Source organism: Primulina eburnea, chromosome 3 (genome assembly GCF_022965805.1).
Source record: "Primulina eburnea isolate SZY01 chromosome 3, ASM2296580v1, whole genome shotgun sequence".
NCBI classification, from domain to species: Eukaryota; Viridiplantae; Streptophyta; class Magnoliopsida; order Lamiales; family Gesneriaceae; genus Primulina; species Primulina eburnea.
Window position 1 is genome coordinate 16,788,271 of NC_133103.1, and position 285,410 is coordinate 17,073,680.

At 35.6% G+C, this 285,410-nt stretch overlaps 26 protein-coding genes and 3 long non-coding RNA genes across 52 annotated transcripts; 17 read left to right on the forward strand and 12 right to left on the reverse strand.

The window, feature by feature from the left end:
* Window positions 1-5,156: 5,156 nt before the first annotated feature.
* LOC140828353 (uncharacterized) lies at window positions 5,157-9,014 on the forward strand. The gene is made up of 11 exons (XM_073191339.1): window positions 5,157-5,385; window positions 5,777-5,957; window positions 6,967-7,041; window positions 7,125-7,362; window positions 7,444-7,568; window positions 7,839-7,872; window positions 7,960-8,006; window positions 8,096-8,236; window positions 8,423-8,487; window positions 8,568-8,628; window positions 8,718-9,014. The coding sequence occupies exons 1-11, from the start codon at window positions 5,286-5,288 to the stop codon at window positions 8,833-8,835; spliced, it is 1,185 nt and encodes a 394-aa protein (XP_073047440.1). The 5' UTR covers window positions 5,157-5,285; the 3' UTR covers window positions 8,836-9,014.
* A 3,647-nt stretch (window positions 9,015-12,661) lies between these two features.
* LOC140827048 (glycerate dehydrogenase-like) lies at window positions 12,662-15,414 on the forward strand. The gene is made up of 13 exons (XM_073189634.1): window positions 12,662-12,951; window positions 13,064-13,147; window positions 13,272-13,412; window positions 13,607-13,728; window positions 13,801-13,882; window positions 13,964-14,036; window positions 14,113-14,204; window positions 14,293-14,367; window positions 14,526-14,633; window positions 14,717-14,794; window positions 14,885-14,929; window positions 15,014-15,128; window positions 15,213-15,414. Exons 1-13 carry the CDS (start codon window positions 12,829-12,831, stop codon window positions 15,233-15,235), a joined length of 1,161 nt encoding a protein of 386 aa, XP_073045735.1. The 5' UTR covers window positions 12,662-12,828; the 3' UTR covers window positions 15,236-15,414.
* Window positions 15,415-16,246: 832 nt separating this feature from the next.
* LOC140828354 (SKP1-like protein 1B) lies at window positions 16,247-17,390 on the forward strand. Its single transcript, XM_073191340.1, has 2 exons — window positions 16,247-16,595; window positions 17,081-17,390. The coding sequence occupies exons 1-2, from the start codon at window positions 16,287-16,289 to the stop codon at window positions 17,252-17,254; spliced, it is 483 nt and encodes a 160-aa protein (XP_073047441.1). The 5' UTR covers window positions 16,247-16,286; the 3' UTR covers window positions 17,255-17,390.
* A 22,539-nt stretch (window positions 17,391-39,929) lies between these two features.
* Window positions 39,930-42,738, forward strand: LOC140827050 (glycine cleavage system H protein 2, mitochondrial-like). Its single transcript, XM_073189636.1, has 3 exons — window positions 39,930-40,121; window positions 41,112-41,371; window positions 42,378-42,738. Exons 1-3 carry the CDS (start codon window positions 40,046-40,048, stop codon window positions 42,504-42,506), a joined length of 465 nt encoding a protein of 154 aa, XP_073045737.1. The 5' UTR covers window positions 39,930-40,045; the 3' UTR covers window positions 42,507-42,738.
* Window positions 42,739-54,952: 12,214 nt separating this feature from the next.
* On the forward strand, window positions 54,953-58,693 carry LOC140827051 (probable protein phosphatase 2C 60). The gene is made up of 5 exons (XM_073189637.1): window positions 54,953-55,258; window positions 55,731-56,157; window positions 56,237-56,604; window positions 57,260-57,496; window positions 58,045-58,693. The coding sequence occupies exons 2-5, from the start codon at window positions 55,839-55,841 to the stop codon at window positions 58,312-58,314; spliced, it is 1,194 nt and encodes a 397-aa protein (XP_073045738.1). The 5' UTR covers window positions 54,953-55,258; window positions 55,731-55,838; the 3' UTR covers window positions 58,315-58,693.
* A 476-nt stretch (window positions 58,694-59,169) lies between these two features.
* Window positions 59,170-62,628, reverse strand: LOC140827052 (protein CHAPERONE-LIKE PROTEIN OF POR1, chloroplastic). Of its 2 annotated transcripts, none has more exons than XM_073189638.1 (3): window positions 62,127-62,625; window positions 60,748-61,108; window positions 59,170-59,579 (listed from the first exon to the last, which is right to left on the reverse strand). In XM_073189638.1, the coding sequence occupies exons 1-3, from the start codon at window positions 62,472-62,474 to the stop codon at window positions 59,404-59,406; spliced, it is 885 nt and encodes a 294-aa protein (XP_073045739.1). In that variant the 5' UTR covers window positions 62,475-62,625; the 3' UTR covers window positions 59,170-59,403. The 2 variants fall into 2 exon arrangements, with proteins under 2 accessions (XP_073045739.1, XP_073045740.1); XM_073189639.1 differs by having other exon boundaries at window positions 59,441-59,579; window positions 60,692-61,108; window positions 62,127-62,628.
* Window positions 62,629-62,938: 310 nt separating this feature from the next.
* Window positions 62,939-84,725, forward strand: LOC140827055 (uncharacterized). Of its 8 annotated transcripts, none has more exons than XR_012116913.1 (6): window positions 62,939-64,587; window positions 64,677-64,724; window positions 64,829-64,985; window positions 83,472-83,887; window positions 84,058-84,152; window positions 84,252-84,725. It is a non-coding gene; the product is annotated as an uncharacterized lncRNA (long non-coding RNA). The 8 variants fall into 8 exon arrangements; XR_012116911.1 differs by having other exon boundaries at window positions 62,939-64,448; window positions 64,532-64,724; window positions 84,252-84,724; XR_012116908.1 differs by having other exon boundaries at window positions 62,939-64,724; window positions 83,472-83,570; window positions 83,734-83,887; window positions 84,252-84,721.
* Window positions 84,726-85,325: 600 nt separating this feature from the next.
* On the forward strand, window positions 85,326-90,476 carry LOC140827057 (V-type proton ATPase subunit B2-like). 2 transcript variants are annotated; one of them, XM_073189646.1, is made up of 15 exons: window positions 85,326-85,476; window positions 85,699-85,763; window positions 86,061-86,116; window positions 86,249-86,347; window positions 86,753-86,812; window positions 87,486-87,601; window positions 87,692-87,896; window positions 88,278-88,406; window positions 88,489-88,626; window positions 88,905-89,055; window positions 89,154-89,236; window positions 89,563-89,610; window positions 89,698-89,751; window positions 89,871-89,954; window positions 90,051-90,476. In XM_073189646.1, exons 2-15 carry the CDS (start codon window positions 85,706-85,708, stop codon window positions 90,234-90,236), a joined length of 1,467 nt encoding a protein of 488 aa, XP_073045747.1. In that variant the 5' UTR covers window positions 85,326-85,476; window positions 85,699-85,705; the 3' UTR covers window positions 90,237-90,476. The 2 variants fall into 2 exon arrangements, with proteins under 2 accessions (XP_073045747.1, XP_073045748.1); XM_073189647.1 differs by having other exon boundaries at window positions 85,340-85,472.
* Window positions 90,135-94,280, reverse strand: LOC140827056 (probable hexosyltransferase MUCI70). Its single transcript, XM_073189645.1, has 7 exons — window positions 93,870-94,280; window positions 93,604-93,783; window positions 93,281-93,349; window positions 93,001-93,197; window positions 92,345-92,760; window positions 91,879-92,063; window positions 90,135-91,541 (listed from the first exon to the last, which is right to left on the reverse strand). Exons 1-7 carry the CDS (start codon window positions 93,940-93,942, stop codon window positions 91,171-91,173), a joined length of 1,491 nt encoding a protein of 496 aa, XP_073045746.1. The 5' UTR covers window positions 93,943-94,280; the 3' UTR covers window positions 90,135-91,170.
* A 10,735-nt stretch (window positions 94,281-105,015) lies between these two features.
* Window positions 105,016-108,889, reverse strand: LOC140827060 (probable polyamine transporter At1g31830). 4 transcript variants are annotated; one of them, XM_073189651.1, is made up of 2 exons: window positions 108,813-108,889; window positions 105,016-106,704 (listed from the first exon to the last, which is right to left on the reverse strand). In XM_073189651.1, the coding sequence occupies exons 1-2, from the start codon at window positions 108,828-108,830 to the stop codon at window positions 105,256-105,258; spliced, it is 1,467 nt and encodes a 488-aa protein (XP_073045752.1). In that variant the 5' UTR covers window positions 108,831-108,889; the 3' UTR covers window positions 105,016-105,255. The 4 variants fall into 4 exon arrangements, with proteins under 4 accessions (XP_073045752.1, XP_073045751.1, XP_073045753.1 ...); XM_073189650.1 differs by having other exon boundaries at window positions 108,777-108,889; XM_073189652.1 differs by lacking the exon at window positions 108,813-108,889 and adding an exon at window positions 107,547-107,721 and having other exon boundaries at window positions 105,017-106,704.
* Window positions 108,890-117,435: 8,546 nt separating this feature from the next.
* Window positions 117,436-118,885, forward strand: LOC140828356 (NAC domain-containing protein 6-like). Its single transcript, XM_073191342.1, has 3 exons — window positions 117,436-117,735; window positions 117,822-118,105; window positions 118,290-118,885. The coding sequence occupies exons 1-3, from the start codon at window positions 117,570-117,572 to the stop codon at window positions 118,656-118,658; spliced, it is 819 nt and encodes a 272-aa protein (XP_073047443.1). The 5' UTR covers window positions 117,436-117,569; the 3' UTR covers window positions 118,659-118,885.
* A 524-nt stretch (window positions 118,886-119,409) lies between these two features.
* Window positions 119,410-123,811, reverse strand: LOC140827062 (serine/threonine-protein kinase BSK1-like). Of its 3 annotated transcripts, none has more exons than XM_073189656.1 (9): window positions 123,156-123,811; window positions 122,910-123,045; window positions 122,483-122,601; window positions 122,240-122,345; window positions 121,408-121,493; window positions 121,051-121,239; window positions 120,458-120,622; window positions 120,254-120,367; window positions 119,410-119,788 (listed from the first exon to the last, which is right to left on the reverse strand). In XM_073189656.1, exons 1-9 carry the CDS (start codon window positions 123,489-123,491, stop codon window positions 119,534-119,536), a joined length of 1,506 nt encoding a protein of 501 aa, XP_073045757.1. In that variant the 5' UTR covers window positions 123,492-123,811; the 3' UTR covers window positions 119,410-119,533. The 3 variants fall into 3 exon arrangements, with proteins under 3 accessions (XP_073045757.1, XP_073045758.1, XP_073045756.1); XM_073189657.1 differs by having other exon boundaries at window positions 119,410-119,775; window positions 122,468-122,601; XM_073189655.1 differs by having other exon boundaries at window positions 122,468-122,601.
* Window positions 123,812-124,997: 1,186 nt separating this feature from the next.
* On the reverse strand, window positions 124,998-128,336 carry LOC140827063 (protein HIGH CHLOROPHYLL FLUORESCENCE PHENOTYPE 244, chloroplastic-like). Its single transcript, XM_073189658.1, has 8 exons — window positions 128,110-128,336; window positions 127,803-128,020; window positions 126,917-127,015; window positions 126,581-126,775; window positions 126,038-126,130; window positions 125,871-125,966; window positions 125,546-125,686; window positions 124,998-125,336 (listed from the first exon to the last, which is right to left on the reverse strand). The coding sequence occupies exons 1-8, from the start codon at window positions 128,252-128,254 to the stop codon at window positions 125,160-125,162; spliced, it is 1,164 nt and encodes a 387-aa protein (XP_073045759.1). The 5' UTR covers window positions 128,255-128,336; the 3' UTR covers window positions 124,998-125,159.
* A 2,099-nt stretch (window positions 128,337-130,435) lies between these two features.
* LOC140827064 (mitochondrial import inner membrane translocase subunit TIM44-2-like) lies at window positions 130,436-136,376 on the reverse strand. 2 transcript variants are annotated; one of them, XM_073189660.1, is made up of 14 exons: window positions 136,098-136,376; window positions 135,904-136,016; window positions 135,309-135,392; window positions 135,103-135,178; window positions 134,634-134,678; window positions 134,084-134,527; window positions 133,917-133,985; window positions 133,020-133,084; window positions 132,869-132,937; window positions 132,707-132,779; window positions 132,416-132,520; window positions 132,248-132,319; window positions 131,195-131,257; window positions 130,436-130,703 (listed from the first exon to the last, which is right to left on the reverse strand). In XM_073189660.1, the coding sequence occupies exons 1-14, from the start codon at window positions 136,176-136,178 to the stop codon at window positions 130,566-130,568; spliced, it is 1,497 nt and encodes a 498-aa protein (XP_073045761.1). In that variant the 5' UTR covers window positions 136,179-136,376; the 3' UTR covers window positions 130,436-130,565. The 2 variants fall into 2 exon arrangements, with proteins under 2 accessions (XP_073045761.1, XP_073045762.1); XM_073189661.1 differs by lacking the exon at window positions 136,098-136,376 and having other exon boundaries at window positions 135,103-135,231; window positions 135,904-136,014.
* A 1,579-nt stretch (window positions 136,377-137,955) lies between these two features.
* LOC140827065 (uncharacterized) lies at window positions 137,956-139,506 on the reverse strand. Of its 2 annotated transcripts, none has more exons than XM_073189662.1 (2): window positions 139,313-139,506; window positions 137,956-138,989 (listed from the first exon to the last, which is right to left on the reverse strand). In XM_073189662.1, the coding sequence occupies exon 2, from the start codon at window positions 138,973-138,975 to the stop codon at window positions 138,046-138,048; it is 930 nt and encodes a 309-aa protein (XP_073045763.1). In that variant the 5' UTR covers window positions 138,976-138,989; window positions 139,313-139,506; the 3' UTR covers window positions 137,956-138,045. The 2 variants fall into 2 exon arrangements, with proteins under 2 accessions (XP_073045763.1, XP_073045764.1); XM_073189663.1 differs by having other exon boundaries at window positions 137,956-139,009.
* A 2,355-nt stretch (window positions 139,507-141,861) lies between these two features.
* On the forward strand, window positions 141,862-142,287 carry LOC140826902 (uncharacterized). Its single transcript, XM_073189440.1, has one exon. It carries the CDS (start codon window positions 141,862-141,864, stop codon window positions 142,285-142,287), a length of 426 nt encoding a protein of 141 aa, XP_073045541.1.
* A 2,496-nt stretch (window positions 142,288-144,783) lies between these two features.
* LOC140827066 (protein DETOXIFICATION 45, chloroplastic-like) lies at window positions 144,784-151,889 on the forward strand. Of its 2 annotated transcripts, XM_073189664.1 has the most exons (14): window positions 144,784-145,329; window positions 145,848-146,035; window positions 146,407-146,550; window positions 146,664-146,788; window positions 148,094-148,229; window positions 148,898-148,994; window positions 149,115-149,215; window positions 150,289-150,452; window positions 150,547-150,618; window positions 150,725-150,841; window positions 150,933-151,028; window positions 151,097-151,218; window positions 151,400-151,451; window positions 151,546-151,889. In XM_073189664.1, exons 1-14 carry the CDS (start codon window positions 145,049-145,051, stop codon window positions 151,555-151,557), a joined length of 1,707 nt encoding a protein of 568 aa, XP_073045765.1. In that variant the 5' UTR covers window positions 144,784-145,048; the 3' UTR covers window positions 151,558-151,889. The 2 variants fall into 2 exon arrangements, with proteins under 2 accessions (XP_073045765.1, XP_073045766.1); XM_073189665.1 differs by lacking the exon at window positions 151,546-151,889 and having other exon boundaries at window positions 151,097-151,230; window positions 151,290-151,413.
* A 7,039-nt stretch (window positions 151,890-158,928) lies between these two features.
* Window positions 158,929-161,238, forward strand: LOC140828357 (uncharacterized). Of its 2 annotated transcripts, none has more exons than XR_012117165.1 (3): window positions 158,929-159,655; window positions 160,581-160,709; window positions 161,068-161,238. It is a non-coding gene; the product is annotated as an uncharacterized lncRNA (long non-coding RNA). The 2 variants fall into 2 exon arrangements; XR_012117164.1 differs by having other exon boundaries at window positions 158,931-159,650.
* Window positions 161,239-170,544: 9,306 nt separating this feature from the next.
* On the forward strand, window positions 170,545-174,264 carry LOC140827068 (protein NLP2-like). 2 transcript variants are annotated; one of them, XM_073189668.1, is made up of 7 exons: window positions 170,545-170,977; window positions 171,119-171,181; window positions 171,324-171,451; window positions 171,544-172,232; window positions 172,346-172,393; window positions 172,482-173,409; window positions 173,490-174,264. In XM_073189668.1, exons 3-7 carry the CDS (start codon window positions 171,439-171,441, stop codon window positions 174,239-174,241), a joined length of 2,430 nt encoding a protein of 809 aa, XP_073045769.1. In that variant the 5' UTR covers window positions 170,545-170,977; window positions 171,119-171,181; window positions 171,324-171,438; the 3' UTR covers window positions 174,242-174,264. The 2 variants fall into 2 exon arrangements, with proteins under 2 accessions (XP_073045769.1, XP_073045768.1); XM_073189667.1 differs by having other exon boundaries at window positions 171,324-172,232.
* A 614-nt stretch (window positions 174,265-174,878) lies between these two features.
* Window positions 174,879-181,056, reverse strand: LOC140827070 (probable serine/threonine-protein kinase PIX13). Its single transcript, XM_073189669.1, has 6 exons — window positions 180,674-181,056; window positions 180,263-180,579; window positions 180,050-180,185; window positions 179,830-179,972; window positions 175,658-175,781; window positions 174,879-175,567 (listed from the first exon to the last, which is right to left on the reverse strand). Exons 1-6 carry the CDS (start codon window positions 180,771-180,773, stop codon window positions 175,110-175,112), a joined length of 1,278 nt encoding a protein of 425 aa, XP_073045770.1. The 5' UTR covers window positions 180,774-181,056; the 3' UTR covers window positions 174,879-175,109.
* Window positions 181,057-200,172: 19,116 nt separating this feature from the next.
* On the reverse strand, window positions 200,173-201,855 carry LOC140828358 (tetraketide alpha-pyrone reductase 1-like). The gene is made up of 6 exons (XM_073191343.1): window positions 201,575-201,855; window positions 201,302-201,474; window positions 201,037-201,225; window positions 200,778-200,940; window positions 200,487-200,679; window positions 200,173-200,411 (listed from the first exon to the last, which is right to left on the reverse strand). Exons 1-6 carry the CDS (start codon window positions 201,690-201,692, stop codon window positions 200,255-200,257), a joined length of 993 nt encoding a protein of 330 aa, XP_073047444.1. The 5' UTR covers window positions 201,693-201,855; the 3' UTR covers window positions 200,173-200,254.
* Window positions 201,856-205,245: 3,390 nt separating this feature from the next.
* On the reverse strand, window positions 205,246-209,837 carry LOC140827071 (damage-control phosphatase At2g17340-like). The gene is made up of 12 exons (XM_073189671.1): window positions 209,601-209,837; window positions 209,448-209,513; window positions 209,263-209,329; window positions 209,093-209,161; window positions 208,371-208,511; window positions 207,568-207,696; window positions 207,376-207,462; window positions 206,345-206,419; window positions 206,187-206,264; window positions 206,020-206,097; window positions 205,753-205,815; window positions 205,246-205,674 (listed from the first exon to the last, which is right to left on the reverse strand). The coding sequence occupies exons 1-12, from the start codon at window positions 209,759-209,761 to the stop codon at window positions 205,594-205,596; spliced, it is 1,095 nt and encodes a 364-aa protein (XP_073045772.1). The 5' UTR covers window positions 209,762-209,837; the 3' UTR covers window positions 205,246-205,593.
* Window positions 209,838-211,233: 1,396 nt separating this feature from the next.
* LOC140827072 (casein kinase 1-like protein HD16) lies at window positions 211,234-217,126 on the forward strand. Its single transcript, XM_073189672.1, has 17 exons — window positions 211,234-211,601; window positions 212,032-212,500; window positions 212,684-212,809; window positions 212,900-212,973; window positions 213,063-213,132; window positions 213,199-213,254; window positions 213,418-213,489; window positions 213,637-213,731; window positions 213,941-214,007; window positions 214,085-214,214; window positions 214,305-214,523; window positions 214,620-214,750; window positions 215,522-215,696; window positions 215,798-215,888; window positions 216,127-216,284; window positions 216,373-216,561; window positions 216,754-217,126. Exons 2-17 carry the CDS (start codon window positions 212,096-212,098, stop codon window positions 216,811-216,813), a joined length of 2,118 nt encoding a protein of 705 aa, XP_073045773.1. The 5' UTR covers window positions 211,234-211,601; window positions 212,032-212,095; the 3' UTR covers window positions 216,814-217,126.
* Window positions 217,127-223,760: 6,634 nt separating this feature from the next.
* LOC140827075 (uncharacterized) lies at window positions 223,761-224,542 on the forward strand. Its single transcript, XM_073189680.1, has 2 exons — window positions 223,761-224,172; window positions 224,260-224,542. The coding sequence occupies exons 1-2, from the start codon at window positions 224,008-224,010 to the stop codon at window positions 224,368-224,370; spliced, it is 276 nt and encodes a 91-aa protein (XP_073045781.1). The 5' UTR covers window positions 223,761-224,007; the 3' UTR covers window positions 224,371-224,542.
* Window positions 224,543-224,694: 152 nt separating this feature from the next.
* On the reverse strand, window positions 224,695-228,412 carry LOC140827073 (uncharacterized). Of its 2 annotated transcripts, XM_073189673.1 has the most exons (3): window positions 228,186-228,412; window positions 226,271-226,339; window positions 224,695-225,449 (listed from the first exon to the last, which is right to left on the reverse strand). In XM_073189673.1, exons 1-3 carry the CDS (start codon window positions 228,357-228,359, stop codon window positions 224,838-224,840), a joined length of 855 nt encoding a protein of 284 aa, XP_073045774.1. In that variant the 5' UTR covers window positions 228,360-228,412; the 3' UTR covers window positions 224,695-224,837. The 2 variants fall into 2 exon arrangements, with proteins under 2 accessions (XP_073045774.1, XP_073045775.1); XM_073189674.1 differs by lacking the exon at window positions 226,271-226,339 and having other exon boundaries at window positions 228,186-228,359.
* Window positions 228,413-228,510: 98 nt separating this feature from the next.
* Window positions 228,511-231,173, forward strand: LOC140827074 (adenylyl-sulfate kinase 3-like). Of its 4 annotated transcripts, none has more exons than XM_073189677.1 (8): window positions 228,523-228,700; window positions 228,846-228,975; window positions 229,123-229,270; window positions 229,752-229,901; window positions 230,330-230,448; window positions 230,531-230,615; window positions 230,716-230,762; window positions 230,874-231,173. In XM_073189677.1, the coding sequence occupies exons 3-8, from the start codon at window positions 229,147-229,149 to the stop codon at window positions 231,000-231,002; spliced, it is 654 nt and encodes a 217-aa protein (XP_073045778.1). In that variant the 5' UTR covers window positions 228,523-228,700; window positions 228,846-228,975; window positions 229,123-229,146; the 3' UTR covers window positions 231,003-231,173. The 4 variants fall into 4 exon arrangements, with proteins under 4 accessions (XP_073045776.1, XP_073045778.1, XP_073045779.1 ...); XM_073189678.1 differs by having other exon boundaries at window positions 228,854-228,975; XM_073189679.1 differs by having other exon boundaries at window positions 228,917-228,975.
* Window positions 231,174-238,363: 7,190 nt separating this feature from the next.
* On the forward strand, window positions 238,364-243,787 carry LOC140827077 (uncharacterized). The gene is made up of 2 exons (XR_012116914.1): window positions 238,364-239,016; window positions 243,588-243,787. It is a non-coding gene; the product is annotated as an uncharacterized lncRNA (long non-coding RNA).
* Window positions 243,788-249,664: 5,877 nt separating this feature from the next.
* LOC140827076 (uncharacterized) lies at window positions 249,665-250,942 on the reverse strand. The gene is made up of 2 exons (XM_073189681.1): window positions 250,074-250,942; window positions 249,665-249,974 (listed from the first exon to the last, which is right to left on the reverse strand). The coding sequence occupies exons 1-2, from the start codon at window positions 250,746-250,748 to the stop codon at window positions 249,855-249,857; spliced, it is 795 nt and encodes a 264-aa protein (XP_073045782.1). The 5' UTR covers window positions 250,749-250,942; the 3' UTR covers window positions 249,665-249,854.
* A 13,358-nt stretch (window positions 250,943-264,300) lies between these two features.
* On the forward strand, window positions 264,301-267,762 carry LOC140827079 (eukaryotic translation initiation factor NCBP-like). The gene is made up of 6 exons (XM_073189682.1): window positions 264,301-264,469; window positions 265,705-265,800; window positions 265,924-266,028; window positions 266,111-266,188; window positions 267,274-267,393; window positions 267,495-267,762. Exons 1-6 carry the CDS (start codon window positions 264,401-264,403, stop codon window positions 267,624-267,626), a joined length of 600 nt encoding a protein of 199 aa, XP_073045783.1. The 5' UTR covers window positions 264,301-264,400; the 3' UTR covers window positions 267,627-267,762.
* The last annotated feature ends 17,648 nt before the right edge of the window (window positions 267,763-285,410 follow it).

A 285,410-nucleotide genomic window follows, 5' to 3' on the forward strand; every position in this document is an offset into this window, starting at 1 on the left:
AACATATCATCAATTTAACCAACAATATCTTCCCATAATTTTTAAACTTCGACGGTGTCTTAACTACAGTTCTCAGATAAGAAAGTCGACGCAATGATAAGGAAGATATGTTGATAACTTCAAAACAGGAAAAAACTTTACCGATGATAAGAGAGATTTTTAGATTGTGACTCTGGTGGGAGCCAAAGATGATTTAGATCAAAGTCAACAAGTAAGAAGAAAAATTTTAATTTTTTAAAATATGGCGGTAGATGACACTTCAAGAAATAGAATGCGAGTATCGAGAAGGGTTATCAAGGAAATGTGACCAATACTTCATGCTGTGGTGAAATATTATTTAGCGAAACAACAACAATTGCAGAAGACAGACACCAATTTTGTGACACATTGCTTATGGATTTAGGAGCGACGTGTTGCATGACATATCTCAGAGAATTGTTAGATCAGTATGAAATAGCCTCGGAAGGATCTGTATTCATGGGAAATGATCATGTCTTGGAAATAGCTGCGGTAGGTACTGTCAAAATAAAAATGTTCGATGGTATCATTCGCACCATGGAAGAGGTATGATATGTGGAAGGGCTGACGAATAAATTTTTTTCCCTAGGACGATTGGATGATATCGGGTGCAAAACTTGTATCGAGAACGAGATCATGAAAATTGTGAAAGACGCATGTAGTTATGAAGACAAAAAATGTTGTTATAGATTTGTATGTGCTTTTGAGAAAAACATACTAAGAGGCGGAACTAGCGGTTGCATTGATTGGTTTAGGAGAAAATTAATAGTGTTATGGCATAAAAAGCTCAGGCATATGTCAAAACGAGAGTTGAAAATTCTCAAGAGTAGGTCTTATGTGAGACCGTCTGACGGATCTTAATCTGAGACGGGTCAATCTTACCGATATTCACAATAAAAAATAATACTTTTTCATTGATAATACAAATAAGAGATTCATTTCACAAATACGACCCGTGAGACCGTTTCACACAAGTTTTGCCAATTCTCAAAACGAGAGTTGAAAATTCTCGTTTAAACTTTTGAATTAAATTTTGAATATATGATCTTGTATTATCCTATTTATAGAGGGCTTACTGCTATCCATATCTTGTATTATCTTTTTATTTAAATTTTTGAATTAAAATTTGAATCTATGATATATTATCATCTCTTAGCTATTTCTTTGGATAAGGTTTTTGAAATTCTTTATTGTTAGACATGGAATTCGAATTTCATGTCTAGTTTTCTGTATCTGATAGACTTTTTATTTTTTTAGTACACGTTTAATCTATGCATTCTAAAAATTCGAATTTCCGTATGAAATTATCTAATTTTTGACGATAATTGCCCTTACGATTGGATTCTTGATTTTGTTGATCTTCTTAGGCCGGAATTCTTGATTTCTTGGTACGCATGTTTTGACATTCATGCACGCATCTTCTTATCGTGTATGCATTTATTTATCATCTTGATATATGTAATTAAAAAATTGCATATATAAATATATATACGTGATAATTATATTATCTAATAATGTAATTTTCTCTTTATTCTAATCCAAATATACATGTATGTATTGTAATGCCCGAGATTTTGATTTTATTAATCTAAGATTATTGAGTTTGAACTGATGTCATTATAGCTGGGCCATTCCGAGACCAGATTGGGCAAAGCATATGAATTGTATAAGTTTTGGGACAGAACTATTGGCGCCCGAGCGGTAGCAAGTGACCGTCCGAGCGCCAATGTTCGATAAGGTATGTTTTGTGTAGAAGATGTGGCGCCCGGACGGTAGTTTTTTGACCGCCCGAGATATATATATATATATATATATATATATATATATATATATATATATATATATATAAACACACACACAAATCCTTCAGAATTTCTTAAAAACGAAGAAAGGAAAACGAGAAAGATTGATAAAAATCCTTACGCCTTTATATTTCGATCCGTCCGTCCAAATTTAAATCCGAGTACGACACCGTGTTCCTAGCAACGACAGCTACTACATGACGTAAGTTTCGTTACGTTTTATTAAGATTTGAAATTATGCTAGGTCCAGAATCAGATACGATTCATATATAGTGCTCTTGACATAGTAGACATCATCGAATCGAAGTCAGATTAAGAAACATATATCATATGGAATTGTTATGATTTTCAGAATGGAATCGATTAGAATTGATGTCAGATTTGTACGGTGGTTGATTATAAGCTATTGGAATTAGTATATACTGGTGTGGTATCAGCGGTATCGCAGGATTGTACTGTTGTACCGTCAGAATTTGATAAGATAGAGATTTCTTGATTTGAATAGAATATTGATACAGTATATTGATATTGTCATTGCCAGATTGAACATTGACAGACTTTGAGTCGAGACTTCGATTGTATCAGAGCGACAGAACGAAAGGTATAAATAAATGTTGATTCGGGAGTGCACAACTCGAGTGGGGTTTGACTGGAGTTTCCCAAAATCACATACTTTATTTCATTGTATTGATATTTGCAAATTATCAGATTGATATTTTTAGTCTATTGAGTTATAGCAGAGCAAGAGTTCGAGTCTATGGCAGATCAGCCTAGCTAGGGCAGAACCGCCAAGTCTTTGGCAGAACCGCTAAGATCCTAGACTTGTGGTATATCGATGAGCTTAGGAGTAGATCGACTTCTATTGTAGACATTCGATATAGAATGCCAAAGTCTAAATTAAGATTGGGATCCCTAGATTAGAAATGAGATGAGATGAGATAACGAGTCATTGATTTAAATACCGATTTGTATTGATTCATGTAGTCAGATGTGATACATGTTTAATGTTTGCTTGTGCTTTTATATATATGCTTTATATGATTGCATGGATACATAGTTTATACTGGGATTTTATTCTCACCGGAGTTATCCGGCTGTTGTCGTGTTTGTATGTGTGCATGGCAACAGGTGGGACATGTTCAGGGTCACAGAGGTGAAGAAAGATCGATATTAGAGTGGAGACTACGGACTTGGATTAGAGATAGGGTTTAAACACTTGCTATATAGTTGTTAAACCTTAGTTGAGACTGATTGTATATAGTGCAAGACTTGAACTTTTAATACTGACATGTATATTAAGATGTATGCCATTTCGTTCCGTCTTTGATAATGTACTTTAAAAAAAAAATTAGACCATGTTTATTATAATTGATTAAATTAGTCTCAATGACGATTAAGACGATGATTAGCGTCCGGGTCCCCACATGTATTAATTTTCTTTTATCCTATATTCTTTATTTGCATTTTATTTATCAAATTTTGAAATCATAATTGTTTATATTCAATATCTTCTTATTTAAATTTTTGGATCTTGACCTATTTATATATCCCAAAAATCGAATAATAGGTATATTATCATCTTAAATTTTAAACTCATTGGGTACTTGTACACAAATATTTAATTATCTATCACAACTTTAGAAAATATTTAAATAAAAAATATCTTTGATATTCTAGTACAAAAATAATACATGGTTTGGAAATTGTGGGTTTTACAGATGAGCTTTTATTGTCAAATTTTTCAGAGTTGATTTGTTGGTTGTTTTATGCACCACATGCATTTGAACATTATTTGAGAGAAGAAGGTGATTTCTCGTGATATATCAATATTTTTAGCATAAAACATATATTATGTTGGGAACTTTTCAGATTAATTGTATGCAAAACTAAGGAGCAAAAACAAGATTTTTCATTGTGTGTTGCATAAAGTCGTGAGACAATCTTACGTGTGACTGCCACTTATTTCATTTTGATTTTAAGATTTCAATTGTTGGCGGTGTCTAAATATTCAAAGCCTCGTGATTCGTTAATTGAGAGAGAAATGTGATGTTCTCGGGAGTTCAGTTGAAATGGAATCAAAATCGAGTGATGCTCATCGAGTGGAGTTTTGGTAAAACAACACATGTGCCCGTGGTTAGTTATTACTCATAGTGCTGGCACGTAAATTAATTAATTAAATAGTGAAAAATATTTTGTCTATCAATTATGAATTGGATAGACGATTTTTTCAATCTTTTAAGTGTGTTAAAATATATGTAAATGGAATAAATTGTAAATTACTTAAAAATGAGTTATTTTTACAATAAGGCCATCTCAACACCATTTTGGCACAAAAATTTGCTCCAATGGAGGCTACGCTATTTGGCCAAAATAGCGCAGCCCCCCCCACTCTTGGGCCAAATTTGGCGCAGCACTTTTTTTGTTTTTTTAATTTTTTTTGTTTTAATTATTATAAATATATATTAATTTTATTATTTATTTTTAAATATAAATATTATTTAAATAATAATAAAATATTTATATTATTATTTTAATAATGAGATATCTAAACATAAAAATTAAAAATAATAATTATTGATTTTTTAAATATTTATTTATTTATGTTAATTATTAATAATTAAAGAATAATTTGCTTTAATGATTCATAAATAATATAATTTAATATAAAGATGTTCATTTCGCAGTACGTAATGCTTTAATTGATCATTTGTGATATGAATATAGTCATTCAAATTATATAATTAAATTATAAACTTAAATATTATTATTTAACTTTATTAATAATATAATATTGATTATATAATATACACATTAGTCATAATTAAAAATATATTGAATAAAAGATAATAATTAATATATGTAACATAAAAGGAATATTTTGAGAATATTTTTTTTGGTGTGAGATTTGAAGTAAATGGGTTGGAGATGGATGTTGTATTTGGTGCAAAAATCGCATTATTTTAGGTTAAAATTTGCACCAAAATAGATTTTGTGGTTGAAGATGACCTAAATAAGTGAACAAACCAATCTACTAAAAATGAATACTATAATAGCCACATTTTTAATAATATAATAAGAAAAATAAAACATATAAGAGAGAGTAAGATATAATTTATGTGAAAGTGTGTGTATTTTTGGTAAAAATAAAAGTGTGGGAAAAGGTTTACTTCATCCTACTCATGTGAGTATTGGGCAATGCTCCATGATAGGATGGATGACCAAGATATACCATGCTTATATAGACTCATTTTTTTTTTTTGAAATTGTATGTATGACAAAATCTTATCGTTGAAATGAAGTGAAGTTAATGCCACAATCTCGTTAACCGTGGGAAAAAAAGGTTCCAAGTTAGAAGTCACGAAAAATGGCACCAAATTTCTCCCTCCTTGAATTCAAATTATCCCTCCAATTGCCCTGCCAAAACCCTAAATATTTCACGTTTCATTCTCAAATCACACCAAAACAATGACGAATCTGAATCATCAAGACGATCTCGATCTTCTCCTGTCGCTTCAAGATCGGGTTCTCGAAACCCCTCCCGCTTCTCCTTCTTCCAACTCTGCAGGTATACAGGCCCTGTTTATTTTTTATTTTATTTTTTGCCAATCGAGCATTAAGTTAGCTTTATTAATTTCCGAGGTTTCATTTTAAGTATGTTAGATTTATATTGTTGATATTATGGTGCGGTGTTGATAGCACATACGTATGGAATTTGCGATATTGGTGTAATGTGGAGCGATTCAAGCTTTTTTTTGTAAATTTAAATTTGTTTAAAATTATGCTAAATCTGCATTCTCTTTGTATTTCTCCTACCGGGGTTATTTGAATGCCATTCCGAATCCAGAATCCATTCATTTATGCATACATAGTTTTTGTATGATTATGCAGTCCCGTTCCAAGTAGCTGATTTCAATTATGTGCTAATATGTTTTGTATGTACGTGCATTCGAACACAGGGTATTCATCAGAAAATGAAAGTCCAAAGCAAATGGGGAAGGTGGACATGTCCGTGTTTCGGGACTCAGTGAAAGATTGCATTGATTACGATCCTGTAAGTGTGAAGAAATCTATTAAACTGAAGCAGACAGTGAGATTGAAGGACACTGGGGTTGAGAAGTTTTCAGGGCTGCGAATCAGGTAGGTGTACCTTGAATTTCAGCAAACGAGAAATCTCGAGGGGTTAATTTTACAACTGGAATCATTTGTTGTATAAAGTTGAGTATATACCATATTATAGTGTTGTGAATGACTCGCGAAAACTTAACTCAAGAATTGTCGGTTTGCTCTGCAATTTGGATTCACTTTGGATCTTTCAAGATAATCTGGAATGTGGTTCGACGAATTCGTCTACATCCACGGCAATGTTCTAAAAATTGCTAGGCTCTAGACGGACGCTAGCATCTAGCATCTAGGTCGCCTAAGCGGGGACTAGGCATCGTTAGGCGGATTCCAAGATATCAACACAATAAGATGAAGTTTGGTGTATAAGAGCAAGCTAACAAATCATATTTATTGTTAAACTTTGGTTTAGATCTTGTAAAAAATTACTTTTCATTTTTTAAATTGGGCTTTTAATTTAAATTAAAAGTCCAGAAAACTTTTCTAAAAAAAAGTAATTTTCGGGCGCCTAGGCTGACCGACTGGCACTTTTTCGGTGTGGACAGTCGCCTGGGTCGAATTTTAGAAGCGGACAAGCAATACTCATTCTCATTAGATTCATAACCATTAATGGTACAGCATAACCACTAACTCTTGAATCTAATAAATTCTGGAACAATAGACAACCTATTATTTATTTCTCACAGTTGTCACTGCGTGTGCACGGACAAGAAAATGTTGCTCCTGTGGCTGAGTAAGCTTGAAATGGCAATTTCAAGCAATATAACTAGTGCCTTCGAATGAGAGGAAAGGACTTAACACCTATTCTATTCATCTAGTGTCTGATGAACAAAAGCTTGCTTGATTTTTAATGGGGTTTGGAATTTTCCAGGACATGTTTGAGTTTCTTTACATTGGGAAGTCAGGATATAATACTGTTTGGCTCTTAATTGCTTTTATTTGGCGGCATTAAAACAAATAATTTGTAGATACATCTAATACCGGCTATCTGTTTGTTCATCACACTTGGTTACATTTTCATGTTCAGGGATCAGGTGGTAACGCCTCTTGAGCTGAGCAATCGCTTATCGGATATTCGATTTGTCAGATTGCCTGCAATAAAGTATGCATGTTTCTTTATGATCCTTACATTTTTAATTACTCTATCGTACAATGTTGTTTCTAATGTTATTTTCTGGGTTTTAGGAACTTACTAGGAGGAGATACACTTTCTGGGTGTTGGGCCACAGTTGGAATTTTAAGTGAAACGGGGTCGCCGAGAATTAGTTCCATAGGAAAGAAGTTTGCGATTTGGAAAATGGGAGGTTTAGATGAAAATGTAATTTCTCTTTTCTTGTTTGGTGATGCTTATGAGAAAAATTGTAATGAGAAGGTAGGGACGGTCTTTGCTCTGTTCAATTGCAATGTCCGCAAGGAGAACTCGGTAAGTGCTTTATAATATGTTCTTATCATTTTCAGTTGAATAGGGTCCAGATTTCTAACTCATGCCGGGCCTCTATTTCAGGCAAGTGGATTTTCTTTGAGTATCTTTTCCGCTAAACACATTTTAAAATTGGGTGCTTCAGCGGATGTTGGATTTTGTAAGGGAAACGGATATGATGGAAAGGAATGCACAGCAGTCATCAATGTGTATGTGGTTATCTCCTGTGCATCTTCAGAATTAAGTTGATTGAAGAAGCCTTTCTCAGGCTGTATAATATTTATAATTCTTATTCTCCAATCGTGTTCATAATGCCGAATGGACTTTTATTTGCGATTGAACGTTTTACCTAATTTGTGCTTCAACTTCTAATTATTCATGTTTTGAGATGTGGTTTATTTTTGTTGCTGTGTATTTTATTTATAATGCTTATACTTAAGTTCCATTCTTTTAACTACTACTTATTGGTACATCTTCAGACGCCAAGGAAAATATTGCCGCTACCATAAACAGGTACAACCCACTTGGCAATCTTCTCACTTTCATCATGCAGCTAGAAATATAACTAGACGTATTTTTCCTGCTTAAACTTTGGAACAGAATGCATCAAAAAAGTATGTCAATACAAGAACAGAGCTCAAAGGAGGGTGGGTAGCTCTAGCTAATATTTGAGATATTAGTAAGGATTCTGTTTAGAAGCCCTTTTTGAAAAATAATAGTTGAACTTCTTTATCAGAAATTTAAGGACAGCATTCAGAGATCGTCTACAGTCAGAAGGAATTTATGTGGTTAATCCTAAGAGTGACAGACCAACGTTTACAAAATCTGCTCAGCCTGTTAAATTATTGTCTGTAGAAGGATTAAGGAAGGCCTTAAGGTTTGTATTTCTCCTATTTTATTTGTACTTTATCAGTGACAAGAAAATATTACAGTCAAAAACCAAAATTCTTACACCTTTTTAAAACCATAGTTTCTTATATTTTTTAAAACACATTATTTGGGACTTCTTGATGACTTTTCATTCACTTTTGCTAACTGTCGGGGTTATATGCCAACACAACAGCAACGCTGACAAAGTCACAACAAAGGTATATTCACAAGGAATAAGATTTCTGAATCATGTTGCCGGTATGCTTACAATTCCATTTGGTCCATGCTAATTCTGGCCATTGGATTTCCTTTACCAAATATATTTGGTTCAATCTCAGGGAAAAAGGGTCCAACTGAAACAGTTAATGTACATCAATCAAAGAGTAGAGAAGAGTTAAGGTAGTTGAAAATGGACTATTTCGTACACATATTTTTCTCACCTTTTTCATTCATCGGTATGCTTTCCTGCTGATGGTCTGATTGTTCAGGTTCAGACCAGATGAAGAGCCCAGAAGCAAAAAATTGAAAATGGAGAAGAGACAAGAAACTGAGCTTGTCGGCACTAAGATGATTGAGCTAGATTTTGCAAATTCCGACGAAGATTGAAGTTCTAATGCTCAGTCTGATATAAGAAGTACCCAAATTTGTAAAAATGTGTCGTATTTATAACAAAGAGATTAATGCTCCAATGCTCGCGGTACAATAGTTTTCTCATGGATTTGCTCGATATGAACTCTCTCAGAACGATGTATTATGCAACGATGATTGTAATGAAAAAAGGAAAAAATGGGCCAGTTTATTTCATTTTCTTTTATTTTTGATTTTTTAAAATTACATCTTTTTTTTTAAAAAAAATACGGTTAGTTTTTTTAAATTTTTATGATATTCAATTTTATCAAGCTTTTTTTAAATACAAATTTGTTGAATATAATAAAAAATTTATATTTTTACATAATTTCTACAACATTATCTCATCATTGTAGAAATATGTCATGGAATAACTAATGTCAATGTTCTACAAGGCGTCGCTTAGGATTGCTTAAGCGATGCGTAGTTACTCATTGCTCCGATTTTTACAAAGGCAATACTTTTGGGAGTGGCCGCAAAAATCAGGCGCCTAGGAGTGTCGGAAATCGTCTAGGATGATTTATAATATTTTTTAAAATCGGATTCCATATTTTAAAAAATAAAAAATACCGGTGAAACAATTACGACAAAATAATGTATTGTTGATGGTGGAGATAAAGATAATGAGAAAAAATTGAAACTGTAAGATAAATTCACAAAATAAAATTTGTATAAGATGAGACAATGAATATATATAATATAATGGATTTTGAGTTTGAATTCGAGTAGAAGAAATATCGGAGAAAATAGACTAAAAACCGCCTAGTCGGCTAAGCGTTAGGTTGTGGGTGGCCTCTGGCTTATCTTCTAACGTTTTTAGAACACTAATCGATGTTGATAGATTTGAGCTCTATTCAAGATCTCGTCTGCGCGAGCATTTTCGAAAAGAGCAGTCAAGAATTTTACAAAGAAGACAAGAAGTAGGACGTAAAAGAGTGGAGATGTAGGAGCATCTGAAGGATTTGCCTGATTATTAAAAAAATCGATGTATTATTTTAATGTTTTTGTCTTAACTTGCTAGCGGTACAGCCCATTCTTTGTCAAAGTCAGTTGCCTCTCAATCAGAAGGTGGTCGGTTCTTTTGGTCAAGTGACATTTTACCTAAGAGAGTTTTATCATGTCACCCTGCATAGCTTCTAACATCTTCATGTTCTTTTCATTAAGCGATGTAGTGCTCGATATCGCCACGAAGTTCCTTCTCTTGATGAGAACCAATGTCAATGTCATCTCGTAGGTAACGATTATAACCCCTAACCAGTTCCAACTGATGAAAAATCTTATTCAGTCGCTCTTCTACTTCGGCCTTGGCTGCGACCATCATCTCTTTCTAACATGGACCTTCGACTAGCCTAGACCTTGAGCGTTTGATCAATTTGTCTTGATTTTTGAGGGCGAGTTCCTTCATACGGATTGCGGCTTAAGCACGAGCACGAGGTTGAAAGAGAGTCATTTTCTGAAATGATAAAAAAATGCTCAAAATATCTCAAGATGACGATAACAATAATCGAAAAGATAATTTTAGCAAAGTAATAGGCTAAATGCTATTTTCCGAGAAATTTCCAAAAATGTAAAATTTGAAAATTTGATTTATGTGAAAAAGTTTACGACAAGAGGTTTCCGGAACATTTTTCGGAATCGAATTCCGAGTTTCCTACATAAAAGTTATGGATTTTACAAAATGTATGAAAAATTGGCAAAAGCCAAAGCGCGGGGGAGTGGAAATTACGGACGTGTGTACGGAACCTACTGTCTGGCACAATGAACGGGTCAACCCTACTCATATTCACAATAAAAAGTAATACTCTTAGCATACAAAATAATACATTTTCATGGATGACCCAAATAACAGATGTCTTACAAATACGACCCGTGAGACTGTCTCACACAAGTTTTTGCCTTGTGCCTAAGGATAGCGCGGAGACGCCATATATTCTATATTTGACACAAAAATTTCTTATTTACTTCTTTTAAATTTTCTCCAATCAAATTATGTAAATGATGTTATGCCAACCAGATTATGATCATGTGGGCTCTGATACTACTTAAATATCACGTCTCAAGACCGAGGTGAGTCGAGATCTGGTGTTGTTTCACAATCGTACAATTATAAAACAACAAGACTCGATGTACAATCAAAACAATATTTTTCATTAAAAACATAGACATTATCTTAATAATGATACGAAACCAAATACAAAAAGAGCGGAACTGGATTATAATCTAAATCAATACATTAAAATAGAACTTCGATACTTATCATCATCCCCAAAACATCTTTTGTTCCTCATCGTCAAATTTATCTTCGGTATTATCTAGGGATGGAGAGTAATGAGTGAGTATTTTGATAAATACTCACTAAATGACGCTCAATCGATATTAATAAATAGCAATACATATATTTATACGAGTCGAGGAATAACATGTCAAAATCAAATATGAACAAAATTATGTTAGTCACTAATTTTTAATCTTTTAATGGACGATCTCATGTTATCAATTATTATATCTTACCCGATAAAGGTCATTACAAATCAAATATCAATGGACAAAAATTCTTTTACCATTTCAAAATGAAAATCTCAGCGGCGTCTTCAAATAATTTCAAACATGTTTTTAATTATAACGAGTATACAAACAAATCATGTATCAAATTGAATGACAATCCTGTTTTCAAATACATACATATACTTTAAAGCATAAGTTCACTCACAATTTATGCTCCAAAATGTTCTTCGATTTAGACAGACCTTTGGAGAAAAAGTTGTTCGAATAAAATCAGAGGTTCTTAGATTTTTTTTCGTGTGGATTTTTCAGTAATGAAAGACGAATTTATATATGGAAAAAAATAATAATTATGTTACTTTATCCCTCAATTCATGGCTTTTCTCACAATTGCAATTGTGATTTTTTTTTTTTAAAAAAAAAGGCAGGAAACATAGGCTAATTGGCCGATGATAACTCAAAAAATCTACATTAGCCGGTAGATGAGATCCTACCTATGTGAGCCTCATCTGCTTGGGCCTGAGGTGGAATCTCTCATACCTCCCGTCATGAGCATGTATTTTAAAACAAGTATTTGAAGAGATTATATATTTTAGAGAAGTGAGAAAAATAAAAAAATAATTAGTGTTTGAAAATGAAAATAAAAAATTGAATTTATTTTAAAGTAGAATGTTTGGTTAATAAAGTATCTATTATAAAACTATTTTTTAATAAAATATAAAAAAATATTTATTTGAGTGTTTGCAAAAGATATGGTTTGACGGTGTACTGTGATTGAACATGTATCTTGTGAGACGGTCTCACAAATTTTTATCTGTAAGACAGGTTAATCCTACTGATATTCACAATAAAAAGTAATATTCTTAGCATAACAAGTAATACTTTTTCATGAATGACTTAAATAAGAGATATGTCTCACAAAATACGACATGTGAGACCGTCTCACACAAGTTTTTGTCATTGTGATTTGTGAACACGAAAATAAATGATATTAGACGAAAAAATTAGCGTAAAAATGTCTTCAAAAAATTGAAAAATCACCGTGCAGAAATGTACATGTATGAGTTAATATGCAAGCAAGTTCAGGGTAGAATAGAACTTCCGAAGCTTTAAGAGCTCTGAGTGCTAAATTTGTCATTTAACAAGAAGATAGCTCCCCATTCCTCTACGGCCACCCGATAGTTGTATTATCTGTTGCCAAACGAGAGGTCCAAATACTCTTCGCGATTCAATAATAATCTAGTGTTGCGCCACTTACCTTCACCAAGTGTACCTCAACCAATAAAATCAAAATTGTATACCTTCGACTCATTCTTGATTGTGTGTGGAGTGACTGCTACGATGCACCCCGCCGTAGCAAATCAAGAATTGTTTAAAATTTTGCCACCTCCAATGATACACGATGAGATAACTGATAAACATTGAACACTACAAGCAAACACTCCTAGTGTGAAATTTATCTTCAAACAAATGGCAAAGCCTCTGCAAGTTGAAGTCCACAATCCGAATGGAAAATACAGAGTTATCAGCACCAAACCCATGCCCGGAACCCGATGGATCAATCTCTTGATAGAACAAGATTGTCGGCTTGAAGTAATTTTCTTTGCTGAGAACCATAACCATTCATTCGGACTTTGTTTTTCCGGAATCTTTCGTATTGATTTTTGTTTTGATTCTTGTATTTTCTGAACTCTATGTGACACAGATATGCACAGAGAAGAAAACTATATTGTCTGTTGAAGACATCCTTGCTTTGATCGGTGACAAATGTGATGGAGTCATTGGGCAGGTTGATACACACATGTAGCCTTTTCTTTGCTCTGTATGAATTAACGGATTTTGGGAGCCAAAACTTTCATGTTTTCCGGTGGTTGTGTTTGATTTAGTCCATTTTTATGAGTGTTTTTTTACAGTTAACTGAGGACTGGGCGGAGACACTATTTTCTGCATTGAGCAGAGCAGGAGGAAAAGCATTTAGCAACATGGCTGTGGGGTACAACAATGTTGATGTAAATTCTGCTACTAAATATGGTGTTGCTGTTGGAAATACACCTGTAAGTTTATTTACTTTTGGTTGTGTATACCTTGACTTCATATAGAGATATAAACGTGGAAGAACGATTGTTTTGAATGTGTGACTTCCTGTGTGAGCATTTCATTCGGCATGATCGAAAATTTGTTCTTTCGTGAGAAAATACAGACGGGTATTCGAAATATTCTTGATTTTGACGCTGGCCGTGTTGCTTAGGGAGTACTGACAGAGACTACAGCTGAGTTAGCTGCTTCACTTTCATTAGCTGCTGCAAGAAGAATTGTTGAAGCAGATGAGTTCATGAGGGCAGGATTATACGATGGATGGCTTCCTCATCTGTATGATATTTAATAAACTTTTAATGCTTCTTGGCCAATGCAGCAACATAATTTTGCCATTTTTGGTTAAAGATTTGTAGGAAATTTACTCAAAGGACAGACAGTTGGAGTTATTGGAGCAGGTCGCATTGGATCTGCTTATGCTAGAATGATGGTAATTATATATAACTCTTGTAGGTCATGTAACAAATCTGAAATGCTGTGGGTATTGCTTCAAACTGATGATCTGTTATAGGTTGAAGGGTTTAAAATGAACTTGATTTACTATGACCTCTACCAAGCCACTCGTCTTGAAAAGTTCATCACAGGCACGCGCTCATCAATACTACTGATGCAGTTACAGTCCTATTCATTATCAGATATTTATTTACCTTGAAACTGCAGCTTATGGGCAGTTCTTGAAAGCCAATGGCGAAGAGCCTGTAACTTGGAGAAGGGCCACTTCGATGGATGAGGTTCTTCGAGAGGCTGATTTGGTAAGCTTCCTCCTGTAAAACTTTGATTCCTGTGCAACTTATCACTGGCCCTTTGATTGTTCATTTTCTGTGATTCAACATTTTGCAGATAAGCCTGCATCCAATCCTTGATAAAACAACTTACCATTTAGTCAATAAAGAAAGACTTTCAAAGATGAAGAAGGTAATGTAAGATATGTTCTGAACCGATAAAATACCATAGCCTGCGGTGAACATAGAAGTTTCGTGGGGCACGACACACTTTACATGAAATTTGATTGCCTTTTCATTCGCCACGATTTCTATATATAGCTTCCTCTACTCATGCAAATCCCAATGTAGGAAGCGATATTAATAAACTGCAGCAGGGGGCCTGTTATAGATGAGGTAGCTCTGGTCGAGCATCTGAAAGCAAATCCTATGTTTCGAGTTGGTCTCGATGTGTTTGAGGTGATTGAATATTTATTCCTCCATCTTCCGAGACCTTAAAGCACTGTACTAAAACGACTAATCTACGAAAAAATGATCGATAGGATGAGCCATACATGAAACCCGGGCTAGCAGAAATGAAGAATGCAGTTATTGTTCCTCACATAGCCTCTGCTTCCAAAGTAACATTATATTTGCTTTCTTCCCCTCCTGAAACCATTTAAAAATCACGTACGTCCACGAACACTTAAATTTCTGCTCTTACGACGCAGTGGACTCGCGAGGGAATGGCTACACTGGCTGCTCTAAACGTTCTGGTACCCAATACATAAATAAAACTACATAGCCATTATTAAGGCCTACAATTTTATTTGGCAATCTTGTCATGGTTTGCATTACAGGGAAAAATAAAAGGATATCCAGTTTGGTCTAATCCCAACAGCGTGGAGGCGTTTCTTGACGAGAAATCACCTCCGCCTGCTGCATGCCCGAGCATTGTCAATTCAAAAGCTTTGGGTAAATATCTGCCGTTCAAGGCAGCACAATAGATTTCTTGATGTTCTTTCTTCCCCTAATCGTGGTTTCGTTAACTGGTCGCAGGTTTACGGATTTCGAAGCTCTAAACAATGATATGCAGCCTGCAAGAATACTATGTATCTTATACAAAGCACATGAACATGGAGGAAACTCCAAGTTTTTTTATCCTACGAAAAACTTTGGTGACACTGTTTTACGGATGAATTTTAGTAGACGAACGAAAAATTATTATTATTTTATGATAAAAAGATTACTTTTTATGGTACCGTCTCATTAATATAGATTATTCGTTATGTAATTATATTGTAGACAATAATATCAAAACTTAAAGATAAGGAATATTTTAAAAAATTTGAGGTTGGAAAGATGAATCCAAATTCAGGATCAAGGACTAAGATATTCACTTCAACAACGAGTTTATTTTTCAAATTTTATCTATATTTTATGATTAGAAATATATTTTTAAAAATATAATCCATATTGTACATGTAAAACGTACATTAATATGGGGTTCACCAAATATGCATCAAAGAGTAGACAAAAATCTCACAGGTCGTATTTTGTGAGATGTATATCTTATTTGGATCATCCATGAAAAAATATTATTTTTTACGCTAAGAGTATTACTTTTTATGGTGAATATCGGTAGGGTTGACCCGTCTCACAGATAAGATTCGTGAAACCGTCTCATAAGAGACCTACTCCAAAGAGTAAGGCAGCGGGTTTTCACATAAATAAATAAATAAGAGTCTGATTATTTATGATTTCATAATTAAAATATTACAATCCAAAAGGAAATATATCTCTCAAGATTATAGAAAATTAGTTTTCAAACGATATCTTGGTAAGCAAGCAAGTGCGTGCAAAAATAGAAAAGTTCTCGCAGCCATATTTAATACGGTATAGATATTTTATTAGAGATTGTTTCCTAATCTAATCTAAAAAAAAGTAATAAAATCAACAATTTCAATTTTAATTTTATAATTATAAAATATTTTGAATTGTTTAAAAAAAGTTTCCTATTGAAACAAGAAAGGCGGAAAGTTCCGCGTATAAATAGGACAACACATGCACAAAAGCTCCCATTTATGATTATTCTTTCTGTTGGGATTAAACGTTTAGAAATTCCAAAAAATAATGTCTTCCAAGAAGATGATCAAGATGAAGAGTTCGGAGGGGGATATGTTCGAGGTGGAGGAGTTGGTGGCCATGGAATCGCAAACCATACGACATATGGTCGAAGATGACTGTGCCGATTCCGTCATCCCCCTGCCCAACGTCGCCTCCAATATATTGGCCAAGGTGATCGAGTACTGCAGGCGCCACGCGCAAACTCCTCCCAAGGCCGACACTGATGTCCTCGGGATGATGGCCGATAGTGAACTCAACCAGTTCGATACCGAATTTGTGCGTGTTGATCAGGACACGCTGTTTGATCTCATATTGGTTATTCCAATCTCCCTCTCTCTCCCTCTCTCTCTCTCTCTCTGTGATTGATTATACAATTCTGCTGTTTTCAAACCTCGCCCCTTGTTTTTTTTTTCCTTATGTTTATGTTCATCATCTTTTGTCATCCAACTATTTTTCTTAATTTACGATTGTGATCGTATCTTTAACATGGATTTATTTGGATAAAGATAATGTAATTATATTAAATATCTTATTTTTAGAGATAATATATGAATTTTTGAATTTTTTTAAAATAAATTAGATATTCTAGTTTTGAGAAAATTATATGAAAAACATTAAAGTATTTTCGTGAAAACAATATAGATTATTCTTTCACAAGTTTTGTCTTCTCACATGGAAAGTTTTTGTGACATACGTTGTTTTCAATTCATTAAGTAGGCATGTTGTGTTGCTCCTGAGGTTGGTATTGCCGGAATGTTTTGGTACTTATTTCAATCATTTTTATTTATTTTGATCATCAGGCTGCGAACTACTTGAATATCAAGGGCTTGCTTGATCTGACATGCCAAACTGTTGCCGACATGATCAAAGGGAAGACCCCGGAGCAAATCCGCAAGCAGTTCAACATAAAAAACGACTACACCCCTGAGGAAGAAGAAGAAGTTCGCAGGGAAAACGCATGGGCATTCGAGTGACTTGTGCTTGATAATCTTTGCTTCTTAATTGATATTCCTATCTCTTTATAATAGATTCAAGTAAATACACATGGGATTATGTTGTTTGTCTTTTCTTTTATTCTTAGTCGAATTGTTGATTCTGCTTTCTTAAGAAATATTTGATTAGTCAGTCTCATCGCTCCGATAACTTCAAACAATTTCTATCCACTAGTTCGAAACTTTGGATACTCAAGTCGATACACGTCCAAGTTCCTACACTTGTTTTTTTTTTTAAAAAAATGAACATTCTCATTAAAATTGGGTAAAAATTTGGAGTACAAGGCATCCCAAATGGGACCCAGAAGAAGTTACTAGAAATAAACTACGAGTACGTCACCATCTTAGATACATCAATAGAACAAGGAATACAGCGAAAAACGGTAATCTTAACCCTACAGACAATATCTTCAATTTGCGGCTTGACTTCATCAAACATCATCTTGTTCCTACCGTTCCAAATGTAGTAAATCGTAGACGCAAGGGCAGTAATCCTCATCCGAGACAACGTCGAGTTCCCTCTGTAGTTAGATCTGAATGCCTTCAAAATAGCAGATGGGGTGATCCCATAATTTTCCGCATATCCAACCAATTACGAACCTCGTTCCAAATAGCTGCCGAGAAGCCGCATTTGAAGAACAGGTGTTGAACCGATTCATGCTGAATATTGCACAACACACACGATTTGTCATTGGCAAAGGGTAAACGATCTCCAGTGAGGAGTTTCGCATGGGCCGTGAGCCAAAGAGTAAATCTGTGCTTGGGGAGAATGAAAGAACGACCAAGTAGTGGCTTCCCTTCAATCCCAATCCACCGTCTGAAAGAGCCTTTTACGATAATTTATATATTGAATTTTTTTTTATAAGTGCGCATTTTATCTTTAAAAAACCTATCTACAAATTTTTTTTTAATATAAAACTTAAAATTTATATGTTTTGTTACCAGAACATCCCTACCTTTATATATTAATAAATTACTGATTAATCGTATTTACTTCACGTTCGAAACTAAATAATCACGAGCAAAGAGCTTTATCTAGCATAATTTATTGTGTCAATGAGATCTGCAGATCACTACATTAAATTCGATGTTTACCTAATGTACAACTAAAAGTAATCGTTTAACCCGTGGGAACTGGGTTTGTGTAAATAATATTATAGAAAAACTAAATAATTTGCAAAATTATAATAAAAATTAAATAATACATAAATTTGAACGAATAAATTTGAATAAAATACTTTTTCTTATCTTTAAATTAAGATTCAATACCTAGTTATGATTTTTTTTATAAATCAGTACCTGACAATGCCATAATTTTAGTTTTTAACTCCCCACAAATTCAAGTTTATATTTTTGCCGTTTTTGTTATTTACAATGGAATAAGAGTAAATACTTATTTAACTCATAAAATACATATTTTGGAGTTCCAGATACTTGATTTGGATATTTGAATACTTCAAATGAGTAAAAAAATACTGGATCTTCGAGGATTGTCATAAATTCAATCATTGTTGATCTTTTCATTGAAAATGCAGTAAGATGTCTTATTCATGTCATTTATTTTAGAATAAAAAAAACATAGTTCATCCTTTGTCATGAAATAAGGAATAAGTACATATTTTGACCTAAAAATGTGGGGACCCGGACGCTAATCATGATCTTAATCATCATTATGACTAATTAATCAATTATAAAAACAGAGTCTAATTTTTTTTTTAAAATACAAAGCGGAAACGTAATGTAATTTACTCAAATTACATATTAAACATGAACATACAAATCTTGTGTTATCTACAAGAATTCAACTAGGTTCAACTATATATCAACGCTGAATCCTAAGTTGCTTCAAGGCCCGGATCTCCACGCTATCTATCTTCTCTCATTCTCTTCTTGACCCTGATCCAGCCCCACCTGTTGCCATGCACACATACAAAACAAGACAACAGCCGGATAACTCCGGTGAGATATAAATATCCCAGTATAAACAATGTATACATACAATCATATAAAAGCATATACGAAAGCATATAAGAAATATTCATAACATGTATCAATATTTTATGATGCATGTAAATCAAACTTAAAACATGCACATACTGAAATCATAACTTGATGCTCACTACATAACAAAATGCAAAACTTTAAACTTACAGACTTGAGGTGTGACTTCGTGAGCTTCTTGCGACTGGCAGTAGGCATAACCCTTTACAAGAACCTGGCTCTGATACCAACTGTAACGAACCGTACTTTTCATACTTAAAATTTGCGGAATAATTAAAAATTTTCTTAATTGTAAACATTCATACGGTCGTCACTCAACATTCATAAAATAATCTCACAATCATCCGTCACCAATAAAATTTTGTTAAAAGAACTGTCTCAAAATATTTCGCATCCAGGTGCTTAAAAACGTAGAGTATTTTTAAACTTTGCATAAAACGTAAACTTTGCGGTCCTCGGGTCTAGCCTGCCACTCAGCCCAAGCCTGCCCCTTGGTCATCACCTCCTGTCTCCTCCACATAGTCACCTGCATCGATCAAGTCTAGTGAGTCTAAAGACTCAACACGTATAAACTGGGATAACGAGTACTACATAATAAAATCGCATGCAACTTAAAAATAGGACATACATAACTTGAAACTTGAGCTTGCATAATAAACTTAAACATACGTACGTACATAGCTAGACGTGCCATCAACATAAACTTTCATAACATACTGCATACTTGAACATACATAACTTCATCATTTTGCATAGAGGATGTTTCAAAGCAAGTGACCCGTAACATAAATGAGCCTGATCAGACTATACCACAGTACTGGACTGACAGAGACGTATCCACTGCCGCATACATAAGATCCCCGTTCGTAATTTAACGGGCTGGTTGGTCCCCGTTCATAATTTAACGCTTCCCAACCACGATCTAACCCGTTCATAATTTAACGGGCGGATTGGTCCCCGTTCATAATTTAACGCTTTCCAATCCTAACATAATTTGGTCACAAGACATTTAGCATACCTCAAAACTTAAAATATTTTCTTGCACGTCATACATACTTACTTGGCGTTGAGGGATTCGTTGGACTTCGACTGGGATCGTCGTTGCTGTACATACTAGCTTGAATTTGCATACTTAACTTGCATAACTTAGACGTAGAAATCATATTTACTCTCGAGTTCAATCATTACTTAGGACATTCTATAATTTCCCATGACATGACCTTGATAACCCTTGCACTAAACCAGGACATCAATCTTAAAAGCAGCAATATTATTTTTCCCGAAAACGTGTGTAATGACCCGATTTAATTATATGTTATTTGGCGATAATTAAGATTAATTATTTTAAATTACTCAATTTAAAATAATTAAGCCAAATAATTAAATTGTGCGTTTATGCATATTTAAATTTTATAGCACACAAGAGTTGAAATAAAATAGACCGTGTCAAATTTCGAACCTCGAAAAGATTAAAGGATAAACATACATAATATATATATATATATATATATATATATATATATATATATATATATATATATATATATTAATAATCTCTCTCACACACTACACGTATAAACACACACGAATCCTCTCCAAATTCCCGTAGCTTCTGTTCTTATTTCCATTTCAATTTCCGTTCGCTTTGACCGCCGATTGTAGCCGCACCGGGCGTCGAAAAATTCAAGTAAATATACGGTTGGAAAGCTCTCGACGTAAGCTTTCCGTTGATACCACTTTGGATAGGAAAAATCGAGATTCTGAAAAACCCGTCGGAAAACGCCGCCGGCTTCATCGCTTAATCGCCGTGTTCCGCCGCTCAAAAGTAAAAATTGATTGAGGCGTTTTGTTCCTTATGTCATAAGCTTTCTTTTGATACTACTTTTGTAAATTTTCGAGAACGACCCGTCGGCTTCGTTTTTTTTACGTGATTCCGGTCATCTTCTCCGGTGAGTTTGCCGCCTGTTGCCGGTGAGCTTCGGTTTAGGCTCGATTTTAGCCACTGTTATTGGAAGTACAAGTTGTATCGGTGCGAATCGTTGCCTATGTGGATTTAATTTAATTTCGACTCAAATATTGTATCATTATTAATTAATTATTGGGTTATTGTTGTAGGTTCCGGAATTGCGCGAGTTGGAGGTATAATCTGGTGAACCTAGAATTTATCGTAGTCGTTTAAATATTAGTTTAGCGTCATTTAAAGCTAAAAAGAATATTTTGCGACGATAAAATAGAAATGATTGATTTTAGGCATTTTAGTCGAATATTGAAATTTTAGAAATTTAAAATGCCTAAATTGTTGAAATTGGATTTTTAGTGAATTTAAATGGTTCTGGAATTTTAATATGATAATAAGACCATTTAAATTAATATTCAGGTGATTTGTCTGAGTTGGCAATTCCAGGACTTTCTTGAGGATTTAAGTTACTGGTAAATTAGTTGAGATACGTAGAGATCAGTTATTTTCACGATGTCTGACAGAGACATCTGATGATCCTGTGTATGATTTATTTGCTATTTGCTGATTTATGTGATATTATATGCTGACTCGCATATTATCAGTTGGTAATTGATGTGCAAAATAAAATAAAATATTTCTTTGGTTCACACACATTTTATTTTGGTTAGACACATCAATACCACTGAACATATCATATTGAGCCTATCTGTTATTGAGATCTAGTTATATTTCGATTGAGATCTGTATATGATATTATATTGTGTCTTGTGGATTTTGGGCACCTTGACTCGGTCCGGCTTAGGTAGTTGCTGGCATCAAGTGTGAAGCCATATCCCCAGACACTGTCCGCTGAGTCGTGGACAGGTCCGCTGAGTCGTGGACCAGCTCGAGCATATATATTATGATTGTTGATATCGATCCTTTGATTCCTGATATCCTGATATCTTGCACCTATACATGCATTGCATTCATGCATGGCATCATTGCATTTCTATGTCATATATCGTGGTTTCTTGATGTCTCGTACTGGGGTTACTGACCCCCGAGAGGGGGCTGTCGTGTCTTTTGCGTGTGGACATGACAGGTGGTACAGGTGGTTCGACCTCAGGTGCTCGAGAGGAAGCCTCGGGAAGTACCAGAGCTCCTTGAGAGTAGGCTCAGTTGTGTTTAGGTATTGCGTAGTGTTGCTGTCTCCCAGATATTATATGTATATATTTGGAGGATTGTATTATGGTATTATCGAGCCTTGTCGGCTCTATGATATTTTGGGTTTGTATATGTGATGATCGTGTCTGGCTGGCACGTGTGTATGCTGTTGTGTTTATTGAGGGCATATGTTGTTTATTTTGAGTATTTGATTTTCTGGTATGTCCTATATATAGGAAGGTCATGCCGAAATTTTTATAGGCCCAACCGTAAATTTTTAACTCACTTTTCCGCTGTTAACTGATTAATCAAGATTGCATGTTAATAAATCGTGATTAGGATAACGGGCCCTCACAACGTGAGTACACGGACCCCGACCCCGGGTCCGTGTACAGGTCCGTCTACCTACTGCAAAGGAAATGCCCGGAAGAAAGAGGGGCACGGACCCCGTGTTGGGATCCGGAGACAGGTCCGTGTCTGTGCGGTGAAAGGTGTCTCGAAGAAAAGGGAAGGCACGGACCCCGTGCCTGCATCCGTGTGAGGGTCCGTGTCCGTGCGCAAATTTGACACTGCGAAGAAAACAAAGGCACGGACCCCGTGTCAAGGTCCGTGTAAACCTCCGTGTACCTACGCGACTTAGAAGCTCACGAAAAGTCTGAACCTGTTGTGCTTAACTCCCTCAACTCGGTGTACAACCCAATAATCAACATCACGAGCTCATCTTAGGCTACTAAATCAATGACTCGAGCCTATACAACTGTCCCAAAACAACCATACATCACAATCAACCCAACAAAACCCGTGAACAAGACTTTTTGACACAAAACGGTTTTATACGACATTCAATCTCCCAAGCACCTAACGACAAGAAACGATGCTTCAATAAACATCCCAACATCATAAATAATATACCTATACGCAGCAACGATCACCCGTCGATCCCCAACGCAGCCTGCAACAATTAAACTTGAAGAACACATCAATATCATAACTTTTCTGAAAACGCAGTTTGAGCAGTCCCACGAAAAACGCCATAACTCACTCAATTTTTATCCAAAAATCTCGAATTTTATATCAAATCGAAGGCATCAAAAAGTTCTACAATTTCCTAGTTGAAAGTTTTCTCAAAATCCCGACGGAAAAATCGCAGTATTTAAAAAGACAGTAAAAACGTGATTTTTGATCTAAAATTAATTCAAAACTGATCCGAATCGTTTTCTGTTCAAACGACGAACGTCACACATATATTTTTATGCATAAAAATATCACAACACATAATATGACAAGATCGATGCAGAAAGAACAGAATATACGTGCCTTTTGAATCTTAAACGTTACCGAACGGCGTCACCGAAGCGGAGATAGAAACGAGGTTGATCCGAGACGAACGTGGCACCGTTTTCTTGCAATAAAATTCACGAAAACCTTGCTGGAATTTGAAGAGGGGGTGGGCGGCTGCTATGCTAATGAAGAACCCTAGTTTTCTTTCTCTCAAAAATAATAAAACTAGAATGAAACTTGTGTGTGTGTGTGTTTAGGCGTGTATTACTGTGTGTAAAAGTGTGTTTGTGTGTGTAGCGTGTGTTTTAATTAAATTAAAAAACTAACTTTTTGCTTAATTAAAATAATTATCTACTAAGTAAACACTAACTCTCTTTTACCTTATAAATAAAACTCTTTAATTAAAATATAACACACACCATACTAGACTTTAAAAGTTCTAAAATCATAAACTCACAAAAATAATTAATTTGGGATTCAAACTACTAACATCTCATAAAAATACTAATTTTAAATACCCCCCCAAACTCAACTTAAAATAAAGTACCATCTTTAAAATTGCCAAAATCGTCACCGGGTCTTTTCCTCAATCCCGCTTCGAATGAATGCCTGAAACATGAAACTCGAAAAAAAATTTTAACGTGCATCACATAAACATGACCATTATTAAAATAATACATTTAAATAAATTATGCATGGCTAAACTCATTTTAAATTAAAATAAATGATTTAACGAATTAAATAAATGCACGGGTTATACTTGTACTGAATTTGGGCACTACATAATCAATCCCTAAACGGCATCGATATAATTCATATATCAGTGTCTGGGCGAATAAGCCGCAGAATTGACGAATCAGTCAAGAATTAGGCGAATCAGCCAATAACCAAACGAATCACCCTGTAATTAAGCGAATCAGCTTAAGTTTAGACGAATCAGTCAATAACCAGACGAATCAGACCGTGACTTGGCGAATCAGCCTATAATAAGACGAATCAGTCAATAACCAGACGAATCAGCCGGTGACTAGGCGAATCAGCCGGTGACTCAACGACTCAGTAATCAATACATGCAGTCAGTATCTAAGCAAATCAATCGATGACTAGCGAATCAGCAGTCATTACATACAGTGGCTATAAATCAATAGACTACAATAATCAGTCTCATCAATTGCAAATATCAATGCAATAAATGAAAGTATGTGATTTGGGGGAACTCGAGTCAAACCTCACTCGATTTGTGCAATCCCAACTCAACATTAATTTATACCTTTCTTTTTGATACTCTGACTCGGTCGCAGTCTCGAACTCAAAGCCTGTCAATACTCAATCTGACAATGACAATACCAAGGAGTATACTATCAATACCCGTTCAAACCCATACTGGATATAAACAGAATTCAATCAAATTCTGTTTTAATAACATAACGGCATAATCTCAATATATCCAGCCATGTCATATCAGTCGGATATAAATTCCAACATCTCATAATCAATAACAACTCAATTCTGATATCAAATCGTCTCCAAAACTACTCCGAAAATCATAACAATTCCATATAGTATTTGTTCCTTAATCCAGTTTCGATTATACGATGTCTAACATGCCAAGAACGTCATATATGAATCATATCAGATTCTGACAATACCATAATTTCAAAACATATCAAAACGCAGCAAAACTTACGTCCAGTTGTAGCCTACGTCGATAGGAACTCAGTATCGAAGTCGGATTCAAAATCGGACGGCGGATTGATCGTAAATCAAAATCTGAAATTGAAAGCAATTCTTTCCTCAAGCCTTTGTTTTCTTTCTCTTTTTCTGAAGAATCTCGGTTGTGTATATATATATATATACATACACGTAACATGCAACAAGCCAAGTGGCTCCCTTTCATTCTGCATGACTGGCGCATATGCGCGCTCAGCACCGCGCATATGCGCCGAAGGTTCGGCCCGGCATTCTTTCTTCTCGCGCATATGCGCCGTCAATCTCGCGCATATGCGCCAAACCTCCTGCCCTTCACGCGCATGTGCGCCATCTACGTCGCGCATATGCGCCGAGCTCTCTGGAGTTCTTCCTCGGCATTTCACCTACCTCGCGCATATGCGCGCCCTGTCTCGCCCATATGCGCGAGAGGTTCTGGACAATCCGCGCATGTGCGCAAATGCACACCCTCGCACTTATATTCCGAGTCTGTTTTCGTCTTTCCCGGTCCATTCCGTTCCGTCTATAATCACTTCAATCAATCAAGAAATCATCCCAGATTAATCTAAGATTACGGTAATTATACCCAAATCATTTCAGATTACGGTAATCAAATTCTCGGGCCTTACAAAAAAGTACATATTTTGGGGTTTCAATATTTGATTTGACTATTCAATTATCCAAATATTTTAAAAAATAATCGATCTTCGAACGATCACCATAAATTCAATCATTGTTGGACTTTTCATGAAAAAATATTAGGATGACTTTTTCATGTCATATAATTTTTTTAAAAAATATATAGTTAATCACCTAGATTTAGAGTATTTATTTTGAGCTATAATGTACCTATTATAGGGTTTCAATTGTATACTCCAAGTGTCTAAAAAAATACTTGATCTTCGAGCAATCACCGTAAATTCAATCATTTTTGGTCTTTTCATTGAAAATACATTAGGATACTTAGTCATGTCATTTAATTTTTAAAAGAACATAGTTCATCACATATCATGAAATAAGAGTACGTATTTATTTTAACTTAAAAAATACCTATTTCGGGGATCCAGATATTTGATTTGACTATTTTAATACTCCGAATGTGTAAGAAAGTACTGGATCTCGGGCGATCACCATAAATTCAATCACTGTTGGTATTTTTTGAAAAACACATTAGATAATATTTGCAATCAATACCTTATTAGTATTCACTACTAATATTTAGGTAAAAGTGGGTCTCAAGTGAGACCGTCTCACAAATCTTAATCTGCGAGATGGGTCAACCCTACCCATATTCACAATAAAAAATAATACTCTTAATATAAAAAGTAATACTTTTTCATGGATGACCCAAATAAGATATCCTTCTCACAAATACAACCCGTGAGACCGTTTCACACAAGTTTTTTTCTTTAGGTAATGTTTGCAATCACTATCTCATTAATATTCATCCAAAATTTTGGTATTCATAAAACACCAAAAATATATTTAATTTGATATCATATTTATTAGTACTGTTCACAGTACCGTTGATATATAAAAAATACACAAAATTTTTTGTCACGAGATATTTGATGTAGCCTCTTAAATACCAAAATTTGTTTATTTTTACTTTCAAAAATACTCTTTGGATTTAATCTTGAATGATTTATTTGGCGTTAATGAAATAACAATATGATATATCTATATTCATAAGATACTTGATGTGACCTTGTAAATACCAAAAAAATTTATTTTTATTGTCAAAAAATAAATTTGGAATATAATCTTGAATGAATTATTTAGAATTCATAAAATAACATTATGATACCTAAATTGGTAAATAAAGTACCTAATTTTTGTCAAGGTGATACTTGATGTTGTCCTTTAAATATTAATTTTTTTACCAATATTTTTTCATTATATTTATGACTATTCATTTATAATAATCACTGATATTCATTCAAAATATTTATTAGTATTCATTAAATAATAAGAGAATACTTAATTTGATATCATCCTTATTAGTATTCATCAATAATACTTGTTGGTAATCATTCATTATATTTATCAGTATTCAGTATTATGTCATTATACTTATAGTTATTCATTTATAATACTCATTAATATTAATTCATAATACTTGTTGGTATTCATTAAATAACATGCTAATACTTTTTGATATCATCCTTATTAGTATTCATTCACAATACCTATTTTTGATTCATTATACTAAGGACTATTCATGTACAATAATCATTAATATCCGTTAACAATACTTGTTAGTATTCATTAAATAAAAAATGAATACGTAATTTGATATCATACTTGTTATTGAGTGATTTGTGTTGGTGACATACGCGAACCCAAAATATTATATCCAAATTGATACTTAAAGTACCTAGTTCGAGTCAATAGATATTTTATTTGGTCTTTTAAATACGTTTATTCTATTATTTGAGGATTTGAAAAAAAAAAAATTGAGTGACTTTTGTTGGTAGTATCGTGAAATCAAAAACATATATCTAAATTGGTAGTTAAAGTACCTAAATTGAGTTAGCGGGTACTCAATTTGACTTCGAAATTGCCTAATTCATTTTAATAGATAATTGATTTGGCATCGTTAATATCCCATTTCATTATTTGGCTATGTAAAAAATATATTACGAAGTTAATATTGGGTGTCTTTGTTGGTGACATCTGTAAAGTCAAAATATGATGCATAAATTAGTATCAAATAACTTAATTTAAGTAAGTGGGTACTTGATTTGGCTTCATAAATATATAATTCGAGACAATAGACACTTGATTTTGCCCCGTAAATATATTTAATCTATTATTTGGGGATGTAAAAAAATATATCACGGAGTTGATGTTGAGTGGGTTTTGTTGGTATCTTCATGAAGTTAAAATAAGATATCTAAATTGTTACTTATAATACTTAATTCGAGTCAGCGGGTACTTGATTCGGCATCAGAAGTACATAAATAGTCAATATGTACTTGATTTGGCCTCGTAAATATCATTATTCCATTATTTGAAGATGTAAAAAATATATTAAACATTTGATGTTGAGTGACTTTTGTTGATGGTATCGGCAATTCAAAATATGATACCTAAATCGATACCTAAAGTGCATAATTCGAGTCAATGAGTACTTGATTTAGCCTCATAGATACCTAAATCGAGTCACTAGATATTGGATCTGGTCTCGTAAATACCCTTACACCTGTGGGGACCCGGACGCTAATCAAGTTCTTAATCATGTTTGGGACTAATTAATCAATTATAAAACAGGGTCTAATTTTTTTTTTTTTTTTAAATACACAGCGGAAACGTAATGTAATTTACTCAAATTACATATTAAACATGAACATACATCTCAGTATAAAAGTACAAGTCCTGTACAACATATATTTATTCAACTAGGGTTTAACAACTAATATCAAGTGTATAACCCTATCTCTAAACCAAGTCCGGAATCACCACGCTAAACTCGTCATCTCTCATCCTCTTCTTGACCCTGATCCAGCCCCACCTGTTGTCATGCACACATACAAAACAAGACAACAGCCGGATAACTCCGGTGAGATATAAATATCCCAGTATAAACAATATATAAATGCAATCATATAAAAACATATACGAAAGCATATAAGAAATATTCATAACATGTATCACATCAGAAACATAAATCAATCTCAGGCATTCAGTAATCATGAATGGCAAAACAATGTAAATCAACATATCGTATCAGACTCAACTCATCCGACACGTCGTCTCAGACTCGACTCCACTGACGCGTCGTCTCAGACTCGACTCAACTCTATCCTAGGGATCCCGATGTCTGGATATAGGTAATTATATCGAATCTCAGTCGATAGGAATGAATCAATCCCTAAACGGCATCGATATAATTAATATCTCCAGTGTCTGGGCGAATCAGCCGCAGAATTGACGACTCAGTCAATAACCTGACGAATCAGCCAGTAATTAGGCGAATCAGCCCATAATCAGACAACTCAGCCTGTAATTAAGCGAATCAGCTTATGTTTAGACGAATCAGTCAATCACCAAACGAATCAGCCGGTGACTAGGCGAATCAGCCTATAATAAGACGAATCAGTCAATAACCCGACGAATCAGCCGGTGACTAGGCGAATCAGCCTATGACTCAACGACTCAGTAATCAATACATACAGTCAGTATCTAAGAAAATCAGGCAATGACTAGCGAATCAGCAGTCATTACATGCAGTAGCTATAAATCAATAAGCTACAAATATCAATCTTATCACACAGTAGCTATAAATCAATAAACTACAATCATAAGTCTGATTAATTGCAAATATCAATGCAATAAGTAAAAGTATGTGATTTAGGGAAACTCGAGTCAAACCTCACTCGAGTTGTGCAATCCCAACTCAACATTAATTTATACCTTTCTTTCTGATACTCTGACTCTGTCGAAGTCTCGAACTCCAAGCCTGTCAATACTCAGTCTGACAAGAACAATATCGATGAGTATAATATCAATACACCACTCGAATCAAATCTGTTCTGCTCAATACTTAACTTAATTCAATATCGATGGCATAACGGTATAATATCAATATACCCAACCATACCATATCAATCAGATATTAATTCTAATATCTCCTACTCAATAATAACTCAATTCTGATATCAACTCGACTCCAAAACTACTCCGAAAATCATAACCATTCCATATTCAGTCCGTTTCTTAATCTGACTTCGATTCTATGATGTCTACTATATCAAGAACAACATATATGAGTTCCATTAAATTCTGACAATATCATAATTTCAAAGCATGTCAAAACGTAGTAAAACTTACGTCCAGTTGTAGCCTACGTTGCTAGGAACTCGATACCGAAGTCGGATTCAAATTCAGACGGACGGATTTCTCGCAAAAAGGCGTAAGGATTTTCTCCTTTCTTCTTCAGACCCTTTTTCAGATTATCTAATGCTTTTTCGAAGGATTCGTGCATATATATACTCGTGCATGCAAGCTAAGAGGTGTCACCATTTTTCGCACAACACGTCGCACCGCGGGTGCGGTAGGTGTAAGACCGCGGGTGCGCTCATGGTTCGACAATCTTATCTTTTCTGAAATTGCATGACCGCGGGTGCGGTACATGTCAAGACCGCGGGTGCGGTACTGCACCGCGGGGGCGGTCCCTGTTAACACCGCGGGTGCGGTGAGGCTTCGGCCTCCTCTTCACAATTTCATTTTATCAACTTAAAATCTTTGCATTACTTTTCTCCAGCTAATCCGTTCTGTCTATAATCATTTCAGATTAATCTCAAATTACTGTAATAACATCTCGGGCCTTACAATACCATTATATAAAAAAAGCTCTATTGTGTTATAATTACGAGCCAAAGTATTTTAACTATACCAAGTAACATATCATCGATACCAAATATCAAAATAATAATATCATCATTGCTAAAAAAAATAAATTATATTAATTCAAGATGAATTATATAAATAACATATTAATACTAAGTATCATATTAATGTTACTTAAATAGCACATTAATTATACTAACATATAAATGTCAAAACATTTAAGTGATCATATTATGTTGATACCATTCAATCAACTACATACTCATATTTTTTAAATATATTTTTCCAACAGTCATCAAGATAAAACACAAAATTTTCAGCATTTAATATCATTAAACAAATTCTTCTACTATTAACTTTAGTTGAATTATTAGTAAAAAAACACATAAGAAATAATGCGTATATTAGGTTAAAAATGAGTAGATAAAAAATTGTCAAATATTTAACATTTAAATAGTAAAATGACTATTTTTAGGGAGCTAAAACATAATATAAGTTCTTTTCAAAAAAAAAAAAAACATAATATAAGTTGGTATCAAGGACCGACGAAAAAAAAAGGGGAAATTGCTCATAAATCCCTAAACCCAAACTTAACTTGTCCCTAGCTCCCTAGCCATCAAAAACTCTCTTTTAACTCCCTAAACCTATAAAATTGACAAAATTACCCTTAGTCTCTATTTTCTTTTAATTGATCCTCCGCGCTTCAAAAATGGTATCAGAGCATGGTTAATTTATTTCAAACACATTATTACTAGTAACTAAATATATGAGAAGGAGAATTTCGAAAAAATTATGAATCCGAACTTTAGTTCGAGGAGAATAATTTACAAGAACTATTCCAATATTTTGGAATATACACAAGTTTATCTAACTATCGTTAGATATCAGAAACAGGAGAACAGAGGTATGTCCCAATGGTGACTACCAAGTTATGGTACAGATCTGATGGAAACATCAGACAAATGACGGTATATGTCATGTATCAAGAAATGAAAGGATTTAGGAATCCCCGAAATCATTTCAATCTCTATTCCAGAAACATTAGTTTCCGAATAGAGCTATTCAGATGTTCTATAAAGCATCTGAAACAACTCATTGAATCAGGAAATTTATCTCCTGATGAAAGACAGCAGTGTTTGCAAAACCTTGCATACACAAAAGGTAGACTCTTAAAGGCCGAAAAGACCAGATCTTCAATGATCTGTTAAATATGCCAGGGACGACCATCCAGTTCGAAATTGAACTTATTTCCCTGGAAATAAATCAATTAGAACAAGAATTACAGCGAAGTATATGCTTCACTGAACTCAGAACAAAAGGTATGCGGTTACAAGGTTTAAAGAACCGTAAAAACATACTTCAAAATCTACTCAGAAGAAATTTTTCAGAGAACAATAGATCTGTATAGACAGAAGATCTACGAAGGGAAGCAACAACACCCTCAGGTAAAAATTTATGATTCAGAATAATAAATTTCTGGAGATAGTACCAGACTCCTCTAAGCTCTCTCTGGATCTTAGAGAAATACAGAAAACGGTACAAAATTATGGCAATATGCTATATTATGTACCTCAAAGGATTGAAAAGGTCCTTGAAAAACAAGAAGAAATTCTTGAAATCTTAAAGGATATTCAAACAAGAATACAGAAACTAGAACAGCAACCAAGTTCTAGTAGAAGAACTTCAGGAGGCTGGTTACCACCATCCTTTCGTACCGAACCTTTGTTACATCAACAAGGGAAGGCCAGAGTGGTGTCAAAACCTTTAACTGAAGAGGAAAAGATGATCAATCTAATCAAGTCTGTCTCAGAAAAGAAATTGATCTGATGACAACTTTAGAAAGGATTGGTTTGGAGGATCTACAAGAGCTTGCGGAATCTTTCGCAAATCTCGAAGTTGTAGATCTAAAGATGAATACAGCAGTAGGTGAAACACCACCTGCAATAACCTGGTCATCTTCTCAGGAACCACCAAGGGAAAGTATGGGATCTCATAATGTAAATATGAGAGAATCTCAGACTGATTTCCATACCGGTGGAGGATCACACCCAGCGGGAACAAGGGCAAGGAGAACTCAAATTCCTTTGCACCAAACACCCTATGGGAAAACTGTTTTAGATCCTATACATCCTTACGGGGTTATGCTTAACCTTGATGTATTGGACTTCAAAAACAGAGAAGATCTCATAGACGATTGGACATCTGCTATGAGAATTGCAGCAGGAACACTTGATCTCAACAAAGAAGGATTCATTAAACTTTTGGAAATGAGTCTTATGGGATCAGTAAAAATTGCTTGGGACATGACTTCAGCAGACATGAAAGAGTCAGTCCTAGTTGGGGAATCTCTTAGTGAGATCGCTGGAAAGATGGCTACCCTATTCAAAGCACACTTTATAGGGGTAGACTATTTCAACAGTCAAGATACAGAGAAGAAGAAAAAATATACTCAAGCTCTGTATAGTCTTGAATTACATGATATATGTTTGGTAGATGAATACATTATGTTATTCACCAAATATATATGGAATTCAGGAGTCGAAGAAGATATAGCTATGCAGCTTTTCTTCGCAAAAATGCCAAGCCCTTGGAGAGAAATGCTCATAAGGGAATACGTACCTGGTAATCTAGATACATTGGCAAGAAGAGCCTCTTTCCTTAAAGGGAAATTAGCAGAATGGTGTCACATGGCAGCATTACAAAAGAATTACAAACGACTAAGGGGTATCAACAAAAGAACTCCTTTGTGTTGTAAGGAAAATGATCTTCCAACAATTATTGGAAGTAAACCACAGAAGCATAAAAGGAAAAGTTTTAGGACTCATCCTTATGCACGAAGTGGAAGAAGTTCTTGGAAACCAAGAACCGTATGGTCTAGACAGAAAGCCAGATCTTATAAATCTGGACAAAGAAGCGGACCATCAAGAAGTAGGATATCATCCCAAGCATCGAGCTCATCTCGAAGCACGGGAAGAACACCTACAAAGAAAACTTTCAGAAGAGCTCATACTAGAGCCAATGAAAGTTTCAAGGATTGTAATTGCTGGACATGTGGAGCAAGAGGTCATATCTCGACCAATTGTCCAGAGAATGAGAAAAGAGGTATTAAACGTTTTGATCCTACTCCGGATATTGAAGAAGCAGTTTATTACCAAGATCTTATTCAAGTATACCGATTTGAGGATATCGCCTCAGATGAAAGTATATATGAAGAAGAAGAAGTCGTCTTAAGTCAAGAAGAATCTGATGGAACAGAATCGGAATCTGACTGAAGACGAGGTGTTTCGACACGAAACACATGAAGATTTGTCTGGGTTTTTTAGCCAGACAACAATATCTCATAACATGGTTCAAAGAATCATGAGAGAAAATCCGAGTTTACAGAGATACCAAGGTTTCTCTGCAGGACAGATAGAAAAGTTCTTAGGAAGTCTTGGCTTAAGAAACAGAAAGCATCATCTAATCTATAAAGTTTCTAGAAGAGAAATGGCAATCCCAATGGAACTTACAGGAAATAGAATGGAGATGCAGTTAATTCCTTCCGAAGAAATAAAGGAGGAATTACAAAAACTCAAGATAGAAGTAGCAAGGACTATGTCCTGGATTCACATAGGAGCAATCCAGATTATGATAAAGGATACTTTCAAAGAAGGGATAGATTCACCAATTGATATCGCCATATGCGATAAAAGAATGGGGAATCTACAAGATTCAGTACTGGGAACAATCTCAGGAAACCTCTGTGCAGGAAAAATTGTAGGAGTAATCTATCCAAGGATAGCCTACAACCTGGCAGATCGAGATTTCAGCCGAGCCTTGACATTACATCAGAATTTTAAGGAAAAAAGGTTGATGAAAAAAGGCAATAGACCATATTCTATTACCTATCAGATTTCATATGCTCTATCTAATACACATCATTCTGAGTTGTTTATTAGAAACGAATTTATTGAAATCCCTGAGATATTTGGAAAAGTTGCACAGGCAATTTATCCAGAAAGAATTGAGTTTCCTTTAATACAGGAAACAGATATCCAGATCCAAGACAAACCGATTCTACAGAAGAATCAAAGTCTTAAATTGGAACCAAGAAGACTATCTTTTCAAGGAGATAGAATTACAAGTTACAGATGGGATAAAAAGCCTGTCATAGAAACCCAACAGGAGCTGAAAAGTTTTTCTACAATAGGAAAGCTCAGATGCCCAGAAGGTTGGAAGGAAGTAGAAATAGTATTTGATATTACAAAACAAAGGAATCAATTTCCTTGTAATTCAATATACCATTTAGAACAACCGATGATAGGAACTTACCAAGGACTGATTAATATCGGAGAATTGGAGGTTCATATTCAAGGAATTCCAGGAAAAGAATCAGAACGATTGATTCTTGGGCTAGAGTTTCTCGAAGAACATAAACCTTGGAAACGTCTAGAGTATGGAATGGAGTTTATGGCAGAAGATAAAATGTGGAAAATCCAATGACCACAAGTCCATTCTCCATATACATTCCAGTAGGAATGTTGTATGAACAATATAAGGCAGAATACTTTGCTGCATATATTGATTCAGGGGCTGGAATATGTACAGCAAAACGAGGAGTTTTTCCAAATAATTTGGAAGAAGAGTTACCCAAGATTGCTGGAAGAGATTTTTCCAGAAGAATCTTAATCTTATGTAAAGGGATTAAGATGACTGAAATCATGATTGGCGGTGCTGGACAAACACCTTGGTACAAGGTAAAGACACCACCAATTTATTTTCATGATACATGAGCTGACATATTGTTAGGAAATAATTTCCTACAAATGTTCAAATCCTATACACAGGAAAATGAGACTAGAAGATTAGTATTCACAACACCATGTGCTCACAAAATCATAGTCCAGAGACTTCGGGAGGCATTTTACAGAAAATTGCCAATCCAGTTTCGCAGCAAGCGCGGTGATTCAGGAAAACTTCTGAACCCAAAAATGAAGGATTCAAGACGGTTTGGAGAAACAATGCTCCAGTTAAGAGCAGATAAGGAACTCCAACCAGAAGATATAGAATGCCTTAAGATAACTCTACACACAAATGAAGTGGAGTTTGAATCTAAGGTATCACTGGAAGATGTCAAGAAGAGGATCAAAGAAAATTATAACGAAGATCCCTTGGCATGGTGGGACAGAAATCAACTCAGGGCTTGCCTTAAGATCAAGGAAGGCAAAGAGTATGAATTTGTCCGTTGTAAACCCATCCCAATGAACATCATTGATCAGAGGGATATGCAGATTATAATCAAGGAACATTTGGACCTTGGATTAATCAAAGCAGGTATGTCACCATATAGCAGTCCAGGTTTTCTGGTAAGAAACCATGGTGAAATTAAACGAGGAAAACCCAGATTGGTTATTAATTATCAAGAAATTAATAAGATTCTGGAGTTTGATGGGTATTTTATACCTAGTAGAGAACACTTGATTAGTTGCATTCGCAATGCCAAGATATTCTCTAAATTTGATTGCAAGTCTGGATTCTATCAGATTCGGATGCAGGAAGAAAGCAAGAAATTCACAGCTTTCTCCACACCTCAAGGACATTATATTTGGGAAGTATTACCAATGGGATTGGCTAACTCACCCCAAATATTTCAAAGAAAGATGGATAATCTTTTCAAAGATTATTTCAAGTTTATGTTTGTTTACATCGACGATGTTTTAATAGCATCCAAAGATATGAATGAACATGTTAAACATTTGGAGATTTTCTCTAATGTTTGCAAGAAAGAAGGACTGGTTTTATCTGAAAATAAAGCAGTCATTGCTACAAGAAAGATTGAATTCCTCGGAATTGAAATCGATGAGTCAGGAATAATTCTGCAAGAGCACATAGTAGAAAAGGTGCAGAATTTTCCAGAAAATCTCAAAGACAAGAAGCAACTTCAAAGTTTTTTAGGGGTTGTTAATTTTGCTGGGATGTTTATTAAAAACCTAGCAAAACACAGGAAGGTGTTCAGTCCATTATTGAAAAAGGATGCTAGATTTATATGGACAGACGAACACACAAAAAGACTTATCCATTTAAAGAAGGTTTGCAAAAATCTTCCAAAGATGGCTATTCCTCAAGACGAGGATGATCTGGTATTATATACCGATGCCAGTGATCATTGGTGGGCTGCAGTATTAACAAAGCTCACACCAGATGGAGAACAACCATGCAGATATTGTAGTGGGTTATTCTCAGATGCAGAAACCATAAGATGGCATATCAACAAAAAGGAATTTTATGCAGTAAAGAGGGCTTTTGAAAAATGGCCATTATTTTTACTTGCAAAGAAATTCACTTTGAAAGTTGATAACACTCAAGTTAAAGCCTTTTTGAGGAATAGAATTGAGTCTAAACCGGAGAAGGCTAGATTATTACGATGGCAAGCTTTATGTCAAAATTATATTTTTGATATTATGATAATAAAATCTCATGAAAATATTCTTGCAGATTTTTTAACAAGAGATGGACAGCATTGACATTGATGCTATTATCAAGATGCAGAGGCATTTGAGGGAACACCTTGAAATGCTTCAAACCGAGTTCAACAAGTTAGCTGTTAACGCAGAAGTTGCGGGAAGGCCACAACAAGCTGATAAGAGAATTGTCTCTGATCGAATTACAGGATGTTTACAGGCATATACTCAGTTATGGTCTGTGACGCAAAGGCCTATCCTCCAGGGCATTGAGAGACCACTGGTTTCTCAAATGGAGAGTTTTCGAGTACATGACTCTATACCTGTAGCGGGGGATTCAAATACCCCTTGCACAAGTGTTAAGTCGGGATCATCACGAGATGAGTCGGCTGAAACAAAAATTGAGACTCCTGATCCTTATCTTGAGTCCTCAAGTCAACCCTTCACCTCGGGGATTGAAGAGGGAGAGATCAACCTTAGGCCTCGTATTGACAAAGGCAAAGCTAAGGTTGGTACTAATGAAGGTGTAATTTCTCCATTTCAGGTTTATCAGCAGAATTGGGAGAAATTAAAAACACGTATTGGCATTAACCCAGCTACAAATAGGGTTGATGTTTCAGGAAAATATCCAAGGGTATGGATGAAACCTAATTCATATCCCAAGGAGGTTAAAACTTGGTATGAATTTGGGGCTCTTGCCTCAGTTTATACTACATCACCCAGCTTTTCGGAAATCTCAGGTTTACCAAAGTGGATCCAGGAAGCTGTTCACGAGACTTGGGCAAACAATGATTATTTGTCCAGAGGAGATGTTTTGGAGCTATACTTCTTTAGTGCAGCACCAGAACCAGCAGGGAAAGGTTCTCACGAAGCTTTTCATTTCATCAAGCTAAGGAGGCCGGATACAAATGTCCAAAAATTTATCAAGGATCCTCCAACAGAAGAAACACCCCTGGTTGCTTCAATCACTGAAGATGACATTTCTACCAGAAGAGCTTGGGGTTTATGGGTCTGTCTTACTGAGATGGACAAAGTCAAGTTTCCGTTCAAATTCTACAATCATTCAGTGAACGGATCATTCCTGTTGAATACCATGACAGGAAAAACAACAAGTTTCGCAGAAGATTTATTTGAAAAGAAAAGAAATCTCTTGTGGAACAGCAAGCTACCGGCGAGCAAAGAGACTCGCCGAAAGTTCTGTAATATGGCACACATAGGAAGATGGTCGGAGAACATCTGCTCTGAATGCCAAATACAGAAAGAACCAGAGTTCGGTAAAGGTTTCAAACCAAGATCTGATCGGAAACATTTTACCGAAGCAAGGACAAGTGGGGAAGGACCACATGCACATTTTCCTCGAGGATACAAAAAACCGAAGATTCCTCGACAAAATTAAAAGGGACATGTGACCCTTCATTATAAAAAGCAGGACCACTACCATGTGAGTGATAGAATCAAGACAACCACTAATTAGTGGTAAAGGACAAATGGACCACCAATAACAAATGGTGGATGACTCAGCAAGTATTAACTGGTCTCGAAAAATTCATCCATAAATAAGGACAGAATGAAAACCAGTTAACATACCAGAATCAAAACTTAAAAATGTATCGAGTATATTTGAAAGTTTTGAAAAGAAGGTTAACATACAAGAGGAAAGAGGCAGAAGCTCTTAAATGGTTAGTAAATCATTTCAAAGAGTATAAAAAAGATGAAATTACTGCCGATATCCTGGAAACTCATCGTCAATGGTATCTAAAAGAGATAAAGGAGGATGAGAAGTTGATGTCCAGATTAATAATCTAGACAGGGACCCTTCAACCACTACATGGTCCCCAAGCAAGCTGTAAAGGCTAATGAAGATTTGAAATCCGAGTTTCAAATCCGAAAGAGCCTTCTATAAATAAAGCCGGAAGAAGGAAGTGAAGATCATCAAATATTTTCTCCATTTCTTTCATACAAGGTTGTAATATTTTCTTTCAAGTTTTATGTGTGTTAAGAGTTCAGCTACGATAAGTAGCTAAAACAAGTTTCTCCTCCTCTATAGGAGGTTACTATGTAATAAATAAATGTTTGTGTTTGAATAAAAGAGATCTTTGCTCTTAGCCCCTATCATGTATTATTTTCAAAAATTTGATCTTTTGCTGTACGCTCTAAGGTAGGAAACGAATTAGAGCTGTGCTAAGTATTGCTGAAGGAATCTGCTTAGTAACCATCGGTTGCGATCGTGTGGTTGGACTGTGAGGAGCAGTTCGTAAAAAACGGTGGATACAACCCGGTGGTACTCTAGTCAAAAAGGTAAAAGATTTAATTTATTTTACGGAAGCATGATGGGCTTTTTACTACAAAAAAAAAAAAAGAAAAAAAAAAAGAAATCAATTATTTAAAAATAAAGATATAAGGGCAAACTTGGAAATTTGAGGGATATGGGGAGTTGAAACAAAGTTTTAATGGGGTAGGGAGTAAAGAGGAAGTTGAGAATGGAAATAGGGAGTTTTTGACAAAATCCCCAAAAAAAAAAACTCATGAATACTAAATCTTAATCCAAATATTGACCGATAGATTTTTTACCAATTAACCAAATAACTTAGATAAAAATTTGTGTGAGATGGTCTAACGGGTCGTATTTGTGAGACAAATATCTTATTTGGGTCATCTATGAAAAAATATTATTTTTTATGTTAAAAGTATTATTTTTTATTGTTAATATAGTTAAGATTGACTCGTCCCAAATATTAGGACCGTGTATAAGGAAACCTACTCAATAACTTATTTCCCCTTACCCCACCAACCCTTCCCTTTTTCGATCGATCACCGCTTACCAAACTTTTAGAGTTTCCCCCTACACTGACGAAACCAAACACAAACGGCGGGCTCTGTTCAAACATGGCGTCTAAGTTGTGGGCGACGAGAGCTGCTTCGTACCTTAGGATCTCTGTTTCCAACAGATGTTTTGCCACCGGTACGTTTATCCATATTTGATTCTTGTTTGTGGGTTTCTGGATCTTTCTTTTCGGTAGTATGAATCTTATTCATGACTTCTTTGATCTGTGATTCTTGGTTTTGAAGATCTGATCTGTCTGACAGGAGTTCATGGCTGGTTTTGTTTTATTTATGAATGCATTTCTTTGTGTGTGTATTCTCTTATTCTCTGTGCATTTTTGGACTACTTACGAAATTTTGTTAACGTTCTTGAGAACGATAAATAATTGCTGTGGAATTTTATCAGTTTGTTTAACATGCCAATGTGTTTTAAAAGTGATCTGTCTTTTACGTGACGAAAAGTAAGCAATTTGCTGTTACCAACTCATCTTTCGAATATTTGAGACATTTATTACACTACTATCACATTTGTGATCAGTTTTGATGTGTTTGGATGTTAAAACCGACTATAGTTGGCCCATTGCAAATGCTAAAACGAACACAGAGTGGTCTGATGTCGAAGTATGTTCGATATTGCTTCATCTTCTTCGGAATCTTCCATGTTCTATATTTGATATTTGTCTAGCTCAATGCGTGTATGTTAGCTTTTCCCAAATAGCCTCAATCTGCAAAGCGTACAAAATCACCGGCTTGACTTGACATTAGTCACAATAACGAAAGTTGGTTGTTCAGGAGTAACAACAATTTCCAATGTAGTCCTTTGTTGTTGGTTACATGGTACGTCAATGGAAACAATTTGACGTAACACTTGAGCTCTTTTGTATAGTAGCAAATACTAGTTTCTACTAAGTAAAATATACGAACTTTCAAACTCAAGTAACTAAGTATGGTAGAATTGGTTTACAAACATGTTTTGTTCATTCATTCATTGTAGCTAATATTGGAAAGATATTAACTTGCCTTGATCTGAATATATCTTATTTGAACTATCATGTTCATGTTCATGAAATTTGACAACGTTTTGTTCATATGATATCTATCATCAAGATCTCTCGTTTGACCTCTGCAGTCATCGAGGATCTAAAGTATTCCGATTCTCATGAATGGGTGAAAGTGGAAGGCAATTCTGCTACCGTAGGCATTACTGATCATGCCCAAGATCACTTGGGTGATGTTGTATATGTCGAACTACCTGATAAGGGTGTTGAAGTGAAGCAAGGTGCTAGTTTTGGTGCAGTTGAAAGCGTCAAAGCAACTAGCGACATCAACTCTCCTATTTCAGGGAAAGTGGTTGAAGTCAACACAGAACTCAGTGGTTCTCCTGGTCTGGTGAGTGCTTCTGCTATAAAATTTTGAATCTGTCCTTTGGTGTTTTCACCAATTCGCAAATGGTGGCCCAACCCTTTCTTCAGTAATTTCTTTCTTTGTCATTTTGTTTCCACCTGTAGTTCTTCCAATACTTCAGCTTGTGAAATGGAAGAATGAATGAGAATGGGACAGTAGAAAAAAGTTCATCAGAAGAAAAAGTCCTGAAAAAAATAAAATAACAGCAAAAATAATAATAACAAAAGAGGAAGGGCTAAGAAGCAAGATGCCCATGTGGAGTTAGTGCTGATCTTATTGTGTTACATTATTGCGTGCTTGTTTGAGTTTGCTTTGAAATCCCCAACATGCCAAAATAACTGATTTATGCATTTGGTTGCTATGGCTCTGGTGAATCATAATTGATACTGCAGCAGAGTTACCTGATCAGAGTGTACCATGAACAACATAACTATGCGATTGATATGTTGTGTTTTTTATTGTCTTTCTTTCTAGTATTGAAGTACATACCTTTGCTGACGTTTATTGCGCCCAGTGATGTTATTTTGAGAATGAGTGATACAATCTACAGACTCAAAAACAATACAACCACTCAATATTTATAACGTCTCAGATTTGAATAATTTATATCCAAATAATTATCAGCTATCAAGTCAAAATTTAACTTGGCACTTCCTAGTCAGTGTCACCCGTTCTTTTCACTCGTTCTTTTCATTTCAGTGTATATATTTGCACTAATTATCTTGTAAAGAGGTTTAGGCAGCTATGATTCTTGGCACAAAAGCTATTTGAATAGATGAATTTGGCAATGCTTAAAGGTTACTTATTCAGGTCGAGTGACAATGCTAAAAGACTCCTTTTTGTTATATGATTTTGTGGTGCAGAATTTTGAGTGTATACTTGATGAGTTGCTCTCTTTAGAAAACAAAATGTTACCATTGGCACAAACTTCAGTGCCGTGCTTGTCCCCATTATTATTCTCACCAACTGTGTTCATGAATTCTGCATTAAGATAAATGCTAGCCCGTATGAGAAAGGATGGATCATAAAGGTCGAGATAAGTGAAGCCGATGAAGTGAACAACCTAATGGGCCATGATCATTACACCAAGTTTTGTGAAGAAGAAGAAGCCAAACACTGATGGACAAGTCCTGTAATTCTTTGGAAAAATCTTTTCTTTTTTCAAAAAATAGCACTGAAGAGCTCAAGGTTGAAGAAGTTTCGGGAAGCTCCGTTTTCTTTTTCATTTTTAGCAAAAGACAGGTTGAAGTTCTCTGTGACATTTTTGTTGAGCTTAAGAATAAAAGTTCTCACTCCAGAACCTGATTCTTTATGGATATTTGACTAAATCAAGGTATGTGTGTGATCTCTTAGATATCGAGTACATAATTTTAATATGTCAAAGACAATGGGAGCTTTTTAAAATCATCTTTCAAATCGTGTTTTCAAAGTCAACATTGGAGTTTCATCTGGATGTACAATCTTAACAGTTAACTTGGATTTCCTTAACATGGAGAATTAGAAATAGAGACGGGGATGGGAAATTGATTCCCGAAATTTTGAGTTTGAGGATTTCCCGAACCCGAAAATGCGGGGATCGGGGCGGGTACGAGGATGGGGATGGAATTCGGGGACGGGGATGGCAAAACCTGCCCTCGCCCCGTACCATTGTCATCTATATTTAAAGCACATGAAAATCAACTTTGACCTTACTTTTATTTATTTTTAATAAATAAATTGAAAAACTAATGATATTTTATGATATAATCATTAAAACTTTGAAGCACATTAAAACTTTGAAAGATATTTATTTCTGGTTCTACCTTCCATATTAGAACAAAACTTTGAATTCGATCGGAAATCAAAACTCCAGTTCTATAATTGTGGTTATCCTTATCTTTTGTCCCGTGAAAATGAGGCCATGAAAGTTTAATTAGTTCAAACTAGGTAACGAAGAGGGAAAATAAGAAGTGTTGGTATATGTTCAACTAAGAACGATATCATTAGACCATGTAAGTACCTCACATATTTACGAAAACTAACATCATATATTGTCGAATGACTAAAATTAAGTCGGAGAAACACCACATAGAAAAATCCAAAAACAATGTTTAGAAAATATATAAAACATGTGAATGCCATAAGAATCAAGCATGAAGTAGGGCATTGTCCCCACAGAATTTAGATGGTCTAGATTTAGCCACATTTGTGATTTTAAAAAAATAGTGGATCTCTTGTACTTGTGGTTAAATCTGGACCTTAGATCTACACATGGAGGCACTGCCCCGAAGGGCGAAACTTTCCGAGACTGGGAGTGTTTACCTTTGCTCGTGTGATACGCGCTGTGTGTGATGACTTTCACGAGAGATGTCGTCTCGATGTGGGATTCTTGAGTCATTACATTTGTATATAATATATATATCCGCACGCATAGTAACTGAAGTCCAACGGCCTCGATTCATTTGGTGTTACCAGGAGGTCCATGTCTGAGACCGTTGGATTCCACATAAAAACGCCCAACCCAAGTAAAATAATTCCAATTTCCTAAAAATTTATGACCTACTAAGCTAAAAAAATGAATTAAATAACATAAAAGCCAAAAAGTAATTAAAAAATATGAGGATATTTTTGTAAACTCGCAATAATATATATATATATATATATATATATATATATATATATCTATATATATATATATATCAAATAAAATAAAATTTAAATTGAACAAAAAATGGAAACCAAGAAGAATAATGATAAAATCTGAATTTAGACAATCAAATCAAATTATCAAAATAAATTAATATATAATCATAACTATGTATTAAAAGATGATATCAAATTTGATGAAAATTATGAATAATTAATAAACCAAGTCATGTGAAATTCATTGCAACACAATCTTAACAAACGAAATTATGCTAATGACATCAGCAAATAATTGGAAAAGACTATCAAGATCATCATTAATGATAAAAAAAAAAAGAAAACAAACCACGAAGATATAACCGTAATTTCATAATTCAAGTGTCACTTTATAAAGAAAAAATTTAGAAATATAAATATAGATATAATATAAACATTTGGTTATTGCATTTTCACATATGTATTTTTTAGGATCGAGTGCTTACCGTTTTATCAAGCAAGGACAATTATTGCATCCAAGAATCTCCCTCCCAATAATTGCACTCCTTCCAATCGAACTCGTGACCTTGGCTCTGATACCAATTGTAGGACCGAGTGATTACCGCTTTACCAAAAGCTATATCTAGTGGCAATGGTGCAACTCAAATCTTTTAAACCGCACAACAGCTCAAACATCACGGTTCGATCGCTCTTCTAAGCAAGAACAATTATTGCATTCAAAATTTTTTTTTTTTGCCAAATGCACATATTTTCTACAAGTTAACGTGTATAAGATAATTATTAACTAAACTTATTTAAAATAACTCATTCTCTCACGTCATATAAATTGTTTTATAATTTATGACTGGATCGATTAGGGGATCATCATTGATTACAATAGCTCTGTTCTTGAAATATCAAACACCGATGAATTAAATTGAGTTTGATATTCAAACCAAACAAATGATAGTCAAAATATTGTTTCATAGAAACCGATTAAATATTTTTGTAAAGTATTTAAAATATATGAAAATTGAATGAGTAAAAATATTTTGATTGAAGCATTTTATCAAACACTTGGTATGCAATATTTTGGTATTTGAAAAACACACAAAATGCTTCAACAATACATCTTTAAAAGCAATGGAAATGATAAGTAAATCCAATAAATAAATAGACACGAATTTGATTATGGATGTTCGGAGATTAACAACTCATATGTCACCCCTTCTTCCCCTCGGGAATAATCCACTAAAAGACTTTGATTTATACAACTCCTTGTACAAACTCGTTTCAAATTAAGAGTTATCTACTACCTAATTAAAACTCTTAGCACATTTTTGATTGTAGACCGCAACCTCACAATCTGCAAAATATTTAACGTCTATTATGCCAAGACTATAAACACAATTTTTAATGTCTTTGTGAGAAAACTCACTAAACTAAACTTTGAGCTCTCTTGTATATGTGTGAGTGATTCTGTGTGAGAAATTTATCATTTACAATGTACATCTCAAATGTATCCTCACACAAGGGCTTGTGATATCAACTAGCAGATTTTTTCATGCTAACTGCTCATGCTTTGAATCTCCTTCAAAATCTCTTGTTTGATCTTCAAGATGTTGTATTTATAGGTCCCAACAATGATATATACGTTAGACATAAGAATATAACCGTTTCGAAAGTTTCTGTACTATTTCTGAAATTGCAACGGTCAAATTCGTCTCGTTGGACATTTTCCCGAGCTTCAAATGGTCGTTCAGCTGTTAGTTAGTGGTTGAAACTGGTAAGCGGTTGAAACTGGATTGATCAATAGCTTAATCTGGTGTGCTGAAATCAGCATTGCTCATTTCAGTTTATGCCGAACTAGTAGTTTCATCGTCATTTATCACCATCTTAAGCTTTGATTCAGACTTTGAATTCTGTAGATGATTTGTAGACCATTTTCTTATCATTCCAACACATACTTAATCGCTTCATTCCAATCATCGAGCTGAGATTCAACTGATTGTTGTTTTTGTGTAATCAGTTTGGTCATTCAGCGAATGATTTGGCCTAGATAACATACGATTTTGCCCAACTGACGTGAAACACGACTTGTTTCAAATTGAATTTTCTGGTCGGTCAAGTTAGCGAATTGTTATTTGAATTATCAAGCTGAGAGATATCATCAAAACACTAAAACATGCCAGAAATTCAATTTGGCTAAACTCAGTTTCAGTTTCCTTCTTGTGTTAATAACTTCACACTTGAGTAAATATCTTACAAACACAATAACAAGTTTTGTTAATATCAAAATCAGGATTACGAACACATGAAATGTTCCAACAATTTATATATGATCTTATTGTAAAAATAAGTTCTTAAAGTGTTTGGATAAAATAAGATAATGAAGCTTAAATTTGTTGATATGTTTGGTATTATAAGATTTTTTTTAATGATAATTACCAAAACAGCATGATATTATAAAATCGATACACATAATTATTTTAAACATGTACATGTAATATATAGTTTTATATTTTGACTGGTGTAATAATTGTTATTAATATAATAATATTCAATAATAAAAATTATAGTAATTATAATAATTATTGTAATAACTACTCGATCATGTCACGAAAATGATACAAAAATCTTCTCGGATTACTAAATTTTTATGGCACTTGGAAGTTTTCATATTTTTTTGTTTTGGATTTGATCCATTCCTTCGATTCATTCTAGAGTATCTCAAATTCCACAATGCTAAAAAAAATTTTGTTTTTCTACTGAGAAATCACATGTGGGTTTTCCGTCGACAAATTTGAACCATTAACTATTGACGGCTTATACTTAACTTTGAATTTTTGAATGCTTCTGCAGATTTGAATTTCAAAATTGTATCTTCCTAATGACATACATAAGAAAATACAAATTGATATAAAACTAATCAGTGTTTATATTTTTATATCCAAAAATCCTTCTCAATTTCAATTATAACAAAATATATGAATCTATGTAAACCCCAAAACATAAATTATAGATATCTATTAGTTAGATATGTTGTCGATAGGGAATTATCAGAAAAAAATTCTACTTCTTTTTTGCATTGAATATAGATTTTCGTTTGATAAAAGGCTGACCGGGGCTGCCCGAATAGAAGGTACTAAAATAAAAGAGAAGTCGGATATTATAGCCATCCGCATACGTGTTTCATAAATGCAACCTTTCTTATACACTTCAAATGGTATTCTACTCAAAAATCATTAAAGTACAAATATCTCTCTTCTCCGCGAATCATTTTTTGAACACCGAAATTCATCGGTTAAGTGTTCAATGAAAGATTCTATATTGTTTTCCGATTTTTGTGTCTTTATCTCCCAAATACCGAATCTTTTTATTTTTTATCTACACAAAACCCTATAAACCTTAATAGGTATAAGTGCCAAAATTCTGTTTTTAGTACTGTTTTATTTATTCCTTTCATTTGGATATGTTACAACTTTCAATTGAAGTTTTGAGTAAAAAAATTCTCTTTACTCTTCCGTTTATACCTAATTCATACATTTCATTACCAATATGTAGTTGGGTAAAATTTCATGTGATTTAGTAAACATAATATAATTTTTTTAATGAAAGTTGTGAATTTTTTTATATTAATTATATTTATGAATGTATACGTGTAAAATTAATAATCATAAATTTTATTGATATTTTTTATAGATATTTATTTATGAAATAAAATGCAATTTTGGGCAAATTAGAAATTGAGGGGAGGATTTTGTTGGGCTCATGTGAGTCTGGCTTGCGTGTATTGGGCTTTGGAAATCAAATGGGAAGGATACTAACTGGCCCACAAAACTGATCTGTGTGTGTAACTATGTATGCACGTATTTACGTAAATTATGAATAAAACAATAATATTAACAATAAATTATTACAACTAATATCTTCATTAATTTATAACAAATAAATTACCAAAAACATATCAAACAAATATAATCTACAAAAAATATTTTTACATAAAAAAAATATACAACTATAAAAAAAATAATAATATATAATGATCACGATTTTAAACATAATAAATGAAATCATTTCAATCTTATTATAGTTCATATTTAATACAACATAATGACAATTAACGTTACCATAATAAAAATTGAGAGAATAATTGTTACATGAAATTATGATATAAAAAAAACCCTACCACAAAATGGTATAATGAGTTTTCTAATTGCAAATCATATATTTATTTCACATTTAATAAGTTCAATTTAATTAATCAACTATTATTGGACCACTCATACCATAAAGTGGATACACAATTATATATGAGATCTACAAGAAAATTATGCATAACTAAAAACTTATAATGCTCATATCTGATCTTGAATGTTGTCTTCATATGCTCATCTCTAATTCGTATCTGATGATATCCTGACCTCAAATCAATCTTTGAATATACTGGTTCCCTGTAACTGATCAAACAAATCATCAATACGATGGAGAGAATATTTATTCTTAATCGTTAATAGAAAAATAATAATTATTTTTTGTAACAAAATAAAAATGAATTATAAAATGTTAGGATGTAGAATATTAAATGATTGGGAAGTTAACTAAAACGTCAAGCAATTAAGGAAGTTTTCAAATTCCAACTCTATAGTCATATTGTCATTAATATAGTTGAATTTTTCCTAAAAAAATCTAAGTAGACTAAATCAAGAATTCGAATATATATAGGTTTAATTTCAAGGCTACGTACGAATCAACTTCTTTCTACGTACGAGTACCATCAAATTTAATGGGTTCCTCCAAAATTCCAAGTTTGAACATTAAAAACAATAACCCACAAGTTAATTAATAATTAATAGATTTTTATATATTTTTTCATAAGCTAGTTCGAGATGAAAATCTGTCTCACAAAATTGATTTGTGAGACTATCTCATAGAAGTTTTTATGCTTTTCTTTCAGAAAACAATTTATAACTAAAAGAGGGTTATTTTAGTATATTATTTCAAAAAGATTTAATGGGTTCCTCCAAAATTCCAAGTTTGAACATTTAAAAAAATAACCCACAAGTTAATTCATAATTAATAGATTTTTATATATTTTTCATAAATTAGTTCGAATTGGAAATATGTCTTACAAAATTGATATGTGAGACGATCTTATCGAAGTTTTTGTTTTTTTCTTTCAGAAAACAATTTATAACTAAAAGAGGGTTATTTAGTATATTATTTCAAAAAGATAAAATTTTACAAATTTAAAATTGTTATAAATAAATTTAGTTTTTTTATTATTATTATTTAGAGAATCGACTATTCTAATTAGTCGTAGTACCTTACTCTTGAGCAGCCCAGCTTAAGATTTGTTATTATAATTAGTACTTTCCTTGCCTAGTAAAACACTTCATACGCGATCGGAATATAGATTAGTGCTCAAAATATATGTACGCATATAATATATTAGGGCGATACAAAACATTATTTCTTCCATTGTATTTGGTGATGGAAAAATAGGGACGCTTAGCTCGACTTGGTAAAAAATACATTTGAGATTGTTCGTTAAGATTATCGAGACGAGCTCGATTTCAATTTCAAGCTTGATAATTTTATCAAGCCGAGCTCGATCTTAAGGATATTCGACTCGTTTATGTCGAGCTTGATTAGTTTATAGGGCCTTGAGTACACAAGCAACTTGCATTTTCTCATATTGAAATCTGAGTGTTAGTGAAATGATTGAAATACTATAAACGATGAGTCGTATCTTAAATTCTCGTATCTTAGTTGACCATTTGACTAAAAATGCTCGACGAGCTCGGAAATGATATTGTTTAACGTGCTCGTTAAATACGTTAAATGAGATATTAACGAGCCATCTCGAGCCTATAGATATTTTAAACGAGTCGAGCTCAAACCTGATATTGTTCGTCTTGATTCGACTAGACTCCTTTACTTCCCTAATGGAAAAAATGCTAGTAATTTTTTTTTTATATTGCTTTTTAGACTTATGTGACAAATGATAACTCAATATTATTTTCTTAATTGTTCTAGTACATGAGATGAACCTGCATATTCTATTTGTTTGGCTGAATTCATTCAATTTCATCACCGGCAGACTCTAATTTTGAATCGTACCATTATCAGTGCTAGCAACTTTGCTCACGCGGTGCTTGTGTACAATTTTTTTTATAATTATCGAGGGACTAAAGTACTATTTCATTAAAAATAAAAACAAAAACAAAAATGTAATATTGATATAATATGATGACAAAATTGAAAGAACAAAAAACAGACCAAAACATCATTTTTGTCTCTATTACCGAGATTCTCTGTAACGATAATAGATTACCTAAAATATACAAAATGTTACTTTTATTTTTTGGGTACGACGAAATAAGGTCATTATTATTTGAAAATGGCTGGCCGGCTCAATAATTGTGTGCATTGTATATATTATCAATTGCTCAGAATAGATTGAATTCATTCTATACGAGTTAACAAATGGTTTTGAATTATTCAGGGTAATTCAAAAAATAGGATACATTTTCTATATATATATATATATATATATATATATATAAAATTTAATTAGCGGCCCTATTGATTTTTGAGAATCAAATGTCGGGCAACCTATTTATTAGGTTCAGTAAATTATTGATTTCTACTTTTGTCAAACCTATGATTTCGAGTTCATATTTGATCGTTACACGTATCTTCCCATATTCCACACGATGTGAAATTTTTTAATAGAAATATGTACAAATTTGTGTGAGACGGTCTCACCGGTCGTATTTTGTGAGACAAATCTCTTATTTGAGTTATCAACATGGGCGTAGCCAAGATTTTAAAATAGAGTGGGCTAGACATTGAAAATATAAATATTATTTAATGTATTTTTAAATTTTTTTTGTTATATTTTGTATAATATGAACTAGATAAATTTTAAAAATCATCTTAAAAATTTAATATATCAAGATACATGATAAATATCATTTATAATAATGAATTTTTAAAATAAATTCAATGTAAAGTAAGTAAAAAAATTAAGACAAAAATTTGTGTGAGACGGTCTCACGGGTCGTATTTGTGAGAAGGATCACTTATTTGAGTCATCTATGAAAAAATATTACTTTTTATGCTAAGAGTATTACTTTTTATTGTGAATATCGGTGGGATTGACTCGTCTCATAGATAAAGAATAACATAAATATATTTATGTAAATATATATTTATAATCAGAATAACACAAATATATATATATAAAATGTAGAATTAAAATGAGTAAATATATAAATTAAGATAACAACATAGATACAGAATAGGGAAAGTTGGTGAAAAATCTCCAATCAAAACATTTCTTTGGGTTCACTCTCTATCCACAAAATTGTGGTACTATGTCATACAAAATGTGGTACACTTCATGTGGAAATGTGGTACTAAAAAAATACCCAGGGACTGAACACAAAAAAAATCGACGGTTGGAGACTGAAGGCCGATTTCCCGTACAGAATAAGCTCAAATGCTATATTATTTAAAACTTATAGAATCCATGTATAAAAATTTTACTCAGTGACTAAAATTTCTAAAATATATAACTATATATATACATTAATCCCGAGACTAGGCTGGGCTAAAGCCCACCCTAGCCCCTAAGGAAGCTACGCCCCTGGTTATCAATGCAAAATATTAATTTTTATGTTAAGAGTATTACTTTTTATTGTGTATATCGGTAAGATTGACCCGTCTCACAGATAAAGATTCGTGAGACCGTCTTATAAGAAACATACTTATAGAAATATAGACATCTTTATTGATTAAGTAAATTTATAAACGTCAAAATAAAACAATTCATATTTTTTTTTTTGAAATACACTGATTGATTAGAGAGTATTTGTAAAAGATTATACGTTTAGAAAAGTTATTAAATTTGTAGAAAGCCAAGTCGATTTTTTTTTTTATAAAAGAAATAGAGTTTTGGTAAATAAGTGATTACATTTTTAATAAAGGTAAAAACTTGTGCGAGACGGTTTCACGGGTCGTATTTGTGAGACGGATATTTTATTTGGGTCACCCATGAAAAAGTATTACTTTTTATGCTAAGAGTATTACTTTTTATTGTGAATATAGGTAGGGTTGACCCGTCTCACAGATTATGATCCATGAGACGGTCTCACATGAGACATACTCTTTAATAAAATAACAAAATATCTTTATTGTAGTGTTTGTAAAAGATAAAGTTCGATAAAATATCGTTTAATAAACAAAGTTATAATCAACATAAAATCATTTTGTTGATTTGAATTAAATTGTGATGAAGCAGACGCAAAATACAAGGTGAAGAAATTTAAAAAAAACCCGATTTTTGTTTTTTTAAGTGAAGATTGAATAATCATTTTTTAAAGCATCAAACACTCGTCGAAAACTTATATCAGAAGAATAAATAAGAACATCGTTGGATGCAATAATTATCTATGTTAGTTAAAACAATCGAAACTTGATGTTCGAACTACTCTACAGTGTAAAAAATTTGAGTTGTATCATTAAACTACTCGGGAAGCTATTCATTATAATCAGTATTAATTATAAACTGTTCAAATATCCACTCATAATTAAGACTATTCAGTGTTGGAAGCTAATGTCGTAACTAGCTATTCAAATATATTTTTCTCTCTTTCAATTACATTCTCGTCCCCTGTTCTTCTTTTGACCAAAATCCGTTTTTTTCTCTCCAAATTTGATAAATTATAAATTAGAATGCGTTCCCAGTTCCAAAATCTTACCTCTTTATTTTGTTTCTTTCCAATTTTATCGAGACCATTGACGTATGTATGAGGTTTATTTCATTCTACCCATGTGGGCATTTGTCGATGTATATATAAGACCTACTTTTTTTTTTTGAAATTGTATGTGTGACAAGATCTTATCTGTGTTTTCATTTCGTCAAGTCTGAACCCATGCCACCGACTTGGTTTGGTTTATGCGCTGTTGCCGTCAAATTCTTTGGCTGTTCAAACTTGTTGGCCGAAAGAGAGATGTTACGTTCGGGAAGGAGCTCATCTCTAGCCAAAATAAAATCACGTACGCCAATAGTAATTGAACAAGTATTCCAAGTTTTAATTATTTACAACGTACAATCGATACTATTCAATTAATCTTGACCAAAAAGTAAAATGAGTGATTATATATTCATCCGTTTAGCTAACTTTTTCAAGCGCATTTTATAAGTAGAGATGTGTATATATATGTTTCCTACCATCATTTTTATAAATGGTAGTTTTATTGAGCATATTTACTCGAGGAAAATATAATGGAAGGCCACCACAACATTCCTTGATTGTTTGATAGAGTAGGCTGTTGATGTAGCTAACAAAGTTGTTTTACACTGTTGGACTTAATGTTGGGCTTGTTCATATTGAATGGAATATTGGACAAGTAAAAGATCATGATAAGTAGATGGTAAGTGAGAATATCTCATATAAGAAAATAATAATAGTATTAGTAAGCTTATATTGACCTACATTTTATGATATAATAATGATTGGTCCAGAAACTCTCTCGCGCACGTAGGCGCATGAGGCCCATATCATGTGCTCGATTTGCACTGAAAAAAGCTTGGCTTGTGTGCAAGTGTACGACCGACAAAGTTTCAACTAACTATTGCTATTTTTATTTTCAAAAATTCAATTGTGGATGATCTTCCATCTGCCTGACTCTCCATATGGTCTTCTTGTTGGTGCTCATGCTGGATTGAATTTTGGCCTTTCGGTAAGGAACCTGAGTGTCTATATATAAAGGCAGCATCGAGTCCTTCCATATAACACAACTCACTCTCCTATATTTTTGTTCAACTCTCTTCTTTGTTTCGGCTGCTGCTCCTCTCCTCTATCTCGTGATAAAGTTCATGTGTTTTTCAGTTCGCTGTTGTAGTGCCTAGTGTTAGGTTACTGCTGGTTGTTCCGTTGTATCATGTGAAACAAACGTCCAATTTTATCCTCGAGGCAAATACTGGAGGAGACAAATCTGTTTTAAGGACACTATACTTTGTACATGCCTTGATTTGATTTATTTTAAGCTTTGCTATATTGTATTTTTTTAACCATATTGTTCAATGATTTCTTACGGAAGTTTTCTTTAAGTTATCTTTTGATATATTGTGCAGCATACACAAGACGTAACACCCTCACAACATGTACAGTTTTATTGGTCTTAGTTTTGAGGGAATAACAACAGTCATGTTTTTGGTAAATTTTCATCTCAAATACATATAAATTGCATATAAGAATTATTCAATACACCATTTAGTACTATGTCTGAACGAGCAAGTAGAAAATTATCAAGTCAATCCTCTTTTTTACATGGTGGGACAAACTTAACCAAATGCGAGACAAACTTAACCAAATTCGACAACTTTTAACACCATTTTGGTCAGTCCGGAAATTGCCAACCCAACCCAACCCAACCAGATTGTTTTATCATCTAGTTTTTAATTGAGTAGATCTCTTATGAGACGGTCTCATGAATCTTTATCTATGAGACATGTCTATCTTATCGATATTCACAATAAAAAATAATATTCTTAAAATAAAATGTAATACTTTTTCATGGATGACCAAATAAGAGATTCGTCTCACAAAATATGATCCATGAGACCGTCTCGTACAAGTATTTTCTTTTTTAATTTTTCTACTACCATAATTTTTTTTTGTTAAACATTTAATTGATTTATCTAATCTAAATATAAAAAAGGTATTTAGAATGTTTTTTTTTAAAAAGGGATATTTGGAAAAATAGACTTGGTCAAACTTTTTTTTAAAAAAATAACCCTCCCATATAGTGAACAAATACACTACTAGAGACTATTTTTTTTAAAAAAAATTTGACCAAAGTTATAAAACAAAACATCCCAAAAAAAATGTTTATTCATTTTCTCTCTCTATATTTTCTCTATCTAATAGTGTGTGTGGAGCCCTGAACCGGACCTCTCCTTCGCTGGCTTGAACCTCTCCATTGTTGAACTTTAATGGGGTTTGTCCACACTTTCGCTTGATCAAGCACGCAATTCTATAAATACTCTGCCTCTCCTCTCCCTCTCCCTATAAATCTTTTGGGGTTCTTTTTTTACTATTTCATCACCACTTCACATTCACAAATCTTGCTCTGCTTGAAAAAGAGAACTAAAAACAAAAACCCACTTGACTTTTTTCCTTTTCCCTTGGATTTGATGGATCTAAAGATCTAATTCCGCTCACTTTCAGATTTTTTTTTTCCAAATTAATTGTAAAGGTAACTTCTTTTGCATATCTCAATCTTGTGTATGGTTCTATTCGAAAAAGTTGTAAATTGAATTGATGCTGTTGGCGGCTCAAGGGTTTGAAGACTTTTTTTCCCTCCTGCTTTTGGGTGGTTGAACCTTCTAGAATTTCAACCAGTTGACCCAAAAATGGCCCGAGAAATCAGTTAATTTTAACCACTTTGTATTTCGGAACCCTCCCCTCCCTCTTTCCCTCGGAGCTGAATTTTCTTGACACGGTCAGGTTCCTGGGTTTTTTGGATTGTTAATATAGGACCTGTGTTTACTTGGAAGGTCCTTTTATATTTTTATTAGTTTCCTTATATCAACTTTCCGGAATCGTAAAGTAGGTGATCATAATGCATATATATCGGTTTTCATTTTCTTAGATTATTGATGTTCGTTCATATTCTAAATCTGTTTGTTTTGTGTGTGCTGGTATCTGGTCTTACTTTGTGCTTGTAGGCGAGAGATTGATTTATGGTGATGCAATCGAGTTTAATCTAGGAAAACAGTTAGCCTCAGTGCTTGTTGGATGCTGATAATTTGATGGTGGTTCAGATGAGATGAGGGATGTTTTCTGGGTTATTGAAATTATTGAGGGCCTGCTTTCGGCCAAAGGCTGAGCGATATGCTCGCACAAGTTCAGACTCCGGTGGTCAACAAGATGGACTTCTGTGGTATAAGGACTCAGGGCAGCATTTTTGCGGAGATTTTTCGATGGCTGTAGTTCAAGCAAATAATTTACTTGAGGATCAGAGCCAACTTGAATCTGGTTGTCTCAGTTCGAATGATTCAGGTCCATATGGTACTTTTGTGGGAATTTATGATGGACATGGCGGTCCTGAGGCTTCTCGTTTCATCAACGAGCACCTCTTTCAACATTTGAAGAGTAAGCCCTGTAATTATTGTTCAATCGGTGGTGATCTTGAGAAACCAACTTTATTTATCATATGCATCGATTTTTTCAGGGTTCACTGCAGAACATCAAACAATGTCAGTAGAGGTTATTCGGAAGGCATTTGAAGTTACGGAAGATGGCTTTTTCTCAGTCGTCAGCAGGCAATGGCCAATGAAACCCCAGATAGCAGCGGTAGGCTCCTGCTGCCTTGTTGGAATCATCTGCAGTGGAACTCTTTATATTGCTAGTCTTGGTGATTCTCGTGCTGTTTTGGGGAGACTTGTCAAGGCTACAGAGGAGGTCCTCGCCGTTCAACTCTCGATTGAGCACAATGCGAGTCATGAGTCTGTGAGAAAGGAGCTGCAATCTCTACACCCTGATGACCCACAAATTGTTGTTCTAAAACATAATGTATGGCGTGTGAAAGGTCTTATACAGGTTGGTTCATTTGACCACATTTTGCTGCAAACCTTTATTCTGTGCTGCTATCGTTTCTGTTGGCTATTAATTCATGATGGGAACTACCGTGTCCTAGAAGTGGAAAAATCTTAATCAGATTCCCATTGTACATTTATGAAGAGATGGTTTGGGACCACATTTGCCTTTGAAACTGTTCCTTCCTAAACGTGAAAGGCTGATGCTGTGGTGACATGGTTTTTGCCAGCTTCTCATGCATGATCTCTACATGATTAGCTGTGGCTTAGAAATTTTAGTTCATTATCTGCCAATTGGTTCCATCATGATCCTCTTTTGATAGAATAAATAATTTGCACTGACCATTATGAAATCTAGAACTATTGAACAATTAGAGATGCATCCTTTAAGACAAAACGGTTGGACAAAATTTTTCTTTATTTCGCGTTACATTTGGGAAATCCTGCAAAAAATTTCTTACCATTTATTTATCTATTTACTATTTGTGGGATTTGTGTTTAAGCCAGCAAATCATCTATAATAAATATTTGTGGGATTTGTGTTTAAGCCAGCAAATCATCTCTAAATATTCATTCGGCATGGGATGTCTTATCTTTGGGCGAGCTGTTGCATTTGACCTTGGTCAGTGTTTAGTTGGTCTGAATGTGTCATTTTACAGATCTCAAGATCTATCGGAGACGTGTATTTGAAGAAGGCTGAATATAACAGGGAGCCACTGTATGCAAAATTTCGTCTGCGTGAACCCTTTAAAAGACCAATTTTAAGCGCAGAACCAGCAATTACCGTGCAACCGTTACTACCTCATGACCAGTTCGTCATATTTGCCTCAGATGGCCTTTGGGAGCATCTTACCAACCAAGAAGCCGTTGATCTGGTCCAAAATCATCCACACAGTGTAAGATATCTAACCCATGGAGACGATATTGCCTTTATTGTTTGGATTGTAACATAGTGCATAAAGCATGCTTACACATATTGAAACTAATACATGGACATCTGAGTGTTTTCTCCTGTGTACCTTCTGTTCTTTCATAAATTTATGAGAGCTCGGGTCTATACAAGCATCTATCATGGTGACTCCTAGAATCTTAGTTTTGGTCCTTGTTAGCTCCAATTTCTGACCAACTGTAGCTGTTGTTATTGATAACAAGTTTCTTGGCATGATGATCGAATACTATAAATGATATTTGCTAATACGTGTGTCGGCCAATGTCGGCCAATGTCTAAAAAGACTAATGACGCTACTTTAAGTGGCGAAAAATGAATTAGAGGCTGCATAGGACAAAGTAAGGGAAACAAACAGTGTCTACGTGCTGATAGTAAAAAAAATATTATGTATTTAATTTCCATGTTGCATTCCATTTCATAAAAATTAAAATCAAAATTAAAATTACCTTCTAGTGAGAAGAAAAGTATCAATTTTTTTTAACCTTAACTGTGCAGGGCATTGCAAGAAGATTAGTGAAAACGGCATTGCAAGAGGCCGCAAAGAAGAGGGAGATGAGGTACTCAGACCTGAAGAAAATTGATCGCGGGGTGCGTCGTCACTTCCATGATGACATCACAGTTGTGGTGTTATTTCTTGACTCAAATCTGGTGAGTCGGGCTAGTTCAGTCAAGACTCCTAAAATATCCATTAAGGGAGGTGGCATCAATCTTCCTCCCAACACTCTTGCACCATTTACCGTGCCCATGGAAACTGGCTCTACTTGACTGTCAACTGTTTCTTCTGACGCTATGTGAATACGAGCAGGTAGCTAATAGAGAAAGGAGAGCAGCAGCCTGGAATTCTTTAATGTGCTCTGTAATTTAAAATTGAAGACGAATGAATACTCCCTATTATTTTGGTGCCAAAGTGAAGCAGCAAAGAAACCCAACTTCAAGGTGACATCCACTATAGTTTGTTTTTTGGAGCAGATTTACATCTGCATTTGTCTTCTATATCCCTATGCTCTTCTCCTATATTTTCTTCTATCTTCTTATCCCTTGTAGATACTTGTGAAACTTGAGGCTAAATGACCTTGTTGACTCTTATTTTGAGATAAGTTTAAGCTAATAAGATAAAGGAAAACAGCTTGCAGTGGAAAGAAAATAGCTACTTGTAAGTTTTGCATATTTGTTCATATAGGTTGTTGGTTTCGATGATGGTGGTGATTCACAATGCAGCTTCAGGTTTACTTCTTTTCAGTTAGATCTAGTCGATGACTCTCAATGGTTTGAGTTTGTCACTCAATTCTTTTCTTTTGAAAAGTGGCGATCCTTGTACCTCGAACAGATAAACAACTTGAGGAGTTATTATCATGAATTGATTAATTTCCCGGCAATTATTTTGTAAGAATCAGAATTTACAAATTATGTAATATTTGAGTTGGAAGAAGATTAAACCATCCTTCAGCACTTTCACGTCATTCCCTGAACCATTTTTCGTAGAAAAAAATGACAAATTTCCAATCTGTTTCCGTGTAACAAGCAAATCAACAAAGGAAACTACCATGGACAACGTTTTCGGCAATAGTTTCTGTCCAACATGCACGAAAAATATAATGACGGCTTAGGTACCATCCAAAGTTTCAAGGCAACTGAGTACAATAAAGATCACTATTTTCATGATTAATCCAGGACAAACACAAAACTGCTGTATAGATATAGATGGAAGCGAATATATTCACTAACATACATTCTACCACATTGTACTTGATGGACAAATGACAGCATGGATTGGCTTTTGCGAGGAATTACATACACAAGCACCACCATAGCATGACAGAATATGCCGTATATGTCATCACTTTGTGAGTCATCCTATCTCAAGTATAAGGACACCAATAGCTGTGAGAATAGTATAAATTCACTCACAACGGTAGCGGGAGAGTGAATTCCCATAAACGGGACGATGTCAACTTGCAACCAACTCTCAACTGCTGAACCCACTACTGCACCAGCCACAAGCCCTCCAATAGTAATCACTGTTGCCTTCCCTGCATAGACGTTATTATTCATGCTAAAATTCAAATATTAAATCCTAAAACCAGATTTGATATAACTAAAATTAAGACGCAAGTGATTTAGTTATAGGGTAGACATGTGGTATGCATCACACGCTCTATTCAGTCTATATCTGCTATTTTAAAATAGTTCTATTATGACGGAATATAGTAAAAAGAGTAAAACCAGAATTGGAATGAAGCTTATATATCCTAACTTCTAAGGACGTGAGATCTGGAAGCCACCTAGAGAATCCTCATCAAGACGCACAAAACAAAATCACATTCGTAGCACGACGAGACTCGTTATATATAACTCAAGATCCAACAAGAACAATAGCATATTTCTGGAATGAGTATTCAAGCATGACACGAGGCAGATAAAAAAAATGATTTCTGTAATATCAGTAAATTCAATGTTGTTACGTGCTCATTGGGAGCAGTGCTACAAATTTTTAACTTCATCAATTTTTAGACCTCGAACTTAAGGTTCCCAAGAATAACCAACATATGTTAAAAATCGGTCAACGATCTTTCATGTCTCTCTTTCACTCAAGGAGCAAAATACAATGCTTATCGTTCCCCCACAAGTTTCTGTGAGTGAAAAGGAAAAAATTACAAAGAAATCAGGGAGAAGTTTCTTCGACGTTCTTCACAAGTCCTTTCACCTTGAACTACTACAGGATACCGACTAGCTTAGAGTTATTTTTTCTGGTTCCCCTGAAAGGAGCTTTAGTATCCTTGCTTGTTACATGTATCCATATACACTTACTCAACACGAATCAAGAATTTCAAGTGCAATATGTCATTTCAAGAAAGTGAAATGGTCATACTGGCAAACAGCCTGCTTAATAGTTTCTAAACCTGTGAAGTCTGACAAGTGCTACCGTAGACAATCATATAAAAATAGGTTTTTTTTGGACGTTCAGAGAATTGCAAAACCAAGGACTTAAATCAATTAAATATGGTTAAACGAGCTCCCAAACAGAAACACGACATCAAAACTTTGCTCAAAGTACTATTATAGACAATCATTGACAGCCAAAAAAATGCAAAACCAATAAGTCAAATCAGCCTAGAATAGTTAAATTTAAAAGGGGGTTTACCAGAAATATAGCGTCAAACACACCCTGCTAATGAATAATGTCATATGTTTTCTTACCCAACTTGATATTTTTCTTGGTCATGAAATACAAGGATGTCCCAAAACTAGTTGCTAAGATCAGGCCAGGCACATCAGCCCCTGCATATGGCGCCGTGGAAGATGCTGTAACTCCATTTATATATGTCAAGACCATTAAAGCCCCATAAACTCCAGCTTGCACACCCAAGTCACTGGTTGATGGTACTTCAACCGAGAGGGGTGAATTTTTTACAGTACTCTGTAGCCATTTAGGCATTGAATCCATTTTAGGAGCATTTACAGGTTTAACATCAGCATAACGAATGTTGCTATCCACAACTTTCCCCGCTCTCCTTTGTGATAAGCTTTTCATTAGCAGCATATCATATGCAGCCTCTAACTGTATGGTGATAAGCCATATTAAACCATGTATTGGCAAGAATGAAATAGCTCTATGCAAAGTCCTGATATATACTGCAGGACACATATAAAAAAGATTGAAGTTAACTGGTCTACAATTTCAGAAGCTATGCATCTCTTATGTGGAAGCTTATGATAATCCAATCACTAAATGTTTCAACTCGTGTCTTTCATCAAATGAGCACATTTTCATGGGCATGCAATACGGGCACATTATCCTAACTCTGGTGGATTTTCTCTCATCTTTTATTTAATCCAGTTGCTTTTCTTTTTTCTTTCCGCGATTGTGGATTAGCGGAGTCTAGATTATCTGGTTTCTTTAGAATGAACGAATGATTGTTTAGCACCTACAGTTCCCCGTGCCCTCAACATATTGATTTTCAAAGCTCAAATCCATCTTCATTTTTCCATACTTTAGGAAAACTGGGCAGTGCACACCAGTATTCAAGTTACAGTCTCTCTTCTGCTAAATTGAATCAAATGTATCCTAGTTCTTCATAGGGGTAAAAACAAATACTATAATTTCTTTTAAAATGTAAAAGTGACGAAATAATAATTTTAATGCAGGCCACTCTCCCTCTTCCACTGAAGTCACTAATTGATATTGGATTCTAATTTGGTGTGTCTACAAAGTTAGGTGATAATCCTTGTACAGAACCGAAGACATGTTTCTTATATTCAACGTCTAATTAAAACCATGGATGAACAAAACTTGCTAGCAAATTACACGAAAACTAACAAAAATCAAGAACTTTTGTTCTCCTCAATTCCTAAAACCTTAAAACAAAACAGAAACAAAATTTTCACATAAATATATATATAAAGCCACAAACTTGAGCAGAAACCCGTAATTCCCAAATTATGAAATGGAATATAAACACTAAATCTACTGTAATAAGCAAATCCCACAACTTAGTTTCCACGAAAACATGAGTAATCGCTATTAGCAAATAGTAAAGACCCTCCCAAAAAAAAATGTACATGAAATTTCAACAGACCTGAGAAATTGCTTGCTGGTCATCTTTACAAGCAGCAACAAGGGAATTCTTGGCTCGAAGAATATCCTCAAACGAAGCCTCCTCAGGAACACCGAGGAGTTTAAGGGCATTCTCAACGGACATCTCGAAAGACGCCGAATCGTCAGCTCGTGAGCCAGCTTGGATTGGCAAAGCTAACACGCGCCGGGTGAACAGTGTACCCCAAGAACCACGACGGTCTGGCTTTAACGCCTTGATTATGGGAAACGAAGGAGGCCGGCGACGAGTTGGGGGACTGGGACGATATGAACCGGCCGGTCCGCAGGCCAGAAGTGAGTGATTTGGCCGGACCAATAGAGCTGTAACCATTTTCGTACGTGGCTGTGTGAAGAATCAAAGGGGCAAATGGCAGAAGCAATCAAGATTATTGGGGAGCTATCATGGTTAAGTAGTGTAGAAGGGAGGGAGATGATGATGTCGCCTTTTTGGCAGTAAGCTATGGAACTTCTTCCTATGTATAATAATCATGTAATAAAATTACGTTTAAGATAAATTTTGATTTTTTTCCCTTTCAAAGTTATCCCCTCCACGTGTCCAATTTTGGAAGTACCAGTAACATTTTTTGATCTTCTTCTCACGTGGAATTAACCAAACAAATGAAAGCAATATTTACCTATCTTGAATTAACATGTTTTATAAAATAAGTGAAAATCAGTGGTCCAATATGTTCATAGGTTTGTCAAAGCTGACATCCATAATCTATGGATTGGAAAAGTGTGAAATGAAGAGATGTACTTGATGGTTATTGATGAAAATGTGATTTTATTCCTTTACTCCTGAGCACAACTAAACTAACTATATTAATATGTTGAAATACCTATTTATTTAATCATACTAACATCAGTTAATATGTTGAGTGTGTGGCTGTTGGAAGGCCTGTCAAAGCAGTGGAGCCAACACACTGCATATGATAATGGCTGAATGATGGCCTGAGTGGTGCCTAAAGTTGGCTTATTGTATGCCAATTCTGTGGTTGGGAACTCCACTCTTCGTAGTGAAGTGCCTTGGAACCTATGAATGGTCCGTTGTGAACCACTGCATGTTTTTCTATGGATAAGCAGAAAGAAATACAGCCACGACGAAGAGATAGTCACAAGATGTTTGCTTGCTGGAGGGTTTGCCCTGCTTTTCCCTGAAGTAAGCCATGCTAGTTTCAGAAGCGGGTTTTGTTGCAGAGCAGGGGATCAAGTTGTATCTCTTACTGAACGTAAGAGCAACAAGAAAGTAATAATTGTTGATTCGGGCTGGGCTGGGCTAGGAGGTGCTCATCACCTTTGCCAACAGGTCCTCTAAAATTGCTTGATTGTGTGGATAACAAGTGTGCCATATTTGATACCAGTTTGGCAAGAAGTGTAGATGATACCAAACGGTGCCATATATGATGTTAATATGGTTCTGGAATTTGGTTTCAGGGGTTTGATGTTACTGTTCTTGAAGGTGGTTATGATTCTGGGCCCAAAATAAAGTCCTTAGCCCTGATGATGCGAGTATCTGTGGCAAGTATCATGTTCTTGAATTTGGTCTCTCTTTGTGAGATGCGTACATGGTGTAGTTCCAGAGCTTGCATCTTGAAAAATCAACGCTTTACCATTGCTCATTGATTGGGACATCTTGACTTCTACTTTATAGTGACTCTGTTGTGGGTCTAAACTGCGTCATTGAGAATCTCCATGAAGTACATATAACATGAAGTGAAAGAGAGGGAACTTTTGCCCTTTAGAATTTCGAACCTATGGCTGGTTACATTACTTAATCCCATTAGTGATATTGTTTGCCTTCGTTATGTATACTCTGATTTGAAAATAAGGATGAACATTGAAGTGTATTGGACTCAATGATTGCCGCTATGTCAAAAAGTATAACCTGTGGTTAAAGTTCTAGCCAAACTTACTTATACCATACCAGAGCCCAGACTATACATTTTTGTCAGTCCATCGGTTTGTTGGCTTAGGTATTTTGTTGCTCCACAAAAATTTCATTCCAACAGTTTCGTTAAGTTGCAATTTATGTCAATCGAATGGATAACCTTTTTTCTTTTACAAATCGTTGATTAAGCTTTTTTTGTTGTACCAAATCTTATAAATGATCGTAAATGTGCAACTTTAATATTTGTAAATCGCATTACAATTCAAATATCATGTTTTGATTGCTATGCTAGCTGGGACAACCAACATAGTATGATGTGCTTGAATCAGCATGCAAGTTTTCCTTCAGGTTGAATATCCAATTTTCAAGATATCCAGCAATGTGCCAACTCCATTTGGCACATTATTTCACACTCAGGTGTGTCTCTCCTGGAGCAGTTAGAGTATTTGAAACAAACAACAATCTGATTATCACTAACTGAATTATCTTGCTGGCGATAGTTTGTTCGACTGCCTATTCTTTGACCGGTTGACATCCCTTGCTCTAATGACCGCAAGTATGCTCAATCACAAATTTACCTGGTTTGCAAAATAAAGCATCATAAATCTAAGAATCCTTCCAGGCTTTAATAACTTCCATTTGCAGCTATCGATTTTTAAAATACAGACGCTGCTTGGAGGAAATATGATCCTGGTGAGAAGATTTGAAGTTTCCATGGACTCTTTTCTATTGAAACTTGTGATCATGTTTGAGTAAATACATTTGATGTAATTCGTTTGTGTTCTTGAACTGCTCAGTTACAGCAAGGGAGATGCTCGAACAGTTTGGATGCTCGGAAAGGCTCTATCAAGATGTTTTTTATCCCTTGATTCAAGTTGAACTGTTTGCTCCTGCAGACCATCTAGTGCCGCTTCAACATAAGGATTGCTATATTATTTCGTTCTTGCTAACCAGGTTTGATGGATCTACCAGACCAATATCATATTATTCTAAAATTATACAAAATTTGCATATAATTTTTTTTAAAAAAGATTGGGCCACCCGAGAGTGTAGCTCCGCTCGTGTTGGTGAACCTATGTGATTTTCTTTGCATGGTGAACTAGGAGTGCATGACTTCATATTTATGCTCCTCTTATAAGATTAATACTTTTCATTTATTTTATTTTAAACTACAAGTTGATTGGTTCCCCTTTCATTGTCTGGTATACAAACATTTGGATATAGGTACTCTGTTGGTAGAATCTTTCTCTGATTTGTTCTTCGATTCTTTTTTTTAATGAATCTATAGCTCCACTGTAGTGCGGATTTGAGAATCTGTATGCGAGCACGGTCAATTCCTTTGCGAGGCATTTCGATCGAGATCCGTTTTTCTCCAAGTTTCCTCCATGGCGGTTAACATCGGCTTCAATGATCCACTCTACATACATCTTTCTGATACTCCTGATATGAGCCTTAATACTGATCACTTGATAGGCACCGATAATTATGGAGTTTGGAGACGCGCCATGCTCATCGCGTTACGTGTTAAGAATAAAATCGGATTTATCCATGGCACGTGTCGAAGACCTACTTTCGAACAACCTACATTACATAAATGGGATATATGTAATGCATTAGTATTGTCTTGGATTATGAATTATGTTTCAAAAGAAATCTTTGGGGGAATTGTTTATGCAATTGATGCATCTACAGTCTGGTCCGCTCTCAAGGAACAATATGATAAAGTTAATGGTTCAAGGATTTTTTCTTTGCACCGAGAAATTGGCAATTTGACACACAAGCTGGTAACACTATCTCGAGTTGCTATCGTAGGATGAAACAATTGTGGGATGAGTATTCATCAATGGTTGTGCTTCCTTCACGCGAATGTGCTACAGAGAAACAGTACATTGTGCATGATCAGCAACAAAAACTATTACAATTTCTGATGAGATTAAATGAAAGTTATACCCCAATTCAAAGCCAAATCTTAATGATGAGCCCTCCGCCCTCTGTAGGTCAAGCCTTTTCGATCATATCTCAAGACGAATCACATAGATCCTTGTCTACTGATACCCTTGAAAGGGCCCGGGTCATGGATGACCCGGGAAGTTTCGTTGCATGGCCTGTATGAAGACCGAGAGGCCGGGTGTTTCCTACATGACCGTCGGGTGAGATGATTAACTAGGGCCCGGGTTCTCATGTCAGAGCCGAGGGCTCAATACCCAAGTAACCTCGTTGGGGGGGTCCGAGAAAGGGACATGACAGGCAGTCAACGTCCTCTATCCTTGGAGTCGGGAAGAAAGGGACAGGACAGGCAGTCAACATCCCCTATCCTTGGAGTGTCCGCGAAGCTATTGGGAAGAAAGGGACTGGACGGGCAGTCAACGTTCAAAGATACAAGTGGTAGGTACGCCCGCGTATCGAGGTAACCCTAGTTTTCATTCCTATAAATAACATGTATAGTTGTCATTTACAGGGTCTGAAAAATTCTTCATTCTCAAGCATTCATACATATTGCTCTAAGTTTCTTCCTTGACAAGTCTGCTGACTTAAGCATCGGAGTGGTCACGCCGGACACCCTTCCGGCGCCCATTCACGAGTTCCTCTCCTTGTCTGCAGGTCATAGTGGAAGCTATAGCTCACAAGTTCATCTACTTTGCTCATTTTCCTGAACAAAATTATAAATTATTGATTCGATCCGGTGGAGCACCCGACCCTGCTCATCCATTTCGCCAGGATCGCATCATTGGCGCCGTCTGTGGGAACTTGATACTAAGGCGTTGATATGGCTCACACGAGGAAAACTAACCAGAATATCTCCCGGGTTCAGGGAGTTGACGCAAATCACTCAAGACAAGAGGATGCTCCTCCTGATCTTATTACCATGACTCCAGAGGAGTTGGATAAGCGTATTACTGAAGCCGTGGAGAAAGCTATGGCTAGGCGAGAAGCTTCCCGCCATGATATACCACTCGAGGAGGAACCAGAGAAAGAGCAAGAGCAGCAGCAGGAGTTGAGGGAGGAGGAGAAGAGGGGAGAAGTTGAGGAATCCTCTGCTGGATCTAAGTCACCAACGATGGTCGAGGAGATGTTGGAGTTAAAGCAGAAAATGAAAGTCTTGGAAGGACAGCTGGAAAATCGGGGAACTTCTCGAGCGTCTGTCAAAGGACGCCCGTTCGCTGAGGCAATTATTCGGGAACCTCTTCCCGGGAACTTTAAGTCTGCCAAAGTAGGAACGTATGATGGAAACGAAGATCCAGAGGAACATTTGGCCAGATTCGAGAATATGGCTATGTTGCACTGCTACACCGATAGGATCAAGTGTAAAGTGTTTTTGACTACGCTGGTAGATTCGGCTCAAAGATGGTTTGATGGGTTGGCTCCATTGAGTATTAAATCGTTTGATGATTTTCAGAAAATCTTCCTGCATCATTTCAGTAGCAGCAAAAAGTATAAGAAAACTGCTTTCAGTTTGTTCGAAGTAAGGCAAGGCCCGGAGGAGAGTCTGAGGATGTATATTAAGAGGTTTAATAAAGTGGCTTTGGATGTGCCCACTTGTGCTGCGGAGACAAAAACCACTGCCTTCACTCAAGGTTTGAAAGAGAGTGAGTTTCAAATCATTGACAAAGAAAGTGCCTGAGGACTTTGAAGATTTGCTATCTCGGGCAGAGAAATACATTAATATGGAGGAAGCCCAGAGACAAAAGAGGGAAGCCATCAGAAAGGAGAGAGGGGACCGGGCATCTAAGCCCAAGGAGAGAGGACCAAGACGGGGTAACCCAGGGCACTTCTCCCAACACGTGCCTCTGAAAATTATCCGGGAGAGAGAGGTACATGAATGCAGTAGGGGTCCAGTTCCCGATCACCCGTTGTCTCAGCCCGAGAGAAGTGGATTTTGTACTAGGCACGGGGTATGTCAGCACAGTACTGAGAATTGTAAGGCTTTAAAGAGAAATTATGTTCCACCCACCAGTCAGGGATATAATCAATCGGTCAAGAGGTCGAGAGGTCCACTCTGGACACCTCGGCCACCAATGCCTAACACCCGGATAAACGCAAGGAATAGCCCGAGGAACGATGTGGGTAGGAGGAGGGAGCCGGAGCCCGAGAAGAACAGATCTTCCTCCCCTGCGGCGGGACTGATCAAAATGATTTCGGGAGGATCTACTGATGGAGATTCAAATCGAGCCAGGAAGTCGAGAAGTAGGCGGGAGTGTATGGAGGTGGAAGGATCTAGGAGGAACAAGGCCGTGATCAGTTTTGGTCCGGAAGATCTAAAGGGAGTAAACATGCCACACAACGATGCTCTGGTCATCCAAGCCCGGGTGGCCAACTACGACATTTTGAGAGTCTTTGTGGATTCAGGCAGTTCAGTCAATGTGATTTTTAAAGATGCCTTAGTGCAGATGGATTTGCAAGGGTTTAAGTTGGATATTGTGGAGACTGCCCTGTTTGGTTTTGCCGGACATGCGATTTATCCGGAGGGAGAAATTGTTCTGCCACTCACTCTAGGCTCCCGGGATGTGAAGAAAACAGTCATGACCACCTTCACAGTGGTGGATTCCCCCTCATCTTACAATATCATTCTGGGGAGGCCGACCATGAATGAGTTAAGGGCAGTAGCATCTACTTACCATCAAAAGATCAAATTTCCTGTAGTGACCCGTTCCAGAATCACCTACTAATCAAAAACTAAGCATGCAATTAACCTAATTAACAAAAATCAGAGATAACAGCGGAAAATACCAACAAATGATGGTTATACAACCCAATCGAAGTCTAGAATAACTCAAAATAAAAATACCCAATACAACCATATCGAATCAAAACAATACCGATAAACTAAACCAACCAGCTACTCAACGTCCTCCTCTTGCTCCTCCTGAGCTGTCCAACCTGAGGCCTGCCCCGTGGGAATGGGGTGTCCAAGAATAAACAAAACCGAGGACGTGAGCGATAAGAACGCCCAGTACAAAAGTATGAGTATACAGACCTATATGAAATGCACATGCTATGATCATGATACCGGGGTAGTCAAGAAACAGGAGTCACAAAAGGATCTCAACAATGCTCAGTCTAGAGGCGCCAAGTGGATAGTGCCGCGCGGTACACCTCTGGGTCACTGCATCCACTACAAGACAGACGTGGACCTAAAATGTCCCGGACCACCGAAGCCCTCCCGACCCGTCGACCACTGTGTACTCTCGGTGTCCATGCGTCCACAAGACAGGGCTGAGCGGCCCCAAGATATAGCTTATCTCGAAAGAGATACAGCTCAACAGTAAAGGCTATCTCGAAGGAGGTACGGCTCAACATGAAATGCAACGTGCAGTAATAAACGGGACATAATAGCATGCATCATATGACATATATCAATGCACCACATAATCATGCAACACATATAAGAATGTATACTCAACCAGGATATCTCGGATAGTACTTTCGTACCTCTATCACAGCAATCCTAATTCACTGGAACAACCAGACAACAGGTCTAATCCAAGCCTATTCATCAAGTGAAAACCATCACTAAACTTATCTACCAGACTTAACTAGATAATCCTGAGATAAATACTGATAAAATTCCAAACCTTCGTCCGTCGCTAGCCCGCTGATGCCGCTAGCTCCCAACTAGAGCACAGCTCTGCTACAAGACCAGCAGCTCCCCGCTAGTGCCCAAATCTCGGAACAAGACTAGAACCTGTCAGAAACGACTGAAATGCTATGGAATTCTCTGAATTGGCGAGTCAAAATGAGGAAATCCGACCACTATTTATAGGCCATGTTCGGATCGTCCGAACCCTCTTCGGAACGTCCGAACTCTTACGTGTCCATCAGCTCTTGACACCTCATGTTCGGATCCTCCGAACCTACACTTCGGATCGTCCGAACTCCCACGTGTCCAGCTGCTCTTGACACCTCATGATCGGATCCACCTAACCCACTTCGGACCTTCCGAACTCTTCGGTGCTTCCGAACCATCTTCGGTCCGTCCGGTCATGACTCGGTCAAAATTTACACATTAAACCTTCTTAATCACCATTACTCCGTTAATTACCCAATTTGGAATTCGGGCTACTACATTCTCCCCCCCTAAAAAAAAGATTTCGTCCTCGAAATCAAGTTTATAGAATGAACAAAACTGAAATAAAAACAACATCATTATTACATCTCAATTGTTGCTTCAATTCTCTCATCTCTGACTCTCATCTGCAGCCTGATCCTGGTTCAGCGCAAAAACCTGACCTTGGGCACGAGGTCGAAGATTCGAACTACCCACAGCCTGACCTTGCCTCCTCTGCTGAACAGTCGTCTGAGATCCGGAGCCAGATCCTGCTCCACCTCGCAACTGAGGACAATTCTTCTTGATATGACCCATCTCTCCGCACTGAAAACAAGCTCCTGCTGCTAATCGGCATTGCTCCGATGGATGGTTCTTACCACAATGCGCACAAGAATCCTTCTTCTCACCAAAGCGAACAACACCGCTAGACCTTGATCCAGATCCAGAAGAAGAAGAACCGGACTTCTTAAAAGACTGAGGTCGAGGACTCAAAACACTCGGAGGTCTAGAAGAAAGAATAGCTCTACCACGCTGGAGACTGATCTCTGCTTGACGACACCGGTTCACCAACCCATCGTACGAAGTAGGATTATCACAGACAGTGACTCGATCAAAGATCTCCTGGTTAAGGCCCTGAAGGAAATGATCGTACTTGGCTTCAGAACTGCCACTGATATGAGGAGCGAAGGGTAACAACTCAAAGAATTTCTGCTGATACTCATCAACAGACATACTCCCCTGCTTAAGGTTCAGGAGCTCAATCGTCTTAGCCTGGCGAAGGGCTGGAGGAAAGTACAGCTGCATGAACGCTGCACGGAAATCGACCCAAGTCGCTCTACCCTGCGACTGAACTATCGGCGCAGAAGTCGATCGCCACCACCTGCGAGCACGGCCCTCGAGAAGAAAACTAAGGGTCTCCATCTTCTGCTCATCGGTGCACTGGAATGCGCGAAAACAACTCTCCATGCGCTCTAACCAATCCTCCGCATCATCGGGAGTCTCTCCACCAACTAGAGGCTTAGGCCCCATCTGCATGAAACGATGCATATCGAAACGCCTAGGACCATCCCGACGATGACGATGCTCACGATGACGTCTACGATCGTCCTGGTCACCCCAACGACCTACACTTCCCTGACTACTCTCATCACCAAAGTGGTCAGCCATCGCTACAAGATAGAATGGGAAACTAGTAAATTGGTCAACGGAAATCCCAAAACAGAAATCTATATCCCAAAATCGTATGCATGCTCTGATACCATAAATGTAGTGACCCGTTCCAGAATCACCTACTAATCAAAAACTAAGCATGCAATTAACCTAATTAACAAAAATCAGAGATAACAGCGGAAAATACCAACAAATGATGGTTATACAACCCAATCGAAGTCTAGAATAACTCAAAATAAAAATACCCAATACAACCATATCGAATCAAAACAATACCGATAAACTAAACCAACCAGCTACTCAACGTCCTCCTCTTGCTCCTCCTGAGCTGTCCAACCTGAGGCCTGCCCCGTGGGAATGGGGTGTCCAAGAATAAACAAAACCGAGGACGTGAGCGATAAGAACGCCCAGTACAAAAGTATGAGTATACAGACCTATATGAAATGCACATGCTATGATCATGATACCGGGGTAGTCAAGAAACAGGAGTCACAAAAGGATCTCAACAATGCTCAGTCTAGAGGCGCCAAGTGGATAGTGCCGCGCGGTACACCTCTGGGTCACTGCATCCACTACAAGACAGACGTGGACCTAAAATGTCCCGGACCACCGAAGCCCTCCCGACCCGTCGGCCACTGTGTACTCTCGGTGTCCATGCGTCCACAAGACAGGGCTGAGCGGCCCCAAGATATAGCTTATCTCGAAAGAGATACAGCTCAACAGTAAAGGCTATCTCGAAGGAGGTACGGCTCAACATGAAATGCAACGTGCAGTAATAAACGGGACATAATAGCATGCATCATATGACATATATCAATGCACCACATAATCATGCAACACATATAAGAATGTATACTCAACCAGGATATCTCGGATAGTACTTTCGTACCTCTATCACAGCAATCCTAATTCACTGGAACAACCAGACAACAGGTCTAATCCAAGCCTATTCATCAAGTGAAAACCATCACTAAACTTATCTACCAGACTTAACTAGATAATCCTGAGATAAATACTGATAAAATTCCAAACCTTCGTCCGTCGCTAGCCCGCTGATGCCGCTAGCTCCCAACTAGAGCACAGCTCTGCTACAAGACCAGCAGCTCCCCGCTAGTGCCCAAATCTCGGAACAAGACTAGAACCTGTCAGAAACGACTGAAATGCTATGGAATTCTCTGAATTGGCGAGTCAAAATGAGGAAATCCGACCACTATTTATAGGCCATGTTCGGATCGTCCGAACCCTCTTCGGAACGTCCGAACTCTTACGTGTCCATCAGCTCTTGACACCTCATGTTCGGATCCTCCGAACCTACACTTCGGATCGTCCGAACTCCCACGTGTCCAGCTGCTCTTGACACCTCATGATCGGATCCACCTAACCCACTTCGGACCTTCCGAACTCTTCGGTGCTTCCGAACCATCTTCGGTCCGTCCGGTCATGACTCGGTCAAAATTTACACATTAAACCTTCTTAATCACCATTACTCCGTTAATTACCCAATTTGGAATTCGGGCTACTACATTTCCAGTGGGAAGTCAAGTAGGAGAGGTCCGTGGAGATCAGCCTTCTTCCCGGAAATGTTATGTGGAGGGTATCCGGGCAGATCAAGGCAAGTCTAGAAAGGAGGGGAAGAAAGCCAAGACGGAGGAAGTCAGGGGGAGAGTGGTGGAAAAAGGGGAAGTACACTTTGTGGCAGAAGAGGAGCAGGAGGCTGTGGAGATAGGACCAGGCCAACAGATCCGGGTAGCTCGGGACCTCAATATATCCAACCGGGTCAGTTTACTTAAATGTCTAAAGACTAATATTCATGTGTTTGCCTGGTCCCAGCAGGAACTAACAGGGATTTCACCCTTGATATCTGAGCATCGATTAAACATTCTCCCGGGAGCTCACCCGATCAAGCAGAAGAAGAGACACTTTGGTCCTGAAAAGGACAACGTTATCGATGAACAGGTGAAAGAGTTGCTGCAAGCCGGCCACATTCGGGAGATACAATTTCCTACATGGCTCTCGAATGTGGTGCTGGTACCCAAAGCCACCGGGAAGTGGAGAATGTGTGTTGATTTCCGGGACCTCAATAAAGCCTGTCCAAAAGATCATTACCCATTGCCCCGTATTGATCAGTTGGTGGATTCCACCTCAGGCTTCGAGCTGCTCAGTTTCATGGATGCCTATCAGGGATATCATCAAATTCCTTTGGCAAAAAACGATCAAGACAAGGCCAGCTTTATCACCTCGGGAGGTACATTTTGTTATGTTGTAATGCCTTTCGGGTTGAAAAATGCAGGGGCCACGTATCAACGTTTAATGAATAAAGTCTTTGAGAACCAGCTGGGAAGAAATCTGGAGGTTTATGTGGATGATGTTCTGGGAAAATCAAAGGAGGTGGCGGATTTTATTGTTGATTTGGAAGAGACCTTTTCCACTTTGACATCTTATGGAATCAAGCTCAATCCTGCTAAATGTATTTTCGGAGTCAGGAGCGGTAAGTTCTTGGGCTTTATAGTGACAGAGCGGGGGATCGAGGTCAATCAAGAAAAAGTAAAATCCGTGCTATGTATGCCTTCTCCCCGATCTGTCAAAGAAGTGCAGAAGTTGACCGGGAGAATTGCCTCTTTATCTCGGTTTATATCTCGGTCAGCCCACATGAGTTATCCTTTCTTTCAGGTTCTCAGGAAAGCCCAGAAGTTCGGTTGGGATGATAAGTGTGAGCAGGCTTTCCAGGATCTAAAAAATCATTTGGCTGAGCTCCCAGTGCTGGTAAAACCCGAGCTCGGGGATAAATTATTTGTATATTTGTCCACCACAGAGTATGCCGTTAGCTCAGTGTTAATAAAGGAAGAAGATTCTGATCAGAAGCCTGTCTACTATGTCAGTCATGCCCTGAGAGGTCCCGAGCTACGGTACAGTGAAGTGGAGAAGATGGCCCTGGCTTTGGTTGTGACTGCCCGGAAGTTGCGGCCTTATTTTCTGTCACATCTCATTATCGTCCTTACTAACAGCCCGCTTGGAAGAATTATGACTCATTCAGAAGTGTCCAGGCAGATGATTAAATGGAATGTGGAATTGGGGGAATACGATATTGAGTACAAACCCCGGGTGGCCATAAAAGCGCAGGCTTTATCCGATTTCCTATCTGAGATGATTCAACCTGCTGAGGAGGAAAGATGGAGAGTGTTTGTGGATGGGGCTTCTTGCCTGGCTGGATGCGGAGTCGGAGTTGTGATAATATCCCCGTCGGGAGAGAAGATTAAGTTGGCAGTAAAAATTGATTCTCGGGTGACGAATAATGAAGCAGAGTATGAGGCTGTTCTAGCCGGTATCCGAGCTACCCGGGAAATCGGAGCGGCCAGAATTATATTGTACTCCGATTCACAGTTGATTACTTAGCAGATAAAGGGTGTATATGAAGTCGAGGATGACAGGATGCTCAAATATTTGCATCTCATCAAAGCCCAGGCAGAAGTATTCATGGATTGGAGTATTGAGCAGATACCCCGAGAGGAGAATGGAGAAGCAGATGCCTTAGCGAAAATGACCGCCTCTTTGTCAGAAGACAGTACCCGGGAAGTTTTGTTTGTCTCCCAAGTAGTTTTGGCTACTGAAGAGGAGGGAATGTTGACAGTACCAGAAGATTCGTGGATGGTTCCTCTGATAAAATTCATCCGGGACAGTGAACTGCCCGAGGAGAAAGCTCGAGCACAGAAGATAAAAAGACAAGCTCCCAGGTTTGTTCTCTTAAATAATGTTCTATACAGGAGATCATTCCAGGGACCATTATTGAAGTGTTTGAGCGGGAAGGAAGTAATTTATGTTCTTCAAGAGATTCATGAATGATGCTGTGGTGAGCATTTGGGAGGAACATCTCTGGCTCGAAAAGCGATGCTAGCCGGATTCTGGTGGCCGACTCTTCACCATGATTCCGCCCGAGTGGTCCGGACTTGTGAGGGATGCCAACATCAATCAAACTTTCAACACAGCCCAGCCACTCCTATGAAGCCTATCTGGGCATCTTGTCCTTTTGATCAATGGGGTATGGATATAGTGGGTCCATTTCCGGTTGCCCGGGCTCAGAAAAAATTCTTGCTGGTGGCTGTTGATTATTTCTCTAAGTGGGTAGAAGCTGAGGCCTTGGCCAAGATCACCGAGCAGGAGGTTCTAAAGTTCCTATGGAAGAATATAGTCTGTCGTTTCGGCGTACCCCGGCGATTGATCTCAGATAATGGAAGGCAATTTCAGGGAAAGGAGATAACATCTTGGTGCCGGGAAATGAGGATCACCCAGTCCTTTACTTCTGTGGCGTACCCTCAGGCCAATGGTCAAACAGAAGTTGTAAACAGAATTATTGTGCAAGCCTTAAAGACCAGACTGCAAGGCAAAGGGAAGGACTGGGTCGAAGAATTGCCCAGTGTACTATGGGCATACAGGACTACTCCCCGGGCACCTACTCAAGAAACTCCGTTCAGCTTGGTATATGAATCCGAGGCCATCCTTCCTGTTGAGATTGGGCAAACATCTGCCCGGGTAGAATCTTACCCGAGCAATAATGAGGATAGCCGTGAAGTGGAACTGGATCTATTAGAAGAGAAGAGGGATCAAGCCATGATTCGGATGGAAGCATATCGAGGCCGAGTCATGAAATCCTACAACAAAAAGGTCCGAGTTCGAGATCTGCAGATAGGGGACTTGGTTATGAAGAAGGTTAATCCGGCTGCGGATGTGGGCAAACTGGAAGCTCGATGGGAGGGGCCTTACAAAATCATTAGGAGAGTTAGTTCAGGATCTTTTTATCTGGAAGATGCTCAGGGGAAACTTCTTAAGAGACCTTGGAATGTACTTCATTTAAAGAAATATTACCCTTAGCCAATGCACATATGTAATTTTCGCTTTTCAGGAAATAATAAAAGATCGCTTTTCTCATATTTCTGTCTACTTTAAGTTATTAATACATCAAACCGAGAAGAACTAAGCCCAGGGCATTACACCCTGGCTCGGGGCTCCGTACCTCGACCATTCCAAAGTCCCGGGACCTGTTCCCCGGCCTAGGGTTCCGTACCTTAGCTCTACATAAGTCCAGGGCATTACACCCTGGCTCGGGGCTCCGTACCTCGACCATTCCAAAGTCCCGGGACCTGTTCCCCGGCCTAAGGTTCCGTACTTTAGCTCTACATAAGCCCAGGGCATTACACCCTGGCTCGGGGCTCCGTACCTCGACCATTCCAAAGTCCCGGGACCTGTTCCCCGGCCTAAGGTTCCGTACCTTAGCTCTACATAAGCCGAGGGCGTTATACCCTGGCTCGGGGCTCCGTACCTCGACCATTCCAAGACCCGGGACCTGCTCCCCGGTTTAAACTTTTGTTTGCTTCAGATAGTTGCATCACAAATGTTCAGTTAGTATGTAGGAGACCGGTGCCTAGTCTTCTATCTCGGTTAAGTTTTTAACACTTGAAAGATTTCTAAGACTTGTTAAGTCAGGAGTATCCTAGTCCTATTGAGACCGGATGCTATATTTTTATGAAGATTGCAAAGAAGGATAAAAAGAAAGGAAGTATTGCATTATTAATAAGCCCGAAGACAGGAAGTGAATTTAAGGATAAGAAAGAGATTACAATCCTATTCTATATCAACAGGGTTAGTGCCTGGCTCTTTCTCCTCCTCTGTCGGCTGCTCTAATTCTTCTCCTTCCTCCTCTCCAGTTTTCTCTTCTCCTTCCTCCTCTCCGGATTCTTCTTCTTTGTCTTCCGCCCCGGCTCCTGCAAGGGATGCAATGGCTAGCCCGAAGTCTGGAAAGTTCGCCCTATCCTTGGGTATAAGCCCAGCTCCTTTAAATTGTTGACGACATCTGTCGAAGCCGGTTTTAAAGAAAGGATAGGCTCTATGCTTAACTGCTGCCTTGAATTCTGGGGATTCCAGGAAGGAAGTCCTCAGTTGCTCTTTTTGGCTCTCAGACTCGGCCAGGGCCACCTCCGCTTTCTCAGCCCGTGACATCTGTTGTTCTATGGTGTCCATCAGGGAGAGGAGCATCTGCTTGAAGAGGTTTGCCACGACTCGGGAATCTTTTTCAGTAAAGAAACTAGCCCGAGCAGATGGCACAGAGAGAAGAGGCCCTTGCAAGGGCTCTTGGAGAGGCTCTTGGAGAGATTCTAGGGAAGGCTCTTGGAGGGGCGCCTGGTCATCGCGCAGAAGAGGAGGTGTGTCTGACTGATGCGATTGAAAGAAAGCCTGGCCTCCCGCCTGGTCATCTTCACTCAGAGTCAGAACCGGGATGGTCATGACTCTTCGTTGCCTTTGGCGAAGGGATAGGAAGTCTTCTTCGTCTTCCCTAGATTCAGGCGCCGCTCTCTTATGTTCAAATTGTACCCGGGCCGCCTCCTTTGCCCGGGCAGCCACATCCTCAGCTCTTTTTTCTGCAGCAGCCTTTCTGGCTGCCCTCTTCTTCTCCTTGGCTGCCTTCTCGCCTGTCCATCTTTTGGCAAAAGCCTCTTCCATTAAATCTGCATAAAGAGCAAGAAAGGGTAAAATCCAAGTGCAAATATAAAGCAAGGGAGCAATCACATAACAGGTAAAGGGAAGTTACCGGGTTGAAGGCCCGAGCCAGCAACTTCATCAATCATTTGGTCAATCGGATCCTCAACCCGAGCACTTAAATGATGGGTAGCCAGGTGCTCTTGGGCAATAAGGGCGGAGGAAGAAAACTTTTTACCCTCTACCAAGGCGAGACTTCGGGTATAAAATTCTTCAGATTTATACGCCCGAGGAAGTTCTGGCTGAGGGGGAAGAGAAGGGAGGAACCCGGTTGAACAATCAAGAGAACCCGGAAGGCGAATGAAAAAATATCTTCCTTTCCACCCCTTTTGAGAGGAAGGGATGTCATCAAGAAAGCGGGCATTAAGCCGGGCAGAAATGGAAAAGGCATTATCTCCTAATCTACAAATAAAAAAGTAATGCAGAACTTTGGAATTTATTACCAGATCATACATACGGAAGAGAACAAAAACCGAAGCCATGATCCGGAAGGAGTTAGGGTGAAATTGATTAATAGGTACACCAAATAACTTGGCAACCTCGATGTAGAACGGGGCAATGGGAAATCGAAGACCATTTCGAAGCTGGTCCCGAAAAAAGATAATATAACTAGAGGGGGGTTGATCCGCCCGGTCAGAAGATCCGGGTATGAGAATGGGATAGGTAGGGGGAATGACCCCTAGGGTTCGAAGTTCCTTCTCTGCTCCGGGGCGCAAGGAGCTGCTCAAAGAGGAGAACCATGGAACCTCGAGGACCTCGGTTAAAGGGCGGCCGGAAGCCTGGACCTTGCCCTTACCCTTATCTTTTTTAGGGATCCGGGAAAGGCCCGAAGAAGAGGGTTTAGAAGGTCTGGAAGAAGATGGGGGTTTAAAGCTTATAGGTTTTCTGACAGTCTGGGTAGAAGGGCGGCGAGAGGTGGGAGAAGGAGACAAATCAGAACGAAGTGCAGCGGATTCATATCCTGACGAGCCTCGTGCATTGGCCCCGGAAGTAGAAGAAGTAGAATTAGACATAATGAGAAGAGGAAACTTACGAGTATTTAGGGCGGAGATGGTGGAAGATCGTCGGAACAGGGAGACTTCGAACGCCGGAAACTGCGAGAGAAGAATTTGCAAGGGCTTCGCCGACAATGGTGATTTGAAAGTGATTTTTGGAAAAACCTTGGGTTGCTATATATAAAGGATGAAGGACGATCTGAACCGTCGACTGAGTGGACACGTGTGCGGTTACGATGCGCCTCGAAAGTCGCGACGGGCAGAATGAAAAGACAGTTACACAAATCGAGGCGTCATGATGGCTTATCTCCTCGGATTATGAAGCATTACTGACCGTTGGGATAGATGAGCATTTGTCATTATAATGCTGTGTGGGTAAGCCGGGAGGTTTGGGAGAACCCGGCAGGTTTGTTTCATAGCTCGGGAAAGCTAGAGAACCGGGATGGGGATTTCTAAGTCCGAGTAGTCCGAGACTCCGGCATCTTGTTACAGTCAAAAGATTTGATAGCCCAGGATTATATTCTAAGTTCGGGGGGTGCCAGATCCTGGAATCATATTTTAATCAAGTATGTCACAAGGGCTGTTTCAGTTTTAAAAGATCGGGTTATTACAAATAACTGTAAGTCTATTGTTTCGATCCACATAAATTCGCACAAGATTTATTAGCAGAAGAGTAATGAAGCAATAGAAGTCGATAAAATTTCCATTACATAAAATAGCGACGAAAAGTTATAGGATCCATTATGTTAGATACAGAATCCTGCCACTCCGTTATCCAATTAGTTAATTCGTAAATGCGGAGGTTGACGAAGGATTCATTCGTCATTATCTTGTTCAGGTCATGCCACTCTTTCCACAGCATCATATGCAGCAGAACTTCATCATCAACCAGATCTGTCACCCGGTCTACTACAAATTCTCGGATATACTTCCTCGCTCTTGCTCTTTGTGCTCCAGTAGTGGCGAGACGATTGCGGTAGGTATAATCCAAGTCATGAACCTTGTCCCGCACGGCCATGACCTTCGCCCATATGCGTTCCTCAATTTTCCTCTTCAGTTCCTCCACATGAGGACGCATCTCCGGAGTCACCAGGACATGTGTACTGCTGCAGGCACTGGAACCACTTGAACTCGACATTTTTGATTGAGGATCACTTTGCATCTATCCCCTCTTATTTATAGGTGAACGTCCTTAAATATGGAGGAAGTCCAAGAGTCTCAGCCAGCCGAATCATCCCTTCTATTATTCAAAGGTAAGAGTTGATCAAAACCGTCGAATCTAGACATGTGTACAATCAGGATGCCCTTCGTAAATTGTGCGGGGCAGGTGGAAGGTCTGAGCGGTTATCCAAGCGTCAAATCTGATGTATCTTGGAATACGGAACGTTTGCGTTTGACGGGAGTTTAATAAAGTGCATATCATCATGACACCATGTCAGCAAACCGGAAGATTTTTACTCCCGGCTTATTCCTTTTCTAGGATTACAAGTTCGGGACTCGGGCATGTTGGTTGGCAGCTCGGGAGGTTTAAGACCCCGGCAAGTTATTTTAAGCCCGGGAGACACAACGCCCCGGCATGTTATTTTTAAGCCCGGCGGATATACTTGAGTCGAACATATTAAGGTATCATAAATAATCATTCTCAAAATGCTAAACGATGGTGACAGTTGGGTGGAAGAGACACGTGTCATTAGTGCATTAATCAATATGAAGCTACATTTTTTACGCCCAAGATGTCGCACCCCCCGGTCTTTTTGATAAGACTTGAAAGGATGATGCCCCGGCATCCCATCCGAAACCCAGGAGATGCGAGGCTCGGGCGTCCTTTTTGTTGGAGATACGAAACCCTTACGCCCCCGGTTGTTACGTATTGTTAGTTAATCTTGTCAGTTGAGTTATGCAGCCCGGGGAATATGCGTTAAATAAAGTAATACAGAGATAGTAAACTCAAGAAAGATTTTATTTGAAGGAATTGTTGCGCATTACAGCAAAATACTCCTCCTCTACACGGGCTTTCCACAGATGCATACAGCGTCTTACTTCTCTGGTAGCCCCCCTTGCGTAGCTCTCGGTGTTAGTGATGTTATTCAAAATGCTCCTCTCCTTACGAAGCATCAGTTCGTAGATACGATCATCTTCTAAAGGATCCGATGTTTCGGGAATGTTTAGGTATTCCCGGTATTTCTGCAACTTCGCCGTCAGCCTGGGAGTGGTAGCTTCGCCCCAGTTGTAGAGCAGTTGTAATCCTTGCAATGCCTCCCAGAAGACAAGGATCTTTTCGAAGACCTCATCTTCTATTGCGGCCTTATGTTTTTCCGCAGCCATGTCCATGAATTCCTCGGACATATCTGGAACTCTTGAACTGCTTGCATCGGCCATTACTTTTCTTTTTGGATGATAGTTGTTGTAGGTATGATTGCAGGGGAAGCGGATGATTATTTATAGAGGCAAGGGGATAAAAACCACCGTTGATCTACGAATGTGTAAAGGGTTAGGATGCATATTCGGAAATTGTGCCGGAAGATGAAGAGACGTGCGCAATTATCGAGGTGTCAGACTTATTCATTTCCCAAAATACGAAGCATTTGCAGGCAGGAATTAATGCTGACACCTTTCATCATAATGATCGTGACATCCAGGGAGGCTGGATAACAATTTATTCGGGTCCGGGAGACACACCATTTCGACGTGACGTCTCATCTATGGGACACTTGAAGGCTCCGATGCTATTATTCGCTGCAAATTATTTTAGACTGATCGGGACAGCGAGTAAGACTCTAGCCCGACTATTTTAGGGATGGGTGGTGATACCCTTGAAAGGGCCCGGGTCATGGATGACCCGGGAAGTTTCGTTGCATGGCCTGTATGAAGACCGAGAGGCCGGGTGTTTCCTACATGACCGTCGGGTGAGATGATTAACTAGGGCCCGGGTTCTCATGTCAGAGCCGAGGGCTATATACCCAAGTAACCTCGTTGGGGGGTCCGAGAAAGGGACATGACAGGCAGTCAACGTCCTCTATCCTTGGAGTCGGGAAGAAAGGGACATGACAGGCAGTCAACATCCCCTATCCTTGGAGTGTCCGCGAAGCTATTGGGAAGAAAGGGACTGGACGGGCAGTCAACGTTCAAAGGTACAAGTGGTAGGTACGCCCACGTATCGAGGTAACCCTAGTTTTCCTTCCTATAAATAGCAGGTATAGTTGTCATTTACAGGGTCTGAAAAATTCTTCATTCTCAAGCATTCATACATATTGCTCTAAGTTTCTTCCTTGACAAGTCTGCTGACTTAAGCATCGGAGTGGTCACGCCGGACACCCTTCCGGCGCCCATTCACGAGTTCCTCTCCTTGTCTGCAGGTCATAGTGGAAGCTATAGCTCACAAGTTCATCTACTTTGCTCATTTTCCTGAACAACATTATAAATTATTGATTCGATCCGGTGGAGCACCCGACTCTGCTCATCCATTTCGCCAGGATCGCATCATCTACGACTGAAATCCCATCAACAGCGGCTTTCTATGTACAAGGCAAGTCAAATTATCAAAAAAAGGATGTTTTGACATGTGACTATTGTAACTGGAATGGTCACACTAGGGAATTTTGTTAAAAGTTTGTTGGTCATTCCCCGAGCCAGGCTGTATAAAGCTCCTAAAGGGAAGAAGGGCCAAAATGGAAAAATTTACAAGGATAATCCTCGAAATCAGAGGCCATCTGAGGTAGAGGCCTCGCTTTTGACCAACACAGCGGACAAAAACACTACTGTCCTCTCCATCTTTACACCTGCTCAGTATGTTGAAATTTTGTAAGGATTGGTGTGTTGAACCTACACCAAACTTGAGGGGAGTGTTGGTCGTAAAATGAAAACACGCTTTTAGCCAAGTACAAACACGATACACGATTTTGGTAGCTTCCTCTGTACATATATATGTTCAACTTGTACGAGAACTTTCTTCTTCAGAAGTTCATAAATGAAAATATCTTTCTGCTTCCCAAGGCTGCAGGTTTTTGGAAGGCAAAAAAGTTACAGATATCCTCCTTAATGAGGAAACAGGTTGCATTCCTCAATTAATTTGTGAGAAAGAGAGTTTTAAGGCTGACGCCTTCGTATTGGCTGTTGGTGTCTCCAAGCTGCAGGACATAATATACAGCAGGCATATCCCATCAAAGATTTTCCGCTCCCTGTCAAATCTCTATCCTTCATCAAATTTGAAGTGAAAACCTGAGCTACTTATAAGTTTTGTTTAGAAACCCAAGTGAACAACTGGATGTCAATTTCCAGTTGTGGTTAAAATAGCTAATATCCAGATTTTACTCGGTGGATTATGTGGCAGCTCAAACATTTACTGCTGAAATAGCTAATATTAGTATGTTTCCATTGCCTAAACCAACGCTGATGTTCGACACGGGCCTGTGGGTTTTGAAGTGTGGGCACTTTTGATATTCATTGTTGTGCTCTGTCAATTTGTTTTTCCATACTATTATTTTCACTTTAGTGCAGTATTACGTGCACTTTCTGAAAATTCTGAACTTGAAAAGCATAGATTTGCTTACTGTGAAGATTCGGCTTGATGGGAAGTTACCTATGCCTTAATAATTTTTGTTTTTTCATAAAGCTGCAAGCAATATGTAAAATATCTCTAGCTTCAAATTTGATACTAGTTCGTTTACTTTTTTCATCCTTTCTACACATCCATATGAACAGGTTAACATTCCATATGAGAGCAATGTATCATCTGGATTCGATGGTTCTTGTGCTTGGACATTTTTGACTTGAGCATTCATTATGATGAACTAAAAGGCAGTACATCGACAGTTATTGAAACTAATTTTGTAAGAAAACACCTTTCTTCAGTCTTATCCTCTTTGTATCTCATTTTTCTTTACGTCTGCTTCATGAACAAACATGATAAAAATACAGTATAAACTGTGTGTCTGATAATTAATAGTTGATATTTTTAGTGCAGTATCATGCCAATGACTTGTTGCCTTTGAAGAATGACAAAATTATGGAAAAAGTTGTGTTTTGGCTCTCAAAATGTGTCAAGGACTTTGAAAATGCAACTGTAATCGATAAGGAAATGGAAAGATTTCCAAAGTTTCTGACTCATTATTTTCCAGGTAACATTTTGAAAGTTTTGTCAATAACAACTTTGTCCATACTTCTTTTTCACCTCCGTCATCTGGCGAAAATTTTTAAGATTCAATATTTGGCATCTTATTTCTCAATCAAGTCTCCTTCACTTAGAGATGATAATTTTTTAACTCGAATCTTGTTTCATTGTGTTTAGGTTTGTAAAAGTATATGATGCGAGGATCTGCATCGTTTCCGAATTTGTTCATGGCTGGAGATTGGATAATAAACCACCATGGTTCTTGGTCACAGGTACTTTGAAAGAAAATGGAAATCTGAAATCATTTCAATTACTTAAAAGATGATCTTATCTAACAGGAATCATTTAATTGCATTTTTCTCTTTTAATAGGAAAAAAACTTGTGTGACTGGACTGGAGGCTGCCAATAGAGTACTGGATAATCTTGAAGAAGGAGCCTTTGCCAAAATGATACCACTTGAAGAAGACGAACCTCACATTCAGTCGCTGCACGCGATTCTTGAATCGAGATCTCAGTGACATAAGGGCTCAGCTTCCATTTTCAAACTATTTCTTGCAATAGCGGCTGACCGATGAGCTCAATATGGAGCAGCCAGTTGTGTAAATGCCAGTTTATGTCCATGAATTGGATACAATATCTTAATATGTGAAGTTTGCTATATTGTACGTTTAACATTTTTGGTTTTCATGTTTCTTAGTTTGGATAAAAGAAGGGAAAAAGCTTCATATTCCTCTCCAATTGCTCAATATTTTCTTTTACTTTTTGGATAGATGCTTCATTCCCTGGTTACCTCAGTTTACTTTATTCCTGAATATTTTCATGAATCTTCTAGTTCTTCTCTCTACTTCGTTTCCTGAACACTTTGATATGCTTTCCTAAAAGTTGCATCCAACTCCAAATTGGAGATAACAGAATGAATATGCTGGTATGGACCAACGAGAATTTTACATGGTTCTGATATATGATATAAGATGAGTATCATGCTTATTTCTTTAGGATGTCTATGGTACTCGAGCTGAGGGTTCAATTTCAAGACAAGTCAAGTTCTATATGCGATTCGAGTTTGGTGTAAATCCATCTTCAGTTCAGTTCAAATTGTTAATATGGATGCAGAAATCATGTTTCAAAAAACCACTATTATATTTGGCCTTTCAAGTTATTTTATAGAGTCAAATAGAAGTCCAAAATCCACAATTGCCTTATTCTAAATGTCAAGAATCTTTTTTTGCAATAGCTCCTCAATTTAAACAATTTTTTTTTTGTAAAAGATTTGTTTCTAAACATTTACCAGAACCTTTTCTTAATAATATAAAATATTTTTCCGATATATATATATAAATATTTTAAAACTTTTGTATTTTAAAAAAAATGTTTAAATATAGCTTCTGTTTTCATTTATTTTTTTGAGCAGAATTATTGACCAATTATTGAATTTAAATATGAGGACAAAATAAAAATGATGATAAAATTGTTATCATTATTTTGCAACCTTTAGATCTCGCGTTCTGTTTTTATATGCAACAAACATAATTATTGTGTTCGTTGCAATCTCATCTCTTCCTCCTCTCCCCAATTTGATTCAGAGCAAAAAGTAGGTATGTGACACTTCAGATCCAGTTTCTGTATTCAGCTTCGTGTTTTTTGATGTTATGTGGAGTAACTTCTGATTTTGCGTCGTTTGTTCATATGATGTACGTGAATCATAATCATGTCTGCGGATTTGGTTAATTATTTCGGCTTTGAAGTGAAATGAAACTCACTGCAACTGAATTCGATTGCTTTGAGTACCTTTTTTGTTAACCTTTATTATTGATTAGATTTAGTATGGGCGTGGCGGAAAACAACTTTGAAATGGAGGAAGGAACTTTGGAGATTGGAATGGGTACGTTCCTTTGTCACTTGTCATTTCTGCTGTAACTGTATTCATGCCAGCAATGATGGAGTTATATACATTCGTAAATATTCATTCTTTTACTTTCATGACACAAGTTTCTTAATGTGTGTTTTTGGAGCACATATCAGTACCATGTATGCATAAAGATGAGATTTTTATAATCTAGATTGTCACCGACTGATTTCTACGAGTAACTAATGTAGAATATATATTTCTTCAAGCATTATTTGGTCACCAAGCGAACACTTTAATGCTCTTCATTTTTTTAATTTTTTTTTTTTGCAGAATACAGAACTGTCTCGGGAGTTGCTGGACCTCTGGTTATTCTTGACAAAGTCAAGGTGAGTGCAGTCCTGCAGTGTACCCCATCATTCAGTATTCTTTGTCTCTCAGTATTCACTTGTAATTTTCTGAGTACTGTTCTGATATATCTGAGTAGTGTATAATATTGAGTGTTACTTCAAAATGTTCAGGGACCTAAGTACCAAGAAATTGTCAATATACGCCTAGGAGATGGAACAACCCGACGTGGGCAGGTCTTGGAAGTTGATGGGGAGAAGGCTGTTGTTCAGGTGAATACCATCCAAGTTTATCAGTCTTTGTTTTTTGCCGGGTTCATCTTCTTATTTCCCGTCAAATTTTTGTGAGATCTTGGCTTATTTGGCTTGCCTTCAAAAATTTTCCTTTGCACAGTAAATCACAGAATCATGGTGTCACTAGCCTTTATGGCAAATGGTGGATGCCACTTTTTTCTTTCTGTAGAAACTTAAGAGTTTTAATGAGGACTTACTTGAACTTCCTACCGACGAGATCCTTTTGTAGGAGTTACTTGTGTTGTACAAATTTTACATGGTGCGTTAATGTTTTATCACCACCTGTGCTTTGAATATACTTCATACTTTAAAAAAGAAAAAAAAAAAACACACACACACACACTTTTTTCTTGAGTTTGAAGGATTCTTTCACTTTTTTGCCAGGTTTTTGAAGGAACATCTGGAATCGATAACAAATATACAACTGTTCAGTTTACTGGAGAGGTGCGGCCGTGCAGTAGTCCTCCCTTACGCCTTCTTTCTTTTGAATTTACAATGTGTCGGACTACTGTCGCCGAAGCATTGTGAACTTGTTGCTCCATGAGTATTATTGTTAACCCAGATATTTCGTCTTGCAATCAAAATAAAAGAAAATACACTTGTTTATTTGTTCGTATATATCATTGCTATTTATTCGGTTTTATTTATCATAAAGTTTTTTTTATTAGTCTCCCTGGATATCGCAAATTTTTCAGGAGTGGAATTTGTATTTGCTACTGAATCACAATACATTCACATTCTTGAACTGTCGGATTTGTCTTTCATCTCTCACTGTGCCTTTGTAGTACTATTGCTTCAACATTGCCTTTCCTTCACAAAATAGTTGAATCTATGGCCTGGGATCCATCTGTTTAAAATTGGGTTGAAAACTGCTGTTCAACTTTGGTTGTAGTACTTTAGTTAATGGTCTATAAGCTCCAGGCAGTAAATTCACAAAACTTTTTTTACGGATAGCATTTGTTTACAAATTCTGATGAATGCTGAGAAATTAACTATTGATTTATGATTATGTTTTCCTATGGGAATGATAATTGTGATAATTTATGAAATTTCATTTCGTATATCCTCAAGTTTTTGTTCATATTTTTCTGATAATGTATCTATAACTTGCTTCCAGGTTTTAAAAACACCTGTCTCGTTGGATATGCTTGGCCGTATTTTTAATGGTTCTGGGAAACCCATTGACAATGGGCCCCCTATTCTTCCGGAGGCTTATTTGGATATTTCTGGCAAGTAACACTGATGTATGAGTTGACTTATGTCCTTGTGTATACATGTTGCCTGCACACTTGATGTACTCTTTACTCTATTTTCTTCAGGGAGTTCCATCAATCCTAGTGAGAGAACATATCCTGAAGAAATGATACAGACTGGAATTTCTACTATAGATGTCATGAACTCAATTGCCCGAGGGCAAAAAATTCCTCTTTTTTCTGCTGCTGGTCTTCCTCACAATGAAATTGCTGCCCAAATCTGTCGTCAGGCTGGTTTGGTCAAACGGTTGGAGAAATCCGATGATCTTCTTGAGGTATATGATCCCTATACTGAAGTTCTTATCTAGAGCAACTATTATTGATCCCTATGTGCCTGTTGCTGAGTTGGACTTTATCTTTCTATGCATGATATTATACATTTAGCTTTTGTTGCTTTGTGCCTTGGTTGTGTTGTCGAGTGTATTGCTGAAGCCCATATAAATGTAACATGGTGTTCTTCAGAGAAAATATTCTCTCTTTCTTCAGAGAAAATACTCTTTCTTGGTGGGAGAACCTTCATTTAGACCTTTGGACATGTTAAGGCTTTCTATTACATGGGATAGTTTATTACTGTATTTTGTACTTGGTTTTCTTACCTTTGATATCCTCAGCGGTCACTTTTTTGTTGGTTCTTATTATCTGCTTTTATGCTACAGCATGATGGAGAAGACAATTTTGCCATTGTCTTTGCAGCTATGGGAGTCAACATGGAGACAGCACAGTTCTTTAAACGTGATTTTGAGGAAAACGGATCCATGGAGAGAGTGACCCTTTTCCTTAACTTGGTAATTGTGCCCATTCGTTTATGTTTGCCCCTGTAAACTGTGCTGATGTACTGTTTTCATTGGGTTATGATGTCCTCTGTAGGCCAATGACCCAACAATAGAACGCATCATTACTCCACGTATTGCTCTGACAACTGCTGAATACTTGGCATACGAATGTGGGAAGCATGTTCTGGTCATATTGACAGATATGAGTTCTTATGCCGATGCCCTCCGTGAGGTAACAGCACCACCAATGCCTGTCTTTGCTATATATTTCAATGAGAATCCTCATATTTTCTTAGTCATCAGAAGTATAATGTATCTCTTTTCTCTTATTTCAAGTGTTATTAGAAGTATTAATGTGTCTATGTCTATTATTGTGACAGTTGATGCGGCATGCCTCTATATTTATAGCTCTTCATCTTTGCTGCAATTAACTACTTAAGTCGGGATATTTTTTTCGTAAATTTCTTATTATAGCTATGAGTGACTACTAGAGTATGGATTTCTTTGTAGGTATCTGCGGCTCGAGAAGAAGTGCCTGGAAGGCGTGGATATCCTGGTTATATGTACACTGATCTTGCTACTATCTACGAACGAGCTGGACGTATTGAAGGAAGAAAGGGATCCATCACACAAATCCCTATTCTGACTATGCCTAATGATGGTAACGCGAAAGTAACAAAAAATCTGTTTCACTTGCTCTGTAATTTTAATTGAGCCTGATTTGATTTCTTTTTTCTTTATTTTATTTCAATTGGTCAGACATCACGCATCCTACTCCAGATCTTACTGGTTACATTACTGAGGGGCAAATATATATCGACAGACAACTTCATAATCGGCAGGTACAGATAGATTGATGCATGCCAATTAGCTTCTGATAGTACCTGTACAAACCATGACACAACATTTGATAGTAATTATTTTGATAACTTTATTTGAATTATATTTACAAGAGGTTTTACACTGAAACTTATGGAACAAAAAAATTATTTCCTGCTAAGTTTTATGATAAAAGAATTTGATTCCGAAATCACCTTCACATTCTCTTTTTTTCCCCTCCATCGAGTTTATGATGGTCTCCCTTGATATGGAGAGGGGGAGAGAGATGCATTTATCTTTTGTGTTGGGCAAAATTAACAAGATCAAATTATGTGCTCTGAACTGACAGATATACCCTCCTATAAACGTGCTGCCATCCTTGTCTCGTCTGATGAAGGTATGTAGATGGTCTTGTGTTGAGTAAATCTGGGAAGGGGGTAATGTGGGCACACTATATGTTATATCTCATCTCAATGTATTGCAGAGTGCCATTGGGGAGGGCATGACCCGTAGGGATCACTCCGATGTATCTAACCAGGTATATTGTCTAATGTACAAAACCGATTCTGGTCTCCGTGGGCAGGCTCAGGCAAACTGCAGTTGCCTTTCTTGATTGTGTACTAATTTAATAATGTACTCTAAATTCAATATTCACAGTTATATGCAAACTATGCCATTGGAAAGGATGTCCAGGCAATGAAAGCTGTGGTTGGAGAAGAAGCACTTTCCTCAGAAGATCTGGTCAGTCACTTACTGAACACAAATTTGTTATATCAATTTTTCCGGAGACAAAATAAGTTAGATAAACTAATTGAGCCACCCCTCATTTAAAAACAGCTATATCTTGAGTTTCTTGACAAATTTGAGAGGAAGTTTGTTGCGCAAGGAGCGTACGACACGCGTAACATCTTCCAGTCACTAGATCTGGCATGGACACTGCTCCGGATCTTTCCTCGGGAGCTTCTTCACCGTATTCCAGCTAAAACTCTTGATCAATACTACAGCAGGGATGCAGCAAACTAATGAGAAGGAAATCTTATGCTGGAGTCTGTGTTTGTTCGGCTTTCCCTGCGTTATGCGATGTGTTATTATATGTACATTTTTTAAAGGATGTTGTATCCCCGTTATCTGGTTTGAAATAAGGGTCGAGTGAGATGTTCGACGAGCCCCAAGGAAAACAAGACTCTCCTGCCATGAAGAACATTATGTTTTTTTTTGGTACAGACGACGTGCCTTTATTGAATAAATTATACTATTTCAGAATATCGTTTCAACGAATTTGTTAGAAAATGTGGGGAGACGCCCTCGCAGTCACTGAACATGCACCAGATAATGGTTATTTGTAAAATATTGAATACTATTATTCTTTTTAATTACTCAATAAAAATCAACCTACAACCGCAATGCTCCTAAATTTACAGATACAAAATATAATTTTTAAAAAAAATTATGACAGGCAATCTGCATGATAATAATTCGATATGCTGCAATTTTCACAAATATTACTTCACTTTTAACGTTATTGTGTGTAAACATGCGATAGCACTTCCAACAAGTCAATAACATAGCTTTCAGAGATAACAAAGACAAAACATTTCTTATTAAACTGCAAGTATTAGGTAATCAATTGTGTTAATTTAAAGTTATGCCCTAAAATAAAATAGTATTTTAACAATTAAAAGTGAAAATCAACATTAACAAACAGGTTGTCAGCTAATTTTGAAAAATAGATTTGGAAGAACAATGGACAAGTAAAAAGGAATAAAATATTCCACCAAAGTGAAGGTCAAACAGTTGATAAAAAAAAGACATTTTATGTGAGATAAACCAAACTGTTCATGCGTGTTAATTTGTGGGCCTTTTAAAATACCTTTGTATATAGCATCATTATTTTGAAGGATTACAAGTACTTGCAAGTTACAAAAGGAATGTATACAACGAAAGTAAAAGACAAGAATCAGCCTGCTTTTGAGGTTCTGGCTATAGGTGGTAATACAACCAAATCAAGGTTTCCAGGATAAGGAGTCCACAGTCCCATTCCTCCCCTACTCTCTAACAATTCAGGATGTTTCTTAATCTCATCTATGGTTTTTGCCCATTCTACTTTAGACGAATGCTCACGGTTGTGAGGATGCAATATAAAGATTGAATTGTATTCGCAGTTTGGAAACATAAAAGGTTTGAATAGTCCACCTGACCTATATACGACGTATCCAAAGCTTAGCTGATCTCTCGGTGTCAAGAGATGGACCTCGTTAAACCATAAGCAACTAAACAGATCGTTCAATGCAGTATGTTCACGAATGATGATGGCTCCTTCAGGCACATCTGAATTAAAGAAACCTCTGTTACTAAAAGAAGGAAATCTTAAAGCAGCAATATGGCTTGTGTGATTTGTGTGCTCAACACTTTATCACGACAGTTAACAACGTAATAGTGGTAAAATATGGGTTTAGGATGAGATGTGATTAAGTGGTAGAATACACAAATCTACACTTCTTAATTCCTTGAATTTTTTGAGGATATATTTTTGGGGATGGTGGTTAATCTAAAGGCATAGGCTCCATCTTCTACTTCCGTCAGAAGGAAATAGATACAAATATAAAACCACTAAAGAGGACAACACAGAAATGATGATGACATGCATAGTAAAATCATGTCTCACCACTAATGACACCCTTTTGTGGGCTCCACGGCTCCATTCCTTCATAGCGATATATTTTCATGTGTAGGTCAATTAGGGGGCGAGCATATCGCTTCCTTCGTTTGTTTGAATCCGCTTCTTCATATATACTCCGATGGTGTTTATGCTGAGCAATGGCAAATGTTTGCTTCCCACGCCATAAGTACCTGCAAAAGTGATCCCAATAATGACTCCGTTTGATTGGTTACATGTGAAAATCAGTAGCCAAAATCACGAGAATGTGTAGCACCTTACTGACCTTAGCAATAAATAATTTAAGACCCTGTATTCCTAATTTTCCCATCAAGATATATAATAAGAGAGGTACCCAACTCAACTATTTTACCTTTCCTGCTGCAGCTTCAACCCAATCTCAATTCATAAAGGGGAGTCGGACACAACTAATTAAGTAAAGGATATAAATAAATACGTTAGGATTCAATCATACCTCTCCAATAGAAGCAAGGGGTCAACTATAAGCTCCATTTTACCATCAATCCAGATGCTGTATCGTGCTTCCGGAAATAACCTGTGTGTTAGTATCTTGGGAACCTTACCGTTTCTTCTAGGTTCATCATAAGGCTGATTCTTAAGCAGAATCAGCCGCCAAACACCCACCCATAGCCCTCCATCAATATCCTCTTTTACCGTAACATTTTCTTTAATGAAGTCCAGAGATACTTCATCAACCACCATAAGAAAACAAAATAGACCATGTGAACGCTGACTAATGTTGGATGGCTGGTGAGGCGTGTCATAAGCATCAAAGATGCCAGTGGCAACAACAAATTTACATTTCTTCACATATTTGACGTCACTTGAAGACATTTCTGCACCGCTACCTTTCATAAAACCACAATGCACCTGAAGATATTATACATCTGTGGTTGTTAACATCGGATGTGTTAACAGCAGCGAAAAATATAACCATCTATGATCTAGATTTTGGACATAATAACAAATGGGCTATGTGGATGAGAATTTGGGTCAATTTCTGCAGATATCAACAAAATAAAATACGTAAAAGTGGAAGACCGATATTCAATTTCTCTAGAACGAAAGAAAGGAAAGAAAACTAAAAAAATAGCTCAATAAGTAATTCACCCTCATTGTGGGTTTGATTTTGAAGCTCTCCTCTCTTTGCTGCCACGTCTGATGGCCACCAAAGAGAGGAGATTGAGATCCATTGCCGGCAATATTGTCCTCCATAATGTATGACAGTCTTTGGACAAACTTTTCAGGTGATTTCGTCTTGGGAATAGCCACTTTATTTGGGTGATCAGCAACAGGAATTGGACAGCCTGATTGAGAATGAAAAGAAACAGGTTCAATACATCATTCCTTTAATTAATAATAAATTAATGTGCCAAATTTATAGTCTCACGATGTGGTGGAGTCACAAATCCCATTGTGTTTAGCATGCCAAAGACTTTGCTATCTTTGTTACAAAGAGCTGTAAATACAATAAACAAATAAATAATTTGATAAAAAGGACTATCCTAGGCTCATGTTTTCTTCATTGTGGAAAGGTAAAGCGAAATCTAAACCATAAAAGCATATTACCTAGGCATTTTTACACTAGCAAATTATGGTACCACTTCAATTTCAAACTTACTACTATTTCCATGGTTTCTCTTAAACATTGCAGAACTGGTCGATGGTTTAGAGCATCAGCAGCAAATGGGGAAGAAAGGAGAGGTGATTTACCAACAAAAAAGGCAACAGAAGACTGGCAAGACCAAACGTGAAACAGCAAAACGGCGAGAATCAACATCATCCATATAATCCCAGCTGTAAGAACTAATCGAATCAAACCCCTTTTCCAAATAATCCTCATCGTGTAATCTTGCGACACTTTCCCGCTATACAAGGAATCTCCTCCAGCATCTGCACCCAGACAATTCTTGAATAAACACAACCAAAATATCAAACCCGGCCAAATCAAAAGTCCCACCACATAATGTTAAATGTACCTTTAGTGTGGTGATGCGGCTGATTTCTCCGGGAAGCCCGTAAAGAAACTGCGCGCTGAAAATCATTATCCATGAGCCTGGTTAATGCTTCAGTCCAGTATAAATGGGCTGTATCTCTTCTTCATCGGAATAACGTGTACACGAATCGAACAGCGGAAAGGATGAATATAATAAACACATTCACAAGATTTGAAATTGGAATGAGTTTTCAGCGTTTCTTGAAATCCTGCAAACAACAAGGCATACGAATGCATACACAATTCAAGTGTCCTGCTTCCAAATCTGCTGTCTTCCTTCTCCTTTTGTTTTCTGAATATCCGATTTCCACAACCTGTTCATGGATCTTCAAAATTTTCAATTGGGCCGAGCACTCCATCGGGCTTAAATCGTGAAGCCCGACCCAATTATCTCCATTTATCATAGGTAAAATCTTAAATCGTATATTTTACTGTTATTTTTTAAAATTCTATATTATATTTGCAACAATTAATTCAATTGTAGTATCTTAAAAGCAATCATTAGCCTCTTAATTTTTTTTTTATACCAAAATCCTCGTAAAATATCGAGGACCATTAAGGTTTCGAAACATGTGTGAGAGAGTCTTACGGGTCGTATTTTGCGAGACGAACCTTTTATTTGGGTCATCTATGAAAAATTATTACTTTTATGTTAAGAGTATTACTTTTTATTCTGAATATCGGTAGGGTTGACGCGTCTCATAGATAAATATATGTAAGACCGTTCACAAGAGACCTATCCTAAGGCTCTGTTTGGTATGTGTGATGTGATATTTAAATGATTATTAATTAGAGTGATTGAAAAATGAAAGATATGAATTAATAGTATGATTGGATAAATAACATAATATTTGGTATGATTTTAAAATGATGGATTAATTTTGTAAATTTTATTGTAATGACCAAAATGCCCCAAGTGTTAATTAAATACTTATTCTTAAAATTTTACCTAATTTAAATATATTTATTTAAATAAATTTGTAAATATACATTTACTTTAAAAGTTTAATAATAATTATAGTATTATTGTTTTTTTAAAATAATTATAAATATTTTTAAAATAATTTGATAGATAATTAAATATTTATAATTATAATTTACATTTATTAAAATTAATTTAAATATATTTATTAGAAATATATTTGTAAATATGTATTTAATTAATAATTAAAATAATAATAATATTTTGAATATTAATTTTATTTTAAATAAATTTTAGTGATAATTATAATATTATTGTTTCTTTTAAATAATTATAAATATTTTAAAAATAATTGAATAGATAATTAAATATTTATAATTTATGTTTATTAAAATTAATTTAAGTATATTTATTAGAAATATATTTGAAAATATTACGGTAATTATTAAACAAAATAAATTAAAATTTAATAAATATTTATTTTCATAAAAAATTTAATTAACAAGATTACATATTTGTAATGACCGATATTTTGATTCTAATAATCTGAGTTTATTGATTATGAATTGATATGATTATAGCCCGGCCATTCCGAGACCAGACTGGAAAAAGTATATGAAATGCATAAAATTTGGGCCGAAAGTGTTGCGCCCAGGCGGAAGTTTTTGTCCGTCCGAACGCCACATGAAAAAGAGGAGGGCCGAAGGTTTTGGAGTCAAAAATGCGAGGGCCGTGAGTTCCGCGCCTAAAGTTCCGCCCGAGCGCGAGATGTGTTTGGCAAAGAACAAGCCACCTCGCCTTAATCATGCAATGATACACACACACACACACACACGTATCCTTCCTTGCAATCTTCAGAAGGAAAGCTCCCGAGAAATCCTCCAGCTTCTTCGTAGCTTTGAATTGTGATTGTGCGAGATTCGTCCGCCCGAATTGTAATCCGACTTCAGTACTGTGTTCCTCTCGTCGACAGCTACAACTGGACGTAAGTTTTATTGAGTTCTGTTATCATTTGAAAATATGATGTTGTTGCAATTTGATATGATTCATATATAATGTTCTTAACATGTTAGACATCGTAGAATCGAAGTCAGATTGAGAAACAAATTGATTAGAGAACTATTATGATTTTTCAAAATATATCGATTGATATTGGACAGATTTGGATTATGGATTGATTACAGATTATGTTGGATAACAGTTATGGATTGTAATTATTATCTGTTGATATTATATTGACGGGGATATTCAGATTGGTCCATTATGCCGTTGATTTTGAATTAGATTCAGATTGGTATTGATTGGAGTAGTATATTGATATGGTACTATTGATATTGTCATTGCCAGATTGAGTGTTGAGAGACTTTGAATTCCAGAAAGAAACGTCATCAGAACTGCCCTAAAAGAAAGGTACAAGTCAATGTGGTATTGGAAGATCGACTCGAGTAGGATATACTTGAGTTTCCCTAAATCACATACTTATTATTATTGTGTTCATTGATTTGATTTGATATGCTTGTTCTATTGATTTATAGGAAGCATGTATTAGATGAGTATTAAACGAGTGATCTTGTGACATAAGTGCCGATTGTGATGGAATCGTCACTGGCACATTCCACATTGTCACAAGATAGTGGATTGGCGATAGTGCCACAGTATGTGACGGATAGGTCAAGACACCGGATGTTTGGTTATATCGATTGAAAAGAATTGAAGTTTCTTCTATTACTGAATTCGACATAGGAATACCAACGTCTGGAAACCGGGATCCCTAGACTAGGATTGAGTCTAGTCTGAGACGTGGAGTCACGAGTCTGATTGACAGTTTTATATTGATTATGTTTTCAGATTTTGATACATATTACTGTTATTTGTTTCATGCTTTATATTGTTTATATGATTGCATGTTTCATTGATTTATACTGGGATTTTATTCTCACCGGAGTTATTCGGCTATTGTCGTGTTTGTATATGTGCATGACAACAGGTGGGACAGGTTCAGGGTCGAGGAGATGAAGAGAGATCGTGATTAGAGTGGAAGGCTACAGATTTTGATTTGAGATAGGGTTTAAACACTTGATATGTAGTTATTAAACCTTAGTTTTGAATGATTGTATATAGTACAAGACTTGTACTTTAATACTGATAAGTATGTTAGAATGTATTCCATTACGTTCCGCATGTAATACTGTATTTTTCAAAAAAAAAAAATTTAGACTCTGTTTACTTTAATTGATTAAATTATCCCAATGATGATTAAGAACTTGATTAGCGTCTGGGCCACCACAATATTTATAAAAATTAGATTTAAAATAGATTTACATTCAATTTATTTTCTTTAAAATGATGAAAATAATAAAAAATATATGAAATTAAGTAATAAAAAAATATAATAAAAATTTAAATAATAGATTACTTATTAAATTTTCATTAATTTTAATTTTCATATTATATTGAAGAAGATAATTTAAGGGTATTATGGTCAATATATAATCTTATCATGATCATTATTCAAGAATTATACATCATCACACCTTTTGAGAGAGATATTTAATCACACAAATAATATGAATAATGAGGGCTTTCAATCATAATCAATGACTTGAAGACTAAATAAAAAATGAACCAAACGTGAGATAATAGATGATTATTTAATAATCATTCCCTTATAATGGCCACCAAACATAGCCTAAGGGTCCAAGGGCATGCCCTCCCTCAATTTTTTTTTATGTGAAATTATTATGATATCTTTATTATTTATTAAATAAAATAAATTAATAAAAGGAATAACATCCAACACTTCTCTTTAGGGATGTAATCGAGCCGAGCCGAGCCGAACTCTTGAATGTTTGAGCTTGGTTCGTTTATAATCGAGCCGAGCTCGAGCTTTATTTAACGAATATATACATGGCTCACGTGCTTATTCAAACCTTTATCGAGCCTAAAAAAGCTTAATAAATATGAATTATACATTTAAATTTTCATTAAATTAATTAAAAAGTAAATTATATATTTAAAGAAAAATATATTCTTATTAAAATTTGTAAATTTATTATAATAAATAAATTTAATAGATTTATATATATATTTCATAAATAAATATACAAAATCAATAAATCAAATATCAAAACTATTATTTTTTTCATCTAAAAGATTACTCATGAACTTACCAACGAACATGTTTACGAGCTAACGAGCCGAATACTGTAAAGCTTGAGTTTGGTTTGTTTATCTTAACGAGCCTCATTAAACGAGCTCAAACGAACTTTTATCGTATCGAGCTTCGAATAGCTCACAAACGGTTTGGTTCGTTTACATCCCTATTTCTCTTCAAGTTGCACGGATTTAAAAAAAATAGAATTTGAAAAAAACCCAAATCTCATTATTGATCTCACGTCTATTATCTTCACAGTGGTATAATCGGAGTCCGACGAGTTATATCAACAATCTTTGCCCCTGTGTGTGCTCTACAGTTAACAAAATTCCAGGGTTCGTCTTCGATCGCAACCCTTGATTTTTTTTATATATAAAAATCGCACGATTTATTATTGGTGACGCGATTTTTTAATAGTCAGTCCGTGCTCAGACCGATAAACCAAGTTTAAAAAATATTACGTTCAATGGATCACGTAAAACCCAACATTGAGTTGCGTTTTCCCATACAAGAAAACAAGTAATATTTCTCTTAAATTCCATGGTTTCTTACTCAACCTTATCGTGCGGATTGGAAAATAAATATTCTGATAGATATATTGTGTGGATTTGGAAAATATTTTAGATTAATAAAAATGACAATTTTGCACATTCGATATAATATTATTCAAAAAACTGATTTCTTAGTCGTAACACGAGCTTGGGTTTTGGGTTCAAAAAAACACGTTAGCAATGGTAAATCATACAATTTTTATGAAAAAGTCAAGTGTTGATAGACCCTATTATATTTTTATGAGGGTGAGATTTTGGAGCAAAAATTTTCACAGAAATAGATATTGTGTGTGTTGGGTTCGGAATGCTAACAATCTTTAGTTGATACTAACAAAACTTGTTATTGTATTTCTAACATATTTACTCAAGTGTGTAGTTGCTTGTTCAAGTTGGAAGTTTTGGATGCTAAAATATGAAATCAGCAAGGCTGAATTCAACGGACCTTAAATTAGCAGCGCATAATTCAACATTTTTTGGAATTCAACAGCGGTCAAATTAAGCAAATAACCAGCAATGCGAATATGATCGATTCAATATTACAAACATGACTACTTAAATCAATAGTACTGAAATCAAGAGTGCTGAAAGCAGTAGATCTCGAAAAACATCGGAGTCCAAACCAATAGAGATGACTCCTTGTAACCAGCTGCTGCTGCAATCAGTAGACAACTCGTAGCTGCTGCTGCTGCATCCATTAGATCCCAAAATTAGCAGAAGATGAGGAAAGTGGCCAAAAACGCGAATATTATCGTTTCGATATTAGAAACAAAACAGAATTTTACTAACAGTCATATTCTTATATCCAAACGTTTATATAATACTTGAAGGACATAAGTACAACAACTTGAATATCAAATACAAGTTTTGGAAATTGATTCAGAGTATGGGCATGCAACATGAAGAATTTAATTAAAATGAGAACAAGCCACAGTGTGATGATACATTTGAGATATACATACACTATAAAAGATGAAATCATCACACAAATAACCCACACATATATATGAGAGTTGAGTTTCAAAGTTTAAATGAGTGACTCTTCACACAGGGGCACTAAAGATTGTGTTTCTAGTTTTGACATAAAAGACGTTAAATATTATGTGGATTGTGGGGTTGCGATCTACAATCGAGTGTGCTAAGGGTTTCAATTAGGCAAAAGATAAGTCTTAAGTTGAAATAGGTTGGTACAAAAGTTGTATAAACTAAAGTCTTCCATCTTCTCAGGTGGAAAAAGGGGTGACATTGGAGTTGTTATTCTCCAAACATCCATAACCAAATTTGTTTATCTTTATTTTATTGCTTCTTGCTGTTGTTTTAAGATGTATCGTTGAAGCATTTTTTGTGTTCTACAAATACAAAAATATTGCATATCAAGTATTTGATAAAATATTTCATTAAAAATATTTTCACATTGAATTTGCATATTTTTTAAATGTTTTCCGAAATGTTTAGTTGGTTTTTACGATAAATTATTTTGAGTGTCTTCTGCACGATTGGATAACAAAACTTGATTTAATTTTTAAATTTTTAATATTTCAAAAAACGTGTATTGTAACTCAATGCTTGTCCCCCGAACGATCCTATCATTTTGAAAGAATATTTGAAACTGATTTTTATCTTAAAAATTTTCCGTTTTCAGAATTTTCTAACATATATATGCATGGCTGAATTTTCACAGCAACTTGGAAAACATTATATTACTCCTCAGTGTCCAAATGACAAACTGTTTTTTACAATGAAAATTAGACTCATAAAAGATGACAACGGTATAAAATTTGCAGCCTAATTATACACGAGATAAAGCAGTTTATTGGTTAAAATCAGACCATATGTGTTGTCATAGAAAATAGGTCAAGGAGAAATTTGGTTAGTCATCCCTATATTATTATCAATTTTAAACTTTCAAAATTATAGGGAGTGATTAATTTTAAACATTGAGTGAAAGATAAACACTGTGTTCAAAATTTATTTTTAAAATCTATCTTTTTATTCACACAAAAGGGTGATAAATATATTAGATGAAATCATTGTTTATCCAAGTTTACTGATAGTAAAAAAGAGGGATTGAGTTTCAGAATGCTAACAATCTTGATTTTGAACGTAACAAAACTTGTTATTAGATTTTTAACATATTTACTCAATTTTTAGTTATTTGTTCAAATGAAAAATTTGGATGCTGAAATCGGAAATCAGCAAGACTGAATTCAGCAAAGTTTTTGTTTGCTGAATTCAGCGGACCTTGAATCGGCAATGTAGAACTCAACAGAGCATGATTCAGCACCGCGAAATCAGCAGCGTAGAATTCAGTAGCAGTCAAGTTCAGCCAATTGCAAGCGACGCGAATATGATCGTTTCAATATCAGAAACATGACTACTGAAATAAATAATGCTGAAATCATGAGTGCTGAAAAGCAGTAGACCCCAAATAAAACAGAGCCCACACTAGTAGATATGGTTACTGAAAACCGATAGTTGTTGTAACTAGTAGCTGCTGCAACCAATATACACCAGTAGAGCCCAAAATCAGCATAAGATAAGGAAAGTGGCTAGAAGCGTGAATATGAATGTTTCAATGTTAGAAACATACATAAAATTTACTAACAATCATATCATTTTATCTAACATTTATATCATCCTTAAAGTTATAAATACAACAACTTGAAGATTTAATAAAAGTTTTGGAAGAGGATTCAAAGAATAAACAACATACATAAAGTAATGAGCTAAAATGAGAGCAAACTCAAGTGTGACGATAATTTGAGATATACATACACTGTAAAAGATTAAATCCTCAAACACAATCACTCACACATATACATGAGAGTTGTGGGAACCCGGACGCTAATCATGTTCTTAATTATCATTGGGACAATTTAATCAATTATAATAAACAGGGTCTAATTTTTTTTATACAGTATTAAATGCGGAACGTAATGGAATACATTCTAATATACATGTTAGTATTAAAGTACAACTTTTATACTATATACAATCATACAAACTAATGTTTAACAACTAAATATCAAGTGTCCAAACCCTATCTCTAATCAAGGTCCGTAGTCTCCACTCTAATCACGATCTCCCTTCATCTCCTCGACCCGATCATGTCCCACCTGTTGCCATCCACACATACAAACACGACAGCAGCCGGATAACTCCGGTGAGAAATACATCCCAGTATAAATCAACGAAACATGTAATCATATAATCAATGTAAAAGCATGTAACAGATATCAGTAACATGTATCAAAATTGAAATATAACCAATATAAAATCGTCAATCAGACTCGTGACTCCACGTCTTAGACTAGACTCAATCCTAGTCTAGGGATCTCGGTTTCCAGAAGTTGGCATTCCATATCGAATATCAGTAATAAAAGAAAGTACAATTCTATTCAACATCGATATAACCAAACATCCGGTGTCTTGACCTATCCGTCACAGACTCTGGCACTTTTGCCAATTCACTATCTTGTGACAATGTGAAATGTGCCAGTGACGATTCCATCACTATCGGCACTTCTGTCACAAGATTAATCATCTAATACTCGTCTAATACACGCTTTCTATAAATTAATAGAACAAGCATATTAATTCAATCAATGTACACAATAACAATAAGTATGTGATTTAGGGAAACTAAAGTATATCATACTCGAGTCGTTCTCCCGGTACCACATTGACTTATACCTTTCTTTTATTGCAGTTCTGACGACGCTCATGTCGGGAATTCCAAGTCTGTCAATATTCAATCTGGTAATGACAATATCAAGTAGTACAATATCAACATACTGCTCCAATCAACACCAACTCTGATCAATCTGGATTTAACTCAAAATCAATGGCATAACGGCATAATCTCGATATTCTCGTCAACACAACGTCAACAGATAATAATTAAAATCTATAACTGATATCCCATACAATCTATAATCAATTAATAATTCAAATCTATCCAATATCAATCAATAAAATCTGAAGAACCATAACAATTCCATAATCAATCTGTTTTTCAATCCGACTTCGATTCTACGATGTCTAACATGTCAAGAATGCCATATATGAATCATATCCGATTCTGACAATATCATAATTTCAGATCTTAACAAAATGTAACAAAACTTACGTCTTGTTGTAGCGGTCGACGATAGGATCACGGTAGTATACTCGGATTACTAATTGGACGAACGGATTTTGAACGAATCAATTTCTAGTGTATGCAATTCCCTCGAGCTTCCTTCCTTTTCTTCTCCTTTTTATCTGAGGAGCAAAGGCTGGTTTATATATATTGCACGCTCCAAGCTAGGTGGCTTATTACAAAACATGTCTCGCGCGTATGCGCGACATCACTCGGCGCATATGCGCGAGACACTATGTCTCGGCGCGTATCCTGCACATCACCTCGTGTCACGTCCCGGGACTGGGGTTGGTTGACACCGGCGTTGCTCTCCAATTTACATTCGAAAACAACAAGTCTCAGAAGTACAAAATTCAGAAAACAGACTTTTCATTCATAATACGAAATAATTCATTGGCTGATACAAATTCGAATCATTAATGTTTTACAGTGGAAATGTAAAACAGATAAAACATTGCTTCTACAGATGCAGCGGAAAAACATAATTTGAAACTGAGAATAACAGTCTTCTTCTTCACCATCCCCAAAACAGATTCTGCTCCTTTTCTTCTAACATTTCTTCATCGTTCTTATCTGAGATGTTATGGTGGGTGAGTGATATAGTTGTCACTCAGTAAGCGGGGGCGGGAATAACTCCCAGTTTTCGAAATCATTTTCATACAGAACAGTAATACGAAAATATACAGAAATTCTTATTTTCATAACGGAAATCAGTGTTCAGTGTTCAGAAATCAGTAATCAGTATTCAGTAATCGGAAATCAGAAGTTTATCAAATAAGCAGTGAGCACGTTCGTGAATTTCATGGCTAAACTGATATCAGTCCCCTATATGTTCTCTCCTCTAAGGGGTGAGGCCAGTAATCAGTAATCAGTATTGTTCAGAATATATATTCCTACCATTAGTTCACTAAGGTTCAGTGCTTCAAAATCAGATATCAGAAATCAAGAGTACTTTGCTTTAAATCAGAAATCATCAAACAAGTTTCAAGATATTTATACATAAGCCCACTTACAGTAATTTGCTACAAGTGTTTCGGTTGCATTCTGAAATCTGCTTCTTCTTGCTACTGGTTTCTGCTGCTCGAAAATCAGCACTCTCTTAGCTCGAAATTCAAGTGATAATCTCAAGATTTGTGTAACTCATTTCAGAGGTTTGAGAGTGTTATATATAGGCAAAATTCTGACTGTTAGCCTCCCAATTAATGGTCATAATCTGCCATTAAAAATCTTTATTCCGTGTTAAATGCTTCAGTTACAAGTCATGGCTGAATTGGTAACTGTCTGCTGGAATTTTCGTGCTGCTGCTGCTGGATTCTAATCTGCTGGAAAAGTACCAGCTTCTGAAATTTTTAGCTTCTGCTGAAATTTGCTAGCTGCTGCTACTGCTGGAATTTCAGGTTCTCACACCTCGTGCATATGCGCCCCCTGCTCGGCGCATATGCGCGAGGATTTCTTCACAACCCTCGGTTACCCTCGCGCACATGCGCGGATCCATGTCGCGCATATGCGCGAGGTTCTCTGCCCACTCCGTGCATATGCGCCCAGCATGAACGCCATATGCGCGAGGCTCAATCCTCACACATAATTCAAATCTCCTTTCCGCCTATCCTGGTCTAATCAGTTCTATCTATAATCACATCAATTAATCAACAAATCATTTCAGATTAACAACACAGCAAATCCCGGGCATTACAAGAGTTGAACTTCAAAGTTTAGATGAACGAATCTTCATACAAAGAAATTAAAGATTGTGCGTCTTACTATAATATATCATTCCTATTCTCCGATTTAATGCAAAGCACTGAAAATAATGGAGATCACAAAACATAAAACAAGTTAAAATATGACATATATTATTTTTAAACATACTTAATAGATAGACAATTAAAAATGGAGATACTTGTCGATTACTTGTAATTTATCCGACACCAAGATTTTAAATTTAGAACAAAATCTCGAATTCAAAACCTAATGATAACATACTTCTCGCCAACTAAAATAAGTAGAGGTACTCATGCTAGAGGTGTGGTCTAAATAGGACCACCGAACATATCCAACATAAGTCATGAATATGGATGACATTTTGTATTTATTTGAAAGTTGATGTATTTGTATTTATTTGAAGTCAATGTATATGGATGAAATTTGTATTTAAAACGTGATTAATATTGATTTATTTGTAGTCTTTCTTTTTGAAAGTTGATTATTGTATTTTAAATTAATACACTTGAATGAAATTTGAACGGTTCAAAGTTATTATAATCTTGAATACGCCACAAGTTTGAACATGTTTGTCATTATATTTCCAATTTTATTCAAAAATTAAATGTCTCAATCAAGTCATTTCATAACAAAGTTCCTCAAACGTACATAATAAATTGAGCTTGAGGAGGGATTGTTTCAAAATATTCATGTTCGAGAACATGTATAGATATATAAGAAAGCAATATTCGACTCATTTCCAAATCTAAATCTCGAGCAGTCGATGGCTTTCATTCTCATCTTCACCACAATCTCTGAAAAAAGGTGGCTAAACCTCGTTTATTTTGTAAACTAAAACATAAATATATCAGGTGAGAAATGTAACCAACAGAAAAAAGAAAATTATGGGTGGATGATCCTGCAATATGAGGAATGCCAATCAGGAAGGTCGGAACTTATTGAGAATCTGAACCATTGTTTTCTCTCACTGTACTTCAAACATGGCTGTAGCACAAGTCCTACCGCAAATGCAATCAGGCTAAGGGTCATCACTTTGAAAGAAGCCAAGCAAAGAACAGTCAATATTAGTAAAGTTGGAGGAATGCACAACAATACTGCCCCAAGGGTACCTACAGGGATCTTGTAAGGTCGAGTTGCGTCCGGATATTTCATCCTTAGCTTCACGAAAGCTATGAATTCCATAAGCATTCCAAAACAGTAGAGGAAGTTCTCTGCGGCAACAATCTCTTGAAAACTCAGCCAAGAAAGCAACACGACACCTGATGCAGAGAAAAGAATTCCGACTATAGGGGTTCCGAAGCGTGATCTCTTGCTAAAACACTCGGGAAGCATGCCTCGTTCCGCCATCCCAAGAAGCTGGAACGAGTCGCTGCTCATCTCAGCTACAAACATTCCCATGTTTGATAGAGCAGAAGCTCCTTGGACCCAGAATCTCAACCACACCCCTCCAAGAATCTTGGCAATATCTGAGAAATATCCATCGCTCCACAACTCACGGTCAAGCGGAATAGCTCCCGTGCTGATCAGGAGCGGAAAGAAGTATCCAAACACAACTAAAATCAGGGCATAAAACAGAGCCTTAGGGAGTGTTTTACCTGGATTCTCTACCTCTCCAGTTAGAGTACTGATTGAATCCCAGTAATTCAAATTCCAGAACAGGGTATTTAAGTACAACGCCCAATCGACGTTGTTAAAATCAAGCACAAACCATCTTGAAGGTTTCAATCTAGGAATAGCAACAATTCCCATAAATAGAAAAGGAAGCAGAGAAACCACCCCTAAGAATATAGCAACACTTCCAACTATGGTTAAACCCCTGTAGTTCATGTAAGTTAGTGCAACGGTCAGCACTAGAACTGCAATCATTCGAGGGAATCCATTTGCGAGAATTGGTATAGCTGATTTGAGATAGTCCAGGAATAGAACGGGATAAAGTGCATTATCGATAACGCCACTCAACCACTTCATCCATCCTTGCTGAAATCCCCAGTAAGGACCCAAAGCTGATGAAACCCAAATCACATATCCTCCATTCTCGGGGAACATGGTACCTAATTCTGCTGTTATTAATGCTTCTGGTATGCTCCATATGAATGGAAAAAGCAGAAAACCAAGCAAGGCCAAAAGAGGGCCAGCCGCCTGAACACTATCCTCAACACCAAAAGGTCCCCCAGATACCTCATAAAAAATCAGGAAAACGAGAGGAGTGATTGAAACTTTGCTAAAGGTTTCCAACTTGGATGAGATTCCATCCTCCAAACAGGCATACTCGGCATTATTTGCTTCCTCCATCTGGATCGATGTTAACTTAGTTGCTAAAACTCGTTGCTTCTACATGTAATAAATGGTGAAAAGAAAAAGATTTTAGAGAAAAATGCGTACAGTTACTGAAGTCAAGAAAGAAGAATCGTGTCAATGGACATGTGAAGACAATTGTGCAACAATAGACTTGGATTGATTTCTTTTCTTTTAAGCCTGGTTTTTTTATTAATGAACTTCAAGCCAAAATGGACTCCTATGCAGAAGAAAATATAGCTTTAGAGCATGCATTCTATAACTCATTCAAGCACATTACCCATCAATTGAAATAGCTCAATACCCCAAGTTGGGTTTTTAAAATATGCATGTGAACATCAAACACGAATAAATATTTAGAAAAAGACTCAATGAATGAACATAAAATCTCAGATTCCTCCATCATGCAAATTAACAAGAAACGAACCACAAAAAGCCAACGAGTTAACGCAGTAAACATGCCTTCCCAAAAAGGATACTAGCGACCACACAACCTCACCACAATATCAAAAAAGTTTATTTCCACCAAACATAACAAGGTAGTGCAATTTGTAAAAGAAAAGTCCATAATCATTTGCAAACAATACATAGATAGCACCCCATTTTTTTATGGGGAAAAAAACTGATCTTGCACCATAAAATGATCGAAAGCAGTCTATACAGTGAGTATATGTCAGATACCAAAATCAGCGAAATGTTTGCCAGTTTCTAGAAATCTAATAGGCGTTCAACGAGAGAGCGAGAAATGCATTGCACATTTAAAATAAGATCAATGGCGAGGATCCAACAACTACAGATGCATCCATAGAAAGAGCTTCAATATGCGAATCCCGTTACAGCAATCTCAAAACTTCACCAAAACCATGATGGATCCCTACCATGGAAATCTGGAGACGATGTTTCGATGGCCATGTGTCATCGCTACTGGTCGCCACGTGTCTTTCTGCAGTAAGAAGGCAGAACCCCCATCCCAGGCGTCACAACCCGCTAGGAATTCTACCCTAAGTACTTGCGTTTTACTTCCGATCAAATAAAGAATATATTTATCAACAACTATGTGTTAGTTTGGAAAAATCGTGTTCTCTAGTATGAGAAGACTCACAGTACATATACAGCCTTTTGTAATTTTTTGTTTGAAGAAGGACGAAGCATTAGAATTTATATATTATGAATAATTAGATTAATAAATAATTATATTATTGTGCCGAAGCATTAGAATTTAGTTATTATGAATAATTAGATTAATAAATAATTATATTATTGTTTGCACAATGTTTGGATTTGATATCTTTGTCCCACGTTTTAAAAATGAAATATGTAAAATGAGTTTATAATGACTTATAATAGACTTTTATAGCAATTTAGGTTAATCATTTTCGTAAAACGACGAAGAATACGAAGTAGTTGTTATAAGGACACATTGTGCAGTCACGCAGGCGCGAGCCCGGGTCCGGGCTCGGGGCGTGACATAAATAGTATCAGAGCCGTTCACCGGCATGGAACACCAAGAAATAAGTGTTATGTGGGGCAAAGTGCTATGCGCATGGGAGCCACCTCTTGAACCTGCGGGGCAAAGTGCTACATGACGGGAGCCACCTCTTGAACCTATAAGAGCCACCTTTAGATTCTCTGTACTGGTGGATCGAGGGGTCAGGCTGCGACGAGGACATCGCGTTTTGAAAGAGTGGTGATTGTGATACCCTTGTCCAACATCTTAAAAATTAAAAGATTTAAAATGAGTTTATAATGACTTACAATAAACTTCTGTAGAAACTTGGGTTAATCATTTTCGTAAAGCGATGACAAATACGAAATAGTTGCTATAAGGATCCATTGTGCAGTCACGCAGGCGCGGGTCCGGGCTCGAGACGTGACATTGGGTGTTGCACGCGAGATTGTCGAAATGTAAAAATCTAACTTTTAGTCAAATAAACGTGAGTCCTGATTCAACCGTAAGTTCTAAATAGATAACAACGTCATAATTTGGCTAAAATATAAAATATGGCCTTAAAGGTCATTATAATAGCACATACATTAATTTATATAGTACCTCACATTGTTCCTTGTTGCAAACTAGGAACATACAGTTTTAAGTACTCACAAGTTACAATCGATGCATCTTGTGTGAAGTTCCACATCCATACTTGCCAATCAGTAGACATTTACATCCATGACTCGGTGAGCCTTAAATGATCCTTCTCAATCGGGAGACCATTTCCAGAGACCTCTACTGTACATATGCATTTTTTTACGGTGGCTGCAGCGCCTGTCTCCATCTCTCCACCCTCAAATTCAATCATATATCTCATTTACAATTGGTTGGATCATCGGCCTTGGAGGTGCAATGACTGTCGATTCGAAAATTCTCCCAAACGCTTCACTGGTTCCTAGAATCTCCATGTCAACATACTTGCGCAGCTCATCCTTTTTCTTTCTATAAAATTGATCGGACTAAGATCGTCATTGTATTATGTTACTTCCAAGACACTCGAATTGGATCGAAAGGGTTGAGAATCTGCTCGAACAATTTCCATTTCATCGCCCTTCTAGAACAATAGGAACAGGTGCATCGATGATGGGACACAATAATTTACGTGTATCTAATCCTTACTCAACAAAGCCTGAAAATTGGCAAAAGATTTGACCACCAAAAAAGGCTGAAATAGGAGACTTACTCCACACCATAACATTAGTTGGGGACACCCCAATGGTTTTTGTGGCTACATGACCCGTGAATGCAGTGACTGCCACTTCTGTTGGAATGAGATAATTTCCATCCTTTCCCTAGTTCCTAAACACCCTAAAAGGCAGGATGTTCACTATATAATTATTGTCTGTTAGTACCCTTGAAATAGGTTGACCATTAACATGTGAATTTATATACAATGGTATGATATGCTTGATCATCTCATGAGTAGGCTTTTCTGATACCACTTTCTTTGGTTTGTGCGGTTTCTTCTCCCATATACTCATGCTAGTACACATTTTAGTAGCATTCTCCTCTCTGGAACCTTTTTTTTTCCTCTGAAATTGTTCTTACTTTTTTTTACTTAAAAATATCCTGCACAATGACACGACCAGTGGCACAATCAACAGAGATATTGAATTTACCAACCTAGAAGTTGATTCTCTTTTCTGTTCAGTTCTCCATCTCATAGCAAATCATCTTATCAAATTCCTTGTCCACAACGGCCTTTCTATCAAACCTATTCTTGTTTTGTATTTGCATCCCAAACTCTCCATTTTTATTTTTGTTTCTCCCTCAAGAGTCTCATCTTTTGGGTTTGAGTAAGTTGTCGTGGAAATTCTTGTGTCGTGCTATGTGTCATTTCCCATCTATGTCCACCCTAGGAGGAACAATAAACCTTGGTCCGTCATAAAATCTTCTGGTGTACGGTTGGTTCCCTTTAAAGTATTATTTCCCTAAGGGTAAAAATGGTTCCACAAGATTGTTATTGATTTCCAGATATTGCAACTCTTTGGTGATATGAAGAATTCCTTGCATATCGTTGGTTCCCTCATGTTACCTAGAACTTGTTCCTGGAGCACAAAGCATTGATCTCTTGAAGATGGTTGTAGTCCGTTGGTCTTTTCCACATGCTCAATCCATTATCCTATCTCCTTGAGGTTATAAAATTTTCCTTGGCCCTCCGACCATAGCTCCTCGAAGAACGGACGGTTCCATATCGACATACTTTTTTAAGGTGCGGGAAGTTCAGCGACCCCCGAGCCATGGTTTCCTCAGGATAGAATTGGTTCATTGGCCTGTGGTTGGAGGTTCTCTGTTGTCCGTGTGGCACACTTTTACTCCTATATGTCAAGGGAATCAGTGATCCTGTATTCTTGACCTTGTATATCATGCATTTAGGCTCCCAACATCTTTTGATCAATTTTCTGGGACTCAATATGCCGCTCATCTGTGGTTCCTTACATTTTAAAAAATAGAGCGCAACTCTATCATATATAACATTGACGAATGACACAACATCTTTTCAAGGAACTTGAACACTCTCTTATTAATCTTGTTATGAACTATATTTCAAAAAACCCAACAAGATTTAATGGAATGATTGTAAGAGTTTTAATACTTTACATCTCTTTTATTTCCTCCTTTTTCAGTGTCAACTTTGTTTGTTCCACAATGCAAATTTTTTGTTCAATCCGAAAGAACTGGGTGTGGAACCGCCTATCCATTTCATGCCAAGTTATGGAATTTCAAGGAAGTTGTATAACAGGAAAATGGCACTTTCTAGGAAATTTGGGAACATCTCAGCTTCATATTAGAAAAGTTTTCGAGGTTCGCCAGTTCTCCACACTGTTTGGTGAACCTAGTGATGCTCTCTATTGTTGGCTGACCATCTTCCGTAGAAAATAGTGAGAATTTCAGCACCCTGAAACCTTTTGGGTAAGAGTTGTTGATGTCGATGAACTCTGGATAGAGTTTTTGAAATTTTGGCCTTCCAACCGGCCTGAGCCCAGGACCATAGAGTTCTTGCACCATCTCATTGATCGTTTCTAGGTCCATCACATGTACAGCATGTAATGGGTATGGGTGACTCGATGCCCCCCAAGGGTAAACAGAAGCATGCTCTAAGGGTTGTGGTTCCATGTATACCCCTAGAAATGAGTTCATGTTAGTGACGACAAAACTTTGAATGATCATACCTTATTGCTGGATTTTGGATTCAGTGGGGTTTTTGTTAGACTAGATGCTCTGTAAGTCAACAGTTTACTAGGAAATTTATTGACTCGTTTTTTATAAACAATCTTTATTTAATATAATGCATTATTTCATGGTTTGTTATTTTTTTTATCTGTATACTCATGTGATCAACATAGATAAAGATCTTGATTATATTTTAATACAAATGAATCGTATTTCGATGTCGAAACTCATTTGTAAACACTGTATAATCTAATTTTGTTCCTAGTCGATTCAGCCGCCTAAAATATGGATAAAGGTTGCTTGATCTCGAGAGTAGTATTTGTGATGTTGTGTACCACGTTTCTTGGTAAGTGCATAGATATGTCCAAACACGTAGATGGATAATCATATGATGATTGTCCCGAATTACCCTCCCTAGTACTTTCCAAGTAGTTATCATTCATCGAGATGATAAGTCTGTGGTTATGATTGTACACCACTAGTCCTTACGACTCGGGACAATACTGAGACACTCTATATGCTAGGGTTATGCTTTGACTCGTTTACCGACTCCATGAAGGTCATCAAGTGACGAGATTGGGTACAGTTGCGACACATGTATGAGCTAGTGCTTTATATTCAGGAATTCACTCATCACCTACGGGTGTGGATATCCTGTGTGATCTGATAAAATAATAGTGCATGGAATCTTTGGCCGGAGTTTGAGATGTACGTTAAGGAAGAAGTTCTCCAATTGTACATGTGATTCCACTATTTATTCTCAAAATTGTGTCACATAGTTATCGAATTCTTATGCAATCCTCGATGAACAAATGGTTGTAGATTCGATTGAGATATATGAGCCGACTGGTTCTTGCAGGCACTATCAGTGATACCTAAGGAATCATGTGGCGATGCTACTAGACGCTCTTACCATGATTCAATGAGTTTAATCAGAAATATGATTTCTGACATTCTCATGATCAATTGTTGATACATAGAATGTGGCAAATTAGGAAAAGCCCGAATAAAGAATTATGTCTTGAATCACAAAGAGTTGTGAAATCACGGCTAGCTGTATCCGAGGGTCACACAAGTACTGAATTACTTTGTCCCCGTTGAGATAATAAAATCAAGGAGTTGAATTTATAGAAAACATTGAGAAATAAATTGAAGGAGTTTAATTTATGACTATTAAATTTTGGAGGTGATAAATAAGTTGAATTTATAATTTAAATAGTAAATTCAAATGTTGAATTTACAAAGTATTTAAATTAAATAATTGGTGTATGTATAATGGACTTGTAGGAGTAGAGACCAACATACAAATTATTAATGTTCTTAATTAGGCTTTAAAAGTTTAATTAATATAACTAGTTCGACTAGAATAATTAATTGATTAATCTCATTAAATATTTAATTTAATTAGCGTGCCTTAAGATTATATTATGTGTATTATGTTTAGGCTTAAGGAGATTTCCACTCATAATTTCAAAACCCTGGCCTCTAAGCCAAAGGATATTCGAAAACACCTCCTCCTACTCTCTTTTTTTTCGGCCACTTCATACCAATTGAAGATCTGAGCCCTCAACTCGTTCTTCCATCTCAATGTAAAATCCTTCTAAATTTCTAGTGCAATTTAGAAGATGAACAATTGATCTATTTGTGGACTTGATAGAAGGATTGAAAAAAAAGAGTCTCGAAGAAAGTTCATAGGGAATGTATTAAGATCTATATCCGCTAATCCTGAAACAGTTGAAACCAGATGAATACTTCACTAAAGGTAAAATTTTCAAATGCCCTATGAATGTTTATTAAAATCATATGAGTTCTCAAACAATAATTTTGAATGTCAAAATTTAAAATTTTAAACTTTACCTGCTTTTGGACACAAGAAAACCCGATTCACAACAGTTTTTCCCCAGGTTCCTGCTTCTGTTTTATAAAGTGGAGCATATGGATCACACACCTTGTCCTGATAAGGATTTACCAAGCAACAAGGTGTTGCCTGCTAAGGAACTCCACTCGAGCCTCCTTCATCATCCAACTTGTAAACAGAATCATCTATATTCTCCTTTCCATTAATAACATTTTGATGGCTTTTTTCAGAGATTTTGACAACAGATCCTCCATTCTATATTTATACATCTACACACCATAAATTCACCAGCTGAGTCTCGGACGATAGCTGCGCCTCAGTCATATGCATCTCCTTGAAGATGGCTGCATCGACATTGAATTTCATGAATCTAGAGGGTGGTTGTTTCTACCGAAAATCCTCATCAGCTACAGGCACTGGAAGTTGCTGTGTGTGAGGTGCTTTTAGAGCCCTTAGCCATTGCTGGAGTAGACGAGAAGCTAGGGAAATGTTGACATTTGCTGGTCTATCCACCTCGTTCCATAATTTATCATTTCGATATTGCCATATGCTCCATAAAACCTTGTGCGGATGTTTTCGGTTCTTGGCATCACTCCAAACAGGGGAAATACCCATGGTAATTAGCAACAATGAGATTTGCTTGTAAAATGTAACTATGAGTTATGATCTGTATAATTATGGTAAATTACAGAAGAGGACAGACGTTCTATAACTAAAAATAACACATAAAATGCATGGTTGGTTGGTTTTAAAAAAAATAATTAACATATACAATCAAAGATTATAGAATTTAAAAACCACAACACAAAAACTTGCGTGAGACGGTTTCATAGGTCATATATTTTGCGATGCGAATATTTTATTTGAGGCATCTATAAAAAATTATTACTTTTTATGCTAAGAATATTACTTTTTATTATGAATATCGGTAAGGTTGACTCGTCACAGATAAAGATTTATGAGACCGTCTCACAAGAGACCTACTCAAAACACAATTACAACATTATAAACCAAACATGAAGATATAATTTTCAACATGCTATACTTGTACATTTCGATTTAGTTTTTAGATATTAATGCAAACCTTGAACATAAACGAACTTAGGTTTTGATTATTTTAAAACCAGTTCGGACTAAAAACTAAACGCATGTAAAGTTTAAAATTTAAAATTTTGACATTCAAAATTATTGTTTGAGTACTCATATGGCTTTAATAAACATTCATAGGGCGTTTGAAACTCTTACCTTTAGTGAAATGTAGTCTAAAAGTATATATCATTGATGAGCACCATATCAAAACTATAGTAATATATATATATATATATATATATATATATATATATATATATATATATATATATATATATATATATATATACATTATTTTGCTATGATGTTGACCAAGTCACTAACCGTGCCCATTTCTATATTATATTTAATGTTCCAATATCGAACGGGGTATTTTGTAAAATAACCCCGGTCAACTATTTATTTAAGAAAATGATCTCATCGTGTGCACGATGAGATCATTTTCTTAAATAAATAGGATGAGATCATTTTCTTAAATAAATAGTTGATCAATGTTATTTTACAAATTTTCCCCCATTCGAACACGGGGACATAAACTTCACACAAATTGATAAGAATTTGAAAATTATAAATTTGAATCCTCCATCCGACTTCCAAGTATAATTTCATGGTCGCTTGCACGTTGTTTCAAAGTAAGAAAAAATTGAAATAGCTGCCATCATAGACGGACTAGAAAATTTCGCAAAGAGATATGACTTTAGAATTTCACATGAAAATTTCAGCTCCCCTTTCAGTTGTTTTAATTAGAAATATTAATAGTTTTTAAAAAATGATGTCTTATAATATGGCTTTAGAAAAGAGACAACCCTGGCACCAACCCAAAATTAATAATTCATCCCAAACCTAAATTTTTTTAAAACTATCCGACCGAATAGTTCGGGTCGGGTTGGTACTCAATACCCAAAAATATATCAACCACCCCTAATGCTAACAACACAATCTAATATGTTATAGGGATTTTACGCAACTTCGACATTTTATAGGGGGTTGGGTACAATTTTTCCTCTAATTTTAACATGTTTTAGATATTTAACTTCAAAATATAATATTATTTCTCGATTACTTCGACTTTGGTGAGTCTTGCCTTAAGAGTTACTCTGATCACATCATTTTTGTATGTGATGCAATACAGTTGTCAGCGTCAAAACTATATTTGGATATCATTTCACACAAAAACTCCTGCGAAACGATCTTACGAATCAATTTTGTGAAACAAATGTTTATATGGGTCATTCATGAAAAAATATTACTTTTTATGTTAAATATATTACTTTTTATTTTAAATATGAACATTATTAATCCGTTTCACGAATAAAGATCTGCGAGACTGTCTTATGATAGACTTACTCATCATTAAATACTTTAGGTAATATCCTAAAATAAGTTGGAATAAATATTATTCTTACAAAATATATTCGGATAGCTTCAAAGGAGAAGTTGAGAAGAAATTGTAGGCTAAGAAAGGGGTATATGATTGTGGGACTTGTGCGGGAGAAGACTTCTAAGTCAAGTCCCTCGGAGACTCCTGACTCTGCTGTTTTCTTTCCAATGCCAAACACAATTATGCGCAAAAATACGCGGTTTTAGCAGAAATATTAAATGATTTTCTTATCTTTTATTTTTGAAAAAGAAGATAAAATAATATCATTTTATATATATGATTATTTTTTCACGAAAAATATATATTTTTTTAGTAAGTTTCTTATGAGACGGTCTCACGAATAATTATCTATGAGACGAGTCAATCCTTCCGATATTCACAATAAAAAGTAATATCCTTATAATAAAAATTAATAACTTTTCATGAATGACCTAAATAAGATATACGTCTCACAAAATACGACCTGTGAAACCGTCTCACACAAATTTTTGTCTTTCCTTTTTCTATTCTGTTTTATTTTCCCACTATATATATATATTATAATATTGTAAAATATATTTTAATTAATTGTAGAAACAATATAAAGAGTTTATCAGAGATGCATAATACAAATTTCTCTATAAATATTATAATTAATTGCAAATTTGATTTCATACACATCCGACAAAATTTAAAGTTCAATTTCCATTATTAGGATTTTATCGGATGACCGATTCCAAGATTGACGAAATTCCAGAAGGTTGATTGGGTTATCTAATTTATAATTCACTCGTGGTCTAGACATAAAACAATTTTCTACACATAATATTTTTGATCAAATTAACTATTTTTTCATGAAAATATGTAGAGATTATATTAATATTAAGAATTTAAAATATCATTTTCATAAGATTTTTTTAGTAAATAAAAAGAAATAATCATCCAAGTAGGATTTGTTCATCTTTGAAATTTATAATATTTTATAACAACTTAACGATTTTAATATTAGATAATACATGGTCACTTTGTCTTCATCACATTGATGCGGCCCACCAAAATGAACCCACATGAATTCAGTGACATTTTAAACTCACGTGTGACGTGTATTCGACTTATAAAAAAATATTATTTTTCATATTAAAATTATTATTAGTTATATTATAAAAAATAATGAGTAATATATATTGATTTAAGTCAAAAGTATTAATTTTATCTCAAAATTATATTGTGTAATGTGTTGATATATGAGTGAAAACAATATTAGTTTTTTTTATGTCAAAAATATTATGGATTGAAGACGATTCGTCTCAGATATAGAGATTCATGAGATCGTTGCACATGAGACTTACTCTTATTGCTTTGAACTAGAGTTTTATAATTTTGATTGGAATTATATTAATTCCAACAACAACGATACTACCTCGGTCTTAAAATAAACAGTCGTCATTTTTCGGGAGTGGGTCTCATGTGAGACCGTCTCGTGGATCTTAATATGTGCGACAGATCAACCTTACCGATATTCACAATAAAAAGTAATACTCTTAGCATAAAAAGTAATAATTTTTCATGGATAACTCAAATAAGATATCTTTCTCATAAATACGATCCATGAGACCGTCTCACACAAATTTTTGCATTTTTTCATCTCAAATATATGATTTATTTTCTACATTTACTCTTGTTTTTTTTTTTAAAAAAAAAAAACCTGATGAAATAAGACTATTTGTAGAATTTGTAATTCAGATGCAAGGGGTCAACAAGGAAGAATACTAGTCCAGAAACCGCGTGAATTAGTCTTGAGATGAGTCTCTTTCACAGCACTCGTCAGTATAGATATCCGAGGAAGAAGCCTCACTCGACAGAAAGACAAGGAGTAGTACTAGTATTGGTAGCAATAGATTTATGCGTGAAAACATTTATTTGTAATCATGGATGAACCGAGGCTGGAGTTGAAGTTGCCGGGTTTCAGGTTTCACCCCACCGAGGAAGAGTTGCTCAACTTTTACCTCAAAACCAGGGTGATTGGCAAGAAACTGCGGGGAGATATCATTGGAGACTTGAACATCTACAATCATCATCCCCGGGAGTTGCCAGGTTATACATATATATATATATATATAATCAAACAAGCTGTTTCTTTTAAAGAAGAATAAATCAATTGATTAATGAAATATGGACAGGGCTGGCGAAAATCGGTGAGAGAGAATGGTTCTTCTTCGTGCAGAGGGACAGGAAACACGGGAGTGGAGGCAGGCCTAACAGGACCACCGAGTGTGGCTTCTGGAAGGCAACCGGATCAGACCGCAAAATCCTGAGCATATCCGATCCCAAGAAAATGATGGGCTTCAGGAAAACTCTGGTGTTCTATGAGGGCAGAGCTCCACGAGGAAGAAAGACTGATTGGATCATGAATGAATATCGTTTACCGGATACATTCTCTCATCAGTCCCCACTTCCACACAAGGTAAGCAAATATATCTCTCTACTTGCACGAAACAATCTTGCATCATGTGACGTTTGACCATAGTTTTTACGATAATTCGTCACATCCTTCCATCATCAAGTCCTACGAGCCAAGAGGTGCCTAAATACTATACGTTGTGAATTTGGTTAATATTCTGAGTTGGTTTTCTTGTTTGATGCTTTAGGACATAGTACTGTGCAAAGTATACAGAAAGGCGACCTCCATGAAGGCGCTGGAGCTGATGGCTGCAATGGAAGAACCAGCCATGGACTCCATCTCATCCTGCGATCCAATCGATGAGCAGGTTAAGAGCCAAAGTAGTGACATGGGATTCAAGAAAGAATATGAACAAGACACAACATTTCTAGTAGGGGAGGCAGCAGCAGGATCAGCTGGGAGAGCTTGTAGCAAGTTGAATTTACCTAATGGGCATGAGAATTTGGCCGATCTGATGCTGCCTAAACTGGACATGGACTGGACTCAAGACTCTTTCTGGACACAATTTAGAAGTCCTTGGCTTGATAACTGCGCCAATTTCTTGCCACTTTGCTAATCTTAAACTACCTTAGTCTATATTATATCAATATATGTACACTATTATGCACATGCATGAATATCTCAGGCTTGGGTCTGGACAGTAGGGACTTGAGTTCGGACGCCGACACGATTTTGTGTTTAATGATCAGGGAAGAAGGATCATTATGTAAAGAACAACATGGCTGATAACATGCTTAATAATAGTGGACTATTTTGTAATAAAACCACGGGAAATTTTCATTTTTGTGCAACTTGGTTGATGATTTATCTCAAAATGGTTGTTTACATTTTATAAGATTTAATCAAAAAATTTGAACGTCTCCAACCTTCTCTGGACACCCTGCCAGGATGGAGTCTGGAATAGTATCGTAACACCGGAATGTCGGCATAATGCCACCACTCTCTTGGTACAGTGACATTAACATCTTCCATCGAAAGATGTATGTTTTAATTCACATTAAAACTAATATTTATAAAAATTCATTTTATTTGTTATTACAAAATATAAAAAAGTGAAACTAATTTCAAGTTAAGATCATGAATCACAGAGGCTTACTGAACGACTTAGATAGACTGTTCTTCATCATTTTACTTTGAATCGATTTGACTATCAGTATCTTTCTTATGCTTTATCAATCTGGCTCTAAAATCAGTTAGACTCCTTATAAAACTTCTTCTAATGAGTATTCAATTTTCCTTCTTGAATTCAGTTAGATAATGCTTTGTAATTATCTGTTAGATCAGCAGGCTTGTTAAATCACCAAAAATTAAAATTTTCCAACGGAATAAATGCAACATATGGGGCCACAAAGTACTTGCACAATTGCGGGAAAAATAAAAGCTACCTTCTAACCCCCAAAAAATATATAAACTTGAAAAGCAGAATGATGATCATCCTCTCCCACCAGCTTTTTGCCTCTTTTCTTCGAGTCCAGCAGCCTCCTTTAACATGTCAGCAGCATCCTGGTGCATGTCCAGTTTGGCAAGGGCAACCGACTGCATGTAGAAAGCTGTTGCCCAGTCTGGATGCACAATCTGTGCTTGCATTGCATCTCGAAGGGCCACATCAGCTTGATCAGACATCAGATAAGATAAACTACGCCGTGCATACACGGTTGGTGAAACCATAGTTCCTACGTCGATAAACTGCGTAATCAATAGGAAAACAAACCATGATAAGGGCAGGTGAAGTAAACAAACATCACCTCACTTTTTACCCTTAAACAAACTACTCAGCCAAGTATCTGTTGCTTGGTTCCGAGATGCTTGAATCTCTCTTAAATATAGATGCAAAAAAGGGTGGTATCTGAATTTTTTCCTTTTTAACCTTGTTTTTTTATTCATCTTCAATAGGGAATTTCTACCTACAGATTTAGAATCATTACCACTGCATTTCACTAGTCATATTTTGTTTTCTCTCTCTAGTTAAGGCAGTAAGAGGGACTCGAGCTACAAATGAAAAGGAGCACCACCTGGTTTTCATTTCTGTACATTTACATTTTCTCTACTTTAATCCAGGATATTAAATGAATCAAGTTAAATTAAATTATTGTGCAAGCAATTACTTATTTACATCCCATAACAACATCAGGAAAAAATGAAAGCCCAAACCTGTGAATAACAATCAATAGCAGTCTTAAAGTCCTTGTCACGGAATGCATAATCTCCGCGCTTTCTAGCATCTAACATATCTCTCATCTGCTGGGTCCATTCTTGAAACGACAACTGGAGAGGGTTAAAAAAAAATGCAGTTAAAATACAGAACCTAACATTAGAGGGACGTGTATGTGCATCTACAACTACGAGAAATAATACCTCGTTTGTTCCTTCATCATCCCGATAGTGGGTAGTCACCAGTATTTGGTGTATTGCTGTGAGATCCATCCGAGAACAGGCCTCACCCATTGGTGAAAGAGGGCGCTGAGGTGTAGGGAGATCTTCTTTGTGCTTTGAAATTCCAAGCATGACATAAGAAGGAACCTGAAGCCCCGACGATTTGTGGTTAGATCAAATTACATCCAGTCACTTTCAAATTTGCAAGACGCAGTCTGTAGAATAATGGATGTAGCTTCATGCAACATCTGATATAAAGTATTCATAGGGAAGAGACATGCTATTGTGTATGGGAAACATTTTACTGCTCTTAAACCTTAAGTAACAGGATGGCTGGTCATTGAGACTACGTAAATTGTACTAAACTCTGTGAAGTTCAGAGGAAGACATTTTTAGCAAACAAGTGGCTACAAAGCGATAACCATATTTCTGATTCTTAGTTTTCTCTCAAAAAAAAAAAGAGGTGTCTGATTCGTAATTTATTATTTTTTTTAAAAAAAAAAAAAGATTCCCACAAGTATAATGAAAATAGTAGTACCAAATGAAAACACAAGGAATAGAGTTAAGATCCATACATCTGATTTTGGATGTAGTGGAGAAAGAGTCGAAACAAGATCCTTTACATTAGGCCTTTCCCTAGGTTCGTATTGCAAACAACTTGAAGCAAGACCAACGACTATTGTAGCTTCTTCTGTAGAAAATCTTCCCTCCAAATGTGAATCCATAAGTAGAATGATGTTTTTACCTCGTATCACATCAAGAGCCTGCACATAATTCGAGTTTAACAAACCATTCCAGCCATTAATAATAACGTTTATAATGTGATTCTCTAATTTCTAGAATTTTATGTGCGACGAAGTAATTTAAGATACCATGTTGCCCGTTTAAAGTACACTAGACCACAATGTAGTTAAGTAATACAAGCTACTCACATGACTTGGAGGAATGTGCTTTCCACTTAGCAGATCCAAGAGAACAGTGCCAAAGCTGTATATGACACTTTGTGGTGTTACCCTTCCTATGATACAAAATATTGTCAACAAACTATGCATGGAAAATGGAAGCTCACGGTTGCGTGTTCATGGCTGACAGCCTAACACATTAACAATAATTATAATGCAACACCAGCAATAATGAGTCATGATAACGGAAATATCACAGTTTTTTTCTTTCGCTTTTGGGATCTGTGATGGCTTTTCATAGAATTTTAAAAAGAAAGTTGTCATCAAAGAAGCTAAGAGATAATTTAGAATTTGCGACAGGAAAACATAAATCAACGCCCATTACAATCAAATATGCCATTACATTGGGTGGACAATAGTGTGAATTATGAAAACATTAATTGAAGCTTGAAAGTCATATACATCATTCACAAGCTCGGTGCCAGATAAGAGTAACTTAAAATGTGAAAAAAATTGTCGGCTGCCCAGTCAAAGCTTCATATCCAGTTAGCCCTTGAAATCAGATGAGATTTCAGGAATAGTTACTTCATCTTAAAGTAACCAAGATGTCTCATCCACTAACCAGTCCCGCCATTCATAAGCATGTTTTTCAATCAAGAACTTTGGACTGATCATAAATCCATGAGAACAAGTGCCAGATTAAATTATTGAGCCGAAGAAATGGAAGATCAAACAAACAGCATAATGCAGGCCGGAAGATCCTCATGAGTGGTACAAGAAGGATCAATAGACTCAAACCTACAAACGTTTCCACACACAAAAATAAAGAGTTCCCCCTCAATAGAACATCGAGCAAAATTACCATTTTTTAGATATTCTGGGGGAGTGTAGGCAAGATTTGTGCTATAACTTTTTCCATCCTGACTGTTTTTCATCAATCCAAAACATGAGAGCCTAGGATCACCATCCTGCAAAGTCCAATCATATTTACATCCTTCAAGGTCTAAAAAAAAAAAATAGCACAAGAATACTCTAGCACAAACAAGTAGGCGGCTGATTCTATTCACAATGACAAATCATAAGACAATACTCCATCGAAGAGAACCCTGTAGGCATTGAGGTCGTGGTACAACAGATGACCTTCATCGCCACAGTATGCCAAGGCTTCAGCTATATAAAGTCCCACTCTCAAGCGCATAGCCCATTCAATGGTCTGACTCTCCCCTACAGAATTTAATGGGATAATAATATCACTAAAAACTGTCACAATGGATAAGACAGTGTGTGTGTGTGTGTGTGTGTGTGTGAGTGTGCGTAATGCAGCTATCCCACATCTCGATTATCAAAATAAAAATTTACCAAAAATCATATTCTTCTTAATATCATCTTTAGGTCCCAAGTGCTACATTAATTTATATATCACTTCAGGAAAAGATTGTGAAGAATGACATTAACTCATTGATGGGGCATTATAACAAATTTGACGCTGCTTAAAAGCAAAATCCGAAATGTAAGAAACAAAGATAACATACAATGAAATAAATGCTTAGCAAGTGTATCATTTGGCATGTATTCTGCAACGAGCAACCTCTCATCACCATCACAGCAATACCCTATTAAATTTGCCAGCCTTTGGTGCCTCAACTTGCCTACTCTCCATGCCTCCTCCTACAACACAAATCAATGTATAGCATAACTCAACTATCTCAACATCCCTCCGCTATATTATTCCACCAGATTAGATACACGTATTAGTGTCTATCATAAAATTGCAGTACCGCAAACTGTTTCGGGTCCGACCAAGCCATCTTAGGAAACTTCTTGACGGCGATCCACCGGCCGTTCTGGAGGCGGCCTTTGTAAACAATATTCGGGGCTTTTTCACCGCTTTCTGAGACAATAAAATCCGGGCTGAAGTTATTCGTGGCAGACTTGAGGTCCGCAAAGGTGAACTCGGAGAAAGATGGAACCCCGGCGGCAGCTACCCCTGACCCCGAGTCGGGTCCTGCGGTCAGGTGTCGGCCGGTAGAAGTTGGAGCTGGGCCGTGCGCCTTGACCTTATCGTTCCCCGGCTGCGCCTCATCTGGAGGAAACTTTGAAGCTAGGCAGCCCATTGCTCAAACACTCCGTAATACTGTTCAACTACCCTCTCGTACTTATCTGCTGAGCGTATATGTAAAATCACCCTTCTCACTTTCAGGTGTCAAGACTATGATTATAAAAGAAAAGAGCCCAACAATCCATACAGATTTGAGAATAAATTGGAACAGCTAAAATCTATTATATATCAATAAAAAAAAAAAGGGATCTTTCTTGGTTTCGCTGTTTGTTCTTGAAATATGATATAATAATTAGTAGCAGATGATCAAAAAGCTTAATAATCTCCTCTCAGTTTTTCATCAATCTTCAACTTTGTTACATGCAGTTAAAAGGTTGTTGGTTTCCAACAGTTACGAGGGACCATATATATATATATATTAATCTATACATACACATGTCCAAGGTTGTTGTTATTTATTTACTATTAATTATGAAAGAATTAATGATTTGATTTAGTGGAATTTCAGGCTGGTTTAGCTGTAGAATATTGAACATTACACATTAAATTATGGCTAATGATTCTTGGTGACGTTTAGTCCATTCAAATGAAAATTATTTATCGTTCTTTTCCTTTTCTTTTTCTTCTTCTTTTTAGTCGATTATAACTGAATTTGATGTCCTCCGAACCCAACTTAATTTGGATGCAATTTTTGTATGATAATTACTATATATTAAATTTGAGATATTTATACTAACTGATTTGATCCATCGACGTGACACCGACAAGAAACTAGATATATAAGTTATAACTTGAAAAAATACACATTCATTTTCTTTGTTAAAAAGTATAGTTCTTTCATCCTTTTATTTTGATCAATTTTTTTAAAAATCCATTATCTTGTTCAAATTTGACCAAACTTGTATGAGACGGTCTCACATGTCGTATTTTGTGTGACAGATCTCTTATTTGGGTCATCCATGAAATTGACCCGTCTCATAGACAAAGATTCGTGACCGTCTCACAAGATACATACTCACTAATCATTGGGGAATATCACAATAATATTAATAATAATTATTTGGACATACTTGGTAATGAAGAATTATGTGAGAAAATATTCTGATCTAATTAACATGAGTATTCAATAAAAAAATACTATTAAATATAAAAAAAATGTAAAATATATATTTAAGACCATCGAAAAAAATAACATGTGCATCCGAAAATGAGATGGTATAATTTTTCAAAGACCCCATAAAAAAATATAAATGTTCCAATTGCTACTTTATTAAATATGAAAGAATAACATATCCTTAGCTTTTAAATAATCATGGCTTGTAGTGACTTCTCTTTTGTAACGCCAGCAATTATGAATTCGCCGTCCAGATATTGTCTCGTTTGATCTAAAATAACTCGCACTCACAAATTTTTTTTAATCATAAAAACCCATTTCACAGCATTTAATTTTCAATAACTTCCCATTAAAGTTTTAAAACAAGTAAAAAATAAAGTCCTCACTTTCAAAATCATTTGGCAAGTTCCTCTAAATTCGCAATATATAAACGTGGGATTTGACAGCTAAATCGAAATAAACATATTCAACCGGTGTTTATAACATCATATAATACAAACTATAATCAAAGTTTGTATTGATATAGGAAAATTTGGTAATAACGTAACAATAAGAATCCATTCTCAAAAAAGTTAACAATAATAATAATCCAACATGAAGAAATTGTGATCAGAAGTAAATGTCAGTTTGCTTGGACTGTGCTTTGAGGTTTTTCAGCTTCTTCAATATGTTAGTGAAATAATCCTGCAGATATTTCTCTAGCGTACCGATATCTTTGGCATCCACTCCAAGAAGATTATATGTCTCAGCCATCGGGTTGGAGAAAACAGTATCACTACTGAGAACCTACAAAACAAAGAATTAAATCATTTGGAATTTCGTGTCGATTCCAAATACAGGTCATTAGCCCACTGTTTATGAAGCAAAACTATCAACGACTATTCGAGATGAGTACAGATATTGGCATGCCTCAGGGGGCTCGATTCAACTGATAAAAAAACTTCATGGAAAATGGTTGTGTTGTGCAGAATCAGGAAAAAGTGATGAATTAATACCTCAGAAAACGCCAATCTATCAGCGACATCGTTGGTCCACTCAAACAAGCGAGTCAACTGGCGTGTGAATCTTAAAACTGAGACAGGAACTGTGGTAACGTTTGCATCTTGACCAGCGAGTCTCTCGCACAAGCTTATCACCTGTAAAAATTACGCAACAGGATGATTTGAAATCATAAAGTTGGTTTTACAGTTAGTGGCATGGCTGGGACGAGAAAGTATGAACAACACATTCTCAAGTCACAAGAACACCGAGTGTTGAAAATAGACACCATCACATTTCCACAAACAACTGTTTTCTCAAATTGAGGGCATTATTCTTTACCTCTTGAGTTGTCCACGCACGAGGCCCAGCAAAAGTAAGGAGTTTTCCGTTGATATTCTCATTTCGTAGAGCTATAAATGTTAATCGAGCAATATCCTGGAGACATGGTAATTGTTTGAGGACCTTAATTATATGCTAAATTACCTGATTAAGCTATAAAAATTTACTTGTGTATCCATATATGCTATTCTTGTGGGAGCATCAGTACCCCAAACGGATTTGTCTTCCAATATGGGCACTGCATACTGTCCAATCAGACCCTGTAAAGATTGGGAAACACCACAAGTAAATGAATAATCTGATTAAGATGTCAAAAAGTCACAATGAAACATAACAAAATGACTCATAAAGATGGTATGGAGAAAAGAATCCTGTACCAAAAGTTTATCTTCTAAGAGAATGGGGATAAACTGGATTGTTTTTATTAAACATATGTTCAATTTCCCCAGTGGAAAATTCCTAAAACTTTATCTTCATAGTTGGCATATCCTGAGAGTAAGTCTAAGTTCAAACTACAGCATGTCACAGAGAAAAGTTGTAACAAACTCTACAGTAAACAAACAGTTGGGTGCAATTTTTCATTGTTTTTTTTAGTTGATTGAGCCTTGTATTTATCAATTGCATCACGGTCAATGAGGAAGGCAAGAGTTCCAAAGAAATTGGAAGAGACACTAAGAACTCCAAACATTAAACAAAAAGGAGGAATTCACCTGCATGAAACCGCATAGCCGGATTGTGATGTGGTTCAGGCCCGAATCACGGAGAAATTTCTCAGTGCAGTGTTTGATCTCCATTAGTGGAACTTCAGGATGCTTATCACAGTTATGGATTGAAAAGAAGACAAATTTTTGGATTCCCATAGCCTTTGCGCATTGAATGAGAGCAACTTTTCCTTTCCAGTCTACCTAAAGTGAAGGTGAACTAAGTATGGCAGATTTATGTAAAAGATTTCAAAATTATTGTAGAAACTCAATAACCCTCTAACATTGATCCATATCCTACTCTGTAATTGGTAAAATAATCAGATTATTGGTAAATATCCTCACATTTTTTATGGGTTCCTCTGGTCGTCCTGTAGCACAATCAATAACTGTATGGATGCCAACCAACGTCGCTGGTATTGTTTCAGGTTTGCTCAAGTCTGCCTGCTCAGAAACACTGTGATTCAGTACATTATCGTACCACGGAAGTAATGACTTTCGTTGATGTCTAGATTTCAGATCACACAGTAAAAATGGGCACATTGTCAGGCTACACACAAAAGTATTTTCATCAGAAGTCGATCCTCAAACAATCAATGTTACGAAGAACCAAAGCTCTGGACGACGGAAGCAAAGGAACACTGAAAGATTCGGTATCTACACTCTGGCATGAACGTTAATATCAACAAATGTTTACATATAGGACAACAATATGGCAAAAGACTCAGATGACGAGATTTAGATTCCATTAGGTGTCATATCTCCTCCCATGGCTCCTCGTCTATCAGTTTTAAACTGTCTTTTAATTCTTGTAATCTCTACCGACGTCACGACTTCCATTTTGTAAATGAGGACTTTCTCTCCATAAATTGATAATTGATTCAAAGCTAGACAACATTTTGCCAATCCCTCACCTTTTTATGCAGAAAAGGGTTTAACAAAGCAACAAAAATGATAAAACATGAATTCTTCCGTTTTGACAAAAGTATGCAACATCAAATCTATCTTGTGTAATAAATTACAGTTCAAATAACATCGGGGTAATATACAGGACTTTGGCAAAAGGAAAAAAAAAAGATCAAAACACAGACAATCCAAATTCCAAAAAACCGCTCAAAAACCAAGTTTAGCAGGGTTGCCATTTGCGCACAACTCACTTCACTCACGAGTAAAGTGCAACGTAATGATTATTGTACTAACATCAATCTACCACATTGAGCAGCGAGTTTACATTGACAACAGTGGCGCCCCAGTCACGTAGGAAATCAGCAGGAGCAGGGCGAGGCCTGACGAGGCACCTAACGTCGTATCCTTCATCCAACGCCCGCCTCACAATCTGCCTGCCCAATGTGCCCGTGGCGCCTACAACCAGTATGCTGGTAGGCCTCACAGGAGTCCCCGGGGCCAAATTTACAGCGGCACATTTGATCAGCGCTCCATTGCCCCTGCCTAAATCAAAGCTAAAGACAATCACAAACGATATCGACAATAAAGTAGAGTAACACAAAATGGCACTTCAAAAGAATGAAAAGTATCACCTTTACAAGTAAGAACCGTAGCGGAGGAAGAGGAGGTTGACGCAACGGAGTCCGGAGCCAAAGTGCGCCGCCAGGAAAGGGAGGTTTGCCGCGGACGGCGTAGAGTGAGGGTGGGAAATTGAGGGTGGATAGTAGAAGCGGCCATAATCAACCCACTTCAGCTGTGCTTTCTCTCTCCGCTCTCCGTGTAGGAGAGAGAATGTAGCGTAACCAGTAACCACAGATGCGGAAGATGCCACGTCTGCAACGTCACGTACCACATCATTTTTTATTTATGTGTCTACATTATAATTTTTATATATGAACTAAAAAATAAAAAAAAAATATCCAAACAAAAATTAAACTTACAACTTCATGATTAAGAAGCATAAGTTTTATCCACTAAACTACATGTGACTTGTTTTTATTTTTTAACACTTTATTATTATATATAATTAGTAATGTAGAGAGTGGGGGTGAAGGATATTTTAGGTATTTTAAAAAACAGACCAAAGAAGTTACTCTAACCTACTCAGCCTTAATAAATAATAAGAGATTCTAACATTCAAACTTCATGTTAAAATCGGAGATCAACAACATATTCAATTTCAAATAAAAAATTAAGACATACAACGTTATTAAATTTTATTATGTTGGTATGTGTTAAATTTAAATTTTGAGAATCATGATAAAATCTTCAATTTATTTATTAAACGATCCTCGAGGTAATAAACATATTTAAATCTAACAGTCAATTATTTCTAATCGAATTTAATTAGATCTAAATACATTAAATCTTTGTGTAATTTCATTTTTCATCTAAACCGCACACTAAAATCGAATATTATTTATAGATGATCATGTTATTAAACAGAAATATTAAACCAAATCAATCAATAATTAAAAAATAAATAAATACTAGATTGAAAAGAAACCAAATATCAAACATCATATTGTTTTGCTCTATTGTAGTCTCAGCCTAAAGAAATTTATTACATAAAATTAAAACAAAACAAAGACATAATATTTGAATTCATAAGAATAAATCTGGGAAGAGTTTTTTTTTAAAAAATACTTTATGGACTTTAAATTAAATTTTAAAAAATATAATGTAAAGTGACAAAAAAGAAGAAGAAAGAATTGACAACAAAGAAATTAGGGTTTTTGTTAGGTTAAATTTTGATTTCGTTAGTAATGATGGATCTTTGTGACCCTAAAATTTTTCAAAACCTTATTGTTATATTAAAAAAAAAAAAAATTCCTGGTGTGTATATATATTTATGTTTATTATTGACACTCCAATATCTATATTGGTGGTGAGATCGTTCTTCTAAGCAGTGTTTAAAGTTATACATTATTAATCTATTGATAATTTATCTTATGCGATCACATGTTTACTTGGTCATATTATTTATCTTATTTCAACCAAACTATTGAATTTAAATTACGATATTACCTTTAATAAATAATATTATTACAATTTTATTAATTATTAAAAAGACAAAATGGTAATTAATCATTTTATCTCAAATTTAATCAATAAAATCAAACAAACTATTATTTATCAATCAAACCAAATACTCCATCAAATATCATTTTTATTATATAGTAGGTCTCTTGTGAGATGGTCTCACGACTCTTTATCTGTGAGACAGGTCAACCCTACTAATAATATTCACAATAAAAAGTAATACTCTTAGCATAAAAATTAATATTTTTTCATGAATGACCCAAATAAGATATTTGTCTCACAACATACGACCGTGAGATTATATATCTCCACATTATTATTTTATCTTTTAACTTCAAACGATGCTTTAGACTCAAGGATCGTATACTCTGGTATTTTTTTCTTTTCATAATATTTTTCACACCTAAATAGGGAGTTTTAGATTTTACTAACCCACATGCAACAAGTTTGACAAGTAAAACTGACGATCCCACGTGAAATTGATAGGTCCGGCATCATCCCACACTGCCATCACTTAATATGTCTTCTCCGAACAATAAAAACCTGGATCCGGCCCTGAATTTTTCAACATACTTCTCCTTTAGCGATGGCTGCTCCATCTGTTGATTAAATACGGTAGGGCATTCAACCAAGTTCCGGGTTTTGTTTTTCAACATTGTCCTCGCCAAGCTAACCAATCGGCACACTTTCTCGCAACTGAAATGATTTCGAGTTGACTCAATTCCTTAAAAATGCACATTTTGTTGTAACGCAGGTTATATCATAGTATATATATACTATTATTTAACTCAAAATAATATTAAAATTCAACGCATTATTTTTGGCTTACTTCGGGTAAATTCGTTTAAATGAACATCAACCCACCTCATCTTTTACACAAGAGTAGAAATGGCTGACAAAATCAAAAGTGGCCTAAAAAATTTGGGTTTGAATGAGATGAGATAACAAAATCCTCATCCACTCCAACATTATTTCTTGTTAATGTTAATAATTAAATGAATGAGATTTAAATGAGGGCCCTGACACCGAGCTGCTGCATTTCTCTAAGCTTCCATATAGAGTAAGGAGCGGCATAACCATCTCCAAGTTGTTCAGCATCCAACTGCTGCATAGCCCATGCATAATACACCGTCTGGATTGTATCCTGTTTCACAAACATACTTCAATCAAACAATCAAAACATCACGTTGTTCTGATTCCAATGGAACTCACAAAACTTGAATTCATCAAAGGCATGCAGAAAATTAAGGAATGATCGAGCCAACTGCGAACCGATTGTTCACGTGCATTTCAACAACTATCACGCAGCCATTCCATCAGAGGCAAATATGGGTGACTATCTAGAGCAGAATCCTTACAAGTTTCCAGATCTAGGAAGGCTTATATTCCTCAAAGATAATTCTCAGGTAGTCATGAAGGAACACCGAGGAATACTCCTCTTGGAAACATCAATTCATTCAAATAAATAAGTACACCAAGTTAAATTGATGGCTTATACAATTTAACTTCAATGATGAGAGATGAGCAGGGTACTCACAAGCTAGACAAAACAAGCCCCGACTATAAATACTTCTTCTCCATTTAATTTTTTTATTTATATTTAGAGGTTCGATGCAATAAAGGTCTCAACTTTACCTGACCACCTTCTGTTACTGAACCCAGACTATCGCGTACACAGTAGACTTGCTGCGTTTGAAACTGTGACAATGTCAAACCAAAATAGTTGTCAGTGCCAACTATTGAGCATTTTCTGCACGAAACATCAAATATGTTCGCTTCGTTTATCAACAGACGAGTTCTTCATGGAAAATCAGAATGATAATTCCACAGAGACCAGCAAACAAACTCAACCATTTTTCTAATCTAAACTAAAGTACCAAAATAGGGGAGGAGAAACAGTTGATTAAGAAGGTAAATTATATCCACTTGTACAAGGCTTGTCCACATCATCCCTTGCGAAAATCTTAATTATGTTCACCTCCATAAATGTCTATAAGATTTTACATTCGCACCCTCAAGGACTTCATCATTTGGGTGATTGATATCATGTTTCAGAATAATAAAGGAAAAGTTTTATTTATACGCATACTATTTCAAAATTTTATCTCACCAACATAGCCGAACATACTAAGGAGGTTTGATGATAAGCAAAGTGATAATAAATGAAAGCCTAGATGCAGCTAACTGTTGTCAAGTAAGTAAATACAAGTTCAAAATTAAATGGCATCTTTTAAAATTATTTGTCTCGATGTATCATATAGCAAAAGCATCCAGAAACTTGAACTTCTACTCTAGTAATATCAGTATTATATTTCAATCCTTGATCAAAGTACTTTTCCCTGGGTGTGAATTTCACAAAACTTACTATTCCTTAAATTTTGTAATTTTCATGATTAGTTAAAGTTTATATTATTCAATAAGTTATTAGTGGATGTTGGTTTCAGGGGACACAGTTGTAATTATTGCTGTTAGACGATTTACTAATTTGGACAACATACTACAAAAGTATATATAATTTACCCCATTTGAACTTCTACAATATGTCAATTTAAATCCAGGAATAAAAAATGTAACGATTTTTCCTCCTTTAATTTTATCAAGAGGTGATGTGTTCAATAGAAATGTAGGATGAATTCCCATGATTCTCCACACAAAAGCAAAGAGAGAGCAGACAAGGCGAGTTCTTACTGCCACAATTATAATGGGAGTGTCTCCCATCATTTTAGTCTCTCGAACCTCGACTTCTGATATATGCAAAATCTGCAAGGAAGACACAAATAAAAGAAATATGGACGGGGTTGACATATCCCTATGCAATGAATGAGAAGCACAAAAGGTGGTATGATGTATTCTCACCTTGTTCTCAAAAAAGATCCCTTGGCTTTCCAAAGCTTTACGCTCTGCTATACACCGCTCAATGACGTGAAAAGTACAGTACTTCTTCAAAACATCCGCATCACCCTATAGACAGCAAAGCACATAAAAGCATACATCAAGTTAACTAAACAATGTGCTTTTTAAAGTTACACTTTTTGCATCCAAACTAACTAGAAACTATCAATCCATTTTTCGTAGCGATATCAGACCCATGGAACACCGAATTAGATATAAAATACAACCCTTGCCCTCATGGACTTGAATACTTACTTTAAAATAAGCAATAAGAACTGGTTTGACCACTTCTTGAACCTCAGCTACAAATTCTGGTAAAGAAAAAGTCCTGCCGCACAAAGTCAAGTGAGCGATAAAACATTTCTGAATAGCACAGTTATTTTTTTATAAAACTTGAACAAGGACAAGTTATCTTACGGGTCTCTGCGACGAATCTCTTTAAATGACATGGCAGCGTCTGATTCTCCCAGAACAGTCTCACTAATACTGGCAAACAAATTAACAATTTTTAGTCATGTAAATGCTTTAAAATTTTAAATAAATTTAGGGGGAAAGGGTGGTAAACTACTCTTGGATTTTGTGAACAACTGGGTGATCACTAGTCTCCCATCTCTCCCGCATATCTTCTGCAATCTGTATTTTAGCAGCAAGGATGAGCTGTCAATGCTAAAACAGAAAATGCTGGAAAATCACCGAAGGTATAAATTGAAATATTATACACAAGTTTTTTGACCACTCATGCCCCTTTTCCAAAATTTTATAAACAATCCAAGAAAGACAGAGGATTCTCCTAACATACTTGACCTCGTGAGATTTTTTAGTATCGGCAAAAAAGGCTAATTAAGAGCAATTTTGTAGGACCATAAAACCTAGAAACTTAAGCAGAAAGATTCATCTCACTTTAAACTGTCACCAAATATCTGTTCTCCGCCATGCTTATCTATAAACAGATTATGCATCTGTGATTCATAGCATGACTTTGGGGATGGTTGTGTACTTGTGTATAACAGGAAAGTGGGAAAATCAATTGGCACGTGAAAATCCAACTGCCATGACTGCTATTAAATAAACTTAATAATAAAACATGTTGACAACTTAAAGCGACTAAGTTCTCTCAATATAAATATCCATTAAATAGTAGCATCTTGGACAAACACTACATGCGGCAACTCAATTTCACTGCAAACAAATGAATACGACAGATTATCGCTAGCAATATATCATTTTAATCACACAAGCCAACACAGAAAAAAAAGGCATATCTACAGTCATTTGTGCTAATTTCTTCATTAAAGACATATGATTGATGAATTATCACAAAAAGTAGGATTTATGTATGAACTCTTATTTCGATCTTGAGCGGCAGACACCAGACTGAAGAAATTACGGATGTCAGCAATGTAGATAAAAGTTTAAATAGCGCAACAGAGAGAACTAAAATATCATATTTCACATTCCAAATTACCTCCTGGCTCTTTTCAAATACAGGTTCACTTATCCCCCTAACACGTTTGAACATAGGATAGCCTCGCATCTGAGACATCAGTAAATAACATAAGGTGAAAAAGGGAAAACAAAGCATAAATAATCCAGCATACAAAATAGAAGATACGGATTCACGTGTCATATCACCTTATTCTTGAATGCCTCCCATTTCTTACTCCATGGGGATTGTTTCGAAGGTACCACGACAATATCAGTACGGGTGCTTCTTTCAAAGTTTGAGGATGATGCAGCAGACGGAGCATCATATTCGAGACGCTTTCTCCTATTCGGATTGCCTTTTAACTCATCTTTCACAATCTCATAGCTCTTCTTTACCAAGTCAACGGGCCTCGCTTCCTTCATTTTGTGGAAAACTAAAGAAACCTTGGGAGAAATGGAATAAAAACCATTCTTCACCTTGCCGAATAGAGTTTTGACATTATCATTAGAATCAGGTTGCTGTTGCTGCCCCTGTTGCTTTTCTCCTCCAAAGGCAGACTTGTCTCCACCATTGCCATTTGAGCAATGACTTGATGGAGTTCCATTGGATCCTGTTGGCTCTTGCTTTCCAGCACCATAACTTTCTTTAACCTGGATAAAGATTTAGACAGTTTGTGACTATCAAGTTTTCTATACTGAGTAATGTCACACAAAATGGCAGCAGACATATGTTCAATCAAGCACAAAAACTTCACACCTCAATTTTAGCAGCAGTAATCTTTTCTTCCATGTCAGCATAAACCTTCATGAAAACAAAGTAACCCAAAAGTCAGTAAAATATGTATAAATAAAAACCAACACAGTCCATTTTTTCATCTAATCCGTCAGTTGTTCAAGCTTAAATTAAATTCGGTCATTTCAGCCATCATCCCGTCACTCGACTTTGCAAGCTCCTCGGCGAATTGGAACCACAATTTGCATTCATGGCCAGATCATCCAGTTTTGAAATATTAATTTACAAGCAATTCATCACAGCCGCAAAAAGTTCGGCAAAATCTATTCAAACCAAGTTTATATCTGAGCAAACCAATAGACATCAAAGTTGACTCTCAAGTATCGTGTACTTGAGGTAAAAAGCTTTCCAACATGGAAATATAACCAGACGGGTAAAATTCTGGTCACCTTTCAATGCCATTCATTACAAGACCAATAAGAGAAATTTATACCTTTTTTGCCTTAGCTTCAGTCTCTGTCCAAACATCATCAACATGCTTGTAGAGCTGCTCAGTAGTCTGCTTCGTTCTGCATTTCGCCATTTCACCCGCTCAGAGCTCCCATTGAAAGTGTCTGCCAGCCTTGACATACAACGGTATGTCTCAGCCTCCACGATACAAGTGCTCGCTAAACAAGAAAAAAATTGTAATAATATTACCTAGCTTTCAGGTCCTCTTTAACCCCTTTTAGTTCATTCGCCTTCTCCTTTAATTCCTTAATGGACTGTTGAAATTCCTGGTTCCTACACCCAACAAACGAGTCTCTCGTCTCAATTGAAAAAACAAATGAGAATGATATTGATTGGGTGCATTGCAAGTTTGTCAATGGCAACAATTATAGCAAAGGAGGTTCGTGCTCAGATGCAAAGAGAACTGCAAGAGAGCATCAATATCACAACTAACTTCAGTTCTGATAAGCTCGAAACTATGTGGTCATGCACACACAAAAATAAAGAACAAAAAATCATCGCTGACCTCCTTTTCCTCTCAGCTCATACACCAAAAAGGCTTCATAAAATTAGCAGGGTTAAAATAACAAAGGCATGCAAAGAAAAGATGCCTAGTATTACCAAAAATTGAACTTATATTTCGCATCCAAACCTATTCCAGCGAAAAAACATAAATGTAAAAGAATCAAAATAAGAAATAACTGAACATAAATACCGCAACAAAACTGAAGTATCAAAGAGAACGTCGAATATTCATAAAAATCAAGACGAAAAAGAAGACACCCAGTATTTATTTACACATTACCTGTCAACTTCACCTTTAATCTTATTAGAGAACTCATTGAACACGCTGAACTCACGTCTAAGCATATTCCCATAGGACGAAACGAACTGCGGCCTTTCCCATCTTCTCGAGGCCTACATAGAAACAACCGCACAAGCTATCACCAGAGCAATATGCCATCTTTCATGCATACGGGGAGACCGGGAAGCGCGTACCTGTTTGGATGCTATTAATTGTGGTCGAAGAAGTATATGCTTGTTGATCAAGAAATCTCTAAGGACTTTTCTGTTGGCCATCAGACCCGGCGAGGAATTTCTTCTTCCCTAGGAAAATGCGGGAAGAGACCAATTTCGTAGGGTTTTGTCGAGCGTGCTGTGTTTCAACCTCGGCAAAAGACAAGGCTGGCTCTGTGTGGAGCAAAAGCTCAACTATTCTTTAAAATACGAGAAGGCAAGCCAATTTTCTTGCCCTAATGCAACTACCGTAAGTTTCAGGCTCTGGTCGACTCTTTTTTTGTTTTTTTTACTTTTTTTTTGTGGGATAATTTCCGTAAATTAATTTACGTTTAAGCCCTTCTACTTTTGGATACATTATCATTACTCCCCAAATTTTTTTTAAAAATTGTTAGCTAATTGATCAAATAATTAAAAAACAGTATCCCTAAATCTCAAATATAAACGTGTGGTAAAAGAAACTTCATTTGAACTTGCCGACGTAATGCCTCATTTTCGACGAAGAAAGTCGTTTTATGAATAAATATGTTTTTGGACAATTATTCTATAAAAAGATTTTCAGATATTTGGTTATTCTAAAAACATCAAAAAAATCTCTCCATTGTTCTTCAAAATCTATACTTGGAAAACACTTTTTTACAAACACATTTTACAAAAATCTTGTCCAGATACATACGTTAGGTTTTCTCACTAATGAAACACTAAAAATGTTTTTAAAGTATTTGTCTTTGACATTCAAAATGACAAGAATAACATTTTAGTCTTACATTCAAATTTTACACGTTGAATCTGATCAATCAGAGTGCAAAACGATGTGGGACGAACCACAACACGTTACAACGAGATGGAAAATAGAAGCAGAGACGAGACAACTTGGCGATGCTGCAGTTCTTATGGCGCTTCAAAGAGTTACTTCAGAAAAAAAGCCAAGAAAACATAAGCATCAACAAATTCAAAAGGTGGAAATTATGATGATTAATAACTCTGGTAAAGAGAATGAAGGAACTTCAATTTTTAGTGATGTTAGGCTGTTGCGCATTTTAAAGCTGGATAGAATTGTTCGTTGGAGGAACTGGGAGGCTTCTCGAATTTATTTATATACACATTTAGAAACTTGTACTCGACATTCTTTTCAAAAATTTAAAACCTTTGTTTGTCCTGTAAGATAATTGTTTCTGCAGTCAGTGTGCATTTACACCTCGTTCCATCGTGATTATCATTTCATGAGCATTGGAATTCAATTTTTTTTAGTTAATTGCAAGATCGAAATCTTTATAGTATTATTTTTTATCAGGATATTTGGGGGAATAACTTTGGTCAAACTTCATTTTTTTTAAAATGATCATCTCCAAGTATATTGAATATTTTCAAATATATATTTTCAACATGTGTTCCGGAGAAACCCAACATAAACTTTGTTCCCATCAATCAACACCAGGCAAAAAGATAAAACAAGAACTTGGAATAAAACAGGAACTTCTAAGTTCCAATGTGTATTGTTTCTCTTTCTTTTGAGCCTTTTTCCTTACTCTGATTTCACAATAAAAAACTGTATTCGTTATCCTTCACTCCAGTTTCCTAAAATTCGAAAATTCATCTCCTCACAACAAAAAAGGATAACCATTTTTCCAAATAAGGGATCTGATCACAAAGTTGTCGCTGATTATTTTTGGGGTTTGATTGTGGGATTGTTGAGTGATAGTGTTAATTTCTTACTACTTGAAAAAAAAATGATTCTTCAACATTTTTCTGAATATGTTTTCAATTGTTTGATTTTTCCTAGCACTTTTAACATCTAAATAATTCATTTTCTTAAAATGGTGAACCATCGAGAATTCCCTCACCCACGAACAATATCTAAACTAGTTGCAAAAGCATAGTTTATCAATGCAAACAACACAAACTGGTTAAAATGGAAGTACAGAAATTTTTAGAACAGAGACCTCTTTGAAGCATTCTTCCCAAGAATTGCCTCCCATACCAGAGGAGAAAAAGGCCCTTTCTTTTCCAAATACTCCCTAACCGCTTTCTCTTCGACAAAAAAACCCTTTTCTTTCAACGAAGAAATCACACTCCTAGACTCCTCCTGGCCCTTCTCTCGGCAATACTCATCAACCAAACCCGTAAAAGTCGCCATATTCGGTGAATGTCCAGCCTCGAGCATTTCGATACAGAAACTGTACGCATCCTCCAACCTCTTCCCTCTGCAAAGTCCTCCAATCAACACCTCATAGCTATATGCATTTGGAAGAATCCCATTACTCTGCATTTTCTTGAATATTCTCACCGCATCATCGAACTTGTGTGCTTTACAGAAGCCATCGACAACAGCAGTGTACACGACCACCTCAGGGATCGAGCCCTTCTCACGCATCAACCCAAAGAGCTTCATTGCCTCTTGCACCAACCCATCTTTACACAACCCATCGAGCATAGCCACTGCATTAGGGACCAGCCCCGTCTCCTTCATCTTCCTGAAAATCTCATCTGCATCCCCCGGAGGCGATGGCGACTCAACCTTTTCCTTTTCTGATGTCTTGCTAACATTATTTGCAGATTCAGTTATAGAGGGTTTTGATTTGCGATCAAAACCAAGTTTGAATCTTTCAAGAAAATCATCATCAGCTGTGCTTCTTGATGAATTCAGACTTTCATTTTCACGACCACGATTGAATTTTGGGAATTCATGGTTTCTAGGAGGAGGTGACTGCCTTCTCAAGGGCCTGTTTGGGATTGGATCGGGAGGCTGATCACAAGTCTTGCCATCACCAACAGAGGAACATGAACGTAGTTGCAGCAACAGGCGAGCATTGGAAAGTGATTTCTCACAACAAGATTTAATCTTGAGCAAAGTGGACATTGGTATTGGATATCCTGCAGGAAATTCAACCAATCTATTTCCTTTTGTCACTAAACATTGATAAGCAAAAATTCAACAACAAACATGACTCGAGGTCCGTAGGGAGGACTCGGATGCGTCCGGAGTTAAAAGCAAGACTCTATGCAATAACTAATGCTACCAGCTTTGTAACTTGTAAATACTCCAATCCAATACATAAATAAAAACAAAAACAAAACCCACAAAAATAATTGATGAATAAAAAAAATCATTCAATTCAAACATCTAAACCCAAAATTTGAAATCAATATCTAACGGAAGGCCAAAAATAGCAATTCTAGCAGGTAAACTAAATTACCTCAGGAAACGAAAGTGTTAAAATTCCTGAATAACTTCCTCTCCTCCACAAATCTCAGGCAGGCCAACAGAACATTTCTTTGTCTCTTCAAAATTTCATTAGGAGAACGCGAAAAGGAACAAATATTTTAGGGTTTTTCTGTTGAGCTTTGTTCCAACCTTTGGCTAATTTCTTGCCCTCATGCTGTTTGGTTCGCGTTTGGAAAAGGAACAAATATTTTTATTATATATATATATATATATATATATATATATATATATATATATATATATATATATATATATATATCTTTTACTATTTATTAAGTTTAAGCATATTAGAATAACTGTTTTTGGTGTCTTTGGTCTGTTTTTTGGTTTCCCTATTTTGCCCCTATTTGATATCAAAATTAAATTTTTGTTTTTTTTTTAATTTCAAAAAACATTTTTGTTTTTATTTTTTTTATTACAATTATTAAAATAGCACTTTAGTACCTCGATAATTTGTCAAATTTCATTTTAGTCCATAAATAATTATAAAAAAATTGTACACACACGCACCGCGTGTGCAGAGTAGCTAGTATATATATATATATTTATAAGAAAAAAAAAGTAAATTCTTGATTTAGTCTCAAATCTTAAGTGTATTTCTCGGTTTAGTCCCAAATCTTCACACTAATTTACCTCATTGGTCTTTCCATCAATTTGGTGTTGAAAGTAACGGAAAAAATATATGTTTCTGCCTTGAAGAAAGCCTGAATCAATTCAGTAGCCCTAATCGATTTTTCTCTTCCAAGCAAGTTAGTCGCTACCTGCTGCAACAACTATCTTCCTCTACGTCGAGTCGGTCGCTGCTGCAACAACTATCCTCCTCCACGCACTGCTGCACGCCTGCACGCTCGAGGTAACCATTTGTTCTTTCCTTCGATACTCATTCAATTTTTAATGCATTGTAATGCCACACAAAAATAAACACAATTAATGAACATCATAACAATTAAATTATATATATATATATATATATATATATATATATATATATATCATAATATTTCAGTATTTATTTATTTACCGATGTGCCCACATAAAGTTTTCATATATCATCATTAATCTGAGACCTAACATATTCTTAAACTTAGTGTGTGCCATCATGATATAAGATATAATGGAGCACATCACACTCACACTATATATGATATTGCAGATTTATGGAGAAATCTTAAATATGTTTTAAATTAAATTTTTAATTGCCTACAATACTATTTGTGTTTAGATTGTAAAACTTAATAGGATATATCTTCCTTCGGTTTTTTCAATGTTGTTTTTTTTCCTTAATTAGAGGACAATTTTGGACAATTCTTAATGTGGTTTGCATTCAATTTTTAATTTCCTACAATTGATACATTCTTGACTATTATTCCATATGTGATTATGGTGACTGAGTGGATACCTAATGGCTAGACGGGGTAATTCCTCAAGAAAGAGCATCCAAATTAAGGTAATGCACTATTTTTGTAACGGTCACGCTTAAAATTTTTTGATGCATTTTCTCGATAATTTAATGTAACTTTTGTTTTTGTTTTTTAGGATTATTTGGGGAACCGGATCTCATTACAATTAAAATGTATTATAATGGAAGATTCAAATCTCTTGAGAAACACAATGAATACATTGGTAAGAGTTTTGAATATTTTGATTCCGTCGATCTTGATAAGCTGGGAATAATTGAAATGTCGGGATTTATGAAGGAGCTTGGATTTGAAGACAAAAATTATTTTAGATTTTGGCACAAAGTTGGAACTACAATTAGTGAAGGCAACTATTTGGAAAATGATTCGGATGTGTTGAATTTTAGAAAGTATATTCCAATAGATTATGAGGTTGAAATATATATATTGAACACTTAGATGGTCAAAATGATGAAGTTGGAGATGAAAATGTTGATAACAGTGAGTATGATTTTGTAGAAAATAATGAGTTAGTTGATGCATTTGTTGTCCATGATATAAAATCTATGAAAGGAAAAATGGTTGTCCCTGAAAGAGAAAATACAGATGATCTCCTTCATAAAATGCATGAGTATGACAGTGAAGTGGATATTTGTGCAGATAGTGGCGGTTTGATCAGTCTTCATGATTCTGATGAGGATGAAATTAAAAATTATGTGTTGTTTGACCCAAAAAAGGACTTTGAAACTCCAAAGTTGAAGCTTGGTTTAGTCTTTAGCTCAAAGAAAGAAGCAAAATTTACAATTGAAAGTCGCTGCATTAGAGAAGGAAGACCGGTGAAGTTTGTAAAAAATGATAAACATCCGATTGTGGGCTAAGTGCAATGATGATAATTGTTGTTGGATGATCAATGTTTCGAAGATGACTAATGATAGTTGTTGGCAAGTAAGAAATTTTGATGGATGTCACAGTCATTGTGTTTGTGATTTTGAAAACAAGTGTGTCAACTCAACGTGGTTGGGAAAGACGTTTGCCAAAAAATTCAGCACAAATCCTAAATTGAGACTTTAGGGAAGAGATTTCTACCATTCGTCATTCAGATTTTTCAAGGAATACCACCTACATGGCTAAAAGAAAGGCGCTGAAATTAGTGCAAGGTTATGTCGATGAGCAGTTTCGGCAAATAAGGAAGTATTGTGCTGAATTGAAAAGATCTGACGCTGGGGCTACTGTAGTTTTGAAGTTGACAGAGGATGACAAAGGTCCAAGGTTTCAGAGATTGTATGTATGTTTTCCAGCTTGCAAACAAGGATTTAAGAATGCTTGTCGGCGTATCATTGGTGGCTTCTTAAAGATAGAACATGGTGGGCAATTGTTATCGGCCGTGGGGCTAGATCCGAATAATAACATTTTTCCTATATGTTATGCAATGGTTGAGCGTGAAACAAAAGATAGTTGGACATGGTTTCTTCAGCTCCTAGATGAAGACATTGGTGTTAACAATGATCCGCATACTTGGAAATTTATGTCAGATAAGCAAAAAGGTTAGATTCCTGCACTTGAATCTTTGTTTCCTGATGCTGAACATAGATTTTGTGTGAGATACTTAGAAAGCAATATGAAACGCGATGGATTCAAAAGTGTAGCGTTTTAAAAAAGTCGAGCATAATGTTTTCTATCTTGCAAGTATTCATGACATTCATATTAGAAATGTACAAACAGTCACCCTCTTAAAATAGACAAACACTGAAATAAAAAAAAAGAACGTGTGAAGAAGTTCACATTTTTATACCGATACACCAAAATCATATATAGTCTTGAGTCAACGAACGAACAAATCCAAGTTAAAGATACAAAGACACACAAGGATATCTAATCTTCGCCACTAATTTCTAGAGATTGTACTAGTTGTCTAATCTCTTCTGCTATCCCTGCAAACTTCAATAAATGATTGTGGTTCTCATTTTCTAAATCTAAAAGCAAATCTTTCACATTTAATAATTTTTCAGCTTCAGTACTTCTGTTTGGAGTGGTGCTAAAAGTTGCACACGAACTTTCTTCGTCAGACATAAATGAAGCAGATGAATTTTGTTTCTCTAAGTATGCATGAAAAGCTTTTGATGTTTCATCCCTACTCCAGAATGATTTATAAGAAGCCCTACTAAATTTGTTGACTTGACTATGTGCTTCTTCTCATGTCTCGTATACACCAGGTTTACGTCTAACGAAGATAACATATGTTTTCCCCTACAATACAAAAAAATACAAATCAGTTTTCATTATTTTATAAACAAGTATGATTACTATAAAACATTTCTTGAATTTAAAGGATTTACCACCATTTTGTTAGCTTTTTTCGATGACCTCCTGAAATGAGGGTAAAAAAACATGATATTATGAAAATATGAGATATAAAACCAAGATAAATGCATTGGATATAAATAATCTGCATTATGAAATAGAAAGATGAGATACAAAGAGGACAAATTGTAGAAGAAATAGAAAAATTGACTGCATTCCTGAAAATTTGAATTATTCAGCTTTTATAAATGCATTGGATATAGATAATATGTCTTGCTAAAATTAGGTTGCTCAAGATGAATAAGATATGATGGATGTTTGATTGTAACAGTTATTATGAAAAGAACCATTTGTCGATATCAATTCGACCTGACTAGACAATTATATAATGTCTGCAGCTTAATAGATCACATGCATTTAATCCAAAAGTCCTACAAAACCATGAGGAATCTAGGCACTGATGGTTGTAAAAAAATTAATATTACAGAACATCGAATCACCCCAAACTTATGATAGCACACTCAACTTCTGTGCTTGAATGTGCATAAAATAAATAATAAAAGTCCTCAATTCCTCAATTACATAATCATATACCTACCAACTAATTTCCTACCTACATGACTAAAAAGCCGTCACACAAAATATATAAGCAAATTGTTCAAATTTTCCTAAAATCATAAATTCTTCCAAAACAATTTTTTCCTTCTACATTTAAGTGCAACCTCGTTAAAAATGAGAACGATATGATGTATGAAATAAAATGCAACGCGAATCGGAACTCAAGTAAACTCCATTTAATTTTCAATCAATAGGATGTCAAAATATGGATTTTAAAGACCGGAAAGTCGACTTGAAATTGAACGAGTACCGAAGAAAGAACAGATGATTACCTCGAGCGTGTGTCGGTGCGTGGAGCAGGATAGTTACAGCAGGCAGCGACCGACTTGCTTGGAAGAGAAAAGATCGATTAGGGCTACTAAATGGATTTGGGCTTTTGTTCAAGGCAGAAGCTTATCTTCTTTTCGTTACTTTCAACTCCAAATTGACGGAAAGACCGATGAGGTAAATTAATGTGAAGATTTGAGACTAAATAGGGTCGAAAAATTGATTTGGGACTAAACCGAGAAACATACTTAAGATTTGAGATTAAACCGAGAATTTACGTAGAAAAAAAATTTAAAGTTTATTGAGATGCTATAAAAAATAAAGTTATCAAATTTTGATTAATTGAGTTTTTAGTACTAAAAATAATGTAGTTTTTAAGAGAAAAATAATTCATATAAAATTTTTAATATAAAAAATTTATTTGATTTTCTCAATATATATAATATAATAATGTGAATTGATGATATAGATTTTTGAATAAATGACACTTCGTAAATTTTTTAAAAAAGATTTAAAATTTATAAACTTTAAAATAAAGTAATTTTGTTGTTTTTTTTTGAAAGGGTAATTTTATTGTTTTAAGAATTCAAAAATCCTACCAGTTTTTAAGAATTTCATTTAATTTCATAAAATATCAATCTCATTTTTCAAATACGAAACAGTGAAATGTGAAATAGCATGTTTTTGTATGGAAACTAGCGGCATCACTGCAATATAGCAAATTCTTGAGTGACGAGATTTCTTTACAATAATAAATTTATTTATTTCTATACAAATTTTTAACATAATTTAATTATTTAGAACAAAATAAATAAATATTCATAATTTTAATGGAAAGTAAAAGTACCAAAAAGGTGACTCTTTTACAAAGATATTTGCTTGTATAAAGAAAGATTCCGGAAGCATGAACGTCGGACGATCCTAACCGCCTCAATCACGAGAACGTGACGTCTTCCTTTACTCTTTCAAGTTTGAACTGGAATTTTGTAAATGTTCATTTGGGGGCTGAATTTTTGTGTGTCTACACATTTCGAGAATCAACATAAAAACAATGGCGGTTGCCGCACAATTCAGTGCTGGTGCGTCGGTATGGAGTCGATTAACATGTTGGAACCGTAGAAGGGATGTTTCGTTGCACCAGTCAACAGGGCTTCGAGTTCATTGTGGGGGAGGCAACTTGGGGAAACATAAAATTATTGATGGTAGACGTTTTGAGGCTTCGTTCTCTGTCTTTCGAAAAGGCAAAAGGGTTTATGAGTTATCCGCTCGTTCGTCATAGGAGGCATTTGTTGTCAAGGTTCGGTAACCACCGGAGTTCCGATTGTGGGGTGCAGTCTCGTGATGTAGACGAAAACTCTGCGATACAAGAAGAAGACTTGCTCTCTAATTCAAATGGAGGACACAAGTATGATATCCTTTTACTGGGATGATTTTGAAAAATGGCCCAGATATAAGCATTTTTTAAAAAATATAGTCCTCCCCAGTGTCTTGTTTTCCATTACTTCTGGTTCCGGCCTCAATTTTTCAGGGGCACTTCAGATACATAGTCTGTCACATCTTATGTTAAAAACCAAAAGGCGCAATCTTTAATGCTTTTACAAGCTTTGCACGATGCAGAACACATAGAACAAGTCCATCTACAAGTAGGAACTGATGCAAGTGGCTACTTAGTTAAACTTCAGTCCATATTTTGTAGCTGTGATATTTATTATATGAAAATAATGCGGAACTTCTTCGTTCCTATGAAGACTGAAGTCTGTGGCACCTAGTGATGATTTAATTGTAGGTCTAAATTTATTGCCTATCTGTAGCCTAAACGTCATCGATCTTCTTGTCAATAAAGAGAACTTATGTGTCAGATGATTATAAAATATTTATGATTTATCTTTCTGTTAATCTTTATTCTCATCTAATTGTTTCCAGTGAGTTGAACTGCACTGCTTCTTCTGGGATCATTAACACCGAGGATGACTCGAGGGAACCTCCCATCAGCACGTCTTTGTCAAAAGATGTTAAGCATGAGCTTCTGATGCTGACTTTACCAGCAATTGGGGGACAGGCCATTGAGCCTCTGGTACAATTGATGGAGACGGCATTCATAGGAAATTTGGGTAAGGTTTGATGCTTAGGTATTTATCCTGACTTATGGGTTGCATTATCCTGTAATTTTTTCACATGATCTATGTAGTTACCCTTCTACTTTGTATACATGGAATAACTGAATATTGTGAGTTTGCTTGAAGGTCGATGAGATTAATCCTTTAACTTTTGACATGCGCCAGGATGAAGTGAATTAGCTTTCTTTAATCAATTTATTCGAAGTGTGATCTAATGTTGTATTCTACTTCAACAGCTAGATATTAATATATGAACGCATATGTTTTTCTTTTTTAGTTTGCATTGCTGCTTCTCACATGGTTGTTATCCATCAGGTTCTGGCATTTCATTGCTCTCACAATTTACTAGCATGTTTCTCATTTAGGTTCCGTGGAGTTGGCCTCTGCTGGTGTCTCCATGTCTCTCTTTAATATAGTCTCAAAGCTTTTCAATATCCCTCTCCTCAGCGTTGCTACTTCTTTTGTGGCCGAAGATATATCTAAGAATGCGAGCAGATTTCACACATCCGGTAGATTTGGAATTGTTGGATATACCCTTTGTTTTGAATAACAAATGTAAGTTTCTCTTGATGATAGTGCTCTTTTAATTCAACTTTAACGTTTCTTTCCTTTATCGTTGCAGAAAAAAGGGTGCAGCTTTCTTCTGTGTCCACAGCTTTGCTTTTAGCTGTTGGCATTGGCATCTTTGAAGCTATTGCCCTGTCTCTGGGATCTGGACCGTTGCTAAGTTTGATGGGAATATCACCAGTATTCATTTTCCTGTTCTAAGTTCTAACATTCTATAAATTCTATGGCTCTCAATTTTTTTACCTTTTGTTAATTTTTTCCTGGTTGTATTGTACTTTACATATTTGACTATCTTGACGATTCGTTGCTTACTTTTCATTGCTTGTCCTTGAGAAGTTTGACTTATTTTGGTGTGGTATTACTCGTTGGCCAAATTCTAACTTTTGCCAAATTCTAATTATATAAGGTTTGATTGTATTAATTTTTTTGCTTCTATTTTGTGCTAAGAAAAAATTATCAATCTTTGGTTTGGAATTGAAGGCATCTGTCTGGCTTTGTCACCAAGGGCGTTATGTGATATTGATCTCTCTACCTTTGCCCCTGGAAGTGGAGAGATCATTGAGCTATTTATTTGTAGCTAAGACCTGGAGATCCAAATACATAGTCTTCTAACATTTGCTGAATTTTTATCGTCATCCTGTTTTTAATCCAAATAATGATATGATTGGTGACATGGATATGGAAACACAATAAGTAATATTGATTTACATTTTGTATTATTCCCAAACCTACAGTGTTTCGTGGCTTTAAAGCAAGGAATACTCAAAAGAACGATCACACATTTATCATCTATATAACATGAATACTCCTAATTTTTTTCTTCTGAAGTATCGGATACGGATACGATATGCCGATATGCCGATGTGTGTTGGATACGGCAAAATCCGTGTCGTTGACTTTTTATAGGTTTGACCAGTCGGTTACGTCTTGGACACGACTAGAATACATCATGGACACAGCACATATATTTTTCTTGATATGTTTTTAAATCACTGTTATAAAATTGTACATTGTATATATTTACATAAATATGTAATATTTATACAATATATTTATATAAATATATATGTGTATCTACCGTTTTTATTTTTTTAATACTAAATATATATATATATATACATATAATATTATATATATTTATATTTTAATAATTGTCGTATCCTAGCCATTGTCTTATATTTTCAAAATTTGTCGATATCGTATCGTATTCGATACGATATCTGTGCCCATATCCATGCAACATAATTTATGATTCATTGTTTTTTGTGTATCATGTGTTAGATAGGGCTTGATGCTCAATATGTTCTTGTGCTACAGAGTTTGAATTTGATTAAATTAATGATTATTTGGAGGGAAGGCAATAAACTTGTGCCTTGTTAACTTGTCATCATCGTGCTCTTAACTAATCACCATGTGACCTTCTACTGCTACATTTGGCATTTGAATTTACATGTAATATTTTTGTAAGTTTAACTGCCATTACAGGTCTCTTCTATGCGTATTCCAGCACAACAATATCTTCTTCTTAGGGCTCTTGGTGCTCCTGCATTTGTAGTCTCTTTGGCTCTTCAAGGCATCTTCCGTGGTTTCAAGGATACAAAGACCCCTGTGATTTGTTTAGGCAAGTGTTCCTTTGCTTTTTGGTTTAATTGTGTTCAAACAGTAGATAATGTAGCTAGTCTTTTTCTTAAATGAGAGCTAATGAAAATATTTTCTTACGAAGAATGATTAAGTAGGTATAAAATGCTGCATGATAAAGTATCTCAGGACACCACTGTTGTGTGAAATGTATGTACTGCATTTCTTCATTGGGACTTAGAGCGACTTTTAAAGTTCATGTGTCACAGGATGGCAATACATTGTTTAAGAAGTTATATCTTATAATAGTGGTGGGGACTGAGGATCCATAATGCCGAGCATCTAATTTTTACATCAATGTAGAAAATCCGTTTTTCTAGTTAGTTATATGCAAAAGACGGTTTAACTTGCATTTAACAATTCGTGCATTCTTTGGTGTGAACTTTGCCCTTAGAAACTCAAATGCTTTGTGGTTGGACAATTATATTGTTGTTATGATTTAGCAAAGTCATTTCCATAAACAGTCCTTTTAAAATTATTTTTCATAAACGACTCACTTTTGCTGCATGTTTCAGAAATTTTACTTCTGTGTTTCTCTTTCCATTGTTTATTTATCATTGTCAGATGGATGTTTGTGAAGCTGCCATTTCTACCGTTATATCACAGCGTGTGTTCAATTTCTATTTATGGGCTCTGTTTTTTTTGCTGCAGGTTTCGGAAATTTTACTGCTGTGTTTCTCTTTCCATTTTTTATTTATTATTGTCGGATGGGTGTTTATGGAGCTGCCATTTCTACTGTTATATCACAGTATGTGTTCAATTTCCATTTATGAGCTCAGTTTTTTTTAACTCCTCTGTTATTTCTGGATCCGTTCGTGTTTGCTTCACTTGAATATCTAGATTTAATATTCATGTTGCTTGTGCCTAGATACCTTGTTACTTTTTCGATGATTTGGAACCTGAATAAGCGAGCTGTCTTGTTGCCTCCAAAACTTGGAGAGTTGAAGTTTGCTGATTATCTGAAATCAGGTAAGCATTTCTCGTTCAAGTTTTAACTAAATATTTAAATGCGTTCCACAGAATGTTATTTTGAAGTGCTTCATTTGGTTGATTCGAGGGTGTTTTTTTTACTTCCTTCATAGGAACAAGCTATTCATGCTCAAAATTAGCTCTATGGTACTAACTAGCTACTGCAGATAATCTGTTTTAAGGTTTCTAATTGGTTTGATTCTTTAAAATGTAGCATACTACCATTTTGGACCTGCATTTCCCATTGTCATCTGACTGCTGATCATGCTTAAAATTGGATTTTATATCTGTGTTTTCTATACGGACTTCTCTACTCCGTTTTTAAGATTCTCTTTCCACGCATACTTTATCAGAAGTTGGTTGACTGAAGTCTCCCCCTACCCTAAATGTTCCCTTTAATTTTATTCAGTTAAAGAGTTCTAGACTTTTAAAGCTTACCATGAAGGTCATGGCCAATAATTTTTTCCTATCCTTGTAATTTTAGTTAGTTTTGCAATAACGGTTGACCTACAGACTTGGAAATACACAACGTAAGTCACTCAAGAGTTGTTCCTTGTTTTTAATGTTTTTAACATGCAGAGTTTATTTGCCACTTAGAGTGTGACTATATGATTTTAAACACATGTAGCTGGAATGTATTAGAAAAATCATGTGACAAATCTATGACTAAGTGGTATGACTATTTTATGCAGACATTGATGAGATACCACTGCTAGAATAGAACTGCAGTTAAAATTGAGATATCAATATAAAAAGTTTCTGCATCGTTGTACTGAGGTGCCTGAACTGTGACTACATGTGAAAAATAGTCTTTCCCTCTCTTGTTCGTATTTGAAATACCTTGCATGCTTGTTTATCTTTACATTTAAGAAATAATACGTAACTTCCATATAAATTGGAAAATTATTGGTGGTTTCTAGTCACTATCCAACATGTTGATCAGGTTCAATTACTATAATTTTGACGCGGCCACGACTTTCAATCTGGAATACACTCTCCAATATGTAGTTTAGTATTATTTGGCTCATTCAAATATCGAGGACGTATGCTATTTGAATGTTTGTGGTCATCAGGTGGTTTTCTTATTGGGAGAACACTTGCTGTTCTGCTGACTATGACACTTGGTACATCGATGGCTGCACGCCAGGGCCCTATCGCGATGGCTGCTCACCAAATATGCTTACAAGTATGGCTTGCTGTATCGCTTCTCACAGATGCACTTGCTACTTCGGCTCAGGTTATTTTTATGGTTTTACCCCCTTTTCTGTCTTTTGTTTTTCTAGGTCGCTTTAATCCTTTTTCCAACTCATTAAGTTGAGCCATCTATTCAGGCCTTGATTGCTAGTTATATATCAAGAGATGATTACAGGACTGTTAGGGATCTCACACAATTTGTGTTAAAGGTAGTACTTGTCTTCTTATTCAGTAGGTTCTTTGGCCAGCTTAAGTTTCTTTGTATAACTGATTCCATTTTTTTTCCTGATTTAAGCTTTATTGTTGTGTTTCTAGATAGGTTTTGCCGTAGGTGTTTTCTTAGCTCTGGTTCTGGGTGTTTCTTTTAGTTCTTTGGCCGAATTTTTTACGAAGGAAACGGAAGTACTGGCTATTGTTAAAACTGTTGCTTTGGTAAGTGATAAATCGAAGTCTTTCTGGAAGGATTCTCGTTAAGGTAGAAACAACAATGTCTCCTAACATGATATTGCTGCTAATGGTGCAGTTTGTGAGTGCCAGCCAACCTTTAAATGCTCTAGCTTTTATCTTTGATGGACTCCATTACGGTGTTTCGGATTTCCCTTACGCAGCACGTTCTATGGTAATATTCTTCACATCATGTGATAAGGCTCAATAATGGGGAAAAAGCTCTCATATACTAAAATGCAGATGGTGGTTGGGGCTGTGTCTTCTGCGTATCTGCTAAGTGCTCCTACCATCTTTGGACTTCGGGGTGTTTGGTCAGGCTTGACTCTCTTCATGGGATTGAGGATGGTGGTTGGATTTATAAGGTGAAATGTATCGTCTATCTATTGATATTCTTGAAACGCCGTTCTCTCTTGGTTTTACACCGTTTTGCCAGTATGTTGTGCCAAATAAATTTTTCATCATGCGAGTAATTTCATTGGCTTGAAGAAGAAAAGATAAAAATTTGGCACACTCATTTCTAAACTATATTTTTTCTACTTTCAGGTTATTGTCACATAATGGCCCGTGGTGGTTCCTGCACGTCAACGAGGCCAAGGTCAATTCCGAGTTGTTCAAGTTGTATCGGATGGATTTTTTTATTACTTTTATCAAATAATACTATTTATCTTCTATTGTTTTGTGACTTTCAGGTCACTGGGTGAGAAGTTGAGAGTTGAGGAACGCTTGCCTGGGAGCCAACCCAGGAAACAACTGATAAAAAACAAAGACTTGCTAGGAAGCCTGTAGAGAATTCCAAGAATTCTAGATTCGAGACCGCGCAGCACCTGAAGAAATGGAGTATTTGGTTTTCTCATTGGAGGCAGACGTGCGGGTAGTTTTAGATGATGACAAGATATTGTTGAACCATTACCGTACTTGTTTATACTTAGAGACCAAGTTTTAGCTGATGTATAAGGCTTTGACTGAACCATTCATTGTAACTTCGCCATACGACAAGATATAATGGTGTACCATCAATCAATTTTGAACTCAACATCATGTTAAAACCATCTCAATATATTGCTTTCTGCCAAGTATCAAATTTCATTTGTTTGCATATTAAAAAATTTCGGCACTTTGCACATCATTATTTGACAAAACCCAAAAATTAATATACATAATCAAATCATTACAATAATGAAGTGTGAAAATATGTTGAAAGTCAGTCGAGATATGCAATGACAGCATCCACAACTTCTCGAGTGGTACTGCTTCCCCCAAGATCTTTTGTACAGTATTCACCTTCAGATATTACACGCTTCACAGAGGTCTCTAGTCTGTGGGAAAATGAAGGAAACTGCAGGTGTCTCAGCAAGCAGCAAAGCTACGGGATTTGCTGCCTTTGTTTCTACTACTTTCTCATTTCCTGCTGAGGCACCTTGCTCGAATATGGATGATCGGCCCCGACATTCCCTGAAAGGGATTAACCCATTGAGTATCGCTTTAAATCAAGAAGATATCATTCATGTCAAAGCAAATCAAATCAATACAATTGATGCACATTTGTAAGTAAACGTCGTCATAACAGATATGGTTGAGTATGTATGATCACATTCTTTGATTCTAGATTTTTGGCCAGCAGCTATATTTGCAACCAGATTCCCATAAAGTTTACGAGTTACCTGCTATTTCTTGTGTATTTCAAGACTTCAAAACTCAATTAAACAAATCTCTTCCATCTTGGTTGTGGAAATTTGAGATAATAATATAAAAATAAAGAATAAATCGGACACCGAGATTTACGTGGAAAACCCTATAAATTTTTAGGGTAAAAACTATGGGCAAGATGAAAAGAATTCTACTATAATATTTTATGGGGTACAACTTACTCACTATGTTTCTAAAGAGAACACACACTCTCTTAATACAAAAGAACAAAACACCTCACAAATATTATAGAACTAAGCACTATAATGCTACAAGATGAAAGAAAACTCGAAGAAATGATGATTTATAAATTCAATCTTGTTATTCCCTACTGCTTACCTTTATGCTATACCACGTGAGGAACCTACTCCACTCAAACTTATCAGTGTTCGCTGGCTTGATTAAAAAAACAGCTATATTTTCTTTTGTAAGGATCTTCTGCATATCCACGCTTCCTTCTTTTACTACTTCCCGCACAAATTGAAATTGGACTCAAATGTGTTTCGTCTTGGAATGAAAGATTGGTTTCTTGCGATGTGAAAGGCACTCTGACTGTCACAAAACAAAAGAACATTCTCTTATTTGTGCCCGATCTCCTCCAATAACCTTTTAATCTATATTGCCTCCTTGCAAGTTTGAGTAGCTTCCATGTATTCTGCTTCCGTCGTAGATAATGTCACAAATGTTTGTAGTTTTGAAACCTAGCTTACTGCTCCCTTCGGAAGTGTAAACACATAACTAGTAGTAGATTTTCTCTTATCAGGATCACATGCATAATCTGAATCGACATAGCTCTTGAGTGTTAAAATATGATTCTCCACAATATAATACATCATTTGAGGTACCCTTAATGTATTTAAAGATCCTCTTAACAGTGCTCCAATGCTCTCTTCTAGGATTCGCCATATACCGATTAACTTTTCCCACTGCTTGACAATGTCTGTTCTTGTATAGATTATAACGAACATCAAACTTCCCACTGTTGATGCATATGGTACTCGAGACATCTTCATCCTCTCTGCTTCACTGCTAGGACACATCTCGAAGGATAACTTGAAGTTAACAAGAAGAGAGGGTCGATATTGGCTTACTATCTTGTATGTTGAAATATTGCAAGACTTTCTTTAAATAATTTTTCTAGGAAAGCCAAATCTTTCTATTACTTATATCTCGGTGAACTCGCATCCCTAGAATCTTGTTTGCTGGTCCCAAATCCTTCATATCAAATTCCCTAGCCAACAGTGCCTTCAATCCTTGGATTTGATCTTTGCTGGGGCCTGCTACCAACATGTCGTCCACATACAACAGCAAAATAATATAATCATCACAAAACTTCTTGAAATATGTACAAGGGTCTGCACTCAGTCTGTTGTATCCAAGGCTCATGATATAGGAATCAAATCTCTTGTACCAACACCTTGACGCCTGTTTGAGACCGTACAGAGATTTGTTCAACCTGCAAACCAAGTTCTCTTTGCCTTTTTCTGCAAATCCTTCTGGCTGGATCTTATTGATTTCTTCTTCAAGATCTCCATGAAAAAATGCCTTTTTCACATCTAACTGTTCTAGATGTAGGTCAAACACCGCACACAATGCCAACTCTCCTCTGACTGTTATAACCCAAATCAGAGGAGAAAATATCTCATTGAAGTAAATGTCTTCTTTCTGAGCATATCTTTTTACCGCCAATCTAGCACTATACCGCTCCACTTGGTTATTGCCATCACGCTTGATCTTATAGACCCATCTGTTGCCAATGACTTTCCTCTCTCGTGGTAGTGTAACAAGATCCCAAGTTTTATTCTTGTCTAATGCCTCCATCTCTTCTTGCATTACTATCATCCACAAGGATACATCCGAGTTTTGAGTAGCCTCGTGGAAACTCGATGGCTCACCATCAACTGATAATAGATAATATGCAATGTTGCTTTCAGTGACATAATCTGTAAGCCAACCTGATGGTCTTCTGTCTCGAGTTGACTGGCTCACATTGGAAACCTCAGACTCAACATTTCTTGTTCTTCGTGATCTTGTACTGCTTTACAAGAAATTTGACCTTCGTCCGTCTTATTTTCCATCTGAAATATAGTAGTTTCTAAATTCAGTGTGTCTTTGTCTCCCTTTACATTATCTTCCTCGAAGATAACATCCCTAGTGATGACAAGCTTGTGAACAGTAGGATCTAACAAGCAAAATCCCTTAATTCCATCAGCATATCCTAAGAACATACATTTTCAGGCTTTCGAATCCAACTTCGATCTTGCTTGCTCATTGTATAGAACGTACACATGACTTCCAAATGTATACAAATGAGAATATTCCGCCGGATTCTCGGTCTACATCTTCGTCGGAGTCTTCAGATCAATCGCCACTGAAGAGAACAATTGATAATATAACAAGCGATTTTGACTGCTTCCGCACAAAATGACTTGTCTAGACCCGCAGTCCTCAACATAGCTCTTGTCTGTCCAACAATGGTATGTTCATCCGCTCTGCCACTCTATTCTGTGTGTAAGCCGTTGTGAATTGTCTTTTGATACCTTTTGTGTTGACAATATGCATTAAATTTGTCACTGGTATATTCTCCTCCATTGTCAGGTCCTCACACACTTGATTTCTTTTCAAAATCAAGTTCAACCCGCGCATTCGAAATCTTTGAAGATCTGGAAAACATCTGATTTCTTCTTGATTTGATACACTCAATATCTCCTAGAGAAATCATCAATAAACAAGACAAAGTATCTGGCTCCTCCTAGGTATACAACCTGTGCTTGCCAAACATCCGAATGAATCGGCTCCGATATGTTTTTGCTTTTGGTAGTAGAAGTGTCAAACTTTAATCTATGTTGTTTACTGGTAATACAATGCTCACAAAAGAGTAGTGACACTTTTGTAAGTCCATACATCAGCTTCCGTTTTGAAAAATTTTCAACACTCGTTCTGACATATGCCCAAGCTTTCTACGCCATAACCCTGTTAATTCTTCTCTTAAACCAATTCGTGCAACAGCTAGTTCAGCTTCTTTGTGTGTTTCTCCCAAAAGTACATACAAATTTGTAACAACTTTTTTCGCCTTCATAACCACAAGCGCACCCTACACAATTTTCATGATCTCGTTCTCGATACGGGTTTTGCACCCGATATCATCCAATTGCCCCAAGGACAAAATATTTTTCGTCAGTCCTTTCACATGTTGTACCTCCTGTATAGTACGAATGATGCCATCAAACATTTTTACCGATCCCAGGGATTTCCAAGGCATGATCATTTCCATGAAATACAAATCATCCTGAGATTGGTTCATAATGATCAAACCATTCTCTCCGAGATGTCATGTGCCACATCGCTCCTGAATCCATAATCCATATGTCACAAAATTTGTGTCTGTCTTCTGCAACTGTTGCTGCTTCGCTGAATCATATTTAACTACCGCCTGAAGTACTGGCCACATTTCCTTGAGAATTTTTTTCGATACTCGTACACTCTTTCTTGAAGTGCCCTTTACCGCCACATTTAAAGCAGTAAATATTTTTCTTCTTACTTCTCGACTGTGATCTACCTCTAGGCCACTAAGCGATAGACTTGAGACGAAACAGAAACAGAATCACCTTGATACTAAACCAGATCGATCCCCAGTTGCTATAGGGAACAAAGGAGGAAATACAATCGATTCCTCCATTTAAGTGGTTCTCGCTTCTCCTTGTTCCTGTTCCTAACTCTTCCCCGGGTTCCCAATGTTTGGCACTTTCCATACTTCATGGGTGAAACATCAACAAATTCGCTAATGATCAAGTTACAACCTATGATATACGTCTTTGGTTTCCACTGGAGTCACAGTCCATAAATATTCCTCTTATCATTGGTAAAGTATCTGCCTGCTTCAAAATTACCAACCTATCTTCCTTATTCTTGCGCCGGCTTTTTTATCCGAGAACCGCAATTAAGACATCGAATTTTAGAGAGTCCATAAGAAGATTGTTGGTTATGTTGATGATAAATTAATCATATGAATCTGGTTGACTTGAACTAGAAGCTTTGCACATTCATTTTCCCCTATTTTATGTCCCATGGAAGTGAGTTGGTCAAATAGAGTATCTAGTATGTTGATATGGTTGGTCATCGATGAGGATTCCTCCATCCGAAGATGTTGTGTAATGACTTGACCTCGTACATCTTTGTCAGAGTATCCTAGATAACTTTTGTTGCTTTTATCTCAGAGCTACTTGACAATACTCCGTCTGTTATAGCCAAGTGTAAATTGACAACAACATTATCATTCATCTCATTCCAATTTTCATCGTCTCTAATTTCCACCGACCTATCTCCACTAGCTGCCAAACAATTATCCTTTCTTAAAACTGCTTGTATCTTTATTTCTAGAATATAAAATTACTTCCATTGAACTTTGTTATCTCGTACATGCTCGTCATTATGTCTACAACAATTTAGTAGACTGGATAAAATAATCTCGCCTTATTAAAAAAAATCTCAAAAAAACTTTTCTGATGTGGAATATCAGTGTAGGCTGCAACCACACAGCATACTCAAAATTTTAAGCCAAATCTCTGATACCACTTGTTGGTCCCACTTGCGGAAAATTTAAGATAATAATATGAAAATAAAGAATAAATCGGACATGGAGATTTACGTGAAAAACTTCTAAAAATTATTATGGTAAAAACCACAGGCAAGATAAAAAGAATTCTACTATAATATTTTATGCTGTAAAACCCACTCACTGTATTTCTAAAGAGAAAACACTCTCTTAATACATGAGAACAAAACACTTCACAAATATTATAGAACTAATGACTCAAATGCTTATTAACATGTTTCTTTCATTTTCCGCTGCAAATGACGACTTCTTCAATCCCTTTGTTAATGCTTAAATTTGTTGACAACAAAAACTAATCATCTTTGCCGAACTTCCAAACTTAAAAAAACAAAAAAAAAAAAAACAAGGGAGAACTACTGTTTAAAAATAAAAAACCATGGATTATTAACGATAATTTACTTATATTTTTGAAAATGAAAATAAATTTTTTTAAATAGTTGAGTTTTGGAATTAAATATTTAACATGACACTTATTTGTTCTGAAACTTCTAAATTTATATTATTATTATTATTATTATTATTATTATTATTATGTAAATAGGATAAATTTTTATAATAATTAACATTTAATATTTAAATTGTTTTGCTGTGGTTCAGTATGCGTTTGAAGAGTGGCTGTTTACTGTTTTTATGGCGGCTTAGTATTCATCGTTTTTGAAGAACAAAATCTGGGTACTCGGGCATAGAATAAGCATCCCAAACGCAAAGGGAATAATCATTTCATCTTTGGTAATCGTATCCTCAATTGCCATTTATCCACCAACACCACCATGTGTCGGCAGAGGAATAGACAAACCGACAAAGATTTTAATGAGGCAAAGAAACATATTTTCTTTGCATTGTGTTAAATGAGTTATTTGTCAAATTTGGCGGAAGTTTGATAGAAGACGGAAGACGCGTTTTAAACTCGTTTTCACACAGACAAGAGACTCTATAAATAGAGCTCCTCTTCATTCTGAATCATCCCTTCTTCGAGTTTTCTATCATCTTATAGCATTTGAGTGCTCAGTTTTATAATATTTATGAGGTGTTTGTTCTCCTGTATTAAGAAAGTGTGTGTTCTCTTTGGAAACACAGTGAGTGAGTTGTACACCGTAAAATATTATAGTGAAATTCTTTTCATCTTGCTCGTGGTTTTATCCTAATAATTTTTAGGGATTTTCCACGTAAATCTTGGTGTCCAGTTTATTCTTTATTTTCGGGTTTTATTATCTCAAATTACCGCAAGTGTGAGACCAACACCTCGCGTTCTGTTTTCTGCCATTTCTTGTTAATTTCCGATTTGTTTGTGATACGAAAATGGGATTCTTGAAGAATATCATCTGTGTCCTGATGGGATTCAGCATGCTCGTTTGGCTGGAGAATCTTTCCTCCAAACACCCCCACTCTCATTTGTCGATTATTATACTAGCTTTAATTTTGTTTCGTTGTAGAATCAAAATTTCGTGGCTTATATATTTAATACTCGTATTCATATTTTGATGATAATGCTATTCCTAGTGTTGCATTGAGATTTGAGATATGACGAACATTTTCAGCACCCACTTCCGCTTTCAAGCCAAACTCCGTTACTTGGGTTATATATTAGCTTAAAAGTGTATTACATAATTTGTTATATGTTGGGGGATCGACAAATAACTGTGGGAGGAGTAACAAATTTGAGACATTGTCATGCCCCAGACCTGAGGCGAGTGACACCAACATTATATCGAATTCATTATTCAACTTTCAGAAATCGTTCTATTAATTGATAATGTCGAAATAAAATGTCTTTACAACAATAAAAATAAATAATAAAAACAACGAAATGTCTAACAAAGACATCGGATTAACATAAAATAAACTAAACAAAATAATTAATTGAATCTCCTTCACCGTTCCCAGAACTGGGCTTGCTGCTCTTCTTCAACCCTTCTTCATTCTTGTCAGACAATGGGCGAGTGGGTGGTATGGTCGTCACTCAATAAGTTGGGAAAATAATCCTCAAAAATTTTAAAATCATTTTCAATGGAAATCCCAATATAAAAATAATAAAAAATATATACATAAATATTCTGATTTTCAAAATATACAGATACGAAAATTATGCACTGAAGATATTACGAATTTATGGCTGACTGTTATTAGTCCCCTGTATTTTAATTCTCTAAGGGGTCAGACAAGAATAAAAAAAAACAAGAATCATGCATGTTCAGAATATATATTCTTATTATTGGTTTATAAATTTCAGTGCTTCAAACATACAAATTTCAAGAATCATACTTTGAACACATGAAATACATGTTGGTTGGTTTTAAATCTAATTACACGAGGTAAAATAGAAAACTTATTTACCTTGATATGCTTAATAAGCTTCGGTTGGTGTTTGAAAAAAACATCTGCTCTCGCTACTAGAATGATGCTCGAATAAGATTGCTCTTTGCTCGAATTTTAGGGTGATTTGTCAAGAATTTTGTGTAACAATGACTCAGAATTTTGCGCGTTATTTATAGGGTAAAGTATGATTGACAGCCTCTCATTTACTGCAATTATCTGTCATAATTTCAAAATAATTTGTCAGTTATAAGATTTTAAATGGCTTTCAACTGATGGGATGCTCTGCTGAAATTTGGCTGAGGTGATGGTTCGCTGAAAATTGTCATGCTGAAATTGAGGTCTGCCCTACTAAAATCAATAACGATGCTGAAATTTAGGGTTCTCACTGACATCCCATCTAATAAGCTAAATTTTATGTTTAGTCCCTCCTCTCGTTCTTATAACTTTTGTAGGACCGAGCGCTTACCGCTTTACCAAAAGCTATAGCTTATGGTAATGGTGCAACTCAAATCTTTTAAACTGCACAGCAGCTCAAGCACCACGGTTCGATCGATCTACCAAGCAGAGACAATTATTGCACCCAACAATCTCCCTCCCATTGATTGCACTCCCAATAATTGCACTCCTTGCAATCAATGAGAATCGAACCCATGACTTTGCCTCTGATACGAATTGTAGGACCGAGCGCTTATCGCTTTACCAAAAGCTATAGCTGGTGGTAATGGTACAACTCAAATCTTTTAAATCGCACAACAGATTAAACACTACAGTTCGATTGCTTTATCATACATGGACGATTATTGCACCCAACAACTTTCGAGTTAACAAATTTGTTGAGAGTTTATACAATGAAAGGGCCTAAAAGCTACCATTGATTCAATGTTGATTGATTAATTCTATGAATAAAATAGTTTTTGTCGAGAATAAATTTGATTTCTTAAAAAACTTCTCTTTTGAGAATCGAGGAGTTAAATGAATTATTTTAATGTTGTGCATTTGATATTGTTCTAGTAGTAGTAGCAGTAATGGTTTTTATAGCTAGGATAGGTGTTGTTTTTTTGTTGATCAGTTATTTATTTGTTTTCTAACTTTGAATTCTATGTGCAGGAAATAAAGAAAAGAAACATTGGAATAGAACACATGCGTATATGTTACTCACCATTTTCAAGGACCAGTCATACTGCAAAAGTTGTTGCTTCTGTTCTAAATGTTGCATTTGATGGTCCACAGTGTGAGGTGATTTATTTTTACTTATTGAAATTACCTGTTTATTTTTGTTTGAGATTTTGCATTCAAAGTTTGAGAAATTTACCAGGCTTGTGTTTCATGTTTATCGTATACCCGGTTTAAGAATGTGATTTGGCTGTTAAATTTTTTGGACTCTGATGATGGATTATCCCTTATGTTTGAATGAAAATTTATGATTTTAGAGAGCAGTTATTTGTCTTCGACCAGTCACTTGAAAACTCAGAACTTAACGGTGAAAGTATAATCTCGTGGAGAAGTGATGAGTGACACGGTGATAGTTGTTTCCATTTCTTATTTTGAGGTTAATATATGCTTTGTTTTTATCCCAGTAATATTTGTTTAACAGGCTATGGAGGATCTTCAAGAGCGGTTCTTTGGCTGGTCATTTGAGCTGATGTCCCATGTCAAAGTAAGTAGCTTGAGAAAGTACTAGCAGATATCATCTCAGATCCAATTTGATTATCAATATGCTCCTTGAGTCTCCTTTTGTGGTTATCATGGAGCTTATGAGTATCGAAGCTCACATAGGTTTACACTTAGAGCCTTAGGCTAAATATTTCACAACCTTCCGTCTTTAGTGCCTAATGAAGGTGGACCTTCTCATTTTCAATTATATTTCTAGGATATTGACAATGAACTACATGATAGAATGAAATATAATAGACAACACACAGATTAATGAAGATACTATGAAAGTCTTGATGAAAATTATGGGAAATAACCTTTATGCGGAATTGTTGCGGAGGATAAATGATATTCCTTGTATCGACAAAATAAATCTATATATTCGTCAAAATACGGGGCTCGATCAACGTTGTTATACTTGCCGAAGCAGTGCTGAGGTATAAATCCATCATATTTGTTTTTTATTCATGAAATAATAGCATAAATTTATATTTTTTTATCATATTGTCACATCCACAGGTATCGAGTTACGTAAATATCAAAAACGACGATGAAAATTTAAAAATTACAATGTTTTAAGACGTAGCTGCTGCTTTTATTAATTGTCCAGTGAAAGACTATATCAAGTCAGTGGCTGAGGTTAATTTAAACCATATTACTACAAATAACACCTAAACCTTAAAACTCTATAACTAACTTGTGTTTGGTTTTGTGTAGGATGCAAGTGCTTTGCCAAATTATATGGCCCTTGAAATGCCAGAAAAGGAAGAATACAACTTTCTTTTCAAATTTGCTGAAAAGACTCCGACCAATAATGCAATGCAACTTATTCTATTATAGTCGAAGGATTTCAAAAGCCCCTACAAAAGCACAAATTAGGAAAACTCGAAGTTGTCAATGCAAACGCTCAAATTCAAATGGAAGACGATGATAAAATTGTTACTTTTATAAAGAGAAAAAACATCAAACATAGTTCTATGTCCAAGACACGAAGCCAACAAAACAACAAAAAATTAGCCGATGATGCCAAAAGAAATACCCACATCCTGATTGAAGATGATGACAAGCTTTCTTCCTCCATAAAGAGAAAGAACAAGTCAAAACTAAAAATAACACATAAAATGTGGCATTTGTGAAGATCAAACAAGAAAAAGTTTGATTCAATCATAACTTATGGTGCTATGATTTTTTATTGTTTCCTTAATTTTTGTGTTATATTACATTTTTCCTATTAATAAATATTTGTGTTTACATTTTTAATTAATTATTATTTTCATTAACTGATTATATATCATCATATTCTTTTATAGACAGTTTTTAATTATATAATTTAACTTAAAGTTTGCACACAAAAAATTTGGACAATAATCATCGGGATATCACGTGTAACGCACGTGCTACCTACTACTTACTAGTACCTATAAAAGTTTTTGCATTGTGATTTTACTACATTGCCCAAAAACTATTCATTGTTTTTATTAATTGCATGAGAATTGGTGGAAAAAGTATATAAAATTTAGGGACAAATTTGGAATATTGAATTTGTAACGTATTGATTATTTATTTAATTGATTCATTTATTTTTTTGAACTCATTAAATATATGAGGATCATAGTGTTTTTATTTTTTAATAGAAAATTGTAAAATAAGAAAATTTGAAAATAATATTACATGAAAATTTAATAGATATTTGATAATAAAAAATACATTAGAGAAATAATATTTTCTTCCTACATAATTCTTAGAAAAAAATATTAAAAGAGTATATTTTTTTTTTAATAAAAATCTATATTATCTATATTCCTATAAAAGTGTAGATAAATGACATTGTTTTCCAATTGTGCAATGACAAAATTAACCTTCTATACGCACTTCAAGAATAGAATGTAACTCTTATGTTAATTTTATCAAATAATTCATCTTTATATTACATATAAATATTTTATCATTTTAATTTTCTCTCTACAATTTTTTACAATGATTTTATTGTAATTTTGTAATTATATTTTTAGTGCAATTTCTAATTAAGTAATAATTTATAGTATCACAAAAAGATATATGAAAAATTTATAATTATATGTGCAATATTTACTAACATATTTTATGAGTTTTTTAACAAATAATTGAAAGTAAAGAGTTGATTTCGATTTTTAAAATATAGTACGATTTCAAAAAGTATGAAAAAAGTCATCTATAACAAATATATATGTTATATGCATAATTATTTTATTAAATTATATAAAAAATTACATGTGTATTGCTTGTAAAATCAATCATTAATCAAAACTTTGAATATGTAATTCATAAAAAGAGATTTAATGAGCAACAAAAAGACTCTAAGTTATTTTCTACTGTAAAAAATATATATGATATAATCTTAATAAATATAATTATAATGATCACTGATTAGCATTTGTCAAAATATCAGAATTTTTACATATAATATTTAATATTTTATTTAATTATTTTAAAATCAAACTAATTAATTCAATATATATAAAATAACAATTTTTTATGAAAGTTTATTTCTTTTGTTATATTTCAAATTTTAATGATGAAATTCATCTATATTTAATAATTATTATATGAGTTTATTTGATATTTACAACATAATCTTATTTAAATGTGCATTTCTTAACATACGTTCATTTATTTATTAGTTTAAAACTTATTTAACAAGAAATTAATAGTAATAAATGTTAGTTTAAGAAAGATCGATATATAGAATTTATTATAATGATATAGAATTGTAAAAATAAAAAGTAAAATTTTTTAGGAGGATAAATTAAATATTATGAATTATATTTTACTTTCAATATTACTATTTCATTTGTTCTAATATTGTTTTTATGAGTTACTCACAGTGATTTTAAATTGATAATTTTTCATCTTTAGTATGCTTCGCTTTTATAAACTATGATTTATACATTGATAAAATCCATAATTTGATTGATTTTTATGTTATTATGTTTTATACGTGGTGTTTGAATATATAATTTTTTTAAAAAAATTGTTTCAGTTCATTTGTTCTATATATTATGTTCATTACAATTTATTATATATCATAAAATCAACTGCTTGAATTTTAATTTGTGAAACAATTTTAAAAGTAAGTTATATAAGTTCTTATAAATCGTCTAATATGATAAGAAATTAAACTCAGATAAATAACAAAAAGATTCAAATTGTTTTTTAGAAAATCAATTTTTTTTTCATTTTTATAATATAATTGATATTACGTGCATCATACAAATGGATGATGAGCAAAGTTTTTGCATTGTGATTTTACTACATTGCCCAAAAACCATGCATTGTTTGTATTAATTGCATTGACATTGGTGGAAAAATATATAAAATTTAGAGACAAATTTGGAATATTGAAGGCTTAATGAAAAATATAAATTATATACTTTTTAAAAAATTATTCATTAACTAATGTATATAAAAATTAATTTATTTATGATATATAATTTTAAAAGCAAAAGGTAAAAAAGTACTGTAGGAGCTTAAATAATATTTAAATTGAATATTATATGTTATATTTTATCATCAATATTTTTGATAATATTTTGATGAGTTGGTCACAAATATTTTAGATTGATAATTATTTGTCCTTATTGTGCTTCACTTATATAAATTATGATTTATGTATTTATAAAATCTATAATTTGGTTGATTTTTAGGTTATTATACCTTATCGTGGTGTTTAGATATCTGTGAGACGGGTCAACCCTACCCATATTCACCACAAAAAGTAGTACTCTTAGCATAAAAAGCAATACTATTTCATGGATTACCCAAATAAAGATCCGTCTCACAAAATTTGACCCGTGAGACCGTCTCACACAAGTTTTTGCCTTCTATGCATTATGTTCATTATAATTTATTATATAACATAAAATCAACAGCTTAAATTTTAATTTGAGAAACAATTTTGAAAGTAAGGTATATAAGTCTTTAATTAATTTATTCGTCTAATATGACAAAAGACTAAACCAAGATAAATAAAAAAAATGATTCAAATTATTTTTTTTTTAAAAATAAAATTTTAGTTTTTATTAAATAATTAATATTTACATGCACGCTCGTGCTTCTTGCTGGTCATCATAAATAAGTGTTAGTTGCTCTTGGAATTGTCTCTACAGACCATCCTATACCAACCACCATTATCAAAGTACTCATTACATGAGTGTAATACACATACAGAACTCATTATATAAGTGTAATGCATATACAAAACTATATTGTTATAGTTAATACAAATGAATAATCTCGATCGTTTCATATATCCGCCATAGAAATAACTCATTCACGAGTACTCGTGTAGTAACTCTTTTCCAAAAAAATTCATAATTTATAACCAAATTTAATTCACATCTGGCGTACATCGTGGCTTGGTTTTCATATCACTTGCAAGAATTTTCATATTCTTATTTGCTTGTGCTTGTTGTGGCGTACAAGTCACTGATCTTGTCCAGCGCAATGATCGGGTTTACGGGTTTTATTCGTTTCTGCATGATACAACTTCTAACTGAGCTGCATGCATTATATCTGTTTGATCAATATGTACATGGCCGGACAGTTGATGCTGCATCAATATTTCAATTAAATATGTCAACTTTGTTGGCCCAAATTTTTTGATAAAGTTCGAACATTAATCCTGGTGTACACAGCTGAATTTGATACTGCCATACCAAACTAGGCATATGGTGGCAAGAGATTGATTCTATAATTAACAATCTTTTGAGATATACATTAGATTCTGACGCACGTACACTTGTGGATAATATAACATTTGAAATAATATATCTGCAATTTGGTAAGGGACCCGACGTTATCCAAGTTTAGATTAATATATATCCAGATCATGACACATTATTTTGAATTGTTATTTGAAATTTTAATAGAACTCTATAATTCAAGGGAATACTTACTTTATTTCAATTGTGCAAATGACTTTCATGAGTACATTTGCCACATAATTAAGATTTTTTCCTCATTGATTTAAAGTCAGTAGATATTTAGATCCAGTCGAGGGAAACCAAGAGATAATTCGCGTCCATAATTTCAAATTTTTCAGTTGTTTTCGTTCGAGATCCAATTATAACAAACCACTTCTTAATCTTAAACAAAAAATGGTTTTCTTAAATCACATGTTCCCATTCTGTATATACCAAATTAGGAACACCCACTCCTAAACATCTAATATAATGTATTTGACTTCCCTGCCTTATTTTTCCTGATGTATGTATGTATATATATATATATATATACACACACACACACACATACGTGCAAATGGTTATATAGAAAATTCTCAAAATTTGATTTATATTGATAGAGTTGTAATGAAGAAGATGGATGATTAGTTTTAGCCACATCAGATATTGCTTGCAAGAATTCATCATTATATTAGTATTATTTTCTTGAAAAACAGGTACATGCTTGTTTCGATCGTCACTATGAATTATTGTTATCAATTATCATCATTACAGATAAAGGAGGAGGCAAGAGCAAGTACTACTAAACCCCATATTTTAAAATTGCAAATTTTCAAATTATGAATATTCCATTCGATCCTTTTCACTGCTTATACGGAAAACTTGGCTTCTGCTGCAAATATATACTTATATAAGTGCGTCATCAAACAACAATAATTGAGGTTTGACTGCCCTTTACTCTATTTTAATGTATATATACTGATTATATGACAACAGCATCAATAATAATAATAATAATATATAAAATACACGCCCCAAAGTGGTCAAAAAGGTCGGGTCCATGACGGGTGAAACCGGCCAGGGTTAGTTGGGTCAGAACCGGTCCACAATCCACATAACCAAGAAATTAGTTAAATAGCTCTCAACGATGAATTTGAGTTGGTAGAATATGTGCATGTTTGATCAATGGTTGAAAATACGATTTTTCATATCAATATTTTTTTTAGACGAGTTTGTCACACATGACTTGTCTATAAGGTCAGACTTTCTACGAGAACAAAAAAGTTGCCACCTCAGGCCTCCTTTATATATATATATATATATATATATATATATATATATATATATATATATATATATATATATATATATATATAACATAGACCAATATTAAATAAAAACAAGACCGGTTTGAATATTTTATGTTCATAATCGATCAAATTCGATCTTCTTTTCAAGTTCGGTTTGAACAATTTTTAAAAATCAAGAGAACTTAGGGTTTTTTTATTATATAATTTGGAGAAGTTAAACATTTAACTAGTTTGACGAAGTTTTGTATATAATTTCAATAATTATATAATCACAATGGATGTTCAGACCTTAATGATGATGAGTTGTGTTCAGATTTGCTGGTCGTGAGATGTTATTTAACAAATGAAAAAAGAAAAGAAATTGAGTGTTTGACGAAACTGAATGTTTTATTCCCAAATAATTATACTGTCTAAGCTTTTGTTAATCATATCAATAACAAGAGTGGGTCTCATGTGAGATTAGGGGTATACCGAACTACGGTACTGTATACCATACCGTAACTATTGGTATGGAATTTTTCCACACCGATATCGATATCGGAAATTTGGTATACCGCACATTCGGTATACCGAATTTTTGATATGAAAAAAGTCCATACCGTTACCGTACCGACACCAAAAATTTTGTCCGTCTATTGAAAAAATGTCGGTATACCGAAAACATTTTTGGTATACCGAACTTAAATTTTTTAAAAAATAATATTAACAAATTATTTTCAGTATTTCGGTATATACCGAAATACCGAAAAAAATTCTGTACCGATATCGAAATTTTCGGCTCGGTATACCAATTTTTTCGGTAAGTTCGGTATTTTTTCGGTACGGTTTTTCGGTATTTCGGTATTTTTTTCCATCCCTCTATGAGACTTTCTCACGGACCTTAATATGTTAGACGGGTCAACCCTACCGATATACACAATAAGAAGTAATACTCTAAGCATAAGAAGTAATACTTTTTATTGATGACCCAAATAAAAGATCCGTCTCACAAATACGACCCGTGAGATCGTCTCATACAAGTTTTTGCCAAATAACAATTACATCAACAGAAAGAAGCATATCGGAGTTTAAGTTAATTAATAATTATTTTCTATTAATATAATGTCACAAAATAAACTAAATGACTAGCCATCTTTCTGATTGACAAATAAATTATCAGACAAATGGATTATACATATTTTGTAAATAATTTCATATCTAAAACAACTAGATGAGTAGTATTTATGTAATTATCAAATATTTATTGACTATTTATTAATTTTGTTTCTGGTATGTTTATATATTGTTTATTAGATTAGTTATTTGCGAAATGAACTATATGGTATGTTTATATATTGTTTATTATATTAGTTATTTGTGAAGTGAACTATACGGTTATTTACAGCAACAAAAGGACTAATTTTTTTACTTTTCGCCTCATACATCATCGAACATATGTATGATTCTGCTTGCCTTGTATGGTTTAGATGATTACCCAGTGTGCACTGAAAGATAGTGGTTGCGAGTTTTCACGCATAAAAAAAAGAGTGGAATATCTCTCAAGAGTGTTTAAGTTGTTGGAGTAAGTGAACTATTGACTAATGTTCAAGATTTCGATAATCTCTACCGACATTTTTTCGGGCGAGCTTGTCACAAATGATTTTCGAAGTATTGTTTACCTGACTAATATGATTTTAAGTTATTACGTTAGTTCAGAAATTTATCCGGTGCACACCGAAGAGTGTAGGCTACGAGTTCCCACGTCTTAAAAAAGAAATGAGTGGTATAGTCTTTAGGAATATCCAAGTTGGTAGAGTAAATAAACGATTGCCAATGATCACAAGTTCGATTATCCGTATTAATACTTTTTCGGGTGAAAATCTATCATAACAAAATAGAAGCTACCATTCCAAAAGAAGCAGAATATTCCTGCTGATTAATCTATTATAGAGTGGTAGTATATTCAAATCCAATCACCGTACTTATTAATTGTCAAAATAAATATGGCAAAAACTTGTGTGAGACGGTCTCACGGGTCGTATTTGTGAGACGGATCTCTTATTCGGGTCACCCATGAAAAAATATTACTTTTTATGCTAAGAGTATTACTTTTTATTGTGAAATAAATGGGTAGGGTTGATCCGTCTTACAGATTATGATTCGTGAGACGGTTTCATATGAGACTCACTTAATAAATATAAAAATACTTAGAAAAAATCAATTATTATTATATTTATGACGTCAGAAGACCATCCCATTGGCTGGGAGTCGTTGACAACCATATTATATCAATTATTAATTCTCCCTTTTCATAATCTTTCCATTTCCTACCTTTGCCAATACTGATTAAACATTGATTCGCCCATAAATAATTTTTCCAAATGACTCAATAAACAACCAATAACAATTATACTATATGATTAATTCGAAGGAAAAAACTTGTGTGAGACGGTATCACTGGTCGTATTTTGTTAGACGGATATCTTATTTGGGTCATCAATGAAAAAATATTACTTTTTATGCTAAGAATATTACCTTTTATTGTGAATATCGATAGAGTTGACCAGTCTCATAGATAAGGATTCGTGAGACCGTCTTACAAAAGACCTACTCTAATCTGAGATGCCTCGTCACATATTCAACAAAAAAGTAGATTTGTGTGAAACAATTCAAATGTACAACCCACATTAATTAAACTTTTCAAAAGATTTGAAAATAATTAAATTTAAGTGAGACATTAACCACTCACGTATAACTTTAATTATAAATTTAAATAACTTATTACAGTTAATTAGCATGGATTAAGCTTCTAATTAAGCAAACAAGCAAGCTTTGGTGGTTGGTTGTGCATAAGAACTAGTAGTTATTAAAATATAATATAGTAATCATCGACACACTTCTATAATTAAAAAATAATAAATTGGTACGTTGGAGTGTGGAGGGGCAACTTATAGTTGAGATGCGGCAAACCGAAGCTGATTATTAGAGGCAGCAAATGCATGTCCCTAAGATGATTTTGAGAGCCATCCATACATATAGATACATGTACGTATATGTTTATATTGCTAACTTTCTTTTTATTAAACACTAATTATTACATATATAAAAATGTATGTTTGGTCGTATTTTGTGAGACAGATCTATTATTTGGGTCATCCATAAAAAAATATTAATTTTTATGTTAAAAATATTAATTTTTATTGTGAATATCAGTAGAGTTGACATGTTTCACAGATAAAGATTCACGAGACGTGTCACAAGAGACCTACTATATATATATATATATATTTATATATACAAATTAAAAGATGATGAAAACCAGGCTTGACAATAAAGAATTGGAATGGATATCATCGCTCTTGGGCACTATTTAAACAAGAATAATTATAAGAAAATGATCATTAGCAGTAAATAACCTACAACTTTTCTGTTTTTTGGGCAGACAAGCAAGATTTTGATCTGCATTTCATGATAAGGAGTCAAATAACATATATGTATTTATCAAAGGGTAAAATTCTTTCACTTTTTATACGATTCACAAATATAGCATAACAAGAGTGAGAGATTCTTCATACTGTCTCACCAGACAAAAAAAAGGAACTGAAAAAGTCACAGCCCAGAAGAAATCTGAAATTTTTAAGGAAAGTGAGGGAAAGAAGAGGACATGCATGAAGGAAAATATATATCAATGAACCAAAAATTTGCTTGAATGATAACATTTTCTCCTTCGTGGAATTAGTCGAGAGGGAACCGGCAAGAAACTGCAAAAACTTTCTGATGTTACAGATAGCACTTTGGGGAATATTGTTGATTCACAAGAATTAATTAGTCCCTTGTCCAAGTGAGATCTTCTTTTCCCTTTCTGTTGTTAAAATTTGATTTCATATCATGCATCGGCCATCGATCATATATACATCCTTTTTCCTTTATGCACGATGGTGTTGAACCTTTTTTTTTTTTTTTTTCTTTTTCTTGATTTCAGGCGTACAGATGATTTCCATGTAGAATATTTGTATCATTTGAAGAAATTGTACCATCTTTTCGGGTATGTCTGAGCTGATCCACCACCGGTTTCTTTTCTTTTAGAAAATGTTCTGTATCGAGTTTTCTTAAAAAGCATATAATTTATGTACTTTTGTGTGTGTGTGTGGATTTCTTTGCATTTATGTTTTATTGTGATGATTCAGGTTTATAATATTAAATTCTGAAATGGAAGATTGAAGCAGTGGCACGTGTTGTTATTGATGATGGAAGAATTCGGGTTCACCGCCGTTGATTTCAATCTTATGGATCAACTCTTGTATGATGGATTCTGGTTAGAGACTCAGACTGCTGATGGATCCAACTTTTGGCAGCCTATTTCTACTCATCATTTAACTTCTCCTTCGTTTATTTTTCCTGCTTCAGACAACATAGGCAGCTGGAATACGAATCCGAGTCCGGACAATATCTTAAAACAAACACAAACATCAGATTTGTTTCTTAATTATCCGCAAATGGATCATCAACTTTCTCATAGCAGTGAGTCCACTCTTCCACCGGGTTCTTTAAATAACCCCGACATGGAAATGAACACAAAGTCATGGGTTGGAACGAACCGAAACCCGGTCAATGCTCGTGATCCGATTTCAGTGAGGAAGAGACTAGACGAGGCTATTAAACGCCTTAAAGACTCTGTAAGAGATAAAAACGTGCTTATCCAAATCTGGTTTCCTGTAAAGAAAGATGGAGGACAAGTGCTTGTAACTAACAACCAGCCATTTTCACTGGATTCCAACTGCAAAAATCTTGTGGAGTACAGGGATGTATCTAGAAATTATCAATTCGCAGCAGATGAGGAGTCTAAAGAGTTTGTTGGGCTGCCGAGCCGGGTTTTCTTGAAGAAGTTGCCGGAGTGGACACCTGATGTTCGGTTTTTCAAAAGAGAGGAGTATCCGCGCGTTAATCACGCACAACAGTACAATGTTAGAGGATCACTCGCACTTCCTGTTTTCGAACTGGGGAGCCGTCGTTGCTTGGGGGTGGTTGAAATCGTGACGACCACTCAGAAACTCAATTACCGCCCTGAACTTGAAAATATCTTCAGAGCTCTACAGGTGCTTTTTCTTCGCTCTAGTTAGTCTAAGTTTCATTAATTGCTTTTCACTCTCTTCTATACAGCCTAAAAGATGATCAAAGGATGCATGTAAAATAAATTTTTTTCTTACAGGCTGTTGATTTGAAGAGTTTCGATGTTCCAAGTCCCCCCCGTATAGAGGTATAGAACAAAAGCTTTTCAAGTTTCCTAGTCGTGCTTATATCATTGGATAAAAGTTTTAACGCGTAAACACAATCTTTTTTCTCAGGGTTGTGATGAATCTTACCAATCTGCTCTGGCAGATATCAGAAATGTTGTGAAATATGTGTGCAGTGTGCATGAACTGCCTTTGGCACAGACATGGGCGCCCTGTACTCAACATATTAAACAGGGATGCCGACACTCTGATGAGAACTATGCACATTGTGTTTCAACTATTGACTCGGCCTGCTTTGTTGCTGATCCCCAAGTTTCTGGTTTTCACGAGGCGTGCTCTGAACACCACTTGCTCAAAGGTGAAGGTATTCCTGGGAAAGCCTTCATGAGTAACAAACCGTGTTTTTCTGAGGATGTGACGGCTTTTAGCAAGACAGATTACCCTCTCTCACATCATGCTAGGGTGTTTAACTTGTGTTCCGCTGTGGCGATACGAATCAGAAGTACCTACACTGGAAATGATGATTTTGTTCTGGAGTTCTTTTTGCCTCTAAAATGCAGAGACCCCAACGATCAAAAGATGATGCTCGACTCTTTATTGTATGTTATACAACAAACTTGCCAAAGTCTGAGGGTTCTGTCCCACCAAGAGTTGGCTCAAGAAACTTCAGATAAAGAAACTAGTAGCACTAAAGCAGGCATGTCGTACAAGGAAAATTGGTCAAATTTTAATCCTTCACGTTCAGAAGAACCTTCTAAAAATACTCCATCCTGGATCATGAATATAATGGATTCGCAGCAAAAAGGTGAAGGAGTTTCGCTTTCTTTTGATGACGATAACAAGGAGGAATCAGGAGGAGAGTTCAGGGTGACAACTGAGTGGGATAATCCTGAAGACTTTTCCCCTTCTGGTGGGTATCTTTCTCTAGATGGGAAAGCAAACAAAAAGAGGCGGACAAAGACTGAGAAGACCATTAGTTTGCAAGTAATTGGGCAATATTTTGCTGGCAGCCTAAAAGATGCTGCCAAGAGCATTGGGGGTATGACTGACTGATAGACTTGAAGCAACAGCTTTAGTTTCTGAAAATTACTAATCCATTTTCTTTATTTCAATTTGCAGTTTGTCCTACTACCCTGAAAAGAATATGCAGGCAGCATGGGATCACCCGATGGCCTTCTAGGAAGATAAAAAAAGTAGACCATTCATTGAAGAAACTCCAACTTGTGATGGATTCCGTCCAGGGTGCTGAAGGTCCTATTAAGCTCGGTTCTTTCTATAGCAACTTCCCGGAATTCGCCTCTCCAAAATTACCCGTAAACACTTCAAACTTTAACAATCAGACTACTTCAAAGTCACCTTCATCTTCCAGTAGTCACAGCTCCAGTTCAAGTTACTGTCTTTCTACTGGGGTGAAACGATCATCTCTGACTCTCAGTGAAGATGCTTTATCAACAGAACAAATGATTGATCAAGGAATGCTGAAGAGAGCAAGGAGTGATGCAGAATTGCCTCACTTAGAGGCCCCACCAGTGCCACAGAACAGCAGCAGGCAGGCGAAGGACAACATAGTCACATACAGGATAAAGGCCACTTTCGGGGAAGAAAAGATCCGATTCAGTCTGCATCCAAACTGGAGTTTCAATGATTTAAAAGAAGAGGTTTTAACGCGTTTCAATGTAGAAAATGTGGGTGGTAAAGTTGATATAAAATACCTGGATGATGATGCCGAATGGGTGCTTTTGACATGCGACGCTGATCTTGATGAATGTGTTGACATACACAGATCATCCAAGATCAGAACCATAAAAATAACTGTCATTAATAAAGCTTATAACCAAAGTCTTGGAAGTTCGTTTGGTAGCAATAAATAGCGGCTTCTGCAGGACTTCACAAATTATCCTCTTTTCCAAACAGTGGGGTTAATTTGGACTTTGGGGATTGTTGCACAACCATAGTCCTAGTTTTATTAGACCATTGGTAGTGAGATACAAAACTAGTGTGTTACATTGATCTATAAGACTTGTGTGACTAAGACAATAGGTAGGGAAAAAGTAAAAATAAAAAACATCGGCACTCTATGTTTCAGTGTCATTACATATTTTCTTGTATCTTTGTGCTGATTTGTGCTTATATAAATAAATGAAATATGTGTAAGGAGTCCCTCCATGCTCTATAGATTATATGTGGTATCATCGTTATCAACGTCATTATTTTTTATTTGTTTTCGACTTCGTCATTATTCCATTTCGTGTTTTTTATCCCCGCGTTACGGTTAAGAGTTCAACTCATATTGTAATAAGGTGTATATCAGTCATAGGTGGCGATTTCAAGTTTACAGAAATAAAAAACTTTGAATTTGGCTTATGTAGTTTCTAAACCAAATGAAATAATATGAGTGCGGATAAATGCTTGAATGGTCCACGGCCATGTGGAGAGTCCAATATTTATTTCACCATCCCACGAAATTAATGCGAAACAGAATCTCGTCGAAAGGATCAATTTTCCAATACTTGAATCCTGCTTTACTCATCGAGAGGGATTAAAAATCCGATATAAGCACATAGGTAGAAAGTACCTTTACAATGAATACAAATTCATCGTAGAAAGAAAATGGCAGTTCCCATGATTTGCAATTCTCCATACTTCATCAAATCTTACAGCACAAAACTGTGGAGTACTATATCACAACAGCTCTTCATTGCAGCTGAAAAGGAAGACTTGGTTCTTTTATTTGCCACTCTACATACGTTGTGGCAGCGGATACGTTGGATTTACATCTTGCCTCGGATGAAGCGGGTAACGGTGCTGAAGAGGCTGCTGGCCGCCACCACGTGGATTGATTGGCTGATGAGTCGATTTTACCCAGAGCTGATCTCTAGGTAATGTCTCGGGAGGGCCATCGATTCTTTCCAAGGTCTCCACAATCTCTTGCATTGATGGTCTGTTCTTTGGTTCATTCTCGAGACAATCTAGTGAAAGCTGAGCCATTTGTAATGCTGATCTTGAGGGATATTTTCCTTCCATCCGAGAGTCCATAACGTTCTTCAACTTCCTCCTGTCAGTTAGATGCGGCTTGATCCAATCAACCAGATTTTGTTGCCCGTTTGGACGACTTGTGTCGAGCGCCCGTAACCCTGTCAGCATCTCTACTAAGACGACACCGAAACCGTATACATCACTCTTGACGTACAAGTGCCCTGATAGACAAGAAATAAAAACTCCGTTAAAACACATCTTTGCTATGTTATTTGCTTTCCCAGCGCTAGTGTGGAAGAAATTTAACTCACCTGTGGCCACATATTCAGGGGCAGCGTAACCGTTGGTTCCCATTACCTGCGTAGTTACATGGGATTTACTTTCCGTCGGACCCATTTTGGCGAGACCGAAATCCGATAACTTGGCGTGATATGACTGAGCGTAGACGAAAAATCAAACCAACGTCGCCAAGATCAGATCAGATGATGATAATTTTTTAATCATTAGGAATATTTCATTTCTTTCAAGAAAACTAACCATGTAATTGGATTGACTGTCCACTGATAAATATACAATACAAAATGTATCAACGAACAAATCGTAAATATATACAAGATGAAAATATTAGAGTTGTCAAGTGAGTCAACTTGTGGCTTGTGTTTTATTGAATAAATTTTTTTTTCATTTTAATAATATTTTACGATTTTGTCTAATTATAACATTTATTTTATTTGTATACACATGCAAATAGTATAGATAAAGTTTTTGAAGTTGCAAAAGGTGCCATGAGGTCTTCCTTTTAACGTATGATCATGAACTCATTAGGAAGTGTATCGTATATTTTAAATAGGTTCCTAGTCGAATCAGCCTCCTAAAATAAGAATAAACTCGCTTGAGAATAGTATATGTGATGTAAACACTATGTTTCATTGGTAAGGGCTGGATATGTCTGTTCATAGAGATGAATGATCATTTAATAATGCATTGAACAACCATCCCTCAGACTGTGCAAGAGGTTATCACTTATCGACTGGATAGTCTGCGGTTATGGTTGTACATCATTAGTTCTTTGTACACATGACAATGTCGAAGCTCTATATACTAACATACACTTTAATCCATTTACCGACTCCATTGAGGGTCATTAGGTGGCGATGTTGGGTGTAGTTTTGAAATACATAGGAATCAATATCTTATAGTTGGGGATTAACTATTTGTCTAATGGTGAAGATATCCTATGTGATATGATGATTTATTAGTGTAAGGAATCTCTGGCCAGCATAATACATATGCATTTAGGAAATGTATTTCCTCAGTTGCACATATCATGTCACTATTACTACTCAAAGATATATCATATCGTCAACGAATTCATTTGAAACTCTCGATACACCAATGGTTATAGATTCGTTCTGGATATATGAGTTGAAAGGACCGTACTATACACTAACCATAACTTAAGTTTCTTACAGGGACAATCAGTGATACCTAGGGAATCATAGGCGATGCTACTAGACGCTCTTACCATGATCCGATATGTGCAATCAGACTTGAGTGTTGACATTCTCGATCAAATGATTGATGAAAAGAATGAAGCTAATTAAGGTAAGTTCGAATAAGAATAAATGTTATTTTGAATCATAAGAAGTTGTGAACCCTAGCTGTATCTCTGATTATTGAGGGTCATACAAGTATCGGATTCCGTGTTCCCATTGAGATAATCAAATTCAAAGAGCTGAATTTGATAACTATAGTTTGATCGAGATAAAACTCCATAACAGATATAGATGGGAAAAATCTCAAATATTCTTTCTTAAGAATATGTGTATGTCCTACTTATGTGAAGCAGACAATGGAAGACAAATTGGATAGTATAGCCAATTTGTGGTAGGATATCCAAATAATTCCATTTGTTAACATTTCTATGATCTCAATGAAACAAATGTGTTTGTTTCAAAGAACGACACATTCTTAGATAATGAGTTTCTATTTGATAGAAAATACGAAATGATATAACTCCACGAGATTCGGGAATCATCCACTTCTGAAATAGTAGAACCCACACCCCAACAGCCAGTTGAAGAAACACAAGCTCATAAGAGACCTGAAAGAGTCTCAAGGCCACTTACAAAGACGAGCCTACTTCTTGATGAAGACCAAGATAAGCTCATTCGTGGATGTGATCCAAGCAACTTCAAATAAGCATTGTCTGATGTCAATTCATCTAAATAGCTTGAATCCATACAGTCTGAGATGGACTTCATGTATTTGAACCAAGTATGATCCTTAGTAGATCCACATGAGGGATTGTTCTCATAGGAAGCAAATAGATATACAAAAGGTAAATTGGGGTAGATGGGAAGCTAATGACCTTTAAAGCAATATTGATAGAAAAAGGATATAGTTAAAGACAAAGTATTGACTATGAGGAAACCTTTTCTCCATACGTAATATTCAAGTCCATTAGGATATTGCTAGCCATAACAGCATGGTACGACTATAAAATACGGAAAATGAATATGAAGACAATGTTTCTTAATGGTGAAATTAAGAAAGAAATGTACATGTTTCAAACTAAATGATTCACATCTGTAAGAAGTGAAAATAAAGTATGCAAATTTCAGAATTTCATCTACGGACTCAAACATGCATCAAGGAGCTGAAACTTCAGATTTGACAATACTATCAAAGAGTTTAATTTTGTTAAGAAGCCTGAGGAACCATGTGTACACAAGAGGGTTGGTGTGAATGCAATGATATTCCTAGTACTTTATGTTGATGATATACTAATTATTGAGAATAATGTAGGGATGTTGCAGTCAAATAAAATAAGGTGAGCTAGTAGATTCTCCATTAAGGATATGAGTGAAGCATCCTATGTATTAAGAATACATATCTATAAGTATAGAAAAAAAAGATGATAGGGGTCACCCAATCCACTTATATCGATATCATACTAAGGAGATTCTCTATGGAGGAGTCCAAGAGAGGTTATCACCCAATGTTTCATGGTGTGACTTTATATAAGTTTATGTACCCTAAGACAAACGATTATATAGAAACCATGAACCGTATCCCATATGCGTATGTTATAGGATGTGTAATGTATGATTTGATATCTACTCGACCTGATATTGTAATATCACTAAATGTTGCAAGAAGAATCTTTCGAATCTCAGTCCATTGCATTGAAAAACAGTGAAGGAAATGTTTAAGTACTTAAGAAGAACTAAGAATTTATTCTTGGTTTACAAGAATGGAGAATTAAAATTGGAATACTATACTGATTCTAGCTTCCAAATAAATGTAAATGATTCTAAATCAACATCTGGATTTGTATTCAAACTCAATAGTGGTGTTGTCTCTTAGAAGAGTTCTGAACAAAACACCACATCAGATTTAACCACTGAGGCTGAATACATAGATAACTGCATTAGCAGCAGCAAATGAGGTTGTTTGAACGATGAATTTCGTTCAAGAATTGTGTGTCATTCATCAAATAGTTGATCCAGTTCTAGTCTACAGCGGCAAAACCAGTGCCGTTGTACAAGCAAAGGAACTGAGATTTCATGAGCGATCTAAACTTATACCGAGGAAGTTCTATATGATCCGAGAGATTGTGGGACGAGTAGACATATCAGTAGAGGGAGTTGCCTCTGCAGATAACATTGTTGTTCCACTGATGAAGCCATTTCCAGGGTCATTATGAAGCAATGGGTCTGAAATATATAGGTAGTTGGCTATAGAGCAAGTGAAATATTTTTAGAGTATGTGCTCAATAAGCCAACTTGTGACTTGAGCTTTATTGACTCTTATAAAAAACAATCTTTAATCTAATAATATTTTACGATTTTATCCAAATATATATACACATGAAAGTTGCAGTAGATAGAGTATATGAATATGCAAAAGGTATCACTGAGGTCTACCTCTCAATGTAAGATCATAAAACTCATTAGGAAGTGTATTGTATATTCTAAACATGTTCCTAGTCGAATTAGCAGCCTAAAATAAGGATAAATGTCGCTTGAGCTTGAGACTAGCATCTGTGATGTAAACCACTGCGTCGCTGCCCCGTCGCCGCCAGTTTTCTGAAATTTCGTCGATCAAGTCTCGACGCAAAATTGTTTAAGATCTCTAGTGCGATCTAAACAATGATCATCTATTTTTCGACCATAGCTTTGATTAGACGATCAAAAGAAGGAGATCTACTAGTAGAGATTTACAAGAAGGACCAACTCCACTGTTCCTCGAACTGGTTTGGTGTCTAGTGTTAAATACACAAAGGTAAAAAGATCTAAACAGATTATGAATGTTTTAAATCACATGACGTGCGAAAAACATTTTGAACGTCAAAACAATTTTTCAAAATTTTCGTTACGCTTTTATTTTTCGAGAAAACTATATTCCAAGATAAAATACGAACAAAAAGATCGAAGTCCAAATAGGAGAGGCAGAGGTATAGTGTGAAACAGTATCTTACCTCATGAAGCAATATGTTGGATGCCTTGAAGTCTCTGTAGATAACTTTTCTATCCGAAGCATGCAAGAATGCAAGACCACGAGCTGCTCCGATCAATATCTTAAGCCTAACGTCCCACGGAAGTGGCTGAACAGCAGAACCCCCTAAACTCAAGAACTTGAATAATAAAAAATTCGGGTACAAATTAGCGGTCCTCCAATTCAACCATTGACACACTTACTTCCGAACAGATGGTTCTCTAAGCTCCCTTTTGCCATGAATTCATAGACCAGTAGTAGTTCTACGCCCTCCCAACAGTAGCCCAACAGCATCACCAGATTGGGATGAGAAAGTCTTCCCAGGAAATTTATCTCTGACTGAAGAACTAATATTGATCAGAAAAATCCCATACAACTGAAAAAAAAAAACTGGTTAAACTGGGATTGGAAGAGACCTGCCATTCTTGATATCCTTGGCTGCTTCCTGAATTCAGCTTCTTTACAGCAATAGCTGTTCTTGCCCCATTTGTTCCTAGGAGCCATCCCTTGTACACTCTGCCGAATCCACCTTCTCCCAGCAGTGTATCACTTCTGAAATTTCTGGTGGCGGTCTTGAGCTCTGAAAAAGAGAAGACCCTCAAGTTGGGGTGGGGTAACATCTGGCCGGCGGCGGAAGCAGGGGAGCTCATCTCATGATCGCTTCCGGAGAATATGCTGCTATTCCCATAAACATTAGCGCTCTTGCTCGACGTAGACATCGTTGTAGTCGCCACTGCATCACATAAAAAAACCATCAATTTCAACACACAATAAATTCACGTATATATACACTCGAACATATATCGGATCAATCGGTATCTGATAACCTGAACTCCATTGGCTGCTGGTGGTGGAGGGCTGGCTCTGGTTAACGTAGCTGTTAACAGTAGCCGATCTACTGCCACTACGACTCAAGCAAATTCCCATGTGTACACCACGCCGATACGATTTAGTATCAATCTTGAGACCAGTTTATTGAACGGGACAAATATATTCATCCATTGATCAAATTTCTTCCATTCGAGATGAAAATGGAGGGTCTGGGAAGATTGTTTCAGATCAAGTTTTCTTGGAGTTGGTCTTCGTCTTAGCTCCTAACAAATGGGAAGACAGGAAATTAATGGATCAAACATGGAGAGATATGAAAGTCAAAATCAAAGGATGTGAACGTAGAAATTATCATGGCGGACTTGTTCCCCTCCAATTATTATTATTTTTTTCTAAAAAGTTTGGCGACGATGATAAACCCCTATATAGAGGTACATTGACCAGACCGGGAGATAAATTAAAGAACATGCAAGCAAGAACTCGAAGAAGAGAATAACAAACATTGACTTTAGAGTAATATCATTGTATTATTGTGAGCAAAAACTTGTGTGAGACGATCTCACATATTCGTATTTTGTGAGACAAGTCTATTATTTGGTTCATCCATGAAAATATATTATTTTTTATTGTGAATATCGGTAGAATTGACTTGTTTCACAGCTAAAAATTCGTGAAACCGTCTCACAAGAGACATACTCATTGTTGTGTTAGGATATGTAATATTATATTTACATTATATAGCTACATTTTGTTATATTTAATAATAATTAACATGTATAAAAACTTTTTTTCCTTACATAATATGCTAGTGTAATTTCCACGATGTATCTTATGAGTAATTCTCATATTTCTCCAGTTATTTCTAATGTTTTCTCCAACTTCTTCCTACCTTTTTTTTTCAAATGTCTAATATTTATTTCTCCGTTACGGTTGTTGTAAAAATAATTCTTTTTCAAATAATTAAATTGTGTTAATGCGTGAAAACTTCGGACTGCGATAGTATATATAATCAATCAAATTAATAATTGACATTTCATATAAGTACAGCATTTTAGAGTGATGGTAGATATGTATATAACATTATCTCCCTGTGTTTCAAGATCCCATGAAGTGGTCCAAAACCCTTCTAGTACTGAACTATCACATGCATGCATATAAAATACACAAATATTGGCGGAGTTGTATTCCATATATTAAAAGCAAATAGAACGGGAAAAAAAATAAGAATGGGCGAAAAATATATATATTGGCGGAGTTCTTGTAATTCATATATTAAAAGAAAATTGAGTGGGCTGCAAAAGAATGAAGTGTGATTTTAATGAGTAATATTGTGTCTGCTAGAGACAGAGTAGGCAACATGAAAATTGTAAGACTGATCTCTAAAGCCAGAAAATAGATACGTACATCCGGATTCATGAGCTTAACAGCTCGACTTATTAGCACTCAAGTATGTGCACTTTGCGTTATAACGAATATAAAGAAACAAAGTTGTATATTGACTAGTAGTTATAACTTTTGACCTAGAGATAAACATTTGATCTTAACAAACAATTGGTTTCAATACGAGATCGTAAGTTCAAGTCTCCCAAGAAGCATATTTATATACATCTTAGGGAATGTTGGGTTAAGCGTTAATGAGTGACCTCTTAGAAAGTTCTCGTGCATCAAGCTGCTGACGTTACGCCGCTTATTCTAGTTGTATAGGTGGGTTGTAAAAGAGTGATGTCAGATATTAACGTGTAATAGTGTTCTCTACTGAGGATAGGGTCGGCGGTATGAAAATGATAAGATTTATCTATAAGTGATATGAGACAACATCGACAGATAGATACGCACCTCTCCGGACTCGTGAGTGCTAACAGCTCGATCAATTAGCACTCAAGTAAGTGCACTGTGTGCTACCACGAGTATAAAGAAATAAACTTTCCTTGGCTAACATTTATAAATTGTATCCTAATGATAAGCGTTTGACCATAACACATATACACATATATATAACTTACATTATGAATTTACGATGTTTTCCTCAATAATAAAATTTTGTGCTTTCATTTAATTCATTTTAAAACAATTTTTTGTGCATTTATTAAATATTAATTTATATCTATATTTATATATGAATTTATGATTTTTTTCTCAATAACAATATTTTTGTGACTTCATTTAATTTATCCTTAACAATAAAATTTCGTGTCTTCATTATTCATTTAAAAATAAATTTGTGTATCTTATATGTATATATCAATCCTCAATAAAATTTTTGTATCTTCATTTAATTTTTCCTTTATAATAAAAATCGTGCCTTTATTTAACTCATTTAGAAAATAATTTGTGTGCTTTCATTTAATAATAATCTATATGTATAGGGCCGATTTTTTAACAGACGAAGTCAAAGAGACCATTAATTCATAGTATATACACACAGACACAATTTATATTATGAATTTGAACTTGTCCTTAATAATAAAATTTCGTGCCTTCATTTTTATTCGTTTAAAAATATTTTTTTGTGCCTTTATTTTATAACTAAATTTTTGTATGCTTCGATGTCCTTCATTTAATAATGAATGGTTATATATATTTCCTTCATTTGATAATTAAATAATAATATATATCTATATGTATTCTATCTATCTGTCTATATATCTATTCTATCTCTAAAATTTGGAGTTGATTTATGAGTTTACAAAATTATGCCCATATTTTTTAGTTATTTTTTGGGTTTTATGAGCATGTTTGTCTTTTCAAGTGCTTTCACGAGCTTATTCAAATCATTTTCTATGCTAGCTTATTAGGTCATAAATTCCTAAGATTTGAAAATATTGATGCAATTTGTATATAGATTGAAGTTTTACTAATAGTTTTATTTAGGCAGTGTTAATCCCTGCTGAAATGAGTGATTTCAAATTAAGTCATACATTCGATCAGTTTCAGTAAGCCTATTTTATCATAATTCACTGATTAACTTGTTGAGAATTCAACTGAACAAGAGCAAGATTTCAGTTTTGCTATGTTTATCATTTCCTTTGTTAATTCATGTTTCTCATTTGTGGCAAAATGCCGTTCCTCATATTATTTAACGTGGGTTTAGTAAATTGCTATTGTTATTTGTATATATATGTATTATTTATTTACTAGAGTTCCGATTGACGTCTTAAATGCATTATTTGGTTTTCATTTTCATTTTCTTCTCTGAATTTGTATTTACATTTTATCGAGTAAGTAAAACAAATTGTGCATGATAAAGTTCATTTTTGAAATTAGCGAAAAAATTTCTTTCTTTAATAAATAAAAAATCTAAACTTTAATATTTATTTGTTTTATTTAATACGATAATTTCATTGTTAATACCACAATTTTTTTATGTAAACTATAAAATTACTTATACAAATTTATTTAAAATCTTATTTCTCGATGTAATCGAGAGATAAAAATTGAGAGAAAGAAAAAGTGATATTTCGTTGGTTTTAATTAATAAGATATATTAATTTTCGATACATGTTATGTTCTACCAATGAAACTATTATATAACAATATAGTATTAGTAGTTAAGTGATTGCAAGATTTGTAACTCTATGAGATTTGCATCGGGTAGCGCGCGCGCACACACACACATATATATATATATATATATATATATATATATATATATATATATATATATATATATATATATCTGTTCATTTTGGTCAGCCAGTAGATGATGTATTTGGTTTGATATGTCATTATATTCGTCGCGTCGAACCAGTGGATGATGTACCTAGTGTGATATGAAGTTGTTTAATTCTGATCAAGAGAACATATATTCGGTGTGACTTACATTGTTGATGTGAATGAGTTTTTAGTTCCTATGTTGATTAGAACTATTAGTGACACTAATATATTCATATACATGTGATTATTACTCTAATTATTATTGATTTCATGGAGTAGATTTTTGTGTCATTTGAATGAAAGATCATATTCAATTTATGATATTGTGATATGAGTTGATAAATGAATTATATTTTTGAGTGTCTTACTTACAATTTAATATTTTCTGTAGGGGTGTCAATCGTGTAGGTTAGGTCGGATTTCGGGTCAACCCGCGAAATTTTTTTTATTTTTTTTTCAACCCGAACCCAACATGAACCCGAAGCAACCCGAAAACCCCCAACCCGAACATGAACCCGTATAACCCGACTCAACTCGTCTAACCCGCATAACCCGAATTTTATTAATTTTTTTTAAAATTCTTTTAAAAAAAAATTAATGAAAAAAATTCAAAAAATAAAAAATAATAATAATATTTTAATTTAAACACATAATAACAAGATTTTCGATTTAAATTTGAAAGTTTAATCGTAAAAAATTAAAAGTATATTTACTAAATCAAATAAAAAATTGTTAAAAAAATAAAAATATGCAAAATAAATATTAAATGTTGAAAATTTATCATATAAATATACAATAAATTTTGTTCAAACATACAATATATAAAAATATAGGTAATATTTTCAAAAAAAAGTTCGCGGGTCAACCCACGACCCAACCCGAAACCCGCCTAACATGGCACTAACCCGAATCCACCCAACCCGAACCCAAAAAACCCCAACTCGAACCTGATTTTTTTCGTGTTGGGTCATGTCGGGTTGGCGGGTCGTGTCGCATTTTGACACCCCTAAATTTCTGTATAATATGATTGATTATGAATATACTATGAGATTTTTTTAGGTACATGATTGAAGTTGGTAGAGGTAGGTGTTTGTGTCGTGACAAAAGACAGAACATGATAGATCATCAATGGTAAGAGCGGAGCATCCTCCGGACATAGCAGCGGATTGTGCCTAAGTGGCGGCGTGGCGCTGCCTCTAATAGAGGACGCTCACAATTTTTAAAATTATTTGCCTACTATTTATTCTTTCTATACACTTCTTCAATCCAAAATTTTCTATTTGTTTATTTATATTTCTTGTATCCGAAATTTCTCCTATATCCGAAATAACATTTATCACGGGTCGCAAATCATGAACAAGTTGTTGCGGACTAACTTTAATAAGATTTGTAGAATTTTTATATTTGACCAAATTGGAGTTTGATCATGGTCAGCAAACGAATGTTGGCCAGCACCTGATGGATCAGATGGCTTTGTATTACCGAAAAAACATGTTGGTATAGATGGGCATGAATTACTGAAACGAATGATGACCGATGAGAATAAGGAAAATGTGTACTGAAATTTGTTCGGCATTATATTTTTCGGCAACATTATGATATGAAAATGGTCGAAACCAACCTCATGCACTGTAGGAGATAAAAAGTGGACAATTATTTGCTCATACCATTGAAAATATTTGTCATAAGTGTTGGAACTTTTCAAGTTCGCAATCTTGATTTTGATGTTAACAAAACTTGTTATTGTGTTTCTAACATATTTACTCAAGTGTGAAGTTGCAAACACAAAAAGTAAGCTGAAACTGAATTTTGCACAAACTGAATTTCTGGCGAGCTTCGCTTTTTTAATGATATCTCCCAGCTGGATGATTCAAATGACAATCCGCCAACTGGACTGATTAGAAAACTCAATTTGGAACAAATTGTATCACGTCAGTTGGGCAAAATCGGATTTTATCATGGTCTAACTGATCGCTCAATTACCGAACTGATCACACGAAAACAGCAATCAGTGGTGTTCGAGCAGCTGTTGTATTTTGGTCATATCTCTCAGCTCGGTTATCAAAACGAAGCGATTCAGTATGCGTTGGAAAGCTAAGACAAAGATCTACAAATCATTCTGAGAAGTCAAAGTCTGAATCGAAGCTTATGATGCTGATAAATGACGATGAAGCTACTGGTTCTGCACAAACTGAAATCAGTCTAGCTGAAACTGAACCAGCTGCTGACCGGCTGAACTGAACCAGCTGCTGACCAACTGAACTGAACCAGCTGCTGACCAGTTGAACTGAACGACCAGTTGAGTTGACCAGAGTTGACCAGTTGACCAGAGTTGACCAGTCGGGAAAATGTCCAACAAGCTGAATTTGACCGTTGCAATCTCGGAAACAGTACAGAAACTTTTCAAACGGTCATATTCTTGTGTCTAACGTATATATCAGTGTTGGAGCCTATAAATACAATATATTGAAGAACAAACAAGAGCTTTTGAAGTGGATTCAAAACATGGGCAGTTAGCATGAAGAAATCAGCAAGTTGAGAGCACAAGTCCTTGTGTGAGGATACATTTGAGATGTCCACTGTAACTGATATATTTCTCACACACAATCACTCACACATATACAAGAGAGTTGAACTTCAAAGATTAGTTGAGTGAGTATTGCACAAAGACAATAAACTTGTGTATGTAGTCTTTGCATATGAGACATTAAACAATATGCTGATTGTGAGGTGCTGCCTACAATCTTGAGTGCTAGGAGTTCTAGTTGGGTGCGGCCCTTCCGGAATGGGTTTGTACAAGTAGTTGTATAAATCAAAGTCTTCTAGTGAATCCTTCCCAAGGGGAAGAAGGGGTGACGTAGGAGTGTTGAAATCTCCGAACATCCATAAACAAATTCGTGTCTATTTGTTTATTGCATTTACTTATCATTTTCATAGTTTTAAAGATGCATTGTTGAAGCATTTTATGTGTTCATCAAATACCAAAATATTGCATACCAAGTGTTTGATAAAATGCTTCAACTAAAATATTTTTATTCATTCAACTTGCATATATTTTAAATGGTTTACAAAATATTTAATCGGTTTCTACGAAGGATTATTTCGAGTATTTTCCGCTTGGTTTGAACACCAAACTCGATTTAATTTATCGGTGTTCAATATTTCAAGAACCGAGCTATTGTAGCTCAACGATGATCCCCATAACCGATCCTAACAATAAGTTTGTCTCGATCTCCTATGTCGCTTTCCTTGGAAAACATATCTAAACTTTCTATTCCATATAATAATTGTATTTTGATGATATTCTTTCCAATCTGTGTTGTGTTGACCAATTCTCGTAATATTATGAAGTTCAATGTTGTCGAAGGCAAACACATCACCATATTTCGTTGTCGTATGAATTAATAATTGTCTTTATATCTATATCATGTTTCTTGAAATGGTCTAATTAAATTGAACAAAAAAAAAGAAAAATTCATATAATTATCACATAATTTAAATGATCCAAAAATGCCTCATTATTGTTCATATGATCAAAAAAGTTCTTTAAAATTCTTACAGCATGAGTCGGTGAATTTGTGTAACTAAACACATTTTTCCACCTATAATTTAACAAATATGATTACATGTTGAAAATTTTACAAATAATTATAGATTACATTTGGACAACAAATTAAAAAATTATCAGGCACAATATGGAGCAACTGAAAAAATATTATCGCGTTGACTTGGAAGAGCAACAGCTGTTAACCCATCTCGGTCAGAGTTAACCAATTTAATCATGCTTCATGCTCATATCTATCAATAATAATAAAAACAGTTAAAAATACATATGACGTTTTAAATAATAAAAATATAATATTTATATTTGCAGGATATATAAAGGTCCAGCTATTGTAGATTTTCCTGTACGTGTTGCATTGGACAGCTCGCGGTATATGAATGTTAAAATTGCACATCCAGAAGATTACACACGATCAATATCATGTAGTATTTGCAAAAAAAATGAGTTTAGCATAGAACAATATTCCTTCAATAATCATCAACACTACACATCGGTATATTTCATGACAACTACTCCAAATTATTATTATCAATTTCTGTCATTCTGAAATAAGTTGTCGAAACAATAAGTTAATACAAAATATTATAATAAGAAATAAAATAACACATATAAATTTAATTGAAAAGGTTAATAAGCATAAATTTAAAAAAAAAGTTAATAATCATAAATTTAAAAAAAAATATTTAATATATGTACAAAATAAAAAATCAATATTCATTTTTCATATAAACAAATACTTGTTTTTGTATAGACAAGTAGTTCTTCTTTCTTCGTTTGAATATTTTACTTTTCCTTTTCTTTATTTATAATAAAAAAAAATTTCGATCCCACCATAACCGAACGCTGAAAAGGTTCCAGCAGCTATAAAGCAGCACCTTACAAATACATAATTCGTCACACTTCGTGGCGTTTTGTAATAGAGTGAATTTCATGTAAGACCGTCTCACGGATTTTAATCTGTGATACGGGTCAACCCTACCTATATTCACAATAAAAAGTAATACTCTTATGTATAGTTTGGTACATGTGATAAGAGAGATTGATAAATAATCCTCTCTTATCTCACGTTTGGTACATTTTTAGAAAGCTCATGATAATATCATGGGCCCGTGATAAATAATTTTATATAGGGATAAAGTATCTCTTTTATAAGATGTGATAATTTTAATCTAATGATAAAAACACCACAAATAACTTAATTGCCCTCAATATATACTAATCTTAAACCCTATTGTTTTCTCATTTCACTTGTAGGTAGAAATTAAAGTCAAATAAATATTTTTATTTATTTTATATATTATATAATATGATAAATATATAAATGAACTCGAGATAATTATATAAATGATTTGTATAAATCTCAATAAAATTATTAGTATCACTCGATTAACCTTAAAAATTTATATTTTACTTGACTCACAAAATTAAGGGCTCAATTATCATATTATATAATATATAAAATTAGGTATAAAAAAAATCGCAAGCAATGTCGACGCATGAACATATAAGAAATATGAACTCAAGCAACACATTTGAAATTATTAAATTTATTATGATAAGGTTAATTTTGTCATTACAATCTAATATATAAATTTAATCAATCTTATTAAATCATATCAAATATTAAATATAATATCATATATCTTAGTTATCCTTAACTTATCCTTAAATTATATATCATATGATTATCCTATCATGTGTACCAAACTATGCTTTAACGTAAAAAAATAATATTTTTGCATGGATAACCCAAATAAGATATCTATCTCACAAATACGACCCGTGAGACCGTCTCACACAAATTTTTATCTTTGTAATAATTTATTTATTACTACAAAACCGCCGTCATACATATTATTTTTAAAATACATTTTCTTAAATTATTATAAAAAAAACAACCTTTTCATTCATGGATGCATCGAATTTTCGAAGTCAAGAATGACGCGTAGCAGCTCAAAACAACCACAATTTTTATTTTATTTTTAGATAGCTGCTTACCTCGGTTATATATTATATTATTATTGAGGGTAACATATTAATTAATTATTAATCCAAAGAGGAAAAGTCTCCTTCCCGATGACATCATCACTTATATATATATATATATATATATATATATATATATATATATATATATATATATATATATATATATATTTCTCGAATATATATAAAAGTTCCTTGAAATTGAATAAGAAAAAACCAGGCGTGCCATTAAAATTATAATTAAATTCATCATGGCATATATGGTGGGATTATGTATTTTTTGTTTTATTAAAAAAAAACAATAACTAGCAGTGAAAGTGAAATTCAATTATTTTAAATTTTATAGTATCTTAAGTATTGAAAATAAAAAAGTTGAAGGTTGAAAATAAGAAGTTGAATATTGAAAATAATAGTTGTAAATATTGAAAATTAGTGTGCGATGATATATGTAATGATATGGACAATTCTATCCTACTCTGGGAGATTTACTCCTTGTCACTAACTAATATATACATGTATAACATTTAAAAATAGCTACAATAATTTTATTAGCATTTATAAATGGGTAGAACATAGAATTTCTTATAATAATTAAATTTTAAAATATTGATCTTTTACATTTCATACGATTCTACCACAAAAATAAGAATAATAGAAATGAAAATCTCAAACCTCAATCGTAAAAGTTTTACTATAAAAAAAAATTCACGTAAATATAAAATATTAAGTTTAAAATTTTGAGAATAATAATAATAACATAACACATGTTATATACATTAAACGAAATTAGTTTAATAATTAGTTTGGTTGATTTTGGTTAAAGTAGTGTGAAATGTAATAACAATAATAATAAAAAAAAAGACATCGTAAGAAAAGAAAGTAAAGGGAGTATCTCACCTGGTGTAAGATAGAATTGGCCGTAATGATGTATTTATTTTTGGATTATTTCTAAAAAAATTCTATAAATAGGTCTCTCAATTTGGGAAAAAAATCACAATTAAGTAACGAGAAAATTTTGTAAAGTGTGTAGTTTATAAATGTTGTCGAGCCTTCAAAAAATGATGTAAAAGCCTATAAAGCACTAAGATTCGAGAGGAAACTATGAAAATGGTGGGAAGAATCTGAAATCTGGATGACCTATTAAATAGGTTGAGTTTGAAAGTTCCGAACTCAGATTTGAAATGTCCAAATTTGACACCTCACGGTTCGGAAGCTCCATTCTTGGGTTCGGAAGCTCCGAACTCCTGTGTAGATGATGGTCATTCTGACGTGTTACTGTTTTGCTAGCTACATGGGTTCAGATTTCAGAAGGTCCGTCCCTGAGTACGGAAGTTCCGAACCGGCCAGTGGTTCCGAATTGACTGCTAAATACACACTTCGATTTGTTTAAATAATGACACTTATCCATGATTACGATTAATGACACTGTAATTATGTTTGAATAATAATTTATCAATAACTGAACCTGGATATCTTAATTGTCCCACATCGTTGGATAAATAACTTGGAATTATATATATGGGCTTAGACAATCCTTCTCTCTTGAGCTAGCTTTTGGAGTTGAATTAGGTCCAAGTTCCAATCTTAACATGTCATTTGGAAAAGTGCAAATATTCTCATTTTTCTGCATAATTGTTGCACACAATTAATATATAATAATAAATAGTAGTCGGATATTCAATTTATTATAGCACACTTAATTTCAAATTGCAGTCAATATTTCATTACTCTCGTGTACGAATAATTAATCCAATAAATTGTGACATGAATTTATGATTTTGAGTGTCAAATATTAATAACTTTGATTTGATATATTATTTATGAATATGTTAAACACGAATATCAAAATAAGAAATATAATTGCATATCATTGAAATTATAACACAGATACAAATTTTAAGTGCTAACTAAATTAAATTATATATAGAGCTATAATTTTCGTTTCGAAACAAAATGTCACGTTTTTTAGTCGATATAGGCAGGGGAGGATCTAGGATTTTGGCATTGGGGGGGCCACCTTTGCGACGGTTTTCTCTAAAACCGTCGCAATATGGCGACGGTTACAATAAACCGTCGCGGAATTTTCGACGGTTTTTGTAAAACCGTCGCTAAACCGCGACAGTTTCTATATAACTGTCGCTAAAAATTTTTTTTTAAATATTTGGGGGGCCGTGGCCGCCATATAGCGACGGTTGTTGATAAAACCGTCGCGCATTTTGCGACGGTTTCCGTCACAACAGTCGCTAAAAAATTTTTTTAAATTTTTTTGGGGGGGCCGTGGCCCCCGTTCGCCCTACACTAAATCCGCCCCTGGATATAGGTATGTATCGTCAAAAATAAATGTGCTAATTTTGAATAGCAAATAACACAAATTGAATATGCATTGATGATTTTTTTTTTATTACAGAACTAGAATTTGGATATTAGAAGAAAAAGAATTATTTTGTAGTACGAATGTGTGGTATAAACATTCAAATGTACCCACACTTTTTATTAAAGCGCGGATTTACCGACTCAAAATGGTTATTGGTAGGGGTGAGCATTCGGTAATTTTGTTACCGACCGAACCGAATTAGTCATAACCGAACCGAACCGAAATATTTAGTCATAACCGAACCGACCGAATTAATTTTCATAACCGATGAAAACCGAACCGAATTAAAATCGATTAATTCGGTCGGTGACCGAATTAACCGATTAGTTAAAAAAAATTATTTGTGATTTAACTTAAATTATATATGCAAATTTTTTGAACACTAAACTTTACACAAATGCATAAAAACATAAAATCACTCACATCACAAATATATAAGTTTTATTTGAACACAATTAATACATATTATATCGATTTTAAATTTAAAAATTAAAATATTTATAGAAATTGATAAATAAAAAAATTTATTAAATAATAATATTTATTATATCGGTTCATTCGGTTAACCGATTTCAAAATTTTGAAAACCGTAACCGAACCGAATTAACCGATATAACCGAATTTTTTTAATTTGAAAACCGAATTTCTGTATTGGCTCGGTTCGGTCGGTTAATTCGGTTTAACCGAAATCTTGCTCACCCCTAGTTATTAGTAAGGTGTCAATTCGAGTGGGTTGGGTCGGGTTGAGCAATAGTACTATTCAAAAATTGTTCAACCCAAAATCGAGTCTCCGAAAACTCTCAATCCGAACATGAACTCGAATCAACCTGATCAACCCGAAATTAAATAAAATTTTAAAAAAAAATAATTTAAACACATATTGACAAAATCTCCCTCACATATATGATTAGGTTTGAAATTATAATTGTAGAATAAAATCAATTTACTAAATCAAATAAACAATTGTTTAAAAAATAAAAAATATTCAAAATAAATATTAAATTATGAAAATTTATTATATAAATATAAAATAAATATTTTTTCAGACATACAATATATAAAAATATATATAATATTTATTAATTATATATTTTTAAAAAAAAATTAAAATTTTCGGATCAACTCGGGTCAAACCCCAACCCAACTCGATCATTTTTTTCGAGTCAACTATCGATTCCAACCCTATCTGACATGAACATGAGAACCCAAACCTGATTTTTTTTCGAGTTAAACGGTATCGAGTTGGTGGATTCTGTCAGATTTTGACACCTCTAGTTATTAGATATATGAACTTTGAATTTCAAGTTTCTAAGTTTAGAAAGCTATAATAAATTTTTTTAAAAAAAACGAGAACAGAGTTGAAAAAAATGTTTTCCCATATCCAATTAACCCATATTTTAATTTTTCAAACGTTTGTTTATTATAAATTAATTTTTAAGATCGTTTTTTTTTAAAATTATAGGTGCACGTTTTAATTTAGTTTATTTGGGAAAAAAAGAAGAAAATATTGCATTTGGATATTTTTAAAATATTTAAAGATATGATAATTAAATTAAAATAAAACTAAGTATGAAAAACAAATATAATCAAAATATATGACATAACGTTCTAACATATATCCAAATCAAATTGAATTAACCAAACTATTGTTGAAATTTTGATGCTTAATGAATGAAAATTAAGTAAATAAATTAATGTGTTTGATTGAAAAAATTCGAAACGAAGAACGAAACTTAATAAATGAATATTAAGTTCGGTGGTTCTGAATTAAACTCGAAACGAGTTCATCAAATGTTGAAAGAAATTCAAACAAGTAGTCAGAACATGTGAGGGATGAAAACCGCAAAAAAAAAAAATCGGTCGTGAACAATAGCAGGCGCGCACACATGCACGGAGCTCCGCGCATGTGAGCGCCTGCCGAGAGAACCGAGATCTCTCGGCAGGAGCTGTCGAGCTCAGCCGAGCGCTCGGCAGCACGCTCGCGCGCGCACAGGCGCGAGCGGACGCCCCTGCAGGTCTCCGTGTCCATTCGAATTTTTCTTGCATTTTTTCATTACCTTGACATTGTTTGATGATTGTGGTCAGTTACAATGGCCAAGGGATATCCCTATGAATGAAAGATCATGTCTTTTCACATGAAAAATATTAAATGTTGATTTATTGAAAATCAAAAATACATACACATTATTTTCAAAGCATTTGCGTATTGTTCTTCTTCCTTCTTCAACAAGAGAGAGTTCCTTCATTTCTTTGTGATGTGCTCATTATTCAAGAGTTGTAGTTGTATCTTGGGAGAAGATTGACACAAATCTCTAGCACATTGTGAGAGGCAAATTCTTCTTAAGAGAAAGTGTTCAACATTTGCCTCTACAAACCATTCCTTTGTTTTCTTCTTGCTTCTCCTCTCATATTTGAATACCACAAACAACAATATTAAGAAGAATTTTGGATTTTTGATCATTTGCAAGAAGAATCTCAATGACATCATCATCTACAACACCACATGCAACCGTTGCATCAGGAGAGAAACCAAAAACGTTTTCTGGTGCATATTTCAAAATATGGCAACAAAAGATGCTCTTCTATCTCACAACATTGAGTTTGTCAAGGTTCTTGAAGGAGGATCCTCCCACCGTTGCTGAAAACGAGACAGATATCAACATGAGGGCCGCTTTGGATGCATGGAACCAAAGTGATTTCTTGAGCAAGAACTACATCCTCCATGGACTTGACAATGCATTGTACAATGTGTATTGTCAAGTCAAGACCGCCAATGAACTTTGGGATATGCTTGATAAGAAATACAGGGCGGAGGATGCGGGTTTGAAGAAGTTCATTGTTGGGAGATTTCTGGACTACAAGATTGTGGACTCAAAGTCCGTGATGAGTCAAGTGCAAGAACTACAACTTCTCTTGCATAAGATTCATGCGGAAGGAATGAGTCTAAGCGAGTCCTTCCAAGTTGCTGCTTTGATCGAGAAACTACCTCCGTTGTGGAAGGATTTCAAGAATTATTTGAAGCATAAAAGGAAAGAGATGAGATTGGAGGATCTCATTGTGAGATTGAGGATAGAGGAGGAGAACAAGAGCACCGAAGCCAAGGCAAGTAAAATGGCAGCAAGGGTGAACATTGTTGAATCGAGTTTTCAAGGGAAGAAGAGGAAGTTTGAGAAGCAACCACAACAAGGCCAACAATCACCAAATAAGAAGAAGTTCAAAGACACTTGTTATAACTGCGGAAAATCGAATCACATGGCTAAGGATTGTAGGAAACTAAAGAAGGGAAATCCTCAAGCCAACGTAGTTAAAGAAAGATCGGTCATTTTAATTTTCTGAACTTGATTTGTCTGCAGTTGTTTTGGAAGAAAATTTGGTGGAAAACCCCAACGAGTCGTGGGTTGATACTGGAGCAACTCGATATATATGCTCCAACAAGAGGATGTTCTCCACATACACTCCATCGACCGGGAAAAAACTATACATGGGGAACTCCGCTACATCTGAGGTGGTGGGCACCTGAAATGTTGTACTAGTAACCCTTGTTGATACACTTCATGTACCAGACATAAGAAAGAACCTCGTGTCTGGGTCTCTGTTGGTCAAACACAGGTTTAGACTAGTATTTGAGTCTAACAAGGTTGTATTGACAAAGAATGGTCATTTTATTGGAAAATGATATCTTGACGAGAACCTTTTCAAGTTGAATGTAATGGATATACGCCAAAATTTTGTTGAAAGCAATAAAGACAAAAGTTCTATTTACTTGCTTGAGTGTTCTCATTTATGACATGTTCGTTTAGGACACGTAAATTTTACTACCTTGCAACGTTTAATGAAACTTGAATTATTGTCTAAACACAACGTCGATGCAACACAAAAATGCGAGATATGTGTTGAAGCAAAAATGACCAAAGCGCCTTACCACTCGATTGAAAGATGTACAACTCCTCTAGAACTAATACACACTGATCTTGGTTGTGAGAACTTGAAATTCCAGCAGTAGCAGCACCTAGCAAATTTCAGCAGAAGCTAAAAATTCCAGCAGAAGCTAATATTTCAGAAGCTGGTATTTTTCCAGCATATTAGAATCCAGCAACAGCAGCACGAAATTCCAGCAGACAGTTACTAATTCAGCCATGACTTGTAACTGAAGCATTTAACACGGAATAAAGATTGTTAATGACATATTGTGGCCATTAATTGGGAGGCTAACAGTCAGAATTTTGCCTATATATAACACTCTCAAACCTCTGAAATGGGTTACACAAATCTTGAGATTATCACTTGAATTTTCGAGCTAAGAGAGTGCTGATTTTAGAGCAGCAGAAACCAGTAGCAAGAACAAGCAGATTTCAGACTTCAACCGAAACACTTTTAGCAAGTTACAGTAAGTGGGCTTATATATAAATATCTTGAAACTCGTTTGATGATTTCTGATTTAAAGCAAAGTACTCTTGATTTTCGATATCTGATTTTGAAGTACTGAAACTTAGTGAACTAATGGTAGGAATATATATTCTGAACATTACTGATTACTGATTACTGGCCTCACCCCTTAGAGGAGAGAACATATAGGGGACTGATATCAGTTTAGCCATGAAATTCACGAACATGCTCAGTGCTTATTTGATAAACTTCTGATTTCCGATTACTGAATACTGACTTCTGAACACTGAACACTGATTTCCGTTATGAAAACAAGAATTTCTGTATATTTTCGTATTATTGTTCTATGAAAATGATTTCGCAAATTGGGAGTTATCTCTTCTCCCGCTTACTGAGTGACAACCATATCATTCACCCACTATAACATCTCAGATAAGAACGATGAAGAAATGTTAGAAGAAAAGGAGCAGAATCTGTTTTGGGAATGGTGAAGAAGAAGACTGTTATTCTCAGTTTCAAATTATGTTTTTCCGCTGCATCTGTAGAAGCAATGTTTTATCTGTTTTACATTTCCGCTGTAAAACATTAATGATTCGAATTTGTATCGGAAAATGAATTATTTCGTATTATCAATAAAAAGTCTGGTTTCTGAATTTTGTACTTCCGAGGCTTGTTGTTTTCGAATGTAAATTTGAGAGCAACGCCGGTGTCAACCAACCCCCATCTCGGGGCGTGACATTGGTGATTTAAAATTTGTACAAACTAGAGGAGGGAAAAGATACTACGTGACATTCATTGATGATTACACAAGCTACTGTTACGTATATCTTTTGAGGTCGAAAGATGAAGCTCTTGAAGCATTCAAATGTTATAAGAACGAAGTTGAGAATCAACTAGACAAACAAATAAAGAAGGTTCGAAGCGATAGAGGGGGCGAATACGGAGCACCGTTTGATGTATAATTCATGAAACGACTGCTCTTTATTCACCACAATCGAATGACATTGCCGAAAGAAAGAATCGAACTCTGAAAGATATGATGAATGATATGTTAATAAGTTCAGGACTACCCCAAAACTTGTGGGGGAAGCAATACTATCGGCTAATCACATCCTGAACAAGATACCCCACAAGAAAAATTACAAGTCACCTTATCAATTGTGGAAATGTCATAAACCTTCCTACAAGTACCTTAAAGTGTGGGGGTGTCTAGCTAAGGCTGAAATATCAAAGCCTAAACAAGAGCGAATTGGACCAAAGACGGTCGACTTCATATTCATCGGATATGCACATAATAGTAGTGCATATAGGTTTATGGTGCACAAATCTGAAAATGCAGAAATGAATACGGGCATGACATTTGAGTCAAGAAATGCAGTATTTTTTGAAAATATATTTCCTTGTAAAGAGAGAAAATAAAATGGTTCTAGCAAGCGAAAACTTGAGACGGAGCATGAAGGTCAAGTACCTACACATGATCCAACTCTTCATGAAAATGCTATACCATTGGAAGGCTCTTCAAAGGAGCAAGAGCCAAGAAGAAGCAAAAGGGCTAGAATCTCAAAGTTCTTTGATCCAAACTTCCATACTTTTATGTTGGAGAATGAACCAAAGAACATACAAGATGCTCTGGGTAGTTCTGAAGCTCCTTATTGGAAAGAAGTCATCAACTCTGAAATGAATTCTATTTTGTAAAACCATACTTGGGAACCAAGTGGATCTTCCACCAGGTACCAAGCCATTGGGATGCAAATGGATATTGAAAAAGAAAATGAGAGTTGATGGAAGTATTGAAAAACACAAAGCCATGCTTGTGGCCAAATGTTATAGACAAAGAGAAGGTCATGATTTATTCGACACGTATTCACCAGTTTCAAGAATAACATCCATTCGTGTGCTCATTGCTATTGCAGATTTGCATAAAATGAATGTCAAAACGGCATTCTTAAATGGTGAACTTGAAGAAGAAATATATATGGAGCAACCTGAAGGCTTCATTGTTAAAGGACAAGAAAGAAAGGTCCGTCGTTTAAATAAGTCACTATATGGACTTAAACAAGCGCTCAAGCAGTGGCACGAAAAATTTGACAAGGTAGTATTGTCAAATGGATTTAAGATTAATGAGTGTGACAAATGTGTTTACATTAAAGGCACTCGAGAATCCTATGTGATAGTATGTCTATATGTGGATGACATGCTAATAATGGGAATAGCCAAGAGTTGATGAAGGGTACAAAGAAAATGTTCACAAAACATTTTGATATGAAAGATATGGGTATTGCTGATGTAATTCTAGGGATTAAAATCTTTAGAATTCCAGAAGCAATAGTCCTATCTCAGTCTCACTATGTAGAAACAGTGTTGAAGAAGTTTAACACTTATGACTCTACCCCAGTAAAAACGCCTTTGGACGTGAATGTCCATTTGGTGAAGAATCGTGGAGAACTAGTTTCCCAACTGGAATACTCCAGAATTATCGGAGACCTTATGTACATCACTAATTATACTAGACCTGACATCGCTTGTGCAGTTAACAAGTTAAAGTCGGTTTACAAGTAATCTTAGGGATGCACACTGGAAGGCGTTGACAAGGGTGCTTAGATATTTAAAGCACACCTCAGAATATGGATTAAATTACACAAGGTATCCTGCAATACTTGAAGGATAATGTGATGCAAATTGGATTTCTGACACCAATGACTCCAAATTCACAAGTGGCTATGTATTTAGCATTGGTGGAGGATCAGTCTCTTGGAGGTCATCAAAACAAACTTGTATTGGTAGATCTACTATGGAATCAGAGTTCATAGCGCTAGATAAAGCTGCAGAAGAAGCTAAATGGCTTCGCAATTTTCTAGAGGACATTCCATGCTGGACAAGTCCATGCCAACAATCTTGATACATTGCGACAGTCAGTTGACAATTGCAAGGGCACAAAACAGTATGTACAATGGCAAGTCTCGATACATTCGTCGAAGACATAATATTGTGCGACAGTTGATCTCTAATGGAATTATATCTGTTGATTATATTAAATCAATTGATAACTTAGCGGATCCGCTTACAAAAGCATTTAATAGAGATCAAATGTACTGTCTAGCAAGAGGAATGAGTTTAAAACCTACCAAATAAAGTTTTCACAATGATAACCCAACCTTGTTGATTGGAGATCCCAAGATCTTGGTTCAATGGGACAACTAAGTTATGAGAATTTGAGGAATCACTCCTCATTCCTAAGACGATGAGTGAAGTTGCCTACAAAGGTAGTGAGGTTAAGTATTGTATTTTTAATGATTTCGTAGCTTACAAAAGCGGGGTATGTAGGATACCTTTTTGCAAAGAGATCACCTATGTACGTGTGAGAACGGGCCGCCTCGATGAAACATGTATGAAGCCAAGATGTGTTCCATGGCCAAAACTTTTTACACAACCGATAAAAAAATAGAAAAGGAAGAAAGGTTATCTTGTGGTTACAGTTGTCCATGGCCGGAATTATATTTTTTCCTAGAAGTTTAATCGGAATGAATACTGTAAAAATACATACTCCATGCTATTATTATGAGAACCACAATATTCATTTTTGTTTCATTATGATTTTTCGGTATGCTGTATCGATTATGATGAATGAGTCGAGACAGAGGTTAGATGGCCTTGCTGGATTAATGATTCAACACAATCATCAAACATCTCTTGAATTGATCTGAACTTCATTCCTAAACCCTTCAGTTTCGACACGTTGAAATTATAGTAAGGTCTGTCCAATTTCTCAAACCTGCAAAAGAAAATGCTGCAACATCTTATTCAACATGGATTCAATGATATTTGTTGGTGACTGGGGGATTCTCACCTTTTGGGAATGGGTAGTGCAGGATAGCGTGCTGATAGAATTGAAGCCAATTCATTGTTGTCCAGAACAGTTGAGCTGCAAAGATACCGCCCTTTCACGTTCTCATTCTCAAAAACAACAATATGGCTCGACGCAACGTCGTCTATGTGAACATATCCCATTCTTCCATACCACTCAAACTTCTCTGTTTCCCCTGGTGTGTGTTTTCATTGGAGACGAGCAAAAAACTAGAAGTCAGTTTTGTTCCACTCATCATTATCTTGTATTACGTTATACATGACTACGGACTACCTCTGAGCAAGCCAAGTACATCAGCTGAAGTAGAACAAAGAACAGGAGGTAAACAGGGTCCAATCACAAACGACGGCAGAACGGTCACCAGATTGATTTTATTGTTCTCACAGAATTCCCATGCAGCTTTCTCCGCCAGAGTTTTTGATATTGCATACCAAACCTAGTAGGAACAAACCCGAGAAAAAAGGCGCCCATGTCTGATATACTTACGAAAGCATATATAAAAGATATTCCAGGCTGCTACTTGTTTCAATACCTTGTGTTTTTCACACAGCTCCACAGAGCTCCAAGATGACTCATCCAATGGCACATCTGGGTCAAAATCTTCTCTTGTCCTCACTGTCGATGAAGATGAGGTTAGAACCACACGCCTCAAAGATGGATTTCTTTTGCATGAGCGTAACACATTGAGAGTGCCATCAATTGCAGGTTTCAATATTTCCGCCTGCCACGAACCAAAATCAACGTTTGTTTGGTGGAGAATATATAGGGTATTAAAATAGGTAGTATATAAAGCATGCCTCTGGATCCGAAGTAGGGTGTCCTAAAACAGGTGATGCAGTATGAAACACTCCGACACAGCCCAAGATTGCTTCATCAAAGCTGCCTTCTATCATCAGGTCTCCTCTCACCAGGCAAAGCCTTTCTTTTGCTCCATCCAGCTTCCACAGATGCCCCACTTTCTTCTCATCTCCTGATTAAGAATGACAAGAAACAGAGTAAATACTGTCAATATAATTAAAAAAAATAACACAGAAGCAAAGTTAATCTTTCAATTATGCAGCTGATTCTACCCGGATCTCTGACTGTTCCAATGACATGATAATCAGATAAAAGGAGGCGCTTGATCAACCATGAAGCTAGAAACCCAGCTGCACCAGTAACACATACTTTACCCTTCACTTCAGGCATCTGATCCAATATCCTTTTCTTTCATTAAAATTGTAGTTATATGATATGAAATTCTGTTTGGGAATCAAATTTATACACCCTTCAAAGCAATGCAAGTACTAGAGATGGTAGGTCATCTGATGTGTGTGTCTCTCATTAATCAACAAATATAAAAATAAAAGGCAACAAGGTTAGTTAGACTTAGAGTGGAGGCTTGACCTGGTTTACAGGTGTTAAGTAGGCAGAGAAGCCAAAAAGCATGACGATCATCAATGTGCTCAAATTAATGAAACATGCCAAAACTTTTAGAGAGTTGGTTCTTGTTAAATAAGAATGAATCTCACTATCCAGTTTAATATAAGCTATTCTCTATATCACAAGGATACTTCCTGCTACAAAGGAACTGTTAAAAATGGCAAAATCGTCTGCTATGAATCTCTTCGTGCCACAAGACGCATTGGTAGAAAAATGGCAGATCAAAGTTTCTCTTTGCCACTGTCCAATAAACATAGCCGTATGATCGATTAATTTGTTCGCAGCCGTTTTGCAGATTTACCACTGTGATCTTCAGATACGCCAATTGCTTGGCCATTATCATTTATCAGAATAGATTTAAATTTAAACATCCAACCAGGAAAGTCAGATTCCAAGAACAAAGATGTTGGAGTTGATTTGTAAAACGCCAGTGGGACTTGCTTGACCCTTCTTCGTATCTGCAACAAAAATTAAGCTTTAAATAAGATACTGAATTAAGAATGGCAACCAGCAAAAATATAGTGGGGTACATGAATTGCTATATTTTTTTAAAAAAATTATCATAATTTGCTAAAATTTGAAAACAACGTTATTTTGATAACAGCTTTTAAAAATTAATGAAAAACGGAAGAGCGTGAGGGAATGGCCCAAACCACTAAACTCTATCCGGGTCTCTGTATCCATCCGGGTTCGGATCGGGAAATGGAACCAGCTGCGAGGCGCAGAGAGCAAGAACGCGGACATAATCGATAGCATGACATGCATTTCCAACAAGACTGTGGGAGCCAAGTCCAACCCCTTGAAATTTCGCCACCTCAACAACGTTAATGGAACCCACCACCCACTTGGGCATTCGCCGTCTTTTTTGCTTGTAATATGTCACAATAGATGGTCTCTGCGTGAATGAACGATCGTCAAACGTGTGAGTCTGTCGCTGAGGAAAAATGGATAACAGGCGTAGGGTCGAGGAGTTTACGGCGGGGGTACTACGGTCTGCCGTCTGTGTGTTGCTGGAGGTATGCTGAGTGCCGGACCAGCCATCTCGCGATCATCCCGCTCGATGTCTTGAAGGTTAACATGCAGGTATGCCCGGAAAATTGTTCAACCATTCTACTCCCGTAATTAACTCTTTTGATTTGGATTCTTTAATTTGCTCTCTGTATGTTAGGCGTCTTAAATTTTGTCCATGGCTGTGTAAGCCTCTGTTCTTAGTACTCACTTTGTTTTTCTTCGTGACTTGTCGAAGTCGATGTGGTTTTTTATGACATTTAACTGCTTACTGGGATGCTGCTTCCAGTTTGAATAAGGATGTTTGTTTTCTTGATGATAATATGTTTGCTACCCTACCATCTGGGCATTTAGGCGAATCCGATCAATTATAGCGGCTTCCTATCGGTCCTGAAGAAGGTGGCTCTGCTCTTTGGAGAGGTTGGTTTGGGAAATTTTTGGGATATGGTTTACAAGGTGGATGTAAAAATTTGGTCTTGATGAATATTACAAGAAGCTTTATGGAGATGTACTGGTGTATCAAAAGAAGGGGGTTGTATTCTTTCGTAGCAGCGCATCAAATATTTCCCGATGTTGCCCTTTGCCCATTCGAAGATGTCAAAATGAGTCCAAACTCAGCCAACTTTTGCCGAAGGCTTGACTGATGGATTTCCGAAATTTTATGCCAGTGAAGGAATTTATGGGTAATTTCAAACTCCTTTAAGGTGGCATAGTGCCATACTGATTCTGTCGTGATCCTTATTTTGTTGCAGTTCTACAAGAGATCATATCACAAGAGACCTACTCCATTTATTTTTATAAAGTAAATGTATTTTTTTAGAAAAACATTGTGTTGTTTTTCTATTGATTAGTTATTTTTTAACCCTTTAAGAATCTTTTTATTATATATAATATAACATAAATATAGATATATTATTGTGTCGGTTTCATGTGGATTTGAAGAATGACATGGCAATGAATGTTATGCACCGCCAGTGTTTTTTAATGATAAAAATTAATTCCCAAAAATAAACTATAATCACCGGGGCTTGGTTCGATCCGAGTTGAATGCCAAAAAAACCCGACCCGTGTTATGTAATAAAAATTTAATAAACGAAACCCAAGTAAGGCCAACAAATTAATAATCAAGAACATGAACACCGACAAAAAAAACTGAGTATTCTACTCCGTCTGCGTACATTGATACGAACACCATGAAATTAGCTAAGATTACAACAAAACAATCTTCGTTTTAAGCAACAATAGAATAAATGGAATCACACCCACAAGACGCCGGTGATCATATCTATCGATCATATTTGGAAGCTGGAGATGGATTGTGATTGATTTATTATTCTGGCTGGGTGAACAATGTACAGGCATATTATATATGTATGATTTGAAGGGATGATTGATTAGCTGTAGCGCATGGTCTGGGGGAGGCCAACGTCGTCCGAGCGGGAGAGTTTGCGGCGGAGTTGAGAGGTGACCTTGAAGAAGACGTGGCGCCAGCTGCCCTTGTTTTGAAACCCGAGGGTGGCGGTTTCCTCCGCGTTCATCTCCAGATCTGCAGCGAAGGCGGGCTTCCTGGAGAGGATCCAGCCCCACCCCCAATCCCACCACTTCCTTATGGAGTCGCCGGCGTTCTCTCCCAAGGAAGAGAGCGACTTGGAGCGGCGGAATGCCCATGCCGCGGCGGCGGGACGAGAGGGCTGGATCTTGAGGTTGAGGGAGAGGGATGAGAACCTCCGCCGGATCCCGGGGCTCTCCTGCAGGCCCGGCTCCGAGACTGGGAGTGATTGCGAACCCTGGTGCATCATCTTGAACACGGACCTGCAGCTCATCATTGCAGCCCAACAGTTACTGAGGAGAGAATGAATGAATCAAGAGGCTTGGAGGAGTTGGGACAAGACAGCCTGTTTTATTTGGATTTCACACAACACCAACCATGTGTTTACCTTTTAGCTATCAACCATTTTTTATTTAATTAAATTTATTGATTATTAAACATCTTTCCCAGATTTCATGAACAAATATATATTATATATATATATACATATAAATGTATATATATATTTTTACAAATCATATTTACTATAATACACAATATTTTAGTTTGCTCCAACATAATATCTTAATTCTTCGAAAGTTTTTACGTTGCTAAATTTTCACATCTTGATTTTATGATATATAATATAATATCATTAATTTTTCTTAACAAAGAATATATATTTAACTAACATTTAAAATAAACTCAAATTCCCTTTTCAAAATTTCATCAAGCTGTTGCGTTAACGTGTGATATTCGTACATCCAAATTTCAGAAATCTCAGTGAGTCTCAATTCGAAGAGCTTAGGGCCTTAGGCTCTTGGGCACATTACGCGCTTTGAACTTCTAATTATGTCTGTCCATGTATATACACACAAACACACACACGATTATGACCCTGTCAAAGCAACACTAGTTGGTTTGGAACGTCGCTGGATTCTTTCGGAATAAGGTGCTTAAACACATAAAAAAAGTATCGTTTGAAGAATAATGTTACTTCAGACCACTGGTTCATCTAGACTTGAGGACCACATGTCATAATAGCCCAAAAAGCTTCAGAAAACAGTAGGACAACCGTTATTTTGTTTTGTCATAAAATTTGGGCAATTTCATATGCTAGATAGATCTGTTTCAGGCTAAGTACTGATTAAACTTGATGACGCAATCATAGAGCCGTCCTCCAAGGAACTCAGCAACCTCCGGGTGCTTCACCTGGTTTGAAGAGCAAGAAATGAGTACATATTCATCAGTAGCAACCGACTGTTAATATTCGAAGGAAGTTAACCTTACCATTGCAATTTTCAAGGAATCACATTTAAACTGTGCATAAAGGTTAGTCTCTATTCCACGGCCCTGACCAAAAATATCAAGACAAATATGTGAGGCTCGGAAAAATTAGTCATGTACCAACACTCAACCAAGCAACAAAGAAACACATCTTTAGTTTTCACTTTATCGAACCTCATCATCCCAAAGCACTTCCGCGGTCTAAAAGAAGGTGGATAGAACAATGCCTTAAAATTAGCCATTTGAATTTCTAACTTGGTAAGAACTTACCATCCCTTCCAAAATCACGAGGTCTGCATCACTTGCTAGGTAGGAAAGTTCTTGTGATACGCTGGTAAGATCAATAACCTGTTATAATATCAAACCATACTAAAATATCTACGGAAGTCTCATTTCAAGAAACAAAATCAGAATAGATTAAGAAATGGATTTCTTACAGGCAAATCATTACCAGAGTTGGCAATGAAAAGATTCGAAGTGTCAACTCCCAGAAGCATCCCATTCTCATCCTTCAACTGTGCATACAAACTTTTGGTGACAAACCCAACCTACTCTTTAAGCTATCATCGCACCAATACTATAACAACTCTACTACCTTTGCTAAAACCTCGATCAGTTCAGTGTATGTTATGTCATTGATAGAAGGCAAGTCATTAGCGGCCAATACAACCTGCAAAGAAATAATTTTTTCCAGCTTGAAATGACAAAACAATTTATATACACGTCTCTTCTATCATAATATAGGATATATAATATAGGTTCATAAGTCTTGAAAACGTTTAAAAAATATTCAAAAAAGACTGTCATGATGAAAACAAATTACTCTCTATCGCCGAAGATTTGCATAATGATGAAGACAACACGTATTATCTAAATGAAATTCTAGAACATTTAAAAAACAAAAAGGGTGATCACTATGACTTTGCCCAACAACAATTGAACAAGATTGTAGGGGGGACACCTCCGACGATCACCAGTCCACTTGATCAATTTGAAATTATCTCATGGATTCCTATTGAGATAGGGGACTTGTATTTATCATTCACAAATTCATCTTTGTTTATGCTACTCACTCTCAGTTTGGTCCTACTTTTGTTTCATTTTGTTACAAAAAAGGGAGGAGGAAAGTTAGTCCCAAATGCTTGGCAATCCTTGGTAGAGCTTCTTTATGATTTCGTGCTGATCCTGGTAAACGAACAAATAGGTGGTCTTTCTGGATGGCTCATACATGAATTGAATTGATTTCCGTCGTCCAAGTGAAATAACCTACTATGGACTATCCCGGTAAGGTATATTCCTCCATCATCTCTTTTTTATCCCAATCTACACAAATCCCTGGACATCGGGGAATTGAACGAATGCTGGCTTCGTGCAGAGTTCCACTATATATATTAATGGGTGGCTCCCTAAAGCCGGGTCCGTCCAACGAAAGGAATCCTGGTCTTTGCTCCTAATCTTATGAATATTCCGAAGTTGAGGATTGAGCTTTCGTGTGTCACTGATTTAGGGAATAAAAGATGATTGCCAGGAATCGCTTTCCAATCAAGATAAAATATTTACTTTACTTTCTTAGTAAAAAGACAAGCCAAACACTTGATCGACAAGTAGTAAAATATCAAATCAGACCTTTACACCATGTCGTAATAGCTCTCTTGCAAATGGCAATATACCCAAAACAACATCTGCACCAGAATTATCTACAAAGATGACAGCCTGTGCAATTGGAAAGCAAGTCAGAGAGAGTAAAATATGCATGAACGATGAGAGCAAACAATGGAAGAAAAAACCATTATTGGTCAATTAATCCCAGAAACTAACCTTTTTCCACGATTTTTGACCCCATTTTAATATGAAATTGTCCAAATCATCAATAACCCATGGTCGTGGGACAAGGTTCTGACAGCTAGCTTGAAAGGACATGCCATCCTTTGCAAACAACTCCGCTAGCTTCAATATTCAAGTGAGTTGACAAATTATGTAATGGCATTCAAAGGCTGAGCAATCAATCCAACCAGATAACTTAAAACGCAGAACTGAGGAATTATTCCAACAGGATAAAGTAAATGCAGGCTGAGGAATTAATCCGACCATATAACTTAAAAGTTAAATGGCAGTATGCTACCATTGTGCATGCTTCTAAACTTGAAAACTGATCAGCTTTTGCATGGATACATCTAACTAAATAGAAATTTCAACATTTTCTGAATGACCGCATGATTAAAAACACCCGGATCAGATTTCCAATCACAGACTACAACCTAGTCGGAAGTGAACGGTGTAGAAAGTTTAAAATTAATAAGTTGATAAAATTTAATTTGAATCTTTCAGCATCAAATTCATATTACAGTGAGAAAATCAATCGATGATGTCAGAGAAGCTCTAGAAATTTTCAGTTTCATCAGTGACAACCATCCACAGCAATCATGAGATAGAGGCTGTAATCCGATAGGCCTACAACTAAAAATTTCAAAAACTGGGGAATCTATTGTTTCTCATAAAATGCAAAGCTAAATGAGGAAATAAATTATTCTAAAAAAGCCAATCATATAATCATGCAAGTCATCATATTCCAACAAAATGGTGCTTAATTCCTACGAATCCTAGCTGAGAGCCTGACATACCTGTGCTGAGCCAAGATCAAATATGTTACCAGCAAAGATTCCTCTAATCAAATTCTCAATACGCTTTGCTTCATCTTCTATGGCATCATTAAGATGAACAACATCTTTAAACAGGGTAATCGCCTTGGCATTTTCTTCATCCTATCAATGTAAAAAATTGATCTCCTTCCACCCATTGTTAAGCAGAAGTAAAACAAAGAAGGAAGCAAACATGAAGCTCAACTAAGAACTGCTTCATCAAATCCAGAGAAGTTGATACTGTGTATAGGTGCTATCATGAGATCACTCTTGTAAATTTTTTAAATGGATAACCCTAGTCCGAAGTAATATTCAAATGTTGGACTTGGGTGGCTTGGGTTGAATCATTTGCAATCCATGATTTCGAATTTAAAAACTCAAATACATCTTCTACTTATTGACACTATAATTATACAAATCACAATGGATTTCATATAATTTTAATGTTACATGATTTGAAATTCATTATGATTAGTATAATTGTACATGAATAAGTAGGGAGAGGATTTAAATTCATTTGAATAAATTGATTTCAAATACTTCTATCCAAACACAACCAAAGTGAATCTGTCCCTCGTTGACAAAATTGCTTTTCTCAAACCCTACGAAGTTGATTAGCAGCATCAAACTCAAAATCTCAAGGTCTAAAGGAATGAAGCTGGTGTTGTTATTGACTGAAACGAACATGTGAGAAAATTCCCGACCTTGACCTTCTTGAATATATCTCTGAATCCCACTTCTCTAAGGACTAGCTCACGAAGCTGGCAAAGAAGCTGATAACTATTCCTTGTGAATAAAACAGATCAAATATACAAAAATATATAACTCGAAAACTTAACAGAATAGCTCAATTTTACGAGAGGGATCGGCATACAATGCAATCAGGCGGGCCACCATGACTTTCGGGATCTTTCTTCAAGTCCTCAAGTATTTCCTTGTATCTAGAGGGGGTGGACACACAAGTAGTCAAGAAAATATAAACAAAATAAATGCAATCAATCGAGCACAGCGAATCTCGTATGTCAGTAGTTGAACTTAATATACAAAGTCATACATCACCTTTGAGCGAACTTTTCAGCTTTGGCGGGTGCATCGGGCACCGAATCGTCACTCTGAGCGCGATTCCTGCGAAGTCATCCATAATTACAAACATGATCATGAGAAACAGATATCACAAATTAATAGTTGAAAAGAAAAAGGGAAAGTTGATACCGGAAAGAGGGGATGGAATTGGCGAAGAGATTGATCCAAGAGAGCTCGGTGGGGGTGGTCTTCTTGGGATTGTCGGAAGGGAATCTGTAAGGAATGGTGCATGCTCTGTAATTTTGCTCCAACAACACCGGCAGCGCCACCATTTCCCCCGATTTCTCCATGCCGAATTCTAGAGCATTCCCGATTGATTAGAACATGTAGTTTGATTTGAAGGTACCATAATTCACTGAGAAATATTAAATTATTATTAACCTAATCGCCCGTATTAATTTACGGTCTCCAATATTGAATTAGCTCATGTTCTGAGTGTGGAAATATTCTAAATATTTTTTTTTATGTTTCCAAATGAAATTTTTTAAAGTAAAAATTCGAGTGAGACGGTTTCACGAGTCTTATTTTATAAAATATATATTTTATTTGGGTTATCCATGAAAAAATATTACTTTTTATGCTAAGAGTATTACTTTTTATTGTGAATATTGGTAGGATTGACCTGTCTTACATATAAAGATTCGTGAGACCGTCTCGCAGAGACCTACTCATATTTTAATTATGTGCTTAATTAATTTAATTTTTGAAATATTATAATTTTAGTTTGAAATTTAAGATAGAATATGTTATTTTGAAATATAATATAATTATATGAATTATTTTCGAATGTCATAATATTCATGTTTAATTTCATCTATCTTTGGTGAAAATAAACTCCTCATTTTTTTATATTTATAAAATATTTCTCTTATTTAGCTATTTTCATCTATCTTAGATGAAAATAAACTCCTATTTTTTTAATATTTTTTAAGAATTAGATTCCAAATAATTAGAAAATTCACAACGATCATTCAAGCCGATATCAATCTTCATAAATCATGATGAAAGACACTTATTTATTACTATATTATCTACTCATTTGAATCCTTTTATTGTAGTATATTAAATATCTTATACAAATTAATTATTTTCGACAAAACTCAAAGAGTGGGTCTCATGTGAGATCGTTTCACAGGATTTTAATCTGTGAGATCGTTTCACGGATGGTAATTTTACCGATATTCACAATAAAAAGTAATACTCTTAGCATAACAAGTAATACTTTTTCATGGATGATCCAAATAAGAGATATGTCTCACAAATACGACTTGTGAGACCGTCTCACACAAGTTTTTGTCCAACTTGAGTGGGTCTCATGTGAGACCATCTCACGGATTTTAATCTGTGAGACGGGTAACCTTACAGATATTCACAATAAAAAGTAATACTCTTAGCATAACAAGTAATACTTTTTAATGGATGACCCAAATAAGAAATGTGTCTCGTTTTTGCCAAACTTAAATATGTTGTTTCATAAATATCACAACTCAAATTAAATATAGAATGATTTAAAAGAATGTAAATCAGTGTCAAACAAAATTATTCTAAATTAAACTCTCATATATTATTTTAATAATAATAAATATATAAAAACAGTAAGAAAAAGAATTCAAAAATGAAAATATAAACGATCTTAAGTCGAGCATTAAAATTTATAAATAATCTTAAAAATAATTTTTTAAATATAAATAAATTTGAGAAAGTCATTTTAGAAATTTAATTTGAAAAGTTTATTGTCTTTAAAAAGGTAATCTTGAAAAACAAAATTACCTGTTGAGATAGGGCAGGCAACATTATACAGACGAGAAACAACAATAAAAGGAGGATCCTCCACGGCAGAATCAATCCCGACGCACCGCTCTTTCCCGAATCAAAATCCAAAATTTCATCTACCCTTCTTCGATTTTTATTGCCCAGGATGTTGGCATACGTAGTGTTGAGTCCTTTTTGTTCTATATTTGTGTAAGATTACCCACTGTTCTTGTTTATTCGACAAAAAAGGAGGTTTCTTTGAGAGGGAATGTGTTTGGAGAGTTTTTTCAGAAGATCTGCTATGGATCGGTTGCTTTTTTCGAGTTGATATCGCTGTAGATTATCTACGATCCTTTCTGCCTTTTTCTATTTCAGAAGGTACGATTAGTGTTTGCCTCGTTTTTTATTCGTGGATATTAATTAATTTATTTCTTGCTATTTTGGTGTGACGATTTCTTGCAAGGACTCTATGATTCACTGTGTGTTTTGTGGATGTGTCATTTATCTGAAATCTAATATCTGCATTACTTATTGGAGAAATCGAGATTTGAAACCAACTGAATACAGTAATTCATTCATGTCCTCAACCTTTGCAAACAATATAAATTCTTCTTCTTTATCGTGTGTCCATTCCAAAGAAGAAGATACATCTTTTAAATATGCTGCATTTTATTGTATTTGGCTCATTCTTATTCTACCACTAAAATATAAGAATTTATTTTCTTCACGTGAACTTTGTCAATCAATTTCTGTCCTCGATGATTTATATGCTAATTTTACGTTATTTCTTTGAGATACTTCTTAATAGGGCGACTGAAGATTCTGAACAGAAGGTGGGTTAGTGAGCGGGAGGTGATTTTGCATGGGTGACGATGCCGGAATTGCGTAGCGGAGCACGGAGATCAAAACGGCTTGTTGATCTCCAGCCTGCACATCAACCCGCTAATCCAGAAGAGAATTGTGTTGCACCTGTTCAGAATAGAACGAGGAGGAGAGGTAGAGGTAGAGGGAATGCAGCTGCTGTAACTAAAGGGCCATCTGCAGTAACGCCAGCTAGGCCAACTGCTGCTGGTCGTGGTCGGGGCATTAGGTTGATAGATTTAGACACAGAGCCACCTTGTGAGGTTCTTCCACATCCTGTTGGCCTTGGTGCTGGGGAACAGCCTCTCAACGTAATAGAGGGTGTTGAAGAAAAGGAAATTGGCATGGACGGTGGGAGTGCAGATAAAGTAATGGGAGTTGAAGAAGAAGTGAGCGCTACTCCAGTACCAGATAGGGTAATTTCATATTTTTTTCGTATTCAAGAATGTTCTATGAAAATCTTGTTATGATCTGTTATTCATGGATCATTGGATTTAAACTCTTGAGATTGCTTGATTTCTTTTCCTGTTATTTACTTATTTAGGTCTTTTCACATTTTAACAGCATTATTAGTGATTGAGTGCATTTTGTTTGTTCAGGTACAAGTGGGCAATTCTCCCATGTATAAGACAGAAAGGAAATTAGGTAAGGGTGGATTTGGCCAAGTTTATGTTGGCCGAAGGGTAAGTGGTGGCACAGAAAGAACAGGACCAGATGCAATCGAGGTATCACTGAGCACCTGTTTTCAACAGTTGGAGAGTTTTGAGCAATCTCTCTTTTTCTGAAATTTATTAGCTTGGTTTATCATTTTCTAGGTCGCACTTAAGTTTGAACACCGAAATAGCAAAGGCTGCAATTATGGCCCTCCATATGAATGGCAGGTGTACAAGTGAGTTTGTTGTTCTTAACTAGAGGATGTTCTCATTTCTTTGCATTACAACTATTCACATCTCACCTGTTGTCTTATTTATTGAAAAGCACACTGAATGGATGCTATGGGATTCCATGGGTTCACTACAAGGGTCGTCAAGGAGATTTTTACATCTTGGTGAGTTTTGATCGCATTTTTTTGCAGCGGATTTTTCAGTATGATCTCAAAGAAATTTTGTTTCAGGTCATGGACATGCTTGGACCCAGTCTTTGGGATGTTTGGAATTCCTTGGGCCAGTCGTAAAGTTCTATCTCTTTGCCTGCTTCCCTCCATCTTTCTGTTCAATCCTTCTTTTTAAGTAAACTAGTTAATACGTGTTGCATTTTCAAATGTGCAACAAAGTAGCTGTTTTATTGTTTCTATGCTGATTCTTTCCTTGTTTATTATTATCACTTGAAACAGAATGTCTCCAAGTATGGTGGCTTGCATCGCTGTTGAGGCTATATCTATTCTTGAAAAGCTTCATCTTAAGGGGTAAAACCTTAAAATTTTAATATGTATAATGATGTGTTGGCTCCTTGATAAGATAAAGTTGTTCACGGACTTCATTTTTCTTGCTTATTACTTTCTTAGTAGAAGACAGCTGATTGATTATCTGTACCCTCCCTTTCACTTTTCTAGATTTGTGCATGGAGATGTGAAACCAGAGAACTTTTTACTTGGTCAACCTGCGTCTGCTGATGAGAAAAAGCTGTATCTCATTGATCTTGGTTTGGGTATGATGCTGCCGTTCCTTTTCTTTAACTTTGTGCTGATGATTGACCATCTAGTTCTTGGTTAGCACCAATAGATGTTCAAAGACAGAAAGATTTCATTTTTTGCTATTGGTTTTTGCGTAGCTTTGATTTTTCTGGTTGACCTTTTGTTTTCATTTTTGCTATCCTGATTAGTGGGCTTTATACTCGTTAATTCCTCATTGGTGCAGCTTCTAAGTGGAAAGATGCATCATCTGGTCAGCATGTTGAATATGATCAGAGGCCAGATATATTCAGGTGTGTGAAGTTCATGCAATATTTTCACATGAGCTATACTTGTTATGAACCAACAAACTCCATCGGTCTGTTCACAGAGGCACAATAAGATATGCTAGTGTACATGCACACCTGGGCCGCACAGGAAGCAGGAGGGATGATCTCGAGTCATTAGCATACACGCTGATATTTCTGATAAAGGGAAGGTTACCTTGGCAAGGCTATCAGGTCAGTTGAGATGACTGCTCCTAGTTACTTGTGAGCTTATTCCATTTTTATGTAATTTATTGTTCTCTGTTCTTATTTGGATGATTGCAGGGTGACAACAAGAGTTTCCTAGTTTGTAAAAAGAAAATGGCCACGTCTCCGGAGTTGATGTGTTGCTTTTGCCCAGCTCCATTTAAGCAGTTCCTCGAGGCTGTTACTAATATGAAGTTTGACGAGGAGCCAAATTACCCGAAATTGATATCCTTTTTTGAGAGTCTAATTGAACCATGCACATCATTGAGACCGATACGAATTGATGGAGCACTCAAGGTGACTTTTTAGCAGAGAACACATAGTCTATTCGTTTTTTTTTTGTTTGTACTGGTTTAGAAAGCATTTGTTTTTTTTTTTTAAATCTTCTATTAGGTTGGACAAAAGCGTGGGAGGATGCTCATTAACTTGGAAGAAGATGAGCAACCAAAAAAGAAAGTACGTCTTGGTAGCCCAGCTACTCAGTGGATTTCAGTTTATAATGCAAGGCGACCCATGAAACAGAGGCAAGCAACTTTAGATTTACTTATATGCTTATTCTGTCATACCTTTGCTATTTTTTGTTTGCTTCTCATGGAATTTTGTTCTACTGCTTTGCAGTTTGTCATTGAAATGAATACCTGAACTCTGATATATTACATGTGTGATTTTATGATTTGCACGAGTAGTCTTTTAGCCGATGGTTTTTATTTGTGAATCTTGATTTAATGTAGGCATTCAACCTTTCCTGTTTGTAATTTTACTTCTTGCTTTATCTTTTGTCTGGAGCCATCTATGTCAGGGGCTTAGTGTTTAAAAAAGTTGGCCAAAGTTGAAAAGTATCATCAAAAGTATGTAACAATTCTGGAGACTTGATATTTTGTTTGGTTGTTTTTTGAGTTGTGCATTGCACGTGTGATTCTATTTCTGTTTGATTTTTTCAATCACATAGAGGTTTTTCGTTTGTGTATTTAGTTTATTTATTTTATTTCTTTTTGGGAACTTATTGTACTTGAATTTGTTGATGCCTGTAGAATTTGAATATCTGAAAATCTAACTTCTGGAAAGTGAGAGCAAATTGCCCTTGTCTTCCTGTTGATTGATGTGTCGATTGTTGTTTCCGTTAATATGAAAGATTTTAGATTCCGACCTATATGAGAATTGCTGTTTCCATTAACATGAAAGATTTGAGATTCCAACCTAGATTGTTTCTCATCCCATGGTGTACTTCCTATATGTGAGATTGCTGCCATATTTGCAATTTCTCTGTTTGTGATTAAATGGTTGCATTTGTGTAGATACCACTACAATGTCGCAGACTCAAGGCTCCGTCAACATGTAGAGAAGGGCAATGAAGATGGCTTACATATCAGCTGTGTAGCATCAGCTTTAAACCTCTGGGCCTTGATCATGGATGCTGGGACAGGTTTCAGTTCACAAGTGTATGAGCTTTCTGCTGTCTTTCTTCACAAGGTTGTTTATCCAACTAACATTCCTTGTTATGACTTCTTGTGTCACGTCCTAGCTTGGTACTGTTTCCTATCCCAACAATAATGTTCTCTGGTTCATGTTAGGATTGGATCATGGAGCAGTGGGAGAAAAATTATTACATCAGTGCAATAGCTGGTGCAGCTAATGGAAGTTCACTGGTGGTTATGTCTAAAGGTGGGTTGAAGCTTCTCTCTTGTTGCGATTTTTGTCTCATGGGGCTCACTTCCATTTTTTGCCATGCTTTTTTGGATGGTGTAAACTGTAAAGATATGCTCTTTATTAAATGTCCACCACTGCACTAATTGGTTGGTCACTTTTCTGACCATAAACAGCTTATAACATAACATTTATGATTGTGCACACGATGCTTCTGATCAAATATTTTTGCTATATGCTTTCGGGATTTTTTCAGGAACTCCTTACACCCAACAGTCGTATAAAGTTAGTGAATCATTTCCATTCAAGTGGATTAATAAAAAGTGGAAGGAAGGTTTCCATGTCACATCCATGACTACCGCCGGCAGTCGCTGGGGTGTTGTAATGTCCCGAAATTCTGGATATTCTGAGCAGGTAAGACTTAATTAATAAGTTGAACAGTCAACCTAAGGACTTCCTGTACTTTGAGTTATGTCTAAGTAATGTGCCGGTGTGTTCTTAGGTTGTGGAGCTTGATTTTCTCTATCCTAGTGAGGGAATACATCGTCGATGGGAAAATGGCTACAGAATAACCTCCATGGCTGCTACAGCTGATCAAGCGGCCTTCATACTTAGTGTACCCAGACGTAAAATCATGGATGAGGCTCAGGAGACCCTTCGGACATCTGCCTTCCCTAGCACCCACGTAAAGGTAGTAGCTGCTCGTCTGATAATTTATTTGCGGATATTTGGGATACACAATGGATTGGAATCAGAGTACAGTTTAGCCTGGAATTATATATTTCATTGGAGAATTTCGATGACGTTTAACCCTATCAGTTCTTTACCATTTCATAAACTTGAAGGTATGAACCCCTGATAGTCCTTTTGATTTTGTTTGCAGGAGAAGTGGTCCAAAAATCTCTACATAGCATCAATATGCTACGGTCGTACCGTTTGCTGAAGGTCTTGTGCAATATATTCTGGTGCTGAAGATGACAATATTAAAATTTTGGAAGCTCATATTCTTTGGCTCCGATTTTGATTACCATGTGTGTATCAGGTTCTCTACTCTTTTGCCTCAAAAATCATGTTATGTAACTGTAAAATTTACTGCCTCCGCTTCTGATAAATGCAAAATGACATGAGAGTTAAAATACAGAGAGGGGGAGGAATATTGCGATTGATCTTTATCCAAATTCCAAACCCAACCCTTGATTATGTGGCAGCTTGCCATTTTACATTGAAATTGGTAATGTTATATCAAGTGGACCTCTCTACTTCCTTTATTATTTATTCTCAGTATCAGCATGTGACATTATGTTACCAATCTGGATCCCAGCTGAGCTCTAATAAATTAACGGGTGGAAGAGTGTAAAAAATTTTCTGGCAATAGATGGATGAAGGTATTTTATCGACACCGTTGAGATTCATGATGGTTGGTGTTTGTATAAGTGGCCACAAATGTCGGATACGGACGGCTATATGAATTTTTCCAAAATAGATTAGAGAAAATTTTCACAACACAATTCAGAAATTAATTTATATGTAAGACGTTGAAACATCTTATGTCAAAAGATGTGATTGACTACTATCTGCATAAAGACATGACTATCTGAATGGACATACAGATTTTGTGAATAAGCAATTCTTCATTTAAATCTTTTCCGGAAGACTTAATTAGTAATATATATATGTCATGTGTGTATATCAGTGTTCTAAAAAAACCTGTTTAAGCTCCGTTTAAGTGCGTTTTTTTAATTTTAATTATGATTAAGCATGTTTGATAAAGATTTGACAAATATTTAGCATTTTTTAATGTGGTCTAGTTGCAAAAACAAATAAAGATTGTAATTTTGAGATTTTATATTTTTATAAAAATGAGAATTAATGCATTAGATTTAAATTTATCATATTTATGTATTATTTTATTTATTTATTATTTTGAGATAATTACAATTATATTAAAGATAAAAAAACTTTTTTTTCACGTTTAAGCATATGTTAATTTCGCTTAAACGTGAAAAGTTTGGAGCTCGACGTCCGTGCTTCGGGGCGTTTCACGCTTTTTAAAACCTTAGTATATATAGGAATCAGAACCAAAATCATTGATCAAAGATCCAAGAATCCACACCAACCAGAACACACGTTTCCCCAAGAATAATACCGTTTCACATGGTATCCGATCCACTTAGTCGTATCATTCCATACTCCAAATTTATATAAATATATATATTTTGCGTAATTTTTTATGTGGCGGCTCGCGTATATGTATTAACATTCGGAGTAGATTTTACATTTTGTACCCGAACATGGCTCGAATACGCATGGTTATAGACTTTATATAAATATTACGCATGGCCCGAAAATTAGTTTCAAAATCACAAATTAGTGTTTATTATTATTTATTTTATCGTTATTACTATTATTATTTTATACCATAATTATTATAAAAAAATATAATACTTAACAATATTACAGTTTATTTAATTTTAAATACTACTATAATTTTAAATAATATTAATCTAAATGTCTTTAATTAGTGTTATTATTAGTATCATATACTAATACCGAACATTATTTTAATTACTATTTTCTTATAAATTTATTTAACATTAATACCAAAAATTAATTAATATTTTAACACTATAATCAATTTACAATTTTGTAATTACAATAATATACGGATTATTATTACTTGTTATTCTTTCTTCATTCATTCTTTCAGATGAATAATAGTAGTAACGACAAAAATAATAAAATTAATAAGTAATTACAAAGAAATTAAGCAAAAAGATAACATCACCGTATACATTAATAAAAATAATAAAGGTGATTCACATTAATGAGGATTAAGGAAACATTATTATTAATAGTATATATTATTTTATTAGTATTTGTATTCATATAAATTTATTATTATTATTATCATTATTAAATACTATTTTTATTAGAAGACTAATAATAAAAAAGTGTGGTCGCCTTTTAATTTAATCTTACGAATCATATGTTTTTAACTAATCGCTTAATTTTCTAACTTATACAAATAAATTTTGTTTTAGTCATATATATTTTTATCACAAATGATATATGTTCATTAACAAAATAATTTTTAAAATAAAAAAGGATGAATCTAAGAAAAAATATATTGGATTCCAAGTTTTATGTCTAATTGTTTAACATAAATATAAATATGATTTAATCTAAATAATCAATTGAAAAAATACAATTATTAATGTATTTGTATTATATTTAAAAAAATCAGCAATAATAAAAAAACACATACATTCATTATAAGAGTAATCAAATAAATTACAAACAATAATTTTAATATTGTAAAAAAAATAATATCAATATAAAAAAAATAATTAGTAAAATTACTTTTCAGAACTATTCGTGTGACCAAATTAACGAATAATATTAAAACCTGAAATTTATGAAAATTATAATCAAGATGTTACAAAAAAATTATTTCAATATTCATAAAATTATAATAAATATCTTGCACGTATTTTTTTAAATGTTTTTAGAGTAGAATATTTTTAAAAATGTTTTTTTATTTTGATATTATTATTTTTTTTAAAAAAAAAACCTATGTATAAGCCCCAATTCATTTAGAGGTATAGGGGAAATTAATATGTACAAAGCCCAAATGATTTAAAAGGCATAGGGAAAATAACAAATAAAACACTGGGCCAACCAACGTATTAAATATGTAGAAAACAAGTGGACGAGTGAATTGAAAATTTAAGATCGTCATCAAAAAAACAAGAAAAATGGAATTTTTCAAATAAAAGAAGTGGAGAAGAACTTCGGAAAAAACAAAACAAACAAAATTGAAGAAACAAAAATTCTTCTAGGTTTGTATTTCAAATTTATTTATATGTCAAATTGTAATAAATGAAATAGTAATGTTTTTTAATTATTATGTGAGTATATTATGATTTTAACTTTCCAGGGTTAAAAGGTGAACATTGGGGATTTTAGAATTTCTAATATTTAGGGTTGAAATATTGAAATTATTATATTTTTTCCAAAAAAGACAAAACTTTGGTTTTTTTAAAAAATATTCGTATTTGAAATCTATATGATTTGACTTGCTATTTTATATCTATTGATTTATGTTGAAAATTTCAAGATTGAACATTATGGTTAAAAAATAAAGAATCAGCCATTTGGCTTGAATTATCCTATATAACTATAACTTATAAAATTCATTTTGGTTACATGTGAACATTACACTGAAGAATAAAAAAAATTTTAGATTTTTTCAGAATCATCGTCAATGAAAAAACCGAGACTTGAAAATGAGATTTTTGATGAACCGTTTCAGTGTAACACTTTACGAGTATATTTATGATATTGAAATGTGTATCTCAATAAAGTAAAAGAGATGTAACTTAAAGCTGATATGAAAAAGGCCTGAGGAGAAATTATTGTTGCATCTCCGAAAAATACTTCTGGTGTAGAAGACAAGATATTGATAAGATCATTCGAGACCATGCTAAAGACTAAATTAAACCGATGATCAAATCAATGTCAAGGAGTAGACAAGAGTTGGATAAATACTTGATATATTGTCTCGGATCAAAGAACAATTTATCAAGCTATATATAATAGTAGATAACGTAAAAGCAAAATGCAGGATTCGTCATATACCGTCTAACTGCTCACACTGCTTGAGTCAGGGGCGGAGCCAAAAGCTCCTATAAAGCCTGGGTGACCCAATTTTTTTTTAAAAAAATTATATGTAAATTTTATATAATTTTGGAATAATATAATATTAGCTCGGGTAGATCAATTTAATATATTAAAAAATTATAGAGTTTAAATTTTAGCTCGGACGGAGCCATATTTCTGGCTCCGTCACTGGCTTGAGCAATGTCCGGTCTTATACAGATTATGGCGAACATCAAACTTCCCACTGCTGATGCATATGGTACTGGAGACATGTCCATCCTCTCTGCTTCACTGCTAGGACACATCTCGGAGGATAACTTGAAGTTAACAGGAAGATTGGTCGAAATTGGCTTACTATCTTGCATGTTGAAGCGTTGCAAGACTTCATTCAAATAATTTTTATGGTAAAAACCAAATCTTTATGTTACTTCTGTCTCGGTGAACTTGCATCCCTAGAATCTTGTTTGTTGGTCCCAAGTCCTTCATATCAAATTCCCTAGCCAGCTGTGCCTTCAATCATTGGACATGATCTTTGTTTGGGCCTTCTACCAACATGTTATTCACATACAACAGTAAAATGATATAATCATTACCAGACCTCTTAAAACATGTACAAAATTTTGCACCCAATCTGTTGTATCCAAGGCTCATGATATAGGAATCAAATCTCTTGTACCAACATCTCGGCACCTATTTGAGACCGTACAGATATTTGTTCAACCTGCAAACCAAGTTCTCTTTGCTTTTTTCCGCAAAACCTTTTAACTGAAACATATAGATTTCTTCTTCAAGATCTCCATGAAGAAACGTCGTTTGCACATATAGCTGTTCTAGATGTAGGTCAAATACTGCACACAATGCTAACACTACTCTAACTGTTGTAAGCCGGATCACAGGAGAAAATATTTCATTGAAGTCGATGTTTTCTTTCTGACGATACCTTTTTACCACCAATCTAGTATGATACCGCTCCACTTGTTTATTGCCATCACGCTTGATCTTAAAGACCCATCTGTTACCAATGGATTTCCTCTCTCGTGGTAGTGTAACAAGATCACAAGTTTTATTCTTGTCGAATGCCTCCAACTCTTCTTGCATTGCTATCATCTACAAGCATACATCTGAGCTTTGAGTAGCCTTATGGAAACTCGATGGCTCACCATCCTATGACAATAGACCATATACAATATTGCTTTCAGTGACATAATATGAAAGCCAACCTGTTGGTCTTATGTCTCGAGTTAACCGCCTCACATTGAAAACTTCAGACTCAACATGTTCTTGTTCTTCGTGCTCTGGTATTGCTTCACAAGAAATTTAACCTTCGTCTATCTTATTTTCCACCTGAAACATAGTATTTTATCCGGCAGATGGCCAGTGGCCTAAAGAAACGACATATTTTGGAAATATAGATTTGAATTGCGAAGAATATGAAAGAAAAACACCAAGCGTGCCTTTGTATTCTTTTACTTTATCTTCCTCGGAGATAACATTCATGCTGATGACAAGCTCGTGAACAGTAGGATCCCACAAGTGAAATCTCTTTTTACTCCATCAGCATAACCCAAGAAGATACATTTTCTGGATTTTGAATCCAACTTCGATCTTTCTTGCTCATTGTACAAAACATACACAAGAATTCTAAATGTATGCAAATTAGAAAAATCAGTTGGCTTCTCAGTCAAGATCTCCATCAGAGTCTTAAGATCAATCGCCAGTGAAGGAGAACGATTCATAATATACAAGCGGTTTTGACTGCTTCCACCCAAATTGACTTGTCTAAACCCGTAATACTTAACATATCTCCATCAGAGTCTTCAGATCATCCGCTCTGCCACTCCATTCTATTGAGATGTGTAAGCCGTCATAAACTGTCTTTTCATGCCCTAATGTTGACAATATGCTTCAAATTCGTTACTGGTATATTCTTCTCCATTTTAGTTATCAAACACTTGATTTTCTTTTCAGAATCAAGTTCACTCCGCGCTTTGAAATCTTTGAAGATCTGGAAAACATCTGATTTTTTTTTGATTGGATACATCCAACATCTCCTAGAGAAATCATCAATGAACGAGAGAGTATCTTGCTACTCCTAGGGATACAACAGGTACTTGCCAAACATCTGAATGAATCAGCTCCAGTATGCTTTTGCTTCTGCAAGTAGAAGTACCAAACTTTAATCTGAGTTGTTTACTGGTAACACAATGCTCACAAAAAGGTAGTGACACTTTTGTAAGTCCCGACAACTGCTTCCGTTCTGAGAGAATTTTTAACCCTCGTTTTAACATATGCCCGAGCTTTATATGTCATAACACTGTTAATTTTTCTCCTGAACCAATTGATGCAACAGCTAGTTCCGTCTCTTTATGTGTTTCTCTCAAAAGTACAAACAGATTTGCATCAATTTTTTTTCGCCTTAATAACCACAAGCGCGCTCTTCACAATTTTCATGATCTCATTATCGATACGGGTTTTGCACCCAATATCATCCAATTGCCCCAAAGACAAAAGATTTTTCGTTAGTCCCTTCACATGTCGTACCTCCTGCATAGTGCGAATGGTGTCATCAAACATTTTTATTTTGATAATACCGAGCCATTTCCAAGGCATGATATTTCCCATGAATACAGATCCTCCTGAGACTAGTTCATAATGATCAAATCATTCTCTCCGAGACGTCATGTGCCATGTCGCTCCTGAATCCATAATCCATGTGTCACAAAATATGTGCCTGCCTTCTATAACTGTTGCGGCTTCGCTAAATAACATTTCATCACCACCTGAAGTAATGACCACATTTCCTTGTGAACTATTGTTGATACTCGTGCATTCTTTCTTGAAGTGTCATTTACCGCCACATTTAAAGCAGTAAATATTTTTCTTCTTACTTCTCAATTTTGATCTACCTCGTCTTTGGCTCTCAGTGGAGTCACGGTCCATAATCTTCCTCTTACCATTGGTAAAGTATTTGTCTATTTTGATGTTATCAACATATCTTCCTTATTCTAGCGCCGATTTTTTTATCCGAAACCGCAGTTAAAAAGCCCATAAGAGTTTTGTTTCTGAAAACATATTTAAAGCTAAACCTGATATATTGCTGTGGTAGCAACAGCTAGGGTGATACCCAGTCGCAAATAATGGCTTCCGTGTGCATATGTTGTGTGCGACAACATTTTGAGAATGTTTCAAGATCGGTTAAGACAAGGATTGGTTGGAATATACAAATAGTTAGAAAGTCAAGCCAGCTAATTACTAACAAGACAGGATGACCAAGTCTGATATTCTCGCACTAACCTAACCCTCTTTATACTTTTCAATGCATGACAAATTTGGAGTTGGTAGCAACAGCTTTGACTTGTCCGCAAAAAAACAAATGGCCAAGTCGTAGTCTAACTTACGCGTTGGGTCTCTATTATAAGTACACTCAAGATGCGCTATCTATCTTCATATCACTATTTGTTTCGATTAAAATCCAGAAATGTGCCCTCTGAGATTCATCTTGGTGTTCTTCTCCGCGATACTGGCAGCTTATTTGGCATGGAATTCCTTAACTTCTTCCCAGGAATTCACATCTACAGAAGATTTATCCCAACATGACAATGAAACTTCTACTAAACACAAACAACGATTTCACCTTCTCAAGGTAGGCAAGCATGATGCAATTCGTTCTCTATGTTTGTTCGTTCTTTCTTTTTTTCGCTGATGTTCTCTTTCTGAATATTTATTTTAGATGATGCAAAATGGATTCTGGGTGTTGATCGATATGGCAAGTGGACGTTACCTGTGGCGGAGCATCGAACAAGTTAAACAGACGGGAAGTGTAAGGGTAGCAGCAAGTTAGAATTCCGGCCTATCACCAATTCTGTAAAGCAATGACATTTATTAGCACTTATCTCACGTCATCGAAAACAATGACGTGTATCTGTACATGGAAAAGTCTGTGTATGAATCTGAGTTCGTATTCTTAATTGTTCATGCTGACAAGCAGCGAACAGCTGAAACTGTTAATTCTTTGAGAGCTCTTACTTGGTAGATAGGTCTGATGTGGGGCTCGTCTTCATTCATTCCATTGTTGCTCACAAAATTAGACTTGGTAAAATATTAAATGCAATCATCCATGAAGAATAGCATGAAGTAATGGTAACATCAGCAATGGAAGAATGGGTAGAGAAGGAAGAATCACACTTGTTCTCACAACAAAAATAGGCGAGAGTAGATCATATAATAGCTTTTTAACTGGAAACATATACACAAACGTTCAGGATAACATATACCCATTACAGAACAGCATTGCCAACAACAGCAGCTTTAGTTTAGATCAACTTGTAGCTTTATTGACATATACAAAAGAGTCAGGAGAGCACCTTGGGGCAGTGGAATATACCCTGCAAGAGTTGAGCCAAACCACATGGCAATTACCACCAGAGCAACAACGCCGCTACTTGTTTTGCCACAAACCCAACTTGCAAATGACAGCAACATGGAAAGCAAAATACCACCTCTCCCTCCTAAAATCCAGGCGAGTAAATAACCAAACTTATATCCTGCATCCAGTTTGTGGTCAATCAAAGCCACAAGGCTGCTAAATGTGAGAGATAATCGGACTCCCACAGTCTGCATCAAAAACAGAGAGAGGAAAGCTGATCTTAGCACCTCGACGAAAGAGTCTCTCTCCTCATTTAGCTTTTCTTTCTCAGAAAACTTGCTGGGGTTTTTATAAAATTGCTCTTCTTTATTATAATATTGCTCCCAATATTTCTCATTTCTCATTTTACGCCTATCGGAAGCCCATTTATAAAACCTCATTCCACCTTCATAAGCCAGATTGGAGTCCCATTCATCACCCAAAGGCCTTCTGGCACTTTCATGACGTTGCAGGGATCGATCATACTCATTTCTTGTTATTTCCTTGATCAGAATCTGCCACAAAATTATTGTTCCTTTAAATATATCTTGACATTGGAAGATAGAAAACTTACCAAGTCCACAATTATGGGGGAGGTTCGACGGCACGACATTTAATAATGCAAGAGATTGCAGAGTTTTTTCATCGAGAACCAATAAATGAACTCTTCAAAATACTAAATACCAACTTCCCATGCTGCAATTTAAATGAGACTAAAATAAGAAGTTTGCTAACATGCAACATGTTTGACTTCTGTTTTCTTAATTTTAATATTGCTGATAAATTTGAAGAACAAAATTTAAAAATATTCCTGTATAATAAACATCAGATGGTTGAAACCTTTAGGTTTGCATCAGGAAGTCACCACAAAGAAATAAACTACAAAAAATCGTTAGATGTGGACACAAATGAAAATCCACATCGAAACCAAAAGCAGGAAGAACCACTAAGACGATATTAAATGTTAAACTACTATCGAATTCCAGGGTGGGACTTGGGAGTAAAATGTTTGCCTATATATCTTATGGCCAATTTCATCCTGAAACTATTTAGATCACACACAGAAGTAAAACGTGGACATGAGGAAATAAGAACTGTAACAAAAATAATTATGACCTTTGAAATCAAATGTCATGTAAACTTATAATACCATTTTTATCACCCTATACTAAAATAAGAGAAATAAATCCAAATTTTATTCAAATGAGAATGACACTTATCTCCTAGACGTAGATCATCATGGGCAAAGATCATTCCTATTTCCTCATTTCACTATCTCCTTATTATAGGTAATGTATCAATGAAAAGACAATAAAAATAAAAAAAGATTTCTCACATCATATGCAAGGCGGATACTCTTGAAAGCCTCGTTTGCTCCTACTTCCTTGTTAACATCAGGGTGATACTGCAATACAAATTAAGAGCAGCTGAATCAAAGAGTAATTTGATCTTCTAAAATACAGACATTTTTTAAAAAAAAATAAAAGGGCCACAAAACCACAAGCACGCATATCACATAGCATACGGACTTGAGTCCTAATTAATCACGTGTTTGTCATGAAAATTACTGTGTGGGGGGGTTAAAAAGGTCATTAAACCATATACGTTACGTTTTTCTTTTTGGGGGGGAGGAGTGGGCCTAGAGAAATAGTTTTGCATTTTGCACATGGAAGCCTCCTAATAGCCCCTTATTATAAGGGTAATACATGCCAATAAAGTGAGAGAGATTGTTAGAGCTAGATAGATTCACGCTGACATTGAGGATTAATGTGTTATGACCATAAAGCGATCAAGGATGTGCTTATTAATGATGAGACTAGTGTCAGTCATGGATATGTTGAATAGGTTACATCCATGAAAATGAGTCGAGACCAATGATGGCGTGATTAGAAGTTCCAATCATCGCAGCCCTATGATGTTCTTAGGTTAGGTGTTAAACAAGCACTTCAAACCATTAAAAGGAGGAAAGCATCCCAATGAGGTGAGTCACATGTCGTTACTTCAGAGGCTTTCAAAAAATAATATTTTCCGCCAAATAAAGTTAGTATTTCATTATTTAAGACAACTAATGCCACTAAACATTAAAATAAAAGAAGAGAATCAAGCATTGTGCTTTGACTAGGGATGACAATGGGGGCGGGCGGAGCAGAGCGGGGCGGGAGCGGCCATCCCCGGTTCTATCTACTCGGGGAATCCTCATCCCTGTTTTCGTCTTTGCTTCAAATACCCATTGAGTTAAGCCAAAAATTTCTTCAATTTTCTTTAAAAATTATTGATACAAGAATCCAATAATATATAAATATATAAATAATATTACTTAAACAATACACATGATATATAATATTAATAATCCATCATTTAATAAACATAAAAAATCAAACTTCATCATCATCATATTCCTCTCTTCTCCATTAATGACATCCTATTTGGATCTAGAAGTATAATACCCAAACCCGAACCCATACCCGAAAACACGCCCCCAAACCCGTCCCGTTTCGAGATTTCCCCGCGAGGAAAATAGTCATCCCTATCCGCTTTGTTTGGAATACTCATAATCTTACAAATTTGGTTGGTTAGCCACAAGCAAGGACGCGGGGAAAATTGCCACCCCTTTCCGCTTTGTTAGGAATCCTCATAATTTTACAAATTTGGTTGGTTCGCCACAAGCAAGGAGTGTGTGGAAGGTTTCTCAATGAATTGGAAATTGTTGGTTGCTTGAAATGTAAAAGGCTTAAAGCATTATCTTATGTCCATTGTCCCTCATGGTTAAATGCTCCGAACTGATTAGAAAGTTACATGAATTTGACAACTTAAATTATGGTAATGATTTCTGATCGCACCCTGTCATTTGTAACTTTTACGATTTTAGTGTTCCTTTTCCATACCCGCATTTAAGTTTTAAAATTTTAGCTTAACATGTGAAAGAATATGTTGTTTAGAAAAAATACCTAGAAGCTTTTTCAGGGGAAAAATACAAAACCTCAAGATAAATTAACAAATGCTGCCTTGAGTTATCAATGGAAAATTCCAAAGTATATTTCTTAAATACAAAAAGGGTTTCCCTAAAGAAATAAAGTAGCTAGGTGGAGTAAATGATGAAGTCTATATAAGTCCATTAGAAGGCAGATTAACAAATTTCCATTTTGCTGATACACCGAGTGCTAATTACTTAATCCCCCGGAACAGTAGTTTTACCTTCGAAAAGTACGATTCTTTATCTGGAATTGGATGAAATATGAAACATGAAATACCTTGAGAGCGAGGAGACGATAGGCTCTCTTAATATCGCTGGTGGAAGCGTTTGGCGAGACCCCCAGCACGGCATAGTGATTCCGCTGTCCGTTGGCGGCGGCGGACGCAGTGAATTGAGGTCGGCTCCGGCTCTGGGAGGTGCGGCCCAGCACGAAGTACCCGTAGGCCTGCATAATCGATTGATCGTACACTGTAACTAAAGCGCCATTCGTGGAGTCGCGTGATATGCGACCGACGGGTTAGGGCACTGTATGTAAATGTATATCTCTTTTGATTTTGATGAATAAATATCCAAATCCAAAAAAAGGAAAAAAAAAAAGAAAGAAAATCCTAAACTCAAATTTTCTAATTTTGAATGAAATAAATATTTATACAAACCACGCGGGAATATAGAGAGGGACATAGTGGCCTCCGACACCTTTCCTCCATTGCCCGAATTGCGTCTACATTCAATCAGTTCCACCACTGCAAGGAGTCGCCTCTATTCCGATCCCCTTCTTCCCCTCGCTTACAGGTACATATGATTTCGCCATTGTTTTCCTGCATTCTCTCTCACCAATTTTATGTATTTTGTTCTCGAAATAATGCGGGCACTTTCTCGCTTCCGTCTTCATATGCTAACTCATTTGGGCCGAAATTGTACCTTCTTGTTTACCAAGCGCTGCAGTGTATGCCATGAGTAGAGCCACGATTCAAGATAGAAATTGAATGGAGAAATGTTTTTGGGCAGATTTAGGCTGCAGTTGGATTGATGAACATGATTTCCATGGAAGGATCTGATTTGGACAAGTATTTCAAACTTGGATTTTAAATCAGTGCATTTAATTGCTAATATATTAGTTTGGATTAAGAAGGGATGGATTTGATACTAATCTTAGTCGAAATCTTCCAAACAAGTTGAAATTCATAATCCGAAAGCCTCTCTTCTGTTTGCAGGAAAAAGAAGAGTATTTTATTTTAATGTCTTCTGTGGGCAATTCAACTAACATCTTTTGGCACGAATGTCCCATCTCGAAGCACGATAGGGAAAAACTGCTTAATCAACAGGGGTGTGTTGTATGGATCACTGGTCTCAGTGGATCAGGTTAATGTTTGTATGGGTTTTCAATTTACAAGGTCGTTCTTTTGTTTTCATCCACTTCATTTTTGTTTTGTTTTGTTTTGTTTTGTTTATATATGCTTCGAGTATAATGTCCTGTTCAACACACTAGTATTGCTTTCTCTTAAACTTCATTTGTGCCATTGAATTGTCCTTGTTAATACCTTTCAAATGATTTGAATCATTCCTTTACTAAATTTTCAATTTTTATTTATCAATTATACTTAAATAACCAAAAATGTATCACATGTTGCCAGCAAATATTTTCCGCAGGCAGCAGAAATATACCAAACATGCATTACATGTTGTCTTTATGCTCGCATGATTTACAAAAATGCTGAATCACTGTAAAAAGTAGATAAACCATTCTTTAGATTGTTAACAGCATCTCAGCTATCACAGGCTGTGATTGAATTGTAAAGTTTTTGTTGCTTGTAAATATCTTTTTGTTGACTTTGTGGCATAGGAAAAAGCACACTTGCATGTTCACTCGGCAGACAGTTGCATTCCCGCGGTAAACTCTCCTATGTTCTTGATGGGGACAACCTTAGGCATGGCCTAAACAAGAACTTGGGTTTCTCACCAGAACATCGAACTGAAAATATACGCAGGGTCGGTAAGTATGCAGTTTTTTTGTTTGGATTTATAAATTATCAATGCCTGCAATTCTCTGTTATCCTCTTTCTTTCCTATTCAAAGCGTTACTTTTCATAATCTAGACCCAATATAGCTACAGTATATTGATATTGAACCTGGAAGTCCCCAATGTTCATTTGGTTACCAATGCAGTCCGCTTAAGCACATCAAAATCTTTAATTGAAATGCTTGATAATCAGATAATATCTATAGTTGAGTGCCGCGCCTTCTCTAATGAAGGCCATGTTCCAGTAACCATTTTGTTGATGCCAGTTGGTTCTTGGTATAGCAATTTTTCATAATGCTAGAGTGATGAAATGGCTCCACAGTTAGGAGTTAGGACATGAGGTATATCTACTGCATAGTTACTACTTGTTTACTAATGCATCTTCTTTGTTGTCCATTTAGGTGAAGTGGCAAAGCTCTTTGCTGACGGTGGGTTAATTTGCATTGCTAGTCTTATATCTCCTTACCGTAAAGACCGAGATGCTTGTCGTGCCCTGTTACCAGAAGATAATTTTATTGAGGCAAGAATTTGTTTTCCAATACCAAGCATCCTTATACATACAACAGAGGCCTTAAAAAATATACATAATGCAAAATTTCCAGGTCTTTCTGAACATGCCTCTTGAGTTATGTGAAGGCCGAGATCCCAAAGGTCTTTACAAGCTTGCACGGGCTGGGAAGATCAAAGGTGCATCTTCTCTTGTCTAAACCTTGTATGCTAGCAATTCTAGATCTGTTTTTTTTTTTTTGTGGGTCAGATTTTTATAAACGGTATGATTAAGTTTCAGGTTTCACTGGAATAGATGATCCTTATGAACCTCCTTTGAACTGTGAGGTTTGTAATAATTTTAATTACAGATATTTGGTGATTCATCAGGAGTTATACATCATTCACAGTTGATCTTTGTGCTTTCATTTTTCTTACCTCACGAAGTTATGGTTTCAGATTGAATTACTACAGAAGGATGGAATCTGCCCCACACCCAATGAGATGGCTGGTCAAGTGGTATCTTACTTGGATGATAAAGGATATCTCGTAGCCCATCCCCCTGTGATGACCAATCATTTCCCTTAAATATATCGATCTTCACCATACATTAAGCAATGACCCTTGATATTTTTTGGTCTCTTTTGTATGTTACTAATGTAGTTGCTTGAGTAGTTTTACCTTTTTCTTTAAATTATCATCTGAATGGGATAGAGTTTAGATCAACTTTGGTATGCATTATTGTTCAATTCTTTAGTATCACCAAATCTACTTCTTCCCTTGTCGTTCGATTTTTATCTCTCTGTGTTGTCTTTTATTTTTTGATTAGTCTCAAATATATAGTCTAATTTTTATATTTAGAAGTATTTGTTTTTTTTTTATCAATATCAGTTTTGGAAAGATGTGTAATATTTTTTAAATAAATTAGATAAGAATAACATAATTTTTTAAAAAATTTGTTTTCCAATAATATTCTAAATTTATGTGGAAAAACAACAAAAACTTATATATTTACTGTGGATGGAGTATAATTGTATAAAGAAAGAAAGAAAAAACTGAAGTTGCTGAGATTTATACGAACTGTAGTCCAATGTTAGCAAACTATTGAACATATCCATTTAGCTACGTTACCAACGCTTAGGGCGTGCTTGGCAAGGAGTTGGGTGAGAATAAAATGAACATTTTGATTTCATTCTCAATAGAACAAAAAGATGCATTAGATAATGAACTATTGATTTTGTCCCGAAGCTTCCTCAAAGGATAATGGGGCCTCGTAGCTAGGGGTGGGCACCTGTCGGTTTGGTCCGGTTTTATTCTACAATAGGTCGGTTTTTCGGTTTTCGGTTTTGAATATCTCTAGTTCAAAACTGAACCATTTTATTACGGTTCGGTTCGGTTTTTTGTATTACGATTCGGTTTATACGGCCGGTTATATAGCTCAAATTTATTACAAAATATAAAAGTATACGTCACTTTATGCCTTTAAAATATAAATCATATTATTTTTCAAACATTTAATTTGTGGACAAATTAAAGAAATATATGCAGAAAAGAAAAGAAAAGAAAACATCGACGGGTGAGTGGTGAGAAAAAAAACGATCGAATTGAAAATTGAGAGTTAATGATACTAAGTTCTTAAATCTTAATAGGCCCATTATACATAAAAAATCTTATACTTAACAATAATATGACCCATTATACATAAAAATCTTATACTTAACAATAATATAGTCGGCTCGGTTTTTCGGTTTTTTATGATTTTAAAATTTATAAAATTCGATTTTTCGGTTTTTTCGGGGATTAAAACCGAAAACCAAACTGAAAAACAGAATTTTATAAATTTTAAAACTATAATTGACCGAAAAACCTATAAAACGAATCATTTAAACTGAATTATTCGGTTTGATCTATTTTTTCGGTTTTTCGGGTTTTTATGCCCACTCCTACCCGTAACATCTAAATATGCAAATGTCATATCAGGAGCAGGAGCAAAATAGGATTTGTCAAATCGTCTACTGCTTAAAATTCTCATTCTCTTTTTTTATATATTTTACAAAAAAATTCTGTAGTTTAATTTAACTAATTTAAAATATATCTTCTTAATAATAATAATTTTTATTTTTTATATTAATTATAATAATAAACAATAACTACGTTATTATAAAAGAAAAGTACCGAAAACAATAATTGATATAAATATTATATTTTATTGAATACTAGTTATTTTTAGTAAATAATAATAATAATAATAATAATAATAATAATAATAATAATAATAATAGCTGAGTTTTTACAAAAAATAATAATAATTTTCCGTAAAAATGATACATATAAAAAGAAACTTCTTTATCTCATTTTATTATTTTAATTTAATGTCTTAATTTGTATTAAAGAATAGAAATTTGAAATAATTAATGCTAACTAATACACACAATATTATTCTTTGAAAATAAATTAACGAGAAGATGTCGATTAAAATTACTAATAAAAAACTGAGAATGAAGTTAAATCCGAGATTGTATATATTGTTATTATATTTAAGAGCGGATTTAGTAATCGAGAGAGATCGAAGTCGAAGCTGCTAAAATTTTGAGGCCAAAATTTGAATTTTTCGAAACATATATTTGTTTAAAGGAAACTGATGCTCGTTTTTGTTGTTCAGATTTATTGTTATTGTTGAGGATCGAAGTTGAGTTTAGAGGGGGGTGAATAAACTCTACTCGTTTTTCGTTCTGATTAGGTACTAAAATCCTGTTAAGGATAATAGTTGATCTTGTGCGAATACTTTCACCTGATTACAGTAAAACGTGCGGAAACAATCTGATGAAGTAGTTGGAAAAACAATAAAGCAGTAGACAGCTGTTGTTTATGGAAGTTCGAAGATAAACTCTTCTACGTCTCCCCTTCTTCTGTTTCCAGAAGGTATAACTAAAAGACTTTGGATATTACAGTACAACACTTGTACACACCCACTTCAGAAGGACTTACACCTCAGCCTACTGAAACTCTTAGTTTCTCAACTCACAAAAATGCGAGACACAAAGTTCTGAAAAGACTCTTTTCAGATTACATACTCTTCTGATAAAGTATAAGTGCAGTAAAGATCGTGAAGAGTGTAAGAATTAGCAGCACAAGATGATCTACAAAAGATCAGATATAAGCTATGAAGCGTGTGCTACTTTTCTTTGTGTTGAACTTTTAAAATGCTCAAGGAATTCTGATATTCGTCTGATAAGAGAGTAGCTTTGTTCCTTGAAAATGATATTATGCGAAGTGTCGTGTCGAACAAGGATTTGATCCAAGTATATATAATCGACTGAGTTCAACGTTCACAATCAGAGAAGTCTTCAGATAACTGATACAATCAGCTTTATTAACGAAACAAGTTCCTGCAGAAAAGCTATAAAACAATCAGTCTTGTTTTATACTTAATTGGGTAATATGCATTAAATGACTCCGTATAGTATTTAATGCTGCAATTAATACTAGTACTAGGAACTCTTTAACGGTAACAATTAAGATAGCAACGTTAGAAAACGCTCTCTACTGATTTTGTATTGTTATCCCTTTTCTACTGGTTTAGTTTTACTAGAACAACAGCTACTGATAAGTTTGTTCTGGTCTGCTGGTCTACTGGTTTTATTTATCATCGCCACAATAAAATTCATGTCTAACAATTTCCCCCTTTGTGGTGATGCCAAAACCTAAACAGTAGAAAGTTGTTAAGTAAAACAGATAATCATTTAAACAAACGGATAATGTTAATAACGCCTTAAAGTGAACAAATCAATCGGTTCCAATGTCCCTGTAAATGATTTCTTCATTTTGAGGTTCTTGATCTCTTCTGTTAGAAGGTTCAGCCTCATCTTCTGTTTGCCTAACTCCTGCTTGATCTCTTCTATCTCCTCTATCTTCCCCCTTTTTGGCATCAGCGGCCACCACATGGGTAAAGAGATCATTCAGTCTGTCGGAAATATTTTGAATGCCATCGGTTAGCATCTCCAGATACGGGGTCTGAGAAGAGATGCGATTATCTAAGGCAGTGATAGATTGATTTTGAGAGTCAATCTTGGCATCCAAAAGTTCCACAGAAGTAGACAGTGATCGAAAGAGATCATCATGCTCAGTGATTCGAGTGAGTATATCATTTTGAGCAAGCATGATGGCGTTGTGAGTTCTTGATATAGCTTTTCTGAAAACGGAGGCTTCAGCATACATCTTGTCCGAGGTCTCCTTAGTGAGATAGATGTATTTCCCCATTCGCTCTCGGAAAGATTTAGCACCACTGAATTCCGCAAGGTTTTCACAAGACATACGTTTCACTAACTCAGAGATGTTGTTGAGGTCGGTTTGTAGACACTGAATCTGATGTTCGAGATTGAATGCATCTGATTCCGGGGAAGGAGTTCGTTCAAGAATGCGTTGTTTGATCTCAGAAAGACGAGAATTCGTCGCACTCAAAACAGGGAGGGAGACAGTCAACGCAGTAGAGACAGGAGGAGCATCCATCAATGCAGTAGAAGGAGCAGGGTCTGCTGTGCTTTCTACTGGAATTGCAGAAACAGTAGGTTCAACAGCAACCAGAGGAAGAGTAATATCTTCAGTAGGAATGGCCAAGTCAGAGGCCAAAGCTTCTTCCATTGGTACAGTAACAGTCTGTGAAACTGAAGATGCTTCAATAGAAGGTGCAGAAGGCTGTTCCAGAAGAACGTTCATTTCTGCTTGATGTGCAGCAGAAAACAACTCTAAATTCGGCAGTAAAGAAGTAGCATCTGGTTCTGCTAATTGTTGCCCTGGGGTAGGAGAACCAGAAGGGGGCAAGGAAATTGCCAGTGCTGCTTCCAAAGTGGTAGAGACAGTAGGGACAATCGATTCAATGACTTCCTCAACTGAAGCCAGTTCATGCACGGACAATAGTGATGAGGACTGAATGGGCCTAGTCGGAGATGCAGGAGTACTAAGAACAGCAGCCTTTGGGGAGACTGTAGTCCTTTCCTCAACTGTCTGATTCTGTTGAAAGATCGGGACAAGGCCAACATGATAAACAGTAGGCTCTCCAAAGCCTTGTTCGAACCGGTTCCTGTCCGTACTCGGGCCCGACTCGGAACCGAAACCCGAATTTTTTGAAAAAAAAAAAGGCCTTTGGATTGCAGCCGTTGGCCCAAAGGCTGCAGATTTCAACGGCTAGTGAAATCTTAATTTTTAAATTTTGCAATTTGGGGATCTTATTGCAAATATAAAATTTTTTTACCCCCAAAAATCACCTATAAATACAAATCATTTTTTATATTTCACACATCAATTTTTTCTCAACTTTGTATTTCTCTACAATCAATATCTTTTTTTGCTATAATTTCTCCAAATATATTCAATAATTGTGTTATAATCAATATTCTTTTTATTGTTATTTATTATTTCTCATTTACTCATATAAATAATTCGAATTTCAATGGCATCATCTTCAAACCGTGGTGGTGGTGGAGGTGAATACACTTCTGTCTTTGGTGAACATTTTGGCTATATCCCCGACTTTGAAAAGGTCGAACCTGGCCACGAGGATGAAGAAGACGTGGAACTCCCCACAAAGATGTAGGGACGTCATCGTCTACCCGAGCAAGAAACACAATGTCAACGAGCACAACGACAGCCCGTGCAAAGCGAAGCAAAGTTTGGGATCACTTCGATATTGAATAACAACGTACGAATAACTCTTTTGCTGTATGCAAAATTTGCAAAACGAAATACTCTTACAAAACGGGTTGTGGTTCCGGTGGTGCCGACACTTTGAAAAAATATTAGTTAAGGTACATAAACTTGACCATGATACACTACAACCATTCAGTAAGGAACCAACACAACATTTAATTAATCCTTCAAGTGGTAAATATTTCACAATTACAAAATAAATTTCTCGAAAAGCCGTCGTAAATTTTGTTACCAATTGTTGTCAATCTTTTATAATAGCTGAACAAGAAGCTTTTGTTGAATTTACTATTATTATTCAACCTGATTTTCATAATATTTCTAGGCACACACTTAAGAAATATTGTTTTGATATTTATAAAAAACACTAAAATCGCATCTTTCAAATATTTCTTGTAGAGTTAGTTTGACAACTGATATTTGGACTAATTTAAAATATGAATCTTATCTTGTTGTTACATATCATTAGATTGATGAAACTTGGACTATGCAAAAAAAAGATTTTAGCGCTAGATCATTTAGATTTGTCACATAACGCATATACTATAGCTATATATGTTTTAAATGTTGTTAAGATTTATGGCATACAAAATAAAATAATGTCGATCACGTTAGATAATGCGAGTGTCAATACTTTTGCAATTACATATCTTAAAGAATCACTAAAACTAATTTTAGTTGGTAATTTGCTTCATATTAGATGTGGATATCATATTATCAACTTATGTGTTAAATGTGTATGTGATGATCATGTGTACAATGTAATAGAAAAAATAAAATTATGTGGGAAATTATTATATATAAGAAGACATGGACGTGACAGGAAAACATTATTCGAATCAAACAGAATTAAATTTAAAAAATGTTCTCTTGTTGAAACTAAATGAAATTATTTATATCACTTACTTCATACTTTATTGTGTTTTCAAGATTTAGTTACTCTATATTACAATAATATTGCGGTAGAATATTTAATGCTAACTGACGATGATTAACATATTTTGAATAAATGTGTTTCTTTGTTAGAAATTTTAAAGAAGCGGTCGAAAATTTTCTGACATTAACTGTCATACTTCAACCATGTTTCTACTTTTGTTTTTCATATATTTTATAAATTTATTGAATATCGCGATGGTTCTGTTATGCATGATTTTGTTTCAAATATGGAAAACAAATTTTTAAAATATTTGGAAATTATGTGCATGGTTTAGCAACATTACTAGATCCTACTCAAAATCAAGGAGGATTAGACTTGTTTTTTTGAATATTATGCTAAATTTCTTCGAAAAAATGTTGACGATTAAAAGAAGTCAATCATGTATTGTCTCCAAGAATTGTTTGATTTGTATGTTAGTGAACAATGTGATGAACTGAGTGCGCAGCCGGAGGAGATGCCGATATATAAAAGCAAAAGTGGAGCACTGAACTTCTTTCAAAGTTTGTAATAACAAAAGTTCAAAGGAAAATATGTAACAACAACCAATTACAATGAAATCCAAATTTATAATATGTTGAGACTACGTAGAATTTTGATTTTCTTGATTGGTGGAAAGTAAATTCTAAACTTCATCCAGTGTTAGCTGCAATTGCAAGAGATTTCCTATCCATTCAAAGTTAGAATGTTGCTTCCGATTCAGCATTTTCAATATATGGAAGGATCATTGGTGAACAAAGAACTAAATTTAAAGCCAGAACACTTTCCATGCTAACATCAGTAAAATGCATACAAGATTGGTTTGCAGTCGAAAAAAAGAATATGAGTGCCGGTGCAATCGATGAATTTCAAAACTCAAATTCCGATGAAGATCAAGAATATTCAAAATATATTTTAATAAATCGTGATGAATTTAGATTTACAATTGTAAAATCAATCTTTCAATTATTTTGTTTTTATGATTATTCAGTATTGTTTTAGGCAAAAACTTGTGTGAGACGGTATCACGGGTCGAATTTGTGAGACAAATCTTTTATTTGGATCATTCATTAAAAAGTATAATTTTTTATGCTAAGAGTATTACTTTTTATTGTGAATATGGGTAGGATTAACACAAAATATTAAATAAAAAATGTTCATTAATAAAAATAATTATATATTAAAAATAATAATATTCGGACAAAGAACTCGGAACCGTTCCAAACGGAATTGGAACCGATCTAAAAGTTATCGAACTGATCCAAGATTGGAATCTTGGAATCGGAACCGGTTGGAACCGGTTCGGAATCGGAACCTTAGGACCGATAAACACCCCTGCATTGAACTACGTAGCAACCTAAGACGACGAACAACATGGCCACCAAAGAAAATCCAATTTTAATTTGACACAAAAAAATGCCTAATTGGCGATTGCAAGCCTTACTTATTTGTTGTAGTTATTATATTATTATTGTTGTTTTCGATACGAAGATCAATATCGGGATCATAAGATGGTGTCGAGCGGCGCATCGGTGGTCGGGGTAGCCAAAGTGTCGGCTAATGCTTGTGAGTAAACAGTGTGCAACCCACAACGATTGCCCAGAGATCAAGTTCTCCATCTCCTCTTCTGCTTCCCTCTGCACCAGCTCCGCGGCCTCGCCTTCTGGCTCTGGACCTTCTTCTGCTTCCCCTACCCCGACAGCCCTTATCTCACCTCTTCCTCTTCCTCTTCCTCTTCCTCGTCAGATTTCCATTTCCAAGAAGAAGTCCTGCACTCCGATTAGGCAATTAATCATCGGTATTACTCATTGCATGTATGGTTGTCTGCTATTTTGTTTATCAATCGGCAATTTGTTCTTCTGTGTACTGGAAATGAAGTTTAAAGTTTGTTTACGTTGTGATTGAGTCCGCATCATCTGCTTCAAGTAAAGGTTCCAGTTTTGGTATTCTTACTGAGGGCCGTGGTGAATTTGAGGCACTCTTGATGTTTTTGTTCCAATTTGATACCCCCCTAAGAGCCCGGGTCATGGATGACCCGGAATATCAAATGGATTCCCAAATTCGAGTAAGTCTGCAGGTGGATTCTTCTGGAGCCGGGCAGGTGGAAGCCCATGCTCTACTCTCCGGGCAGTCATAGGCTCGGGCTCTTGTATAAATCTCTTGTATAAAGCATTCTACCCGGGCACCTCGATTACAGTGTCGCATTCAAGTGGTTCAGAAGATAAGATCTTGTCTCGAGAAGCGCACCCGACATAATCCTATTGATGTGATACGATGGGAAAATAGGACAGCTTGACAGGAAGTCAACATCAAATGCTATGAGTGGTAGGTGTACACGCAAATCGAGGTCATTATTACTTCTCCTACTATAAATATCAGGTTCTCTCTTTACATATAGAGATTCATTCATTTACACCAATCACACAGCCATTACTTGGCTACATTGGTTTCTTGCTTGAGTACCCTGCTGACTTAAGCATCGGAGTGGCCACGCCGGACACCCCTCCGGCGCCCATTCACGAGTTCATTTCATTGTGTGCAGGTGACAGCCGAAGCCATCTACTTTGCTCATCTTCCTGAAATAAATTATTGATAGCAGATCCTGTGGAGCTCCCGACCCGGCTCGTCCATTTCACAAGGATCGCATCATTGGCGCCGTCTGTGGGAACTTGAGCTCAAGACGTAGATATGGTTTCCATTCGAAGCAAGTCCGACCTTGCTCAGCACCACAGTAAGCCCAACTCTGCTTGGCAAACATAGAAGTCCGACCAGCTCGGCATTCAGATCTTATATGTGAATTTTATATGAGCTCGAAGCTCAGCAGTTGTTTCGGATTGACGAGGAAGAGCAAATAATCCAAATTCTCATATTACACAAGCTTGATCGTGACATTTGGTTGCAAGGTTTCATATATCTCGAAACTGGGTCTTGCTTGCTTGATTCTACATCACGATTTCTCCCATCTTTGCTATCGGGCCTTTTGGCTATCAGGCCTCTACATCTCTGTAAAAAGGGCTAAATGAAAGGAGAGTTTTATGGGTACTCTTGTCAATCGGCAGGTTGGAGCTTCTATACTTCTCAACCTTGGGAATTTATCAAGTTTATCGGAAAAGACTCATTACTACCTTCATCTATGGATGTCGTAGCAGGGAAGATTTAAAACTTTGTTCTTTATATATCTTAATATTACATTTGTTTTTCGCCTTATATTTAACTTATCAATATGCTTAAGGATGTTCAATGCTTGCAAACTTGCTATATTTTTTGAGTTGTTAACATCGGGCTCGGGATGCGCTACATATCTTCCTACATGCCTTGTCTACGGTTATAACTCATGTCCTTTTATTATTGGGCACTTTAGCTCGAGATGAAACTTCGACTTCCAGCTCCGTGCAGCGCCTCAGTGCATTTTGCTATGCTCGGTGATTATTCTATTTAATTGACAGTGGCTTACTCTACTGATCATTATCGATTATTGATAATCTATTAGCAACAACTGCTTGGTTTTCTCGATTTTGAATGCATCGGACCTCTAACTTCGCGGTCCATGATGGGGTCTGGTATGTCAACTGACTTGTGGTAGATTTGAATACAATCAACGGAGGAAATTTCAGCTAGCGCTTCTTTGGGATCCATTAATTGCATCAACAGCCACTCTACATGGCTTCCATAGCTCCCCCCATTGAGTTGCGACACACACAATTGGCATCACCCGAGAAACATGGTTATATCATCTTTATTTCTTGGATATCTCGATATTAGCTCAACATCTTAGGTGCTCCTTCGTTCCCAGTTCGTTACTGCTGAGTTTGGTGCAATTTCACGAAGATAAGTTGCATCCCTTTTATCTAATTAATAAAATCGAGTGTTATGCGTATTTATCAATTATGCTCAGTCATAATTTTTAACTGAAAGTGTTTAAGATATATCATAACTAGCCTTTCTTTATGCTTGGGATTTTATCGGTATGAGAGCTGGAATGTTTGGTGATGGATTTCTTATATCGGGCCATGTGATTACATTGGATTCCTACTCCTTGGTATGTTGGCTTGGATATTTCTACAGCTCGAACATACAATCTAGCAGTAAATCCCACTCTGTTTGGAAAACCTACAAGTCTGACCAGCTCGGCACTCAGATATTATATGTGGATTTTATATGGGGTCAAAGCTCAGCAGCTATTCTGGATTGGCGTGGAAGAGCATTTGCAGTGCACTCAGTAGCATACAGCTGTGAGAAGCAGATTATCTTAAGCCCGGGAGATACGAGGCCCCGGCACATTCTCTTAAGTCCGGGAGATACGAGGCCCCGGCACATTCTCTTAAGTCCGGGAGATACGAGGCCCCGGCATATTCTCTTAAGTCTCGGAGGTACGAAGGCCAGGGCTCCGCACTCTGGTTATCTATTAAGCCCAGGGCACTACACCCTGGCTCGGGGCTCCGCACCTCGACCATTCCAAGTCCCGGGACCTGCTCCCCGGCCCAAGGCTCCGCACCTTGGTTATTGATAAGCCCAGGGCACTACACCCTGGCTCGGGGCTCCGCACCTCGACCATTCCAAGTCCCGGGACCTGCTCCCCGGCCCAAGGCTCCAGACCTTGGTTATTGATAAGCCCAGGGCACTACACCCTGGCTCGGGGCTCCGCACCTCGACCATTCCAAGTCCCGGGACCTGCTCCCCGGCCCAAGGCTCCGCACCTTGGTTATTGATAAGCCCAGGGCACTACACCCTGGCTCGGGGCTCCGCACCTCGACCATTCCAAGTCTCGGGACCTGCTCCCCGGCCCAAGGCTCCAGACCTTGGTTATTGATAAGCCCAGGGCACTACACCCTGGCTCGGGGCTCCGCACCTCGACCATTCCAAGTCCCGGGACCTGCTCCCCGGCCCAAGGATCCGCACCTTGGTTATTGATAAGCCCAGGGCACTACACCCTGGCTTGGGGCTCCGCACCTCGACCATTCCAAGTCCCGGGACCTGCTCCCCGGCCCAAGGCTCCGCACCTTGGTTATTGATAAGCCCAGGGCACTACACCCTGGCTCGGGGCTCCGCACCTCGACCATTCCAAGTCCCGGGACCTGCTCCCCGGCCCAAGGCTCCGCACCTTGGTTATTGATAAGCCCAGGGCACTACACCCTGGCTCGGGGCTCCGCACCTCGACCATTCCAAGTCCCGGGACCTGCTCCCCGGCCCAAGGCTCCGCACCTTGGTTATTGATAAGCCCAGGGCACTACACCCTGGCTCGGGGCTCCGCACCTCGACCATTCCAAGTCCCGGGACCTGCTCCCCGGCCCAAGGCTCCAGACCTTGGTTATTGATAAGCCCAGGGCACTACACCCTGGCTCGGGGCTCCGCACCTCGACCATTCCAAGTCCCGGGACCTGCTCCCCGGCCCAAGGCTCCAGACCTTGGTTATTGATAAGCCCAGGGCACTACACCCTGGCTCGGGGCTCCGCACCTCGACCATTCCAAGTCCCGGGACCTGCTCCCCGGCCCAAGGCTCCGCACCTTGGTTATTGATAAGCCCAGGGCACTACACCCTGGCTCGGGGCTCCGCACCTCGACCATTCCAAGTCCCGGGACCTGCTCCCCGGCCCAAGGCTCCGCACCTTGGTTATTGATAAGCCCAGGGCACTACACCCTGGCTCGGGGCTCCGCACCTCGACCATTCCAAGTCCCGGGACCTGCTCCCCGGCCCAAGGCTCCGCACCTTGGTTATTCAGTAAGTCCGAGAGACAAAAGGCCTCGGCATCTTATCTCAAGTCCATGAGGCACGATACTCCGGCATTTCTTCTCATTTCTAGGAGACATGAAGCCCCCGATGCTTTTATAGAACAAGATTGATTATCTCTTTGGGAATCCAAGCATGACTGATCGGGACAGCGAGTATGACTCTAGCCCGACTATTTAAGGGATGTGTGATGATACCCCCGTAAGAGCCCGGGTCATGGATGACCCGGAATATCAAATGGATTCCCAAATTCGAGTAAGTCTGCAGGTGGATTCTTCTGGAGCCGGGCAGGTGGAAGCCCATGCTCTACTCTCCGGGCAGTCATAGGCTCGGGCTCTTGTATAAATCTCTTGTATAAAGCATTCTACCCGGGCACCTCGATTACAGTGTCGCATTCAAGTGGTTCAGAAGATAAGATATTGTCTCGAGAAGCGCACCCGACATAATCCTATTGATGTGATACGATGGGAAAATAGGACAGCTTGACAGGAAGTCAACATCAAATGCTATGAGTGGTAGGTGTACACGCAAATCGAGGTCATTATTACTTCTCCTACTATAAATACCAGGTTCTCTCTTTACATATAGAGATTCATTCATTTACACCAATCACACAGCCATTACTTGGCTACATTGGTTTCTTGCTTGAGTACCCTGCTGACTTAAGCATCGGAGTGGCCACGCCGGACACCCCTCCGGCGCCCATTCACGAGTTCATTTCATTGTGTGCAGGTGACAGCCGAAGCCATCTACTTTGCTCATCTTCCTGAAATAAATTATTGATAGCAGATCCTGTGGAGCTCCCGACCCGGCTCGTCCATTTCACAAGGATCGCATCACAATTTTTGTGATTGGGAAGGTTGGAATGGTTTTTTTTTTTGTCGTGGGTTATTTAACAGCTGTTTTTTAAGCAAGATGAAGTAGCTGGAAAGAGCTTTTTCTGTTGAAGACGCAGCTTTCGATGTGATGAACAACATTGTTGTTAATGAAACAGTGTCATTTATGCTGGAATTTTATTTGTTTGATGTACTTTCTATGTCATCGGTTTTTCGTCCACTTATCTGTGAAAAAATGGAGACTATTGATACTAGTGAGTGGTCCAGGCGGAAGAGTTATTGAGAAAAATATTGAGAGAAAAAACTTGTATCTTTCATTGAAAATAATACACATATTTATAGTTACAATGGATATATCAAATCCCAACTATTAAGGAGAAACAAATATTAGAAAATATTACCCTACCAAATAAAAAATATTACCCTACCAAATTACAAGATTATCATATCCTATCACATCAATACAACTTATTGATATCAATTTAAATTCCCATCAGATTTATCGTAATCTACACTCCCCCTCAAGCTTGGTTATAGATGTTGATGAGACCAAGCTTGCCAACGAGAAGTTCATGAGTCTGTTCTGAAAGTCCTTTTGTAAGTAGATCAGCTAGCTGATGAGAAGTGGGAACATATTCAACACTTAGAATTCCTTCCTCGAGTTTTTCTTTAATGAAATGCCGATCAACTTCAACATGTTTAGTTCTATCATGGTGAACAGGATTGTGAACGATGCTGATAGTTGATTTATTGTCACAGAATAACATCATAGGACCTTCAAACTCTATCTTTAGTTCTTTCATTATTCTTTTAATCCAAATGAGTTCACATACTCCATGGGCCATAGCTCTATACTCAGCTTCAGCACTACTTCTTGCAACAACTGACTGTTTCTTGCTGCGCCATGTCACTAGATTTCCCCAGACAAGTGTACAATAACCCGAAGTTGACTTTCTATCAGTAATAGATCCAGCCCAATCAGAATCAGTGAATGCAGTAACCCTTCTATCATTAGTTTTCTCTAGAAATAATCCTCTTCCTGGAGTTTGTTTAAGATATCTCAAAATTCTGTATACTGCATTAAGATGACCTTGGCAAGGTGAATGCATGTATTGGCTTACTAAGCTCACTGCAAAGGCAATATCAGGGCGAGTATGTGAGAGATAAATGAGTTTTCCAACAAGACGCTGATAACCCTCTTTATCCACTGGTCCACCCTCAAACATTTTTCCTTTGTTCCCTGGATCAATAGGTGTATGACTTGGTTTACACCCCAACATACCTGTTTCCTTCAGGAGATCTATAGTGTATTTTCTTTGAGAGACAGAGATTCCTTTCTTGCTCCTAGCGATTTCCATACCTAGAAAATACTTCACTGTTCCAAGATCTTTGACTTCAAATTGTTTTGCCATCATCAACTTAATCATCTCCATTTCATCATTGTTATCTCCAGTGACAATGATGTCATCAACATACACTATGAGAATGGTGATTTTTCCTTTTTCAGAATGTTTAAAGAAGAGTGTATGATCTGCTTGTCCCTGAACATATCCTAATTTTTTGATTACTTGAGAGAATTTTTCAAACCAGGCACGAGGTGACTGCTTCAACCCATAAAGAGATTTGTTAAGTTTGCAAACAGTCTGACTCCCCAACCTTTCTTCAAATCCCGGAGGTTGACTCATGTAAACTTCCTCTTCAAGATCCCCGTTCAGAAATGCATTTTTTATATCCAACTGGTGCAATGGCCAATCAAGATTTGCTGCCAAGGATAACAGAATTCGAATAGTATTGATTTTGGCAACAGGAGCAAACGTTTCAGTATAATCAATGCCATATGTTTGAGTGAAGCCTCTAGCCACAAGTCGGGCCTTGTATCTTTCAATCGAGCCATCTGCCCTATATTTAACAGTAAATACCCATTTGCATCCCACCGTAGTTTTTCCTTGTGGTAATTCGACCAGATTCCAAGTATTATTCATTTTCAAGGCCTTCATTTCCTCAAGGACGGCATTTCTCCATTCAGGCATAACAAGTGCCTCTTGAACAGAGCCGGGAATTATTGTACTAGACAATCTTGAGGTAAAGGCACGAAATGATGAAGATAAATTTGAGTAAGATACAAAATTTGAGATAGGATGTTGGGTACAAGATCTCTTACCTTTTCTGACTGCTATAGGTAAATCAAGGTCAAGGGTAGTATTTGACTGAGGATCCACTACCGGTTCATCCTCTTGACTGTTGTTAGGATTCACAATGTCTTTAGTTGCCCGAGGTTTGTTCCGTCTTGAGTAGACTTTTAACTCTTGTGACAGTGTTGATTCTTCCTCTGTTTCCTGTATTGGGATATGTGCCTGAGAATCTGTGTGAGAATTTTGAGGAGAGTTTGTGTCTGGTGTTCGAGAAATCTCATGGAGTGGATTACATATAGGAAGAGATGGAGTATCCCACCAAGATTCTGTATCTAGGTTCCGCCCTTGAAGCGAAGGTGGAGGAAAGTAAGGAGTGTTTTCAAGGAAGGTGACATCACGAGAGACGTAAGTCTTCTTTGTGTGTGGGCAGTAGCATTTATAACCTTTTTGAGTGGAAGAATAACCAATGAACACAGTCTTCATGGATCGAGGATCAAGTTTACTTCTGTTGTGATTGTGGACATGAACGAAGGCCGTACAACCAAAGGTTTTTAAGGGAAGATTATTTGAAGTAGACACATGTGGATATTTTTTAAGAAGAAGGGATAAAGGTGTTTCAAAGTCAAGAGTTCGGCTTGGTAAGCGATTGATGAGATAAGCAGCAGTGAAAATGGCATCCCCCCAAAGATACTTAGGAATATTCATGGTGAACATTAGGGCACGTGCAACTTCCAACAAATGACGATTCTTTCTTTCGGATACGCCATTTTGTTGAGGAGTATCAACACAAGAGCTTTGATGAAGAATCCCGTTATCCAACAGATAATCACCTAGAATGGTATTGAAATATTCTTTACCATTGTCGGTTCTAAGAGTTTGAATATGGGTATGAAATTGAGTTTGAATCATTCTGTGGAAATCTTTGAAAATTTTGCTTGTGTCAGATTTATTATTGATAAGATACACCCACGTGAGTCGAGTATGGTCATCAATGAATGTGAGGAACCATTTTTTGCCATTTGACGTAGCACTTGGTGAAGGACCCCAAAGATCACTATGAATAAGAGAAAATGGAGCGGTTGGTGTATATGTTTTTGGAGGGAAAAAATTACGAGTGTGCTTAGCTAAATGACAAATATCACACTGAAGCAAATCAAGACTTTTATTATTGAATAAAGATGGAAACAATTTTTTGAGATATGAGAAACAAGGATGGCCAAGTCTATGATGCCATAACATTATTGTCCTAATACTAGAATCAGAGAGAGAAGCAACGTGAGACACTTGAGTTGGAAGACAGTCTTGAGGAATCTCTAGGTAGTAAAGGCCATTGTGAATCCTAGCACTGCCAATCGTCTTCCCCGATAGTAGGTCCTGAAATTGACATGACGAAGGAACAAATTTAGCAACACAATTATTGTCAAGTGTGAATTTACTCACCGAGATCAGATTGCAAGTTAGGGTAGGAACATGGAAAACTGACTTTAGGATGACATCCTTAGATAAACGTATGCTACCAAAACCAGCAACTGGAGTCATTGAACCATTAGCGATTTTCACAGAAGTAAGGGCAGAACATGGTTTATAAGTGCAAAATAAATTAAAATCGCTAGTCATATGGTCAGAGGCCCCGGAATCAACAATCCAAGAACCAATGGAATAAGAGCGGAGGGCCGAGAAAAGATTACCAGTTTGAGTCATAGAACAAGAACCAACAGTTTTGTTTTGCGGTGGATTAAGTGAGGCCTGGCGGATGATTCGACAATATTCTTCAATTTGTGCAATCTGCTCATTGGTGAAAGGAGCAGAATTTTCTGAGTTTCCAGGTTGTTCTTTAACAGATAGGGCTTGATAACCATGCTGTTCATTCTTTTTCTTGGGCTGCCAATTGGCTGGTTTGCCATAAATCGCCCAGCACTTGTCTTTGGTATGGCCTGGACGTTTACAATGATCACACCAAGGCCTTTTTTGGAAATTTTGGCCAGGAAATGCAGTTTTTTGTGTGGCTAATGCAGACACATCAGGAGCAGAAGGTGGGATTGTTGAATCATCAGAAAACATGACTTTTCTTCGCATCTCTTCACGTCGAACTTCTGCAAAGGCATCGTCGGGAGATGGAAATGGGTCTCTTGCAACTACCCGGCCACGAACATCATCAAGATTGCGATTAAGCCCAGCTAGAAAATCAAAGACCCGTTCTTTCTCAAGATGAATCCTGATCTTGATGCTGCAGTCCGCACATGACGAGGAATCATCACGAAACAGGTCCAGTTCTTGCCAAATATCTTGGAGGTCTGAAAAATATTTCGTTACAGATTTTTCCCCTTGCTTCATATCCTTCAATTTTGATCGGAGCTCATAGATTTGGGATGCATTTCCAAGGTCGGAGTACATCCGGCGAGCAGCGTCCCACACTTCCTTGGCTGTGTGAAACCATAGATAGCGCCGACTGATTTCAGGCTCCATCGAGTTGATTAGCCAAGCAAGAACGATGGAATTTTCAGCCAACCAATTCTTATGTGTTGGGTCAGATTGTGTTGGTGGCTTTAATTCCCCTGTGAGGTAACCAAGTTTCCCACGCCCACAAATAACGATTTTTACCGATTGAGCCCACTGAAGGTAATTACGCCCATTTAATTTGTGGGTAGTGATCTGGATTGAAGAAATGTCACTACCGGAAAAAGTAGTGACAGGCCCAAGAGTTTTTTCTGGCATGGTTTCTTAAGAGGAGACGGATGAAGTTGAAGACATATTAGTGTAGGATGTATTGAAACCCTAGAGCTCTGATACCATGAGAAAAATATTGAGAGAAAAAACTTGTATCTTTCATTGAAAATAATACACATATTTATAGTTACAATGGATATATCAAATCCCAACTATTAAGGAGAAACAAATATTAGAAAATATTACCCTACCAAATAAAAAATATTACCCTACCAAATTTACAAGATTATCATATCCTATCACATCAATACAACTTATTGATATCAATTTAAATTCCCATCAGATTTATCGTAATCTACAGATATTTCGAAAAATACGGGCAGAACAATGTGCTCTTAAACAACAAGCATTATTCAATCCCAATATTTACTTTTGTTGGTAATACATGGTGCGAAAATGTAAGTTCTCTAAGAAGAAATTATTTTCTGGAAAATTAATTAGTGTAAGACATCAACTAAACAAGATTTAATCAGTTTGTGTTAAAAGGATCGGAATAAAGATTAAATCTTTTATTCAACTGGTTGGTGTTATTCCCCTGCATCTGCAAGGCTTCTCTTTGACCTGGTACTCCTTAAGATTTATCATATTCAGATGTCTTTTTTGTTTGGAGGTGGGGTGGATGGGATCTTTATCTTCTTACAGTTAGAATTCTAACATGTTTATGTGCTGCCTATTATGAAACCCGTCTATTTAAAGAGTAGTTTCATGTATTTCAGTCGTAGAATGGTGCATTGGATATTATTGTGTGGGTATGAAAGACTGTGTGGTGCCTTTAGGTAAAAAATAGTAATATCGGTGCAAAGTTTGGGTAATGTGTGTTAACATGTAGGCTACAGCCAGGTAGGAAGCATTGGGCCATTGGCTTCTTGTGTTGGTGGTATATGTTGAGGAATTGGTATATGACATACTTGAAGTACTGAGATGTTGAGATTGTTTTGGTTGTCTGATGAACCTCAGAGGAATTGAATGCATTAAAAGTTAGAAGTTGGCAATGAAAGAAAATTGTATTCATCCAAGATCTTTTTTCTGAATGACACAATCTGTGAGTCAGAGGACCTTGTTCGATCCTTTTTCAATTCTAATTTTTGTGGTAAGCATTTGAATTAAACCCAGTCAAACAGCATTGATGTTTATTTACTTATCTAAAGACCTTTTCCCAGGAATTCTCTGTGGAATATATAATTGGGAAGACTGGGGGGAACTTGAGTGTATATAATTTATAACTGTTGTGCCCGTTTGTTACATTGATGATGTGCGTACACTTGGAATAGATTTTCACATTAATGGATATCGCTTTAACCAAAATATAATCACAAATCTTTTTACAAAACCAATTAAAACATATGAAATATGCGTTTTCTTAGTTTCTTGATTCATCCCATACCATAATTCTTCTCGTGCTCAGATAGCTGCATCGTAGTGACCCCCGAAAGTGATGCGTGCTTTAGCTACTTGAACTCCTCTCACCGCACGAACTGCTTCGCTTAGCCTACTTGAGTGGTTTACGCCTTGCTTGATCCTCTGCAAACATGCTAAAAGATCTATAGCACCACTTTAAAAGCCCAAAATGAAATACAGCGAGCTCGAAAATGTTTGATTTGATACGTTTTGGGTTCTAACCTTGTCATTGGCGTGAGTTTGTGTTTGAAGCTTTTGATTCTGCTGAGGATGTTTGTTACTCATGCCGTGGCTGCTGCGGAAAACGATGATGCAGCAAAGAGTGACCCCGAGTGAGCAAATAGCACCGATCCCAGTTAAGCTCCATTTCCATATGTTCGATTCTCCTCCTTCGCCTTTCTTCGAGTCCATGCCGTTGTCTTCCTTGATCTCCATTTCTGAAACACCACAAGGAACGGCGTTCTGGCCCCCTTTCTCTTCGAACTGAAGAACCGCAGCACCTTCGATCTGAGGAAGGAATCCCCTACTAGCAGAACCGGACCTTGGTGAGTCCACTTTGATGTCGACAAATTCGGTCTCCTTCATTTTCTTGAAGAAAACTTGTGAAACAGGGTCTGATGATGTTGCTGGAGGCGTGATCTTCTTGATCATCTCCACCGGTGGTATAGCAGATTCTTGATCCGGTGGCTTCTTCGGAAGTCTTGGTTCCAGAAGATGAAGGGAGAGAGGTGGGAGATGATCATTAGGATGATGTTGGGAAACAGAATCAACAACATTCGAAGGAGATATGAAGTAGTTCATATGGAAAACACTCTTGGGATGAATCGTCTTCCCTCCATCATCATGAATTCCAAGAAATCCCTCGTCGGGGAGAAGCTCCCACTCTTCAATATCCATCTTCTCTGGAAGTTAGTTCTTTTGCTTGGTAATGGTGGTAGATTCAAAGACAGGTTGCTGTGGCTGTTTTTCATGGAGTGTAGTGAGGAATTCTAATCAAAATAGGGCACCCCGCGATGTTGATGCGGATGCTGCTGTGTAATGAATGTATCTTCTCCTATCCTCTGTCTCATTTAGCTGAGAGGACAGGAGGGCTACGTGCCGAGATGTAGAATGCTCAATGGTCCCACCTCTACCCAGAAATAGCACTCTGCCCTGCTTCATATTTACCCCATCATTTTCTTTTTCGGAGCCTCTTTTGAAAGTTAAATTGTCACTTTTTTATGGAAATATTTAGTCTAAAGATCTCTTAAAAATTACTTAAGCAAGTCCTTGTTATGGAAGGTGATTAAGATTCCGGTTCAACCGGTCGAACCCCGTTATTTCGACTCGATTGCTCTCTTCGATTATTTCGGTTTGGTTTTGTCCTGTTTTCGTAAAAGCCCGGGTCAATGTCTAGGAGTTAAACTCGATTCATTCAGTTTTTTTGGAAGTTTGATAGCTTTCTAGAGGAGGAGTGGAACAGTCTTCCACGGTATTGAATATTGATGCTCGTTTTAGTCTTACTAACCCTATTTTTATACAAACTATTACTAAAGATGTAAAGGGATAGGTGTATTTGTTTGTTAGTTAATGTTTATGTTTAGAGTAGACAATCTTAATGTGTTGGTATGATTCATAATTATCATGTAAAATAATATTTTTGACATACAAAATTATATTTTATCATGAGTTGGGTCGAATAAAAATACGACTCATAAAATTGATCCGTGAAGTTGTATCGAAGAGTCTGTGTGTTATGTTTATGAATACGTATAATATATAATATTATATTGTTGCGTTGTATCTGATCAATGTATCTATAAAACAAAAGGTGGTATTTTTTCTTTTTTGAATAAAAGGGATGTTTGGTGCTTGCTTGTAGAAATGGGACAGGAATAATATTTTTTGAGATAAGGTGGAAGATCATGAAGAGCGAAAGATGCAGTAAATAATGAATTTAACTTGATTATCTCGGCATATCGTATAATTTCGGTATAATCGGTATGTTAATTATATATACAAAAATTTCCAATTTATCTTTCGGTGAGGTATGATATAAAATTTTCTCATTACATAATTTTCAGTACGATAAACGGTATACAATTATTGGTACGATATAATATAATATACCACTCCTAAACTAGATCATTGAAGTCGGATCTAATTTTGGAACCAAAATCGGAAAAAATGTTTCAATTCCAAATGTTGGAAGATGTTTTTGGCACGTCGTTTGGTCTAAATCTCACAAAGTGGTCTTATCCCTGCATTGCTACATAAATAAATATCTATCTGTCTTATGTGCATAACAATTAACAAATGAATGGTCCATAAGATTACGTGCTATCTCATAGTTTTTCAGTATATAATTATTTTACATTTTCATTTGAGTATATATTTTATATAATAGAGTGTCACACATCTATATCTATGAGACGAATCAATCGTTTTTATATATATGAAGTAAAAACTAATACTTTTTGCACAAAAAATTAATATTTTTTTATGTATCGGATCAGATTTATCACAAAATTGACCTGACGATCTTATAAAAAAACTTGTATTCGTTTGTTTGGTCCACAATAAATAACGGCAAAAACTTGTGTGAGACGGTCTCACGGGTCATATTTGTGAGACGGATCTTTTATTTGAGTCATCCATGAAAAAATATTACTTTTTATGCTAAGAGTATTACTTTTTATTGTGAATATGGGTAGGGTTGATCTGTCTCATATGAGACTAACTCATAAATAATAAATATGCAAAATATCGCACTTGGTTCCTATCTAAATTTGAAATTTGCGTGTTAAAGTCTCCATCATCTCCCAGTCTTTATATCAGAAGAGGCATGTTCGGCAAAGTGGCAAACACCCAATTAATAATTAATAATATTTAGGCACCGTTTGATCCAAAAGATAAGACTTTGTGCATTTATTTTTGACCATCGAGCTTTTGAATTCTTACCGTTCCATTTTACGAGTGTATCAGCAGAACAGAAGAAAAGAAGAGATTTTAGATTTTCGGTTTGTTCAGACAACATCCGGATTTGAACTGGGGAAAAAGGATTTGCAGTCCCCCGCCTTACCACTCGGCCATGCCGCCAAAATGATACAAAAATCTTATCGGATTGCTAAATTTTTATTACACTTGAAATTTTTCATTTTTTTTGTTTTGGATTTGATCCATTCTTTCGATTCATTCTGGAGTATCTCAAAATGAACAATGCTAAAGAATTCTCTACCTTTTCTATTGAGAAATCACGTGGTATCTAAATTTACAATTTTGTAATTATTCACATGTTACTCCTTGTTCTAAGAAATTTGCTTAATTCGAAAATCATCATTATAAAATTATTCACCTAGAATGCTACCATTTAGAGTTAGGAGTGGAATTGGAATGCAAATTAAGTATATTACTGCTTGTGAAAACAATTTTTTTTTAAAATAGAAAAAGTGAAACAATTATTCTAAGATAGTCGATATTTATATTTCACTTTTTGTTATTTATACTTCACTTTATGTGTAGAATATGTGTTAAATTTATTCAAAAATAAAATATAAATAACAAAAAATGAAGTGTAAATATCAATTCTTTTATTCTAATATAGCAAACGAGTCTTTAAAAAATATCAACAAATGACCGAGGGTTCACAGATTCGACACGAAAGACAAGGCTAGGAAGAAAATTAAATTTTATATCATTTTTTTTTAAAAAAATAAATAAAATATCACCCCATCATGTTTTTACGAGGACTAAAACATTATTTGAACTATCACTTAAATTCAGGACATATTAAAACCTAATGAAATGATACCTACGCAAATATTAATCAACTAATCGCCAACCATTATTCTAAAATTTATCAAATCTCATTCTTTATCAATTAACTAATTAGCTGTCTCGGAACTAATCTACGCCAACCCCAATTTAGATGTCTTCTACAAAAAATAAAGGTTTGGATCGTCTCACCACATAAAATAAATCGGTTGAATTGACAATCTCGACTCATCCAAATGTGAGTCGCTTTACACAACCAAATTCAATTTTTTTAAAAAAAAATTGATTAGGTCAAGCCCACAACATAAAGTTAGCCTTGAGTTGGTAATTTTGTGGATATTTTCCAAATTTCATATCGGTTTCTTAAAGATCGATTGTTTTGATAATGCTATTCCAGCTTTTGAGGATATGCAATGACATAATTTCGGTAAAAAGTAAAAATCTCAAACTCTCAAAATTTACCAAACTACATACTTTATAAAATTTTCTATCTACTCAATTGTGTTTTTTTTTTCACACATTGGGAGAATTATTTATAGAATTAAATTAGAAATAATCCAAAAATAAATAAATCATTACATTCATCATCACACACTAATTTTAAATATTTACAAACTTTTATTTCCAAAGTTCAACTTTCATATTTTCAACATTCAAATATTCCAACTCATATTTTTCAACACATTCACTTTGTTGATATTTGAAAAAATTGGGGTAGATGTGGCAACTTTCTCAAACAGAAATGAACTACTCGGCAAGCCATCACCCGGAGTAAAAGCTTCCCGGTCCCAGAAACACCTCAGGGGCACCCGGGTGGAAAGCGCCCGGGAAAGAGGCTCAGTCTCTCCCTCATCGTCATGTCTTCCGGAAATATCGGAACCCATCTTCCCACGTTCTATGACAAGGTCAAAACTTAATACGTGGTCCACTGTTTTATAACGTGGCCCAACATCCCGAATCGTGGCCACCACCCGAACTTTGCGGGCAAGTCACCTATCTGACTCATCTATAAATACCCCCTGTAGGTACTACACAAGGAGGTAACTCTTGTCTGGATATTCACAAGCACTCACAAATATTCTTATTTTCTCTCTAAGTCTTCCTTTGCGTGCATCACTGACTTGAGCGTCGGAGTGGATACGCCGGAACAATTTCCGGCGCCCCACTAACGTTCTGTGATTTCAGGATTAATACTCAGACCATCCCGGGCGTTAGTGCTCAGGCGACAGGGAACTCAATCTTCCCAGACCACCAGCAACTCGCAATAAAGCATTCAAATCGCATATATATCCGAACACCCGACTTGGCAGATTGCACACCCGGCTACTACCCAATTTGCCCGGTCGACATCAACAAATATCTAGAAAAAGATTCGCTACTCAATCCACTCAAAATTCCTCAAATCTTCTCCCTCCATTGTCCCCATTCACCACCCTCTAGTTACCTTTTGCTCCCATCTTCGGTAGTTGTTCTCATACTTAGCATTTACATTTAACTCACAAGCCTGGACACACTTTTTCGGACCCCTTACTAGCCCGCCCAACCTTCTCCTTCCCGTCCCTCTACCCCTCATTCTCGAGGACCCGAGGTCAGCTTGACCCTGACCCCATCCACTTCCTCCATCTTCTATCTTTAGTCTTACTCAATACAATTCAATTCAAACGGGGATTGAATACTTTATCGGGGAATCATTAATCCCCCATTCTAGTTGAGCTAGGGCTGAGCTCACTGTCCTGTACTAAATGTGCAAGACCGGACTAGGGTTGTGCCTCTTTTTCTTTTATTATTAATGCATGACCTAATTTTCATCAATATAGATTTGGGCCTCTTAAGGGATACATAAATTCAACTCATTTTCATCAAAATTATTATTCTCTCTAAATTTTAAATATCAGAAATTCAACTCCTTGAATTTACTATCTCATAAATTCGAGGAGTTGAATTTATTTTCTCAAACTTTAATTATCATTAATTCAACCATTGAATTTATCATAATTTTAAATAAATTCAACTACTTGAATTTATTCTCTCCACGGGAACAAATGATCCAGTGCACCAACATTTGATCATGAGAATATCATAATTCATTTTTTGATTAAACCCATCGAATCATGGTAAAAGCGCCTGTTAGCATCGCCCCATGATTCCCTATGTATCACTGATAGTGCATGCAAGAACCATTCTGTTATGATTAACATACATTACAGTCTATTCATCTCATATGTCTCGATCGAATATGCAACCATTGGTTCATCGAATGTTGCATATTAGATTCGATAGCTATGTGATACAATCATGAAATATTCATATTGTCATCGCATGCACAACTAGAGAACTATTTCTCTAATGTACGTCTTACTCTCTGGCCAGATATTTCATGCACTATTATTTCGATGGATCATATATGATATCCATACACATAGGTGAGCGGTGAATTCCGGACTACAATGCACTGGCTCCTACGTATGTCGCAATTGCACCAAACCTCGCCACTTTGTGACCCTCGCGGAGTTGTAAACGAGTCAAAGCACAATCTTAATATGCGGAGTCTCAGTATTGTCTCGGGTAGTAAGAACTAATCATGCACAATCACAACTATAGAATTTTCCTCTCTATGAATGATAATAACTTGGAAAGTCCGAGGTAGGGTTGTTCAGTACAATCATCGTATGATTACTCATCTGCGTGATTGAACATCTCTATGTCCTTACCATGAAACACGGTACACAACATCACGGATTTTAGTCTCAAGCTCGAGCGGCCTTTATCCTTATTTTAGGCGGCTAAACCGACTAAGAATAAATTTAGAATATATAGTGTTTATAAATGAATTTCAAGATTGAATTACGATTCATTTGTATTAAAGTATAATCAATGACTTTATCTATGCTGATTGCATGATTATACAGATAAAGTAAAATGAAACCATAAAAAATTAAATCATATTAAAATAAAGATTTTATATTACACTTGAGTCAATAAATTCTCTAGCCAATATTTGGCTTGCATGACATCTACTCTAACACTGAGTTCTTGGGGTTTCGTTCCGGAAGAGCACGAAGTTGAGGTCTCCGACGAGACATCTGCAAACCAGGCCCTCAGGAGAGTTTGGGCATCCATCTCAATATATTTCTCGTTTCCCTTTATAATGTAATGATACTTGACTATTTTGACGTCTTTTTAGCTTTTCAATTTTGCATAGATCGGAGAGATGAAAGCTATCATGGCCCGCCAAATTTCCCAAGGACACTATGAGTACTTCATGGCTTGTGCTTTCTCCTCCTTTCCGAACATCTCCTACAAAGCACCAGGCAGCTAGCTCTGTCGATACTCTCCCGAACTCAACTGCTTTTCGCGAGAATCGGAAGGAAACAGAGGTGGTAACCTTTGCATTTTTTAAGACCGGGGGTCAAGTCCCTTCCCCACAGAAGGTGTCAGTGTCCTCTCATAGCCCCGACCCAGGCTCCTTTCCTCGCTTTCTAGCAAATACACCACTGAATCCCACCTCTACACCACATGTTCCTCCCTCCTCAGCTTCAACATCCTCTACTCCTTAGGCTCTGCGACAGAGAGGTCATACATAAACTGAGGCCTGTACTCCAAGTGGGCTGCAACAACACCACTTTGGTAAGCCTTTACATTCTTATCATGTTCATTTTTCACTTATTCCTTATAACTGGTTTAATGCATGCTCTTTCTTTGTAGGGTCTGATGATGATCATTGATATACTCAATGAGGTTTCCTCCCTTTGCGTCGAGGCGGATGGCTGTGGAGGCCCGACTTAGTTTAGATGGGCTATCCACTCAGCTAGAGGACCCAAAACGGCTCTACATGCAAGAGGTGACGAATCTTATGTTTAAACCAAATTCTAAATTGGGGTGTGGATATATGAAAATAAAACTTGAATTAGTTAACCAGTTTTATGGGTTTGCATTCTTAAAAAAAATTCATGGTTTTTTGTTTGATACACGATTTTGTTTATGTTTTTCGAACAACTTTTCCACTCAATGTTTTTTGCACGACAATAGAGGTTTATGGAAAAGTTTCGTGAAATTTAGAGTATTTTTGGTATTTTACCTATATTTTTATTGGTTTTCCATCCATTCTTCCTCACACCCTACTCTTCCTCTATCTATAAAAAGATTTGATACCCAATCTACTAAAAATCGCCCAGATCTTCTATAACATCCCGAAAATTTGAAGGTTCACATGAACCACATACATACAAGTTATCAAATTTTTTATGTATTTTATTTAATTTATTTTAATTACATTTAGTAAATATGGTAGGCATGTTTACATGTTTAAAATATAATTTTTTTACAAGAATGCATCAAACTGTGTTTTAAATGTTATTCGAGTCGTGATCGAGGAATGAAGACTGGAGCCAATAAAGAAAAAATATTTTTATTAAATCATTGTTTTTAATTATCTAATATATGTTATATTTTAAGGAGTATTTTCGAAAATGACAACTTTTAAGATGTTTCGACACGTCGAGTCGTATTTTAAATCGGTATTCGATTTTTGATGAAAATATGGATATTTTGGGAACTCGGCTAATATTTTCGAGAACTTTCCTAAATAAAATATTTAATTAAATCTAATAGGCCTATAATCTAATAGGCCTAATGTGCCTATTATACTATGTTATTGGACCTAAACCTTTGCCATGGTATTTTATATTAAAACTAATGGTTCAAAACCCTATTTTCTACAACTCAATCCCACGCCTCACACAAGGACTCTCCATCAGCAACACAACCACACACATGATTTTGGGAGAGAAACTCACGTGAATTTGAAGGATAATTCAGCAAGCTTCTTCCCCTGCCTCTCTGCCAACATTCCTCACATCGAAGTCGTTTTACGTGCGTAATAAATGCAAAGGCATGCATTAATCTTCCTTCACTCGTCTTTCACACCATATTATATGTTTTGATGTATGATTGCATGAAAAACATGGCATACTTTGTAGGACCGAGCGCTTGCCGCTTTACCAAAAGCTATAGCTAATAGTAATGGTGCAACTCAAATCTTTTAAACCGCAAAGCAGCACAAGTACAATGGTTCGATCACTCTACCAAGCAGGGACAATTATTGAACCCAACAATCTCCCTCCCAATAATTGCACTCCTTGTAACCAATGTGAATCGAACCCGTGACCTTGGCTCTGATACCAATTGTAGAACCGAGCGTTTGTTGCTTTACCAAAAGTTATAGCTAATAGTAATGGTGCAACTCAAATCTTTTAAACCACACAACAACACAAGCACCACGGTTCGATCGCTCTACCAAGCAGGGACAATTATTGCACCCAACACACTTTGTATATTTTCGCCTTTATGGCATAACATGAACAAAGCTAGAGTTTTCATCTTTTAAAACTCTTGTTTATGATGCACAAAGGGGCAGTCATGGTAAGGATATGGGAAGGGATGAATTTCAATGTGTTTAAGGGTCCATAGATGCATGTTTAAGGTTTGGTCAAGATAGAGTAGCAATATGAACGAAAATTTGAGTTTCTATGGGCTAGGGTTTTCGGTTAGGGTTCCTAGGAGGAAACAACTCTTAGCTGTTGCAGGGACATGTTCAAGGTTCCTAAGAGAGGCTAGTAGGTCCTAGGCTTGTCGAGGGAGGGCTGGATCAAAGGAAGAGGGGTTGGCGCAAGATCCTTGGGCGCGCGAGTCTTATAGATGACAGGTTGAGGGCTGCAGTGTGCTAGCTCATGTAGGCTCGTTCCATTAGGGTCCCTAGGGTGTGGTATAGGTCCTAATATTGTCAGATAGGGTCTGGTTCAGTCGACCATGGGCTATGGACGAAGGAAGTTAGGGATTGTTCATGTTAAGGTATTGAAACTAGGGCAGAATTTTCCAGTAAGGTTCTAGGAATGTTCATGGGTTTTAATTGGCTTGAATTGAGTTATATAAGGTGTTAATAAGCTATGGTTCAAATTGTGTAAGTTTTGGTTAAGTTTTGGGTCAATACGGGTTAAAACCGAGAGGTAAGATTAAACTTTAAAACGAATTGGGAAAAACAGTCGAGGAGCATAAGTTTACGTCTAAGAAATATTTATGGGTATATTTTAAGGTGTTATGGTTTGGATAAATTTGGTCGTCGTTTTAAGGTCTAAGGATAAATTGAGAAAATTATGGTTTTAGGGACAAAACCGTCATTTTACACCTGAAAAATGTCAGACGTATTGCAGTGCCTTGAATGCTGTAATGAATGCTAAAATGTTTATGAAATATTATGATGAAACAATAATGCTAAAAGACGTGTTGCATGCTTGGTTTTAAAAGAAAAATGATATACATGTTAAAGAATTTTTATAAGTGATGAATATAATAAAAAGTTGAAGGAGATGACTTGGTTGTGACATAAGGATATGATTGGGGATATCGTAAGGGAAAATGTCCTAAAATGAACATGTCTATAGGAGAAGGCCCCAAAAGGAGCCCAGATGCGGGAAAAGGTCCCTGAGAGTGCCCATTTACAACAGAAGGGCCCAGAGGAAGCCCGACGATCGTATTTCTATCGAAATGATATGATGATATATAAGGGCAAGACTCATTTGATGAGTGAGAGTGTCGCTTATATCCCTGTCGCCTGGTACCATGGTTATATGTAGATAGATTCATCGACCTACAGCTGAAACGAAGTCACAAATAAGGATCTAATTCAATAAAAAGGAAAACGTGTGTATATATATATATGTATATATATATATATATATATATATATATATATATATGATGAAAAGAAATGGTTATGATGAAAGGAAAAATGTTTAAAGTTTATGCATACTCATGAAAAGTTATTTTTAGTAAAATATTTTATTGATGCATGTGATTGTATATGCACTACTTGTTATCATGATTAAGATTTGCAGGTGTGATCAATGCAGGTGAACATGATTTTGATGGAGGACTTGATGGTCAAACTAGTTGGACTGAAAGTGCACACAACCCGAGGATCGTCGCTAGTTTCCATAATTATGTTTATGATTTAAGTTTACTTTAAAATTTTTATGAGGTATGATGTTTTTGAGAGATTAAGATATTTATGCTTTATTTTGAAAATTGTTAGTGTTAGGTTTGGTTATCGTTTACAATTTTATGTTTTTTTAAATGCATTTTTGGGATTTTCAAATAATTAATTGATGAATTTATTTTAAATGATAAAATTATATTTATATACATACATACAAACATACATATATATATTATATATATATGGCCGAAAGTTTCTAAGAAAAAAAATTTCTAATACATTTTAAAGAAAAAATAGTAGCGGATGTTTCATCTTCTCCCTCCATTCTCCCCATTCATCAACTCTTTATTTATCTTTTTTCCCATCCTCGGGAGTTCGGGTCCTCATGCTGTCAACTCGACAGAAAAATTTTATGTAACATATCAAAAAAGCAATAAATATGACAATGTTAAACTTCTATGTCACGCTCTTTTTCACTTAGGAAGATTTTCACTAAAAACTTTGGTTTTGCAAAGTCTTGTAACAACATACTTCAGTTAGGATTAAAACTTATTACTGTCTAACTGAAACACTTAGTGATTAGTTTACCCTTCTTGATATTTAAGAACCCTAAGTTGACCAGACAACAAACACAAAATCAAAGTGTCAGATTTGACCGCTTAAGTTGTTGGTGTAGTACAAATTTGATCATTGATTGTTTGATGTAATTCTGTTAAGCATGCACACTATGAGCACGCTTGAAGTATTTCGTTTAGGAATGCACAGAGATTTTGATAATGCTGCTTTGAAAGATGAGCGAGAGTTGTATATTTGGTGCTTCTAGAAACTAAATCTGCATCTACATATAGTTGAAAGCTTCCAACGGTCGGATAATTTTTTCAACCATCACTTGTATTAGTTCCCTACATAATGGACTTGTCTCTTTCAAGCAAAGTACAATTCATTAAATTTCAATATGATATTTCTTTGCTTCTGCAACTTATAGAACTTAGTTTCCGGGAAGCTACTTTTGACTTAGGACAATTTAAGAAACTTTCTGTCATTTCGAAAGTTGGTGGGATATTGTTCCATATACTATAACTTGCAGTGTTTAGAATGGTTGGAAATAAAAAATCCACTTTGCTTTGCACATATTATGCGGTTGGATGATAACAACAGTCTTTATTTAATACAGGGCGATCAGAAAATGAAAGATCGACAGTTGGTGCAAAATGAAGCAATGGAGCGGCTGGACTTGAATAGGTCTCTTGAGCAGATAAATATTGCATCATCTGTCGGAAATCTGAAATACAACATAATATAATGGCTGGTTTTCTATAATAGTTCGATGACGTTATTTTGTTAATCATCAAAACTTAGGGTAACAAAACAGAGTGGTCACCATAAACGAAGTCCTCCTAGAATTTCTATTGAAGATTCATTATGATGAATTATTAATGTGATTTAATTAAAAAAAACACATGTTCCCCACTAACTATCGAACACAAGTAAGAACTTCCTTCGTCCACTAACTATACTTAATATAACATACAAAATACCTAAATTAAGATATCAGATACCTGATTTAACATATTTGATATCCATATTTTGTTTAAAAAGACATTTGATATTCGAGTTATCACCATAAATGAAGTCCTACTGAGTTTCTAATGAAGATGCATTAAAATAAAGTATTCTTGAGATTTAATACAAAAAAAGAAACACTTTCTCCACAGTCAAATATGAGTAGCACTAAATTTGCTCTAAAAGTAGCTAAATTTGGTCAACTGATACTAAATATGTATTGTGAATGAATACTAAAGCATAATATCAAATCAAGTATTATCTTGATATTCCTTAATATCAATACATATTATGAATGAATAATGACGATATCAAAAAAGTCAATGAATGAATATTAACAAGTATTATGAATGATCATTCACAAATATTTGAGTAAAGATTCACAATACTTTTGAATAAATAGTCATGATCGATAAAAAAAAGATATAAGGAATGAATAAAATAATTACTATAAATGATTACTCTCATAAGTTGACCAATCATTCATAATACTTATGAAAAAATACCCACAAGTATAATGAAAAAATACGAAAAAGTATAATGGAGTACATAATTAATTGTATTCTATAATGAAAAAAAAATACTAAAAAGTCAACACCAACATTGACTCTATTTATCGTGACCCCTCGAAAATAGTGTATTATGATGTAGGTCAAATTAATGTTTAATTGTATTTCTTGATGAGTACATAATATGTTTATTTTTAAAATACATAACATTAATAAGTCATTATAATACATCTTCATGAAAACACCAACATAGACTTCATTTATGATGATTACTTGAAAATAGAGTGTTTTTATAATCAAAATTGAGTATCAACGTGGCAATATCAAATATCTGTTAAATCAAATTAAGTACTTAAAATGAATTAAGCATTTGATTGTATTCCATGATAATTACGCAACATGTTTATTTTAATCTATAAATAACATTAATAAGCTAACTTAACGCATCTTTCATGACAATGCAAAAAAAACTTTATTTATGGTGACCACTCGAAGATCAAGTATTTTCTAATCAAAATGAATATCAACATGAAAAAATCAGGCATCTGTTAAATCAAATTAAGTACTTTTTAGGCCTTATTTGATATTTAGCAATATTACATGATAATTGCGCAATGTGTTGCTTTTTTAAAGATTAATAATATTATCAAGTCATCCTAATTCATCTTATATGACAACACAACCACATACTTCATTTATGGTGGTCACTCGAAGATCGAATATTTTCTCATCAGAACCGAGTATCAAAATGATAAAATCAGGTATATGTTAAATCTAATTTAATATTTTTTAGTTCAAATAAGTATTTAACTATATTCCATGATAACAATGTAATATGTTTTTTGTTAAATAAATAATATTAATAAGTCATTATAATACATCTTCTATGATAATATCAACACTGAATTCGTTTACATTGACAGCCTGAATATCCAGTATTTTCTTATAAAATGTGAGTATCAACATGGAAAAATCATGCCTATATTAATCCAAATTAGATATTTTTTAGTTCAAAATATATATTCCATAATGAGTACGCAACATTTTTATTTTTAAAAATAAATAACATTAACAAATAATTCTAAAATCTCACTCTTAAAATATAATTACGGGAAATAAAAAATACTATTATTCTAGCCCATGTTGATAGTCTACTTTTTAAAATAATCTTAATAACTAAAAATCATACAATATAGCATTTACATATATCTTGTTTCCTTTTTCTTATCTCAATATATTTGCATATTTACTGAAATTAGAATCACATTCCAAAATAATTAAAACAAATATTATATCATGTTACATTCATTTGTTAATAATAATAAATAATAAAAAATATAATAGTAATAATAAAAAATTTACTTAATTCAATAAAAATTATAATTTTGTTAAAGTTTTATTATTAATATAAATTTAAAAAAGTAAAATATGGTTGACAATGAGTTGAATCTAAAATTTAAAGTTTGTCAAGTACCAATTCACAAAAAAAAAATAATAAATATGAATTGAATCCTAATTGACAGTCAATTAAAACCTTAAAATTTTCAAAATAAAGTTTAAGGCTGGGCCAGCTCCTCAACTGGGCCTTCCTGTGAGCCCAAACAATTATCGATTTTGTACGAGAGACCAACCAACGAAGTCTCCCTTCCTCATTCTTCTCCATCTTCCGAAAACAGCAGGGAGAACAAGTGGAATTGGCAGCAGCATATCAGAAACAGGACAATTACAGCATGCATCTACCGCCTCCGGCCGCCGACTTGGATTCGGAACGCGCGGCCATGGAGCTTCACCCTCTCAAAGTTCGTAAAACCTTCAATCTCTCTCTTACTCAATAGGCTCCTTTTTTTGGGTATCTAGTTGATTAATCTCTCCATTCCATATCTATGATTCGTTTATACATTCTTGCTGGATCGCTATTCTTTGCTTTCCAAATTTTGCGTATGTATGCCTCTCTTACCATCTTTCGTTTAAGTTTTGATTTGTCGTTTTAACTGGGGGAACTCGTTTGTTTGTTTTTTTTCTGATATGTTACTGAAAATAAAATATAAATAGTGAAAGATAATAATGAAGGCAAGCTCCTTTGTGCTGGCATTCTAAATGTGTTGAAAATAAGCAGATTCCTCGCAGTAGTGGTTTATAATATTGTGGAGTGAGAAAAACTTACAGTTTGGGTTTCTTACGAGTTTTTATATTGTATAGTTTAAACTTTAAAAGAACTATTATTTACTGGCATCTTCAATTTACTTGTTTTATTTTTCGTGAGGAAGCAGCAAATTCAATTCCCCTGAAATTTCGTTCATTGGATAATGTTTGTCATATAGCCTATTTGATTGCGTTTGATATTGGCGTTTTACTCCAGAAGGCATATACGGTCAAGATACCTTCTGATTAAACCTTTATTCATCATAGTTCATGCTCAGTCTTCCGCTATCTTGCAAGCTCAAGTTAGGTTTTACTTGTTTATCGTACAATGTCATGTAAAGTGTGTTTTTGAGCAAAAAAAGGGGAATGCTGGTTTGTATTTTGTTCATAAAAGAGTCATAATTCCATATAGAACTCAACCCTGACTTCAAAATTAACTAAAATTTGAGTTGAACATGAAGTCAGGGTTTTCAGGAAATATGAAAATATTATAATGTTGAATTGTTGATAAATACATAAAGCTTTTAAATTGAGATGGTATTTTGTCAAATTCCTGTAGGTTGTGTGGATGGATAAATTTGATTTTGGGTTCCCCTATGTCGAAATAATCCTGCGAGGAAATGGAGATTTTAAATACATCAATCCAAATGCATCTTTTCTAAGTTTTGCTCCGGTCATAGAGCCAATGAGCCAAGAAAGTGTGGTTGACCTTGTTCTTTTCCTACATGTTTCATGTGATTCCTTCAAAACTAGATCGACAGAGTTTGGAAAGTGTTTGAATTAGCGACTAACTCACTATTGCATTTTCCATGTATTGGTATGCTGAATGTAATCTTTTTATGTGATATACATGGTTATACTGCAACTTCATCTCATTTATTGTGATCTTCAGCACAAATTTGTATTTTGGTATACTCGTCTAACTCCAGGAGTCAGAAGTCAAACAGCATATGAGGACAATATTAAGAAGATTGTGGACTTTAGTACAGTAAGAATCTCTTTTCAGATTCATTCTGTGAGGTCATATGGCCTTCATATTCCTTTTCTGATCCTAGATTTGATTTCTCTAGTTGTTCTAAATGCACCATTTTTACGGATTGCTTGACTTCAGGTCGAAGATTTCTGGGTCTGCTATTGTCACCTAGCTCGCCCCTCGACATTGCCTAGTCTAACTGACTTGCATCTATTCAAAGATGGTATCCGTCCTCTATGGGAGGTATGCTTTTACATGTTAAGCTGGTCAGTAGTTTCTTTCCCAAGCTCAATTAATTAGTTTTCCTCAATCATGGTTTTGTCAGGATTCTGCTAACTGCAACGGTGGGAAGTGGATTATTAGATTTAAAAAGGCCGTGTCTGGCCGTTTCTGGGAGGACCTGGTATGGAAATATTTACATAGAACTGTGATTTAGCTTCATCTAGCCTGTTATTAGTAAATCATTCTTTTGAGAACTTGAGTTAAGACTCGCACCCTGCAGTTCCCATCTTGCCATCTGCCTTAAGTTTTCTGGCCTTTCCCTTCTTGTAAATTTAACATGTCAAAGTTTTTGTGTGTGACTATGTACAGAAAGTAAGTTTCGTGATTGTTATTTGCTCCGACTGGAAAATCCTTTAAGCTTTGTTGTAGCTGCTATTTTGGTTTGATTGCCTTCTATTATAGATGGTTCTGTTTATTTTACGCTGAGCAGCTATTTGATTGATTACCTTGGAACAAATATATAGGACTATGACATAAATTGACATCCCACTTTTAGTAAAAATGTTTGTAAACAACATTAACAAACCTTTAATCTCTCTGGCTTGCAGACTGTTGCCAAATACCATTACAATCCTTTGAAAGCGAAAGCGAGAAAGAAATAACAATTTATTAGAGGTGATCAGATGGGTGAGAGAGAAATACTTTTCACACTTGCTAACCTGAGAGGTTTTACTTCTCGATCTGTTAGCATGATCATCATTGTTTTGTTTAAAAAAGATCCGTACATGTTCAAAGTTCAACATTGCAATGTAGATAATGATAATAGTTAATTTGAATGTGATACTTCTCTGTTGCCAGTAGCCACCCATCTGCCTTCATGCGATCATCCGAAGAGATGCCTATCCTAATCCTACGTGAATGTATGTAGATTAAGGTATCTAAATCTGTTCACATAAAACAACAATGTCAAAGCACGATGTTGAATCATTTATGAAGAAAATAATGTGACAAAATCGACCTAATGCGTTCTTACTTTTATTGAATCTCGCTTCCACTTTTATGACTATTAGGTTAACCTTTCTTGCATGCTTACTAGGTGTATTGTCTTAATGTTCGTTGTATTAGTCCTCATTTAACTGATACATGATTCAAACTCTGTCAATTCTGTATATATTGTTAGAATTGACTATCCATCATAGGTTCCAAGTTACCCATTGTCATTCGTCCAAGAAAATGGTTCTTACCTGTGTTTCTTGAATACACCAGGTTCTAGCGTTAATTGGAGATCAACTCGATTATGGTGATAACATATGTGGAGCAGTCCTAAGTATTCGTTTCAATGAGGATATATTGAGTGTTTGGAACCGCAATGCATCTGATAATCAGGTTGGTTCTTGTTATTCAAATCACATTCATCATCATAATCTAACTCTGTAATATCGTTTCGGTTTGCATCTCTGTTATATCGTTTCGGTTTTGCATTGCAGGCGGTGATGGGGCTGAGGGATTCTATCAAGAGACATTTGAAAATTCCTCACACCTATGTAATGGAATACAAGCCCCATGACGCTTCCTTACGAGACCACTCATCGTACCGTAACACTTGGTTGAGAGGATAGGGAACATGAGAGGAATGAACCGTTCACTCCCTTCGCTGTGAGCTAACAGACTCACTAAATGTATTTTTTTGATGATGTATTACTCATATTTTCATTTCATAGTATTATGACCCCCCTGATGGTGTTGATTTTGTCATCCACTGTTTATTTTCATGAATTCAACTCGGAGTAGTGTTGGCAGCTGATCTCAAAATGTACATGTTCCAACCAAGTAAAAAATAAAAACAGAAGCAAATATAAAAATTTATTTCGTTTAAATAATAGAGTAATCGTTGGGTTTTCACAGAAAATGATTAAGCTGTTGCGTGATAACATGTAATGATTCGCCGGTCATACTGCATGGACTATGTACATTTTTACTAGACAGATGACTGAATCCCGATGATACCTGCCAAATATAAGATTCAACTTGTAAATGAAAGAAGTTCGGATAGAAGATTGTAACCAACAAGATGCGAAGATATCTTAAATATAAACAGTAGCATTGAGAAAAGCATGCAAAATAGAGCTATATGGAGGTTTTATGAAGTCGAAACTCTCAACTAAATTTCTGCGTGCATCCATTTCCACAAACATGGTAAAAAGCTTTTTTTTTTCCTTGCCACCTTCCTTCCAGGCTCACGCATTTACGGGGAAAAATATATGATCCATGGGGTGTTTGTACTATGAGCATTTCGTAATATCTTTCGTCATCTATAATATAAACAATATTTTATTCGAAAAATTTGAGAAATTAACAGCATAAATTAATGAAAAACTCATATAAATATGTCAGAAGTAAGCCCATTCACTTTTGATTGGGCTTTTGGGATGCCATAAGGCCCTAGACAATCAAGATAACTCGTTTAACAAATAGCAAAGATAATCCAGGCCCATAGGTAAGGTGTTTGGGTTTGTATTGTAATTTGTATCAACAGCAACTCAAAAAGAAAATCTTCAATTACTTGACTAATATAAATAAATTTCGAACTAATATTTGCATTCAAAAGCCTCCAACTGGAATTCGAATCCGGTCCTTACCCCTAAAGAAATAAATCCAAACAAATTTCAACACAATTTTTTTTCATCTTATTCCATTTTAAACTCCATTGTTTTTGCACCAACTTAGATTTGTCTTTTTTTTTTTATTATTTTTGAAAAAGAAAGAGACCTGGAATTGTCTTCGAATAAACCAATCGTGATGTGGCAGCCCACACACCACAAGTTACAGATCAAAGAAGAAAGCGAAAACCCCAACAAAAAAGGTCTGCAAACGGATAAAGACATCGAGATTTAAAAATAAAGAATAAATTGAACATCGAGATTTATGTGCAAAATATCTAAAATTATTAGGTAAAAACCACTGACAAGATGAAAAGAATTCCAATATAATATTTTATGGTGTACAGCCATTCATTGTATTTACAAAGAGAACATACACTTTCTTAATATAGGAGAATAAACATCTTACAAATATTATAAAACTAAGTACTTAAATACTATAAGATAGAGAGAAAGTACGATGATAGAATGATATCTGAATGGATGAAGCTCTATAAAATAGAGCACCTCGTCCGTGTGATACTGCATATTGACAGTTTCCTTTCAAATGCAATTTTCAACAAATCTTGTCCGGCCCACCACCATAAATATTGTATGTCACCAACCAATCAAGTCCGACCGGAAAAAATAAAATTTGCAGGGTAGAAAACGAACTGAATTTTTAAATGGTAAAATAAACTTTTTTATTGAATTCATTCAACCGAGAAGTCGGCCGAGACATTAGATATTTGGAACAAATGGAACAAACAATGCTACGGAAACCTGAATCTTTTCTATTCATAATAACAATGTCTTGAAAATACTTTTGAATACAAAGCATAAAATTTTAACGAAGTCTAGACCAACATCCGACTTACGACAGTAAGAAATTCGATCCATTTTGTCAAAAAAAATTATGATAACTAATATTGTGCAGCAATAAATGAAGGAAATAATATAAATTAACATGATCCACGATCACCAGTCCAACAACTTTGGTAGAATTTGTAGAAAAATTACATTGAAATCTTACACCGTTTCTCGGAACAGTTTAAAAAAGTCCCCGGAAAACTGACAATCAATCAATAACGCAGCCTTCTGTGTTGTATAAAACTGATTGTCTGTAATTGAAATCTCAGCAACCCCTGGAACATCAAAGCTGACTATATCAAACCAAACTGACTGGTAATTGATTTATGCACTGTATTCCAACACCTAAACCAGAAGTGGCAAATGAATTGTTTCCTCTAGTTCTATTCCTGGGTTGATTAACTGAACAGATGGAGTTTCAAAGCATTATAGAGTTCATTAATTTGTCAGAGTTCACCTCAGGCAACATAACCAGACAATATTTAATGTGGAAAACGAACATCAACAGACATATTCAGATAATAATTTATGTACGATTTTTTTTAAAACAAGATTTTACAATTTTTAAAAATTTTGACGGTTGGTTCGCTTAACGTGCAACCTGTGGTGGGTTGGGTTGTGTTGGTGTTTTTTCAACCTGTCTAGTTCGTGACTATTCTTGCCACACCCCATTCGCTGGTAGGCTAAGGTGTGTGTGTGTGTATATATATATATATATATAATTGGATTCAAAATGAAAAGAAATTCACCCAATTTTGTGGCCTATCTCTTGAACCCTTAATACTCTTAGAATGATCATAGCATAGAAAATGAAGAAGTGGTACTGGCTAATGTACTCATGGTTCGCCGGAACGGCCGTTATGCGGCCGGAACGGGAACGGTGGCCACCGTTCCAAAGTTCCAGGCCAAATCGTTTGTTGTTTTGTGGCGGCGTTCTGCGACGTTTTATCGGCCGCATAACGGGCGAACGGAACGGAAACGGTGGGGCGGAACGGTTTTATGTATGTAGCGACGGTTTTATGTATGAACCGTCGCTACTAGCGACGGTTTTATGTATGTAGCGACGGTTTTATTTACCCGTCGCCGATTTACATCGGCGACGGTTTTAAGACAACCGTCGCTAATATAACGACCGTTTTAATAAAACCGTCGCTACTATACAGACGGTTTGAATTTTAAAAAATAATAAAGGTTCACGGATTCAAGAATCCGCAAGTCTCTATTGAGAAATTTTCATTACAAAGTGTGAAAAAAACTAAGTTAATTATAAATTTTTTTATTTTAATTGATGTTAAATAATTTGTAACATCACTTTATATAAGATTTGATGGTTATTATTAATCAATCACTCTAAATTGATTCAAATTTGTGCGAATTTATATATATCCAATCGAAAATATTTTAATGTTTTAATTAATTAAATACAAATAACTTTTAATATTTTATTTAATTTTTGATATGATTGGAAATATTTTAAATATAATGACGATATAAATTGTGTTCAATAAATTGTTAATAAAATTTTAAAAATATTTAAATTTCTTATTTACATCAAATATTCTATTTAAATGATATTTCTTATGGTAATGGTTATTGTTTATGGTTATGTTTATTGGAATGGTAATAGAATGGTTATGTTATTGATATTATATTTCATAGTTGTTGATGATTATGGAAATGAACGTGTAGAATAGAAAGTGGATCTTGAGCCAAATAGGAAATGGAAGTGCAGAAACTGTATGAAAAATGTGGCAGTAGTTATGGTTTTTAGTATAATGTCTTGTATATTGATCCAATTGTTGTGAGGCTACTTCCATTAGAAAGATAAGATATAAGGCTATAACTTTCATGTTTTGATAGATCATTTGATTTTTCAACATCTGGTACACATGGAATTAGACATCGTGGATTTGATTATGGGTCGTCTCAATATATTGGTGATAGATACAATGAATCTTCATCATCTGTATGGCGGGGTGTTGGACGTCATGGTCCTGAGTATAGATCTTCAAGTACAGCTGATAGTTTTACTGTGTATCGTGGATTCGGATACTATAATCGTCGTGACGAAAAACTATAATTGTGTTATTATTGTAAAATAGTTTTGTATTGATATATTAATTTGTAATAACTTCATATATTTTATTTTTTAGTATGATGTAATTTATATTTTAATTTTTTTACCAATTTTTTGAATTTATTAATTTTTTTATACAACCGTTCCGCAACCGTTCCGTAATATAACATTGGAACTGGAACGGTAGTTGTCGTTCCAAGCACCGCAACCGTTCCGGCGAACCATGAATGTACTAATGTTAGGTTATACAAGAAATGTACTATCTCAAAAAACTCGTCTAATGTTAATATATCCTCATGAGTTTATAAGCTACTCTTTATTAGTTTTGTGTTTAAACATTCTTTTCGGATAATATTGATAGTCAAAACATCGTGTGTGTGTCAGATGAAGAGGAAGAAGAACCCATTTGGTTTTGAGTAAGAATCCTATTAAAAAGAAGTACCGAAGAAATATGGAAATGAACAAGGAGAAGAATTAGATATATGAGCTAAAAAAATTGTATAGCCCAACTGCCTAGCGTTTTTCACAACATTCGTTCAAATTTGAATAGTTTGTGGAGTTGTATCTTATTCTTTGGTCTGTTACCAATTGCAATGATTTTTGTGAAAAATAAGATTTTGCCAATTTGTAAGCTAAGTTGTAAATATTAGTTGACAAATTTTCATCCCTTCAATATGCCATCGATCAGAGCTAATTGTTTATCTTTGCGATAATAATAATGTTAAATAAGTTTTTTTTTTTAAAAGATGGTTTCTAATCTAACACTGTACTAATTAGGATGTCATTCCGATACTTCTTTTAAAAACGATAATCATGTCATTGATGGGTTAATTGAATCGGAAAACTGTAAAACTTTGAAACTGACACACATAGATAGAGAAAGAGAGATAGAAGAAACAAAGTATATTTAATTTTATAATTTAAGACACGGAGTACATGGATGGATTTAACAAGGAAGGGGACATTTAGGACGAAATTCGTGCGGGTGTTGGAGCCACGCAGTCTCGTCATAGGCGCGAGCAGCTTCCTCGACCGTCTCGAAAGTGCCCAGCCACATACGAATCTTCTGTGTCGTGTCTTTGATCTCCGCAACCCATCTCCCCGATGCCTTTTGCCTCACTCCAACAAACTTGTTTCTGCTCTTGCTAGTTGCTGCTTCCATTTTTCAGCAGCATTCTGTTGCCATTCTTGCTTTCTTTTCTTTTCGAACTGATTCTCCATAGTGCCTCCAACTATCAATTAAATGTTTTGCTTATCAATATACACAATCTGTAAGAAATTTGACACATGTTAAAGGAAGACGTACCGTGTAGGAGTCGGCGACGGCCAAGAAGCCTACAACTTTTGACGAAAAGTTGCGTACGCCGACTCAACTTCAGAAACTGAGATGCGTACACGATTATTCCTTTGAAAATAATGCTCCCAATTTTCTCGTTGATGGTATGAGATGCCTATAAATAGCAACGATTGAGATCCCTAAGCACACACACCTCATAAAGAAATATACACCATCTATTGAGAGGGTGGAGTGCTTAGAAGGCTTCAACCGAGAAGAAAAACAGAGAAATCAAAATTTTCAATGGCCGGAGGTAATACTCCGCGTATTATATATCATGTTTATACATGTTTAAAAACATGATTTTTCAGAAAATTTCTAACATTTGGTATCAGAGCCGTGATACCTCTACCTTGAAAATTTTGTTTCTGAAAAATTTACGTATCAAAATAGATGTTTTGATATCACAAGAAATTACCTGAAAATTTCTTCGGAGAATTTTGTTGTCGGTTGTGCTTGAAGTTCTACTTTGAAGTTTTGAAATTTAAATAAATTTTCTGAGAAGAAATGAAATGAGCAATTGAAAGAAAATTATCCGAAGAAGAAAGCTTGGAGAAGATGATAACTTTTCTGAAACAATCATGTATATGCATTCTGATAAATTAACAAGAGGACGGGTTCTCACGTTGAAATTTTAATGCATTTCCGCTAGAATTAATTAATGTGAGAACCCATTTCCCACGTTGAAATGTTAATGCATTGTCTCGGCAATGCATTAGTTTATTTATTTTATTTTATTTTTTTAAAAAAAAATAAAATAAAATAAAATAATAAATAAATAATAATGCGAGACCCACAATTAATTACGCAGGACCCACAATAATTTGAAATTTGAAATTTGATAACAAATTTTGGTTATTATTATTATTATTTTTAATATAAAAATAATAATAATAAATAAATATTGATTAATGTGTAATTAAGTTATATGTATAATTCGGTATACATATAGCATTTGGTTAAATAATTTGTACACATTAAAATAATTTTAAGTTCAATACCAGTTTAGAAATTATTTTTGCATGTTATATAAAATGTCAAATATTATGGATAAATGTTTGATGTGTACATGCAAATTTAATATTATGTTTGCATTTATTCTTGAAATTTAAAATGCAAATTGTATTGAAAAATATTTTGGTAAATCAATATTCACATTATGTTCATATTAAATTATATTGAGTTGTTTATAATTTAAAATGAACATATCAAGTGAGATGTGAATATAATATTTAAATTAAAATATTTCAGATATTCACAAATGAACAAATAACCTCACTTTATCATTACTCTGATAAAAGAAAAAAACTGATGAGGAGCCCACATTTTTGTGATCCTCACTTTATCACTACTCTGATTGAAGAGAAAAACTGATGGGGAACGTATTTGTTCATATTAAGTAAAAATGTGAATATAAAAGTTATTTAATTTTGGCTTATAAAGATTCACATAAATGTGGATAATTCAGTTGAATAATAATTATGAGGTAACGTGAGAAAACATGATCTGAGAGAGTTCTTCATAGATCGGTTTAAATTGCCTTGATTAGCCACTGGTCTCCCTGAGGAACGTTGCTCTGTCTAGGAGTTGGGTATTTAAAGGGCCTTAGCACTACCTATCTTTCCTGGGAGCACTCTTGGAAAGTGTTGATTGCGAAATAATTATTATATAAAGCATTAAGAAAAGCCAAAATTTTGTCCGGTGAACCGTATAATTTTAAATAATTAAAGAATAGCCACATCATCCTTATTTATAAAAAATTATGCATTAAGTGGATTTGGTTCACATAATGGACATCAATTGTAATTAATTATATAAACATAATAAAATTTACCCCACAGGGATTTTTATTATATTTATATAACTAATTAGGTTAAAATATCAAATTATATTTTTCTTAATTTACCCACAGGAGTTAAGGAAAATACATTTTGATAGTTTTATCATAAAGTTATAGAAAAATCTTATTGAATTAAAATTTTAGCCCGCAGGCAAATTTTATGTCACTAGATTTTTAACATGAATTACATTGGTAAAACATGATATTGTCTCAAAATTTTAAACATATGATATTTTGTGCAGTTATGCAACCTGCGACTTTTTCTGATATGAAATGTGACATTCCCGATCTAAAGGGCGATAATTATAAAATTTGGAAAGAAAGAATTCTTCTTCAATTAGGGTGGATGGATATTGATTATGCTATACAGAAAGGCGAACCATCTGCTATTATTGAAAACAGCATTCCGGATGATGTTGATATTTATGAAAAATGGGAGCGATCTAATCGACTCTGTGTAATGTTCATAAAGACCAAAATATCTGCTGGTATGCGTGGTTCTGTCGATCAGTATAATAATGTCAAAGAATTACTGAAGGCTATTGATGAACAGTTTCAGTCTTCAGATAAGGCTCTAGCAAGCACCCTAATTATGGAATTCTCTTCATTAAGGCTCACCAGTGTGAGAGGTGTGCGAGAGCACATAATGAAAATGCGGGATATAGCGGCTCGGCTAAAGACACTTGGAGTGGAAATGTCTGAAACTTTTCTTGTGCACTACATTTTATGCACTCTTCCACAACAATATGGACCTTTCAAAATTTCCTACAACACACATAAGGATAAATGGTCGATTAATGAATTAATGACCATGTGTGTTCAAGAGGAAGGAAGGTTGTTGATGGAAACAAGTGATAATGTTTTTATGACCACACAAGGAAAGTATAAAAAGCAAGCCAAAGTCAAGGGAAAAGGGAAAGGAATAATTCCACCCCAACCTGACATCAAGAAAGAATCCAAGTGTTTCTTCTGTAAAAAGACGGGACACATTAAGAAGGATTGCAATAAATTTAAGGACTAGCTTGAAAAGAAAGGTATTCCTACTTCATTTGTCTGTTATGAATCTAATATGGTTGATATGATTTATAACACATGGTGGATTGATTCTGGTTCTACAATCCATGTTACAAATACCTTGCAGGGTATGCAAAACCTAAGGAAACCAATAGAAAATGAGCGGAGCATTTATTCAGGAAACAAGATGTCTTCGTATGTGGAGGCTATTGGGACTTGCTGCCTAGTGTTGAATAGTGGTTATATTTTAAAATTGGAAAAGACCTTTTATGTTCCTAGTTTTTCTAGGAATTTAATTTCAGTTTCAAAACTTGTACCCCTTGGTTATTCATTTCAGTTTTTGAATAAATCAATAAATAAATCAAATCTTATTGGAAATGGTACAATGGTTGATGGTCTTTTCTCTATTTCTTTACAAAATAATAACACCACTATGCATGTTCAAGGAGGTATTAAAAGATGTGTTATAAATGAAGATTCCTCTATATTGTGGCACAGGAGATTGGGACACATCTTCATAGAGAGAATTAAAAGATTAGTAAATGATGGAGTACTCAGTACTTTAGATTTTACTGATTTTGAGACTTGTGTGGACTACATTAAGGGAAAGCAGACCAATAAGTCTAAAAAGGGTGCCAAGAGGAGTACAGAAATATTAAAAATCATACATTCAGATATATGTTGTCCAGATATGGACATGCAAAGTCCGAAATACTTCATCTCTTTCATTGATGATTATTCACGATACATGTATATCTACATGCTTCATAACAAAAACGAAGCACTAGAAGCCTTTAAGGTTTTTAAGGCTGAAGTGGAGAAGCAATGTGGAAAACATATTAAGATCGTGAGAACTGATAGAGGTGGAGAATATTATGGTAGATACACTGAGAATGGACAAGCACCTGGTCCGTTTGCGAAGTTTCTCCAAAAACATGGGATTGTTGCCCAATATACTATGCCTGGTTCTTCGGACCAAAATGGTGTAGCTGAGAGGAGAAACCGAACATTATTGGACATGGTGAGGAGCATGTTAAGTAGCTCTAAACTTCCTAAATCCTTGTGGACTGAAGCTCTTAAGACAGCTGTGTATATATTAAACCGAGTTCCAACTAAAGCTGTCCCAAAGACGCCATTTGAGTTATTTAAAGGTTGGAAACCGAGTTTGCAACATATATGCGTTTGGGGTTGTCCTTCTGAAATAAGAGTTTACAACCCACATGAAAAGAAACTGGACCCAGGAACTATAAGTGGATATTTCATTGGGTATGCCGAAAAATCCAAATGGTACAGATTCTATTGTTCATCTCATAACACTAGAATTGTGGAATCAAGAAATGCAAAATTTCTTGAGAATGACTTGATTAGTGGGAGTGATCATGACATAGTTTTTGATAATGATCACATTAATGCACAACCCTCTTATTCAAATGACAGATTGGTCGTTATCCACACCCCTCAGGACCAAATGGGTGTTAGACAACTATTTACTGAAGTTCCATAAATTGCTGATGAAAATCCAGTAGATCAAGTTGTTAATGAAGAACAACAAGAAATTGTTGATCAACCAAACAACCTAAGGAGATCTACTAGAATAAGGAGATCAGCAATATCTAGTAATTATGTTGTGTATTTACAAGAATCGGACTTTAACATTGGAGCCGAAAATGATCCTGAAACGTTTTCACAAGCCATGAGTTGTAATGAGTCAAAACTATGGTTTAATGCTATGAAAGAAGAGATGAATTCTATGGCAGTTAATGGAGTCTGGGATTTTGTTCAGTTGCCTGATGGTGTAAAAGCCATTGGATGTAAATGGGTTTTCAAAACAAAGAAAGACTCATTAGGCAACATTGAAAGGTATAAAGCAAGACTCGTTGCTAAAGGATTCACTCAGCAGGAAGGAATCGACTACAAGTAGACTTTTTCTCCTGTATCTAAGAAAGATTCTCTTCGTATCATTCTAGCATTAGTTGCACATTTTGACTTAGATTTACAACAAATGGATGTGAAAACAGCTTTTTTCAATGGAGAACTAGAGGAAGAAGTTTATATGAAACAACCTGAAGGATTCTTCTCTAGTAAAGGTGAGCAATTGGTATGTAAGCTTAAGAAATCTATATATGGATTAAAACAAGCTTTCCGTCAATGGTATTTAAAATTTCATGAAGTTATCTCTTCATTTGGATTCGTTGAGAACCTCATGGATCAATGAATATACCAGAAGGTCAGTGAGAGCAAGATTTGTTTTCTAATTCTATATGCGGATGATATATTACTTGCAACCAATGATAGGGGTTTATTATATGAGGTGAAACAATTCCTCTCTAAAAACTTTGATATGAAGGATATGGGTGAGGCATCTTATGTCATTGGCATTAAGATACATAGAGACAGAATTCGAGGTATTATAGGTCTGTCTCAAGAAACCTATATAAACAAAGTTTTAGAGAGATATCGGATGAAAGACTGTTCACCAAGTATAGCTCCCGTTGTGAAAGGCGATAAATTCAATTTGAGCCAATGCCCAAAGAATGATCTAGAGCGGGAACAAATGAAAAACATTCCTTATGCTTCTGCTGTCGGAAGCTTGATGTATGCTCAGGTTTGCACTAGACCTGACATTGCATTTATTGTTGGGATGTTGGGAAGATATCAGAGTAATCCAGGTTTAGACCATTGGAAAGCTGCAAAGAAAGTAATGAGGTACCTTCAAGGGACCAAAGATTATATGCTTATGTTCAGACGAACTGAGAATTTGGAAGTAATTGGCTACTCTGATTCAGACTACGCTGGCTGCATTGACTCAAGAAAATCCACTTCAGGATATATTTTCATGCTAGCTGGTGGAGCTGTATCTTGGAGAAGTGCAAAGCAGACATTGACTGCTACTTCTACTATGGAAGCTGAGTTCGTATCTTGTTTTGAGGCAACCTCACATGGTGTATGGTTGAAGAGTTTCATTTCAGGGCTTAGAATTATGGATTCTATATCTAGACCATTAAAAATATATTGTGACAACTGTTTTTATGGCTAAAAATAACAAAAGTGGTAGTCGAAGCAAACACATCGACATTAAGTATTTAGTCATAAGAGAACGTGTTAAAGATAAGAAGTTACTTATCGAGCACATTAGTACTGAATTGATGATTGTGGATCCTTTAACTAAGGGCATGCCACCATTGAAATTTAAGGATCATACAGAAAGAATGGGACTTGGTTCCTTTACGTAATATTTGTTGTAAGAACAAATTAATGAAACTATGATGTGATATTTTCTCATATATGTTGTGCACACATTCAGTGATTCGAGAAATATCAATAAAGTTGGACCTCGAATAAACATTGGGTTTATTCATTAAGTTAATACAGTTTGAAAGACATAATGCATTGTAATACATGGAAGATAATATTCGTTTTAAGATGACTTATCGCCATGATTCATGTATTTTGTTTTCTCCTATGGTAAATGATATATATGTGTCAAGTGGGAGAATGTAAGAAATTTGACACATGTTAAAGGAAGACGTACCGTGTAGGAGTTGGCGACGGCCAAGAAGCCTACAACTTTTGACGAAAAGTTGCGTACGCCGACTCAACTTCAGAAACTGAGATGCGTACACGATTATTCATTTGAAAATAATGCTCCCAATTTTCTCGTTGATGGTATGAGATGCCTATAAATAACAACGATTGAGGTCCCTAAGCACACACACCTCATAAAGAAATATACACCATCTATTGAGAGGGTGGAGTGCTTAGAAGGCTTCAACCGAGAAGAAAAACAGAGAAATCAAAATTTTCAATGGCCGGAGGTAATACTCGATCTAAGCTTCCGCGTATTATATATCATGTTTATACATGTTTAAAAACATGATTTTTCAGAAAATTTCTAACACAATCACCATCTTTAGTTTTGTATAGGCACCAAAGCTGAGCAATGCTTAAATATATTTTTTCTTTTGCATTATTTTTTGTTTGTCATTTTTTAAATGCAGAGACAACACCCTTTCCCCCAAAAAAAAAAAATTGAAGGGATAAAGGGCCGATCAGTTATTTCGAGTATTAAAATATTATTTTAAAACAAAATTCTCAAGTGGTCAGTTTGCCTAGGCATTTTTCTTAGTCATCATCAGCTACAACAATTTATATTGGCCTGTCTCTCTTCCCTTTTGACTTGACCCGATCGATTTTTATGGACAAAACAACAGTTTTAAGAAATATAAGTCAAATTCTGGAATGCAAATAGGATTCAACTAGTCTCATATCTCTTACAAAATGGAATAATACCTTGATCATGAAGACAAGATGCCATTCTAGTGTAGGTTAAAATAAACTCACCCTTTGTCATACCCTGTCTGCCTAGTCTAGTGATAAGAATATTTTATTTATTGTTTTTACTCTTTTTAATACACACAAATATACATATATGACGTCTACTTCTTGTTATCCCCGGATGACTAACGAGAGTTGCATATATGTCGTATTATGTAAGGCATTGTCAACATCTCAAAATGTTGGTCTTGGTCTTACAATCTAGGATGTATGATGCATTTGTGTTTTCTTCACGCAGTTTAATTCAGTCCAAATATCTAAACTTTTGAAGTACGGAGCGCTAACAAATCGAGTTGATCGTTGGCTTTTTGATCCTACTTGATTCATATTCAATAAATATCAAATTTGAGTTGAAGTCAGACATATATGTTGAAATCTTTTTCTGAACCAAATTCGAGTTAAAATTATTTTATTTCATAGGTCACGAACAGCTAACAAACTTTAATATTTTACTAATATGAGTTTTTCGAGAAATACTCGAGTTCACAAACATGTTCGAGTCTTTTCATCTGAGCTCAACTCAAACTTTAAATTCGAGCCAAAATCGAAACGAACTGAATAGAAAGTAATTGTGTAGAAAAGTAGATGATAGGTCATACGTATAACAACAGATAATGTGTGTATCCCTCCCTATACTATACGCCTTTCATTAAATGCAAAAGACTGTGATCACCATCCCCCCTTTTTATTTATTTTTTTTACAAATCGATCAAAGTATACATCAGCCTTATTCAGCAATAGGATTGATGTGAGAACCCGAATTTCCAGCAAAAGCATTTCAGTAAGCAATGCAAAATTTCCAGCAGAAGATAATATTCAGAAGCTGGTATTTTTCCAGCAGACATGTATTTTCCAGCAGCAGCAGTAGAAGAACGAAAAATCAGCAGCAGCAGAAGAGCGAGAAAGAAGCAGCAGTCAGTTACTGATTCAGCTCAGACTTGTAACTGAAGCATTAACAGGGAATAAAGGCTGTTAATGTCAGATTATGGCCATTAATTGGAAGCGTAACAGTCAGATTATGGCCTATAAATAACACCCTCAAGTCTCTGAAATGGGTTACACAAGCTTTGAGATTATCACTTAAATTTCGAGTTAAGAAAGAGTGCCTTTGTCAAGCAGCAAAATCCAGTAGCGAGAACAGCCAAATTCCAGTAGACTTCAACCGAAACTTTAAGCAAATTACTGTAAGTGGGCTTATATATAAATAACTTGAAATCCGTTTGATAATTCTGTTTTAAAGTCTGTTTCTGTATGTTAATTCTGACATATGTTTTGAAGCACTGAAACTCCCTAGTGAACTAATGGTAGGAATATATATTCTGAACATTTCTGAATTCCGATTCTGATTCTGGCCTCACCCCTTAGAGGAGAGAACATATAGGGGACTGATATCAGTTTAGCCATGAAATTCACTAACTTGTTCAGTGCTTACTAATTCTGATTTCTGTTCTGAAACCTGCAAAGTCTGAATTCTGATTTCTGTCATGAAATACGAGTTTCTGTATACTATTGTATTACTGTTTCTGTTGAAAACGATTTCGAAAACTGGGAGTTAATCCCGCCCCTGCTTACTGAGTGACAATCATATCGCTCACCCACCAAACCCATCTCAGATAAGAGTACTGAAGAGATGTTAGAAGAAGAAGAGCAGATCCAGTTCTGGGGCTGGTGAAGAAGACTGTTGTTCTCAGTTTATGTTTATTTTTATTCCGCTGCATCTGTTAAGATACTGTAATATTTGGTTTTACATTTCCGCTGTAAAACATCAGCATTCGAGTTGTAACAGACAATTGATTTATTTCGTATTATGAATAAAAGACTGGTTTATGAGATTCTGTACTTCTGAGGCTTGTTGTTTTCGAATGTAATATTTGAGAGCAACGCCGGTGTCAACCAACCCCCGTCCCGGGGCGTGACATTGAAGTGGTATCAGAGCAGAACCGGGTTTCCTAATCTGGGGAGGAGGAACTAGAAATAATAAGTTCTTATAGACTTCTGAGAATAAGTTCAGAAGGTTACTGAAATAGACTACTGAAAAGAAGCTACTGTAATAGACTACTGAAACGAGTTTAAAAAAAATAAAAAATAAAAAATTCAGTAGGCCAAAACCAGTAGACGAAACCAGAACCAGTAGATGGAAACCAGTAGCCGAACCCAGAACCAGTAGAAGGAAACCAGTAGGTCTGAAGGCAGGAGATTGAGTCAGTAGACTCGGAATGTAGCAGACAATGCTGGAAAAGCAGCAGACTGATTGCAGAAGCATCAGAATTGCAGTAGACAGTGTATTCCAGCAAGCAAATGCAGTAGACCTCGCAAAATGGCATAGAAGTTGAGGTGTTTTTCGCGCAAACTTCAAACGGCCATAACTTTTGATCCAGGAGGAATTTTTACCATTAAAAGTAGGCGTTGGAAAGCTCTCGACGAGGAGAACCTAACCTAGAACCACTCATCGTTTTAGCACCACCGACGAAGCCTAAAATCCATCGTTTAGATAGGGATATAATCATTTCCGTAAAATTTTCCAAAATTTTTAAACTTTGAGGAATTTTCATTTTCAAATGGCTTAGTATTTTTACACCAAACTTGGTACCATTCATGTTCTTGATGTCAAGGATTTTCAGTAAATTTTTCACGCCATTCTGAGACCGAAAATTTTGGAGCTATTTTCTGCTATTGAATGTTATAGGCTTACTGATTCTATTCATTCCAGTACTTGACTATAACTTAATCCATATTCTTGATATCAATTCTGAACCTTTACCCTCGTGTTGAATGTAGGATATGGCTGACCAAAGTAGCTACGTTAAGAGCCTAGAAAGGAAGCTAGAGAAACTCAAGCAACATAACTATTGTCTAGAGTTGGACAAAGATGAATTGGAGCGTCGAGCAGAACACTTAGAGGATGATGTTCAACGTTATGCTCACTATCTGCATGAAGCAGAAGAGAGACATAGGAAGACTCAAGAAGAGTTCGAGACCTCCCAAGAGACTGTGGTGGAATTCATCGAGTTACGTGACACACTACTTGACAAGATCCAAATACTCAAGGATCAGAATCACCAACTCGTACACCAACATAATCAGTATAGAGAACATACTGATGCTCAGATTCAAGAGTTGCAAGATACTGTTGAAGTTTTTAGCGACCAGAATGCGGTTCTGCATGGGCATATTGAACATCTCGAAGCAGTGATAGCCAACCATGAAGATGAACCCGAGGAGGATCCCGAAGAAGAAGAAGAGGAAGTTGAAGAGGATCATATGGATTTAGATTTGGGAGAAGTGATAGATTAGAACATTATTAGTAGTCCTGTGATACTTGTCCCCTTTACATTTCTATTTCATTTTCAAAGTTCAATTTGTAATTGCACTTTCTTGAGGAATCAATAAAAGATTATTTTTATCCATTGGTTCATATTTAATTTTTGGAGCAATTACTCAATCCTTGTGATTCTTTTGTTTAGTCTCTATTCTGTTATCAACCTTAGAACTCTCTTAATTGTAGGAAATGGACGGACGCCCAGTTAGAAACAACCGCAATCCTCGTTACAACAACCGTAACAACAACCGCAACGATGAGAATGAACAACAACAACAACAACAACAGCCACCAGCAGTTGGCCTCAGCCAAGTGGATTTAATGGCGATAGCCACGATTGCGGCAACCACGTTACAAGGGTTGGTGAACCCCAATGCTAACCAGCCACCACCACCACCTCCAGCTCAAAATGGGACTAAGCAACATTATGAGGCTCTCCGAAGAGCAAGAGTCCCTAACTTCGATGGAAGCACCGATCCAGAGGTCGGACAGAATTGGATGAAAGAGGTGGAAAACCATCTTCGACTACTTGAGGTTCCCCAAAGGGTCAGAGTAGAGGTGATTACACCCTTCCTTGTGGATAAAGCTGCCAAATGGTGGGAAGGAGTCTCACCAGCTATGATAGAGACGGGACCTATCACTTGGCAAAGGTTCCGAGAGGCATTCCTGAGGCAGTACTTTCCGACAGCAGTTCGAGTGCAAAAGCTGTCAGAATTTGAAAGCTTGGTTCAAGAACCAAACATGACAGTGGTGGAGTATTCATCCCAGTTCCACTCATTGGGAACTTACTCTCCAACCATAATGGGAGACGAGGCCTTGAAGATGCATCGCTTCAAGAAGGGATTGAACAGCCGTATTCAATCTGCCCTTGCCGTTATCGAGCCCAATAGTTTTGATGAATTGATGGGAGCCGCCATCAGGGCTGAGAATGACATCAAGAGGCGTGAAGGCGAGAACAAACTCAAACGTCCTCAGCCAAGCCAGTATCAATCGGGCCAGCAATTCAAGAGGCCTAGGTTTGCAAGCAACCAATTTAGTACTCCATCCAAAGGAACCACTTCTTCTCAATCAAACAAAGAAGGAGTCAAGTGCCAAACTTGTGGATTCACGCACACGGGTGAATGTCGTAGGAATTCTGGAGCTTGTTTCCGTTGTGGAAAGATGGACCATCGCATTGCTCAATGTCCTCTTCCAGATCCAAGGAACGGACCAGCAGGAGGAACAATTCCAAACAAGCCTAAGGAGAACAAGCCAAATGCTCGAGTATATGCTATTACTCAAGAAGAGGCTGACAACTCCAATGATGTCGTAGCCGGTACCATTCTAATCAATAATATACCTGCCTATGTGTTATTTGATTGTGGTGCTACGCATTCATTCATGTCTAAGAGATTTGCCAAGAGGTTAGGAGCTAAGCCTGATAACTTAGAAGAACCATATAGAGTAGCCACTCCTGCAAATCGAATTTTAGAAACTCGCACTCTATATCGGGATATTAGTGTTCTCATAGAAGATCTGAAATTCAAAGCAAACCTGATTCAACTAAACATGGTGGAATTCGATGTAATTCTTGGAATGGATTGGTTAGCCAAGAATCATGCCTTAGTAGACTGTCATGGAAAGACGGTAACCATCCAAGCTCCACACCAAGAGAAAATTTTATTTCATGGCAAGACCAAAGAACGAAAGACTCTTCTTTCTGCTTCTCAAACTTGGAAAGCCATGAAAAGTGGAGAAGAAGTTTACCTAGCCATGTTAAGCGAGGTAAAACAAGAAACTGCACCTACACTAGAAGAGATTCCGGTAGTACAAGAATTCCCGGATGTCTTTCCTGAAGAACTCCCGGGCGAACTTCCCGATCGCGAAGTGGAATTTGAGATTAACTTAGTGCCCAATGCTACACCAATCTCAAAATCACCGTATCGAATGGCTCCAGCAGAGTTGAAAGAACTCAAAGATCAACTTCAAGAGTT

What these genes read in the sequence shown, in the direction of transcription:
- LOC140828353 (XM_073191339.1), top strand. Translation starts at nt 5,286, where the DNA reads ATGACGAATCTGAATCATCAAGACGATCTCGATCTTCTCCTGTCGCTT. An exon ending in TGCACAGCAGTCATCAATGT is followed by an intron (nt 7,569 to 7,838) that starts GTATGTGGTTAT and finishes GTACATCTTCAG; the next exon opens with ACGCCAAGGAAAATATTGCC. An exon ending in ATTTCTGAATCATGTTGCCG is followed by an intron (nt 8,488 to 8,567) that starts GTATGCTTACAA and finishes GTTCAATCTCAG; the next exon opens with GGAAAAAGGGTCCAACTGAA.
- LOC140827048 (XM_073189634.1), top strand. Translation starts at nt 12,829, where the DNA reads ATGGCAAAGCCTCTGCAAGTTGAAGTCCACAATCCGAATGGAAAATAC. An exon ending in GATGGATGGCTTCCTCATCT is followed by an intron (nt 13,729 to 13,800) that starts GTATGATATTTA and finishes TTTTGGTTAAAG; the next exon opens with ATTTGTAGGAAATTTACTCA. An exon ending in TGGCTGCTCTAAACGTTCTG is followed by an intron (nt 14,930 to 15,013) that starts GTACCCAATACA and finishes TTTGCATTACAG; the next exon opens with GGAAAAATAAAAGGATATCC.
- LOC140828354 (XM_073191340.1), top strand. Translation starts at nt 16,287, where the DNA reads ATGTCTTCCAAGAAGATGATCAAGATGAAGAGTTCGGAGGGGGATATG. An exon ending in CGCTGTTTGATCTCATATTG is followed by an intron (nt 16,596 to 17,080) that starts GTTATTCCAATC and finishes TTTGATCATCAG; the next exon opens with GCTGCGAACTACTTGAATAT.
- LOC140827050 (XM_073189636.1), top strand. Translation starts at nt 40,046, where the DNA reads ATGGCGTCTAAGTTGTGGGCGACGAGAGCTGCTTCGTACCTTAGGATC. An exon ending in CAACAGATGTTTTGCCACCG is followed by an intron (nt 40,122 to 41,111) that starts GTACGTTTATCC and finishes TGACCTCTGCAG; the next exon opens with TCATCGAGGATCTAAAGTAT. An exon ending in TCAGTGGTTCTCCTGGTCTG is followed by an intron (nt 41,372 to 42,377) that starts GTGAGTGCTTCT and finishes TTCTGCATTAAG; the next exon opens with ATAAATGCTAGCCCGTATGA.
- LOC140827051 (XM_073189637.1), top strand. Translation starts at nt 55,839, where the DNA reads ATGTTTTCTGGGTTATTGAAATTATTGAGGGCCTGCTTTCGGCCAAAG. An exon ending in CCTCTTTCAACATTTGAAGA is followed by an intron (nt 56,158 to 56,236) that starts GTAAGCCCTGTA and finishes CGATTTTTTCAG; the next exon opens with GGTTCACTGCAGAACATCAA. An exon ending in GTGTGAAAGGTCTTATACAG is followed by an intron (nt 56,605 to 57,259) that starts GTTGGTTCATTT and finishes GTCATTTTACAG; the next exon opens with ATCTCAAGATCTATCGGAGA.
- LOC140827052 (XM_073189638.1), bottom strand. Translation starts at nt 62,474, where the DNA reads ATGGTTACAGCTCTATTGGTCCGGCCAAATCACTCACTTCTGGCCTGC. An exon ending in ACCAGCAAGCAATTTCTCAG is followed by an intron (nt 61,109 to 62,126) that starts GTCTGTTGAAAT and finishes ATCACCATACAG; the next exon opens with TTAGAGGCTGCATATGATAT. An exon ending in CAAGAAAAATATCAAGTTGG is followed by an intron (nt 59,580 to 60,747) that starts GTAAGAAAACAT and finishes ACGTCTATGCAG; the next exon opens with GGAAGGCAACAGTGATTACT.
- LOC140827057 (XM_073189646.1), top strand. Translation starts at nt 85,706, where the DNA reads ATGGGCGTGGCGGAAAACAACTTTGAAATGGAGGAAGGAACTTTGGAG. An exon ending in TATTTGGATATTTCTGGCAA is followed by an intron (nt 87,602 to 87,691) that starts GTAACACTGATG and finishes TTCTTCAGGGAG; the next exon opens with TTCCATCAATCCTAGTGAGA. An exon ending in GACAACTTCATAATCGGCAG is followed by an intron (nt 89,237 to 89,562) that starts GTACAGATAGAT and finishes CTGAACTGACAG; the next exon opens with ATATACCCTCCTATAAACGT.
- LOC140827056 (XM_073189645.1), bottom strand. Translation starts at nt 93,942, where the DNA reads ATGGATAATGATTTTCAGCGCGCAGTTTCTTTACGGGCTTCCCGGAGA. An exon ending in ATTTGTGACTCCACCACATC is followed by an intron (nt 93,198 to 93,280) that starts GTGAGACTATAA and finishes ATTCTCAATCAG; the next exon opens with GCTGTCCAATTCCTGTTGCT. An exon ending in CCCTTGCTTCTATTGGAGAG is followed by an intron (nt 92,064 to 92,344) that starts GTATGATTGAAT and finishes TCACTTTTGCAG; the next exon opens with GTACTTATGGCGTGGGAAGC.
- LOC140827060 (XM_073189650.1), bottom strand. Translation starts at nt 108,830, where the DNA reads ATGTCTACTGATTGGCAAGTATGGATGTGGAACTTCACACAAGATGCA. An exon ending in TCACACAAGATGCATCGATT is followed by an intron (nt 106,705 to 108,776) that starts GTAACTTGTGAG and finishes TATTACATGTAG; the next exon opens with AAGCAACGAGTTTTAGCAAC.
- LOC140828356 (XM_073191342.1), top strand. Translation starts at nt 117,570, where the DNA reads ATGGATGAACCGAGGCTGGAGTTGAAGTTGCCGGGTTTCAGGTTTCAC. An exon ending in TCATCCCCGGGAGTTGCCAG is followed by an intron (nt 117,736 to 117,821) that starts GTTATACATATA and finishes AAATATGGACAG; the next exon opens with GGCTGGCGAAAATCGGTGAG. An exon ending in AGTCCCCACTTCCACACAAG is followed by an intron (nt 118,106 to 118,289) that starts GTAAGCAAATAT and finishes TTGATGCTTTAG; the next exon opens with GACATAGTACTGTGCAAAGT.
- LOC140827062 (XM_073189655.1), bottom strand. Translation starts at nt 123,491, where the DNA reads ATGGGCTGCCTAGCTTCAAAGTTTCCTCCAGATGAGGCGCAGCCGGGG. An exon ending in CACTACATCCAAAATCAGAT is followed by an intron (nt 120,623 to 121,050) that starts GTATGGATCTTA and finishes TCGGGGCTTCAG; the next exon opens with GTTCCTTCTTATGTCATGCT. An exon ending in CTATTGATTGTTATTCACAG is followed by an intron (nt 119,789 to 120,253) that starts GTTTGGGCTTTC and finishes TTGATTACGCAG; the next exon opens with TTTATCGACGTAGGAACTAT.
- LOC140827063 (XM_073189658.1), bottom strand. Translation starts at nt 128,254, where the DNA reads ATGGCCGCTTCTACTATCCACCCTCAATTTCCCACCCTCACTCTACGC. An exon ending in TAGCATATATGGATACACAA is followed by an intron (nt 125,967 to 126,037) that starts GTAAATTTTTAT and finishes CCATGTCTCCAG; the next exon opens with GATATTGCTCGATTAACATT. An exon ending in ATAGATTGGCGTTTTCTGAG is followed by an intron (nt 125,337 to 125,545) that starts GTATTAATTCAT and finishes TTTGTTTTGTAG; the next exon opens with GTTCTCAGTAGTGATACTGT.
- LOC140827064 (XM_073189660.1), bottom strand. Translation starts at nt 136,178, where the DNA reads ATGGCCAACAGAAAAGTCCTTAGAGATTTCTTGATCAACAAGCATATA. An exon ending in GGATCTTTTTTGAGAACAAG is followed by an intron (nt 132,320 to 132,415) that starts GTGAGAATACAT and finishes TCTTCCTTGCAG; the next exon opens with ATTTTGCATATATCAGAAGT. An exon ending in CAGTAACAGAAGGTGGTCAG is followed by an intron (nt 130,704 to 131,194) that starts GTAAAGTTGAGA and finishes TTTGTGAAACAG; the next exon opens with GATACAATCCAGACGGTGTA.
- LOC140827065 (XM_073189662.1), bottom strand. Translation starts at nt 138,975, where the DNA reads ATGTCCACTTTGCTCAAGATTAAATCTTGTTGTGAGAAATCACTTTCC.
- LOC140826902 (XM_073189440.1), top strand. Translation starts at nt 141,862, where the DNA reads ATGGCTAAAAGAAAGGCGCTGAAATTAGTGCAAGGTTATGTCGATGAG.
- LOC140827066 (XM_073189664.1), top strand. Translation starts at nt 145,049, where the DNA reads ATGTTTCGTTGCACCAGTCAACAGGGCTTCGAGTTCATTGTGGGGGAG. An exon ending in GTTTGATGGGAATATCACCA is followed by an intron (nt 146,789 to 148,093) that starts GTATTCATTTTC and finishes CTGCCATTACAG; the next exon opens with GTCTCTTCTATGCGTATTCC. An exon ending in ATTTCTACTGTTATATCACA is followed by an intron (nt 148,995 to 149,114) that starts GTATGTGTTCAA and finishes GCTTGTGCCTAG; the next exon opens with ATACCTTGTTACTTTTTCGA.
- LOC140827068 (XM_073189667.1), top strand. Translation starts at nt 171,381, where the DNA reads ATGATGGAAGAATTCGGGTTCACCGCCGTTGATTTCAATCTTATGGAT. An exon ending in ATATCTTCAGAGCTCTACAG is followed by an intron (nt 172,233 to 172,345) that starts GTGCTTTTTCTT and finishes TTTTTCTTACAG; the next exon opens with GCTGTTGATTTGAAGAGTTT. An exon ending in CAAGTCCCCCCCGTATAGAG is followed by an intron (nt 172,394 to 172,481) that starts GTATAGAACAAA and finishes CTTTTTTCTCAG; the next exon opens with GGTTGTGATGAATCTTACCA.
- LOC140827070 (XM_073189669.1), bottom strand. Translation starts at nt 180,773, where the DNA reads ATGGGAATTTGCTTGAGTCGTAGTGGCAGTAGATCGGCTACTGTTAAC. An exon ending in AAGGATATCAAGAATGGCAG is followed by an intron (nt 180,186 to 180,262) that starts GTCTCTTCCAAT and finishes TTAGTTCTTCAG; the next exon opens with TCAGAGATAAATTTCCTGGG. An exon ending in CCAACATATTGCTTCATGAG is followed by an intron (nt 175,782 to 179,829) that starts GTAAGATACTGT and finishes GTCTACGCTCAG; the next exon opens with TCATATCACGCCAAGTTATC.
- LOC140828358 (XM_073191343.1), bottom strand. Translation starts at nt 201,692, where the DNA reads ATGCCTGAAGTGAAGGGTAAAGTATGTGTTACTGGTGCAGCTGGGTTT. An exon ending in AGCTGTGTGAAAAACACAAG is followed by an intron (nt 200,941 to 201,036) that starts GTATTGAAACAA and finishes TGTTCCTACTAG; the next exon opens with GTTTGGTATGCAATATCAAA. An exon ending in TGTACTTGGCTTGCTCAGAG is followed by an intron (nt 200,680 to 200,777) that starts GTAGTCCGTAGT and finishes AACACACACCAG; the next exon opens with GGGAAACAGAGAAGTTTGAG.
- LOC140827071 (XM_073189671.1), bottom strand. Translation starts at nt 209,761, where the DNA reads ATGGAGAAATCGGGGGAAATGGTGGCGCTGCCGGTGTTGTTGGAGCAA. An exon ending in GTGGCCCGCCTGATTGCATT is followed by an intron (nt 209,162 to 209,262) that starts GTATGCCGATCC and finishes AATAGTTATCAG; the next exon opens with CTTCTTTGCCAGCTTCGTGA. An exon ending in ATTCCTTGAAAATTGCAATG is followed by an intron (nt 205,675 to 205,752) that starts GTAAGGTTAACT and finishes TCTTCAAACCAG; the next exon opens with GTGAAGCACCCGGAGGTTGC.
- LOC140827072 (XM_073189672.1), top strand. Translation starts at nt 212,096, where the DNA reads ATGCCGGAATTGCGTAGCGGAGCACGGAGATCAAAACGGCTTGTTGAT. An exon ending in CAGGACCAGATGCAATCGAG is followed by an intron (nt 212,810 to 212,899) that starts GTATCACTGAGC and finishes ATCATTTTCTAG; the next exon opens with GTCGCACTTAAGTTTGAACA. An exon ending in AAGGAGATTTTTACATCTTG is followed by an intron (nt 213,133 to 213,198) that starts GTGAGTTTTGAT and finishes ATTTTGTTTCAG; the next exon opens with GTCATGGACATGCTTGGACC.
- LOC140827075 (XM_073189680.1), top strand. Translation starts at nt 224,008, where the DNA reads ATGTGCCCTCTGAGATTCATCTTGGTGTTCTTCTCCGCGATACTGGCA. An exon ending in AACGATTTCACCTTCTCAAG is followed by an intron (nt 224,173 to 224,259) that starts GTAGGCAAGCAT and finishes TATTTATTTTAG; the next exon opens with ATGATGCAAAATGGATTCTG.
- LOC140827073 (XM_073189673.1), bottom strand. Translation starts at nt 228,359, where the DNA reads ATGCAGGCCTACGGGTACTTCGTGCTGGGCCGCACCTCCCAGAGCCGG. An exon ending in ATCGTCTCCTCGCTCTCAAG is followed by an intron (nt 226,340 to 228,185) that starts GTATTTCATGTT and finishes TTTGTATTGCAG; the next exon opens with TATCACCCTGATGTTAACAA. An exon ending in GTATCCGCCTTGCATATGAT is followed by an intron (nt 225,450 to 226,270) that starts GTGAGAAATCTT and finishes ATTTTGTGGCAG; the next exon opens with ATTCTGATCAAGGAAATAAC.
- LOC140827074 (XM_073189675.1), top strand. Translation starts at nt 229,147, where the DNA reads ATGTCTTCTGTGGGCAATTCAACTAACATCTTTTGGCACGAATGTCCC. An exon ending in TGAAAATATACGCAGGGTCG is followed by an intron (nt 229,902 to 230,329) that starts GTAAGTATGCAG and finishes TTGTCCATTTAG; the next exon opens with GTGAAGTGGCAAAGCTCTTT. An exon ending in AACCTCCTTTGAACTGTGAG is followed by an intron (nt 230,763 to 230,873) that starts GTTTGTAATAAT and finishes TTATGGTTTCAG; the next exon opens with ATTGAATTACTACAGAAGGA.
- LOC140827076 (XM_073189681.1), bottom strand. Translation starts at nt 250,748, where the DNA reads ATGGATATTGAAGAGTGGGAGCTTCTCCCCGACGAGGGATTTCTTGGA. An exon ending in AAACTCACGCCAATGACAAG is followed by an intron (nt 249,975 to 250,073) that starts GTTAGAACCCAA and finishes GCATGTTTGCAG; the next exon opens with AGGATCAAGCAAGGCGTAAA.
- LOC140827079 (XM_073189682.1), top strand. Translation starts at nt 264,401, where the DNA reads ATGCATCTACCGCCTCCGGCCGCCGACTTGGATTCGGAACGCGCGGCC. An exon ending in TGGAGCTTCACCCTCTCAAA is followed by an intron (nt 264,470 to 265,704) that starts GTTCGTAAAACC and finishes TGTGATCTTCAG; the next exon opens with CACAAATTTGTATTTTGGTA. An exon ending in AGATTGTGGACTTTAGTACA is followed by an intron (nt 265,801 to 265,923) that starts GTAAGAATCTCT and finishes GCTTGACTTCAG; the next exon opens with GTCGAAGATTTCTGGGTCTG.